The following is a 288358-nucleotide window of genomic DNA, read 5'->3' as shown; positions in this document are numbered from 1 at the left end:
AGAGAGCTCACCTTGGAGGGTGAGGGAATTGCTGCCATTTGCATTGTATTTACCGAGAGTTTAAATTAAAAAAAAATAATTATATTTCACACATCTTCAATTATTAACAGGCCAATGTCCCTGTTAATTTGCAGTGATCACCCTTTGTTCTCTGGGCACTTGTCAGGCTCTCCTGTTTGAGCCATGTACTTAGATTGCATGCAAATATGTACTGCTTTGTGATGTGAGCAAGAGGCAGCTGTGCATTCACATGAGTGTATTGAGTGTTACCAACAAATATTCAAAGCCTTTAGGAACTGATATTTTGAGACGTTGATTCCTGCCTCCTTCCCCATCCTCCATCTGCCCCCTTTTAAGACCGTCTCAGATCCCTTCCCCCAGTTGTCACCAGCCTGTGCTTCCAGATCTGGGATGTGCTTTCTCCTATCTTTATTTTGTCAAGTTTTAATTTCAATGTTTTCGCTCTTCTGCCATCTGTTTTTTCTCCCTTTCTTTTTCATTCCCATCTCTTCATTCCTCATTTTTCTATTTATCCCTAATAAGAACGATATACACGTTAAGTAATACACTTAGAAGCAAATACCCACACGCTAGAATTTCCCACTAGGAGAATCTGTTGTTGGAGAGGGATTATTGTAATGAAGAAAGAGATAGAGTGGGCTTTTATTTGTTTGTTTGGTTATTCTTCTTCACATCTTTATTGTTTTCCTTCTCTCCGGTGCTTTCTTGCTTCTTTTTCTTGTTTCGGATTTTATTGTTGTTCTTCCAGATTTTGCTCTATGTCTCTTATTACCACTTTCTCAAAACATTTGGGTGTTGCATTGGTTTGTCAGGAGTGCTGTAACAAACTACCATAAACTGACTGGATAAAACAACAGAAATTTATTGTTTCACAGCTCTGGAGGCGAGAAGTCCAAGATCGAAGGGTTGGCGGTGTTGGTTCCTTCATGGCACAGGGAGAAATCTGTTTCATGTCCCTCTCTTGTTTCTATCAGTTCTTCTGGCAGTCCTGGTATTCTTTGTCTTGTAGATCCACGGCCCCAATCTCTGCTGTCATCTTCACATGGTGATCTCCCTGTGCACATGCCTGTGTCTAAAGTTCCCGCTTATTTTTTAAATAAAGACATCAATTATATTGGATTAGGGCCCACCCTAATGATTGCACCTTAACTTGATCATATGCAAAGACCCGATGTCCAAATAAGGTCACATTCTCAGGTATTGTGGGTTAGGATAACTACATCTTTTGAGGGGGCACAATTCAACCCACAACAGACATCATGTGATTGGTCATATGACCGGTCTTCTATGGGGGCCCAAATACTGATGAATATTGTGATTTCTTCTTTCCATGTCAGCAATACATCAGGGATCTCTTCAGGACCATCAAACTCACAAATTCTGTTTGTTTTTGTCAGAGATGGAACTCAGATCAAGTCTTGAATTTGGTGAACACATCCACCAAATTAAAGTAGTGTTTAATTAAAGTAGTGTTTCTCAGGTGGTCACAGAGTTACAGTCTGGGGGTAAAACCTCCCTCATTGCTTCTTATTTTTAATCCACTTAGGTATAGTGAAAGCATTAATCATATGCTTATATCACGCAGAATAATTAAGCAGGAGAGTTGGGCCTTGAAGGCTACTCTCAATAATCAGCATTGTTTGTGAGTAGCCATGATGATGTAAAGAAGGAAGCATTGCCTTCGATGACTTCAGTTTCCTCCTGCCAAGTAGAGGTTGGCCCCATTTACAACTGGGACAGGGCACCTCATGTAGTACTGAGACATGGACCCCTAGGAGCCCATCTGGTCCGTAACCACTGCTCTGTGTAGGTGGCTGCTGAGACATCTTTGTTTCCATGACCCTACAGCTCCGGTAGCTCTTATGCTGCCTCAGGGCTACCCTGGACAACCACGAGTCTTTGTGAATCTGTCTGGCCCTGTTACCCTTAGACCCAGTACCATGTAGCCTTTTTCTCTCTTTCTGTCATCTGTGCACCTCTTTCCCCAGACCTTTTCTGGGGAAAGATGTGCACATTCTTCTCCCAAGAGCACACTGATTTCTTGGCTCTTATCATCTGTCTTTTTTCATCTCTTTCTTTCCCTCTCTCTCTTTCTCTCCACCAACCCCCCGCCCCGCCCCCGCCTTATCCCCTCCTTAGCTTTGGAGAAATCTTTTTCTTATCTGGAATGGGAGTGGACATTGAGGCCTCGTCTATAAGCAAGTCCAAATTCCTCAAGGACTTGGGGCTTGGGGAACACAGGACACAGCCTGTCAGGCCATTTGTGCTTTCTGCCTGTCACATGCTTCTCCATAGACAATGTAGAGAAAATGGATTGTTTGCCTGAAGAGAGGAGGTAGGAAAAGGGGAAATGCCATGATAAGAAATCACGTTTCCAAAGCAATTATATCAAAGAAATAAGAAGGGCTCTTCATTTTGCTGGGAAATTTGCTTTTTGAACATATTCCACTTGTAGTGATTTAAAAGTATTTTTTTTTTTTCAACGTTTATTTATTTTTGGGACAGAGAGAGACAGAGCATGAACGGGGGAGGGGCAGAGAGAGAGGGAGACACAGAATCGGAAACAGGCTCCAGGCTCCGAGCCATCAGCCCAGAGCCTGACGCGGGGCTCGAACTCACGGACCGCGAGATCGTGACCTGGCTGAAGTCGGACGCTTAACCGACTGCGCCACCCAGGCGCCCCTAAAAGTATTTTTTAAGGAAGGGTGTGCTAAACAGGGCCTTAACTTCTTTAATCTTTTTTAGTATTACTATATTTGTATGGTAAATGTATGCTAGATTTGGGATATATAATTGCTTGGCTGTATTCAATAGTAATGTTCAACATGGCACACAAAGCTGTTATTTTTAGCATCCTGAATAAAAATGTTTCTCTTCTTAGACTGTAGCCTTCCCTGTCACATCCATTCAAATGAACCCTGATACATTATTGATGTATCCTCAATACTCAGTTTCTATACACAATTTTAACCAGTAAACATTTTGAAGACCTAAGATGCTTAATTTTACAACTGTGGAACTTCGAGGTATTTAATATCGCCTGCTTTCCAACTCCCCGAGTCCTCCTTTTCTTTTTCTTTAAATGTTTTAAAAAGTTTATTTATTTATTTATTTATTTATTTATTTATTTATTTATTTTGAGAGGGAGAGAGAGCACAAACAGGGGAGGGGCAGAGAGAAGGAGAGAGAGAATCCCAAGCAGGCTCCGCATTATCAATCCAGAGCCCAGTGTGGGGCTCAAACTCATGAACTGTGAGATCATGACCTGAGCTGAGATCAAGAGTTGGACACTTAACCAACTGCACCAGTCAGGTGCCCCAATTCTCTTTTTCTAAAGCTATGGGCACAGGACCCCAAAACAGCCCTATGCTGGTCTCTAGGACTACTTCTGACCTCAAAATAGGGGGAACTTAAGATTCTTATGCCCACCCTGTTAGGTGAATTTCCAAGTGGCTCCTGGGTTGCCCGTGACCTTGTGCTCCAAGCTCACCAGCTAGGCTTTTGAGGTGCTTCTGAGACACAGATCGACTCTGCCCCAGTTCTGGTGCTGATCAAGCACCTCTCGACAACAGATCTAGAATTACTGTTCTCCCAAAACTGGGTCATAGGATGGCTGGCAGGGAGAATGGGACCTTCCAGCTTCAGACAGTCTTCTCCCAGGTTAATCATATGCCCACACATCTAGATACCTCTGACTCTTATCCTCGGATCTCCTAGGCTAGAGCTCTACTTACTGAACACTATGGTAGTCACACTTCTCTCACTCTTTCCTGCATGACACACACTAATTAAAGCAACGTTTTCTCTTAAGAACTCACCCCTATTTGGCTTATATATCAAATCCTTTGCCTTAGCAGGGCACCCTGTGTAACCAGTGCCCAGTACTAAATATTTCAGCTGTTTGAGATAGATGTCCTCCCCACATCTACTAGAAGGCAGCTTGGCCCTATGTCTCCATGCAATAGTCTAGCCCAGAGTCAGATGTTAAATGTGTGTGTGTGTGTGTGTGTATATATATATATATATACATATATACATATATTGCACACACCCACCTGGCTATTCAGGGCAACCTTGGAATTAGATGTGGAGTGTTTCCCCCTCTCAGCTATACTGAGACCTCTTGAGAGAATTTTGTTCCTTCTTGAGGACTCCATTCTTCCACTTGAAAAAAGGACAATTATAGCTGCCCTTTCATGAGTGTTACGGACAGAAATGATGGTTATAAAGAGATTTTCCTCAAACTGTTAACATGGTTGCTTCTGAAGAGTAGAATTGTGTGTATATGAGGGGAGACCACTTTCAATTTTATTATTCAATTTATTTAACTATACATAATGAGAAAATACTACTTCATCATTATCATCATCATCATCGACAACAACATCATTATAGTAAAAAATAGAGAAAAATGAGATTGAAGACTAATTCAGGCCAGAACCAGAGTCTCTTGCTTCCATGCTTGGACAATTTTAAGGGCTCTCTGATGCTTTACTGTAGAGGACTGATTTCTGATCTTTTCTGGTAACATTTCGACTTTCCAGTAGGTCCTCTGTAGAAATATCACTAGGGTGGAAAAGAGAGACAGCTTAACAGAAAGAGGGCATTCTGAGAACGGCTGTAGAATCTGAGGAGAACATGGGTCGGAATTGCTAGACTGAGGTCTGCCAGAAACGACAGCTTAGGCCTTTTGATCATGGGTTCCCCTGTGAGCTGTTCAGCTGTGCTTCTCTAGCTTCTCATGCTCCTGCTGCTCCAAATCCTGTTGCTCTTTGGTAGAAAATCTGTCCCATTCTAAGGGGGGACCACTACATGCTCTCAACATCCATTAAGTACCACCTGAGTGGTTACATCACCGCTCTCAAGATCAGCATGAGTCCTGTGGCTGAAGGAGGCTTTCTCACCATCTGTAAGAAAGCTAGCTGCCATCTTCCATCTGTCATTACAGACTTCAGGGTGCTTGGCAGAAGGCACAGAGCCATCAACGCTGGAATCATCAGACTTGCATTCAAATATTAGCTTGCAACTTAAAGGCTAAGTATTCATGGACAAGATATCAAACCAAACTATGCATCCTTTTTCTTTGTCTGTAAAAGGAATACAATCATAATCCCAACTCTGTAGGGTTGTTATGAGCATTGAATGAGATTATGCATGTAAAGGATTTAGCAGAGTGACTGGCACATTATAAATCCTCTTGAAAAGTGAGGATTATTGTGCTACTGTTGTCATGTTCGTAAGAGACAAATATTTAGTAACTGAACAAGAGGGTGGTATTATCCCTTATCTTCATTACTTCCTGGTTAGAGTACCTGTGTGGTGCCTTTTTTCTCATATTTGGTGGTTTCTCATTTAAGCAGATTCATTGTTATCCTTAAAGATACGATTATTTCAGAACAATGTCTCTTTGGTCTTCAAGATGCCCTGTTTTGGGGATTGAATCGTGCCACTGGAAATTTTCTCCACAGCCAGCTAAACATCACACCAGAGTTGGACTATGCCTTGCTGAACCATCACTCTTGACAAAGGTGTTCCAACGATGGTGTTTTTCCCAGGCACATAGGACATTCCAGGTGCCACCTTTTTAGCATATGCCTCCCGTTTTCAGAATGGCTCAGGTAGAAAGTTAAAGGAAACGATGAAGTCAGTTAGTCCAGAGAAGCAATTCATATGTCAAGGAGCTATTTAATATATTCAGCATTTATGAATTGAGAATTTAATATGTACCAGGCACCATAGTGGGGTTGGGCATAGGCAGGTGAATGAAGTAGGCATGATGCCTGCCCCTTGTGGAGCTCACTATTGGGTGGGTGTGGGAATCAGGTGTGTAAGCTAACAAGGAGGGAAACAAATGCATAAATAGGTAATTATAAAGTGAGCACATCTAACAAAAGGAAACAAACAGCTAGCTGTCATAAGGAATAATGGGGTAGGGATCAGAGAAAGCCTGTTTTAATCAGCAATATTTAACCAAAATTTTGAGGATAAGGAGATTTCATCAAAGAGCATCACAGAGAGAGAAAATAGCAAAAACAATGGCTCCAAGGCAGTGTAATTTCAGCTGGTCCAAGGAATTAAAAAGGAGGCAGTTTGGGTAGAGTGTAGTGAGGTGGGAAGAGTGAGTCAATAAGATGGACAATATAAACAGAGGGCAAGATCAAGCATGGTCTTGTGGACTGCAGTACCTAGTGTGAACATTTCCAAAAAGGAAATGGAGAATGGATTAAAGGAAAGTCAAAGAAAAAACTTCTCTCTCCCTCTCCCTTCCCTTCCTTTCCCTTCCCTTCTCTTCCCTTCCCTTCCCTTCCCTTCCCTTCCTTTTCTAAATATTTGACAATGTGTCAGTATTATTCTAGTTACTGGAGATACTGAGCTAAACAAAGAGATAGAAATTTAGCCTTGGTGTTTCAAACATTCTATTCAGGAGGCTGTAGTCCAGTGTAGAGGAGTGAGGACCAGTTGAAGGAGTGGCAGCGAAGACGGACAGAAGCAGAAGAGTTTTACATCCCTCCTTTCACCCCACACATCAGCTGGCAATGCCAATATTTCACCTAGCTCCCGACTCAGGTATCATGGAAAACCATTTCTTTAGCTCTCTTGCCTGACCTCTCCCCTACCCCACTGTCATCTGACTCCATGTCTCATTTCCAGAAAATGATGATGATGAGAAAAGCAAGAGAAACAGCTTGAAAGTACAAAATCAATATATGAATTAGAACATGAATCAAATGAACGGAAGGAAATGTTTGGGGAGAATGAATGATGGCAGAGTGCCAGCATCAATGTGCCCACTGTAAGAAGAATGGATCATGTCTTAGGGAAAGGATGGTTAACCTGGTTCACTTGAAGAGATTAGGTATAGGATTTTATAAACTCAAGTTCCTCATCAACTTCTTGGTCCTGACACTGAGGGAGGATTGAATCTTGGGGCCTCTACCTTAAATTTAAAGAAAATAGCATGCATTTTAAGAAGCCATTGTAACCTAGAATCTAGGTTCTGGAAAGACAAAAAAGGGGCATTTCCTCATAGATTTTCTCTGTTATAGCTGCTAGGGGCTCTTGAGCATTTAATACTATGTCTAGTCTGTATTGAAATGTACTGTAAGTATAAAATACTCACTGGATTTTGATGACTAAGTACAAAGATAAGAGTATAAAATCTCTTGTTCAATAATTTTTATATTGGTTATATGTTGAAATATTCTAGAAATTGGGATAAGGAAAATATATTATTAAAATTAACTTCACCTATCCCATTTACTGTTTTAAAATATGACTCCTAAAAACTTTATCTATGTAGCTCTCATATTTCCATTGGATAGCGCTGCTCTAGATAATAATAGTAACTAATACTGATTGGCACCAATGTGTTCCAGACACTGTTCTAAGCATGTCACATGTAATTTCTAACTTTTATCCTCACAGCAAAATTTAAAGGTACATACTAACATAGCTCCATTTCTACAAATAAAGAAAAGAAGGCATAGCTAGATTAAGTAAATTTTCTAAGCTCCTATGAGTAGATAGTGGCAGAGCTGGGACCCAACCCCAGCCAAGCTAGCTCCAGAGCTCACATTCATTCATCCTATTACCCTTCTTCTTGGTGCTGAGGTGAGAGTTGCTTCAGAAGCTTATATGGAGCGGGGCAGTTATAACAAGGTCAACAATGACTTGATGCTTTTTTTGTACTGATTAGCAATTCTAGACTATAAGAAACAAAGACACACTCATATTGCCTGAGTTGATGGGGACTTATTATAAGTATAGAGAAGTAAGCAAAGAGTTCTACCAATGACAACATCAGGTGTCATGGAGAACTGGAAAGTTATTCAGGATACCATAGTGATTCTGGTGTAAGAAACAATTCCTAGACAGCCATTCTTGGGTCGTGCCTTCTCTCTGCCTTTGTCTGAATCTCTTATTGACTTGCTGCCTCATGGCTTCTATTTACTTAAGACTACTAACTGCCTTTTCTCAACATACTTATCATTTTCTTCTATACCTCTTTGTTGTCTCTAAGATTTGAATTCTGAGTTCCAGTCAGAACTCAGACAACCAGACTGGCTGGATTGGACACTTCCTAATCCAGAATGGTTCTAGCAAGCATAATTTTCTGCCAGACTCCCTTAGGTTACTGGCCTTCATTATGTTTAGCTCTATTTGGGACTGCAGCCATCACTGATTGGCTATAGACAGCGTTACAAGACCCATGTAATGACGTGATAACAAGGTTTTTGGTTACGTTACCTCCATTCATTCATTTACCAAATATTCACTGAATGTCTCCTATGTGCAGGTACTGTTCTTGACTTTTGGAATTCATCAGTGGGGAAAAAAAGGCAAAGATCCCTGCTCTCATGGAGGTTACATTCTAGCTGAGAGAGGTAGACAATAACTAAGAAGCATAATAAGTACAACATTTGTTAGACTACGGTAAGGACTATGGAGAAGGAAATAGTGGAGGGTAAAGGGATTAAGAGTGTTGCTGAAGGGAAGCAGTTTGCATCATGTGATTAGGGTGGGCCTCAACGAAAAGGTGAGCTATGTACAAAGCCATGAAGGAAGAGAGGAAGTTAGCTAAGAAGGAACTGGGGGCAGAGCATTCGGGCAGATGGAGCAGTTAAAGCAAAGGCCTGAAGCCTGGCACGTTTGAAGAACAAGGAGGCTAGAATGGCTGGAGCAGAATGAGGAAGAGGAAGGAAGTAGGGGATGCAATCAGAGTGGTCAGATCAGGTTGCAGTTTGTATCCCTTTGCAAGGATTATGCCTTTTACTCCAAAGGAACAGGAGTCATCATCATGGGTTTTAACAGAACAGTGCCATGAACTGACTCACCTCTAAGCACACACTGGATGCTGGGTTACAAGCAGAGTGTCAGGAGGCAAGCATGAAAGCAGGGCTCTGGTTAGCAGACTATCGCAACGTTCCAGACAAGAAATGATGATTACTTGTGCCTGCGTGATAGGAATAGAGGTGGTGAAAAGTGGCTAATTCTGGGTATATGTTAAGCTAGAACCAAAGGATTTGCTCATAGCTTGGATGTGTGGCATGAAAGAAAGTGTAAAGGCAAAGATAACTCCAAGGTTTTGGACCCGAGCAATTGGTAGGATGGAGTTACCATGGACAAAGATGAGGAAGGTTGTAGGTACAACAGATATTGGGGTATCGGAAAGATCAAGTTCAGTTTGGCCACACTGAGTTTGATACGAACGCAGGCATTCAAGTGCACATGCTGAGTAAGCAGTTGGATATATGAGGCTGGTGTTTACAAGGGAGTTTTGAGTTTATAATATGCATTTGACAACTATCAGAATGTAGACCATATTTACAGCTGTGAGACTCGATGAGCTCATCCAATTAGTCAAGGTACATAGAACACAGAAAAGGGCCAAGGACTGAACCCTGGGGTATTCCAACATCAAGGGCTTGTTTAGGAGAACAAAGTCCAGCAAAGGACACAGAGAAGTCACTGGTGACCTAGAAGAAAAATGGAAAGTGTAGTATCCTGGCAGCCAAATGAAGAGAATGGTTTAAGAAGGAAACAGTGAGAAACCGCAATAGGTGAAGCAAGAAAAGCATAGAGAACGAACCACCGGATGAACACGCGGAGGTCACTGGTGCCTTTGGTAGGAGCAGTTTCTGTGGAGCAGGGTAGTGGTGGATGCTGGCTGGAGCGACTTGCAGAGATAATGAGGAGAGAGGAATGAGAGACGGAGAGCATAGATATCTTCTAAGGATATCTACTACAGAGGGGGAGCAAAGGAATCAGGTGTGAGTTGGTGGGGGAAGTGGAGTCAAGAGGTTTTACTTGGCCTTTCCTTTTTTAAAATGAGAGAGGGGCTTACATGTTAGCATGCTAATGGGAATGGTTTGGCAGAGAGTGAAAAATGGAGAATAGAGACTGGAAGGAATTCAGGAGTGAAGTCCTGGAACAGATGGCAAGGGTGGGATCTGGAACCCACGTGGAGGGGGTGATTTTGGATAGCAACATGAGAAGTTGATCCAATAACAGCTGGTGTGGTGGGAGATAAGCTGGGGGAGCCTGTGGAAGGTCACTTCTGAGTGGAGTGTAAGAAGTGGAAAGTAATGTCAAGAGTTGAGAGTAGGATGGTGGAGTTGTGGGTTTTGGTAGATAAGAAAAGGTTTGGAATAATCTAGGAAAATGGGAAAGTGAATGGATTCTAGATAGTGATGGGATTCCTTAGATAGCAAAGCCAGACCTCTAAGGACAATAAGTGACTGTTGTTTTTTTTGTGTGTTATTTATTTATTTATTGTAAATATTTTTTAGTGTTTATCTGTTGTTGAGAGAGAAAGAGAGAGAGGGAGACACAGAATCCGAAGCAGGCTCCAGGCTCCCAGCTGTCAGCACAGAACCTAATAAGGGGCTTGAACTCCTGAACCGTGAGATCAGGACCTGAGCCACAGTCAGATGCTTAATTGGCTGAGCTACCCAGGCACCTCTGTTTTTTTTGTTTTTTGTTTTTTGTTTTTTTCATGGAGTGAAATTTACCATCTACTTGTTTGAAATGAGTCAAATGCTGGCCAGGTGTGGCTGTTGGCAAAGGGGAAGAAAGGAGATAGTTTTTCAAAAGCTGAGCCAGAGCTGGGCATCAGTGATTAAAATGAGCAAGTAATTCATCTCCTTTATTATGTGTCTGGTAAATTATTTCTTAAATTTTTTTTTCAAAATTTATTTTTGAGAGACAGAGCGCAAGCAGGGGAGGGGCAGAGAGAGAGAGAGGGAGACACAGAATCTGAAGCAGGCTCCAGGCTCTGAGCTGACAGCACAGAGCCTGACGTGGGGCTCAAACCCATAAACTGCAAGATCATGACCTGAGCAGATCAGACGCTTAACTGACTGAGCCACCCAGGTGCCCTAAATGTCTGGTAAACTCTTAACTAGCTCTGAGAGAGAGAAAGAGAGAGAGAGAGAGAGAGAGAGAAGAGATGACATACAACCATGTCAGAATTTGGAGACCAGGAAAAATGTCATTCTTCAGGACCAAGCATCCTGGCTGTGACCGGTGGATTATTGAAATAGATGAACAGCTCCCTAACTTATCACAGTGTGAAATGAAAAAGCTCTCCAAATGTTCCGCCTGTAGGTCTGTCACATTAAACTTTATTTCCAAGTTTGGAATCTCCATAGCCTCTAAATAAGAGAAGAAAAAAATTAAGAAGAAAACAGAGCCAGGGTGAAAAGTGATGAGGACAGCATGATGAGGATGGGGAGTTGGCTGTCTACCCATCTTGGAGGGAAACCTGATAAACCAGAACCTCTCCACGATGTGTTCCAGAGGGCTTAACTATGAATATAAGACACACATTCATACACTATGAATATTAGTAATATCAGAGGACTGGATGTTATCAGAAAAACCCACTCTAATTCTCTCTAGAGAAAATAGATGTGATTATCAAGTTCCATTTACTTTTGGGACTTAGTAGAGTCATATTAGCGGGCTTCTGTGATGCAATGTCTTTAGCAAAATTCTGAGGCTGAATGTATCATTACATATCTCACACCTCAGTCTTTAGATTTTTTAAAACTCTTTTGTTAAAATGAATGAAAATGGATATTTTGGGGAGCAAATTCTTTAGTCTCTTTACTCCTGCTCCTATAATCTTGTGCTTAGACCAAGAACTGGGGAACCATGAACCCCTTCTGGGTTGTAAGACCCTTCACCTGGGTCTCAACAGTCTGGCTCACAAAGTGTGGAGCTGCTGGTTGTATTCTGCTCTGTACTGCTTAGAAAACCATCTGAATTTCCTTCTTCTAGAGCAAAGGTACAGGCCAACATATATAAAGTAGAATCTGCACCTTTGTTATTTATCTGTTCTAAATAAATCAAAAGCATGGAAACTGCCAGCTAATCAACAGAATAGAATATTTACCAGTCAAAAATGTGTTCATGACCTCAGATTTGACCTCCCCAGCATACTGTGCCTATCAAAGCCTCAGTGAAACAAAGGATAGACCAGAAGGACATTCTATTCCTTGAGCATGCATTATACTGCTAAGATTGATCAAGAACTCAAAATAGAGAGAAAGAGACATCAGGAAGGCAAGTTTCCTATCCCCCTCCCTCCAAAGAATCCATCTTTCAATTCAACTGGTATGTATTGAGCACCCATCAAGTATTGTTTCTTTAGTTTGATCTGGCTTTTAGACAATGGTTAGTGAGAGGACCATTAGTAGATTTAACATGGTTTAGAGGATTGCTTCCCAGGACTGGAAAAAGATGGACATTTATACATTGATTAGCATTATCTACCCATAAATTGAATAGGTGGTGACAGAAAAAGCCACAACTCTTCCATAATTACTTACCCAGGGTCTAAAATTTCCACTAGTAAGAAAAAAAAATCCACATACTCGAGCTAGTGTCCTGAACTACTCATGAATCCTTCTACAAGTGTAAATGTCTTTAGAAGAACAGATAACTCTATTTTCACCATTTAGACTTTGGTGATAGATGAGTTTCTCAGACAATTTCTTATTATTGTTCTGGAAAGTGAAGAGACAGATCATGAAGGAATAGAACACTACAACCTGACAATCTTTTTGCAGGATACCATGGGCTGATCAAGGGATAGCCTCATAGCAGAAGGGTTGGGGAAGCCACCTGGCTGCACTGAGGTTGTTTAGGTCAGAGAGAGACCACTGTGAAAGCAATGAGGAGTTGTGTGGACAGACTTTACATGCCCTAACAATCAACTTTTAATTACTCAACAATTTTCCCTAGGGATACTCCTTGCTTCGAATCAGTCTAGTTCTTCCTAACAGACTTTTGGGATTGTCAGAGCAACGTTCAACACTTAGTTTACTGTGGTGTAAAGAACAGTGACCTAGGACCTTAGAAATCAGTCAAGATTAAGCTTCGTCTTTACTACTTAATGCCCACCTTCAGGCAAATCATTAACCTCATGGATCCTCAGGTCTCACCTATATAAAGAAATAGTACACGAATAGACATTTTTTCCAAAGAAGACATACAGATGGCTAACAGACACATGAAAAGATACTCAACATCACTCATCATCAAGGAAATACAAATGAAAACCACAATGAGATACCACCTCACACCTGTCAGAATGGCTAAAATTAGTAAGACAGGAAACAACAGATGTTGGAGAGGATGGGGGGATTACACTGTTGTTGCTAATGCAAATTGATGCAGCCATTCTGAAAATAGTATGGAGGCTCCTCAAAAAGTTAACAATAGAACTAGCCTACGACCAAGCAATAGTATCACTAGGTATTTACCCAAAGGATGCAAAAATACTGATGTGAAGGGGCACTTGCACCCCGAGGTTTATAGCGGCATTACCAACAATAGCCAAATTATGGCTATTAACTGATGAATGGATAAAGAAAATGTGGCATATATATACATATGTATATGTGTGTGTGTGTGTGTGTGTGTGTGTGTGTGTGTGTGTATGATATCTTGCCCTTTGCAACTAGAGTGTATTATGCTAAGTGAAATAAGTCAGAGAAAGACAAATACCATATGATTTCACTCATGTGTGGAATTTAAGAAACAAAACAGATGAATATAGGGGAAGGAAGAATAAAAAAGAAAGGGAGGAAAACCATAAGAGTCTATTAACTATAGAGAACAAACTGAAAGTTGATGGAGGGAGGTAGATTTGGTATGGGCTAAATAGGTGATGAGTGTTAAAAGGGCACTTATGATGAACATTGGGTGTTATATGTAAGTGAGGAATCACTAAATTCTACTCCTGAAACCAGTATTACACTGTATGTTGACTAACTTGAATTTAAATAAAAACTTGAGAAAAAAAAAAAAAAAGAGTACAAGTCCTTGACATTGGAGCAGGATACCTCATGAGCCTTTTTAAATGATCTCATTTGGAAATATTTTTCTATCATATCTTTACCTCTTAAATTTTAATAAATTGGAACAGTAAAATGTTTGACAGACATATTTCTAATATTTAATTAACATACAATATAATTTGATAAGTTTTGATATATGTATATACCTGTGAAAACATTGCCAGCACTACAGCCAAGATATTAAACATATCTATTACCCCCAAAGTTTTCTTTTTTTTTAAATGTGTATTTATTTATTTTGAGAGAGAGGGAGAGCAAGAAGGGGAGGGAGAGAGAGAATCTCAAACAGGGATTCTCAAGCCCCTGAAGTGGGGCTCAGTTCCACGAACCATTAGATCATGACCTGAGCTGAAATCAAGAGTTGGATGCTTAACCGACTAAGCCACCCAGGTGCCCCCCACCACAAAGTTTTCTTAAACCTCTTCATAATCTCTTTCTCTCAATTTTGGCCCCCATCCTCCACTCCACCCACATATCATTAAATTTAAGTTACCTTTCAAATCAAAATAGCCCATTTTGGCATCAAGTAGACAAGTTGTATCAGGATGTGGATGTTGAGCAATTGGCCATATTTACTCGGGTTTTTTTTATAATGTTTATTTATTTTTGAGAGAATGCAAGCAGGGGAGGGGCAGAGGGAGGGGAAAGAGGATCCTGAAGTGGGGTCTGCGCTGACAGGCTGACAGCAGCTAGCCTGATGTGGGGCTTGAACTCATGAACCACGAGATCATGACCTGAGCTGAAGTTGGATGCTCAACCTACTAAGCCACCCAGCTGCCCCTAAATTCACTCAGTTTTTAAGAACTTCTTGGCCACATTAGATTGTCATAGCACAAACAGTTCAAATATATAACTGAAAATTCAAACTTAATCTATGTGATATATTTTCAATGCTGCTTGTGACTACCTAGTCACCACTGACTAAATCTAGACATGTTGATTGCCTATCTATTACTCACTTCCTGGGCTGTTTTCAGGACTGATGCAGTAATGTATGTGAAAGTTCCTCACAAACTATAATGTATTACACTTACAAAAGGTGTAATGTCTATTGTGAAGGTCACTGCTTTTCCCATGTGGCTCCAGAAGTGCCGTGCATATGAGTCTTTTGAAGCACATAGAGCTTCTCTCAGTCCAGTATTAATTATTGATTAGACATCCTTGTAAGGGCTCCACAATGTTTATTGATATGATGGAACCACTTTGTACTGACTTTGAGAAAACAAAACTAAAATGACCATGGATGAATCTTTTAAGGCTTTTGGGACATAGAGTGTAGTATGCATAATCCATAATTTAAACAATACCTGGAGTAATAAGACCAGACAAGAATATATGGTAAACAAAGTCACGCATGAACATTTCCCTAGTCTACTCTGTCTCTGTTAATCCTTAGGTAACACATTCAGACTTAAAAATCCCCCTTTCACTATGATACTTGTATGGAGAGATGGAGGGCTAAGGACAATACGACGAACTGAGTGCCATGAAGACATCATGAATGTTTATCAGCCTCAGTTAACTATAATCTAGGTAGCTGTCAGACTCTGCTTTCACAGGGTAAAGTATTTTCCATCTTGGAGGTAAGTAAGACAGAGCCCTTTAATCGCAAGACATCTTATATCTTGGAGGTAAGACAAAACCCTTGAAATACATTAATTGTATTTCAAGGGCTTCTCCCGGACCTAAGATAGTAATACATACATAGTACAGAAATCCTTCCTCGACCATTGGCGTTCAGATTCTGAAACCTCTTATAGTAGGATAATTCATGGTTGAGGAATCAAGGGGAAAAAGATTAGGGGACTGAAGATTTACCTGAGGGCAGAGAGGAGAATGTCAAAGACCTTAAAACAATAGGAAAATAGCTCTTAAAATAGTAATAACAAATACTGTACATTTCAGTGAAGCTTTCATGCAGAGATGACTTTCTGAGAGGATGCATGGGTGAGAGAAGGGAAGGGAGCTGGAGCATAATTGGAAAGAAGAATCATTGGCACCTTCCTCCTCCATCTCCTGAAGAGAGATGAGAGTCTCCTTGGAGACTCCAAGGTCTGTTCTGGAAGGTGAATCCTGTGCTTGTGGCTTTGGCAGGAGGCCTGTGGCTCTCCACCAGCAGGAAAGATGCCGTGTGAAGCGCTTCAGGCTCCTGAGTGAGCTTTCTCCTCCTTTGTGAAGAAAATGTATCAGGCAGGCTAAGTAGTCTATTTAGAAGAACTCTTTGCTTGTTATCAGTTAAGGTCAATTCCTCAAACTCATTCCTTTTGGCTTTTGCTTTTACACGTGTTCAAAGAGGAGTCTTTAAAGGCTAAGTTTTAATCAATTGATTTCTTTGAAAGGTGTCTTCTTTCTTCAGAAGGTTTTTCCAGTATTCTCTGAGAAATATGTGTCAGCTTGCTTTGCTAGTCACTGAGAAGGACTGGGTGATGGGTAGACATCTCTAAATGAGGGCCTCCTCCCGCACTGTCTCTGTATTGTTACTCAAAGTTAGCAGGTTGAGGTGACAAAGGAAGCAATTGAAAGTCCCTTGGTCAGAAAGAGTCACTTCCAGTACTTATAAAATAATAATAGAGCATGTTTTTCAGCACTTCCTATGTACCAAGCCCTCCGCTAAATGTTTTTGTGTATTATCTCTTTGAATACTTATATCTGCTGAAGGAGACAGTTATTGCGCTTTTCCCAAGAAGGGGAATGGCAGAGGAGAAACGTAACTTGTCCAGGATTATGTGCTACATGGCAGAGTAGAACTACGTAACCAGCATTGTGGTTCCAGACCCTTCATCCCTAATCCCTCTATCAGGCTGCCTCCTTAGGTATCATTATTCAACACCTCTCCCTGTGATCACAACACCACCTTGACCTTACTCCCCAACCGTGCCTGGTAGCAGCGTCTCACAAAACTACTACAGCTCCATGGAGTATTACACAGAGTTATCTGTATTCTTGAGAGGGCACAGAAATAATCTGTGGTCTAGGGACAGACACGTAGAAGAATAAGAGTAGAGGTAAGAGCCCCATAGACCTATCTGGTTTCATAATATTCTTTCCTAAAACAACTTTACGTTGACTTAGGGTGACTTTTGTGAGATAATCCATAATTCAAGTGGTTGTAGAAAAGTCATGCCGAAGTACGTCTGTAAAAAACTCTAAACTTCTTTAACAGAATAGCAGACTATTTTTTTTATCTGTTACTTTTAGGGCCTGCCCTGCTTAGTAACTGCTGATTATTTGAGGAGAAGGAGCACCAGTTAAATAATCTAATGTAGGATTTGCCACTTTTTACAGTTGACCTCGGTCCCACTTAGCCCTGTCCTAGGTCACAGAGTAATAAGAATAATAGCTTTACTCTTGGCTTCACATCACATCTGTCCTTGTTTTATGGCTTTTGCCTCACTTTTTTTCTTATTAACCTTGTCATACTTTACACTCCATATTAAGCCTCTGGAACCCATTCCTTCACAAGGTGAGTGAATAAATAAACTTTGTTTCATAGCTCTTTTGGAGAGTAAATGAGATAATAAGAAAATGGTTTTGAAACAGTAAAATGCTATATAAATGGCAGCTTACTGTCATTGCTTCCTGCCTGAGTATCTTTTCCTTCAACTGTGCCTAATATGTTTTCTTTCTTTTTCCCAAATATTCTATGAGACTTGTTCAGGTTCTGGGTACATGTTGTTTGTTCTATGATATAAACCAATTATTTGGTTTCATGTGTGTGTTGACGTGCGTGTTTCCTTGACCTCCCCCCCATTATTATAGTAATTTTTTCTGGGGGTTCTTCCTTCCTTAACCCCTCATCTGTCATAATCTACCTGATCCTTGGATCTTCTCATTTTGCTTTCATAAAAGGGGAAAGATCAGAGCTGTTTGATGATATTTTAACCATTTTATCTCCATTCATTCATAGAAAAGGAACCATTACTTATTTTCTATGATCAGAATATAATCAGATTTTCACCCTTTGGCAATTCAATATTGTTGGGAAATCATTCTGTTTATGGGTCCTTCACAGGAGAATGCATCTCTGCCAGTGCAATTTTTTGAGAAGAGAAACTCACAGGGCAATATAGGCTGAAAAAGTACACCCCTCGGCATTACTTTGCTCTTTATCATTAATGATTTTCCAGGGTGAAGTAACATATTATACCATTAAAGTCTCAAAGGAAATGAACAGAAGGGTCATTCCTCATACAGGGTAGGAAACTGAGCTTATTCTATTACATCCTTTGTGGTAAAATGCCTTCGAATGATAAAAATTGTTATAATTTTATTTTGTATTTTCTTAATAAACATGAGGACTCTTCTTAAATAGCATTCTAAGAACCTTGCGGGTAGATACTATTATTAACTAATAATAAAATGTAGTATGAATGAAATCAATATACCTGAATTTAGTAAGAAAACCAAACTGAGGAGTTTCTAAATGAAATTGTAAGATATCTATAAACGTATCCCCTTGCAATGATTCAAACATAAGAAGAAGATATGCAAGCAGGAAAGAACAATGCTGGGAAAATATTCAAAATTGTAACTGTGGATGCTCCCCTAAGGTATCTGAGCTGCCTTATTACTTGACAATTTCAAGATAGTGTCTGCGCCTTTCTGTCAAGGCCACAGTCAATATGTCGGCTTAAATCTCTTTTTAATGGAGTGATAGGAATCTGGTTCTCAAGGGTTTAAGAGGATTCACTTCTATCACGTGTTCATATTCACCTAGGTTAATTGATGTTTAGCCAAAGCTAATCTCATTAATAGAATTGTTCAACCCTGTGTAACAAGAGGACATTGAAGACGTGTAGAGAGCTGTGGAGCTTGAACAGCCGCTGGCCTCACCTGAATGCCTTGGTTTCAGAGGGTGTTCATTACAGAGAGGTATTCTGGCTCCACCTTACCCTCTGGCTTATGTTCTTCTCTCTCCCCTTAAGATGGTCCTGTGGAGGGGCGCCTGGGTGGCTCAGTTGGTTGAGTGTCAGACTTTGGCTCAGATCTCGTGGTTCATGAGCTCAAGCCCCGCATTGGGCTCACTGCTGTCAGCACAGAGTCTGCTTGGGATCCTCTGTCCCCCCCTCTCTCTGCCTTGTTCTCTCTCTCTCTCTCTCCCCCTCCCCTGGTCATTCTCTGTCTCTCTCTCAAAATAAATAAATGTAAAAACACCCCCAGAAAGATGGGCCTGTGAATGATGGTCTTGTGAATGGCAAGAGTCACAGGCAGGGAGTGAGAACATGTCCATCACCGGTGGATGACACACTAGAGGCACAATGGGCACCTGCCCATCTGCCCACCCTTTCAGGTTGTCAGGGACACAACACCCACAAAGGAAGCACGGACCTTGACTTTATTTCACGTTGCCCCAGTTTGGTGGGCCAGACTTGGTACAAAAAGAGGCATCCTTACTGAGGGCACAAGGTGAAACTGGAAGCCTTCCCTCCTACTAGCTCTGTGACCCTGTAGGAATTTGATCTTTAAACTTTCATTTCCTCCTCTGTACAATGCAGATGCAAATAGCATTAACTCCTAGGATTGCAGTAAGAAGTAAATGAAAGAATTAACTAAGACCCTTAGCAGAGTAGAGTGCCTGTTTTTCAGAAAAAATTCACAAATGGAAGTTGTTATTTATGATGATGAGATGATGATGATGATGATGACGATTACTATTACTATATAATTTGAACATTCTTTTTTGCCTCTTTTCGTGTGTGGTCCCACCCAGTGATGGGATATTGCCCTGAGGATCTGACCATGCCCAGTGGAGAGTGTGAATCTAAGGGGGAGAAGAGGCTGGCTGGAAAGTCAAAGGTTGGAAATCCATGAAGTTGGCAGGAAGAACACAGTGTCATAGGACGGGGAGCCTGAGAAGCTCCCTGCCTCCCAGGCCTGGGGGAATCAGTCACGCAAAGTGCTCTGTGCCTTTTCGGGAATATCTCACAGGGGGTGGGTCTCTTTCTGTTCACTGACGTGAACCTCTTGGGTGTTTCTCGGCAAGGACACAATCACGGCCCCCACCCCTCTTACCCAAAGCTCTTTGCTGAATTATATGCTATAACCATTATAATCATATTAAGTATTTTACTTGTGAGACTATGCTATTGTACATATAATAATAATAATAATAATAATGATAAAAAATATGGCTTAATGTTTATTATGCCCACAGGGTACCTAATGCCTTAGCAAACCTCTCCTCTTCCATTGTACTTTCTGCTTTGTCCTTCCTTAATTTTTTGAAGCAGGTAGTTGTATTAAGGACTCTGGAATTACTTAGAAATTTAATTTTTTTAAACACATTCAGAAGCTTATAGCTGATGACACTGAGTGAATAATTTTTTTCTGAAAATTCAGGGTCTGCCATGGAATTGAGTAATAGATAACGATGGAGATAAATGCATGTAGATAAATGCAGTAGAAACCTCTTGGAGGGAAGCAGGATCTATGTGAATTAATGATTGCTCCTTTTCTGCTCACTGCCTTCCCAAATGAAGAACTTAGTCTCCCCTTTTGTAAAACATGAACCTGACCCCTGAGTGACTGATAGGAACAGGAGTGGGCCCCTGGGGGACTCAAAAGATTTAGTCTCTCCAAGGCACTGACTCATGTGAGAGCAGAGGTGTGCTGCAAAAGCGAACAAACGAAGCTGGTGAGAGGAGACAGAATGACACAGACGTAAACATGAGAGCAGAGATGAGAGGGGGAATGTGTCAAGACATCTTCCTAGTTCCTGGTTCTCATTCCTTTCTCAGTCTGGCAGCATTCAAATCTGCTCAGAGATTTTGTGATACACCGCTGAGTTCAAATCATCAATTCCTTTTTTTTTTTTTTTTTTTTTTTGCTTAACCTAGCTTGAATTATTAATTCTATTTCTATTATTTGCTGCCAGAGCTGCCTTGATGAATTGAGCAAATATTCCAGGTAAACTTCCATGACCACTGGTGTTGGCTCTGGTGGGAGTGAGGGTGGGGTGGGTGGGGAATAGATCTCTCTCCTGCCCGTATTGGGCTGTCCCGCTTGCCTTACACCTTGTGCTTCAAAAATGTGTTTCCCTTAAAGAGGCTCTTGAGAAAAAAATACTTTGACCTTGAGTTCCCCTAAGGAATTAGCCCTGAGATATGTGATACCTAAGAAAAACAACAGCTTTCTTTTCAAAATGTCAACATTTCCTTGTGTTGTTAGAGCTGGAGCCTCGATTGTGCCTTTGGGGCTGACAGTTCTTTTGTTTTGGAAAAACATCCTACAGGTTTGCAAAGTTAAAGCCCAGATCCTGTGTTGGAAAGGAGACAATGAGAAGCTGAATTGCTGTGCTTAGTTCTGTCAAAGGTTGTCTTCCTCAAGGGTACAACAGCATCTCTGAGATTACGTGTGAGGAGAGGATGGTTTGCAAGACAGAGGAAGGGAAAACTTGCTTTACTTTTCGTAAAGTTCTTTTCCCACTGTGGGTGGTGGTGCGGGCCAGAGCCTCTGACGCCAGCCTGCCTGGGTTTGAATCTCAGCTCTGCCATTGTAGCAGTCAGAACCCAGTCAGGAGGCAGAACAACAGGTACTCGGAACAAGCGAATTTAATACAAAGAATTATTAATGAGGCAACAAGTTGTTAACTAGGTGACTAAAAAGCATCACAGAGGTAGCAGTGGAAGGAAGCAGCCATCACCTCAGACACTGGAATAGTTCAAATTCAAGTTATTGAGGAAGGAGCCCCGTGGAGATGAAATACAGACTCTGAGGAGGGGCTGCTGATGGGCTGGTGCTGGGGTCTTTGAGTTGGGAGGAGGGGCCTGTGGGACCCACAACTCCCAAGAGAAGGTGCTGGTTGCCTAGTGCTGGTATTTTGGGAGGTAGGGGCAAAAGAAAAAGATGTTTCAGCAAGGTGTGTGTGTGTGTACGTGTGTATGTGTGTGTGCACATGCATGCACACACGTGCATGCTGTAGCTCCCTTATGCCTTCTCCCAGCTTTCACTCAAAGCTTACTGGGTGGTGACAACTTTGGTCTCGGCTTTGTTTTGGGAGTTAATGGTTGAACCCATGTCCTGTGCTTGGGGCAACACTTGATGAACATCAAAAGTCACCTGAGCAGGCTGGTTGGGAGACGGCTAAAGGTAAACTGGAGGAGTGCAGCTGAGAACCAGGCCCACATACAGAAAAGGGACATATGGAATCCATTTGTGAAAATGAAAGCATGCCATAGGGAGTCCAAGAAAATATGTTGGGGAGAATTAGGTCAAATGGAATTGGGTGGGGAGTGTAGTGTCTCTCTTGATTGGATGGGGGCCCCAAATATGGGGTGACGATTGGGTGGAAGCCAGTGGTGCGGGCAGTAAAAGGATTCACCCAAGGCAGTGATGAGGGATCATGGGGCGTGGGGGTCTTGGGGCGGGCTGAGGACAAAGTACAAGCTAGCAACCCCCACCCACCCATATGTGTGTGATATTCCTCAGGCACTCTGGGCTGCCCAAGGACAAAGGAAAGGAAAGAAAACAAATGGCCAACTGATAGAGATCACAGTCATACAAGACAGGGGTCTCCATCAGTTTACAAATAGCTTAGTAAATTACAATGAAAAGGCAATCTTATCAATAGCCCAATCTCCAGAAACCTATAGACTCAGTTTCCTGGAGCCCCAACATCACCCCTCCATAGTGATATGGAGTACAAAGGCAAGAAGGAAATGGCAGGTAAAATTAAATTTCCTCATAGCTTGCAGCTCACTGACAAATACAGAGTATACCTTTCTCCAGGAACCCCCTCCTGTCCTAATGCCTTACTAGAGAGAAAACCACCTTAGCTTGACAATAGCAAGGCCTCAATTATCTTAGGAGTCCTCTTTAGCATATCAAAGTCCTCCTGGAGGCCTCCCTTGTGTCTTTACCTTCCCATCTCCATAGTATAAAACCAGCCATTCTTCACAACTCCAGCGCAGCTCTTTCTGCCCAGGGGTCTTGTCTCTGCAAAGATGTCTTCAAGAATTCTTTCTTGGTCATCGGATCTGGACCCCCCCACCATCACCCCAAAACCTCAGCAGAACAAAAGAGATAAAAGTTTGTCAAGTATATCCCAAGGGAACAGCTGGCAGAGGAAAGACTGTCCGCAATGAGGCAGTGGGTTGGGGCTGTTTTTTTTTTTTTTTTTTTTTCAACGTTTATTTATTTTTGGGACAGAGAGAGACGGAGCATGAACGGGGGAGGGGCAGAGAGAGAGGGAGACACAGAATCGGAAACAGGCTCCAGGCTCTGAGCCATCAGCCCAGAGCCCGACGCGGGGATCGAACTCACGGACCGCGAGATCGTGACCTGGCTGAAGTCGGACGCTTAACCGACTGCGCCACCCAGGCGCCCCGGTTGGGGCTGTTTTTAAAGGGAGATGGTGAGGCAGTATGGTGACAATATGGGATTTTCCCTTTTTTGGTAACTGTGCCTGGTTGTGAGTAACCCATTGGTCAGTTAGGGCTTATGGGTATTTTGAGGTGGGTTGCCTGATGGGCCTGTGTGTATTCAGCCAGCTGGGGTGCTTTTGCCTTGATCAAGTTTCCTTTGCTCAAGCCTGTTGCCTAAAAGCCTCTAAGGGGAGGACTTAAGCTTTTGTTACTATTAAGTAACTCATTAGTTAATGATGGAGTCAGTGAGCTATTATAACCACTTTGACAAACGTTTAGGAAACTTAGCTATTTATGCACAATTTAGTGAGAAAATATTAGAGTAAAATCGCAGCGTTAAATATAAATCTGTTCAATTTTCAATTAGCAAAAATCTTTGGGATTATCTCTTCCACCAGACAGAATTATTTGCATTTCTGACCAACAAAAATAAAAAATTAACAAGTAACTTTTCCAAGTTAATAAAAAATTAACAAAATTTTCCAAGTCTGGAAATTTTAACCTGTAGTGAAAAATGAGATGAGCTAAATATATTCTCCTAGGCAATCTGTAGGTGTCCTTTGTCCCATATGATATTGAAAGGATATGCCACATATGGTTTTGCCTTAATTTAAAGCTTTGGATAAATTTCCTGATATTATTAGGCATAAAATAATGGTTTGATCTTGAAAGCTTCTCTAGAGAACTCACATAATTCTGCATGGCAGCTGTATTAGAAGCCACCTAAGGCTTTGATCTGTCTTGGGTTCTAGGCCACCTTCTATTGGCTACCCTCTTAGTCTTGAGCATTTCCAGTTGCTAGGATTCCACCCACTATACCAGCAATTGGTTCCTGTTGTATGCCTAGATTATTTGCTCACCTTGACAAGAACTAGTTACCCTGGCTTTGAACTTAAATAAGCCCACAAGTAATGACTTAAAATCGTTGCCTTTGGGCACTATGCACTTCCCAAACCACTTCTCCATTTATTATCTATAAATATAATAAGTATGACATACACAGTAACGTATGTTGTATGTGAACAACTTGTAAATACACAACTTATAAGCTATATATATTATATGAAATACTTTTGTCTGTGTGTGTGTATGTGTATATTTGTGTGTCTAGATACAAAGTTCGTAAAAGCAAAATCATACATAAACCCATGTTTCTTGGGATATATAAACCCAAGTTTCTAGTCACTGAAATAAGATGTATAATGGTACAGAAAATGTCATTAGATAACCAACAGCCTTCGCAGTACCATTTCCCTTGCTGCCCCCAACTATTTGCATATTGTTGTGGTCTGCTTAGCTTCCACACCCATTTCTCTAACCCTTATAACAATTCTAAAAGCTCCTTTTAACAAATTCAATTAATTGGGGCATCTGGGTGGCTCAGTCAGTTGAGCATCCGACTCCGGCTCAGGTCATGATCTCGCAGTTCGTGAGTTCGGGCCCCGTGTCAGGCTCTGTGCTGATAGCTCAGAGCCTGGAGCCTGATTCAGGTTCTGTGTCTCCCTCTCTGTCTCTGCCCCTTCTCCGCTCATGCTCTGTCTCTCTCTGTCTCTCAAAAATGAATAAACATTAAAAAAAATTAAAAAAAAATTCAATTAGTAAGTACTCTTTAATAAATTTCTGCCAAATGAGCTAGAATGGATTTTGTTTTTTTTTTAATCAAGAATGCTGATTGCTCTAAAAGATAATGAACAACTATTCTTACTGATCTTTGAGAAATTAAAAAGCCGAAGATATGCTAGAAGAGTAAAGATAAACAAAAGGAAGAAAAAGAAAGATTTCAGAAGTCATGTACAGGGGAGAAAATATCTACAACAGCATACTGAATACATGGTTTATAACACTTGGAAAAGAAAGAAGTCCTCCTGAGGAGCCCCTATGGATTCATTAAAGAGTCAAGTCAAATGAATCTTCTTTTATTTATGTATTTCTAAGTCATTCCTAATAAAAAACTATGTATGAGGACTTAATCAAAGTAGTTAACAAGTTGATCACAACGGAAATAAAACACTTTTTATACCTTATCTCTGGAGTTTGTACACATGGTAGAAGATATTAGAATAAGATAATCATTGCAATTAGGATATTTCCGAGGCTGCTTTAATGAAATATTTAAAGTCACTTACCACAAAAGGTGGATTTTGGAGAAAGGGGAAAAGAGCATAATGCTCACCATGGAAGCTGTTATTATCGTTTTGAATACCTTTAATAACGGCAAATTTGAAGCAATTTTGCTAATGACATGGGAAAGTGCTAAAATAATGTTATTCCAAAAAAAGGTACACAAAATTGCACACAGCGTTTGATCTCACTTAGGTAAAAAGTTACCTAGAAGAAAATTTGAGTGGTATCTATTAAAATATTAAAATGATTAACTTTGGGCTACAGAATTTTGTGTGTGTGTGTGTGTGTGTGTGTGTGTATGTATATATAATAAACTTATATTATTTTTGTAATTAGAGTTAAAGTCAAAATAGAAAGAGAAGAGAGGTTTTGGGTATTCTGGTAGCAGGGAAAATATGAAATGTATTAACATATACCTGTTATGATAAGATTGAGAAAGAGGAGGTAGTTTTCCTGTAATTAAATTCTATGAGCATTTTTTCATATGGAATTTCATAAGAAGGAAATAAATATCATCTCTAGTACCTTCTCATGTATAAAATTTATACTTATATTGGAAGTAGAATAATTCATATTATTATAAGAATTAGAATAAGAATAATTTTTGTTATTGTTTCTTGAAATGGCCCTTCATAAAAACCAAGGGCATAATATTAAAAGCAAAGTCAGTGAAGGTTAACTTTGGAAGGAACCACACTGCAATAAATAGGTAGATTTTGAGTGGCTAACCTGGTCCAAGAATAGATCCTAGGGAATAATCGACTTAACCAAGGTCAAAGAATATGTTAATGGCAGAGCCAGAATTAGACCTTATGACTTGATTTTTCAGTCTAACAATGATATCCTCCCCTTGCCTGGCCCCAGAGAAGAAACGTGGAGACTATTTTGGTTCCTACGGTCACCATCTATCATCGACTTGGATCCCTTACCCCAAAGTGTATGCTTACCTTTTTCCCTCTTACATTAAACTACTTTTTAATTTCAAATCCTATCTTTGGATGAATGTGTTTGTGTGGATGTGTGTGGATGTGTGTGTATTTGCATGTTTGGAAATGTGAATGTCTTTGATTGACAAAGGCTTGAGGAGATTAAGATATATTCTACATCCAGATTTTAGCCACAACAGACCAAACACTTGCCCTTCAGTGATTAATGGAGAGAAATTAAGGTAAAACTGATGGAAATTTACAAGATGCTTTTAATATAATTAGAAATAATGTCTCTATTGGCTCTTAACTCTTCTCCAAGACTAGTATTGGCTTCTTTCCAGAACTAATACATTTTATCCAACAATTGGAGAACACATTTTAAGAAAAAGAAAAATATTTCCATCTTTGAATTCCTACTTGACTGACCAAAGTGTGCTTTGTGAAATGTAGTATTAGATTACTATATTATGAGAGAATTACTGGGTTGCTGCTGGTAATATTTTCATGAAATCATGGAAAGTTTTTTAAAGCAGGAAGAAACATACAGGCTCATCTAAACTTGTATCGTTTTACAGATGAGGAAACAATAGCTAACCACAAATCCTGTGATTTTCCTTTTTTTCTTCATTCTTTCAATTGAAAAATAATTTTTGAGCATCTTTTATGTGTCAGATCATGCAGTAGCTCTTAACGAATTAAAAATCAAAAGCCTTGATTCATAGCCTTACGAAAGAACAAACTAGGGGACATTCAGCATGCGTTAATAAACATTAATCTGTCAGAGCATATGTTACGTTGTACTATAGTTATGTTCCCAGAGTTACAAAAGATAAGGGAATAGTGAAATTTGCCTGGGTGGTCAGGAATAAAAATTTCATGTTTTTATCTGGGCCATGAAAAATGAGCAAAAATAGCACCAGCTTCAGAAACAAGGGAAAAGTATTCAAGGTAAAGGGAAATACTCTACTAGATAGAAGCATATAGGTTTGTGTTTACTTGGGGGACGGTAAGGACTGTTAGGGAGTGATTGAAGGTAGGAATGAATAGGTAAGCTCTAATATAGTTGGGGAAGGCTTTATAGAGACAGCTAAGTTGCATAAACTTTATAGATAATGGGAAGCTATTACGTAATGTTAAGCAGGGAAATGGCATTTTACACTTTCACATGGGTCTATATTTGAGAGAAATAACTGGTTGCACTGTGGAGCATAGGCTGCAAGGAAGCAAGTTCAGATGAAAATGGTGAAGTAATGGATTAGACCAATGAAGAGTGTGCCTTACAAAGAAGGAGGGGATATTTATGAGGTTAGAACTGGCAGGACCTTACGGTTGTGAGGGATAGGAGACAGGGAGCAGCCAAGGGGGAATATGAAGTTTCTGGTTTTGAAGATAAGTCATGGTGGTGCCATATAACTAGGCTATGAAATACATGAAAAGGGTGGTAGGAACAAAGCTTGCATGTAGTGTTAGACATATTCAGCTTACTCATGATGGCACATTTAAAGACAAGATATATAGGAAATAATTGAAAGTCCATGTCTTAAGCTCAGAAGAAAAGTCCGGGCTGGTGTTACTGATTATGGAGTTCTTAAAGTAGGTAAAAATTGAAGCAAGGAAGGGGAATAGAGAAAGTAGAGAGGTCTAAGAACAGAATGCTGGGACATACTATATTTAAGGGATGGTTGGGAGAGAGGAATTAGCATAAGACACGGTCAAAAAGAATTATTTGTATGGTAAGAAGGGTATGATGAGAACGGTGTTGTGGAAATCATGTTAGTTACAATGCCTTTAGCTGTAATTAACAGTCAAACTCAAAATGAGTATAGTGATAGAGGGACTTATCTGCTCATGTGACAACAATGACAACAACAAAAACCTCCAGGGGTAACTAGAGCAGACAGAGAATGGGTATTTTAATCACAAATCCATTTCTTTGTGATTCTCTCAGAAATGCCCTTCTCTGGGTGTTGCGTTCATCAGAGATGACTGCTGGGAAAATGGCTAAAGCAGTTCTGGACTCCCCATCCACATAAAACCAAGGTCTTTCTTCCAGTGGTTTTTCTCTCAAAAGTGAGGAAATGTCTTATCCCCAATTCCTACCAATCTTGCCCTTCCATTTTATTGGCTTGACGTACCTATTCTTGAACCAATCCCTCCGGCCAGGAGAATTCCGTATGCTGCTTGCATTAGGCTTGCGTTTCTGAACTGATCACTATCATAGAAAGTAGAGACTGGGGACTCATTGATCCTTCTTTTGTCTCACAGAGTGCAAGGCTGCTAACCAAAGAGGGTGAGGCAGAATGGATGTTAGGTAGGGAGGATGTCTGTTACGAAAGCCAAGAGAGGTTAAAGTTTCAGAATGAAGGGATAGTCATTCATATAAAAAATTGCAGGTCATGTAGGGTAGGTATTACAGGGTCATTAAATCTGTCAATTCGTGGTCATTGGTGACCTCTGAGTGAGACCTCTCCGAGAAGAACTGGAGCTGCTCTTACAGAATACTCTTTGAAGGAGTGTGGCAGCAAAGAGGAGAGAGATGGGGAAAGTTAATGTTAAATTAATTGCAATTCATTGAAGCATATACATTCTTTTGAAAATATTATTTTATTTCATTGATAAGTTTGCATCAACTCACTTCTTCCTAGGTTGAAAGGAAGAAATTAATCCTACAGTATGGAAAGAGTGCAGTAAGTCTGTGAATGACAGGAAGAAGATGTAAACAAAGAGAGAGTGATAAATGTATATGGCCTGATGAAAGGTGGCCACTAAAAAGGTGAGAGATGAGATTTCCATCAACAGTGCATTGGAATCAGAATCATGCTATGTTTTTGGTATGTTTTGTTCAGTTTAGTTTCTTTACTGCAAATGAAAAATTGATGTTTAATTTACAAGGTCAGGCTTAGCAATATTATATGCGCTTTTGTAATCGCACTGTAATTACATTAAAAGGCAGAGGCAATTCTCTTTGAGTGTGGCCAACCACTCAGAAGATTGGTATAGGAAAGCAATAGGGCACACTTAGTCAATGTCAAGCCATAGGGTTTCTAGATTTCCAATGCCCAAAGTGTAAAATAAGTTTTCAAACTCTAAGATCACCAAGAATTTAATATCATTAATTCTGTGATAGTGATAATAATATTGAAGTTACCCTCATGTGGCTGATAGATGTCTTATTTTTCAGGGAAAGTAATTCTAATAATAGTCCCCATTTCATTTCCATTTGGGTAGCAGTTTTCACAATTCATTCCATTTTCTCCCCAAGTCACAATAATCCTGTGAACTAAGAATAGATCATGATATCTTTATTTCCAAGTAAGAAAACAGAGTAGTCTTAGAAAAGTTGTTTAGTGATTAGCTGAACGTTACTAGTTATCCAGAATGGTGACTTAGTGTCTGGGTTGCAGCCATTCCACAGTGAATGGAGAAATATCCAGATACGCAGAATAGGACGCAAGGGAATACGTGAGGACCATGGTGTCTGGGAGAGGTGAATTCTTGGACAAACTTTCACTCAGATTGGAAGAAGTGGACTGGGGTGAGGATAAGGCTTCCAAAGCAAACAGCTAGGCTAATGCTTGACCCAGGCTCAGGCCAAGGATGAAAACGTACAGGAAATTCATATCGTGGAGAGTTACATTTGGAAATGACTTTAAAGAGCATTGTATTATACCCTTTTCTTTTACCACAAGGATGCCAAGTCCCAGAGAATTCTGAGCTGGGTAAGAGGCAAATTCTTCCCCACTAGACCTGTGACTTGTAGCCTACCACTCCCTCCACATCTCTATGTCACTACTTGGAGTCCTCAAGGAAGGAGCATAAACCTGATGGAGAAGCAAGTACAAAAAGACAGGTGGTGTGATTCGCAGACTCATCACACAGGAAAATTCTGAGAATACGGGAAGTGTCATTTCCCTAATGCTAAAGGAACAACTGGTCTAGTTAAGTTACTGTGTGATGGGCTCTAAGAGGGGGGTGGTGAAAGAGATTTAAAGCCAGAAGGAAGACTTCTCAGAGTGTTACTTGCTATGAATATATCCTGATGAATTCCGAAGCTGGCACTGGGACATATCCTACATTCTCTGCAGAGATACTGAAATATTTGGAAATTTTCTGTAGTGTTGATGTAATTTGTCCTGGTTTTGGGAGACACAGTTGCATTTTTGAAACTGTAGATACTTTCCAGTAACAGATAACTCTCTTTTGGGGGTTGAGGGTAGAGCAGGGAATGCAACTTCTGCCTGATTTATTTCCCTTAGAGCAAGAAACAAATAGCCTTGTTTATTATTAGTCATAGTTATTACACTATTCATAATCTGTTTTCCCTTAAGTATAGTACTGCAATGATGAATGACAACATATATACAGAACAAAATGAATTTATTGCAGGATGTATTTTCAGTGACATGAACAAGAAATTAGGTCTGCAATATGTTCAAGCTGTGCTGGGCAATTCTAATTCTGCCCAAGAATTCACCTTGGAGAAGGATGAGGAAGGAAGGATAAGATGAGCAGACACACTCCTAACTGATATTAGGTTGTAAGCTCCTGTCTCTGAGGACAGGGCCACGTCTTAGCCATTTTGTTTTATTACTTAGAGCCTCATTTACAGTATACAATGAAATGAATGTTGAATACATTGAAATGAAAGTGACTTTTTTTAAATTATGATTTTCCCTCCATCACAATGATTAACATATGTTGAATGCTTATTGTATGTTGGAAACTGTTCTAAGTGCTTTGCGTGTTTTAATTCACTCAATCCTCATAACAACCCTGGAAGGTAAATTCTGTTATCGCCCCCACTGTGTATAGAAGGAAAACTAGGACCAAAGAGATTGTGTAATTTGCAAGATTAAATAACACAGCTAAATAGATTAGATCTGGTGTTTAATCCAGGACATGCTGGCTATAGATGCTGCCGTCTTAATCACAACATTCTCCTGCTGTGTGTGTGTGTGTGTGTGTGTGTGTGTGTGTGTGTGTGTGTGTTATGAGTGAGAGTATGTTTTTCTCCAAATTGCTAATGATTTATACTACTATAATCTACTATAATCTATTATCTTCCCTTTCCTCATTGAATTATGTTGCAAATATTAAAGGCTTACTTTCATGTTTTTTTCAATTGATGCTTACCCATTCTTGTGTCAGTACCACACCATTATTCCATAACATCTTTTAATATGTTTGACCCATCCCTTCCCATTACTCTTATTTTTCAAAATTGTTGCTATTTCTCCACATTATTCTATCTTTCCTTTTTTGTTTTCAATGTGTTTTCCTGACTTTGGAAAAACCCTTCTTCCTCCAGAGTAAGGAGACCTGAGGCCAGGAGCATTCCTTTCAAGTGATGCAGGAAATACAGAGCTCAAAATGGATTCTGAAGCTGATAAACAAAAAAATAACCTTAGGATGGGGACAGAGGTAGGATGTTGAGTACATGTGATGAGCTGGGTCTTGTCACCCTAGCTTTGCCTTTTTCAGGTGTGTGTGTGTGTGTGTGTGTGTGTGTGTGTGTACACATGTACAAATATATATATTTTTCTGGGCTTCAGTTGACATCTTTTCTGGATCCAGGAATGGTAAAGGATTTGGGAAAGCAGTTATTTTAGTTCACAGAATAGTAACTCTGGGTAGAGGGGATCTGATTTTTCTCTAGGCCAATGTGTCCTTGAAAAGATGGTTGCTAATATGCAGAAGCCAATGGAATAGTAGAAAAATGATTCAGAGTGCTTCAATTATCTTTCTTATGGGATAAGGCTTGGTGATATTCAGCAAAGAGTCTTCTGCAGTTCAGGGACTTCTGCAATTTGGGGTGGAAAAGTTCAGTTCGGGGGAAGGGAGGTGGAAGTTTCCTCTGCTTTGATGGTAACAACTATAATTTATCGCATGCTTATTGTGTGCTACGTGATACTCTAAGAGCTGGACTTATTTTATCCCTTTGCATCTACCCAAGTCTATAACGTAAGTTTCACTGATGAAGAAGCAGAGGATCAGATCAGCTGGGTGGCATAACTCATCAGAGTAATACAGCTGATAATTCAGAACTGAGTTAAAATCTTTGACATGGTTCGCAAGGCCCCACACAATCTGGCCTCTGCCTGTCTATCAGCCTCATCTCACGCCATCCAAGTTCAGTCACGCAGGAGTCCTTTTATCCAGTTCCTCAAACATGTCTTGTTCGCTGTGGCAGAAGCACCACTCTGTATTCCCCAGCACATCTTCTTTCCGTCCCAAGCACACAGAAAACTTACGTTGTCAGCCTTCCCTGGATTTGGGTGGGGCTAAATGACTAATGGGCATGAAGAGTGATGGTACAATACCCCCAGACCTGGCAACTAAAGCATTTCACATCCTTGACTACATTTTCTGCCCCCCATCTGCACAGCTGGATGTATAGGACCCTTGGAGAGCAGAGGGCCGAACCTCAAGATAACATCCCTGCTTCACTAGTCAGACAACAGCTACCTAGGTCAGCTGCTCACAAAGCTGTGATATAAGAGAAAAACTTTTATCAAATGAGTATCTGAGACTTTGGAGTGGTTTGTTACAGCACCTAGTATTACTATGCATGACTAAATCGCTTACTCTAGACTAGATGTTGGCATTTTTTTTCAGACTATGTCATAAATATGTTACGTCTTATAAATATGCACAGAATTTTGCATCTTATAAATATGCACAGTGTCCTTTGTGCAACTATTCAACTCTCGTCCTGTAGTGTGAAAAGGCCTTAGGTCATACATTAGTGACTAAGCATGGCTGGGTTCCAATAAAACTTATAAAAACGGACACAGGATCGATTTGGCCTACAGACCAAAGTATGCCGACCCCTGTACTAGACTAAAGGACTACAAGGGCATGCTGTCTGGTCTCTCTCCATCTTTGGAGACTTTTCTGTCTTTGCTCCATCACTCCCAGACTCAACCCACCCTTTGCTTGGCTGAACTGGGACTGACTCTTCATACCTCAACTATAACTTCAGTTTCCATGAGAGGATGTTTCCTATTTTCCCCCTTTCTCTGCCTCTCCCTTCCAACTAGGTCAGGACATACATCAAATATTCCTGTAGCAGTTACCTATACTTCCTTTTTCGTAATTAGCTTCCAATTTACAATTTGTTCTATGTTTTTCTTCCTCGCTATGCTGAGCCCTTCATAAGAAAAAGAGGTTATGTCTATTTCATTCACTGTTTTATCTCTAGCACCTAACATAGGACCTGGAATAGAGTAGATGCTATAAATACATATGGAGTCAATGGGTAACTATAAGGCATATATTATTAACTACTGCCTTCAATATATAGAATCTGTGAAAACTCATCCTCCTTCCCCTTCCCTCCCCTCTTCCTCCCTGTCCTTCGGTCCTTGAGCTCAATATAACCAAAAAGGAAACCAACCCACAATTATGGTATTATTGTCACACTCTTGAATGGAGAAAATACCACAGAAATATATATCCTCAGGCATATTTCTTTGGTGTAAATACTGACCTTGTCTTCACCTCGGTCAATATTTTTTCTTCAAGACCATAAATCGTGGGATGTCTTCTCATAAAAGCCAATCTGTGTCACAGCTCTGAAAACTAATTCCATCTTGAGCCCCATAAATGGGAAGAGGCTATTTCTGAAATTCTGTCATCATATTGCTCTAACACCTATAAATCTGAAAAGCTTTCCAATTTTCCTCAATATTGTACATATTAGGTTAGTGGACTACACCAAATGGTCAAATATAGTTCCACCATATACAATCAGAGAAGATAGAGGAGAAAAATGCATTCTATTTTCAGGATAAAGAAAATACAAGAAATATAAGAAATAATGGCAGTTTAGAATAGCATAATAACAGAAAGCTACATCAAGATTATAAGAGAGCAGCCGACAGACAGTCCATGAAGATGAACTTGTAGTCCTGTTGAGTGTTGGGTTTGCTCTGATAAAAAGCAGGGGGTGGAGAGCTCAAATACTGTCATGGGCAAATTCTCAATGCAGCTAAGATTACTGGGACTACAAGCTGAGGGGGAGTGGTGCTTTCGAGCTCCTCATGTATTTCCCCATGGCATCTGAACCTAAGGCAGGAGACACAAGTTGCCCATCTGGGAAAAGTCCAAAGCCATTTACTCAAAGGCGGCAGCAATGGTCATGTGGTCACGTAGAGTCGGTGGGAATCTGTGCCGGTCAGTTAGAGAAGGGGCTGGGGTGTCAATTCCTAAGGACCTGCGGTGTCAGTCACGGAGTTTATAGCCATTTACAGCTTTCAGTCTAAGACACAGCCTAAGAAATATTTCAAACATAATACACTTCAGAGAATAAAAGTAGATTCCTACTATTTTTCATATAGGAAAACTTCACAGATCCTAAAATGGGAGTTCATGAAAGCATAGCTGTGGCCCCAGTTCATTTACAGAAATGGATCAACCTTCCAAATCTGTTTTCTTGTTTTTGAAATTTTTTCATGTTTATTTATTTTTGAGAGAGAGAGAGAGAGAGAGAGAGAGAACGAGCACATGAGTGGGGGAGGGGCAGAGAGAGAAAGAGACACAGAATCCAAAGCAAGTCTCCAGGCTCCGAGCTGTCAGCACAGAGTCTGACGCGGGGCTCAAACTCACGAACCATGAGATCATGACCTGAGCCGAAGTCGAACGCTCAACCGACTGAGCCACCCAGATGCCCCTCAAATCTGGTTTCTTTCTAGCCGCTGGAATCTTTACCTCTGACAAGGAAGAGAAAAGCCTTCTAACTGCACTGTCATTGTTCTGTCTCTAGAAACCAACTCATTGTACTGTGCCATAAATATCTGCAGAATTTATGAATAACTGATGTGATTGGATGGATGGATGGATGGATGAATGAATGGAAGAAAGACAGCAGCCAAGGAGAGTAGAGTTAACATGTGGCCCTAAGTCAATCTGTTTTCTCATTTTCTGATACTCTTTCTCACTTCTATAATGATCATTGGTCAAGGGGTTTTATAATAACAACACAACAGCTAATCCATATGCATCACTTTTACATACCATATTTTATGTAATATGAAGAGTTCAGCCTCGGTTTTCTGGGTGCCTTTCATTTGCTCATGTTCATCCAGATGTCAGTTGACAAGTAACCAGCACTTTCAGCTTCATGTGAGCTGGGCACCTGTATGGCCAGGGTTCTGTTCAGCACTCGACAGACAGAGGACTCGTTGTCATTCTGAATAACTGAATTAAGAGACCTCGGTCAGTTACATTTAAAACGCAAGGCTTCAGATTATGCCTTCTGAGGGGATTCAGTGTGATCATTAGGATAAGTAAACACATCAAGCACTCAATATATATGCTGAGCCAAATGTAATAAAGGAAGAAAGAAATGTTTTTTTTCTCCACTGTGTCATTTTGTTTTGCAACTCTAAGCGTTACTGCATGCTATAATTCTCCAGAATGACACTTAATTCTTCAGCTAAAATGCTGTATCAGACATATTTCAAGCTAATTATTTGGCATCATAAGATCGTATTCTGTTCTCTAATAGCTTTGCAACATACTTTTTCATGAGAGCATCAGTGATTTCCACAGATGAAAAAAAAATGATGAAAGACAAATAACGATGATCTGGGTTGATAATCGGGTTGCCTGGGCTCATTGCTGTGTGGGGCTGAACCTCTGCTTTGGCAAAGTCATTTTATGCCCTGCTGCCAGGGTGCTGGGCTCTCCTGATAATTAAACAGCCACATTAGTTTCTTTCTCTCTTGTTTTTTTTTTTTTTAAACAAAGTTTATTATTTTTCTATTATGGCAAATTTAGAGAACATAAAACATCAAATATAAGAACCAACAAGTCACTCTTCTCTTCTCCACCTTCCCGCCCCGCCTGGCCCCGCCCAAAGTTTATCCACCTGTAAATCTTTATTGAGCACTGATTAGGCGTCGGGCACCATTCTAGACACTGATATTGTCGACTTTCTGAATACCCATTGCCACTGAGATTAAGATCTGTGAGTAAAATGTCCTGTGATGAATGTGTAGCTAGTGAAGTTTGTCTTTGGTCCTCTGTCCCTTTATCTCTGCCTCAGTTCTTCCATAACTGCCTTCACGGATTTTCAGAAATTCCCTGCCCAGCACACTAGGACTCTGGGGTCCTTTGGTCTTCTTCATGCTGACGTAAAGCTTGCTTTCAAGAATGGTTCTGAAAGGAGCTCATGACAAGCTAAAAAGAATTCATGACTCCTGATACCTTATAGCACTCTAGGGTTTCTGGGCTTCCTGCGCTCAGCAAAGGCAGTTTCAAAATCAAAAGATGAAAGAATGTTTGCCTGTGATAATGCTACATGAGCTAAACAAAACAGAAGTCTTGCTTGGAATTTCTATTAGTCTTTGATGTACAAAAGGATGAAAAATTGTTACTCAAGTACAGCTTGGTAAACAAAACCTTGAAAACAATGTAGCCAAGTGGTAAAAATGAAAGCTCATCCTCTTTATTGGTGAAATTGCCAGCACAGAACTGAAGGTGGGTGTGGGGTAGGCTGGTTCCTACTGCTGTTTAGGGGTGGTGCTGGCCTTGCCTAAATATTTTTCATATTTTCCATGGTAGTTGAAAGAGGAGGGAGCCAGAGGCGTGTGGCAAGGGAAACTGCTAGTAACCTGCTTTCCTGGACGCTGTGCCCGGTCGTCTGACAACATGGAAACCGGCCCAACTTGCCTAACGGATGTCATCTCATCTTGCTGCAGCTGACCTGAAAGGGTGCTCCTTATATAGATAGATCAAGAGCCTTCTTTGGGTATTGGAGTCTTCGGCTGCTCAGAGATCAAAGAGAAGAACCCTTCCTCCAGATTTTGAATATCAAGATTTTTCTCTAAAGAGATTTTTCTTCTATGCTTCTCTGGGCTGCTGTTAATTTGCAAACCAACTGAGTGGGTTAAAAATGTCTTTTGATCACATACCAACATGTGGTCATCAGAACACTGGTGACATTCAACCACAAAGGAAAACCGGGGAGGGAGGGATCTCAAAGTGACCTTGGTGACAAAAGGGACTTCCGCAGTGAAACATGTACCCCAGGCAAGGGTGTCACACAATGAGCAGACTGTGACCAGCTGACATTTCATCAGTGAGTCGCTGCTCAAGTATTTGGAGGGGATGCATTGATCCCACTCTCCTGGAAACCCCCAAAAGCTCTCATAAAATGCCTGCTTTCATTTAGCTGTTGTTAAAACAACTAAAATTCCCTCTCATAATTGTTGGGACATCTCAACAATATAGTCCTTTCTTTCCCAGTTTGCAGCTCAAACAAATATTGTTTCATTTATTTCTTGCGGGTTCCTCAGCCTCATACCAATGTAAACAACTTTTCATGTCCAAAGGCATTTTCCAGGACTCCCTGAGGGTGGCAGTATTGTTCACACGTCGATGGCTAGTATCAGAAATTGGGCACCTGTTAGGGAAATGATTTAAGGAGGATGGATTTACACTACCAAAATGAGCAAAGTATATAATGAAGAATGAGGATTCCTTTGGGCCTACAGTATAACCAATGCCCCCAGAGCCATTCGTTCCAACGTGTACATGAAGTGCAAAAATAAAAGATGAAACTTAAAATGCTCATGTCAACAGAAATAGATGGATAAAAGTGGCAATGGAAATACTATTTCAAATAGGCTCAATTCCAGGTAATTACTTAATACAAACTTACTGCCCACAATGCCTCAGGGTCTATGAGTTATCCACAGACAGCTGGCTGGGCAGAGTTAGATGATGTCAATTCACCAGGAATTTTTCAGGAGGAGACAAGCTACTATTGCTCTCATCCAACTTAAGTCTCCAAGAATTTGCAAGTCTTATTAGTAAACACCCTATTGTCCTCTGAGTTAAGTCATTTGAAGGTCATGTAGCAAGACGGCTCTAACAAGATATTTCACACTTATGCTTACGTGAAAAAAGCTTCCCAGAATAATCCAAAGTGGAATTGAGCAACTAGAATTGAGTGAAACTCATTGGCAATTTTAAATGAGAAAAAAAAAAATCATTATCCATAGTATTGATTGGAAAGAGGACATCGATTTCTAGGCACAGTCAAAATCGATTACTTCCTGTAATCACTATGCCTGTGATGGTGTTTGGGCACACCTGGAGATGATGTCACAGTGTCACCTAGGAACTTGGTAAATAATTGATACTGGACCCTGAGTGGAAATTTTGAAGGGATACATTGAGTAGCTGAAAGGGCAAAGCTGCCATTTAGTTTCTATAAACGGGTCAGGGAGTATAAGGAAAGCCCCTGAATATGGAGAGCTGGGAATATTCAGGTCTTCCCAGAACACTTCAGATTGAGAGTTCCTAGATTTCTAGTTGAGTCACTTCTACCTTTTATTATATATGGTCATTGGGGTTTTCCAGTTTTTAGGATTCTCAGAGAGGAGGCACAGATACTTGTATTTGTATTTAAGTGATGAAAATGAGGCAGCATAACTTTTCCATTCTGCAGTGCTTGATAAAGCAGTGAGTTGCCTGATACTGAGTTACACATCAGTGTCAGCCGTTTACTGAGTCCCTTAAGAACTTCCCTTACTGGAGGCCACTGGTAATAATTATGGACAAGTCTCTGTAAAGAAGTATCATTTATAGAAAATTTTGAGTTAATAAATAAAATACTTACTGAATGGTTACTAAATTTCAGATACTGTTAGAAGTACTTTACATTTATTACCTTTATTTGTATAAATACATTGTATACATAACTTTACTATATTTATCTATTACATTTAGTCCTCACAACATCCTATGAGGAAGGTACTAACATTGCTTTTTACTTGTTAAGCAATGAGATTGAGGCTTAAAGAAGTTTAGCTTGCCCAAAGCCATTACTAGTAAGGGGTAGAGCCAGGATTCAAACTCTATGCTTCCTTCTTAGAGGAGAAAGCAGATAAATTTATGAAACCATTGAATGGGCTTGTGAATTTATTAAATGTTCTTTAATTTAAGATTTTAGTTTGGCAGAGGGTGCTTGGTTAGCTTGGCTATATGTTGATTGTTACCAGACCTCAGATAAAATCCCTTACTTGAAGCCCACCATTTTGAAAATGCATCCCATTGGCTGAAAGGAATCAGATAGCAGAGTGTGATGTGCTGGCATTAAACCAGATTTTGCAGGGATTAAGAATAGTGTCTTTTTTACTTTAAAGGACAATGTAGGAAGGCGTACATCTAGAGATAACCAGTTTATTTAATGGCGGTCACCCTAGGGGCTCAACTCTCCAACAGTGAACCCAAAGCTTTGCCTGCTCAGTGCCCAGCTGCTGCTTCTGCCATTATTGGGGCACCTATACTTCTCAACAGAGTTTTACCTACTAGATTTCTTCATTCTTCCCACAAATGAGACCTGGAAGATGTGCATGGGCCAACCATAGGTCACATAGTTGGATGGGTTATTCCTTGAAGGAGAGGAATAAGGAAATATGTATCAGCCACCTGACATGTAAGCAAGAAAAGACCCCTTTACTCTTAAAGAGATGCCTTCTGGCTCAGTTAAAGTTAGATTGCAGCACAGCTCAGTGGACTGAACTCCCTGAGCGCTGTCATCCCTGTGGTGTCCAGTGATTACTGGCCTGCCATCCACCCTTCAAGGGCCAATCCTGAAATCAATGTTGGTGCTATGCCAATGGAGATTCCAACTAGTTTCTATACTTAGATTTAGTTATTTTGCAGTAATGGTGGAATTGGAGGACCCTCACTCAAAATCATTGCTCAGTCTAGGCATGGATTATGCAATTTTAAGCAAGCAGGGGCAAGGAGCAGGGACGAAATCAGGTTTTAATGGGGCTTCAGAGAGTAGGGATAATCTGCAACAGGGTTCTGATACTACAACTATTTCTGGCATCACAAGTGTGCACATAATGTACCAGGAAATTAATATTATAAATATAATTAAAAAGTAAAGGACATAAATTGGCATTTCTTAGCATAGCCCTTGATAGGAAATATCTGGGAAATTTACTACAAATTCAAATCTGTGAGTGACACCTGTTGAATCAGAGCTCTAATCCCTTAGCGAAAAGGCAGAAATTAGGAGAGCTGATTGGTGATGTAAAGGGAGCAATGGTTCTCGAAATGTAGTTCTCAGACCAACAGCATGAGCACCACCAGGGAACTTAATGGATATACAAATTCTTGAGTCCTACCCTAGACCTACTGATCAGAAATGGATTGGGCCCAGCAAGCTGTGTTCAACAAGACTTCCTGGTGATTCTGCTATGTGTAAAGTTTGGGAACCACTGGAAAAGAGAGTTCTCTATGGGCCTATAATGACACAAAGTAGCTGTTGAGCCCGAAATATGTGGGAGTGGGGCTCTCAGGTCTGTATTTTTAGTGTGTTTCCCTGGTGATTCTGCTGTATACTTGCTTGAGAGCAATTGCTCTAGAAGAACAAAAGTTTTCTTTTCTTTTTGTCTTTTGCCAAGGTACTTTCTGTTATCTCCAAGGCTAAGAACCAGATTATTCTTCTAGTTACTAAAAGCCCACCTACTCGGGCAAAGGGCAGGGTAGAAACATCGTTCTGTATGTCCTTTAGAATCTTGGTGTAGATACATGTAAATGTGCATGCGTGTATGTACATATTTAAAGTAATGATCAACCTCTGCCCAAGAGACTATTACTGTACTATGTCTAAAAATTAACCAATTCCCCCTTCATTTTAATTCACTGCCTGAAATTTTACGAATTAGAGATGTATTTAGATTAATAAGCATTTTTTAAAAAAATTCAGAGATGAAAGTAAAAGATTTCACAAAAATAGAAAAACAAACCCTAAAATGTGTATAGAACCACAAAAGACTCTGAATAGACAAAGCATTCTTGAGAAAGAAGAACAAAGCTGGAGCCTTCATGTTCCTTGATTTCAAACTACATTACAAAGCTATAGTAACTAAAGCAGTAAGGTATTGGCTTAAAAAAATAGACACATCGATCAGTGGAACAGAATAGACAGCCCAGAAATAATTCCGCACATATATGGCCAATCAACTTACAACAAAGGAGTCAAGAATACACAATTGGGAAAGGATAGTCTCCTCAATAAATAGTGTTGGGAAAACTGGACAGTCACCTGCAAAGGAATGGAACTCGACCCCTATCTTCCACCATACACAAAATTTACCCTGAGTAGATTAAATACCTGACTGTAAGACCTGAAGCCATAAAACTCCTAGAAGAAAACAAAGGTACTAATTTCCTTGACACAGGTTTGAGCGATGATTTTTTGAATCTGACATCAAAAGCAAAAGCAACAAAAGCAAAAATAAACAAGTGGGACTACATCAAACTATAAAGCTTCTGCCCAGCAAAGGAAACCAACAAAATGAAAAGGTAACTTACTGAATGGGAGAAAATATTTGCAAATCATATTCCAGTGAGAGAGTAATATCCAAAATATATAAATAATTCATACAACTCAATAGCAAAATCCAAAACAATCCGATTAAAAGTTGGGCAGAATGAGGTGCCTAGGTGGCTCAGTGGGCTGAGTGTCCGATTCTTGATTTCAGCTCAGGTCATGATCCCGGGGGCATGGGATCAAGCCCCACCTTGAGTGTGCTGAGTGTGGAGCCTGCTTAAGTTTCCCTCTCTCTCTCCCTCTGTCCCTCTCCCCCACTCGTATGTGCTCTCTCTTTCTCTAAAAAAAAAAAAAAAAAATTGGGCAAAACATCTGAATGGACATTTTCCAAAGAAGTCATACATATGGCCAACAGGTACATCAAAAGGTACTCAGCATCACTAATCATCAGGGAAGTGCACATCAAAACCACAATGAGATATCATTTCACACCTGTCAGGATGGCTGGTATCAAAAAGATAAGAAATAAGAAATGTTGGCAAGGATGCGGAGAAAAGGAACACTTGAGCATTGTTGGTGGGAATGTAAATTGGTGCAACCGCTGTGGAAAACAGTATAGAAGTTCCTCAAAAAATTAAAAACAGAATTACCATATGATCCAGCAACTCTACTTCTGGATATTTATTCAAAGAAAATGAAAACACTAACTTGAAAAGATATGTGCATACTCATAGTCATCACAGCATTATTTACATTATTATCCATATTCTAAGATATGGAAACAACCTAAGTGTCCACTGATGGATGAATGAATCAAGAAATTGTGACATACAGACATCCACACACACATACACACATATACACCACATACATATATAGTAATAGTATTTGGCCATAAAAAGAATGAAGTTTTGCCATTTGTGACAACATGGATGAAACTTGAGAACATTACGCTAAGTGAAAGAGGTCGGACAGAGAAAAACAAATACCCTATGATCTCTCTTATAAGTGGAGCAAGCTCATGGGAACAGAGAACAGATTTGTGGTTGCCAGAGGCAGGGTAGGAGGGGTGGGAGAAATGGGTGAACTGTTTTTGTTTTTGTTTAAATAAATTACATCTTTTAAAAGGAAAGTATATGTATAAATTGGTGTTAATATTAGAAGAACTTTTAGAGATCACCAATCTTGTATATTTCTTGTTATGATGGTACCTGTTTCGTATTTTAGTACCTTTTCTCCAAATGACATTCATACATGCAAATAAATTTCTCCTGGATGCAAAGGTAGGCACTGCCCACTACCCCTTGCAATTCTATGCAGGAAGGTGTAGAAATTGTCTACCACGATGAGCTAATTCTGCCATATATCAGCTCCAACAGAGTATCGTTGGAAGCCAATAGGCCTTTGTTATAGCTCTTTGGCTTGAATAAATAGTCCTATTTCATGGAGCTAATTTCTTAAGAACCTCAGGGGACAGTATTACCATCTCTTTAAGTGAGGGTATAGCATGTCTCTCAGATATCATTTGGTGTATTTTGACCGAACAAGCCATTTTCCTCATAATCACCTGAGATACCAGGTATAATCATCATGGCTGGTCACCACCCAGACTGCCAGCAAGGTTAAACTCGCTTTCCAATGCACCCTGTTCATTGCCAAGAAGGGGAAGAGAGCATTCTGCCTCCCTATAGAAATGACACGGTATTCAGCTCAAGCATGAAAATTATGGAGCTTCTGGCAAGTTCTGAGGTTCAGATTTGGTCTGGTAGGCCCAGACATTTACATAAACCAAGGTCATGGCTGCTGCTAGAGCAGCCTGTGTTGGGTGAGGCACAGACCACTTCCGATGAATTGTGCTTGAAAAACATGATAGAGTCTACTGCTGTTTTTCACTCTCCATGTTTCCCCCACTCGTTGTTCTCTTCTGCCTCAAACTAGGTCCTCTTTCTTACCAAGATCCATGCTTCCCACCGAACCTCAGAACCCTACCACCAGCACTAGCTCTGTCCCTGTCAGCCTGCTTCAGGAGACCTGCCTCCTACCTTGCTCCATCACATCTGTCTCAGGCAATCCAGATTGGTCATCCAGGGGCAGATGTTTTCTTACCAGGATGCAGTGGAAGTACAGCCGTGTGAGTTTAGTAACTGACGCTTGGTTCCGTGAAAAGCATATATGCTCCCTTTTTGTGCTCTAAACAAAGCCCTATATAAATAAGTACACCTTAATCATTTTGGATTGCTACCTTCTCTTGCTGCTTCCCCATTTTCTAGTCTAGTGCCTCTTGATGAACAGCTTTTAAGGAAGTTGATGCTTTTAGATACCCACAGGCTTATAGAGAGCAATCAGAGTGTTGGGTAGAAAGCAACCTTCCGGAAGTAGAAACTCAGAAAGAGTAATGCCCTTCAGGTTGTGCTGTTCTCGTATACTTTCCTGCGATTATGAATCTGATCTGACGTGACCTCATGGGCAGAGAGATCCTTATCTGTTTGGATATTATGTTAAATCATTCCTTGAATAAACATTGAAGTTTACATAGCATTCTCTTTGGGAAAATCCCAAGGAATGTGAGTTTGGAAGCCCCAAAACATGACATTGAGTATAGGAAATGTAACTTCTTGAGATTAGATAAAACGTTAGTGATTTTGCCGTGAGACTCACTCTCCAGAATAATCAAAGACGGCTAGAAACTACTGGTGATTTATTCCCCACTGTTATGCTCTAAATAGGCTTGGTAACTAATTTCAAGAAAAACAGAAGAAACATATCTGTTTCTGAAGCTGAAGGTCTTGTTCACTTCTGACTTGACCTGCTTTACCCAGACCCAGACAACACCAACACCAACACCAGTTACACTGAAAGGGATCCTAGTCTCCTGGGCAGGGCTTATTGCAGTGGCCTTGGGATCTGAGCCTGCCATTCTTGGCTCCTTTCAATCAAATTAATTGTACTCTGCAGGAATGGGAGTTAACAGTCAACAAATTATTTTCTGAGAAGTTGTGGGGACATTACATTGAGATCTTGCATGCCTTGCAGAGGTGCTGAGACTATGACAGCTTAAAGCTGTTGGAATAGGATCATATCAGGCTATTCCAGATGGGCCTGGCCTTCTTTCTCATGTAATTGGACCTCATTAAACATGTCAAGCAGCTACAGTTGGAGGGCTGATGTTCTCTCCTGGAAATGGGTGGTTCTAAAGGTGACTCCCCTCAGGAAAATCTCTCCCCTGAGGATTTTGTCCCCTTTAAATGCACATGGCTTTTCCATCCAAATGACAGGGAAACCACATAAAAATCCATCCACCATGGGTATTGGTACAGTGATTCCTCATTCTTTCAAGCTTATCTCCCTTCACTCTACTGTTCACTGTCATCCTCTTGCCCATAGCTCTTCTGGATTCTCCTCTCATTTTGACTTTAAATCTTGGTTTCTACTTTTCATGTGGCTGCTTGACTTTGGTACCTCTCTTCTTGTTTCTGTTGTTGTTTTCCCCAAAATATTCTAAATTGGAAATTGATTCCCTCTTCGGTCAAGACTTCAAAACTTTTCTCATCTGTTCCATGTGCTGAAACTATGGATAAGAAGCTCCCTAATCTCTCCTCACTTGCCTGCAGGGAGGTTGGGTTGATTAGTGTTTTTATTTTTAGTCCCTTAGAATGCACAGGGCATATCCATGAGTATGGCCCCGGGGAACCATATGTCATCTGGTGGCTCTAAAATTCCTCTGACTTTATCACTCCCACTTTCTGACTGTTTTGCTACCCCTTGCTCATTGGCTTTCTGGTTCTCTCTGATTATTTTGGCTTTGTGTCTTGGCTCTACCATCTTCTTTCTTTAAAAAAACAAAACAAAAAAACCTGCAACCTAGGACTTTGCGCACTTAAAACAAATATACGTGCCAGCTCTGAGAGTGGTCATCTTTGAGATTATTCCACCTTGGCTGTGGGCCTCACTCAGCACTAGCTTTTCCTAGCCCCACTGGTTACATGCATGTTGGGCCATGTTGAGAGTACAGTAGTGTTGATCCCTTTTCTGTAAGTTCAGCTTTCAAGTAATTGAAGGCAATGATCTCCCTGCCCGCAGGCTAACCAATTGTAGTTCATGTGACCTAAGCATTTAGTCTCTTTACCAAAAGATTTATCAAAAGGTTGAGACCTCCTCTGCTGGATACACTCCAGTTCATTCATACCCTTCATGGCATGTGGTTCTCAGAACAAAACAAATCAGCATGATATTGAGGGTACCATCATACCCTTTGTTCCATGAACTAATGTATTCCTTTAACAGAGCCTAAGTTCATACTTGAAATTCTGGCGTCTCTCTCACAATGCTAATATTAATGTTTAATACTTGGTTAGTGAAAATCCAGATCCTGTCTATACTGTTCAGACATACCTTATCCTTCCTATAACTGGACACTTCTCATCCTTTGAAATTCTTCTAAAGTCTTCATTCTAAAATAAATAAGTAAGTAAGTAAGTAAGTAAATAAATAAGCAACCTACTACCAAGTACAATACAATGCTTTTCAGACTATGCTCCAGTTGAACCTGGAATTGTCCAGACTATGCTTCTAAAATTAATTCATGTGCTTGCTTATCAATTCACAGAAAAAACTGATAGACTTTTCTCAAGATGTAACATATTTTTTTAACACATTTGCATCTTATGCTACCTGTCTAATAGTGCTCCACAGTGCAAGTAAAATTGTTAAATTAGCTTTTTTTTAAAAAAAAATTTCTAGCTACTTTCCCCTTAAAACGATTTCAAGAGGCTGTCATTTTAATGTATTAGGCATCCCTCCCCTTTCCATGTAGTTCACACATCTGATCAAAATGGTACCATTTGTTATTAATTAAACTGTTGAAAAGACCTCCCCAATGCAAACAAAATGCATTAACTTGTACTCTTTTGGTAAGGTCATTCAGTGAGTGGGAGTTTGCCCTCAGACTCTCTCTAGACATTTCTATTTCTTCTACAAGGATATCATGAGACCTTGTGCAAGGCTTTCTTGCAATTCAGATTCATCTGAAGCATTTATTTCACCAACTAATCTAGTCTGTGTGTGTGTGTGTGTGTGTGTGTGAGAGAGAGAGAGAGAGAGAGAGAGAGAGAAATCAGTTGGGCATGATTTGTTCTTGATGGGTCCCGTGGGATCTTCTAGTATTCTCCACATCCCCTTGTATGTCCTCACAGCTCAACCTGTTAATATTCTACCCCAGAAATTTGCCTCGATTTCATGTCAAGCTCACTAGTCCATAAATGACAAGCTCCATCTGCATCTGTTTTTAGATAAGCAGGAACATATTTATCCAGTCTCCATAATTCCACAAAGTACTACGAATTCTTAAGGAACACACACCACAATATGTGTTTTTTACACTCAGGGAACCAGACCACTTCAAAGATGCCAGGTGCTGCTTTATTATACCTTACCCATCTATCAATATTTATCCTACCCTTTCCAGAATAAAAATCAAGCTTGCTGATGACGTAGTCTAATGTAAAATCCAAATTGAGCTCCTTTCTATCTTACCATCATCTGTTAATACTACATCAGTAGACCAGGCAGCTGATAAATAAATTTCTTGTTAATCTATTTACTTCTAATATAACAAAAAACGTTTGTTTGCTCTCTTAGCATACTCGACATTTTTCAGCTCTTTGAAAGTTTTCAGTATTTTAACATCATTTTTAGAGATTCAAACCAATTCCTGCTCTCTTTTTCCTCTGTATGATATCTCCCGCTGACCCTTCTCTTTTGCCCTTGCCTCCTGAAATGTGACTTTCTAGTGACTTCACTATTGAAGGACATTGGTCTCTTTAGCTCTGCCCTCTCTGTGTTTCTTATTGGGATCACTTGTAATTTTATTACCAGAATACAACTTAAAAAAAATCTGCCCTCTCTTATGAATCATCTTCATGCTTTCTATATCAGGTATGAATTATGGTGGAAGAAGTTGCTTAGAACTTTCTTCTTCATTCAGCTTGTTTTCCCACATGCATGGGAAGGAGGTTGGTTAGGAAGCACATATTCTTCCACACACAAAAATTTTATTTTATTATTTTTTTATTATTGATTTTTTTTAAATGTTTATTTATTTTTGAGAGAGAAACAGAGCATGAGCGGGGGAAGGGCAGAGAGTGAGGGAGACACAGAATCGGAAGCAGGCTCCAGGCTCTGAGCTGTCAGCACAGAGCCTGATGCGGAGCTCAGACTCACAAACTGCAAGCTCATGACCTGAGCTGAAGTTGGATGCTTAACCGACTGAGCCACCTAGGTGCACCCCACACAAAAGTTTTTAAAAAAATAGTAGACATGGGGTGGAAAAGGCCTCCCATAAATTGATTAATTGATTAAAAATAAGTTTTAAAGAAAGTCTTTTGAAAACATCAGATTTCAGTAGCCACCTGATCCCATGATGTTAGTCCCTGGCCTGTCCCAACCTGCTGCCATAGTAACAGCCTGCTCCCTCCTGACTACCTTGTCTCAAGAACATTGTGTTTCTTCTGATTCCCCCTCCAGTTCCTTATTAGGACTGCAGCCAATTCCTGAAGTACCTTTATGCAATTCTTGAAATTTCCTTTCTGAACTGGACCTACCTCTCAACACCTCACACACTGACCCCAAGGATTTGCTTTGTTTACGAGTCAGACATACATGTGACAGAACTGTTGGTGGCCCACAGTCCTGCTCCCTGCCCCATCACAGTCTTTATATATTGACATCAATCTAGATTTGTCTGTAGTTTACTATGATCAAAGATGGTGAATGTTCGTTCCTATATTAGCCTGCTTCAGGCTTTTTAATGAGTTCTCAGAATATGCATGCAGAAAGAGGGAACATTTTCTCTTCTCTGAAATCAATATAAAATCAATTTTGGAAAGAATTTTAAAAGAAATCCATGACTATATTCAGATTCTAAACATTAGACAGGATTTATAATTTCAAACTGAAAAACATTTTGAAATGTGAAGTGTATACTTGGCTACATGAAAAAGAATGTAGTAAAATAATACAAAATTCCTTGTTCAATTGATAAAAGATTAAATATAAAGTTTGGGTGAAATTCTGGTCTTCTTGCTGAAAATGTCTATCAGCAAGATGGAGTGCCAAGTCTCATTTAAATGTCCCAGAAATTATACTTATATTTAAAATTTTCAAAACAATCCATTATTTCCATTTTAGAGGGGAGGAAAGTGTAGTTGGGGGAAGTAATTGGAATGAAGTATTTCAGCTAGGAACTTCCAGAACTAGTAGGTGACCAGCTATCCCAGTCTGCTGAGATTGCCCTGGATTTAGCACCAAAATCCTGGATCCTGAGAAAGCCCTCACTCGGTTCCATGCAGACCAGGGCAGTTGGGTCACCCTACTAGTGAGGCCAAATTTGTAAACTTCTGAAGCCTGGGTTTTTTTCCTTTAATTGCCCAGATTTTATTGGCTCTTTTGAGTTCTGCAATATTCACTTCAGTTGAATTTTAAAATATTGATAATCATCTGCTGGAAACAGAAACAGAGGCTTCAAGGTCTACCAGTGAATGTTAAGACCTCTTACTTTTGACATACCAGGACTTTTTCATAGCTCATTACTTTCTTCTTTGTCCAGCCTCTATACTGACACAGCTTGCTTTCTTGGTAAGAGCTTGCTTGAATTTAACTCACAAATACAGCAAAAGCATTGCATCCTGAAAAGAGGCAAAATTCATAGTGTTAATTCTCATTTCTAAATTTCTAAGTATCTTAGCAGCATTTCTTTGGTGAAATCAGGGTTTGATTAGAGGAATTTTCTTTTTGCTATAAAAGAAATAAATCATGAGAATATAATGTACTGCACGATGACTATAGTCAATGATACCGTATTGTGTATTTGAAAATTCCTAAGAGGTAGATATTTAAAGTTCTCATCACAAGAAAAAAAAAACTTTGTAACTATGTATGGTGACAGAAGTTAACTGGAGGATTTAAAAAATTTCTCAGTGTGCGTTTTGACATTTCATTTCATTAACTCAACATGAAAGGCAGGAAGAAGCTTTTCCTAATTAGATTCGTAAATCGGAAACCAGAATTAGTATCACTACAAAATTTTAATGAATTCCGAAGAAAATGCTGCATTTCCAAGTACAAGATAAGAATTTTCCATTTCAATGAGGAAAAAAAAAAAGTTAAGTTAAGGGGGTGTGACGGTCACGTGCAGAAAGCAGCTTGGGGCTCCTGTTAAATCTTCCCAGCTCATTGTAGCCGGTAGTGAGCGCCTCCATCTTTGCTTGGCATGGGGACGTTCAGATTTAGTAACACCAGCTGTTATTTGATTCGGTGTCAGGCTCCGCATCACAAGCTGGAGCCTCCTAGCTGGGTTTATCCCTCCAAAATGCCACCATGTCCTGTGTTTGCTGCTCAAACCCCACAGCATGCCACCGAGAATCAGGACCATCGCAGAGGGTAATTAAAAAGATGATTTCTTGGGCGCCCGGGTGGCTCGATCGGTTTAGCGCCCCACTTTGGCTCAGGTCATGATCTCAGGGTTTGTGGGTTCCAGACCCGCGGTGGGCTCTGTGCCGACAGCTCGGAGCCTGGAGCCTGCTTCGGATTCTGTCTCTCTCTCTCTCAAAAATAAATCAACATAAAAAAAAAAAGATTATTTCTTGTGCAGAATAACTTCATAGCTCCGCCTCTCTCCCACCTGCGGTTGCTGGAGAGGGGAAACGCTTCCAGGAGGTTGCAGGAGTCGGGCATCTCTGGGAAGAACGTTTTAAAGATAACGTTTAAAGAACGTTTGAGGACGTTGAGCTCTCAGTAAGTCCTTACCGGATGCTTGTGTTTGCTGGGAACTGGACTAGAGCGGTGAACAAACGCAGCGATCCCCCCCCCCCCCCCCCCCCCCCCCCCCCCGCCTTTGTCCCCTTGTGGAGGGTTTTAGCTTGGTTTTGCTTTGCACGGTTTCAGTTCCCGGGATGGGCCAACCTCCCTCCAGAAGCAGATGCCCCTCCTTTTGACGCAGTAGCGTCATAACGTCAAGAGCCGCGGAAGGCTACGTCACAGTGGTTACGTCACAGTGCCTAGATCACAGTGCCTACCGCGTTCACGTCGCTTCCTCTCATTGTGGGGGCATTTTATCCTCTGACGACAAACACCACGGCAACAAGTAGGGTGAGTGCCGCATAGGACGATATTTTGAGAGAGACCACATTCATATAACTTTTATTCTAGAGCATTATTGTAATTGTTCTATTTTGTTATTAGTTACTGTCAATACCTGACTGTGCCTAACTTATAAATTAAGCTTCACTGGGCACCTGGGTTGAGCGTCCGACTTCAGCTCGGGTCATGATCTCGCGGTCTGTGGGTTCGAGCCCCGCGTCCGGCCCTGTGCTGACAGCTCAGAGCCTGGAGCCTGCTTCCGATTCTGTGTCTCCCTCTCTCTGCCCCTCCCCCACTCGTGCTCTCTCTCAAAAATAAATAAACATTTAAAAGAAAAAAAAAAAGAAGGCGGTAGTGCTTTGGGAAACTATAGGCAACACAAGACAAGATCAGAAAAGAGGGCTGGCAGTGATAAGAGATTGGAAAAGGGGTTAAGTGGTTTTCTGGTGCCCGGACCAGCTCTAGCCAGCCTTGAGCAGACGCTGGGTGTGAGATCACAGGGAAGACTGCTGTCCTGGGCAGTCCTCTCTTTGGTGGGCACTGCACACAGCATGTTCCGTACATCTGTCAGCTGCCCAGGATTTGTTCCTTCCCCCACTGAACTGAGAAATGAGTTTTAGGGTCAGATTCCCCAGGCAAAAATTCATTAATCTCGTCCAGTGGCTGATTACAGTTTTTTCAGTCTTCATCCCCCTGAGCAAGAATACCTACCGTTTGTTCAGCTGTCACTCTCTATTCTTCTGCCCTAACATGCTCCCAGCATGGGTTTCTCGATCCTTTGTCTTAGTGCCTTGTCTGAAGTTACATTAACTGCATGAGCATTCTGCAAAGCCTGGAGCCAGGAGTTCGTCTCCCAGGAAGGTTCCTCTCACAGACTTCACATTAGGGAAGCCAAGATAAGGGCTTGGTGCATGAATGACAATGATACATTGCCTTTTCCCCTTACCTGAGAGGACAGAGCCACTGGGATAGAGATGGGGAGGGTGGTGATAAACTATTAAGCTTTTTGAGATATTTTGAAGTAAGAAACATGTGCAATGTGCATTAATTTGCATCCTACTGGTACTGAATGCTTATTTATTTATTTATTTATTTAGAAAGAGAGAGGAAGGGAAGACAGAGGGAGGGAGAGAGAGAGAGAGAGAAAGAGAGAGAGAATCCCAAGCAGACTCCGAGCTGTCATTGTAGAGCCCCGCATAGGGCTCGATCTCACGAACTGTGAGCGGAGATCAAGAGTTGGATGCTTAACCAACTGAGCCACCCGGGCACCCCTGAATGCTTTTCACGTAGGCATTCTCTGTGTACATTTCAAGAAGGTGACAGAAACAGTTAAAAGTTGACCCCATTACCTTCTTGAACTATGACAGGAATGCAAATCCCACATTCACAAGTTTTGTCAACAGGGTTATGTTAATCCGTTCAGATGATCTAAGGACATCGATTTCCCATTACTCCTATAAAACAATGTCACATTAACTGGGCTCATCAGAAGGGAGGGAGTCTGACCGTATTTCTATTTGGGTGTCTGAGTTACCAAGGGAGACAACACCACCATCAGAATGCAAAATGCTTCCAATCTTAAAACATTTAAAAATAAAGCAAGGACATATGGAAGCAACCGCAGGACTTGTGCTCAGACTCCGAATCGGTGCAGAGCATGGGGTGTCCGGAGTTAGGCGCCTCCTGCGGCCTCTGCCCGGCTACCCTCTGTTCTCCACTGCAGTGATTCCCGCTGAAGGCAAGGAGAGGTGGGAGGACTCTCCTCTCCTCTCCTCCCCTCCCCTCCCCTCTCCTCTCCTCTCCTCTCCTCTCCTCTCCTCTCCTCTCTTCTCCTAGTAGGATGGCAAAGGCTGAACATCTTATCATTTAGACATAGAATAGCTGTAATTAAACAATAAAAAAAATTTGTTGAATCCCACTATTCTAACCCAACAATTGCTTTTCTTTCTTCAAGTTTAATCCATAGCTTTATTCATGAGAGACTCTTAAAAAATGAGAACAAACTGAGGGCTGTTGGGGAGTGGGAGGGAGGGGAGGATGGGTGATGGGTATTGAAGAGGGCATCTTTTGGGATGAGCACTGGGTGTTGTATGGAAACCAGTTTGACAATAAATTTCATATATTTAAAAAAAAATCCATAGCTTTATTCCCATATGGACAATTTTTTAATGTTGTTGCCATGTTGCATATGCAATTGCAGGGCCTGCTTTTAGGAGAGGAAAACTTCAGTGACATTTATTTCAGGGCCATTTTCCATGTTGTTCCAAAGGCTTTCTGTTTATCATGTTTAATGATTGAATAATACTCCATTGACTGGATGCCTCATAATTTATAGACCAATTCCCTTGTTGTTGGACATTTAGGAAGGCTATTGTTTTTGGCAGACTTGTGCTGCTGCAGAATTCCCAGCTGCGTGGGCTGAGATGGAAAAGGAAAGATCCTTCCAGGGCAAGCCAAGATTGGATGCTGGGGAGTGTGTGGACAAGATGCCAAAATTGAGTCCATGGAGCAGAAGTAGAGCTGGGAATGGATCAGGATTAGAGTCCAGGCTAATACGAAAGAGCTTATTCCCCCACTCCTTCTTGTTTTACTTGTTTGTTCCCTTTTATCTCCATTCCCCGATCCTATTTCTTCTATTCTTCTTTTTTTTTTTTTTTTCCAACGTTTATTTATTTTTGGGACAGAGAGAGACAGAACATGAACGGGGGAGGGGCAGAGAGAGAGGGAGACACAGAATCGGAAACAGGCTCCAGGCTCTGAGCCATCAGCCCAGAGCCCGACGCGGGGCTCGAACTCCCGGACCGCGAGATCGTGACCTGGCTGAAGTCGGACGCTCAACCGACTGCGCCACCCAGGCGCCCCATCTTCTATTCTTCTTTAAGTAACCATTCAAAAGTGTTTTCCAGAAGCAGCTATCCAGAGAGGAATTACTTGTAATTCCACTGAGGATCACTGGGGCAGGATTTCTGCTGGGCTCCTGCCAGCGTGTGGGGCAAGGGTTGGAAGATCATGGGGAAAACCCTGGTCAAAGGTTCAGGGTGGAAAAGATTGCTTGATGCTCGAATTTACTTGTGCGTGGATAAAAGACATAGTCTTTAAAGTCAGTTTCTCATTAGCTAAGGTAAGTTCAGCTACAGTAATAGAAGACATCAAACACTAAACCTTTGGTTTAGTGACCAAAGGACAAGTGGTTTATTTCTTTGTCTCCTAACAGCACATGGCTGGTATTCAGGTCGGTGGGATGGCACTTCTTCGTGCAGTCGTTCTGGTTCTGATCTCCTCAACATGTGCCTTCTAGAATCTCCCCGAGTATCTCCATACTTGCCCACAAGAAGGGCAAAGAGAATGAAGGAGCATGAATGGGAAGTCGTATGAGCCTGGGCTGCAATAGGGGGACATCACAGCCATTCACATTCCATTGTAGAGAACAGAGCCATGCGGGTAATGTGATCTAGCTGTAAGGGTGCCTGGGAAATGTGATCCCAAAGAAAAAGAGCAAATTTGGGGGCAATTAGTGATATCTGTACAACCAGTAAGTAGTACATGTAACATTTTGGCCTGCCATCTGCCATTCTCCTTTGTCTTACTTCTTAATTGGTTCAGAAGTTTTGCAAACAAGGGCACTATTTGAGAACCCCTGAAAGTCTCCCCTAACAAAATTATTTCGGCAGGTCGCTGGTTTTCCTGATACGAGTATACTCTCAGTGATATCTGTGGGAGTGGAGGAGGGGGGTGGGGAAAGTACAAGAGAGAGAGGTAGAAAATACTTCTGCGTGGTGGGGTATATATAAAAGTCCTAAGGTCACACCCGCTGTGGGGCCACTTTCACTCTTCTTAACGATACAACTTTATCATTATGGACACCTCGTAAGCAGACATTTCAAGTGCATGGGCCAGCATATATTCCTTAGCTGGTCATTTTAAACTTTCCTACAGCTTTATATGCCTCGCATTCATTTATTCAATCAACATTTAGTGGGTTCCTGAAACAGCTTCTATTCTAGTGCCGCTAGTATATAGAAAACATCAAAAGATACCAAAGTTTTAGAGTAAAATGAACTTGAAATTCTTAGAATTAAAGATAAACCATGAGTTATACCTTGCTTTTAGGATAGGAGAAGTGATTTAAAAAAATGATAAAATAAGATTTGATTAAAAAACCCCCCAAAGAGTTCTTGAGTTCTAAAAATAGGTTAGGCAATGGAATGGATAAAGAGTAAACACTTGCTTCTCAAAAACGATCTCACTAACGGTGAGCCAGAGAGATACAGTCAGGTGGGGCATGCTCCATGAGTTCAGGAAGGTGTTTGCCAGTAGCAGTCTTTACAAGGCCAGGAAGAGAAAAATCTGTTTCCTGTATTTCCCCGATCTGTGCCAACCTGCTTCCTTGCCATAGCCCTGTTCTGAATTCTAAGCCCCTCATGCCTATCATGTGGCAGTGAGTAGACCCCCCTGAGCTCAAAGTTGGCGGCTCCATTTGGACTGTGTCACCTCACATCCCACTAGCTTTTAGGAGTTCTGGGGTATGAACAGGAGTCCTCGCAAGGGCCACTTCTCATGGGGTACCTACTGTGTGCCAGCCACTGGGTGCCATATTATCTGTGCCATATTATATTCAGTAGTTCCCATAGCCTCCCTGAGAGGGAGGCGCTACTATTTTTTCCACATTGCCTGCTAGTAAAACTCAGGCTTCAGTTATTGAGCTTCCCTGAGGTCACAAGGTGAATCAGGAGCAGCAGCCAGGGCCATTAATACCTGAACTTGAGCATAAACCATTATACTATGCTGCCTTTCCTTTGAGCCACAAAGCATGCGTAAGCACCACATTCTCAAGTTATAACATGCACACTCTTAAGATTCTTTTTCTTTGAATAAAAATACTGTCTTCATTAAAAGAAAAAAATCCTCCTCTCCATGTCCCTAAAACTGAAAGAAAATCATTTACACAAGTATCTTCTGAGGTAACTTGTTGCCCCAAATGTTTAAGATAAAAAGGTGTGTGATTTGGGGTGCCTGGGTGGCTCAGTTGGTTTAGCGTCCAACTTCAGCTCAGGTCATGATCTTGTGGGCCCTGTGTTGGGCTGTGTGCTGACAGCTCAGAGCCTGGAGCCTGCTTGGGATTCTGTGTCTCCCTCTCTCTCTTCCCCTCCCCCACTCACTTTCTGTCTCGCTGTCTCTAAAATAAATAAACATTAAAAAAAAAAGGTGTGCGATTTAAGTAAGACAACTAAATTTTTAACACTAGAAAATGGGGCCACCTACCTCATAGAGGTCTTTTCCATTTTAAACAAGAGGATGTGTAAGGAAATTTCTGTAAACTAAACAATGAAACACAAATGATTATTGCAATTGTTATATCGACAAGTCTGGAAACATATGAATGTGTTAGGAAATATTTTATGATAAAAAACAAGTACTTTGATGAGGAAATGCTTCCAAAAAACCTTACAGGTCCTCCCCAGTTTTTTCCCAGCCACTCAATCTATGCATTTATGCATTGGTAACCTTTTTGAGAGAGTTCCTCATCCACCCTCTCTCAACTGAGCCTCTGGGATTATGTACAATCCAACAGGAGAGTGAATTTCAGTAGACAACCAGTGATAAGATTTTGTGGTTTTGGTTTGAAGACTCTTCTAGAGGTATGGAATATTAACTCTCTGCAAATGAAAAGCTGTTAATTGGTTGGCAGGGAATTAGACTGGTCTTATTTTTCATCAAGGCTTAACTCCTCTAACTGCCCGTATTGTACTCTTAGACTAAAATAGATCACTGTATTAAAATAAATAACCTCCTCTTATTATCTAAAGTGTTTTAGGTCAGTAATTTTAAATGAAATACCTGTCATTTTAAAAGTTCAAGAACTCTTTAGGTCTCGGGAAGGATTTGTGGATCATAGTCTGAAAAGGTGAAACGGAAGCCATTCGTTAAATGTCATCATTAACCAAACAATCTGGATGAGTATTTAGATCTACTGAGGGAAATGTATGCAGGTTTCCCTCAGAAATAAAATAACTGAACATTGTTAGAAATAACCGTGAGGTTGAGAAATCACAGTTCTATCTCCAAATCCTTCCAGGCTCCTGTACCTAAACACAAATAAGAAGTGACAGTTTCTTCTTAAAGAGAACAAACTGCATTCTTTAGTCTGGCCTTGAAGTTACAGTTAACGGCAAAAGGAAGAGCCGAATCTGTAACTAGTGATGCATTTCCAGGGCTCTTAGTTTCCTGTCTTCCTTTGCAAATCAGTTTCCAAAAGGAGGTGTCTGCCTTGCTTCCCACTTTCTTTTGCTGGGTATTCGCGTGTGAGATGTTGTTGTGGTATCAGTCATACCTCAGTCTCCAGCCAATTCAGCAGTGTTCCCATGGAGACTGTTGACTGAGCAGAGTGTGAACTGAATCAGCCACTCATGCCCAGAGCTCACTGTGCTCCTGTTGATGGTCTAATACCAAGCCCAGCAGCAACATGATTGGTGCCATCGTTAGTTTTCTAAGCCCCTTGGCCAGCAAGGCATTCTAGTCAACATTTTACTGACTGCCTGCAATACTGTAATGGCCCCTCACTGGGTTCCCTGATTCCATTCCTGCCCCCCTACAATCTATTTTCTACTCAGCGGCCAGAATGATCCTTCAAAACTCCAGCAAGGTAAAATGGTGTGCAGTTGCTGTGGAAATGGCATGGCGGCTTCTCAACAAAATTTAAAGATAGAATTGCCATATGAAAATAACATATGGTCGTATTATTCCTAGGAGGCTTTTCTGAGCCACTGTGTCTAAAACAGCACCCTCTGTTCTCGTACCCTAGGTTTGTTTTCCTTCACAGTACTTACTACTCCCTGGTAGTATTTTGTACGTGTGTGTTTGTCTATTTTTGTCTATCTCTCTAGCTAGAATGTTCGCTTAATGAGATCGAGGATGTTGTCTGTTCTATTTATCACCGTATCTATAGTGCCTGGTCCCTATATTATTGACAGAATGATGAATGAAAGAATAAATGAATGAGTGAACCAGTGCTACAGAGAGGGTACAGAAAAGGTATCGGAGGGTCCAAAGCAGAGGGCAGATGACTGTGTCCAGGCATCAGTAGGAGTGGCCAGGTGGGTATGGTCTCTTGTGCAATGAGGTCAGCACGCCCCCCCACCCCCCTGCGCTTGATGGAGCTTCAGGCCATGCTGCGTGCCTGGGGAGACTGAGGAGGAGGACTATTGTCACCTTCTCTAGTTGCCTGCATTGCCTGACATTCTTCGGTTACCACTTTCCCGTTTCCATTTCTCGTCTGAATCTCTGCCTCTCAACTTGGGTTTCAAAGAATTAACATCTGAGCCTGCCATCTACAAGTTTTTGACAAAGGCAGGCCCAGCGACTTAGAGGTGATGCAGGTATCATCACCTCCAGCAGACGTGCCGGCCACTTTAATGAATTTTGTTCAGAAAAAGTATTTCCATCTCTTCTTCCTGCTTTAGGCTCCAGTGTTTGATAAAATGTTTGCCTCTTCTCCTGCTTGAACTCTTGAGGGCCAAGCGTGTTCTTAATTTAAACCTTAACCTTAGCTTTGACTCTTCCCTTCACCCTCCCAGGCCTCAGTGACTCTTTATGTGCGGCTGGATTATTTTTTAATGCCTGTTTAATACTCCAGAGCTATTCGTATAGTAATAGTCGCTATCACCTAGAGTAATCTGCCCGAATCCACACCAGAACAGCTGTGATGACCTGTCAACTTTCCCGGGGGTCACTGTAACTTTGTTTTGGTTATGACATGGGATCGGAGCCTGGGAGTCCTCACCGGGATCCAGGCTGATATCCAGCCCAGATACATTTGCACTTGGAAAGCTGATCACACACATATGGCTGAGTGGTGGTTTTTTGTTTTTTTTTGTTTTTTTTCCCTCAGATGTTTTCGTTTCATCCGTTAAAGCTGAAATCAAGCCTGGGATGCATTTTTGAGGCTCTTACCAAGATGTCATAAGGTGAGTTATCAGACGTATCGATTAGAAATCCATAAAAGTCTGTTTCTAAACTTGAAGGTTGTCAGGGCCCGTTTTGGTTCGAACTGGTATGGCTTCCTGGAGGAAAAGAGGTTTCAGGCAAGAGCAGAGGAGAAGTAGGTCTCTTCTGAGCAGAGGGTGGGGGAGGAGGGAGGGCAGTGGAGTGAAGAGAAGACCGGGTGCACTTGGGAAGCTGCGGGCAGCTCAGCAGCCCTTCCCCTGGGTAGGTTTTGTGGGCAAGAGCTGAGAGGGGAGCACAGAGAGCAGGCCATGGCGGGCTTGGGGGCTCATGTGAAGGGTTCAGAATTGTTCTCTGAAGGAGGTGGGGAACGGCAGAAGTATTTAAAGCTAAAGAGAAGACAACTGTTTTTATCAAAAAGAATCTTTGTTGGGGCGCTTAGCTGGCTCAGTCTGAGGGGCCTGTGACTGACTCTTGATCTCGGGGTTGTGAGTTCGAGCCCCACGTTGGGTGCAGAGATTACTTCAAAATAAAATAAAAAAAAATCTTCCTTTTGCTGCTGAATGAACTTCCTTTTGCTGAATGAGATTTGAAGGCGGGCAGGAAACAAAAGATGAAAGTAGCTTGAATAAAAATACGGAAATTACGTTGAGGAAAGTGGAGATATGTTTTTAATAGACTTTATCTTATTTATTAATCATTATCTTTTAAATAGACTTTATTTTTGAAAACAGTTTTAGGTTTCCAAAAAGATGGTCCAGAGTTCCATACACCAGCTCTCCCTGCCCCCCACCCCCCCTTCATGTGTATACAGTTTCCCTTTTTATTAACATCTTACCCTTAGTGTGGTACATTTGTTGCAATGGATGAGCTTATTGATAAATGACTATTACCTAAATTCTGTTGTTTGCATTAGGGTTTTTTCTTTGTGTCGTACGGTTCTGTGGGTTTTGACAGATGCATAATATCATGCATTTACCACCGAAATATTATACAGAATAGTTTCACTGCCCTAAATATCCCCTGTGCTCCACCTACTCACCCCTCTTCCCCCTAAAACTGTGGAAGCCAATGATCTGTATATCGTCTCACAGTCTGCCGTTCCAGAATGTAATACAGTTGGACTCACACAGCACATACAACTTTTTCAGCTGGCTTCTTTCACATAGCAGCGTGCACTTAAGGTTCCCCCGTGTCTTTTTATAGCTTGATAGTGCCTTTTTTATTTTTTAAATCACTGAACATTGCATTGTATGGATGTACCACAGTTTATGTATTCACATACTGAAGGACATCTTGGTTACTTCTAATTTTTGCAATTATGAATAGAGTGGCTATAAATATACATGTGTGGGTATTTGTGTGACATAAGTTCTCAGTTCTTTTGAGTAAATACAAGTAGTGTGATTGCCGGATTGTATCGTATGTTTAATTTTGTGAGAGACTAGCAAACTGTCATCCAAAGTGGCTATACCATTTTGCATTTCCACCAGCAATGAATAAGAGTCCTTGTTCCTCCAAATCTTTGCCAGCATTTGGTGCTCTCAGTGTCTTGGAGTTTAGCCATTCTAATAGGTGCGTGGTAGTATTTCCTTGTGTCAGTTTGAAATTTCCTAATGATATATGATATCGAAAATCTTTTCATATGCTTATTTAACATCTGTGGCTCTTCTTTGGTGAGATATCTGTTCATATACTTTGCCCATGTTAAAATGAGGTTGTTTTTTTTTATTGTCGTTTTAAAAATTCTTTCTATTGTGGGTTCTAGTACTTCACTAGATGTGTGTTTTACAAAGGTTCTTTCCCAGACTGTAGATTGTATCTTCATTCTCCCGATAGTGTCTTTTGCAGAGCAGGTTTTTTTTTTTTTTATTTTAATGAAGTCCAGCTTGTCATTTTTTTCTTTAATGGGTTATGCTTTTGGTGCTGTGTGTAAGAGGTCATCATCAGACCCAAAGTCAACGAGATTTTCTCCTACATTCTAGGCATTTCACAGTTTTGTGTTTTACATTTAGGTCATGTACCCACTTCCAGTTAATTTTTTATGAAAGATATAAGGGCTTGTCTATATTAATTTTCTTGTGTATGGATGTCCAGTCGTTTCGGCACTAGTGGTTAAAAAGGCAGTTCTTTTTGTATTGAATCGCATTTGCTCCTTGTTGACTATATTGTGCAGGCGTATTTCTGGACTCTCTCTTCCGTTTCACTGATGCTTTTGTGTGTTCTTTCACCAACGTCATACTGTCTTGATTACTGTAGTTTTACGATACGTTGGGTAATGTCAGTCCTCTGACTTTGTTCTTTTCCTTCAATATGGTGTTGGCTAATCTGGGTCTTTTGACTTTCTATACAAACTTCAGTCAGTTTGTCAATATCCACAAAATAGCTTTCTGGGATTTTCACTGATATTGCATTGAATCTACAGACCAACTTGGGAAGAACTGGTATCTCAAGAATATTTAGTTTTCCTATCCACAAACATGAACTATCTCTTCATTTCTTTATTTTTTTTCCTTCCAAATTTTTATCTAAATTCAAATTAATTAACATACAGCGTAATATTGGTTTCAGGAGTAGAATTTAGTGATTCCTCACTTACATATAATACATCCTAACAAGTGCCCTCCTTAATGCCCATCACCCGCGTCACCTCCATCAACCGTCAATTTGTTCTCTGTCTTTAAGAGTCTCTTGTAATTTGGGGCACCTGGGTGGTTCAGTTGGTTAAATATCTGAGTCTTGATTTCATCTCGGGTCATAATCTTACAGTTCCTGGGTTTAAGCCCTACATCGAGCTCTGCACTGACAGTGTGGAGATGCTTTGGATTCTCTCTCTCTCTTCCTTTCTCTCTGCCCCTCCCCCACTCACATTCTTTCAAAGTAAAAAAATAAATAAACTTAAAAAAAGAGTCTTTTGTGGTTTGCCTCTCTCTCTGTTTTTATCTTATTTTATTTTCCCTCCCTTCTGCTGTGTTCTTCTGTTTTCTTTCTTTCTTTCCTTTTTTTTTTTTTTAAAGATATGCTATCTTTTTAAAAAGTGTTTATTTTTGAGAGAGAGAGCGAGCACAAGCATGAGAAGGGGTAGAGAGAGAGGGAGACAGAGGATCCAAAGCAGGCTCCAGGCTGACAGCACAGAGCCCAATGCAGAGGTCAAACTCACAAACCATGACATCATAACCTGAGCCAAAGTCAAATGCTTAACAGACTGAACCACCCATCTGTGTTTTTTTTCCTTAAATTCCACATATAAGTGAAATCATACGGTATTCGTCTTTCTCAACTGACTCATTTTGCTTAGCAGAATACATTCTACTTCCATCCACGTCACACATGGCAAGATTTCATTCTTTTTGATGACGGAATAATATTCCATTGTATTTATATATGACATCTTCTGTATCCATTCATCAGTGATGGACATTTGGGCTCTTTCCATACTTTGGCTATTGTTGATAGTGCTGCTATAAACATGGGGGTGCATGTGCCTCTTCGAATCAGTATTTTTGTATCCTTCGGGTAAATATCTAATAGTGCAATTGCTGCGTTGTAGGGTAGTTCTACTTTAAAAGTTTTGATGAACCTCCATACTGTTTTCCAGAGTGGCTGCACCAGCTTGCATTCCCACCAACAGCGTGAGAGGAGAAGTTCTCTTTTCTCCTTATCCTTGCCAACACTTGTTGTTCCCTGAATTGTTAATTTTTAGCCATTCTGACAGGTGTGAGTTGGTATCTCATTGTGGTTTTGGTTTGTATTTCCTTGATGAGTGATGTTGAGCATTTTTTCATGTGTCTGTTAGTCATTTGTGTGTCTTCTTTGGAGAAGTGTCTTTCGTGTCTTCTGCCCATTTCTTAACTGGATTATTAATTTTCTGGGTGTTGAGTTTGATAAGTTCTTTATCAAATTTGGATACTAGCCCTTTAATATGTCATTTGCAGGTATCTTCTCCAATTCCATCAGTTACCTTTTAGTTTTGTTGATGGTTTCCTTTGCTGTGCAGAGGCTTTTATCTTGATGAAGTCCCAATAGTTCATTTTTGCTTTTGTTTCTTTTGCCTCCGGAGACATGTCTAGTAAGCAGTTGCTACGGCTGAGGTCAAAGAGGTTGCTGCTTATTTTTCTCCTCTAGGATTTTGATAGTTTCCTGTTTCACATTTAGGTTTTTCATCCATTTTGAATTTATTTTTGTGTGTGGTGTAAGAAAGTAGTCTAGTTTCATTCTTCTACATGTCACTGTCCAGTTTTCCCAACACCATTTGTTAAAGTGACTGTCTTTTATCCATTGGATATTCTTTCCTGCTTTGTTGAAGATTAATTGACCATTTAGTTGGAGGTCTATTTCTGGGTTCTCTATTCTGTTCCATTGATCTGTGTGTCTGTTTTTGTGCCAGTTCCATACTGTCTTAGTGATTACAGCTTTGTAATACAGTTTGAAGTCTGGAACTGTGATTTCTTCAAATTTGGTTTTCTTTTTCAACATTACTTTGGCTATTTGGGGTCTTTCCTGGTTCTATATAAATTTTAGAATTGTTTGTTCTAGCTCTGTGAAGAACATGGGTGTTATTTTGATAGGGATTTGAATGTGTAGATTGCTTCTGGTAGTACAGACATTTTAACAGTGTTTGTTCTTCTAATCCACGAACGTGGAATATTTTTCTATTTCTTTGCGTCTTCTTCAATTTCTTAAGTGTTTCAGAGTACAGATCTTTTTTTTCTTTTTTTCTTTTTTTCTTTTTTTTGAGAGTGAGAGAGAGAAAGCATGAATGCACAGTACAGGGGAGGGGCAGAGGAAGAGGGAAAGAGAGTGTCTCAAGCAGGCTCTGTGCTCAACCTGATGCAGGACTCGATCCCATGACCCTGCGGTCATGACCTGAGTTGAAATCAAGAATCGGATACCTAACCACTGAGCCACCCAGGCACCCCCAGAGTACAGATCTTTCACCTCTTTGGTTAGGTTTATTCCTAGGTATCTTATGGGTTTTGATGCAATTGTAAATGGGATTGATTCCCTGATTTCTCTTTCTGTTGCTTCACTGTTAGTGTGTAGAAATGCAACAGATTTTTGTACATTGATTTTATATCCTGTGATGTTGCTGAATTAATGTATCAGTTCTAGCAATTTTTTGGTGGAGTCTTTTGGGTTTTCTACATAGAGTATCATGTCTTCTCAGAGTGAAATTTTGACTTCTTCCTTGCCTATTTGGAGGCCTTTTATTTAGTTTTGTTGTCAGATTGCTGAGGCAAAGACTTCCAGTACTATGCTAAATAGCAATGGTGAGAAGTAGAATCCTTATCTTGTTCCTGACTTTAGGGGAAAAGTTCTGTTTTTCCCCATTGAGGATAACATTAGCTGTGGGTCTTTCGTATATTGCCTTTATGATGTTGGGGTATGTTCAATCTATCCCTACCTTATTGAGGGTTTTTATCAAGAATGGATGCTGTGTTTTGTCAAATGCTTTTTTTGTGCATCTATTGACAGGATCATATGGTTCTTATCCTTTCTTTTATTAATGTGGTATATCATATTGATTGATTTAAAGGTATTGAACCACCCCTGCAGTCCAAGAATAAATCCCACTTGATCTTGGTGAATAATTCTTTGAATGTACTGTTGGATTTGATTGCTAGTATCTTGTTGAGAATTTCTGCATCCATATTCATCAGGGATATTGGTCTATAGTTCTCCTTTTTAGTGGGGTCTTTGTCTGGTTTCGGAATCAAGGTAATGCTGGCCTCATAGAATAAATTTGGAAGTTATCCTTCCATTTCTATTTTTTGGGACAGTTTCAGAAAAATAGGTATTAACTCTTCTTTAAATGTTTGGTAGAATTCTCCTGGGAAGCCGTCTGGCCCTAGACTCTTGTTTGTTTGGAGATTTTGATTACTGATTCAATTTCTTTGCTGGTTATGGGCCTGTTCAAATTTTCTATTTCTTCCCCTTTCAGTTTTGGTAGTTTGTATGTTTCTAGGAATTTATCCATTTCTTCCAGATTGCTCAATTTGTTGACATATAATTGCTTATAATATTCTCTTGTAATTGTTTGCATTTCTACAGTGTTGGTTTTGATCTCTCCTCTTTCATTTGTAATTTTGTTTATTTGGGTCCTTTCTCTTTTCTTTTTGATAAATCTGGCTAGGGGTTTATCAGTTTCATTAATTCTTTCAAAGAACCAGCTCCAAGTTTCATTGATCTGTTTACTGTTTTTGTTCCCCCCTATATTGCTTATTTCTGCTCTAATCTTTATTATTTCCCTTCTTATGCTAGCTTTAGGCTTTATTTGCTGACCTTTTTCCAGCTCCTTTAGGTATAAAGTTAAGTTGTGTATTTGAGACTTTTCTTGCTTTTTGATGAAGGCTTGTGTTGCCATATACATCCCTCTTATGATTGCTTTTGCTGCATCCCAAAGGTTTTGGACTGTCGTGTTTGCATTTTCATATCCTTCCATGTATTTTTTCTTTTTAATGTCTTCTTTAATTTCCTGGTTAACCCATTCATTCTTGAGTAGGGTGTTCTTTAACCTCCATGTATTTGTGGTCTTTTCAAATTTTTTCTTGTGGTTGACTTCAAGTTTCATAGTATTGTGGTCTGAAAATATACATGGTATGATCTCGGTCTTTTTATATTGGTTGAGGCCTGATTTGTGACCCAGTATGTGATCTATTCCAGAGAATGTTCCATGTGCGCTCAAAAAGAATGTGTTTTCTGCTGCTTTGGGAAAAAATGCACTGAATATATCTGTTAATTCCAGCTGGTACAGTGTGTCTTTCAAAGCCATTGTTTCCTTTTTGATCTCCTGCTTAGATGATCTGTCCATCGGTGTAAGTAGGGTGTTAAAGTCTTCTATTATCATTGTATTGTTGTCAATAAGTTATGTTTTTTTATTAATTGTTTTATATATTTGGGTGTCCTCATATTGGGGGCATAAATATTTATAATTGTTATATCTCGTTAGATAGTCCTCTTTATTAGGGTATAGTGCCCTTCTTCATCTCTTATTACAGTATTTGGTTTAAAATCTAGTTTCTCTGATATAAGTATGGCTGCTCCAGCTTTCTTTTGATGTCCATTTGCATGATAAGTGGTCCCCCACACCTTTACTCAGGGATGTGGGGCTCAAGGGTGCGGGGTTTGGCAAAAGCAGCTCCAGCCTCCGCTGGGGGTGCTGTGTTGTGCACTGAAGTCTGACCCTGCTGGTGGGTGGGGGAAGATGGCATCACCCCACTCTCTTGTCTCCAGAGAGGGGAGCTCGCATGTGCTGCTGTTCAGGAAGCCCTCACAGAAAAGCAAACAGTCTCCCTTCTTGTGTCCCAGGCTTCTGTCAGATCCTTGCTCTCCCCCTGTCTGTGCTCAGGCTATTGCCATGCCTGGTACCACAGTTCTCCTGTGTTTTATCTCTGGTGCTTGGCTGGGATTCAAAACTCTAAATCCTAAAGGACCCGGCATGGCTTGGACCCACTTCCCTCCTCCAGAGGAGAGCCTTGCCTCACTGTGTCTGGTGCTATTTTGTCCCAGAAAAGCAGTCGCATGGCTGTGCAGGTGCTTGGAGTTTATGGTGAAGCACAGGGAAAAGCAGTGAGCAGGTTATACGCCCTCTGTACGTGCTTCTGTCTTTTGCTGATGAATGGCTGCTCAGTGGCTCACACGGACTCTTTTGTTCTTGAAGAGGCAATAGACCCTCTTGCAAACGTGCTCCAGGAAGGGGAACATTCTTTCCTAGGGTGACCCAGGGGATCCCTTCACGATGCTGTGAAGGCTTCCAGGCCTCCACTCTTCTTCCTGGGATTGCCACTGTCAGCCCTGATTGACTCTGGCAAATGGCACGGACTTCTCAAACCTCAGAATTTGAGTTCCACTGTTTATAAAAACTTGTGATAGTCACTTCCTCTCGATTCCCCAGTCACTGGTTTCGGGGAAGAGTTTTTCTTGTGTGAACCCAGCACATGGCTCTGTCTCCCTGTCTCTTTTTCTCTCTCTCCTTTGTCCACAAAAAGGGCTCCCTCCTCTCCATGGCACTGCAGCTTTTCTTTCCCCTACTTCATGTCTTTGCACCCCATACTTGCCACGTTCTTTTCTTTTAATCGTGCAGATTTTTCTCTTAATCCTCAGCTCGATTTCCTAGGTGTTCAAATGATTTGATGTTAATGTAGTTGTGTTTAAGGGGCAAGGTAAGTCTAGGGTTCTCCTACTACTGCACCATCTTCTCTCTTCATTTCTTTAGATCTTTGTATCCTTCATCAGAGTTTTATAGTTTTTCTCATATAGATCTTATATATATTTTGTTAAATTTATGCCGAAGTATTTTATTTTTGGGAGTGCTAATGTAAATGGTGTTGTGTTTTTAATTTCAAATTCCAATTATTCATTACTGACATATAGGAAAGCAATTGACTTCTGTATATGAACCATCAAGTAGACGTTAGCTGTAGGGTTTTTGTCAAAAAAATTTTTTTTAAATTAAGTTGAGGAAATACTCTTTTCATAGTTTGCAGAAAGTTTTGTCATGAATGAGTATTGGGTTTTGCCAAATACTTTTTCAGTATCTATTGATACCATCATGTGATATGGTTTTTCTTTTTTAACCTGTTAATGGGATGATAGATCTCATTAATTGTTTTTCAAATGCTAAACCAGACTTGCATATCTAGGATAAATCCCACTTGGTCATGGTGTATACTCTTTTTATGCAATGTTGTTTTCGATTTGCTAATATTTTCTTGAGGAGTTTTGCATCTATGTTCATGAGAAATGTTGGTCTATAATTTTCCTTGTTTGTATTGTCTTTGTCTACTTTCGGTATTGGAGTAATTTTATTCCCTCTGCTTCTATTTTCTGGAACAGATTGAAGACAGCCTATTATTTTCTTTAAATTCTTCTTTGGTAGAATTCAGCAGCGAAACCATCTGGGCCTGGTGTTTTCTGTTTTGGGAGGTTATTAATTATTGATTCAGTTTCTCTAATGGAGGCCTATTGAGTTTATCTATTTCTCCTTGTGTGAGTTTTGGTAGACTGTACCTTTTAAAGACTTGGTGCGTTTCATCTAGGTTATCAAATTTATGGGAATACAGCTGTATATAATATTCTTTAAAATTTTTAAAAATTATTTTTAATTTTATTTATTTTTGAGAGACAGAGAGAGATAGAGCATGAATGGGGGAGAAGCAGAGAGAGAGGGAAACACAGAATCCGAAGTAGGCTCCAGGCTCTGAGCTGTCAGCACAGAGCCTGATGTGGGGCTCAAACCCATGAACTGTGAGATCATGACCTGAGCCAAAGTCAGATGCTTTAACTGACTGAGCCACCCAGGCACCCCCTTTATAATTGTTTTAGGTTTATTTATTTATTTTGAGAGAGAGAGAGCACAAGTGGATAGAGGCTGAGAGAGAGGGAGAGAGAGAATCTCAAGCAGACTGTGTGCTTTTAGTGCACAGCCTGTCTCAGGGCTCGATCACAACCTGAGAACCGTGAGATCACAACCTGAGCCAAAATCAAGAGACATCCACTTAATCGACTAAGCCACACACGTGACCCCCCCCCCTTTTTTTTATTTTAAAGTAAGCTCTATGCCCAACATGGGGCTCAAATTCATGATCCTGAAATCAAGAGTTGCATGCTCCATGGACTGAGCCAGTCAAGTACCTCTTTTATTAACCTTCTAATGCCCATGGGATCTGTAGTGATGGCCCCTTTTTCATTTTTAATAATAGTAACTTGTGTCTTCTATCTTTTATTCATTGTTAGTCTCATTAGAAATTTATCCATTTGGGGCGCCTGGGTGGCTCAGTCGGTTAAGCGGCCGACTTCAGCTCAGGTCACGATCTCGCGGTCCGTGAGTTCGAGCCCCGCGTCGGGCTCTGGGCTGATGGCTCAGAGCCTGGAGCCTGCTTCCGATTCTGTGTCTCCCTCTCTCTCTGCCCCTCCCCCATTCATGCTCTGTCTCTCTCTGTCTCAAAAATAAACAAAACGTTAAAAAAAAAAAAAATTAAAAAAAAAAAAAAAAGAAATTTATCCATTTTGTTGATCTTTTCAAAGACATAGCTTTTGATTTCATTGATTTTCTCTGTTAATTTTTTGCTTTCAGCCTCATTGGTGGTTGCTCTATTTTTATTATTTCTCTTATTCTATTTCATTTGGATTTAATATGCTTTTCTTGTTCTAGTTTCCCACACAGAAGCTTAGATTATTGAGTTTAGATTTGTCTTCTTTTCTACCATATGCATTAAATGCTATACACTGTCCTCTAAGCACTACTTTTGCTGCATTCCACAGATTCTGACATTTTACTTTCATTTTCAACTGGTTAAAAAAAATTTTAAGATTGTTCCTGAAGCTTTTTCTTTGACCTATGTGTTACTTAAAGCCATGTTGTTTAATTCCCAAATATTTTGGGTTTTCCAGTTGTCTTCCTGTCATTGATTTCTAGTTTAATTCCACTGTGGTCTGAGTGCACAATTTGTATGATATCTGTTCTTTTAGATTTGTTAAGGTGTATTTTTATAGCCCAGTATGTGTTCTACCTTGGCAAACGCTCCATGCAAACTTGAGAAGAATGTGTATCCTGATGTTGTTTGTGAAGTATTTAAAAAATGTCAGATGTAGTTGATCAGTGTTGCTATTCAGTTCAACTGTATCGTTATTGATTTTCTGTCTGTTAGATCTATTAATTACTAACATAAAAAGGATAGGTTTTTTGAAATGTATGATCCTCTAGATTTTAGACATTGTAGTAGGTGTGTAGCATCATCTCATTGTTGTTTTAATTTGCTTTATTTTTATCTAGAAGCAATCTTAAGCTTACAGAAAAGTTCCAAATATAGTACAAATGATTTTTTCTCTCCTTAACTATTTGAGAATAAGTTGCTTATTTAATGTTCCACCATCCTTGAACACTTTAGGGCATATTTACTACAAACAAGGACATTTTTCTACATGATCATGATATAACCATCTACATCATGCCCCAAGATCCTCGTAGTCAATAGTACTAAAGTTTAGACATAAACACATGCCTATATGTGTGTGTATTACATTCATATTTATTTCTTCATATATCTGTATATATTAAAAATCCTAAATCCAGGGGCGCCTGGGTGGCGCAGTCGGTTAAGCGTCCGACTTCAGCCAGGTCACGATCTCGCGGTCCGTGAGTTCGAGCCCCGCGTCGGGCTGTGGGCTGATGGCTCAGAGCCTGGAGCCTGTTTCCGATTCTGTGTCTCCCTCTCTCTCTGCCCCTCCCCTGTTCATGCTCTGTCTCTCTCTGTCCCAAAAATAAATAAACGTTGAAAAAAAAAATCCTAAATCCACACCTGTATACCTCCGGTTCCTAATCCAACATGTCAGGGGTTCAATCTAGTTTTCTCTCTTTCCATGCTGGAAGCTCCCTGTTGTTTTCATTTCACTCCTGCTCTGGCACCCTGGGCCACTGCAGCTTTCTTCCATGCCCGCCCGCCCACATGTTGATGTTGTTGCATACCTTCCTTGGCCCCACCTAATGGCTTTTGTACTGATTATTCAGGAAGGGAAGGGAAGAGAAGAGCAGGGTGAGATGTAGGGGAACAAATGACTAGATCTGAGAAAGATTAGGAGATAGAATAAATAGGACTTGGTGATTCATCAGATGTGGAGGTGATGGAGGAATAGGAGTCAAAAGTGATACTCAGGTGTGATTCAGGTAGAGAACAGAACAGGAATAGACTTGGTGAATGTGTGGGAGTGAAGTAGAAATGTAGAATTGCAGCTCAAGAGAGAAATATGACTTAGAATAAAGATTTTATATTCATCAGATTATATATGACATTTAGAGACAATAGAAATGGATGGAATTTCCCCAGAAATATGTGTGTGTGTGTGTATGTGTGTGTATGTGTGTGTGTGTGTGTGTGTGTGTGTATCATTCTAATTTAGGAGATGGGCAGAGAAGAATTGGCTATCATGTCAGGGAAGTCCAGGGAAGGCAGTCCTTTGAACCAAATGCTACCAACAGCTCAAGTAAGATAGGGAAAGAAACACACTTCCTGGATTCAGCAATATGGTGATTAGTGACTTTCAACATAGTTCAAGTAGATAGGAATGTTGGTTGGTAGTGGGGGCAGCTGATTGAAAAGAGAATGTTAGTTTAGAAAGTGTGGAAAGTAAGCAAATGTTTCAAGAAACATGTCTGTGAAACAGAAGAAAAATAAGAGTCCCAGTGCTTGGGGGAAGGCAGGCAGCCAAAATTTATGAGAGAACTATGCCAATTTCAGTACTGATGGGAGATACTGAAGACCTAGGGATGAGGGGAAATAAATATTGTAGGTCTCTGATGAGGCTAGAGGTCAGTCATTCTCCTATTTGAGAGAGACATCACCTAAAAATTTAAAAAATGCATAATTCTTTGATGCCATATCTAGAGATGCTGATTCCAAGGTCTAGATGGAGGCTCCTGTGTCTTGTCAAGCCCCCAAGATGATAATAATGCTGGTGTTTCACAGATAATACTTTGCAAAATAATGGAAGTAAAAGGCATATAGAACACAATGATGGATTCTCTGGGGACAGAAAAAGGGATATTTAATCCTTTTAAAACAGGACCAGGTGTAGGCATATGTGTTGTTTGGGAATAGAAAGTTTAGTGGTTCTTGTCTGGTGTGTTCTATTTTCTCTATGAAATAGGAGGTGAATAGTCACCCTGAGAGTGAGGGGTCAAGAAGTTTGAAGAGAGTGGCAAAGATGGGAAATAGCTACAGTGCACAATGGGAGAGAGTGTGCACTAAGAAAACAAAGAAGGCTTTTGGAGAAGTATGAGAACCCAGCTGACATTTATAAATCATGAACTTATTGTAGCCACTGTCGGCATTGTTTTTCAAATGTCTCTAACTGAGGCCAATATCCCAGTGTTAGCACTGACAAAATGCTCAGTTGGGTTGGTCGAGGGTCTGTGTTTTTGAAGTATGAAAGCTAGAGAGGTAATAGCTTTGGTGTCAAACAAAGATTTTGAAATGATGAAATCCAAAATGAAAAAGAAAAGAAGTGAAGGCAGGAGGAGTCTAATGAAGGCAGGAGGAGTCTAATGAGGCAAAGAAAAATAAGTCATGGAGCAGAGGTCCCAGCGAAGCCCAGAGTGGAAGGACAGAGCTTTGTGGTCACCGTGGGGATATGTAATTGGAAAGATTTCAGAGTTTCAGCATGCTTGGTGAAGCTAAACTGTGTAGGATGTGGTCATGGGAGTGGAATAATAAAGTGTAGTGGAGGTGAAGGTCACTAGTGATGAAACAGATCAAGAAACGTCGATGCCAAGCCCTTTGGAGGGCTGTGTTCAATAGCTTTACATCTGTCTCTAGCACACGAGAAATAGGAAGTGCCACGTATGCAGGTGTTGGTATTTTTACTCTGAATGTGAATTTAAATCAACACATTACTTTTGTAGAGAAAGAGGCTATTTCATATGACCTCTAATTACAGAATGACTGTGTCACCTCAAGGAACCCAGAAGCCCAGAAATCAGATCACTTAGGTTACCTTACTCTGCTTAGTAGCTTAGATAAAGGTACTCATACAATATCATTCTTTTCCTCATTGTGAGTAACTTGAAAATTGCTCTATAATAGTGTTTTTGTAAGTATGGTCCTCAGACCCCTTGCATAAAAATTACTTGGAGGTGATAGTTAAAAATGTATACTCCTGGTATCACCACTAGACCTTTTTTTTTTTTAATTTTTTTTTTTCAACGTTTATTTATTTTTGGGACAGAGAGAGACAGAGCATGAACGGGGGAGGGGCAGAGAGAGAGGGAGACACAGAATCGGAAACAGGCTCCAGGCTCTGAGCCATCAGCCCAGAGCCTGACGTGGGGCTCGAACTCACAGACCGCGAGATCGTGACCTGGCTGAAGTCGGACGCTTAACCGACTGCGCCACCCAGGCGCCCCAGTAGACCTTTTTTTAAAAAAATTCTTTTAATGTTTATTTATTTTTGAGATAGAGAGAGAGAGAGAGAGAGACAGAGCGTGAGTGGGGGAGGGGCAGAGAGAGAGGGAGACACAGAATCAGAAGCAGGCTCCAGGCTCCGAGCTGTCGGCGCAGAGCCCGACATGAGACTTGGACTCATGGGCTGTGAGATCATGACCTGAGCCGAAGTCAGACACTTAACCAACCCAGCCACCCAGGTGCCCCTTAGTAAAGTTGAACAGAGAGGGGGACTGAGATGGGTGCAGCTAGAATTTGTATTTTCACTAGATCTTCCAAACATGTTTATGCACACACTGCACACAGACATGCACACACCTGTGTATGCATGCTTTCCATGTGCGAGGGGCATGTAAGTCCATGTTGCTTATGCATGGGACCCATGCACAGACCTGCATTCTGTGAAATGTGCCCTCTCTGTGCTTCATGACACACATTCCCATACTAGCAACTCTAGCTCCCTTTCTCACATCAATGCTAATACAGCTAATACAGGGAGCAATAGAGTGACTTCCAGCATATGACTCTGAGGGATATGGAATATTCTCCAGGGGATTTTAAGCAAATATTTTTACAGATTTTACCTTTGGTTGAATTACAGAGCTGGATTCCATGATGCCTACCCCCAGAGAGGACATAATCTTTAAACTCTAAAAAATAAACATTACCTTAACTGATTTTGTTCTTTAAACAAAGGCGTATATTAGTCAAGGGTGAATGGTAGAGAAGAATTTCAGGTTTCCAAATGTCAAGAAAGAGACAGCACTGCAGCCTACTTTAAGAACAAACCACCTGTTCTAATTAACATTTTTATCTTTGACATTTCCTGACTGCTTTTATATGTCCCTGAGGCTATTACTGTAATTTAAATTTAAAAATAAAAATCCAATATTCTCTCTTACCCTCATTTTTATAGTTCAGTTAATCCCACCTAGTTCATCTGCTTTGTTGATTTACATCGCTAATGCCACTTATGGAAGGCAATCAGGGATGCTTAAAACATTTTGCCTGTTTAGTTTAATGTTATAATCATCTGAGATGAAAGTATCGGTTATTCTCTTCCAATAGCAAACTCAATAAATTCTCTTCCTTGGGCTTAATGTGGTGTTCTCTTATTTCAGCTTCTTTTCCTCTCTTTCTCTTTATTCCCAAAAAAGCATTGCATTTGTTCCCATCCTTCATTTCCTATTCAGCATCTGGATGTGGCCATTGACACCTATCCGGTTCTCAAGAACTTACTTGAAAGTTCTCTGGCTCCCCCAGCCCCTACTGTTTTTAAAAGGACTCATAGAAATACTTGAAGAGGCAAAGTTATAGCCAGTTTACATTTTGCAGCTGGTTTGAACTTCAAGGAGCAGGTAGTGGTGTGATATTAAAAGAAAAAAAGGTGGAATAAATAAAATGGTCATTTATTGAACAATGCTTTATGCTGAAATATATGTGAAATGTGCCATAGTTTATTGCATTTAATCTTCAAAATTTTTGCAGTTAGGATTATGCTTACTATTTTTTGCAGATCAAGAAATAGGTTAAGGTATCCTTTTTCATCAAATATCCCCCAAACCACCTATATTTTCAATATCTGTATCTTCCCAGCTTCCTTCTCTTATTGTATAAACATGTTAAAAATCTCAGAACCTAGGGGCACCTGTGTGGCTCTGTTGGTTAAGTGTCTGACTTTGGCTTAGGTCATGATCTCACGATTCGTGGGTTTGAGCCCCATGTCGGGCTCTGTACTGACAACCCAGAGCCTGGAGCCTGCTTCAGATTCTGTGTCTCCCTCTCTCTGTCCCTCCCCTGCTCATGCTCTGTCATTCTCTCTCTCTCTCTCTCTCTCTCTCTCTCTATCAAAAATAAACATTAAAATTTCTTTTTAAAAAGATCTCCGTGGGGCGCCTGGGTGGCGCAGTTGGTTGAGCGTCCGACTTCAGCCAGGTCACGATCTCGCGGTCCGTGAGTTCGAGCCCCGCGTCGGGCTCTGGGCTGACGGCTCGGAGCCTGGAGCCTGTTTCCGATTCTGTGTCTCCCTCTCTCTCTCTGCCCCTCCCCCGTTCATGCTCTGTCTCTCTCTGTCCCAAAGGTAAATAAACGTTAAAAAAAAAAAAAAAAAAAAAAAAAAAAAAAGATCTCCGTACCTTCAGAACCTAAAGAAACAAATCTTCTTTGATTGCAATTCTGTATCACTGGGTTTCTTCATAGCCAACATCTCTGAAGGAGCAGCCTTTGTCTGCTAGAAAGTCTTTGTTTTTGCTTCTTCACTACTCCTCGTTCATTCTTAATGGACAGCAATCTGGCTTCAATTGTACCCTTCCAATAGCTAAACACCTGCATTAGCACAAAACCGTAGGCCACTGTGGTCTTCATCTTGCTGCCCGTGCCTTCATTAAAGAACTTGACTCACTATCATGGTTGTCATCAAGATTAAAAGAGTTAATTCAAGAAGTTGAAGAGTGTTCATGGTATAGAAAATATGTATGTATTTTATTTCTGCATGGTATCCTGTTTTGACATCTTAATAATAACAGCTTCCTGGTTAGGGAGAGACTGCTTCTCCCTGGGCTAACCAATTCTTACAGGTCACCGAGGGCCCAGTAAAGAGCATGGCCTTGATATATAAACCAACCCAGAGCCACACCTCCTGCATCTGATCCCTGCACACAGGAGGCAATATTCCTCTCCCTTAATTATCCCAGAGCCAGGTACTAGATAAGTAGAGACCACCCCTGTTGCCCCAAGCCCATTACAATGATTTAAATTGGCCAGTCCTAAACTATTTACCATTCTTCACCTTTCCTGCAGAAACCCCAATGGAGGCCATGGCCTAAGTGCTCCCCACTTCTTGTCTGCTGCCTCCTGACTACTCTGGAGTTTCTCCATAATGGTGCTGGGTGGTGTGCTCTGTCTCCTGTCTCTAGGACCTGTGAGTATTACAAACTCTGTTTTCCTGAGCCTCTCCTCTGTCTCTTCTTGTGGCTCTGCTTGACTGACCATCTCAAAAACAAATACGAAACAGAAACCCTCATTCAATGTTAGATGTTATTGATATGTAATGGCGGTTGTTATTCCTAGGCTTTTATGAACACAGTGATCAGGGTCTCTAGTCACCTTACAAATTATACATTTTTAGCTTCTTTTACTAGTTTTTATTTTCACTGCTGCCCTTAGACTTGAGGCAATTGCCCTAGACTTGCCCTTAGACTATTTTCATTGCTTGCCCTTAGGCAAGAGGGATCTTTTCCCTGGGCTTCATCTGCATATTTTAAAATATCAGTTATATTAATATATAATATATGTACAATAACATTCATTAATGATCAGAGTACAATTTGATAAGGTTTGATAATATATATAGAGACGTGTGACCACCACCATGATCATGATATAGAACATTTCCATCATGCCCAAAATGTCCTTGTGCCTCTTTGGAATCAATCTTTTCCCCCTTCTCTTGGTCCTTGGCAACAATTAAACTTTCTGGCATAGTTTTATCTTTTTAAATTGTATATAAATGGAAACTATACAGTATTTAGGCAAAAGATTGAATCTGGCTTCTTTCACTTAGCATAGTGGTTTTGAGATTCATCTATATGTTTCCCATCAGTTGTTTGTTATATTCTATAGCTGAGTAGCATAAGGTTATTTTTATTCAAATGCCAGGCAGTGGACATTTATGTTGTTTCCAGTTTTGAGCTATTATGAACAAATGCTGTAAACACTTGTCCTTGTGTGGACATGTTTTTTATTCTTCTGGAGTAAACATCTGAAAGTAGGTAAGTAAATATCTTCAAAAAGATACTTGAATCATATGGTGAGTGGAAGTTTGTAAGAAAATGATACAGTTTCCCAAAGTGGTTGATAATCATCTTGCGTTTGTGAGCAATCTATGAGAGCTCCCATCTCCCCACATTTCTTGCCAGTACTCAGCCTTTTTGATCTAGTGAATGTGTTGTGGCAACTCTTTGTGGTTTTACTTAGCATTTCCCTGATGATTAATGAAGTTGAGCACCCTCTTATGTGCACGTGTCATTCTTCTTTGACAGTGTTTCTGTTCAAATCTTTTGCCCATTTAAAAAAGTGGTTGTTTTCTTTATTTTATTGATTTGTAAGAGTTTGTAAATATTCTAGATATAAGATTTTCTCTTACATTTTCTTCTAGAAGTTTTGTAGTCTTAGATCTAACATTTAGATGTATGGTTTATTTCAATGGGAGTTGAGGATCATGAGATATATAGATATAGATATAGGTATAGGTATAGATATAGATATAGATATAGATGTAGATATAGATATAGTTATAGGTAGATAGAAAGATATAGATAGACATAGATATAGATATAGATATAGATATAGATATAGATATAGAAATATATAGACATAGATACAGATATAGATATAGATATAGATATAGTTATAGGTAGATAGAAAGATATAGATAGACATAGATAGATATAGATATAGATATAGATATAGATATAGATATAGATAGATAGACATAGATAGATCTAGATCTAGATCTAGATCTAGATATAGATGCACATATATCCAATTGTTCTAGCTCCATCTGGTGAAAATTCTGTCCTTTCCAAATTGAACTACCTTGGCCCTTTGTCAAAAATCAATTGACCAAAAATTTGTGGGTTTATTTCTGGCATCTATTCTGTTTCACTGAACTGTCTTTTTCTAGTTTTTAAAAAATGGAATCTTAGATTGTTTGACACACATTCTTTTCTAATATAAACATTTAATGCTAAAATTCTTTCTAAATGCTGTTTTAGCTGTACCTCATACATTTTTGTATATTTGCATTTTTATTCAGTTTAAAATATTTTCTAATTTCTCTCATGATTTTTTTCTTGGCCCGTGTGTTGTTTAGAGATTATTTAATTTATGTTATTTGAGAATTTTTTCCAGATATCTTTTTGCTACTCATTTTTAGTTTAATTCTGTTATAATCAGAGAACATACTTTGTGTAATTTTAGTCCCTTTAAATTTTTCATCTACTTGTTTATCGGTATTGATAGAAGAGCATTGCGAACTGCTACTGTGATACTGATTTTGTTTATTTCCCTTTTCAGTTCTATTATTGTGAATTTGTTTGTTTTTCTTTTTCAGTCCTGCCAACTTTGTTTTATGTATTTTGAAGCTCTGTTAGTATGTGCATTAAGTTTAGGATTATTATGTCCTCTGGGTAAATTAGTGCCTTTAGTATTATGAAATATTTCTCTTTATTCCTGAAAATATTTTTTTGTTTTGAAATCTTTGTCTGATATTAAAATAACCACTCTAGCTTTTTGTAGATTAATGTTTTCATTGTATATCTTTAAATAGTCAATTCTATTTTAAGGAACTAAATATGAGGAAAATATATTTTATATTTTCCCACATATTTATTATTTCTGGTATTATTCATTTCTTTGTGTAGTTCTTTTTTTAATGTTTATTTTATTTATTTTGAGAGAGAGAGAGAGAGAGCGCACAGGCAAGGGAGGGACAGAGAGGGAGAGAGAGAGAATCCCAAGCAGGCTCTGCACCATCAGCATAGAGCCCGATGTGAGGCTTGAACTCACAAACCATCAGATCATGAGCTGAGCCAAAATCAAGAGTTGGATGCTTAACTGATTGAGCCACCCAGGTGCTACACTCCTTAGTGTAGTTCTAAGTTATCATCTGGTATCATTTTCCTATGCCTAAAGAACTTCTTTAACATTATTTGTAATTCAAGCCTCTGCCAGAAGCAGGAAAATAAATCAAATCCCTATTACTTTTTTGTGGTCAGAGGGAAAATCAGGGATTTCAGTCCTACTCTTCAGAGTCTTGCTCTGGCCCTTCTATGGTATACCCTTCGCCATAGTGTGAAGGTTCACTCAGGCCAAGGGGATGTGCTCACTCGGAATCTATGTTCCACGTCTACCACCTCTACCTAGTCTGGATGCTCAGGACCCAGGAGTTTTCTATTTAACTATCACAGGCTGACTTCCCATCCAGACTTCTATTCCTGGATCATCCTTTTGATGGACACAGGGGTGAGTATTTGCTACGGTGATATGGACAAAGCTCAAATGTGCATGCTAGGGGACCCAACTGTGTGCTCAAGCAGTTTCTTGTAGTATAGGATAGATCCAAGGGTGAGAAAAGAAAGAAGGTGGGGCACAGGCTCCAGCTCCTTTCCAAAGCACCATATTCTAGCATGGAATTCTGAGTCCAAAAATTCTAAATTCAATTTAGCATTCCAGAATGTTATGATAATATATTTTTCAAGGTAGAAGGATGAAGTGTGTTTCATTTACCATTGTGTTGGCTTAATTCATAACTTTTAAGTATTAGACGTGGAATGTGGGCCTTTGTTTGTATTCTTGTCCTAGGCCTGACGAATGTTAGGTGTGGGCTGGATTTTTTCTCCTTACTACCCTGTAAATGAACGTGCTGCTTGTATTTTCCCTTTATCCTCTTCCTTTTTCATTCTATAGACTTGATGATAACCTCTATTCCCAAAATTTCCACTAACACAGTTGTAGGACAGTACAGAAATGCATTAAGACTAGGTCCTACAGGCACCTGGGTGGCTCAGTTCGTTAAGCATCCAACTTCAGCTCAGGTCATGATCTCACAGTTCATGAGTTTGAGCCCCACATCAGGCTCTGAGCTGACAGCGCAGAGCCTGCTTCAGATTCTCTATCTCCCTCTCTCTCTGCACCTCTTCCACTCTCTCTCTTCCTCCCCGCCCCCTGCACTTTAAAAAATAAATAAATAGACCTTAAAAAAAAAAGACTAGGTCCTAGAGAATCAGTGCAAACAAATGGACAGACAAGGCTGAAAATGGCTCTCTAGGTCAGAGAGGAGAAGAGACAATATGCCATTAGTCAATAGTGTATTAAACTTACTAACTGAGAAGTTCATGAATAAATCAGAAAGGGCTGAATATTATAATGGATGATTCTGTGCTCTAGAACCAGGCTGCTTGAGTCAAATTCTGCTCCTGCCACTTATTAGCTGTGAGGCCTAATCCATTTGTGCCTCAGTTTCTTCATCTATGCAATGTGTATAATAATCCAACCATCTGACAGGATTATTTTAAGAACCAGTGGTTAAGTATAAAAGAATTGGAAGAATTCCTGGAAAATAGTACATTCTCAATGCATTTTCTTTTCTTTTTCTTTTCTTTTCTTCTCTTTTCTTTTCTTTCCTTTTATTTTCTTTTTCTTTTCTTTTCTTTTCTTTTCTTTTCTTTTCTTTTCTTTTCTTTTATCTTTCTCTCTTCCTTTCTTTCTTTCTTCCTTTCTTTTTTTTGGGAGAGAGAGAGCACATGTGAGCAAGTGGGGAAAGGGCAGAAGGAGAGAGAGAAACAGAATCTTAAGTAGGTTCTGTGCCACGCTCCATCTCACAACCGTAAGATCATGACCTGAGACGAAATCAAGAGTCAGATGCTTACCCTACTGAGCCACCCATGTGCCTCTATTCTCAATGCATTTAGCTAATATATTAATTAAATACATTTTCAGGGTTCGGGCTGAGTTTTCTGTATGTCTCTGCTGTGTATTTTAGAATTGGATAATCCTTGCTTGCCAATATTGGACTAATCTGTGGTTTTAGCTACATATGCTTCAAAGCTGGCTACATGCTCACCAATCCTGTTACCTCTTCCTGGGCACATGGTAAGATGTTATTTTCCAGAATTCTTGGATGCTGTGTTGGGGCTACGTGAGAGAGTTCTGGAAAAATAAATGTGTACAGAATTTATGTATATAATTTTTAGGCATGGTCATAAATCCTCTTTTTACATTACTCTTACCTCCCCAATCTACTGGCCAGATTATTCCAGGATTACCTTGAACTTGTAAAATGGCAAAGCCATGAGATAGAAGCACTTGATTACTAAATCAGTTTGCAGGATAACCACTCAAGAGAACCACCCAACCAAGAGTACTCACAGTGGACTTAAAAATATTTTTATTACATTAAGCCAGTAAGATTTTGGGGCATTTGCTATAGCAGTTAACCTATTCAAATACAAATGTTTATATGTTGAAGTGGTGTTCTTTCATAACAAAAATTTGAAATATATGTTATTGGCTTAACAATTGGCCATGGTCAGTAAGGAAACTGAAATTGGCAGCTGGAAAAATGGTAATCTTATTATGCAGTGGTAAGACAGTTTGTAAAACTTTTCCCTATGAATGCTTGGAAGGTAGAACATGTGCCTATTGGAATTGAACTCCAGGAGAAGGAATGAGAAACATAACTCTAGTGGTGTGGGGTTTTTATTGGCTGTGTTTGGCCAAGAAAAAGCTTGAAAAAGAAATGTCTAAGTTTGTAAGCATAAATGAAAGGGAATAGAGAGAGTCTGGAAATGCAGTTCTGCAAAGTTGAAAAGTCAGCTGTTTGTAGAATCTGAACTGTGGGAAATGGAATTTAAAAGAAAAAAACAAATTTTGAACACTTGCAGCTCAGTAAATATTTTCAGGTGAATCAAGTGATTCACAAAAAAGATCAGTTTAAGGATGGATATTCTCCATTCAAAAGTTACAGTCTCAAGATAGCCTATTATTAAATTGAGAGAGATCAGAATGGTGGCAAAAAGCAGCGAGATAAAACGTATTTGAGAATTATGTCTAGGGGAAATCTTTGAAGGTGGTTTCTGGCACATACAACTGCTGGGAATCAAATTGATCAGAAGACTATTAAGCTTTTGAGAAATTTATATTTCCAAGTAAACCACAAACTAAACAAACAAAAACATCAGTTTTGGCCATTTCAGACTTCAAACAACCATTGGAGCTCCACATTTCCATAAACTTTAGGCTGACTTCCAGTGCTCCCAAATGGCATGCCCCCTCTCTCCCCCTTCACATGTGGCCGAAGAGAATAATGGACAAGGTGAAGCTCACAAAGGATGGGGCCAGAGCCACAGAGGATGGACAGGGAAGGGACATTCCACTTAGAAAACATGAGAAAAACCTTACCAAACATCTTTTCCTACCACCATTTCAGGTCCTTCACATTTTCTACCCAAAGGACTTGACTTCTAGGCTTTTCCATTTGTTCCTTTTGTAAATGGGGGTGTTTATTACTGTTACAGTGCCTCAGTTCCAACATTGCATATTGGCTGTGTGTGTGTGTGTATGTGTGTGTGGTGGTGGTGGACAGAAAGTTTATCTTTTAATTCACAGGTTACCAGAGCATGGGGAGCCATAACTAGTCCTGCTGGAAGGACTGTGCATCGTCTGGAGATCCTGAACTCTAAACTAGACGTAATGATGGAGTGTGACTTTGGGTTGTTCCTATTAGCGAGGGGGTGAGTGTACTTTGCAGATAAAAGGAAGAGTATGATAAGAATTTAATGGCCAGAAGGAAGTCTATAGTAGAAACTGACTAAATGCTCAGCAATCATATTTCCTTTTCTTGAGTACACAAGAAAAAATGTGTTTCTCCATTTCCCTTGAACTTAGTTTAAAATCACGTGACCAGCATTTGGGCAATGGTATGTTGTGGAAGTGATGCATGTTATTTCCAGGACTGGCCACAAAACTCTATGTGCAAACCTTTCTCTTTTCCCTTTATCTGCTGACTAAAGATGTCGAGGGTACCTTAAAGCCACAAGATGGAAGCAGCCTGGGTTTCTGAGATGCTGCTTGGAGAAAAGCTGCCCAGGAGAACCACCTGAGCAGGAATGTCCACCTTGGAATTTATTTAAGCAAGAAAATACTTGATAACATTCAGTGACTTGGGGTATGTTTGTTCCAGTGGTTAGCATATCCTGAGCAATATACCACATCATATATTGTGGAGACAATTAATGGAAAGTATGATAGGGAGTAATCACATAAAATGGCATCTTTGTTGTTAGAGATGGAATGAAGGCAGTTTCTCATTCTGATCTCCAGAATAACCTTGAACCCTGAATGAGTTTAAAATATTGAGTCAGACGTTTAGAAGGAGGACAAATTTTCATGGTCTTCTAGGGGCTTATCTTAGTGGTGGATATTTGAAGGGTGAACGTGAAAAGAAATCAGTGAGTTTACCACTCCTCATTTTTGTTTATTTGAGAAAATAAATATTATCTAGAGGAAGAAGAGAAGAGTATGATGCATGTGTCAGAATTGTTAGGTTCAAGGACATTCCATCTTTTCCCCAAAGTTCAAAAGAGTTATTTGTGTGCGGGCAAGTCTAGAATTGAGAAAGCAGAGGCAACTGTTGAAGAGCCTCATGGGACAAGTATTTGTTGTAGTACATGTTCTAGAAGTAACTTTCTTTTCATTACTGTTCAGTATTGCCCAAGGGCCCAGATAATAGCTTGGGGAATTTGGAAACCATAGAAAATCTTTACATCATACATGTGATTGTTAACTATTTTAGGGCAAAACATGTCTTCGGCCACGAACAGGTATTGAAGATTACATTGAAGGAGGTATGCTTAAAGAATCAGTGCCTTGCGAATACATGAATCATGTAATCTGTTCTAAGAAATAAGATGAATTTTAGATGAGATTATTTTGGAAAGTCCAATAAAATAGAAAGCAAGAATTAATTTCCCGTTGTCACCATTTTCATCTTGATTTTATTGTAATTAGACTTTTACTCCCACCTTTCCAATGACTCCCATAATGTCAGCAATGACTTCATGTTGTTGATCCAAAGGTTACTTTTCAGTCATCTGATTTGGTTTTTCAGTAGTATTTGACGTACTATTTATTATCCTTTCCTTGGAATAGCTTCTCTATTTGGATTCCAGGACATCTCGCTCACCTGGGTTTTCTTTAATCTCTCTTGTTTTAAGTTCTTATTTTCCTTTGCTGGTTTCTTCTCATCTCCCTGACACCTACATAAATGTTAGTATTCCCCAGACTTACTCTTTAGATCTTTTTTCTTTTCTATCAACACTCATACATTTGGTGACCTCACCTACTTTCTTGGTTTTAAATGCCATCCATATGCTCATGATTTCCAAATCTTTATCTCCAGGCGGTACCTCTTCTCTGAACTCCAGACTCATTCTCCAAAATCCTTCTTGGATATCCACTCTTAATTTTTTTTAGCTACCATCTCAAAATTTACTCCTGATAGTCCCCTGCCAACCCTTCTTCTCATGTGCTCTTTGCAAACCCATAACCTGTAACACAGTCCTTCTTGTAGCTCAGGCCAAATCGTTAATTCAACTCTCATACCTCATTTCATGTGAAAGAGCAAGTCCTTTGTTTTCACGCTACTTTTCACTATCTTGGATTTCTGCTTATGATGAACTACCTGATAGCCAAACAACCTTCTTCAGAGAACAACTAGAAAACCTGGATAAGGGGCACCTAGGTGGCTCAGTTGGTTAAGTGTCAGACTCTTGATTTTAGCTCAGGTCACGATCTCACGATTTGTGAGTTCAAGCCCCACATTGGGCTCTGAGCTGACAGCACAGAGCCTGCATGGGATTCTCTCTCTCCCCCTCTTTCTTCCCCTCCCCTGCTTGTGTTCTCTCCCTCTCAAATTAAATAAATAAACATAAAAAAAAACCTGGATAAAGCAGAGCAGAAAATCAATTTGAAGGCACCGAAGAGCTATTAATAAATCAAGGACTTGAGTGGCTAATTTCTCAGAGAGAAGAGAATATACTGAGGCAAGTCCAAAGTTTCATGCCATTATTCCTCTTATTTGTTGATTCATAAACTGCATGGCAGAAAAAGCTATGAATCTCAGGAAGTTGTACCCAAAGGCAAGGAAGTTGATTAGAACTTTCCTCAGTTTCATAGGGCAGAGAGACATACATATATTGGAGTTTCAATATAAGGATTTGATGACTCAAGACCCCAGAGTGAAGAGAAACACAGAATAGTGAATCTGATATTCCATATTGCTTTTTCACACCGAAGTATTTGTCTTTTCATGAGAGGTCGAAGGCTGAGAGGCTATGAAGCCAAGCAGTTACTTTTTGCAGTCTCATAGTGCTAGGAAGACAATATATAGGGTTCCGAGCTCTTGTAAACATATTAAGCTTTTAGTCAAAGCTCCCAAATGGCTACATCTTAGGAGTAATAGAGAACCCAAATTAGGTAAGACTTTTCAACGTCTGAAATCCAGCTTTGAGTATGTTTAATTCCTGATCAGATCAAGATGGGCTGTTGCTACTCTAACTTTTTGCCCAAAGTGAACATAAATCCTCTTGGGAAGAAGATAACAGTTTTTTTAAGACATAATGCCATTCAATAAAATGTGACCAATAATGTGCATTCAATAAAAAATTACTTAGGAAACCAAGATATGACTAAAATCAAAGCATACAATATGAACACACTTATAATTATTAGAATTATCTGATATGGATGTTCATGAATATAGATGTCAAAGTGGAGAATTTCAGCAGATAACAGGAATTAATAAAAAATAAAATAACCTGATGTTACAAAATTGCAAAATACAATAATAGAAGCCAAGGACTTAATAGACGAGTTTAATACCAGATTAGAGAGGGCTGAAGAGTGAGTTAATTAACTGGAAGAAAGGTGAGAAGGAAAGTATCCAGACTAAAGCATAAAAACCACGAAAATTACAAAAAGTGCATAAGTAATATGTGGGACAGTAAAACAGTCTGACACAAGTATAACTGGAGTCACGTGCAGGAGGAGAAAAAGAAAGGGATAAAAAGAAGCAATACTTGAAAAGATAATGGCTGAGAATCTCCCAAAACTGATGCAAAAAGTCAAGCCATAGATTCAAGAAGTACTTTGAACCACCATATGATACATACCAAGAAAACCACACAGAGACGCATCACAATTAGGCTGCTGAAATAATCACAAAGAGAAAGCCTTAAAAGTAGCTACCAAAAGAAATGACGCTTTAAAAGAATCAATAGTTAGTCTGTCAGCTGATGTCTTAAGAGAAGTGATACACCTGAGATTTAAAAAAAAGGAATTCTATCTCTAAAATGCTGAAAGAAAATTACAGTATATCACACAACAAGCACCCAAGCAAAGATAATCTGTTCGCTGTGTCCTAAAGACAAGCAGTGTAGAGATACTGTGATATGAGATATTGGTAAACATCAGACATATTCTGCCTGCCTGCCAGATAACATCAGAGAGAATTGCAGCCTCTTTATAAAGCATGAACTAATTACAAGCAGAGCCAGTTATTGAACTTTTGTCTCATCTCAATCTACCCCCCTCCACCTTCAGGAAGTGATTACAAAGGCTTCTTTACCAAAGGGCTTGGTAGGAGGGAAATGAATGATGTGGAACTTTCTCAGCCAAATAGTGATGGGAAAGTGAGTGAGGCAGGTGAGGGGAACCTAGGAGTGGTAAGCCTAACCAGTAGCTAGCCGTTGGAATCCAACAATCCTGGAACTTGAGCCCTAAATCAGTGGATCTAGAATGGTCACTTAAGCTAATTCCTCTGATGAAGGTTGGAGGTGCCATAGAGTTAGGAGCCAGATCTGACTGAATTATGACACATCTGGACAATGAGTAATGATTTTACCCAGCTGTTTGGGAGTGCCAGCTGGCACTGAGCAGAGTGTGGCAACCTAGGAAGGGTTGTGAAGAACAGATGGGATGTTTGGGAAGAAATCACTTTACTTGAATGTACTGACCTTGACTTCTTATTGTATTCTGTTTATTGCTAGGATGGAATTTTTTTTTTTACTAGAGTAAGGACTCATTACGGTGCATTTCTGGGGGAGGGGGCAAAGGGGACTATGCAATTGTGTGCTGAAATCCATTTCTACTGACTGATGAGAACCAATTGTGCACATCCCTTCCCAATCTCATATTCAGTGATGTGTTTGCTAGCTTGAAAACTTCCATGGTGGGGGTATTCACAACATGAAAAATTGACAAATGCTACAAATTAGGGCTTCCCCACCCCCCACCCTTGAAAGCCAGTTGATACACTTGCCAGGACACCATTGGAGCCATGCCATATGGCAAGATTTCATAGAATGAATTATTGGGACACTCTGAACAGATGATGACATTACATCTTTTAAAAACTGATCTCTCCCATTGTATAACTTAAGCTCAGATTTTTCTCCTAAGATCCAGTTCCATTTATCTCATACCTTGTGGACCTTACCCCCAGTTTTACAACAAGCACTTCAAATTTAACTTGTCTAAAATTATTATCTTTTCTTCCAAACCAGTTTTTCTTCTGGCATTCTTTACTCTATTTCTTGACAACAACTTAATCCAGGGACCCAAATTGGAAACTTAGATGCCTCTCTCATTACTGTTCTCGAATGATCACTGGGTTTTGACAAGTCAACCTAATCAGCATATGATATATTTGTTTACTCATTTCCTCTATTAATCCTGTAGTCTTGGATCAGACCCTCATACTCTTTTGCCTTACTCAGTGTCCTCAAACACATAATCGTTAGAATCACATCAGTACTAACTACAATACAGATTTCCTGACCTCTTTTCTAGAGATTTAGGTTTGGTTATGAGAAGAGGACTGGAATCTGTATTTTTACCAGGTGATCCAGAATTCAGATGATTAATGCTTTTTTTTCTTTTAATTTACATCCAAGTTAGTTAGCATATAGTACAATAATTATTTCAGGAGTATATTCCAGTGATTCATCTCCTGTGTATAACACCCAGTGCTCATCCCAACAGATATCTTCCTTATTGCCCTTTACCCATTTAGCCCATCCCCCCCTCCCACAGCCCCTCCAGCAACCCTCAGTTTGGTCTCCATATTTAAGAGTCTCTCTTACGTTTTGTCCCCCTCCCTGTTTTTATATTATTTTTGCTTCCCTTCTCTTGTGTTCATCTGTTCTGTGTCTTAAAGTCCTCATATGAGTGAAGTCATATGATATTTGTCTTTCTCTGACTAATTTCGCTTAGCATAATACCCTCTAGTTCCATCCACGTAGCTGCAAATGGCAAGATTTCATTCTTTTTGATTCTCGAGTAATACTCCATTGCATATATATACCACATCTTCTTTATCCATTCATCCATCGATGGACATTTGGGCTCTTTCCATACTTTGCCTATTGTTGTTAGTGCTGCTATAAACATTGGGGTACATGTGCCCCTTTGAAACAGCATACCTGTATCCCTTGGATAAATACCAATAGTGCAGTTGCTGGGTCATAGGGTAATTCTATTTTTAATTTTTTGAGGAACCTCCATACTGTTTTCCAGAGTGGCTGCACCAGTTTGCATTCCCAACAGCAGTGCAAAAGAGATCCTCTTTCTCCGCATCCTTGCCAACATCTGTTGTTGCCTGAGTTGTTAATATCAACCATTCTGATAGGTGTAAGGTGGTATCTCATTGTGGTTTTAATTTGTATTTCTCTGATGATGAGTGATATTGAGCATTTTTTTTTTTCATGTGTCTGTTAGCCCAGATGACTCTAATTCTTAACCAAGTTTGGAAAATACTTGGGTATAGAATAAAAATTAACATTTCTCATCTTGGAATACAACCCCAACCATAATCTGCCTGGTGCCTGTTTCTCTACCTTTATCTCTCACCACTTTCCAACACATCTTTTACCATATATACGGTATATACATATACCATATATATATTATATTTAAAATTTATATATATAAATATATATTTAAAATTATATATATATGTTAAAAATTTTTTTAATTTAATGTTTATTTATTTTGAGAGAGAGACAGAGCATGAGCAGGAGAGGGGCAGAGAGAGAGAGGGAGACACAGAATCTGAAGCAGGCTCCAGGCTCAGAGCTGTCAGCACAGAGCTTGACACGGGGCTCAAACGCAGGAGCCATGAGATCACGATCTGAGCCAAAGTCAGATGCTCAACCGACTGAGCCACGCAGGTGCCCCACGGGGATTTATTTTTTCACTGAATATTTATTGTGCTGCAAGTATGTATCAGGCTCTGCCCTGGGTGCCAGGAATCACAGTGGTGAAAACAAACAAGTTGTTTGTTCTCACAGAGTTTTATATATAAATATGCCATAGTTCAGTGTTTTGGGTCACCAAGCATATCATTCCTAGGCATGCATTTATACTTTTGTTCCTTATGTTGCCTTGGTCTGGGTGTCTTTTCTTTCACCTGCCCTCTCTGATTATCTTTTTGTTCCTAGTTCCTTCCTCTATTATACAAGGTTGATTTCCTTGTCTATCCCTCCTGCTAAACTGCTGGCTCCTTACAGTCAGAGTTTGTCAAACTCTAGAGTCGAGACCAATAATTGGTATAAAATAGTTCCCAAACATTTACTGAATGAATATTACTCAACTAGTAAGTAGCACAGTGGAGATTTGAATTTAGTTATATCTGACGCCAAAGCCATGTCCTTTTAACTATATTATAGTCTGTCAATAAAGTGTGGTTCACCTCATCAGAGGAGCCATTCTTTAATCATGCAAGGAGAATCAAATGATGCTTGAAGATAAAACTACCACCTGTCCAAAGGGAGATGTGCCAAATAACCACTTTAGTTGATCAATATCCAGTTCAGATTGGAAAATTCACGCCAAAGAGTATTCTCTGAGATTTATTAAACTAACAAAAGAAGAAGACAAATATCTCCCCCTTGTCTTGGCTTAATACAGGTAAAACTTTACCATGCATATACATTGACCCTTGCTAGGGAAGGTGACAGGCTAAGACCAGGTGATGGTATTTCCTAATACCAATCTAACTAATTAGTCTTAAACACACTTTAAGTATAGGTCAAGCACAGTACTTGGCACACAAAATTCCTCAGAAACATTTTCAGAAATTTTGGATTATGAGAGGAGGCTGATATAATTTGGCAGAAAATGAACATAACTCTCAATCAATTTAAGCATCCACTTTATTGAGGAAATTAATGCAACTCATATGATTTTTATCCTTTAGCATAAAGAATTGGGGCAGCAAAAGATAATGGATAAAATTTAGAGTGTCTGTTCTGTCATCTGATTTGGGAAATGTGTGCTGACTCTGCTAGTTCTATTAAAGATGCTGTCCATAAAATACACTTGGACTGGTTTGGCACAAGTTATTTTAGAGCTGTGAGAAGGACCATTACTAATAAAACTTCTCTTCCCCTTATAATTAATTCATGGCGTTGCCACCAGAGTGTTCTTCCTATATCATAAATTTCATTGTGTCACCCCTGTGCTGAAAAGCTTTTGATGACTCCACATTTCCTGTAAAAAAATGTGAAAATTCCTTCACTTAACATGTAAGATTTCTACCACCTAATCACCACCTATCTTCCAATTCACAATTCATTTTACTCTTCTCTCAATTCCATAGTACCTTGAATCAAGCATTATGTTATATGAATCTATGAATAACTCCTTGGCCACCATTCATTTATTTGTTTTGCCAACAAATATTGTTGAGGGCTTATCCTGTGTTATGCTCTGTCATCGACAAAGGATACAGAAGAGCAAAGGAGACATTTTCTGTTTTCATGAGATTTATGTTGAGAGAGACAGACAAGAAACAAACAGCTAACAAAATAATTTCAAACAGTGGTAATTACTGTGGAGAAAAGAAAAGATTAACATGACAGAGAGTGAGTTGAGAGGTAGGAGTGAGCAACGTCAGACACCGGACAATTCTGTAACGTGGAGACTTCTTATAGAGTGACAAGAAAAAGACAAACAGTTCAATAGAAAAATGCAGAGAAGATTAGAATTAAAAAAAAAAATCACAAGAAAACAAAAGCCCAGTGGTCAACAAACATAATGAAAAGATGCTCGAATTCATGTTCAGTAAAAGAAATTCAAATGAAAATAAAGATGAAATATGACTTTATATCTATTGGATTGACAACATAAAACCCACTGCTGGTAGGGATGTGGGGAAAAGGGCTCTCATACACTGTGTGTGGGACTTTCGAGCTTCACTATCTTTCTTTTTTTTTTTAATTTTTTTTTTTTCAACGTTTATTTATTTTTGGGACAGAGAGAGACAGAGCATGAACGGGGGAGGGGCAGAGAGAGAGGGAGACACAGAATCGGAAACAGGCTCCAGGCTCTGAGCCATCAGCCCAGAGCCCGACGCGGGGCTCGAACTCACGGACCGCGAGATCGTGACCTGGCTGAAGTCGGACGCTTAACCGACTGCGCCACCCAGGCGCCCCTCACTATCTTTCTAAAAGGCAACAGAGCAACATCTATTAAAACCTAAAATGCACTTCCCCTTTAACTCAGAAATTCCACTCCTGAGAATCTACCTGAAAGAAAAAAAAATTGCCCATTTGTAAGGTCGTGTGCTGGGGGATGTTTATTGTACCATTGTTTGCACTTGCCAAGGGAACTTTGGTCAAATGGCCAAAGAGAAAGCTTACCAATATGGAAGTGGCTGATTAAAATGCAGTATATCCGTATCATGGAACATTATGCAACCAGTAAAAGGAGTGAGGTGCAACCTTCCCAGATGATTAGAAGGAATTTCCAAATTTTGACATCCTTCATGAAGGGTTTTATACTTTTATTAATTCATCAATTAAGAAAATATATGATGACTGGGGTGCCTTAGTGGCTCAGTTGGTTGAGTGTCCAACTTTGGCTTAAGTCATGATCTTGTGGTTCGTGAGTTTGAGCCCCACGTTGGGCTCTGTGCTGACAGATTGGGGCCTGGATCCTGCTTCAGATTCTGTGTCTCCCTCTCTGCTCCTCCCTCACTTGCATTCTGTCCCTCTCTCTCTCAAAAAAATAAATAAACATTAAAAAAAAGAGAGAAAAAAATATATGATGACCAAAGACATTTTGGATTCCATTGGGTTTTAAACAAATTCACATTTTGTCCATCTCAATGTTATCTATCTATATATATTTGAAATACGGTAGCACATATGTTTTTGAGACATACTATTTATTCACTCTACATTCGAGGCTTAGTGTAGACACAGATTTATGGAAAATTGACTTTTGTGGCCCCCAAAGAGTCAATGGTCCTCATGTTTGGAATGAATGAGCTTGGCCATAGAAAGAATACATCTCCTTATAGAGAGCTGAGTGGCAGTAAATGTCTTAACTCCCCACAAGTGTTTCATTTTAAGACATGACACTTACTCATCTGATTACATCTTTGGTGTTTTTTTTGGGCCTATCCAGTGCTATGGGTAGTGTAAGAGGAGAGAGAAAGAAGCTTCTCCATGGTATTGTCAATCACAATACATGTCAAAGTCTGTCCCTGGCTTCCAGAGTGCAAAATTATACCAACGCTATTTATTGGTTCTACTTCTCAAGCTACATGTAAAACCAAATTCAGGAATCCCTACATGTTGTTTTATAATAAAGTATTAAAACATAAAAGGAAAATGGAGAAAAAATGTAACAATACCAATACTAAAGTTTTATCCTATCAGACTTTTTTCTTCTTAGCTATTTTTTATTAGTGTATAAAAATAGATTCATCCTTTTAGATTAGTAGACAAAACACATATGGGCCACGTTTGAAAGGTAGCCTTATAGAAAGACATTCACTTGCAAACAAGCTTCAGATACCAGGTCTGTCATAATTTTTGTAAATTCCAGACCATTTGTTTCCGGACAATTTTAGTGGACATATAAAATTTTATAGATGTAAATACGTTAGCGATAGATGTTTTTAAAAACATATACTGACACGGGGAAGATTTATTGTGTCAAATATATTATAACTTCCTTTTTATTCCTACCTCGTTACAGTTTCCTCTTAGAAATGTCCCATTAGTGCCTAGGATAAAAACAGATGACTGGGTGATGGTTACACAACAATGTTAATGCATTTATTTTTTTTTTATTTATTTTTTTTCAACGTTTATTTATTTTTGGGACAGAGAGAGACAGAGCATGAACAGGGGAGGGGCAGAGAGAGAGGGAGACACAGAATCGGAAACAGGCTCCAGGCTCTGAGCCATCAGCCCAGAGCCCGACGCGGGGCTCAAACTCACGGAGTGCGAGATCGTGACCTGGCTGAAGTCGGACGCTTAACCGACTGCGCCACCCAGGCGCCCCTGTTAATGCATTTAATGCCACTAAATTGTATACTCAAAAATGGTTGAACTGGTAAATGATGTATATGTCACCACAATTTTTAAAAACTGGATTACTGTGTGTGAAAGTAGTAGATTCCCAAACATAAGAAGTAATAGATTGTATACCAACAATACACTATATACCAACCAAAAATTGCACAGAGTTTCAGAGGAACCCTCCTCTAAAATCTCAGTCTTCTACCTCAGCCAGAGGCATGCAGTAATTCTCGGACCCAGAGTAACTAAAAAAAAAAAAAAAAAAAAAAAGCCCAAATGCTTAATGTTGTGTGGTTGGACTTAGACAAGTGGTAGCTGCTAAGAGCTGGTTGGAGAGAAGGAGAAGGAAGGGAATGTTGATACCCTTCATTTCTTTCCCCTTCATGACCTACCAGGCTTTTTAAAAGACACAAAGTATTACAGAAACTGTGGAGGTTCCCTTCATATCCCTTCCTATTTCAATTGTTTAGACGGCATCCTAATAAATTCTAGGAATAGTTTATCTTCCCTTAGTGTGGAGGATCCCTCGCCCTTCCTCACAGGGATCAGAAGAGCAAGAGCAAAGCCATCATACTTCAAAGCAAGGGTGGATCCTTATGCTGCGTTTTTCTTTGTCCCTCTTAGAAGAAAGTAAGCTCCCTTGTTCAAATCAAAGGACAGTGGTATGCCTCTTCTCCACTCACTTTGTAGTGTAGCACAAAGCAAATACCTTCTGTGGCGTGTAGATCCTGCAAGGCTTCCCTTAGCATTACACCTGTGGGTCTTTCTGTTTTTATGCTCTTGGTAAATAAGGGAAAGAATAAATCAAATATCGTGTTCAACCCAGGTCTACATTACATCATCACAGACAGCTGAAATGCTGAATGTTTATTTAGTCCTCTGGTTAGTAAATTATTAGGCTGGCTTTCAAAAACATTTTAACGTGGAAAATTTCAAATGTCTAAAAATATGAGCAATAGTATAATAAACACTCTTGTATAAGCATCCGGCTTCCACAATGATCAGATCATGGCCATTTTTTCTCTAACCCTACCATTTCCACCCTATTGCTGTATAATTAGGAAGCAAATAGCAAACATTGTGTAATTATACCCATCAATATATCAGTAGAAATCTTTAAAGGATAAGGCTGCTTTTAAAAATATAATCACAAGAAAAATGATCACCCTTCAGATATTAATATTTTCTTAATGTTACCAAATATCAAGCAGTGTTCAAATTTTTCTAATTGTGTCACTTTTTTTTTTTTACAGTCTATTTGCTTGAATCAGGCTGTAAATAAAGTCTTGCAATCGTTTGACTTTATCTTGCAATCGTATCTTGCAGTCGTTTGACATACCTCTTCAAATCTCTTTCACTCTGTAGGTTCATCTCAATCTGTCCATTTTTATCCTTGCTTTTTGTTATCCTTGTTGAAAAAACCAGGTTTTTTGTCCTGTGAATCCCACACTGGTTTTGTTGATTGCATCTCAGTAAGTTCCTGTAACATGTCTTCAGTTCCCTGTACTTCTTATAATTTGGAAATTAGATGTAGAGGCTTGATTTGATTCAGGTTCAATTCATTGTTTTGTTTCTGGACCAGATTTGACTGATTTTAAAAGTGGAATTGATGAAATCAGTGCATGCATATGTGAGGAGTGTTGGGGAGAGAGGGAAAAGGGAATTTAATGAAAAAAGAACCATTGTCTTCAAAATTATAGTCTTGGAATTTGGTCCTATCTAGTGTCTTTTAAACTGATCAGATATTTTTATATTTAGGACATGAACAGTGAGACATAATCACGGACACAGTTACCTCTGTGATGGATGTGAGATGTGTGAGCTTCAGCCAATCACAGTTTCTTGTCTTTAAAATCAGGTTGACAATGACCATCGATAGCACTATTTGAGTGCTCATATGGAAAACAATCATGAATATGGAACAAGAATATAAATCTAAATGTCATAGTGCCATGATGGTATATCTAATGCAGAGATAAATCTTGGATGGTCCTTTTCATCTGAGATAGGATATTGGAATGAGACAGCAGTGACCTAAAATCAGATACAAAAAGGAATGGAAAACAAATACATACATGCTGTGTTTAACAGCGGAGATTTCAAGTCCCAGTTCTTCAACAGCTGAATCCCTTTGACTTAGTTTGGGACTACAAAATGATGAGGGAAGATTTTTTGGAGGAGAAGGTCTCTCTAAAGAAAATTAAGGCTATACAGCATGTCTCTCAACTGGTGAAGGAGACTTGCAGGCAGCCACCCATGGACCTTATGTGTGACACCCCACTTCACTCCCCAAATGGCTGAGAGGAAGAGTGGAGTAGGTCTGACCTCTAACTTGGGAAACACCGAGGCCAAGAGACAAGCGCAGACTTCCTTGGTGGTAGAACTGGGAGACAGTTGTTATGTTGGGAAGGAACTACCTGCTTCCCAGAACTTGTCCAGATACCTAGAGTGACAGAAAGTCCCTGCACCAGGAAGTTGGAAGTGAAGGTAGAATTCTCAGGTCCAGCAGAAAACATTTCAAGTCAAACTCTGGAATTAAAGATGGATTTACACGGGTCAAGAAAGGAACAGAGAGATTACCAGAAAAGCAGACTTTTGTGGAACTCAAGAAAGAGTTTACAAGAGAAGTAATTTGCTTTAGGCACTGCCATGCCCAGAGGGTACACCTGAAATCAGCTGAAGAGCAGTGTGACGGGGTTACTGTCTCTGAAGTTAAAAATATTAAATTAAAGGAACTATGTCTTTGATACTCTCTTCATAGCACCCCTGTTATCATCCTCTACACTTTTGATGCATTACAGCTTCTATGTATTCTCTCTCTCTTTTTCTCTCTCCCTCTCTCACATTCATTTCTTATAATTATCCTGGCCAACAGTCTGGGAAGGGTAGACATTGTTTTCTCCACTTTATAAAGGAGAAAAATGAGATTCAGTGGATTAATTGCTACCCAAGGTTTTATGTCTTCGATGTGATAAAGTTGGAAAAAGAATACATGTCTTTTCACTTCTAATCTGATATTCCTTCCATATTTCACGAGGCTTAATTATTTAATTACAAAATCTTCATTTAGTGTCCTGATCTCTTGAGCACTCTTTCACTTACACTGAAGAAATATTAGAACTTTCAAAATCTGATTCAGACTGTGGCTCAGGGATTGCTGCCAAATTTTTGCAAAGTACTTTTCAATAATTCATAATTCCTTAAACATGGAAACCCACTGCCTAAATATAGCATGAGAGAATGTGCTCCGGTGCTTAGTTAAGCCAAAAGTTGCATATTTAAATACAGTAAATTTCTCCTCCTTCTCATATAAACACATCCAGTGTCACCCATTTGTTTGTGCAGAATGCTTTAAAATAACCCTTATTGAAATATGCAGGTACTTGATATGCCATTTTGTGGGCTTGTCATATTTGTGCCGCTTTAGAGTTTTGCAATGTCAGCCTGCAGAGCTTTCTTTTTCTTTAGTCTGACAAGACTGTACTGAGTGCCCTATTGTCAGAACCTCTGCCCAAGATCCTAGAGGGAAAAGGAGAAAGTTAATGGTGGGCTCCAAGGAAAGACCAGTGGAAAAGGGACCATGCTACTGGAAGACCAGCTTTTCCCAGCCTGCAAAGGACTTGAATTCTCCAGGTGTGCTTCACGTCTGCAGAGGGGATGTAATGCTCCTGGCCAGAGCTCCTTGGGCTCTGAGAACCACTGGGTGGTTGTGGACAGGATTTCAGATAGAGAGCATCAAACTGTTAATAGAATTGGTCTCTTTAATGTCAAGGAAGACCTATCCTGGGAAGCTGTCTTTAGAGGAAGACCAGAGCCTTTTCATTATTTCAAGTTTCTGATCAAGCAAAAGCTCACAATCTGTAACCAGAATTGGCCTTCTGTCCTGGCTTAGAGTTGCGGTAGCTGGATTCCTGTCTGATAACCAAGCCCTAAACTTCTGATCTCTGTCCCTCTCTCTGTTCATGATAAATCTCAAGACTGCTTTCTCTGCCAGTGACTGGCCATATTTCTACCTGCCAGAAGTATTCATTCTCGCCATATCCAAATCTCTCCCTCAGGTTCTGTTTCATTCTCAGGACTCAGTTGAAGGGGTACTTCTGCAGGGCACATTTTCTTGACCACTCCCTCTAGGCTAGTTGCCCCTCTTATGATTTCACAGACACCTGTGTGGGTTTTTTTTTTTGGTTTTATCTCACTTATCACAGTTTGCATTTATTCATTTGGTTTTCTTTTTACTTTATTTCTGTCTCACTCCCCCCACCCTCACACCCCCACATTCAGATGTAAATGCCACTGAAGCAGGGATCAGGCCTATCCTATCCACAGATGTATCCTTATTAGTTAATACAATGCCTGGCCCATGGTAGGTTCTCAGTACATATTTGGTGAATGTATTGTTGAATGAATTAATTCTTGAATTGTGTCCCACCTAAGTTGAGTCTGTTTGTCAACCTTCCATTGAATCCCACTCAACAAAGCTTAAGACAAATGTAATAACTATTCGTCTGAATTTATGCATGCTGGATGTAAGGACATGGCTCATGGTGAATTCTCAACAGATGTTGAGGGAATTAATGAGTAGATTGAACTTAGCTGATTGAAATAGCAGAGTTTTAGTCTACACACACAAGCTCTTTTATTAATGCTGTTGAATTTAACAACAGTAACCAAGTAAGCAGGTCATTCTTTTTATGAACACACATTAGTTTTATTTGACAGAAAACCAATACAACTTGAAAATGGCTGAGGCAGCCTTGGGAAGCATTTGAACCTGGAATAATTTCCTGTTCACTCTCATTTATACCCATGTAGCCACCTTCTTTAAGCAGATAAATTTTTAGAAGCATTTCTAATAATGCCACTTTTCTCTACAAATTAATTATGAATTACAGATTGGAATTTAAATATCTTCCTGCCTTGTCTTTAACCTTTGGTTTTGCATAGCATCAAAGGATACTTAGTCTGAATATAATGTCTTGGTTTTCTGATACTGGAAAGATATTTACCTTGCTTGAGCTGAGCTACTTAAAAAGAAGGATTTTACTTGATTTTCTAGATTTTTCAATAAGAAATGCTGATGTCATTTCCACTGTGCATCATAGAAATCTAATCCTTCTAATTTGATGACTTAAAGTCATTTTTGTGAAGAACCTCCATTTGTCACCAAAACTCCATTGCTCACCTACTTCAAAACTACAAACTTTGCTTATTCCCACTTACTGCATGGACACCCCTGGGCAACTCCATACCTCCTTGGTCACAGCAGCAACAACTTTCTTCCAGCTATTTTCCCTGCTGGTATCTGTCATGCCACAAAAGTTAGCCAATGCTGATAAAAGAGTTGTGATCCAAGAATCTCTGGGAGAAACTCTAGAATTCCAAAGATTGCTATTGGATTGTGTTATCCTCATCTAGAACCTGGAAGAAGGATATAAAAAGGGCACATACCATTTAGTTCTCCTACTTAAGCACACTGTTCATTCTGAAAACTGGAAAACCATTTCTAGGGGTTCTTCAAGCTCTTACTTCATGGTACTTACCATTTGCTCACTTTGCTATTCCTCCTCTTGGGCTTACTAGTTTTCTATACCACCCACTTCAGCTCTGTTTCTTGGTTTCTCCTTTCTGCCTGCTCCTCTATAATGATCATCCCATTATCTACTTATTTCCGTTTTGACTCCAGAATTTACCTGTGGTGCGTGACCTCCTGTCCTCCCTTTCACTCATGGTGGCAATGGTAAGAGGAAATCTGTCTCTGGGTTCCTGGCCCTTGTGCAACCAACCAGCCAGCTCTGCCTCCTGTCAGACCCCATCTGACATGGTAGGGAAATTGGGGAATTGTGTAGGATCTTAGGAAGGGTTTGCTGGAGGAAATAATGCTGAGAAAGTGAAGGGGAGGAAAGGCATTCTAGAAAGAAAGAACATTAGGAACAAAGGCAAGAAAATGGGAAATAAGATACTTGTGAAATTCAAAGTGTTTATTTATTTTGGGCTCAATGTAGAGAGAATATGATAAAGTTCTAAGACATGAAGTCAGAAAGGTGGGCAGGACCAAAATACCTATAAATGAATAACTGCAATAGTAGACTTTAGATAATAACATGCCGTGTATGAGGTGGGAATGCTCAGTGCTCCATGAGTTTGTAGAGGTTGCTAATAACCAAGATGATTACGAAAAACACATAGAGCAGCTGATATTTGAAACTGAACTTTAAGGATACACAAGATTTTTATGTCAGGAATTAAAAGGATAGAAAGAGAAGGATTTGCATTCAAGGGTGAACAGGGACCAATATTTGGTATAGCTGGGCATTTTGAATGGGACATGCCTTTTAATATGTTAACGCATTTTTTGACCTGAAACCCAGATGGTCTAATTCGCATATTTTCTTTAACCTCGATAGTGCAGCATCTTTATCTTTTTGACAGACACTACCATTTTATTCTTTGCACTCCTTATTTATGCAAATACATTATTTCCTTTGGGCTTTAAATCTTTAAGGGCAAGGAATTTGTCTCACTCACCTTTGTATCCCCCAACGAAGGCAAGCATGGCCACAGCATGCACATAGTAAGGCCAGGAACTGGCTATTGAATGTATAAATAAAGACCCAGGGTCTTCTTTAATTATTGCTATTATTTAGGTAGCCCCCTTTCAACTCCATGCAAATACTGATTTTGGATTGGAGCGACAAGCGTTGGATTATGAGCCAGGATATCTAAGTGCCAGTCGTGGGCTGCACCAACCCAATGTGTAATATTGAGTCTCATCTGTAACATTAGGTCAGTGATCTAGATTGTTTTCCCCAACACGTTAGCCAGCAAGAACTCACTTTAAGTCATTTGTTTACCAACCTTTTTGTTTATAAAATCATAACTATTCATTTTTGCAATAACTAACTATGCCTGCCAAACAGAGGGGTTGATTGTCTTTGGTCAAAGTGGAGTAACTGATATGATATGGACAGAAAGGTTCTGCTAAGATCTTTGGGAGAAGTGTAATGGCATGTAAATATAAAATCTCCACTCTCCTTTTTGAAACATTTAAAATAGTTGATAGGATTCTAAGAATCTGAGGACCATAATTTGGAAACAGGGAGCTAGGTGGTTCCTCCCCATTCTATTATATAGACTTTATTTGGAGTGATTTCCCCCATCTCGTTTAAGGAGGAATATGTACCACAACGTGATTTCAGAATACTCTTATTTCCTCCAAAATTATTGTAAGGAATATATTTAAGTATTTTAAAGTGAGTGTGAAATAAACATAACCTGCGTTTAACCATTTGGAGGAACTATGCACCACTGTTTGAGACAATTGAGACTTCCCCAGATGGTAAGGAAGCCAAGGGTAAGAATGATTGTTAGCAGCTCTTGTCTAGACTGTGTAAAGCCTATAGAGGAAGACTGGATCCAAGAGCCTTTTTTAAGTTTCTTTGTTTGCTGTCTAAAATTATTAAACAGGAAAGCCAGGCTGGCAATTGTCCTAGCTCATTTAGGATTCCTTCCCAGTCGTTCTCTCAGCTCTAGGCACCTTCATGTCAGTCAGTGCTGCCCCCCCCCCCCCGCGCCCGCGCCGTTCAAATAACCCCTGAGAGGAAGCTGCTTGTGCTTCTCTTTGCAGCACAAATTTCCACTTCTGTAGAGAGACAAGTAGAGCAAATTGGGTTACTACAGAGAATGACATTAAGGTGTCAGTGGAATAAGTTCTTATTTAGTTTTATTAGCTTCCTTAGAAAGTGCAAACTTCAATAGCCATATACACTCTCCTGGGCAACACCAAGTCTCTCTTGTGTTTTATTTTTAGCCTTGACAAGAAAGCTGTCTTTGCCAATTTGTCTCAAAACAGACGATGGATGTAATATTTATCCTTAAGGAAAGTAGTAGCCAGAGTAACATAACCTATATTTATATAGTGCTTTTACATATTTTTATATCATTTGGTCTTTGTAGCAACTATACAAGACACATTGGCATTATTTCTCCTAAATGAGGAACTTGAAGTTCATAGGGGTTGATTGTCTTGTTTAAGGTCACTCAAATGAATCAGTAGAGAAGCCAGCATTTGAATTCAAATCTGTTTGTCACCGGTACCTATGATTTTCCTCTCCAAGGTGTTGCTTTAACATCCAGGGGCAGGAAGGATTCCTTTTCAATGGTACTTCCTGAAAAGTCTCATTAGTTTTAGGGGAGGCTGAACAAGGGACAAATAAAACTGTTAACTCAGTTTTCAAGAGGCAATGAATATTAGTGGTGGCAGAATTGAGGCAAAATCATTGAAAGGGTAGTGTTTATTTAGCAAATACTGATGACCCATATGAAAATTATTCAAGCTCCATAGCTTAGAAATGTCAATATAGAAAATTGAGAGGCAAATTCATCCCATCAAAATGGCAGAGATTCTTAAAAAGTGAAAAGATGCAGTTTTGTTAAGAATGAAGGGAAATGAACCTCTCATAATTGCTTGTGGTACACCTGTCACAAGGTCAGTTTGGCATATTTATTTAAAAAACCATAGAAGTATGCATTATCATATAATGTCTGGCTTCCTGTGCTAGGTGTTACGCTGGATAGAAAGACAATGACGGCAAGTAAGATACTGCCTCTGCCTGTTTGACAGAGAAGACAAACAACTAAGCAATTACAATAATGTGATCATTTCACAGAGTGTATAATAGAGACTCCTATTTTGAAATAATGGTATATGTGTATGTGTGCATGTAGAACATTAAACATACTAAAAAATAAACTTTAATGGTACTTGTCTCATCTTTGTATTGTAGAATTATGAGATATTTATTTTCTTTTTTCATATTTTAAAATATTTGTTAAATGCTCTTGTAATGTGAATGACTAGAATACTAGGTCACAAATGCCTGCCTTTTTTACTAGCCATGAAAATCAGTCAGTTCACGAATCAATAAGAACCAGGCCTGTTGGCATATTAATATCTAGAATTTTATGCCTGGCATATTTTGGATAAGCCTTATGTGTGCCCATCTGAGATCCAAATCATTTCTTACTCAGTTCTGCTTTCTTGCACTGCATTCATGTCTCTGGGCTGCTGATAGTCGGACGTAATTACCATTATTGGTTCCCAATACCAGTTTATCACTGGAACAGGGGTTTAACCTTGAACCTGAACTCTATTGGCTAATGTCCTAGTCCTTGCTGGGGAGCTTGGTCACCAGGACTCCAAACTGGTGGCTGAATATTTCTAGACATATCTCTAAGAATACCTGAGAAACTCTAGAGGTTTTTTAGAGCATTCCGTTGCCATGTCCTTTCACCTTCTGCATTAGACTCAAGTTAGTTCTTGCTTCTAGGCTTGGAAGTTTGGATTTTTAAAGACCTGCCTCCCTCCAGGGAAGGCAGCTCACTCACTGAATTAGTTCCTTAATCCCATCATCCAACACCGTGGACCATGGCTTTGCTTCCAGTGGTCAGTTGGGAGATCCCACAATGCCTTGCAGAGTGTGGTGGACCACAAAATTTAATTCCAACTGCTTTTGTGGGCTGGCCACCTGGCCTGTATTTAGCCATGAGCCTTCCCTCAGTAACACGTCAAGCTTCTTGTTAAAAATCTCCCGATTTTGTACTCAGGCTGCACAGAAACTTGATATTTATGACAATTGGCAAACATAATTTTTTCCAAAAGTTAAATTAAATAATCACAAGGTTATGTGACTCTATCTCTGTCTCTCTCGAAATGAATGAACTTAAAAAAAAAGAAATAAAAATTGAAAAAAATTTTAAAAATAGTAATCAAAGTATCTTGCATATCCTAAAATTTATGTGTTGCCTGATAGTTCTGTAATTTAAGTAATGATTTTTTTTCACTTTATGATCCACTAGCAATAACAGAACTTATTTTTTTTAAATCAAAGAAACAAATGCCTACGGCAAATATTCTCGAGAGATTTCAAAACAAAAGACAAAATATATGTAGATATCACTATTACATTAAATGAATTTGAAAGTTGATTTGTATATTATTTAATTATGTTCTCAGGATGGAAACATATTTTCTCTGAATGTCAAAAGTCCCCTCAGTTTCACAATGGAGTACTACCTTTGGTCTCAGAAAGAGGAGACAAGTTGTGGCACAATATGAATTCTTTGACAATGCATGCCAATGGTGGCTAATCATCATTTTGGTGAAGTTCACTTATTTGCATGAAATAATTAAGAACAGTGGCTCTTCAAGTTATTTATCCTAGAAAGATCAATGACAACGTAGTCATTGTTGAATACGCCAGTATTAGACGGTTTGCACTAAGTGAGGTCATACGTGTATTAGGGATCGATGGTGACTGAAAGTGTACATGATTCTCATGAAACTCAGTGGGACTTAGACTCCTGTTTTTTCATTTCTGTGTTATTAAGTCTGAATAGTTTTCATATGGGCCATTTGTATTTGTAAAACAGACCCTATCCCTTCAATGATTTTGCCTCCGTTCTACCATTATCAGTATTATTTCTTACCCCTTTACGTCTTAGCCTCTTAAACTTTTCTTTTTCCTTTTCTCCCTCACATCTTCATTTCTGGCCATCTCATTTCTTATCATTTCATGAGTATACTTGCTACCAATTATCCAAGCGGCAAAAGAAAAAAAAAATATCGAGGTAAGTCGGACTCTGCGCTAGAGATCTGAAAATTTTGTTTGTGTTACCTTGAGGGTGAGAAAATAAATTTCCTCTTCAGCCTGTCTGACACACGTTTATAAACCCAAAAAACACCCAAGTGTTAGCTCCCTTCCCCTTACGAATCAACAGTCTTCTCAAGTTGTTTTGGTAAAGAAAAGAGATTAGTCCCGCATTCAACCCTGAGTTATTCCTGTTGAGAGAGCCTTGCCTGCTGCTGTACCCTATGCTTCTGGCATCATTAGTTACCCTGAATTAACTTCTCAGTAGCGTTAAGACTATGGCTCACCTGGCCTTAGCAGGAGAACGATGTGGAAAAGTCGTGCTTCCATTTATTATTTGTAGTAGGTCTTTGTCATTCTTTTTGATGACCCAGTCTTGGACCCTCATTGCAATGTTGGAGAAATCACCCCACCTTTTGAGGCAGAGCTTGCTTTTTACTCTGAAAGTGTACCAGCCATTCTCGTGACCCTTTGCAGCTAGGGCTTTATCTCATGGCCTGGGCACCATCCATCGGATAGACAGACTGAGTCCGAAACTACTTCTGCGACGAAGTCAGCGCCCTTCAGAAGCTCTTCTGGGATCTGTGGAGGCAACTGCTGGAGACAACCATGCCACTGTGCTTGCAGCAAGAGTATGTGTCTGCTGTCTGTGGCTCCAGGGAGATGCAGTGCTGTGTTTGGTGACAGGAGCAGCGATGTCTTAGACCAGTTCTGTGGCGTTTATTTGGGCAGAAAGCCTGGCTGCGTGGCCCCAGCGCCTGGTCCTCTGGAGATTATATAAGCGACCCAACACCCTTTTTGTTAACTTGTAAATTTTCATATAACTTAAAACTGACAGAAAATTTGCAAGAAATTCCTATATACATATTTATATACTCTTGATTTAGGTTTTTTTTTTTTTTAAACCTTCCTAAGAAAAATTGTTTTGGAAGTAATTTCAGTCTCACGTAGAAGTCGCAAAAATAGAGTTCCCGTATATCTTTCACCCATCTTCTCTCAGTGACCATAACTTACAAAACCACAGCATAATTATCAAAACTAGAGCATTGGTATAAACTATTTGCAAAACTGCAAACCTTATTTGTATTTCACTAGTTCTTATATGCAGTTTTTTATATACGGTTCTACAAAATCTTGTGTGTATACACAATTGGGATACCAAACTTCCATCGCCCCAGAGAAACTCCCTTGTGCTCCCACTTTGCAGTCGCACTGTCCCCTGAACCTAATCCTTGGCAACCTTCAATCTACTCTCCGTCGCAATTTTGTTACTCCTGGAATGTTAGGTAAATGAAATCAATCATACACATCTCCTAAAGGCAAACAATAATTCTTGAAACAATTCAGCCTAACTCCACAATAATGAAGAGATGAAGAGACACATTTTCTAAACACAGCATACTCAGTATAGATTCCCCTACCCATTATCTCCACTTGGGAGACAGTGCGTCGTATTCTCACACAGAAGAATCTCAGTGCCCATCTTCTGTCTGCAGGTGGTGGCTAGACATGGGGCTAGAGCTCTGTTTCCTTGATCTTCTAGACAGAGAAATTTGGGAATTCCTATTGTCACCTTTAGCTACATAAATGTCTCAAGAGAAGCTTTGAAAAGGACTTTTGGTTTTTTTTTTTTTTTTTTTGTTTGTTTTAGCTTTGGCCCATATTCAATTCTTTGGCATGGTGTCCTCGTTAATTCCTGTTAATTAATATACGGGAAAAAAGGTGATATAAAGATTTACTACCACCTTGTCAGTAGTAAACTTCAAAGGACATGAATATGTCATGTGTGTTCCTTCAGTGACATGTATAAAACACAGTGAACACTGTTAATGATATTCATTCAGTTAACACTTTGTTAATGTTATTTATTTACAGTAGAGTATACCATCACTTTCTTCATATTGGTGCCAACACATGTCCTGTTTGATAAGGGAATGTTCTCATTACAGCTGGCTCGATGTAGCAAAAACAATTTCACATGATTCTCCTCGGGCTTACCGAGATATACTCATCTACCACTCGTGTGTCTTCTAGTCTTTGTGGTTTTTCTTTACCTCATTTGGCCCCTTGCCATCCATTGACTTACGTCTGGCATTCAGTGTAGTATAAAACTGCGGGTCGTTGCAAAATCATTGCAGGAAGGGATTCAGAAAGACCAGAGATATGTGAAAGACATCTTATTATTTATCCGTATGTGAGTATTGAAATGATTTTTACTTTAAAAGAAATTTACTTATTCTATGGTGATTTTGTTATACATGGAGCTATTAATGTATAAGACTAATTTCTTGTAAGCAAGTATAGGACTTTTATATGAATATGCTTACACAATATTGTAGGGAGAAACTGATAATCTAGGAATGGTGGGAAGGGTCAGAACGTGCCAGAGTTCTGTTACGAGAAACTTTGCAATAGTCATTCTTTTTTTTTTTAAGTTTATTTATTCATTTTGAGAGAGAGAGAGAGAGAGAGCATGAGCAAAGGAGGGGCAGGTGGGGGGAGAGAGAGAATCCCAAGCAGGCTCCGTGCTGTCAGTGCAGAGCTCAACATGGGTACAAACCGTGAGATCATGACCTCAGCTGCAACCAAGAGTCGGACGCTTAACCGAATGAGCCACCCAGGTGCCCCTGTAATAGTCATTCTTAATGAAGTTGGGTACTTCCCCTCCCAGACAAGCATATCAGAATTACTTGGGTGGATTTCTGAAAATATACAATAACTTTATTTATAAAGGTTTGGTGGTCCCATCCCCCTGGGTTGAGAGTCATCTTTCTGATGATTCTTTCTTACTAGAAGGGCGTGCTTTTCCTTGTTTGTGTTAAGGCTGAAATAAGATTAAGGATCACTAGGTTAGAGCTTTAATAACCTTAGTGGATAACATTCAAATAAAACTGAGGATGAGGTCACGCACTACAGGTAGATAAACTTAAAACTGACTTGTAAGGCTTTTTTTGTCAGTTGTCTGTGATATTTCAGGAAACATGCAGAGGCTGTAAGAAATTAACCTGTGGTTATGTAGGAGTAAGAAGAAAAGTTTTGCTATAAATTAGCTTTGAGGGGCCCAGGAAGATGGGACTCAATCTTCAGGGTAGGAATGGAAGTCAAGATCTGTGAAGTTGGTTTTGTTGTTGTTGTTGTTGTTGTTGTTGTTGTTTTTTACTTGGAATATCAGAAACCTCTACTCTGAATGTGACTATTTTCAGTCCTTTGTTACTGTCTAGAATAATTTTTCACTTTTCCTTTACTATTGAATGACGTTGTCTTGATATCATTTTCTTGTCTCTGCTAAGTAAAAGTATTTTTGTCCCTTCTAGACACTTGGTGAACTCATGGAAGTTGGTAATCCAATAAGAATTCTAGAGCAGTGCTGTCCAACAGAACTTTCCCTGAGAATGGAAACATGCCTTATCTGTTCTGTCTGATACGGTAGCAGCTAACCACTGGCTGTTAAGCTTTTGAAATGTGACTAGCTTGCCTGAGGAACTAAATTTTATATTTTATTTAACTTAAACAGCCACAGGTATCTAGTGACTACACTGTGAAACAGCACAGCTCAAAAGGGAAAATAAGCTGAGGTGAGAAACTCAGGGCTTATTTAAATTGTAATTCCTCTCACCTGAAGATCTTTTTTCTAGAGGATTTCACTTCTATAACCTTAGGCAGTTTATAATTTGTTTCATTGAAGGAGGCCATTCATTTGGAGGCTCTCCGAATTATTTTGCTCAAAGTTTTAGAATTTAAGTGTACAAGGTTCCTTTACAAAGCATTCATTCTTTCAGGCATGCCTGTGTGTTCCCTTCTTGACCTGACCGTATTGCATCCTTCCACATATTCATGAGACACACAGGGCAAGCACATACAAAATATATAAGGAAGGTTGTATATATAGATACAGAACATCTCAGCTTGGCTTCTGTTCATTTGTGAATTATGGTTTGGAAACTTAGGATAGGTTTTACCATCGACTCAGGGCACGGGAGTAACCTACTGAGCTCATTTAACCCAAAATGTAAGTGAAGTGATATTTGCTATATAAAATAATTGAAAACAATAAAGTTGTAATTCTAATACAAATAAAAAACTAAAGCTAAAATAAATGTGACGGTTTTCTTTTTTTAAAGTTTACTTATTTATTTTGAGAGGGAGAGAGAGTGAGCACAGTGGGGGAGGGGGAGAGAGAGAGGGAGAGAGAGAATCCCAAGCAGGCTCTGTGCTGTTCGTGCAGAGCCCAACGTGGGGCTTGAATCTATGAACCATGAGATTATGACCTGAGCCAAAATCAAGAGTCAGATGCTTAACCAACTGAGCCACCCAGGTGACCCAAATATGACAGTTTTCTATTTAGGGTAAGAGATACAGTGACACAAAGATGTGAAGTTTCCTTAAGAGTAGGGCAAAAAGGATGTGGATAAGGAAGGCATTAGATGAGATAGCTCAGCAAACCGCCTTTGAAGAAGTACCCTCACCACTGGTCACCACGAATAAGTACAGGGGATGGGCAGCTGTCCAGTAATAGGTACTGAACATTTCCAAGTTGACTGGTTGAAACTGGTTGGGGCTGGCAGTTGCAGGGTAATACTTAGACTTTCAGTAGCCTTTTATTCTTTCAAGCAAGACTCAAAAAAAAAAAAATTACCTGAATTTCATAGGAGTTAATTTCTTCTCAATAAGCTCTAGGAATTAGTTTTATCAGGCAGGCTTGGCAGGCTCATTCTCCCCATGGGGTTGAGGAGAAACAAAAAATATGTGAGGAATGTCTCGGTTGTGATTGTATCTCCAGCATGTAGCACAGGGTCTGATGGCGACTGGGAGCACGGGATCATAGTGAAGGCTATGGCTCCTGTGCAGAACAGTTTGTCCCCTGGGAAGAAATGAAACGATGGCTCTGTGACCTGTGGACACTTCTTTTTACCCTCTAGCAGGTTGAAGATTACTAGTATTTTGCCTCTAGAAACTAAATGTCAGTAGAATTTCTGTAGGCTCTTCTGTCGAGGTAGACTTTGTCTAGATTTGTGTCTCTGAGGTCAATGACAGTTAAAGTTTACAGAAGCTTTTACTTGTATGGAATTCTGTCACTTCAGTGAATTTCTTCGGGTTATTAGTACCCTCTCCTTTCTCCTTTCTGTCCTGTGGTCTAATCTACATGTTTGGTAAAAAAAGATTCGAAGAGGCTTGCCATTAAACTGACACCTACGGTCCATCTTTCTTGGGCCCTGTCTGAGAAGGACCTGGAAAAATGAAGCATTCAGTTGACCATGGAGGTGGGCTGCTATTTTTCATGGTGTGACTGAAGTTCCAGTTAGCCCTTTACCACTTCTTGGGATGCTACCATCATTTTCAGATAGAAAAATAATAGCTTAAATGAAACAGATTGTTTTGCCTTGAACCAATTTGTCTAAGACAAATTTATCTAAAATTTAACCTCCTTTGAGAATTTCAACATCCACTCAGGCCTCCTTTCCCCACCCCCTCCCCCATACTTTTGGGATTTTATATTTTTCAAAACATATTGATCAAATATACAGGGCTGAGCTCTGCTTTTAGACAGCATGGAGTAACAAGGACCACATCTATCTTCTTGACGATCCTTTAAAAAAGAAAGACAAAATATGTGAAACAATGGTATTCAGACATTGGACATCAGGCCGCAGGAAGCAGTGGTCCCTAAGAGAAGGCAAACAAGTGATCTGAGCCCTGTGATTGCCCCAGCTTACGTCTTAGAGTTTTAGGCCACTGTGCAGGAAGACAGAACCCATGTGAACTGATTAATGTCAATTCCTAGACTTTGTAGTTACATTTGTAAATTTTCCAGTGGGACTTTTGTACTAGAGATATTTTCATGAAGATTTGTATGCTGCCCATGCCAACATCCTTTTGCTGGGGCAAATAGCACTCTCCCCTTCTTTCTGCCTAAAATTGCCATTGTACAGTGTGTATGATGATTAATCAGTGAAGCTATGTCATTCTCTGGTTTTGACGGACTGGGCCAAGGATGAGTTTTCATGCTTAGGTAGAAAATAAAGGTGTTGCTTGTCAAGAACTTTGACCCCAGGTTGTGCTTCATACTGGATACTAACTAATTCAGATCTTTCCTCTTGGAAAGCATAGATGCTCACAAAACAGGAGGACTCCTGGAACTCAGGTTGTGTCTTAAAAGACCGAACTATTGGGGCACCTGGGTGGCTCAGTTTGTTAAGCGTCAGATTCTTGGTTTCTGCTCAGGTCGTAATCTCACGGTTCGTGGGTTTGAGCCCTGCGTTGGGCTCTGCACTGAAAGCCTCTCTGCACTATCAGTGCAGAGCCTGCTTGGGTTTCTCTGTCTCCCTCTCTCCCTGCCTCTCTCTCTCTCAAAAATAATTAAATGAGGGGCACCTGGATGGCTCAGTCGGTTGGGCGTCCGACTTCGGCTCAGGTCATGATCTCACAGTTTGTAGGTTCGAGCCCTGTGTCAGGCTCTGTGCTGACAGCTCAGAGCCTCGGCCTGCTTCAGATTCTGTGTCTCCCTCTCTCTCTGCTCCTCCCCTGCTTGCACTCTGTCTCTCTCTCCCTCAAAATAGATAAACATTAAAAAATTAAAAAAAAATAATTAAATGAACATTAAGAAAATTTAAAAAAAAGACTGAGCTATAATTTTAGCTTTGCATGAGGCCTGATACACATCCCAATCTTAAATATAGCAGAGTCCAGAGTGACTACATAGGTTGCTGAGATGATTTCTACTTTCTCTCACAATAAGTTCCTATCACCAAAGAGAATACCTTTGTATTTTTTCTTACAAACTAAGCAGCTGCTTTATTCTTTTTACCAATAATAGCTGTGGTTAAAAAGGTACTGTGAATTAAGCTCACATATAATAGCATTAACCTGATAGTCTTGTAGGATATTACTACTACTACTAGTTTTATAGGTTCTAGCCCAAGGTCAAGTGGTTACTATGTATCAGAGGTGGGATTTAAACCCAAGTTCAAGTTCATATGACCATTAGTTTATGCTCCTTTTCCTCTTCCGCTTATGTGCCATTGATCAATATTTCTTTCACTTAATTAGGACACCTAAAAAAAGATGAAACTGTGGGCATATATGAGACTCAAAACCTGTTTTTAATGTTTCTTCTTCTTGGATAATTATTACTGAAATTGGATCTGTTTTCCTTCGGTGAGTTGTCAGTTAACTGCTGTTAAAATTCTCATCAGAAAGTATGTGAATAACCATTTTTGCAAGTAATTAAATAAGAGATTATCTTCTTTTTGAGAAAATGTTACCTGCCAGCAAACATGTTTTTAGCTAATAGGTTTTAAATTAAACTTATTGTAAGTGGTATTTTACCACTATGTACAAGAACTGAATTCTTATCAGAAAGATTAATAATCAAAGAAACACACACACAAATTCTTACCTTCAGTTAAAAGCATTTTTAAAATTTATTTCTTTATTTTAATATAATTTATTGTCAAGTTGGCTAACATACGTTGTATATGGTGTGCTCTTGGTTTTGGGGTAGATTCCCATGATTCATCGCTTACATATAACACCCAGTGTTCATCCTAACAAGTGCCCTCCTCAAACCCCCCCCCCCCTCAGTTTGTTCTCTGTATTTAAGAGTCTCTTATGGTTTGCCTCCCTCCCTCTCTGTTTGTAACTATTTTTCCTCCTTCCTTTCCCCCATGGTCTTCTGTTAAGTTTCTCAAGATCCACATATGAGTGAAAACTCTGACTGACTTATTTCACTTAGCATAATATACTCAGTTCCATCCACGTTGCCGCAAATGGCAGGATTTCATTTTTTCTCATTGCCAAATAGTGTTTCGTTGTATATATAAACCACATCTTCTTCATTCATCAGTTGATGGACATTTAGGCTCTTTCCATAATTTGGCTATTGTTGAAAGTACTGCTATAAACATTGGGGTACATGTGCCCCTATGAATCAGCCCTCCTGTATCCTTTGGATAAATTCCTAGAAGTGCTATTGCTGGGTTGTAGGGTAGTTAAGTAGAAGCATTTTATTTATTTATTTATTTATTTATTTAACAGACAAATTAGATTTTATTTATTTATTTTTTCAATATATGAAATTTATTGTCAAATTGGTTTCCATACAACACCCAGTGCTCATCCCAAAAGGTGCCCTCCTCAATACCCATCACCCAACTTCCCCTCCCTCCCACCCCCCATCAACCCTCAGTTTGTAGTAGAAGCATTTTAGATAGAACTGTATGTTAGGGAAAGAGAATTGGTTGCAATCTGTCAATAAAGTGTGGTTTGAAAAGGTGACTTTTGGGGCGCCTGGGTGGCGCAGTCGGTTAAGCGTCCGACTTCAGCCAGGTCACGATCTCGCAGTCCGTGAGTTCGAGCCCCGCGTCGGGCATTGGGCTGATGGCTCAGAGCCTGGAGCCTGTTTCCGATTCTGTGTCTCCCTCTCTCTCTGCCCCTCCCCCGTTCATGCTCTGTCTCTCTCTGTCCCAAAAATAAAAATAAACGTTGAAAAAAAAAATTAAAAAAAAAGAAAAGGTGACTTTTAGGAAGTTCAATCAGAAAATTTCAATGCAGAAAATATCATTTGTTTTAGGAATTACCATGTATATCAGCACAACTTAATCTAACAAACTTGTGTCTTTTGGGCCTATTAATTAAATAAAGATTTGGCATGATTTAGAATAGAAGGAAAGCCGGAAGATGAACCATTGGACTGCTCAATACAAGTGGCTGGAATTCATTGCTAGTTTTGGCAAAGGACTAATAATTGCTGTCAGTTTCCCAAAGAATTACAGAAGGAGACCAGGCAATGAAATATTGTAAAAATTCTTAAACCCTGTTATATTATAGCATTCATAAAATCTCTCACACTACCCCAAATTATACTTTCTCTAAGATGAAAAGAAAAACAATGTATGTTAAGACCAGCACTTTAGGGCTAGTCAGCAGAGAATAAATCTTACAGTACAACATTGCTTCAAAAAGAGTGTGATCAACAATCCAAATTGCTCCTGAAAGAAGAGGGTAAAGAAATAGCTGCTGTATTTAACAATTAGGAAGCCATTGGTATCCATTGAGAAGCTACATATTGGCTTTGGAGTCCGCTTTATCTGGGTTTGAATTCCACCACCATCTATTATGAAGTTCTGTGAGTTGCAGTATTCCACTGAGTCTAATGATAAATTCTTCACCATGGGATTATTATGTGGGTTACATGAAATAAAATGTGTAAAGCATGTAGTAAGGTTTCTCAGATAGCAAGCTGTAAAGAAAAGAGGACGGTACGCTGGTAGATTAAAAGAATATTAATTGAGGGTTTTTTATTAAACCATAAGAGAGTTAAATTTGTGGGCAGGGAAAGGGGAAAAGTCTAGTAAATAAATAGATTCTGATGATATTTAAAATAGGGCTGATCAAATAAGAGTAATCAAAGCAGAGTGGATAGCTTCAAAAGCAGATGGTGTGACAGAACAGAAAATAGGACGGGAAGAGGAAACACTTGGGCCAAATGGGAAAACACAGTATTTTGGTGAATATATTCAGCATAGTGTCAAATAGCCTTACGCCTGTCCTCATCCCATAAACATGCATTTGAATTTTATTATATCATGATATTTTGTTTCAAAAACAGCAAACATGTCTTTAGTCATGTAGGAATTGTGTGATAAATTTTATAGTGTACTAAAAACGACTAAACTGAAAAGCAAATGTTAGTGTATATGGTTAGGATTATACTATACTGGGATATTCAATAAATCAGAATTGCTTATTGCCTGGTGATAGTATGTAAAGAAACCTTATTATAGCTTAGTGGTATATTTATTTGGATTCTTGAGTCCCCTCCAAAGAATAACTGGGAGTGAATGGATGACAAACTTGGAAAGATTATGAACATAAAAAGAACAGGAGGTAAAACAAAAGAAATAAATCCCTAATCCTTTGTTCAGGAATTTTTTAGTCTAATGGTGTTCAATAAATCAGGGAAGCACAATCAAAATATCAAGATTCAATAAAAGCACCATTCTCTCTGTAACTTACTCATATTGCTTTCCCCATTTGCTTTTTTTAACAACAGCTGTTTTTCTAACTTTTTAAATATAATTTATTGTCAAGTTAGCTAATGGACAGTTTATACTGTCCATTATAGTGTGCTGTTGGCTTCGAGAGTAGATTGCCGTGATTCACTGCTTACATACAACATCCAGTGATCATCCCAACATGTGCCCTCCTCAATGCCACCCATTTTCCAGACCAAGTCTTTTTTGCAACTCCAGGCATTTGAAGTCACGTTTACATGAAGGGATGACGGTAGGTTAAAAGAGAAGAGAAAGAATAAAGGTAGGAAGTAAGACAGTAGGATAAGAAACAAGGAAGGAAGGACAGAAAAAAGAAGAGACACAACGAAGGAAAAGCCAGTTGAAAACTATGGCTGCAGCACAGTGAATGGATACTATCAGTTCCTAAAGTTTTATAAGCCCTTTAAAAACATTTTTTTGGGTGGCAGGGGGAGGTGCCTGGGTGGCTCAGTTGGTTAAGCGTCTGACTTCAGCTTAGGTCGTGATCTCACGGTTGTGAGTTCGAGCCCCACGTCAGGCTCTGTGCTGACAGCTCAGAGCCTGGAGCCTGCTTCACATTCTATGTCTCCCTGTCTCTCTGCCCACCCTCTCTCATGCTCTGTCTCTCTCTCTCTCCCTCAAAAATAAATAAACACTAAAAAAAAATTAAAAACATTTTTTATATGCGTAATAAGAATACATGTTGCTCTGTTGTAGATTTACAACGCACATTAGCATATTCAGGACTCTGAGAAGGAATCGGTTTAATTTTAACTTGACATTTCCCAAATGTATGTGCTTGTGATTCTTTGTGTAACAACTATAAATGACTATAGTAATTTGATTCTCACAGCACATGTTTTGGGAAAAACTGGAGGTCCCAATTTTATTTGCACATGTTGTTGACTTTTTTTTTCTTCCTCTTAAGGACAACTTTTGTCTTTTTTTGCAGCTTTTTTTGAAGGAATGAGCTGACATATACATTGTGTAAGTTGACCTTGCACAACTGGTTGATTTAATATACTTACATATTGTGAAATGACTACCACCATAGCATCAGCTAACACCTCCACTGTGTCACATAATTACTATTTATTTTTTTGTGGTGAGAACATGTAATAGCTACTCTCTTAGTACCTTCCCAGTATATAATGTAGTAGTATTAACTATAATCCTCATGTTATACATTATCCTCAGAACCTATTTGTCTTATAATTGGAAGTTTGTATTCTTGGCTGTTGGTCTATATTGACATGTGATGCATGTCATTATGTAATACTCAATATCCACTCTTCCAGGAAATACTGTCCATTAGGTATGTATATCACATGCTCTCTAAGCCATAGTTCTACAGTCTCTTGAGATATGATTTGAGTGACAAACCTAATCCACAGTCCTCTATTTTAAAAAGGTAGATAAGGTAGACAGATTCGTGACCTCCAAAGGCATTCATGCTGTAATTCTTGGAATTTGTGAGTGTTGCTTTATATGGCAAAGGGATTTTGCCGATGTGATTAAGTGAAGGATCTTGAGATGGGGAAATTATTTTGGATTATTCACGTAGCTCCAACCTAATCACTTGAGTGCTGAAAAGTAGAGAACATTTCTTTGGGTCAGACGACCAGAGAGAAGGTGGTATGAAAAGGACTCAGCCTACTGTTATTAACATAGAAGATGGGGGAAGAAGACCATGAGTGAAGGGAGGTGGGCAGCCTCTAAAAGCTGGAAAAGGCCTCCAGAAAGGAACAAAGCCCTGCATTACCTCGGTTTTATCCCAGCAAGAACTGTGTCAGACTTTGACCTACAGAACTGTAAGATAATGTATTTGTAATGTGTAAGTCACCAGTTTTTGGGAATTCGTAATATAGCAATAAAAAACTAATACTATAAGTATACAGGAAGGTAGGATAGGAAATATTTGTGTTGAGCAATTTCCTCTAGGAAAATATTATTTGAAAATATGCATTCGGCTACTGTGGTGGGCAGAATTCTAAGATAGCCTCCAAGATTCCTGGTGTATACACACTTTCCCAGTTATTCAAACGTTACTCTGGGTACCGCTGCAAAAGGATTTTGTGGATGTAATTAAGGTCCCATACCTATTGACTGTAAAATAGGAGATGATCCTCTATGGGTCTGTTGTAATCAGGTGAGCTCTTAAAAGGGATGAGGAGAAGAAATTCAAAGAATGAGAGAAATGTAACACTGGGGAGAGGATCCATTACTGGCTTTGAAGAGGGGGTCCATTGCTTGTTGTAAGATGGGGGGCAGTCTCCAAGGGCTGAGACTGATCCCAGCTAATAGCCAATGAGGAAATAGAGACTTTAGTCTTACAACCACAGGAAATGTACTCTGCCAACAACATGAATAAGCTTGAAGAGGGGCGCCTGGGTGGCTCAGTCAGTTAAGTGTCTGACTTCAGCTCAGGTCATGAGGTTTGAGCCCCACATCAGGCTCTGTGTTGACAGCTCAGAGCCTGGAGCCTGCTTCAGATTCTGTGTCTCCCTCTCTCTCTGCCCCTCCCCCACTCACACTCTGTCTGTCTCTCTCTCTCTCAAAAATAAAAATTTACAAATTAAAAAAAAAAAAAAAACCTTGAAGAGAACCCATAGTTCCAGATGAAAACATAGGCAGCCAACATCTTGATTATGCCTCGTAAAATCCTGAGCAGAAAGCCTAGTCATGCTGTATAGATTTTGACCTTCAGAACTGTGACATAATAAATCGGTCTTGTTTTAAGCCACTAAATGTACAATAAGCTGTTACACAGTAGTAAAAACAAGTGCAGGCATATTGTAACATAATTTTAAAAGTTCTATAAAAATCCATTTCGCTCAATGGTGCCATCTCCATAGGGCCCAAGGGAAGCACTTTCCATAAGATCATATACCTTTGGCTGTAATTATTTATCCATGTATGTGTCACAGAGCATATCCTCATGTATTGCAGACTTGAATGAGTTAGTTCTGATACGAATTATCCTATTTCTTTTGGGGACCATTTTAAGGGATGCTCAACTGTAAGCACCTCCACTCTTATAATGTTCATTTTCCATTTCCATTTGATAAAGCAAGGCTAGTCTAGTTGGTAAAAGATGGAATATGTTCCCATCAAAAGACTAGTGCTGATCATGTCCCTCAGGTTTGAGAATTGACTTCAGGGTACTAGGTTGGGAAGAACTACCTGGAAGATATGGATCTGTCTCCAGTGCTCAGTTAGTGGAAATGTTCCAGTGGACTTGCTGATGTTACTAATAAAAACGAGTGGGATTTGGTGAGGAAATCTCAGAAAGCATTGTACCTGAGCTGGGTATATACAGGTCCTAAAGGCACAAATACCTACCAATTTCTGTGCCTTGATTGGTTCTCTTGGCCTATATGCTGGAAGTTGAACCATACTGAGAAAAGGGACTCAGAGGAAGAGGGAGTAGGCAGAGAATTGTCAGGAATAAAAGGACAATGGTAATGCCATAGTCAGGATCCATGTCTAAGAGTAGAAGACCACGCCATAGTTGCAAGAACATGGTCCTCAGCTTGGTCATTTGTGAATTCAGAGTTGACAAGAGATCCCAGTGAGATTCTGTTTAACACAGACCAACCAAGTTTCTCTTGGGTGGTCCTCAACCTGAATTCTAGGTTGCAGATAAATGGGGAGCTGCAAAGGAGTACTTACCATGGAAACAATACTCTTTCACAACTTTCTCTATCTTAATCAGAAGTAGAGTACATGTGGAATAATAGATGTTGTATGAACATTGAATTTAACCTGTGGTATTAACATAGAAAATATTTGAAAGGATAATAAGACTTAGAATAGAGTTTTCTTTTTATCATACATTCATTTAAAACAATTTGTATCTAGCAAAATGAAGAACTCTTACAAATTAGAAGAGTTCTGCAGGAAAGAGATCCTGTGATCATGTAAATGTATATCCACTGTGGCCACAAAATTTTAAATCTGTGAAGAACTGACATTAAGTGGCAGACTGTCTCGATCAGCTCTGCAAATGGAAGACATTATTTGATTCAGATATAAGATTGTTTTAATCACTTAATCATGTAATTCAGTAAGATGTCTTTATTCTAACCTGAACTTCTTTTTAGAAAACTTGAATCACAAATGGGGACGTTGGCAAGAGATGATTTGTTAAATTTACAAAAAAAATTGTTTTAGAGATGAACGTTGTGCATATATCATGTATTGTTTGGAGATCTGATTATGTGGCCAGTTTTTTTTTTTTTTTGAGTTTAAAAAGATGAGGGAGGGTCTTTTTTGTATGCTTTCTTATAGCACATACTGTCTTTTTTTTTCTTTTAGGGGTGCTATTTAAAATAAGCATTGCCTTGATCAAAAAGTAAAAGTTACTTGTTATCCAGAATTTGTTCAGTGTAAAGTTTGGGCCTGTTGTAATCTGAGTCAAAAATGAATGCTCCTTTTTACCTTGATGGGGAAAAAACATTTCCCAGTTTGGGGCACTTGTTACGAAAATGATTCTTAGGGAGTAAAATGAAATTATTTTTTTATATAGATGCACAGTAACTTATTTAGGAAACATAAAAACACTAAATAATATATGCCTCACATTTAACCTTAGGAATCCAATGAACTCTAAAATACATATCGACTCTGTGTGTATGGGGCGGGGTGTGATGCAGAGAGATGTCCAATGTCGGGACAGGTCTCATTGCCAATGTCCTTACTGGAGTTGTGACTTTAGCAGACAGAATATGTATGGCAGTAATAATAAGGTATGGTTAGAATAATTTCAGATTCCCCAATTGGACTAGTTTTTGAGTAAACAAGTGAGACCTGGGTGTTATTAGTTATGCCACTAATTACATATTTGGTATGCCTCAGTTTTCTCTGATCTTATTAATTGGGTTTCATTGCTGTTACTTTATGCCTGTGGGTAGTGTGATGTTTCAGCAACATTAGGTACTAGGGGCTGTGCAATAACCAGACAGCCGTACCAGAAGCACTAGGTTGTGTCTCTGGTCTTTCCCTTAACTTAGCTATAATCTTTATGGGCTTGTCCCTGCCAGAGGCTCAAATCTCTAATAATCTGGCATGGGGAATGATGCATGAGTTATTAAAACATACAAGAGCTTAGACAGAGGAAGAAAAGAGCTCCACCCCCAGCTGCTGAATTTGTAATAAAACAAATAACTTCCTAAGAATTTACTGAATACAAGTTCTTTGGGCCTCACATTTGGCTATAATGAGGTGGAAAATATGAAATAGCATTTTACAGTGTTGCGACACGGAACCAGATCTGGAAGAGTTTATTTTGGAGGAGACTATTTTCTCATCTCAGGTTTCTGTTTAGACTTATGACCACTAGCTGCCACGTGAATACCATTTAAACTGGACATTATTTTTACAATTTTTGTCTTGGAGTTTTTTCAATTTATTGTCAATGGTTTTAGAATGTAAATCAAAAGGCTGACCAGTAGCTGTATATGATTTCAGTTCCATGGTTAATTAAGGCTTCACAGAAATATCAATAAAAATTGAGTCCAAATCAAAGGAGACTGTGTGAGACCCGCTATTCTTGATAGTTCCAGGTATTCAAATTTCATCTAATTTGGAATTCACAGGAATATATTTCCACAGTGGACATATCGATGAGCAAACATTTTGGAAAGGGATAAGCAGGACCCTCTGAGATACTTGCCTGTGGTTCAGAAAACTTTAATTGGCAGGATTGGCAGAAGTCTCCTTTAAGGACTGCTGGCACTGCTAATTTGACCAGATTATGTTTTGACCAGTCATTGACTGGGCCTCATACAGACCCTGTTTTCATAGTTAACTGTCAGCATTGGGCTCTTCCCAATTAAAATGAGACTAATTTCACTTCCAGCAGCTCAGCAACCTGCCCCTTGAGTCTACCGTCTGTCACTTTCACTGCTTTAATAGATACATCTCAAAATTTTAGGCTTAATCCAATAAGAAGTATATTTCTTGCCCATGTCGCTCTGAACAGTGCTGTGACAGGTAGTATCTCATAGGCGTTGTTGCTAGGACTCAGGCTTCCTGGATCTGCAACATGTGGTTTCCAAGTTGGCTGTCCTCACTGGGAGGGATATGAGAATAAAGGATTCGTGAATATGTTTTTATGGGTCAAGCCTGGAAGTGCAGCACCTCCCCTCCATTCACAGGCTATTGGCCTCAACTCAGTCACACAGCGTATCTAACTGCAGGAAGGTGGGAGATACAGTCTGTCTTTGAGTGCAAGAAGAGGAGAAATTGGACTTGGTGACCAGCTAGGTAGTCTCTCCACACATACAACGGTCCAACTATTTTATTTTATTTTAATTTTAAATTTTTATTTATTTTTTAATATTTGAGAGAGAAAGAGAGGGAGTGTGAGTGGGAGAGAAGGGCAGAGAGAGAGAGAGAGAGAGAGAGAGAGAGAATCTTAAGCAGGCTCCGTCTTTAGCATGGAGCCTGACGCAGGGCTCAATTCCATGACCCTGATATCATAACCTGAGTTGAAATCAAGAGTCAGATGCTCAACTGACTGAGCCACCCAAGGGCCGCTATCCAACTCTTTTAATAGTATTTAAATTTTTTTTTTATTACTTTTGCCTTTATTGCATTACTTGTGATTTCTCACATGTGAATTTCTTAAATTATTCCAATTTATATCTAAAATATCTTTCTTAAATTTGTTTGTGTATTACACACACACACACACACACACACACACACACAAATAAAACGTGTGTATATATATGTGTGTGTAATTCAAGGTCACATAGAAGCATATCCAGAACTTGAAACCAGGATTTATAACTTCGAGTCCACTAAATGATTTCATTTTATTATACAGGCAGTCCTCGACTTAATGATGGTTTCTCAACTTACAACATTTTAGCTTTATAACGGTGCAAAAGCAATATGCATTCAGCAGAAACTGTGCTTAGAATTTTGAGTTTGGATCTTTTCTTGGGATAGTGATATGCACGATGACTCTGGTGATGCTGGATAGCAGCTGCCTCCAGTCCCAGTCAGCGATGTGATCATGTGGGCAAACAGCCAATAGTTCTACAACAACTGTGCACTCACAATTCTGTTTCTCACTTTCAGTACAGTAGTCATACGTTACATGAGATATTTAACACTTTATTATAAATATGCTTTGTGGCAGATGGTTTCACCCCTCTGTAGGCTAATGTAAGTGTTCTGGGCACATTTAAGATAGGCTAGACTAAATTATGGTCTCTGGTGGATTAGGTATATTAAATACATTTTTGGCTTATGATATCTTTACCTTATGATGGGTGTATTAAGATGTAAACCCACTGAAGTCGAGGAAGATCTGTAGTTCAACCTCCAATTTACAGAGAAGACAAAAGGTCCATGAGTCAACACATTGATCATTATCATCTCTACTTTAAAATTTTTTTTAAGTTTATTTTTGAGAGGGACAGAGACAGCATGAGTGGGGGAGGGGCAGAGAGAGAGGGAGAGAGAGAAAATCCCAAGCAGACGCCACGCCATCTGCACAGAGCCCGATGTGGGGCTTGAACTCACAAAACCATGAGATCATGATCTGAGCGGAAACCAAGAGTCAAACGCTTAACTGACTGAGCCACCCAGAAGCCCCTATTATCATCTCTACTTTAAATTCCAATAGTGGGGGGGCGCCTGGGTGGCTTGGTCGGTTAAGCGTCCGACTTTGGCTCAGGTCATGATCTCATGGTCCGTGAGTTCGAGCCCCCCGTCAAGCTCTGTGCTGACAGCTCAGAGCCTAGAGCCTGTTTCAGATTCTGTGTCTCCCTCTCTCTCTGCCCCTCCCCTGTTCATGCTCTCTCTCTGTCTCAAAAATAAATAAACGTTAAAAAAAATAAAAAAAAAAATAAATTCCCATAGTGGGTAGTGTATATCTCAAAAAAAAAATCTTAAGTTAGAGCCATAAAGACATCAGATATTCAGATCTCTTTATAATCAGATCTCTTTATAATCACCTCTGCCACTTCTTCCAAATTTTTCTTCTAGCATTATTTATTTATCAGATTGGCTCAGAGATTTATTATAATCATTCTGGAACTTGAGGAATTGGAAAGAGGCATAGCTGTATCCATAGATCAGTTGGTCAATAGATATGATGGAAGGTGAAGTTTCTAGAAATTCTAAAACTATGGAGACCAGGCCCACATCATTTACCTCTTTTCCTCTATATCTTATAAAGGATATACAATGGGAGAACAGCAGGAAAAAAAAACAAAACAAAGATACCTGTCAGTACAAAAATTGGACTTTGAATCAGAAATCCAACTGCAAAACAACATAAGGAGAGGGTTGATCTGGGTGGGTATGACAAGCTTTGAACCATGATGATGACACCAGTATCTTCATGCCAATTCCCAGGGTGGACAGCTGTTTCTCATTATTGCTGCCAACTAGGAGTCCAGGAGAGAGTAGAAAATCCAAATGTGGTGTTCATAAAGAAACAAACCAAAGTTCAAATAGACTGAGAAAGGAATTAGCTCTTCGGTGAAAAACGCTAAAAAGGCAGAACCACCTGGTGTAGGAAAAACTACCCTACAAGGGACTGTCAACATTACAAATAGCAAGAAGAACAGATAGTCTTCCCAGGGTAGAATGAGGAAAGATGTTTTACTGTGGCCTGATAAGGTGAGTAATATGGAAGGATTGCTTCCAGGCAGCTGCTGCCCATTAGGGAAGGTGGTGAGAGACTCCACGGAGAGCCCTTCAGACGAAGTTATGTGAAAGTATGCACACACCAGAAACTCTATTGAAGATATTAGATTGATCATGCTCCAAGTTTTATTGTGGCTAGAATGTTTTCTGGGCAAAGGGAAAACGTCCAGGCTTGGATTGTCCATATGTCTTAAACACTTAATGAAAAATTACATTATATTAATTCCTTATATCCTCTGTTACTTGTCCAAGAGACTAAATATGATTCAGATTGTCTTTACAGGCCTCTACTGATTGAAATAGACATTTCTTGGCTTTACTTTTCCCTTTTAATTCCCTAATTTTATTTTTTGAATTTCAGTGTTAAACTTACTGAACGTAGAACCAACACTTAATGATTGTTTACTATGTGCCAGACTTTATCTAAATATTTTGTCTCTTGCAATCCTCATTACAACCCTGTAAAGGAAATAATTATAAAACTCACATTCCACAAATGAGGAAGCTGCTTTGCTTAAGTATACGCAGCTAGTAAATGGCAGAACCAGAAAATTTATTATATTTCTCAGGTCAAAATTCATGCTGTTTTCCTTAGAAGACATGTTAAGGATCCCTGACATTGGGTTTGAGCTTGGCTGATTTCCTGCTCTTCCTCTTACAGTGAACATAGCAGCTTCTTCAGCTTTCCTCCACTTTATATTCTTGGAGGCAACATTGGAGCCTGTGTTCCTTATAATCTTGGGTACATTAATTTATCTTAGCTTCTCCGGTGGTAAAATGATAGGATCAAACCAAACAAATTCACAGATCTCTTGTAGCTGCGACAAATCTCCAGCCCAAGGACCAGGACCAGATGGGCCATCCTCTCAGCCACACTCCTCACTGGGGTAGCTAGGAAGACAGTATTTTCCTTTGCTAGGTAACAGCCCCCTTCTCTTCTTCTGTCACGGTAGGCAACTCTTTTTTTTTTTTTTTGAAGGTAAAAGTGGGGAAACTTCCCTGTTTGGCATATGTGCACAGAAAGCCAGGTGTGATGGTAAATATCAGCTTCCCATTCGTCAAGTTGAATTCAAGCCTCATCATCAGTAAATTCACCCCCTGCAATCATCAGGAAGGTTCCTAAGTCATTGTAGGAAGATTCATCCATTTTTCCAGAAAAACAGAGTTTGCCTCTTTTTTGTACTGGCCGTTCGTGCCTCCCCAGAAGACCATGGCTGAAAAGAATGGTATCTAACCATTCCTGGAAGCATGGTTGCAAATGTAAACTTATGCCTCTACCAGTCCCTACTGACACAGTAGGTGTTTTTGTGACACTTGTCTCCTCACAGGAGCAAGTGATAGGCAAGCATGGTGACTTCATTTCCCCACTTCATGGAAGCAGTTCCCTTTTCTCAGACCCTTTTCTCAGTTGTGTCTGTGAACACTTGGCTGATGAGGCACAACTTTCCTTCAGTATAAAATCCCTCTAAACCTCATGTGAGGTGACCTATTTGCTCTGTCATTATTCAGTATAGTTAAGTATCTATTAAAGCATTCAAGGGCAAGTTACTTCTCTGATGATAATTTCCTTACCCCAAATAATATGACCTTATAGCGTCATGACATGAAGTAATTAAGAAAATGTATGAAAACACCTCCCTTCTCTGTGTAAGGCACTCGTCAGAAATTGTGCATCATAAAAAAAAAAAAAAAAAGATGACTTTATAAGGAAGTGGATCAGGTCCACAAGAAGTTTGCAGTCAGGTAAGAGATATAAGGTACTTTCATAAAATCGCCCAAAGTTAAAGAAGAAAGAGGCATGCATGTAGGAAACACAGATAAAACGCCATGGGAGTTTGGAGGACAGAGAATACTTTTAGGATTACAGGACACATTATTTTTCATGAGGCATTTGAACTCACATTTTAAGAATGAATAAGATTTAGACATATAAAAATGGGGGAAAGACAACATCATTACTTTCTAAAGGTGTAGCAAGAGACTAGAACTAAGAAATAGATGTGAAAGGAGAAAAATAAATGGTTTGGTTTGACTGGAGTGCATGGTATATAAAGGGCAGAATGGGAAATGAGGTTGCAAATGCAGGTGTGACCAGATTGGAGATGGGTTTGAATACCAGTCTAAGGAGCACTTTTATTCTCTGGAGATCGGGAGTTTAGGGTGATATTAATAAGAATAGAGAGGCTAAGAGGTAGAACAGATATATAATGGAAGAGAACAGAAAGTTTGATGAGGGACTTAGTGGATTTGAAGTGAATCAGGGGCCTTCACACTGGATTGCTAGAGAGGACTCGGAATTGGTGATATTGGAGGTGAGATAACCTGACAGGTGTAGTTCCCTCGGCTGTACCTGACATCAAGCAACGGCCCACTTCAGCCGAGGAAGACTTTTGTAAACACACAACCTTAGCAATTCTATTGCTTATCTCAATCCTTAGCCATCTAAGGGAATACAGGTGACATAGGAAGTGAGAGTAGATGGAAAATTTAAGATCAAACTTAAATTTATTGAAGCTATTAATAAAAAGGAACAAGCATTGTCCTACTGCATACATTTTGGATTCAATTTATATTGTGTTCTTGATAGTATGGCGGGAAGAAAAACGTAATGAGCCTTCAAACAGGTGAAATAAGTTATTGATAAGAACAAATAATAGAACAAAGAATACACCTTAACTACATAAGTACAAAGAGTAATTGCAAGATAAAAATTACTGATATGTGAAAGGCAGTAAAATCCAAAGGAAGAATTAGGTGCTAATAAGCTGCTACTGTTTATATTTTAATGTCATAAGTTGCCATTCACATCAAAGGATTTTCTGACTTAAGGATCAAAAGGAAATTTCTGGCAGCAAGAATTATTGAAAAAGAAAATTCAAGGGAAACAGTGAAAACCCCATTATCACATCAGTGAGCTTTATCTGTAGTTTATTTTCTGCAGCTTGATTTCATTGATGGAGACTGGTTACAAAGATTAGGAGCCATAAAGATAAGAGAAGTGATAGAAAGAGGAGCCTGAAAACAGTATATGATACAGCCAACATGGCAGAATAATATCATAACACCCTGTGACACTGAAAATATCCAATAAAAGACTCCCTGCTATAAAGCCTTAGGAAAATAACTCTGTGCAGTAATGGAGAATATTATTGCAAGTATCAAATTTCTTCATAGGCTTTGGGCACATTTACTAATATAATACAAGGCAGAAGTCTCTGCCATTATTTCTTATAATTTCGTATCTAACAATAGAAGAACTTCCTTGTAAAATATTAAGGCTACAGTGAGCTCTCCAGAAGGCCAGAAAATGAAGTCAACCTAATTCTTTTCTCCCTTGCTTGGAGTCTGAAGTCAGGAGACTGGCTGACACTGCCCTTTGTGTCCATCTTGTGAGTAAATGATGGGAACCAAAGCTAGAAAGGTCTTTGGAGGCCTTGAAATACAGGTTTTAAACTTTTGACTCTATACTTCTGAAATCAATGGGCAGTTATGTGAGGTTTCGTGGGGGGGGGGGGGGGGGGGAGGGGTGACTAGCAGTAGTAGGACCAGATCTGTATTTTATGAAGAATTATCTGGTAGGTATAAAATAAGCTAGACTACGGAGGGACTTGAGCCAGGGAGAAAAGTTAAGAGTTCTTATAAAGTCTGAATAAATAGGGTCAGAGAGGATTGCTTGAGAGGTTATTTTTGAAGTGGAATAATAGGGTCAGGGGAAAAAAGAAGGAAGACTCTGGAATGTATGATGTCATTGAGAGAAATAAAACGGGATAGAAGAAGCATGTTTGCAATGAAATAAATGCTTAAAAACATTTTTCTTTTTTTAAAAAATGTTGATTTATTTAAAAATTTTTAAATGTTTTTTATTTATTTTTGAGAGAGAGAGAGAGTGTGAGTGGGCGAGGGGCAGAAAGAGAGGGAGACACAGAATGTGAAGCAGGCTCCAGGCTCTGAGCTGTCAGCACAGAGCCTGATGCAGGGCATGAATTCATGAACCGTGAGATCATGACCTGAGCTGAAGTCAGACATTCAACCAACTGAGCCACCCAGGTGCCCCGACAGTGTTTATTTACTTTTGAGAGACAGAGAGAGAGCAGGAGAGGGGCAGAGAGCAAGGGAGACAGAGGATCCAAAGTGAGCTCTGCACTGTCAGCACCGAGCCTGATGCGGGCTCAGACTCACGGACTGTGAGATCATGACCTGGGCTGAAGTCAGACGCTTAACCGACTGGGCCACCCAGGAGCCCCTAAAAATATTTTTTCAATGGAAATTCTTTTATAGAGAGTTTCTAACTGAAATTAAGGTAGAAGCTAAGGGAAAGTTAACTTACGGGACCATCTGAAGAAACTTTGGGTTGATTAACTTTGGGTCCATGTTGGCTCAAAAGGTCCTGGGACTGGAAAGGATATTTGAACTAGAAGTCAGAGGGCAGGCCCAGTAGTGTGGTGGGCTGAGAAGTTAAGACAGAGGATTTAAGGATATGGACAAAAGTGGAAATTCCAGAAGAATGTACATAGTACCATGCTTGACTCCCTGACACAAGATCCTGCAACCTTTGCAGTTGAGATATCTTAACTCCCACGTGTAGCTTTATCCGTGCCCAATCTCTGAGACCAGTGCATATTTTAAGTAAGGAAGAATTTTAAAAATGATTTAGGCAGCCCCAAGTCAGCCTCCCTGCTTCTCCTACTCTGAGCAAGTAATTGGTTCCATTTCTCATCTTCTTTCCTCAAGGTTCTGAGTTAGTTACTTGACTTGTGTTTAACATTATTTCAGATGCGAGTCCTTTTTATCCCTTAAGACCAGACAGGGCTTTGCATCTTGCTCCTGGGCCCCAGGGGCCACAGGGGGACCTTGCTAGGTATACTAGACATCTCTGTTACCATCTGCTTGACCATTTGCATACACACCCTATTGCCTGCAGGGATCTGTGCCTGTTCCATTTATATTAATTAATTATGTTAATTAACTAACACCTTCTGGGTATTGCTCTTTTTTTTTTTTAATGTTTATTTTTGACAGAGAGAGACAGAGCATGAGTGGGAGAGGGCCAGAGAGAGAGAGAGAGAGAGAATGAGAATCTGAAGCAGGCTCCAGGCTCTGAGCTGTCAGCACATAGCCTGATGCTGGGCTCAAACCCATGGACTGCGAGATCATGACCCGAGCCGAAGTCGGATGCTCAACCTACTGAGCCACCCAGGTGCCCCAATTGCTCTTGACTGTAGAGTTGAAGGAACATCACTGTCATATTGACATTCCAGCCCGCGTCAAGGAGAAACGGCAGAAGTGGGGGCAAACAATTGCCTTTGAAGCAAGTGATACAGAATTTGCACATATAATGTTCATTCACATTCCACTGGAAAGAAATGGAATTAGTCATATTACCACAACTAGTCACAAGGGAGGCTATGAAAAGTATAGTTGAGCTGGGCCATGCTGTGCTAAATTTCTACTATGGAAGGAGAAACAGGCTTTGAAGGATGATCAGCAGTCAGCCACACCAGCCCTGACATTGTTGGTTTGGGCTTAAAAAGCTCATTTTTTAATTAATCAGTCATCAATTAAGAACAACAATATTCATTAAAAAAATCATTACAGGAATGTCACCTTATAAATACTACCTATTAAAATGAGCAAACTTTCTCCTCATTTTTATTGGTATATATTTATTTGGAGCTACTATAGTCATAGTTTCAGATGTGAAGTTTCCAGCGTAGTGAGATTCTTCAGCAATTATTGCTAAAATTGAACCCTACGCATGGGAATGGTAACTTCATGACATACAAGCCACGATTCCTCTTTCTCTGCTCATGGCAGACATTGCTTATGAATACTCACACTGTTTTCCATGGAACATGCGTGAAACTCCATAGTTATTTTTAGCACAGCACTCCAGGGAGTCACTGCTAACTAATACGGGCTGGCATGGGAGATTCAAACAATTTGCCATCTCCAAGTCCTTGGAGACCACCTAGGTTTTAGAGACCATTACTGATTTGTTGTTGCTTACTTAAAGCCCACCATACATAGAGATGCCTTTTTGTTTTTCTTCTTTTGAATTTTAGACATTCCTTTGCAAACAGTGGGGGGAAATCTATTTCTTTAACTAAGAGATACTCCAAATTTTCCAGAACCAACTTGGCCAACTCAGTTTCTAGATATGACTAACTAGGGAAGATTAGGACACTATTGGCAGACAAAACTCTCAGTAGGCTTATTTTCCAGAGTTTTATCAGTAAGAATCAGCAATGTTAAGAACCTTTTATTCAGAAAGCCCGACGGACACATATAGCCAACAGAAATGGTTGAGTTTGTGTGAAAAAGAAGGAATCTCACAGATATTTGAGTTCGCAGGGCCTCTGGGTTCCCACAAAAATTGTCCCTCAAATTAACTGGAAGTCCTCAGCTAAGGTAAGCAATGTGTATCCCATAGTAAATTGGCCCTTTGGGGTTCTGTACAGGTGGGAAAAGAAGGGGAAAAGCCCTCAGAAAACGAAATGACAAAACAACACCCTGAGATACTCAGCGCACTAGTTTGCTGTGGCTACATTGCCAGACATGTGTCTCCAGCTTCTGAGATTTTTTGGAAAAAGGAATGAGCTCCATTTCTGAAACCAAGACCCTTTCCCTTTTATAGTGGAAGATAACATGGTTTTCCAACTCTTATACGAAAAAAATTAACATTCGCCCACTCCCTGCAGTTTTTCAACTCTTCTTTAGAAAATTTAGCCTCTGAATATTGCCAATCACTAGAGATTTTTCTGTTAGGTTAACAACTGTGTCAAAAAAAGATGATTTGTTGATTTAAAAATGACCGTATAAAATGGATAAGTTATGATTATCTATTATTATAACATCACCTAGGGACTACCCTGATAGTTATTTTTTAACCTCTGGAGTAGTTTACTTGAACATAAGGAGCTGTACATGGGAGACCAGTTAGTTGGGAGGTGAGCAGAAGTCGAAGTAACTTTCAAGGTCATTTAGGTTAGGTACTTTCCAATTTTTTTAGTCTCTCCTATATGTAGGACTCGTTGAAAGAAAAATTGAGTGTAAAATATCACCTCCTATCCATGCTCAGGTCATGTATGCTTGGGAAAAACAAAGTGTAGAAAAGGACATATAGTGTGCTCTGACCATCTGCAGAAAATCTCTTTCTAAATATACATATGCACTCATCATAAATCTGTCCTTGGAAAACAAGAAGCTGGAAACACTGGTGTCTTGGGAAGGAACCAAATGAACAGGGGTGACAAGAAGACTACTTGTGGTAAACCCTGTATACACTGGGAATTTGTTATCATATGAATGTGGTATCTACTGAAAAAGCCAAAATGTCAGTATATAGTTTTTCTGGTTTGGTTTTTTTTTTTTTTTTTGCATGAGATTTTGCTCTGTATATTAAAGAACATTGAGACTGAATATAAAATTTTAGATTGGCAGTTATTCTCATGCAGCAGTTGGGTGATTCCACTCTGTTGTTTTCTGGCCTTTGTTGTTGATGAGATGTTTGCTATCATTGTAGCCATGCTTTTCTTTGCTGTTTTATATATATATAAGTATATATATATAAACATATATATAATATAAATATATATATATTATATAAAATATATATTTTATTGTTTACTTTGAGAGAGAGAGAGAATCCCAAGCAGGCTCCAAGCTGTCAGCACAGAGCCTGACCTGGGGCTTGAACCCATGAACCATGATATCAACCTGAGCCGAACCTGAGCCTAAATCAAGAGTCAAATGCTTAACCGACTGAGCCACCCCAGTGCCCCTGGTTTTTATGCTTTCTCTTTATTCTTGATGTTATGCATTTTCACTATGTGATCAGGTGTGAATCTATTTTTTATTATATTTTAATTTATTTTTATTTCCGGCTTGATTCTTTTAATCAATATTCTGGAATGTTTTTTGCCAATTAATTCTTCAAATGTAGCCTACTACCATTCCTTTCATTCTCTCCTTCTGCAGTTTCTATTAAGCATTAGATATTGGGCGTTCAGTCTTTCCTTTGTGTCTTGTCTCAGTATTTTTTTCTCTTTACTTTCTATACTGCATTCTGGATTGGCATCTCAGAGGTATTTTCCAAATTCACCAATGATCTCCTTTATGGAATCCAACCTAGCATTTATCCCATCTTTTGCAATTTTAAATTTTCTTTTTAAAAAAAAATTTTTTTTTTTTTTACATTTTATTTATTTTTGAGAAACAGAGTGAGACAAAGTGTGAGCAGGGGAGGGGCAGAGAGAGAAGGAGACAGAATCTGAAGCAGTCTCCAGGCTCTGAGCAAGCAGTCAGCACAAACCTGATGCGGGGCTTGAACCCACAAACTGTGAGATCATGACCTGAGCCAAAGTTGGACGCTCAACCGACTGAGCCACCCAGGCGCCCCTGCAATTTTAAATTTTCAATGATTACTATAAGTTTGATGTTTAAATTATTTAACTTACTGTTGAAATCAATTGATTCACATGATTTTGTTTCATTTCTGCCTCTGTTTCAAAATGTTATGTTCTTTTCAAGATGGCAATTATGGTGGTGCCTGAGTGGCTCAGTCAGTTAAGCGTCCAACTTCGGCTCAGGTCATGATCTCATAGCTCATGGGTTCAAGCCCTTCATCAGGCTCTGTGCTGACAGCTCAGAGCCTGGAGTCTGCTTTGGATTCTGTGTCTCCCTCTCTCTGCCTCTCCCCTGCTCACTCTCTGTCTCTATCTCTCTGAAAATAAATAAACATTAAAAAAAAATTTTTTTAAGATGGCAGTTATGCTTTTGTTTATTTCCTTAAACTACTCAATGTACATATTTTAAACTTTTTTTGGCTCTTTTTTTCATATTTTAAACTTTTTACTAAGCTCTTCAATAAAATCAATCTCATATGTGTAAATACCTGTTTTGATTATTGATTACAATGCCTTTTTTTAGCTGGAATTCTTCTAATGTTTTATAATATTTTTTAATGTTTATTTATTTACTTTGAGAGAGAGAGAGAGAGGTAGGTGCAGAGAGAGAGAGAGAGATAGAATCCTAACCAGGCTCTGTACTGTCAGTGCAGAGCCTGATGTGGGGCTCAATCTCATGAACCATGAGATTATGACCTGAGCTGAAACCAGAAGTTGGACGCTTAACCGACAGAGCCACTCAGGTGCCCCGAAATGTTTTATAATATTAAGTTGCAGGCTGCATTCACACAGACACACAAACTCTTCAAAGTCTGGTCTCTAAAATGAAGAAAAGAAAAAAGATGCAGGAGAGTTACCAACTCAAGTTTCTTTTGCAAGGACTGACAGCTCGGTAGCAACCGTAAAAGTTACTACTGATAATTTTGAGAAGTTTATGAAACTAATGTGTTAAACTCAGCATCTTGTATAGCATTTGTCATGTGGCATGAATTAAATAAATATTTGTTGAACTAATTCTTAATAACCATGCTAAAGAAAATTGTAAAACCACCCCAAACCATACCTACAAAAGGAAACTAAAGCCCTATACAACAACTTAGAGACTTGCAGAAGCATTGGAAGATTATACCATTTCTAGAAGGAAAAAAAAAAAAAAATGAAAGAAGTTTCCTGAAACTATTAACCCAGGTCTGAAACTGACATATACCATCTTAATAAAGTAATGGAATACAGCAAATATGGCCAGGATGTGCTAATTATCATAAAATCTGGGAATGTCTGCCTCCTCAGAGAAAAGGTTGACAGCAAGAGTAGAAATGAGCATTAAGGAAGAATTAAGAAGGGGATTCTAAAGGATTTAACATGAAAAAAGGTTTACAAAAGACAAGCTATGTTAATTGGAGATACAGAAGCTCTAGTTAAATATGAGACGACTGAATATCCCTACAGAATATCTATATGAGACATTAACCAAAGGTCTGGAAAGATTTAGGAAAAAAGGAAACATGATAGGAAGAATTATAATCTATTATATTTGTACGGCAAATTACCTTTTAGGAAACACTTCTACAGACTTTATCAAATTTGAGCTTTACACCGATCCTGTGAAGTAAAATTGTTATTTAGATTCAGGGAGAGTAACATCTATAAAGCAATTTCTCTATGCTAAGAACTTTTACCTGTTTATACAATTTAATTGGAGCCAGAGTGCCTGGTTCAGATCTCGGCCCTGCTGCTTATAAGCTAGGAGGCCTTGGGCAAGTTTCCTCACATATACAGTGGATCTATTAATAGTTCTTGTTGAAAGGGTTGCTGTGAGGCCTAAATGAATTAGGACATTTTAAGTACTTAAAACAGAGCCTGGCACATAGCAAGGGCCTTTTAATGTTATCTGTAATAATAATGATGATGATAGTCATTGTTTCCTTTTCTGGTGAAGACACTGAGGTTTTGAGAAGTTATGTGCTTGATCAAGGTCATGTAATTACTCATGTTGAAAACTCAAAGCTGGATTCTTACTCCAGTCCCCACGCTTTTTGAGAACACATTGCATATTGCTTTGTTTAAATTTGTTTTTGGAGATAGTGAGATGTTAGAATCGTAAATGTAAAGAATGGAAGTAAATGTAAAGAATGTGAAAACAAGCTTGAGACATCCACGGGGAGGAGAGTCCTCAGGTAAGGTAAATTTGTTAATGGGTGTAGCTAAAGAGGCTAGAAGGGCTGTTTTAGCTTTGTTCCTCAGAGCTTGGTACTGTGCTCAACACCTCCTAGCCTAAATGGAATTATTCCTTTTTGGCCATTTACTATTCATTCCCCATTTAAAAGGAGGGCTCCAAACGGTCTTTGGGAAACCACCCCTAACCCCCTCTCAGCCATATTATTTGGGTGAGAAGGAGTCCCAACCACCCTTTTGCTCCAGGGGTAGATGCTCATGATTTATCTTTTCAGTATCCTATTTCCCTTGTCAGGGCAAGTGGCCATGAATGGGCATGTAAGTCAATCCAAGCTAAAGAAAACCAGGGAGAAATTTGCTAGGATTTGGCAGGCGGAAATTTTATTTCCTCTTGGAACTACCAGGAGATGCACTACACTTGTCTTGCATGGGGCCCTGTGAGGATGTGAAGGCTGGAACTGCTGCAGCCACTTTGCTATTATTAGGAGAGCATGAAGGGAGAGAGGGGAACTAGTCTTTGTGACATCAACTCGTTTTTGTGTGAGCCCATGGCCTGAGTCCTGTCTTTCTTGTTTGTTTATTTTTGTTTTTATTTATTTAAATTCAAGTTAGTTAACATACAGTGTAGCGTTGGTTTCAGGAGTAGAACCCAGTGATGCATCTCTTACATGTAACACCCAGTGCTCACCCAGCAAGTGCCCTCTTTAATGCCCATCTCCCAATTTTCCCATCCCCCACCCACTTCCCCTCCAGCAACCCTCAAGAAGGTAAGGACAGTAGGGACGTACCTCAACATCATAAAGGCCATATATGAAAGACCCACAGCCTGAGTCTTATCTGAAGTCAGTTCTACTTCTGGACTTTTCAGTTATATATTTCCTACCTTTTTAAGAATCAGTACATGTTACTTTTTTGTTGCTGTTGTAACTTGTCACACAAAAAGACCTGATGCAGTAAATGTTCAATAAATACTTGTTATGAAGAAGAATTTTGTAGCTTATTTTACATAAAATAGTTTAATAACCCCAATATATAAAGCACTATTGAAAACAGTTTAGAAAAGCCAACCTGACAGAAAAACAAGCAGAGCATAGATAGTTCACTAAAAAATAAATGCAAATGGCTCTTAGCCAAAATTTTAAAAATGCTTAAACTTGCTCAGATTAAAGGATACACAAGTTAAATCTATGTTGAGATACAATATCTCAACCATTAGATTGACTAAAATCTACATATTCAACAATGCATTTGATGAAATTCTGGGTTAACAAGTACTTTAATACATTTCTGTAGAGATTACAAATTGTTACACCACTCATGGAGAGTAGTTGGTGATGTCTAGCAAATTTACATATGAATTTTCCTTTGCACACTCTAGCCCAAAGCTATACTGGCAAAAAGTACAAAAAAAGATTATACAGACAAGGCTATAGATTGGCCTTGTTGAATATAAACCATAATACATATACTCAATAGAGTATTACACAGCTAGAAAAGGGAGTGGGGAATATCTCTATATCTTAATATATCCAACATAATAAGTGAAAAGGCAAAGTAGAGAAAATGTATATAAGAGGCAAGCAATTGACTAAGAAGGAGGTTATATGAATATTTGTTTATATTTTTTTAAATGCATAACCTATGCTTTTTAAATTTTTTTAATGTTTATTTATTTTTGAGAGAGAGAGAGAGAGAGAGAGAGAGAGACAGAACACGAATGGGAGAGGGGCAGAGAGAGAGAGGGAGACACAGAATCTGAAGCAGGCTCCAGGCTTTGAGCTGTCAGCACAGAGCCCAACATGGGGCTCAAACTCACCAGCCATGAGATCATGACCTAAGCTGAAGTTGGACACCCAACTGACTGAGCCACCCAGGTGCCCCTATAACCTGTGCTTTTTAAAAAAATTGTTACCTATAAAGGAAGAAGTATGGAAGGGGTAGATATTGAAGTTAGATTTCTATGAATATACCTTTGATTGACAATCCATTAAATATTTTACATAATTAAAAGTCAAAATTAAATAAAAAACCAAGTCCTAAAAAATCAAAAGTGAAATAAAAGAGCTAAGTTTAAACGTACAGCCTATTGGTGGCATAACTACATAGAATAACTCACGAAGCTTTAAAACAAGTCATTTGTACATCCCTAGAGGGAAAACAATATGTAGCTTGGTACAAAAATAAAACACAAAAACCTGCCCCTCCAACTCTCCCTCCCAAAATCTTACACTGTTTTAGGTAAACATATTGTTAGTGGTAGTGGTCGTATTTTCTAACATTTCTGTGAATGTGATGCGGGATACACTGAATAAACGTTTAAGTTAGTGAACCAAGATTTTCAGTATGGGAGAAAAATACAGATGCAATCTTGAATTTGACTGAAAGTGTGAAATCATGATGTACTTTTAAGAAAAATAACATATTTTCTATCTGGTATCTTGAAAAGGCCTGGAAATCATGACAAACTACTAGCAGTGAACTCCTTGTGCCTAAGTAGTAGTTTCTAAATATCATTTTCTGCTAAAAAAAATATCCAAACTCTGTGGGAAAATTCAGATTTCAGGTCTGAGGCTGGAAATGCACAATATGAACCTAGAATATCTTGCCATAAGAGAAAGCAAAAAAATTATCAATGACTACATGTATCATGTCAAAGTGACATAGAAGCCAACTTGGATAGGTTCCCACCACCCAAAGATGGGACAGTTTAGTTACCATAAAGATAACAATCACGATGAATTAAAACACATTACGTTAAATGAGTTCATGTGATATCAATCAATCAATCAATCAATCAATCAATAAAACCCATTGGCCCCATTGACCACCTTTGCTAAATGATATCCAAATGATAACTCTGAAACTAGTAATAAATAGATAGAGCCAAGCATTTTTGCTGCCTTACCTGTTCAGAACGAATGTCAGATAGTAAATCAGTTTATAGCTTTATCAGCTTATAAAAACATTGTACTTGAATCTGGTCAAATCTCTAGATCTATCAATTTACATAAGACACAGAAAGAAGATTGTTTTAAAGGATCCTATGGATGTATAGTATGGATGCAACCAGCAGATTGTGTTTTGTTTTTTCAACAAAACATTACAAGGAAGGGGAGAAAGATGGAGGGGCAATCAATAAACTAAAATAGATACTTCGATTACTTGAAACATATGGATCTTACTTAAATCCTGAGTCAAATACTTAAAAAGAATGTTTAAGACAATTATATAAATGTAAATATTACCAGGATTTTAAGGAATATAAAGGAAAGTTTATATCATTAACCTGTAATGATGGTATTATGTTTATGATTTTTACACAAAAAGAGTTCTTATCTTTTAGGATAGATTAAGAATTCTTACAGAGGGATTAGTAGGAGGTCTGGCATTATGTTGTATTACAACACAATTCCCCAAATATCTAAGTTTCAAATAAAAAAGCTCATCTTACCAAAAAAAAAAAAAAAAAAACCCATGGAAATCTCAACTTGAATAAGTAAAGACAATTAATGGATGCTAACACCAAGATGACACAGACACTATAATTATCTGACAAGGATTCTAAAGTGTCCATGATAAAAATGCTTTAATGAGCATTTATGAGTGCAATTGGAAAAAAATATAATCTCGGCAAAGAAGTTGAATATATAATAAATACGAAATGGAAATGCTACAACTTAAAAACTCAATTGATGAGCTCCAAAGCAAAATGAAAAGGACAAAGGAATGTTTCAGCAAATTTGAATACAGAAAAATAGAAATTACCCAGTCTGAATGACAGAGAGAAAATAGAGCGGAAGGAAAAAAAAAAAAAAAAAAAGACACAGCTTGAGAAACGTAGGGGAATCTAACAAAATATCTCATGTTCATTTGCCAGAAAGAGGATGAAGAGTGCAGGCTTGAAAAAATAAAGAATGGCTGAAAAATTTCCAAATTTGGTGAAAGATATAAACCTACAGATTCAAGAAGCTAGGAAAAACCCATACAGGATGAACCCAAAGAAATTCATGCCAAGACACAGCATACTCAAACTTCTGAAAGCTAAAGACAAAGAAAATTCTTGAAAACAAGCAGAGAAAAATAATACCTTAGGTATAGGAGTAAAACAATTCAAATGACACAAGATTTATCAGAAACATGGAGGCCAGAAGAAAGTGGCACAATGTTTTTCAAAGGCTGAAGGAGAAGAACTGTTAGCCCAGAGCTCTGCAGCCAGTGGAAATAACCTTGGGGAATAAAGGGGAAATCAAGACATTCTCAGAAGGAAAACTAAAAGAATTTGTTGCCAGCAGATCTACCCTGAAATAATGGCTTCAGGAAGTTCTGGAAACAGAAAGGAAATGAAAAAGAAGAAAAGTTGGAAGGAAGAAAGCACAATAGAAAGAGTAAAACTGAGGGTAAATATAGTAGGCTTTTCTGCTCTTTAGTTTTCTAGATTGTATTTCATGGCTAAAACAAAATTTATAACACTATATGATGTAGTTCTCAATGTATGTAGAGGAAATGTTTTAGACAGTTATATTATGAATGGGAGAGGGTAAGCAATGTAAAGAGGGGTAAGATTTCTATACATCATTTGATGGCAAAATGTTGACAGTGGTAGATTGTGATTAATGTAAATATAATATAGTACCTAAAGCAATTACAAAAAACCATACAAAGGTATATACCTAAAAACACTCTAGGTAAACCAAAATGGAACTCAAAAAATGTACAAGTAACCTTTATGAATTCAGGAAAAAAATAAATGAAAACTGAAACAAACAAGCAAAACCACAGATAAACAGGAAATTAAAAAGCAAAATGGCAGACACAATCCCTGGTATACCAATGATATTTCAAAACCATTATGCTGAGTGGAAAAAAAGCTTATCTTGAAAGGTCACATACTGTATAATTCCATTTATATAACATTTTCAAAATGAAAATTTATAGTGATGAACAGGAAATTAGTGGTTGCCATGGCTTCAGGATGGTGGGGGTGGTGGGTGGGTGTGACTATACAAATGGGTAGCATGAAGGAAGTCATTGTGGTGCTAGAATTGATAGGTAGTTTGACTAGGTGATGGTTTCATGAGTCTACAGATGTGATAAAATAGCATAGACCTTGTATCAATGTCAATTTCCTTTGTTGATATTATACCATAATTATATAAGATGTAACCATTGGGAGAAACTGGACGAAGGTTACAAGGAGCTCCTCCGCACTACCTTTGAAAGTTCCTATGAATGTATAATTAATTTTATTTTATTTTATTTTTTTTCAACGTTTTTTATTTATTTTTGGGACAGAGAGAGACAGAGCATGAACGGGGGAGGGGCAGAGAAAGAGGGAGACACAGAATCGGAAACAGGCTCCAGGCTCCGAGCCATCAGCCCAGAGCCCGACGCGGGGCTCGAACTCACGGACCGCGAGATCGTGACCTGGCTGAAGTCGGACGCTTAACTGACTGCGCCACCCAGGTAGGGGAAGAGTTAAGAAGGCAGAGGAATAGGGGCACCCTGGGCTTTCCATGTCCCTCAAACACAGCTGTATTAAGGTCAGATTACTTGGAACACTCAGGGAATCGCATTGCAGAGCAGCAGAAGGATCTCCAGAATTGGAGGGAGACATCTTGGTAGGTGCAAGGTATGTGGATGTGAATTGGGGGAGAGAAAAATGGTGGCACCGTGGAGGGGAGGGAACCCCTTCTGTGGAGAGACAAAAGGGAAAGAGAGAGGTGTTGAGATAATGCAGCATCAGCATTGAGTTAGCACAAGAGGAAAACCTCTCTGGACCATGGATTGGGAAGTAAGAAGTATTGAGTGTCCCAGTTCTTTTTTGCAAACAGCGTGTGGAGCTCAAACTCTGAGGTTTTGGAAATGCACGACTTTGTCCAGAGTGGAGCTGTGGCCCACGCTCCTGGGGAGGAAGAAGCTGGCCCCAGAGTGCATAGCATTGTGTAGAGATCTCTGGGGCACGCTGCAAAAGAACATTCTCCTTCCTGGAGTACTTTTGTAAAGGGGTTTATTGCCTCTCCAAGGACAAAAGACCCTGCAGGTGGCAGCCAAAGACCTTTCATAAGCGGGGTGAAGAGGCTCTACTCTGGAGGAGGGGAAAGGATCCATACTGTGCTGAGTCCTTAAGACTTCAGGTTTGAAATTCCAGCCATGCACCAAAGAAAAAACACAGGAGAGTTGTGGTGCAGGGTTAACTGATGGCCCTCGCTATTTTGTGAGGGCTACATGAACAGCAGTGGTTGAGATCCCCAGTCTGGGAATGAGAGTGAGGTGGCACCATTCTCCCCCCAACACCAACATGGTGGGACTTCAGAGAGCATACAATGGCCCCCAGTGGAGACAGGACAAGCTTACACCCAACCCCGCCCCTCATGCCTGGCAACTGCTTATTCACTGCGAAAGACTGACTCTGAGACAATGTAGCCAACCTCTCCTCCAGTCCAGCACAGCCAGCACTCCCAGACACCAAAAGACAACTCATTTTTTCTTTTTTAACTCCTCCTTCTTTTATTCTTTTGGAATCGGTCTCACAGTTTCTCTTTTTCTTTCTTTCTTTCTTTCTTTCTTTCTTTCTTTCTTTCTTTCTTGTAATTTCCTTTTCTCTCTCTCTCTTTTTGATAAGGCATTTTTTTATTATTTAAAAAAAATTTTTTTTATGTTTATTCATTTTTGAAAGACAGAGACAGAGCACAAGCAGGGGTGGGGTGGAGAGAGAGGGGGACACAGAATCGGAAACAGGCTCCAGGCTCTGAGCCATCAGCCCAGAGCCTGACGCGGGGCTCGAACTCACGGACCGCGAGATCGTGACCTGGCTGAAGTCGGATGCTTAACCGACTGCGCCACCCAGGCGCCCCTTGATTCTCTCTTTTTTTGTTCTCTTTCCTTTTCTTTTTTTTTTTTATGGGATCAGGCTCCCCTCCCCTTTTTATCCAGGGTTACTTCAACAAACAAATCAAAGCACAACCAGTTAAAAGTCCAAACGCTCCCCACTGCAAGCAAGGAAGAGCTCTGCAAAGGACTGACCAGTGGGATAGAGCAGCCAAAACACAACAGCAGAGGGCACACAGCACACACCAGAAACACTTCTTGGAATGCCAGGCCCTGGACCGTGGTGCTGTCAGGTGCAGGAAACAACAAGCTTTTAAAACATGCAAAAGACAGAAACTTAGCCAAAATGACAAGATAGAGGAATTCTTCCCAAAAGAAAGGTCAAAAAGGAATCACAGCCAGAGAATTGCTCAAAACACATAAAAACCATATATCTGAACAAGAATTTAGAATAACAGTCATAAGACTACTAGCTGGGCTTGAAAAAAAGCATAGGAGACACCAGAGAAAGCCTTGCTGCAGAGATCAAAGACCTAAGAAATAGTCCCAAAGAATTTAAAAAATGCTGTAACTGAGATGCAAAATAAACTGGCTACAGTTACAGTAAGGATTGAAGAAGCAGAGGAGAGAATAGGTGAAATAGAAGATAAAACTATGGAAAATAATGAAGCTGAAAAAAAGAGGGAAAAAATTACTAGATCATGAGGGGAAAATTAGAGAATTAAGTGGTTCTATGAAGTGAAACAGTATCTGTATCATAGGAGTCCTGGAAGAAGAAGAACAAGAAAGGGGCAGGTTTATTTGAGCAAATTATAGCTAAGAACTTCCCTAATCTGGGAATGAGAGCCTTGCTGGATAAATGATTCTTGGCTGCATATTCTTCCTACTCAGCACATTGAATATTTCCTACCACTTGCTTCTGGCCTGCCAAGTTTCAGTGGACAGGTCTGCTACTAACCTTATGTGTCTACCCTTGTAGGTTAAGGACCTTTTGTCCCTAGCTGCTTTCAGAATTCTCTCTTTATCTTTATATTTTGCCAGTTTCATTATGATATGCCATGGTATTGACCTGTTTTTATTGATTTTGAAGGGAGTTCTCTGTGCCTCTTGGAATTGGATGCCTGTTTCCTTACCTTATTTGTCTGTACTGACAGCTCAGAGCCTGGAGCCTGCCTTGGATTCTGTGTCTCCCTCTCTCTCTCTGCCCCTCCCCTGCTCACACTCTTTCTCTCTCTCAAAAATAAGTAAACGTTAAAAAAAATTTTTTTAGGGGTACCTGGGTGGCTCAGTTGGTTGAGTGTCTGACTTCGGCTCAGGTCATGATCTCACAGCTTGTAAGTTTGAGCCCTGTGCCGGGCTCTGTGCTGACAGCTTGGAGCCTGGAGCCTGCTTCAGATTCTGTGTCTCCCTCTGTCTCTCTCTGCCCTCTCCTACTCGCTCAGTCTCTCTCTCTCTCTCTCTCAAATAAATAAAAACATTAAAAAAATTTGTTTACAAAAAATTTTAAAAAATGTAAAATTTGTATGGAACCACAAAAGACCCTTCCCCACCCCCCACTCCCCCCACCTCCCACCCCCCCAAGGCCAAAGTAACGTTGAAAAAGAAAACCAAAGCTGAAGGCATCACAATTCTGGACCGTAAGCTGTATTACAAAGCTGTAATCATCAAGACAATATGGTACTGGCACAAAAATAGACACATAGGTCAGCGGAACAGAAAGAGAACCCAGAAATGGACCCACAAATGTATGGCCAACTAATCTTCGACAAAGTGGAAAGAATATCAAATGGAAAAAAGACAGTCTCTTCAGCAAATGGCACTGAGAAAGCTGGACAGCAATAAGCAGAAAAATGAAATTGGACTACTTTCTTACACCATACACAGAAATAAATTCAAAATGGATGAAAGACCTAAAAGTAAGATAGGAAACCATCAAAATCGTACAGGAGAGAACAGCCACAGCAACTTCTTACTTGACATGTTTCTGGAAGCAAGGAAAATAAAAGCAAAAGTGTTTCTGGAAGCAAGGAAAATAAAAGCAAAAATGAACTTTTGGGACCTCATCTAGATAAAAAGTTTCTGCACAGCGAAGGAAACAATCAACGAAAGTAAAAGGCAACTGATGGAATGGGAGAAGATATTTGCAAATGACATATCAGATAAAGAGTTAGTATCCAAAGTCTATAAAGAACTAATTAAACTCAACACCCAAAAAACAAATAATCCAGTGAAGAAATGGGCAGAAGACACGAATAGAAATTTCTTCAAAGAAGGCATCCAGATGGCTAACAAACATGAAAAGAGGCTCAACATCACTCATCATCAGGGAAATACAAATCAAAACCACAATGAGATACCACCTCACACCAGTCAGAATGGCATAAATTAACAATTCAGGAAACAACAGATGTTGGTGAGGATGCAGAGAAAGGGAAACCCTTCTGCACTTTTGGTGGGAATGCAAACTGACAGAGTCACTCTGGCAAACAGCGTGGAGGTTCCTCAAAAAATGAAAAATAGAGCTACCCTATGACCCAGCAAATGCACTACTAGGTATTTATCCAAAGGATACAAAAATGGTGATTTGAAGAGGCACATGCACTGCAATGTTTATAGCAGCATTATCAACAACAGACACATTATGGAAAAGGCCCAAATGTCCATCCACTGATGAATGGGTAAAGAAAATGTGGTTTATATGCACACACACACACACACACACACACACACACAATGGAATACTACCCGGCAATCAAAAAAAAAAAAAATGAAATCTTACCATTTGCAACTTGGAACTAGAGTGTGTTCTGCTAAGTAAAATTAAGTCAGAGGAAGACAAATATCATATGATTTCACTCGTATGTGGAATTTAAGAAACAGAACAGGTGAACATGGGGGAAGGGAAGGATAAATAAGATAAAAACAGAGAGGGAGGCAAACCATAAGAGACTCCTAAATACAGAGAACAGACTGCGGGTTGCTGGAGGGGAGGTGCATGGTGGGGACGGGCATTAAGGAGGGCATCTGTTGGGATGAGCACCGGGTGTTATATGTAAGTGATGAAGCACTGGGTTCTCCTCCCGAAACCAGTAGCTGTATGTTAACTAACTTGAATTCAAATAAATAAATTTTTAAAAGACTATACATAATTGTTTATGAGGTACAATGTTCTCTCTCTATAAAATAAAGCTTATTGGTTTTGTTAAAAAAATGAAAAGGTCAGAAAAAGAAGTTATTGAAAACAACGTTTTAAACGTTATCAAGTAAATTTGCACAGTGTTATGGTGAGGAAGAGACATAAGGGCCTAATTCAACATAAATAAATCAGGACAACTTGACAGAGGAGGTAACGTTGCCAGTGAAATTTGAAGGACAAGTGTTTGTCAGGCAAAGCTCAAAGCTGACCAGGACATACCAGGATTATGGAATTGTATGCGTCCTAAAGAGGAAAACAGGAGAGAAGAACCCATCTGGGCAATGGCATGTGGTTCATTGTGAACAGGATATGTGGATACCGTTGGGGAGCAGCAGGTGTAATGAACGCACATGGCCGCCTCTACAGATATTTAAGGGAAACAGGTTTATTTGCCTATGTATACAAGACTTATTCCTTTCCTCCCAAATATAATTTGTATCATTATGATTTAATGATAAAATATTGAGAAGCAGGAAACATTTTTTTATATTTCTTATGCCTCATGCCACAGACCTTCAACTATGCTTTTTATCATGTATGCTCAAAATTAATATAGAAGAAAAAGGACAGAAGAGACCAGGTAGATACTAAGAGGGGGATATAGATTTTAACCACTTACTAACTAATGGGTAAAGTCACCATTAAAAAAAAAAATCCAACTAGCAAAAAGCATTGAATCTGTGGGATGGATGTGGATGTGGAAAATACAGAATCATGGGCTTTGTTAGAGGCTTCATTCAGGAAGCCACTATGTTGTGGGAATTCCCCAGATAAAGAGTATGCTACCATCAGAAAAATCAATACTAATGCCAAATTTTTCTTCTAGCTCCAGGTTATATTCAAATGATTGGGAGGAATGACTTCCATCTGCAGGAAAAAGAATGAGGCTATTGCTTATCAGTATTAGTCAAATATTTCATTAATTCACCCTTTTATTTATCAAATATTTGTTGAGCATTCATTGTACGTCAGGCATTCTTCCAAACGCAGAGCTTACACTAGAATTGAAATGTCTTTTTTCAGTATGAGTTAAGAGTCTAAAAATGTTTAATAACTTTGTTCTAGAAATGGTATCTTAAGGATTTGTGATGAGGAAATAATAAAAAGGCAGACAAGAAGTTATATATGTGAATGTTAATATAGATATTAAATTTTTTTAAATGTTTATTATTTGAGAAAGAGACAGAGAGCAAGCAGGGGAGGGGCAGAGAGAGAGAGGGAGACACAGAATCGGAAGCAGGCTCCAGGCTCTGAGCTGCCAGCACAGAGCCCGATGTGGGGCTTGAACCCACAGACTGTGAGATCATGGCCTGAGCTGAAGTCGGCCGCCCAACCAACTGAGCCACCTAGGCACCCCCATTTAGATATTAGAATAAAAGAATTTAAAACAACTTGAATTCCAATGAGGCAGTGATAAAATGAATAACAGTACATTCACTTTGGACTATTACATAGACAGTGAAAATAGTATTTTGAAGACTAACATGATAAAATGCTTGATCTAGAAATAGGACATTAAAAAGTCAGAGTACATATGTGTCTGGATCTTTCATGAAATGCTATTATGTGTATTCTCTTTTTTATAATTTTCTGTGTTTTCTAAATTTTCTACAATAAATATATTTTACTTTTATAATTGGTAAAGCAGTTATGATTATTTATTTATTTAGAGCATATACACACAAGTAGGAGAGATGGAAAGAGAGAATCCTAAGCAGGCTCCATGCTGTCAGCACAAAGCCTGGTGCCAGGCTTAAATTCATGCACGGCGAGATCGTGACTTGAGCGGAAATCAAGAGTCAGACATTTAACAGACTGAGCCATCCAGGCGCCCCTGAACTAGTTATAATTTTAATAGAATTACATAGCAGTTCATTCAGGAATTTTGTATCAGAATTAATTTTTCTAACACTACGTTTCAGTAACTGAACATAATGTGTTTCTTCATAGAAAAACACTGATTAGTAATTATTGTGTATTTATCTCTTATCTATCTCCCCTAGTAGAATGTTAGCTTCTACTTCTATTTCTGTAGTGACATTCTATGTAAAGAATGTTCTGCCCTGAAGGAAGTTTTTTGTATTTGTACTGTCCAATATTGTAGCCACTAGCCACAGGTAGTGATTGAGTACTTAAAATGTGGCCAGTGCAACTGAAGAACTGAATTTTAAAATTTATTTTGTTACGGAACCAGGCAGAAAAGCCAAGCGGCACTCGGAGATCTTGGTGGATCCGAGATTTATTTAACACTGGCGGGCTCAGAGGAGACCGTTTCTCCAAAGATCTGAGCCCCGAATGAAGGGGGGAAGGATAATTTATAGTTGTCAGCTTCCATATCTGTGGCAGGTTTTCACGCGCGTGGCAAACAGGGCAAGAAGAACCCAGAAGAGGGGTCACCAAGTTAGAGACCAGAGCTTGTTTACTCCCGTGGGCCATCTTATGGTGTAAAACTTTATCATTTTCCCAACAATTTACTTTTAATTAATTTAAAATGTAAATTGATATAGTCACACACTGTATTAGAAAGTGTAATACTAGAGTCCAGAATAGTGTCAGGCAAATAGTAGGTGCTAAATAAACAGTTGGGGGTACCTGGGTGGCTCAGTTGGTTGAGCATACAGCTCTTGGTTTCAGCGTAGGTCAGGATCTCATCATTTGTGGGTTTGAGTCACATGTCAGGCTCTGTGCTGACAGTGTGGAGCCTGCTTGGGATTCTCTTTCTCTCCCTCTCTCTCTGCCCCTCCTCCTCTATGCTGTCTCTGTCTCTCTTGAAAATAAATAAAATTAAAAAAAATTTGTATGATGTATGGATACATAGACAAAATTATTTTCTGATTTGGCATCATTTGATGACAATGGGGAAAGAACAGAGATAAAATTTGGTATTATCTTACATATAATATTAATATTAAAAATGGACCAGTTTGAAAGTTGTTGGCCCTAATGCCAAAATGAAATGAGAAATGGTGACTCTAGTGATATTAATAAATACGTATTAGTATGCTTAATTGCTCTATAAATATGAGATCATTTAATCCTCCTCATCCCAAGAAGTAATATCATTTCTTCTCATTTTATACCTAAGGAAACTCAGGCACAGAGAGGCAAGGTAAGTTGTTCAGGGACACTTAGCTAGTGGAGCCAGGGTTCAAATCCAGGTAGCCTGGGTTCATCTGCAGTCTTAGCTTCCGTGATTTGTCTAGATGAAAGGATGCCCTTTCTAAGGACTTGGGGTGGTATCTGATGTTAATGCAGCAGGTCCACCTTTACAGTGGATTCCTGTACGAGAGTACAATGAAGAACATCACGTATAGTGTCTTTGTTCTATTTTCAGTGCCTACACATGAACTCTTGAAATTCGTTCCGCAAACATGTATTGCATGAAACTAAGTGCCAGATATTGTAAGGTTCTGGAGCTACGAGTTATAAAGAGGCTATGTTACCTTCCCTCCAGGAGCTAAGATACCAGAAAAGTACCATCAGAAGAGATTACAAAGTGTGTTAAGTACAAAACTGAAAATACAAAAATAGCATTCTGGGAGCAAGGTGAGGGGAGACTGGGAGAAGGAGTGGGGGAGGGGGAAGGCAGAGAAGGAGGGAGGGAGAAAGAGAGAGAACATTTGGAAAGAGTTGATACTGAGGGGTAGGGGTCCCTCTTTCTACTCCACTTTCTGCTTGACAACTCACCTGGCTTTCATTCAGGCTGTAAGATATTCAGGGATCATGGTCAGAGCTTGATTTGGGTTTAATCCACATCTATTATTTATTAGCTGGTGATTTGGGGGCAAGTTGTTTCTAGGTTTACATAATGGTTCAAACATCCCTACCCTGTAGATCTCATATTGTTTTTTTGTTTGTTTGTTTGTTTGTTTGTTTGTTTTCATGAAAATCAAAATGAGATCCTGCCTGTTTGTTCATCTGTGCCACCTAAAGGGGATGGAAAAGCAAGCTTTTATCTTCAGAAGCTTGGGTGACTAACTGGCAGACCCATGCATAAATAATGAAAGTGCAGGCTCCCTGGAATGTGTCTAGACTTCAGGGCGATATCTGATTTAGCATCCCAAAGGATCTCATGTGCAAAACGCCCTGTCGGTGACTGCATTGGCACAAGTGGTGTTGTGTTTCAGAAGTCCGCTCGGAAGATGCGAGATAAAGGACGGCAGGAGTGGGGTCTGGAGGGGCACCACAGGTGCTAGCTAGCCTAAGGTCCACATTTGATATTAGTGGATCACAGGAAGGGGAAAAGCAGAAAGTCCAGGAATATTTGAAAAATAGAAATCTGTGAGCTATGACTCGAAGCTCATCAATTGGGCATTAAAAAAAAAATCACATTTATGAAACACCTTGGAGCTTTAAAATGTGACTTCAAAAAGATTTTCCCTTTCTCATTAAAATCAATCCATCAATCAATGAATCAATCATCAGTCCCTGATAGTTAGTTATTATCACCCTCATGACAAAAAACAAAAGACCTACAGAAATTAAATTATTTGCTCAGGTCCTCTCAATGAAACCAATAAATAAGACAGGATATATGATCCAAAGTCCAGTTATCTCCACCATACGATAGAAAATAGGAAGGGTCAAAGGAAATGAAGTTGGCCAAGGTGGTTACTGACTGATTTCACGGAAGAATGTGAAATTGCTTCTTAACAGGAGAACACCCAAGCCTGGGCATGCTGTGTTGCACAACAGGATCTAGATCTACCTTAGATCCATTCATGACTCTTAATTGGGATTAATACTCAGAATCTACCCAAGATTTTCAATGAATTAAACAGGAAAATAAACACAGAATAGAGTTTTACCTCGTCAACCTTCAACCAGTCAAGGATTTTCAGTAAGGAGTTAGTGCTTGGCCTTTCTGCAGGCAAACTCTCTTTCCTGCAGCTGCTATCTGCAATGGCCGGAGGCCGTCTTCTTTGTCAGCTTACTCAAGAATTTGCCTTAAAACAGAAGCTCCTTGGGCAGCCCTAGGGAACCTGGCATCTCTTGAAATCCTCTAATCAAAGATAGCTTTTGCCTAAAGCTCTCTCTTATAAAGGCAAGGAAGATAGTGGCAATTATCCAAGTGATTCAAGCAAGAGAAATGAATTTGATCTTCATTACCTAACTTTTCAGGCAAAAATTTCTTACAGCAGTGCTTCTCAATTTTTATCATGCAGAGAATTGCCCGGGGGTCCTGTTAAAATGCAGATTCTAATTTAGTAGGTTTTGGGTGGGGACGGAAGATTCTGCATTTCTAAGGAGCTCCCAGGTGACGCTGACCACAGATTCAGAAGTGAGGCTTTACCCACAAAGCTTGGCCCACTTCTGCACTTGCTATCTTTGGAGCAGAGGGTCTCAAAGTTTGGGCCGCATTAGAATCACCAAGGAACGTGGAAAAAATGCAAAGTTTGATTTGGTAGACCTGATATTTGCTCTTCTAATAAGTACCTCAGCTGTTCCCAGAGGCCATTCTCTAAGAAATGACTTAGGGGAAGCACGGTGGTGACCCAAAGTAGCCAGGTATGCTCAGCCGGGCCAGGACGCAGCCTTTGGAACCAATAAAGTCTTAGTTAGTGAGAGGTTTCTTTAAGTGGAGAAGAATATAAAAGTCAGTGAAAGTCCAGCCTCTAAATTCAGCAAAATAAGATAAAGCTAATGGTGGCACTCACATGGGGCTTCTGCATTGCTGGGCGGGAAAAGGAGTCTCAAATCTCTTCTGATCACACCCCTTGTAATTTCCTTGTGAAGGACCTGGGATGTGGTAGAAGGAGGATCAAGCTGAGGATGATGATAACTGGCACCTGAGACCCCAGGAAAAGGGCATTTACAGTAGTGCCTGGAGGGCCCGGCAGCCCTGTGAGAAGTATGAGGATACATGCAGTCTGACAGCCATACTTTAAGTCATATTTTTCATTTTCAGAAATGGTTTCTATGGAAACTCACCAGCCAGGTTTCTCAGTCTACAGGCAGAGATCATTTTGCGAGACGCGTGTTTTTCGGTGAAGCATCGGCTATAAAAGTGGCAATATGAAAGTGAATAAAATTGACCCATGGTACAAAAATGATCTCCTGCTCACCTTGCTTAGATGACGTCTTGCAGGAGAAAGGGAAGACATGGTTTGAGTTTCCTGTCCTGAACTACAAGAGGACAGAAGGTGATGGAGAACAAGGTGAAGGAGCACTGAGTGGGTAAAGTCACTGGGCCTTCGTGTCCTTTGTCACATACAAGAATGGCGTTAAACTAGATTAAACATAAAGCCCCACCTAGTGCAGGAATTCTGTGTTTCCATGCCTGCAGTGATTGTGTTCTGCTCACTGGTGCCACAATGACTGAGTAGAACAGGGGAGACCCTTAGAAACCGTTAGTTCGCTAAAGTGTTTGTATGTGACTGTGCGTGTGTAGACTTAGTTACCTGTTGTCTAATTTCATTAGGGTGAAGCTCTACATTATAAAATGCCTTCACCTTGAGAACTCTGACTTTTGTTTTCTACTCTTTCTGCTCCAGTCATTGCCACAGACCACATCTCTGTTCTTCTAGACCACTGAAGTCTCAGATCAAAAATAAAGTGATGAAATTTGGCTCCTTTTTACAGTGACCTTTTAATTAATTTGGCATAGACTTTTTTGGTTTGTTTGTTTGGAATGTTCAGATCATTTTGGTGGGTTTTTAAAAAAAATTTTTTAATGTTTATTTATTTTTGAGAAAGAGAGAGACAGAACGTGAGTAGGGGAAGGGCAGAGAGAGAGGGAAACACAGAATCCGAAGCAGGCTCCAGGCTCTGAGCTGTCAGCACAGAGCCCAACTCAGGGCTTGACGTTCAACCAGCTGAGCCACCCAGGCACCCTTTTTTTTTTCCCTACAAACTTTTTTTTTTTTTTTTTTTTTTTAATCTTTCAATTCTGGAGCTCGGGAGTAAGTTAGACGATAGAAAAGATTTGGATCCTTTGGATACATATGTCCGAAGTTTAAACCTCACCTCCTTTGTGAAGAACGCTTTGATTCTCTTAAATCGCAACTATTTCTTCTTTTTTTGATCCTAAAAAATCATTGCTCTTTTCTCCATCATCCTTTAGCATATTTCTAGGTGTAAATGAGCAATCTTAGATAATATGTCATCTAAATTTATACCACTGAAATTATTGGGTAGATTAAAATATATACTAAAAGCACACAGAGAGGTGCTCGGGTGGCTCAGTCAGTTAGGCGTCCGACTTCGGCTAAGGTCATTATCTCACAGTTCCTGGGTTCGAGCCCCACGTTGGGCTTTGTGCTGTCGGTGTGGAGCCTGCTTGGAGTCCTCTGTCTCCCTCTTTCTCTGCCCCTCCCCCACGTGTGTGTGTGTGTGTGTGTGTGTGTGTGTGCGTGCGCGCGAGCGTGCATGCTCTGTCTCTCTCAAAAATAAATAAACATTTAAAAAATTATCAAAAAATAAAAGCACATAGAGGACTTGGTAGGGATCTCGCTGTTGGATGAAGCAAGTTTCATAGGAAAATGACTGTCTTGCTCTGAGAAGTCTGGGATCCCTGGAGAAGGAGATGGACAGATGGAAAGCAGGAATTTCCCATACTGCAGCCCTGTATATCCTGAATGGATGGAGAAGTCCACTTCCGGCTCTGACACTGACAACTCTATGAGCTGAAGGGACCTTATTAACCGTTTTGAGAACTCTGTCAACATATGCTAACAACAGTGAAAATGATGTGGGAGGGGAGCACTCTCTGGGGAGGCAGCTGATCTACTGAAATTTGGGACAAACCATGGAAATAAATTCTAGGGCCGTATTCAGGCGAGAACGGAGCCTAGGTTGGGAATAAAGGGTCATGAGGCATTTTCTGAACTTAACTATTTTTAAATACTTTCAATCCACCACTCCTTTGGTGCTTCATTTGTCCGAAAGCCATAGGTTTAAGAGCTACTGCCTGATTGTTATGCTTTACAACACACTCAACAGAAGAGATGAAACTCAATAAAAGAGAATAAAGTAATTTGTAGTATTTCTTTCTCCAAGGTATAAAGTATTTATTTAGAGCCACATAATTATTAAAATTGTAATTGGCTATTGGCAGGTCGAAAATTGGAAGCAAAGAAATGCATTATAAAAGAATGAAAACTCTGTGGATAATTTTTATTCTTCTGAGTAGTTTGTGCTACTTAGTTGCTTTCAGAGAAACAAATCAATAACTATTATTTAGAGTTTCCCTCTAGCTTCCACTGCTTTAGGAGCCGTTTCTCTATCAGTGATCCCGTAATTTCATCAATATGGTATCATTAGCACTCCGCAGTTAGCAATTAACCTTTATCCAACATGCTCAGTTATAGCTTTAGGAAAAAACTGTCAGTCACATGGAGTATGCTCAGATTTCAGTGGTATAGCTAGCTCTATTTAAGATAGATGAAACAGCTGTTAAAGTTATAGTTAGAGCTAGAGTAAGTATTGATTTGCAAGAACCAATTTCCTGTTTTTAAGGCAATCCGAGGAACCAAGGGGATATCCGTATCAGTCATTTTTAATCTTGGTAAGAAGTAAAGTAAGTGCTCCCTAATAGGGGCACCACGACATTCTGGTTTCTTGCAGAGCTCATTAGCAGCAGCTTTGTTTTAGATACCAGAACATATATTAGTATTCTGCTAGTTACCCTGCAGTCACTATATTTGTAGAGTGCTTTCGCACAATTACATCGACCCTTGAACAACACAGAATTGATCTGCGCAGGTGCACTTACACGCAGATTTTTTTTTTTCATATATAAATACGGCTCAGTGTTGTAAATGTATTTTCTCTTATGATTTTCTTAATAACATTTTCTTTTGGGTAGCTTACTTTAAATTGTAAGAATGCAGTATATAATACATGTAACATAGAAATAGGTGTTAATTGTTTATGTTAATGATGAGGCTTCCAGTCGACAGTAGGCTATTAGTACTTAAATTTGGGGGAGAGTTCAAAAGTTGTATGTGGATATTCTTTTTTTTTTAAGTTTATTTATATATTTTTGAGAGAGAGTGAGAGACAGAAGGGTTGGGACAGAGAGAGAGGGAAAGAGAGAGAATCTCAAGCAGGCTCTGCCGTCATTATGGAGTCCAGTGTGAGGCTTGAACTCACAACCTGTGAGATCATGACCTGAGCCAAAACCAAGAGTCAGAAGCTTAACCGACTAAGGCACCCAAGTGCCCCTACATGCGGATTTTCAACTGCACAGGGGTCAATGCCCCAAACCCTCATGCTGTTCAAGGGTCAACTTAACTTCCAATGATCCTCACAACAATGCTGGGAAGTAATGTAATTATGTCCTTTCTTCCGATTGAATACTTTTAAGCAAAAACATATCCCTGGATCATCGCCCCAGATCTACCAGTAAATTTCTGTATGACCTCCAAAGTTGCCTGTGCGGGCTTCAGCGTCCTCAACTATAAAATTAGTTGTAATAACAAGCCGTTGTTTCAGTGGCTAGAAGCTCATTTCTAGATATGAGATCTGTGATTCCCGGCTTCTCCAAATTAACTTTGTATCTCGGCAAGAGTACTGTAGTATTAATTATTGATGAAATCACACCATAATGTCCTAGCCATTGTCCTATGGTATATTTTGTACGAGTGATGATGTTTTTAGTAATATGAGCACACTGTGCAGTACTTGTCTTTTGAATCTTTGCAAATAGTGTTTTGATGACCTCTTTTCTTGAAACTAATGGAGAAAATTTGCAGATCATACTTGCAATAATATTAACCATTAATTTTTTCCCCAGACCTAAAAAATTTCTTTTGACACGTATCGTACATAACAGGAATAATTTAAATAGGAAAAACACAATAATTAAGAGATGGATGGAGTAGAGATTCATCCCTGTTGTTTACAGTAATGTGAATTGTCTGGCATATAAAATGTCATTAGTGAAGGGGAAGAAGATTCCAGACACAGATCTACAAATGATCTACGTAGTAGATGAAAAATTCCAAGTAGAGAAAGAAACATTCACTTTAATTTGTCATAAACTAACTTAAGTGCAGAAAGCAATATAAGCTTTTGTTAAGATTTACCTTTTTTTTTTTTTTTTTTTTTTGGTATATGGGGACAGTTGGTCTCAAGGATTAAAACTGAATACAGGGGCGCCTGGGTGGCGCAGTCGGTTAAGCGTCCGACTTCAGCCAGGTCACGATCTCGCGGTCTGTGAGTTCGAGCCCCGCGTCAGGCTCTGGGCTGATGGCTCAGAGCCTGGAGCCTGTTTCCGATTCTGTGTCTCCCTCTCTCTCTGCCCCTCCCCCGTTCATGCTCTGTCTCTCTCTGTCCCAAAAATAAATAAACGTTGAAAAAAAAAAAATTTAAAACTGAATACAATCCAGTAGAGAAACAAGTGACTGTTTTTTTTGTTTGTTTTTTTTTAATCCAGAAAAACATTTGCAAAGAGAAAGAAAAGAAAACAATCTATGTAATAAATTTTTTTAAAATGTTCCTTGTGTTGCCTAGCTCTTGGAGAAGCTTTTGAGGAGCTCTATAGACCTTGCTCCTTCTCACTAAGAGCTGAACTCTAACGTGGACTAGATTCTCTTCAGTTGCATGAAGTACTTCCAGCCACGAGGTCTGAAAAGGGCTTAAAAGGAATGGAGGAGTCTAGAACTCACTGATTGCCGTGATTGGGACACTTTGACTTAAATGAAGGGAAAAATTCTGGTGAGGACTTTCCTTGGGCCATTTATTAAAAATTCCGTATCACTGCTTTTTCAGGTTTTAGTGATGATGCACACATATAGATTAATAATGACATTTTTCCGATATAACTGACATGCCAGCATTTTGTTGTCTTTCACATCTAGTATTGAATTATACTACCATGGTCATCAAAGTAACTATTATTGGGGGGATTTAAAGTCCTCCTAAAAGCAAATGCAAGCAAGTTTCATAATTTTATTGATAAATGTATCAAATTTAAGAAATGTAATGGTACAGTACAGTATATATGTGTGTGATGGGGGTATAGCTCAGGGGGTAGAGCATTTGACTGCATGTGTGTGTGTGTGTGTGTGTGTGTGTGTGTGTGTATTTATATATGTACGTATATGTATATATATATATATATATGATATATATATGTGCATGCACACAGGTATACACATACATATACACATACATATGTATGCATGTATATATATGCAATTATTCTTTTCATATTTTCATGACCTCAATGCACATCACAGTTAAAAGTAATACAGACATTTTCCCAACTGTGGTTGAATTGGGAGTAAAGAGCCTAGAACCCCTTCTTCCCTTGTCTCTGAGGTCACTGAAATACCACTGCAGGTTGAAAAGCAATGTGTAGTCCACATCCTTCCCATTTTACACATGAGGAGACAGAGGCCCAAACATGTTAAAATACACGGTCTCATCATAGTCACTCATTTCCCCACCTGAGACCGGGACTCCACCCCAAGTTCAGTGATAAGATGACGGCAAACTCTTTCTCTGGATATCCAGGGTCTTGCTCTCTTGTCACACTGAGCTACTGATTTGGGTCTGTAACCTTGAACACATCAGTTGACCTCTTTGAATTGATGCTTTCTTGTCCTAAAACAGGAAAGATGCTAGGAGATATTAAAACAGGCAAAAGAAGAACAAATCTTCTACAGGACACTTTTATTTCTACAAAATGACTCCAGGGGAAATCCCCCAGAAATCACCAAAGGATTCAGCTACAGAAAATCAAACAGAACAAAGGGACTAAGAGAAACTTCAAAGAAAGCAAACACTAAGAGAGACCCACCGTCCCTCTGGGCATCTGCAGTGGAGTAGTCCTTAAAAGCAGAACGGAGCAGTTGCAGGAGGGCAATGTTTTACCACAGCAGTGCTTTTAAAAATTTTCCATGGAAGTACCTCTAACAGGAGACAAATGGGAATATATTAGCCCTCGTCCCTTAACCACCAACCTAGTGTATAATTTGATGTGGCTAGTGGCAAACACAAAAATTAATTGCAGTCTCATATTTTACATAAAATGGGATAATCTCTAGCATTTCACTTTTTATTTTGCCTTTCCTCTTGTATTTAAAATTATAAATTAATTTTAATATAAAATAATGTTTATCCACTTAGCTATACCTGCTGAGTTGTTGTGTGTTTTTTTTTAAATACCTGCTGAGTTTTACAGCAGCACTGTGAGGAGGAGAAGAAGGAGAAATAAAGGCACAGATCATTCTCAAGTATCTATTAATTATATACATGGAGACCAGAGGACAGTAGAAACATTTTCTCAGTGCCTTACCTTTCTGTTTATGCTAATTTCACCTAAAATGAATGTAGATGAATTCCTCCTCTTGTTCTCCTTTGAGCCAATGGATTAGTATATGCTGATGGGTATTGATAAATATTTTCTAAGGAATGTATCCTTTTATACCCAAATATCCCGTCAAAACCTTTTATCACTTCCTATCTAACATGCCCATACCTGTCTAAATAAACATTGAGAGAAACATAGGTTAGATGCACACTAATATATAAGTTTGGCTTTGCAAAACATCATGTGTTCTTTAAAAGGTTTTGTCCATTGTTTTCAATAAACAGAAAGATAAACGCGTGTATAAATACACATAAAGGCGTAAGTAATAACTTAATATTAAGAGCAAAACATTTGCACAAAGAAATACATTTCTAACTGGCTGAATCAGAGAGTAAAAGGAAAAACAAAAGAGGGTAGTGGGATTGAAGTGTACTGAGCGGATTCCTTGAGAACAAGTCGTGGACAAACCTTCACAGATCTTCCCAACTCCTGTTCAGTGACAACATGTTAGTAGTTTGAGTCAACCTAGGTGGGACTATTTATGCAATAGGAATTAGCAAACACCCTCAGGAATTGTTTCCCCAAGCTTGAGAGCTGATCATTAAATATGAATCAGAACACCATGGGCTAAGATCCTGAAGAACCCAAGGAGGACTTTTTCAAGCCTTGGTCAGTTGTCAAGACTCCTTAATTTATATTATGGACAGATAGACTCCCTTTAGTACTTTTCTTATTATTTTTTTTAATGTTTATTTATTCTTGAGCGAGGAGAGAGAAAGAGAGAGACAGAGTGCGAGCGCACACAAGTAGGGGAAGGGTGGAGAGAGAGGGAGACACAGAATCTGAAGCGGACTCCAGGCTCTGAGCTGTCAGCACAGAGCCCGACGCAGGGCTCTAACTCATGAACTGCGAGATCATGACCTGAGGGGAAGTGGGATGCTTAACTGACTGATCCACCCAGGCGCCCCTCCTTTAGGACTTTTCTTGACTTCCAGTTCTTTTAAGTGTATACATTTAGGTGCATTTGCAGCAAATTTAATGGCTAAAGTGCTGCCTAAAAAAAATCCTATTGTGCTATATTAAATATCAGAACACTCCAAGGAAACTATAGTCATATTACAATAGGGTTAAGAGAAAATAAATGATAAATATTTGAATAAAGATGAGAACTGGCTTGAAGTAACCTCAACAAGATGGCTAAGTAGGCAGCCCCAGACCCTCCCACAAACGCAATTCAGCAATAGCTCAAGGACAGTTCCCTTAGTGAGAATCAGAAAATATAAATTATGACAATGATAACGAAGTGTGTGTGTGTGGGGGGGGGGAGTGTTAAAATGTATAGTATTTGTGATTGAATTTAAGCGATAATTAGCTTAAAATAAACCCCAGGGTAACCATATACACCCCCCCCCCCACACACACACATACACACCCTCTATAGAAGCTACATAAAAGAAAAAAAGAGAAGAGAATCAAAGCAAATCAATACAAAAATTTAACAAAACACAGAAGATACTAGGAGAAGGAATAGCAGAAAAAAAAAGAACAGGACTAAGAGAAAACAAAATGGCAATTGTATATCCTTCCCTATCAGTAATTACTCTAAATGTAAATAGATTAAATGCCCACCAAAAGACAAAGAATGACTGAATGGATTAAACAGCAGCAGCAACAACAACAACAAAAACACGACAAGACCCAGTAGATTGAAAAAAAGTAGAAGTTTGTTTCGCTCTCCAATAAAAGTCAGAATGCAGTCAGTCCAGGCCTTTCATGGCTGCTCCAGTATCATCAAGGGCCAAATTATTTTTTATTTTTTGCTTTACAGCATTTTTATGTGCCTTAGGGTCTCACATGGTGCTTGAGCCTCAGTCATTATTTTAGTATTCCAGCAAGCAGGAAAAAAAAAAATATTGAAGCAGGGAAGAGAGAAGAATGTACCCCTCCCTTTAAAGATACTTAAGAAACTTCTTTAGAAGTCCCACATGATAATTCTGCTTATGTTTCTTGGCTAGAACTTAGTCACATTGTCACACTGGACACAAGGAAGACTGGGGAATATACTTTTTATTCTGGATAGCCATATAACCCGCTAAAAAGCAGGAGTCTATTACTAAGAAAATAATTAGCAATAGACATTAAAGTAGGAGCGTAGTAATCTTTTCCACAGCTATGCATGCAAGTCAAATCTATAGCTTTTAAAACTACTGATAACCGGTGTTTCAATTACCTATTACCATGTAACAACCATCCCAAGACTTAATGATTTGAAATAACAATATTTTCTCATTTCCCACAATTCCATGCTTGGTTATACTCAGTTAGATTGTTTTTCTGATCTATATGGTGTCTGCTGGGATCACCCATGAGGCTGATTTCAGATGAGAGCTTAGTTGGCACTGGAATATCCAAGAAATCTTTGCACACACATCTTGGTAGGGAACACTGAGATGTCTAGAAGGCTGCAATCTCCCCTTTCTCCTTCAGGTTAGCCAAGTCTCTCTGAATGGTGACTCCCAGTTCCAAGAGGGCGGGTACGAACTGCCAGGCCTCTAAAGCTGAGACTTAGAACTCACAGTGCTACTTCTACCACATTCTACTGGTCAAAGCAAGTCACAAAGTTACCCCAGACACAAGAGCAGGGGAAGTAGATTCTACCTTTGTATGGTAGGTGTGGCACATGCGCAGAATGAGGGGAGGAATTGCTGGCGGCCATCTTTGGAAGCCATCTTCCGCCACGGCTCAAAACTTCAGTTAGGGATCCTAAGTAGCCTGGGAGTTTGTTGAAGTTGTCTGTATTTAGGATGGAAGGAAGAAGAGAGGAAATTCATAGGTGGTTGCGTTTCATATACAAGAGTAAAAATCACTGGCTTATTCCAGAGTCCCAGTTGACTAGACATTGTGAAGGCAGCGTGTAGAAATATCCATAAATTCTGCATAGAGCAGCCCCGACATCAACAAAATGACTCTCACATAGTGTTGTTGGCACTGCTAACTGGTATAACCTTTCTAGGTATAAGCTATAAAATATGTATGTCATGGATTCAGTAATTCTGATTTTGAAGTATCTACCTCAGGCATATATTTTAACAAGTGTGAACACCTTCACACAAAAAAATGTTCAATGTATATTTTTCATACAAATGAAAAATTAGGAATAATTGTGTATTTGCCAGAAAGATTTATTTAGAGGGATAATAAATTATACTGCAGTTATTATTTATTTTTTTTAAGTTTTTTTTCTAATGTTTATTTTATTTTTTAGAGAGAGACAGAGACAGAGACAGGGTGCAAACAGGGGAGGGGGGCCAGAGAGAGAGGGAGACACAGAATCCAAAGCAGGTTCCAGGCTCTGAGCTGTCAGCACAGAGCCCGTCGCGGGGCTTGAACTCATGAACCGTGAGATCATGACCTGAGCCGAAGTTGGATGCTCAACCAACTGAGCCACCCAGGTGCCCATACACTACAACTTCAGAGAATAATAATATTTGAAAGGTCTTCACCTATTTGAAGTGGCAAAAGTAGTGTAAAGAGGAGAATATAAATAGTATATGTATAAGTTATGTATACTTTTCTTTTTGCAAAATTATGCATAAAAATTCTGAAAGGATATATAACAATATGTTAATAATGGTTGTATTATGGTTACTAATATTATGGTTTCTTTTTCTTGGTTGTCTTTTCAAAACTTTTTAATAAACAAGCATTATTAATGTACTAAAATCATATTAAATAGGGGCGCCTGGGTGGCTCAGTCGGTTAAGCGTCTGGCTTCAGCTCAGTTCATGGTCTCACGGGCTCATGAGTTTGAGTCCCGCCTGTCGGGCTCTGTGCTGACAGCTCAGAGCCTGAAACCTGCTTCAGATTCTGTGTCTCCCTCTCTCTGCCCCTCCCCTGTGCTCTGTCTCTCTGTCTCTCTCAAGAATAAATAAGACACTAAAAAAATTTTTTTAAATCATATTAAATACAATATTAAATACTAAAGCAATTGCATAGTATCCACTTGGCTTGGTTTATGTTTTCCAAAAATAACCATGCAAAGTGAGTTTATATGAGTCCTCACTGTTCTTCCCAAGGAACAGACAATTATACTCAAATATTCCCTTTCTGAATACAATTTCAATTTGTGAGCCCAGCCATCTGTGAGATTTGTTGCATCCCTTCTTCCTATAGGTTATTGTTCAGCTTTTCAGTTATATACTTTCAGTTATACTTTTCAGTTATACTTCAGTAAATACAGAAGAACTAACAGTGAGGTTATCACCTCTGATAGCAAATGAAAACAAGGTCCTGGGAACCTGGATAAAATCAAAAGGCATGAGACCCAGGGTAAAAGATCTACTAAGGTAAAATTACATTTCAAACCCCCACATTATTTCACTGGGTTTTAAGTCAGTAAGGCCTTCAGAGTTATTGTGTGTCCAGTTTGGGCAGGACGTTAAGTGAAATGGTGACCTGTCAACAGTAGACACAGTCCCTGTCTTGAGGGAGAGAGAGAACACAGACAAAGACGGAAGCCATCAGGAGCCCTTACAAGAAGAGCCCACCCACAAACAGACATTGGCACAGAGATCCTGGGCATGGAGAGTCCATAGAGATTTAATTTTTTTGTTGTTTTTTTCTGAAGAAAATGGACTTCTGTCTTTGTTTTTATTCTTATGTTAATAGAAAACCATGTGATTCATCTTCAAACTTGATAAAGTTCCTTCTAGACCCATGTCTGCTCACTTCTGAGCCATTGCTGCTTCACTGCTGATCATTCTTTTAAAAAAAATTTTTTTTTAGTGTTTATTTATTCTTGAGAGAGAGAGAGAGACAGAGTGTAAGTGGGGGAGGGGCAGAGAGAGAGGGAGACACAGAATCTGAAGCAGGTTCCAGGCTCTGAGCTGTCAGCACAGAACCCAGCGTGGGGCTTGAACTCATGAACTGCAAGATCATGACCTGAGCTAAAGTCAGATGCTTAAGTGACTGAGCCACCCAGGTGCCCCAACTGCTGATTATTCTTGGTAAACCCTGCTCAAAGACCATCAGCGGCTCACGCATCACCTCCAGAATATCTGTGTATCTATGTATCTATGTATGTATGTATGTATGTATGTATGTATCTATCATCTATCTAATCTTCTGGATATATACTTTCAGTGAGTGATCTAGCAGAATCTACTCTTCCAACAGTAAACTCAAGCTAGTATCTAAAAACATTCACTACAAAAAATTGACATCCATCTCCCAAACACAACTTTGACATTTGGACCTCTTTCTTCACCAGCCACATTCTTTTAACAATAAAACATGTTTCACCCGAATCCAAATCCTACCTAATCTTCAAGACTCAATCCAAATTCTATATCCTTCTGAAATTCTCTCTAATCACAGCAAATCTAAGTATCCTCATTGACACATTCTTGTCCTCTTAACGTAAGGGCCAGCTATATATTTGATACCATTTGTGTATTACTTTGCATTGGTATCTTCAATATTCTACTTTGGGTTGTTAATTTTCTTTTTGGTTTTATTATAAGATCATTTAAAAATTGATATAAGTAACATACAAATACATTTTCATCAAAATGCAAAATAATAAAAACATTGTTGAGTACTTGTTATATGTTAAGTATTTAAAAAAGAGCTTTACATGTATTTAATACTTATAATAATTCCATGAGATAGATAATATTATTATTTGCATTTTGCTTAGGAAACCAGGGTACAAAGAAGTTAAGGAACTTGCCCAAACTGTCCCCAGAGCTGGAACTCTTAACATCTATATTATACTATTTCTCATTAATATAGAATAATACAGAATTAAAATATCTATGTGAATGGTACAATTATATGAGACATCCCTGCCTCTGTTAACCTTTGTTCATTTATCTGTCCAGAACTTTATCCGATCATTTGCATGTTCATTCACATGCATAAGTAGCAGGTGTGAGTCTTACTCCATGAAGTGTCCATTTTTTTTTTAATTTTTTTGATGTTTATTCATTTTTGAAAGAGAGAGACAGAGCACAAGCAGGGGCGGGGCAGAGAAAGAGGGGGACATAGAATCTGAAATGGGCTCCAGGCTCTGAGCTGTCAGCACAGAGCCCGTTGTGGGGCTCGAACTCAAGAACTGTGAGATCATGATCTGAGCCGAAGTTGGATGCTCAACCGACTGAGCCACCCAAGTGCCCCATACATTTTTTTTCTATAACTGAACTTAATGGGTCGTGGTTTTTAGGATGGCAGAAACATTCATTTTTTAATTCCACATTTTCTTGACACCTTTTCTTGAGTTGTATGTAGGTAGGTTCCACAGAGGATCCCAGGTACTACATTATGGGGGCCTATAAGGACCTCCATCCAAAGATATCTATGCTCCATCTAATCCTTAGTTATAAGGATTACTGTTACTGACAGCTAGGCCTCTCCAGATCTGGGTCTGTCTTAGGTACTCCTGCATTCCTCAAAAGCAGATTTAAAATCATTCCACAATTCCTGAGCATCCTTTGGGATGCAGCAGGAACTCAGGTGGAGTTCCTTAAGGCCCTTTACCACCCAAGCATTTCCAGCACCCTGTTGAATCAGGGGGAGCTCAGTGGACTGGCCTTAAGAACTACTTGGGAAGGTCTGTAGAAAGTAGGCCAGGATTACTCTGCTCTTGAATTCCTCAGTTATTGCTAGAGTGTCTATCATTTCTGTTCTCCTCTCTCCTTCAGCTCTGATGTGGCGAAAGGTTCTTGTCTCAACGAATATGTAACCTGGTTACCTCGTTTCTCTGATACTTCTATTTTCCCACTTCAGGAGGAATATTTCTCTAACTAATCATGTTCCACCAAATCTTCTGAACTCAAAAGCCAAGAAGATTTCACTCTTTTAGCCTGTGCTCTGTCACATCATTCCTCCCTTGTGGCAGTGAAGATGAGATGCCCTAGCAGCCTAGGCAGGGAGAAGGTCAGTGGGGTACAGAAACAAGGGGGGGAAATAGCTTAATATCTCAAAATAGCATCCCACTATTCACATGTAGGTACATATTCAAATGTACTTTTTATAGCAGCCATGTATTATTGGTAGGGTTGACTCTACTTCTAACCCTTTGGGTCAGTTTTAATTTGGCTTAGCCTATCAGGATCCTCCTTTTCTTATGCTAAGTGATTGCTACTGAGACACCTATGTAGCCTAAAATGGTCCAAGTGGAGTAGGGTCAAGAATTTTATTCCTTTTTGGGGCACCTGAATGGGTCAGTCAGTTAAGCATCTGACTCTTGGTTTCGGCTCAGATCATGATCTCATAGTTTCATGAGTTCGAACCCTGCATCAGGCTCCATGCTGGCATCGTTGAGCCTTCTTGGGATTCTCTATCTCCCCTTCTGACCCTCCCCCATTTGTCTCTCTCAAAATAAACTTAAAAAAAATTTTTTTTTGTAACTTTTTGAATGGAGAAACACTTTCTCTCCCCTGGATGTAAATGAAGAAGCTGGTAATCCTGGTTTCTGCTTGTAGCCATTTTTTGAAGATTAGGAACACCAGAACAAATAGAAAGCTGGTACTTGGAAAGAAACAATTTTAGAGTCTTGATTGTACCCTGCCTGAAGCCTGAACTATCTGTGGACTTGTCCTTGATTGTGCCAATAAGTTATTCTTATTATCTAATTCAATTTAAGATTTTCTAATCTTAATTTGTAGATTATCTAATGTAGATTTTCTGATGTAGATTTTCTAATAATTGAATTTGATATCCAGAAATGGAATTGCTGGATGTGGGGTATATTATTTAAATTGGGGTCAATAGTGTAAAACTGCCCTCAGAAACACTTTGCAATGTACATTACTTCCAACTGAGTATTTTAGATTACCTGTTTCTTTGCATTTTAACCAACAACAAATAATAACAATCTTTTTCATCTTTGCCAATCTGCTGGGTGAAATATAATATAATAATGTAACTTCTCCTTATACTCCTTTATTTTCTATAACATATTTTATGTTCCTTATGAGAAACCTAACTCAAATTTGCAAATTAATGTATTTTCTGGTTGAAGACATTCTAATTTTAGGTAACAGTTATCTGGGAAATTAAAATGTTAAGTCTCTAGCAGGGCTATTTTTCCTCTTTCCCCTTCTCTGACAAAAGATAGTTTTCCGTAAATAAAAGCTACAGAGATAGGCTTACCCAACCTCACAGTAGTGGAGAGAAAGGTCTTTGGACCCTTGCATTATCTTCTAAATTCTCATTGATCTCTGCTTAGGACTGACTACTCTGACTCATGGACTGAGGATGAATTTGGCAACTCATGAATGCATGTAGTCTGTTTTCTCGATTTTGTCATGGTCTGTACTTCTTCACAGATAATTCAGCCCCACCACAGCTCTGCCTGGAACTTAATCAATATTCCCGAGGTTTTCTGAGATCCCCCAAGAGATCCCTGCCCTGGGTTGTTGCCTTGCAACCCAGAACTCCCTTCTGGCCACAACAACTCCAACCCATACCATCAAGATCTCCAACATGCCTTATCAACAACCTTTTACAACTATGTCAGCACATCTGTAAGATTTCCTAGTCTCATGGGATCAGAGGGCAATTCAGTGTTGTAACTCTGGTGCTCTGTTTCTCTGTCTCTGTCTCTGTCTCTATCTCTGTAACTATTTGAACTCTGATATGATCAAGCAATATTGCCTTGTGAGAAAATATTCCTCATTACACTTGACCTGCCCTTATTACCACCATATATAGATTTCCAAGTTGTGTATGGGACACAAAAGCTCTTCTGCTTTAGTTCTACTTTTCAGCTAAACTAGCATTATGAATTCTGGGATTTCAGTAGGATTTCAGTATAACATACTTTTCTGGGGCTTGCTTCCTCCTGTCCAGTCTACTCCTGCCTTACCACATGGGAATGGCAAAAATGGGCATTCCATTCCATCTCTCTTCTTATCTGACTGTTTTCTTTACATGGTAATTCACTTCCTTTCTACAACATTGTCATTTGCCTGACCACTCCCTTTTCTGGGATCATGAGATGCCAGGAAAGAAATGAAGAGATCTAAAAATGTTATTTCTCTTATATTGAGACAAAAATTTTTCATGGGTTTATTGGTTGATATCCTTCTTCTAGGAATTACATGTTCATAGTCTTTTCATATGCTTGTGGAGTTCTTTATTTTTTCTTCTTAATTGTAATTGTTCTACATAGATTTATTTTCATTTATTCACTTAACGAACACTTACTGAGCCCGTTATTTCTAAAATATGTGCTTGGTGAGAAAAACAGGATTCATGTTTTCATGGAACTCATATTTTCCTAAAGGAGGAGAGATTGACTGAAAAATTAACAGAATAATCACAGTAGTTAATGTATTATTCCAAAGTAAGATTCTGAATAATGAGAATAATAATTAATAGGGAATAATGAAGAAATATCATGAAAATGGGGATATAAAAGGTGGCTTCTTTGAGGAAATTATATTTGAACTAAATAGTTGCAAATACTTTTCTCAGTCTCTTTCTTGTAAAATTTATATGGTATTCCATTTCAAAATTGTATATAGTCATAAAACTTCCCTACTTTTGCATAAGCAAATCCAAAATTAAAAAATATATATATAATCATATCAATAGATGCTAAAAAAGCGTTCAATAAAATCAACTCCTATTTATATAAGCCTTGCACATTTCTCATTTGGTTTACTCTTAAGTATTTTCAGTTTGTTCACTTTGTTTTATTTGCTTTCTGTGTGTTTTTATTTTCCTGTTATGCATGTCATTGTTTTTTTTTTCCTATTACATTTTCTAATTGTATAGGAAGGTTATTCCTTTATGTTTATCTTGCATTTGGCATTGTTTCATAACTATTTTCTAAATTCTGATTTTTTAAAATTCTTTTGGGTTTTCATGGCAAACAACCAATATATTATATCTTTATCTTGTCTTATGGCATAGCTTCAGGCTTCAAGTACATTGATGAATTAAAGCAATAATAGCAGAAACACTAGCCTTATTACTGAATGTAATTGGAAAGAATTATGATGTTTCACCATTAAATATGATGATAATGGTAGGATTCTTATATGTAATCTTTTTTTTTTTTTTCAACGTTTATTTATTTTTGGGACAGAGAGAGACAGAGCATGAACGGGGGAGGGGCAGAGAGAGAGGGAGACACAGAATCGGAAACAGGCTCCAGGCTCTGAGCCACCAGCCCAGAGCCCGACGCGGGGCTCGAACTCACGGACCGCGAGATCGTGACCTGGCTGAAGTCGGACACTCAACCGACTGCGCCACCCAGGCGCCCCTCTTATATGTAATCTTTATCAAGCTATGGAAGCATTCTCTTCCTACCTTTTAAGACTTCTGTTATCATTGCGAATGTGAGTTGGATTTGATCAAATGCTTTTTAAGCATCTGTTGAGATAACCACATATTTTTCCTTTTGTATCTGCTAAAGTTGTGAATCAATCACGTTAATAGATAAGCATGTATGTAACCTTCATTTCTGAGAAAAGGTCTCCTTTGTCATAAAAAGCCACTCTTCTAATATACTGCTGGCTTATTGAAAGAGTCATTGAGATTTTGAAAATCTGTGATTGAATTTGAGCTTTCTGTAGGTATTTGACTCTGGTCAAGTCACTTACTTTTCATTAACTTTATTTACAACTTTTTTTAATGTTTATTTATCTATTTTTAGAGAGAGAGAGAGAGAGATCATGAGCAGGGGAGGGGCAGAGAGAGAGGGAGAGAGAGAAAGAGTCCCAAGCAGGCTCTGCACTGCCAGCACAGAGCCTGATGGCGGGGCTTGAAACCACAAACCATGAGATCATGACCTGAGCCAAATCAAGAATCAGAACCTTAACTGACTGAGTCACCCAAGCACCCCACTTTTCAATAACTTTAATTCCTTCAAGTGTAATATGAGTACATTCCCCCATATTCACAAAGTAGCTGTTAAGATTAGATGAAATTGTAAAATTTTTATATAAAAAAGTTATATATATAATTTATATTCAAGCCAACAGAGATTATGCTTTTATCTTCCAGATGGGAAGCAGGAGCTACCTAAGATACTGTTACTGAGGATGAACTCAGTACATTGAATTACTACTGGGGTAACTCTCCTTTTCCCCAGTGGCATTGGCTCCATCCATTGAACAGATAAGGAGCGGAGGCACACAAGATGGTAAGTTAATTTTCCCTAAGACTTCACCAGTGTTGGAAATGCTATCATGGCTCTGTCTGAGGGTTCAGCGATACTAACCAATAATTCTTAGCTAGTAGTTTGGATTACTTCTTCAAGAATAATGGTCACATTTTGAAGGATAGAAAGAAAATGGCCCATGGGACGATATTTTGAAGATTGTCCACTAGATGGCATTATGAGCCTATTGTAATTGTTTTAACTAGGTATTTATTCACCAGTTAAATACTAATTAGTTAAGGAAAGATATTAGTAAATGGAAGTTAGTGATAATAGCACTATCTTTAGGAAAGTTATTTGTTCCTTTTGTTTGAATATAAACTAAATGTAGCAGCAACATAAAGCTATCTAGAGACAATGTTTAGCTCTCATTTGAAAGTAATCATCCCTGTAAGGAAAATAATTCAGCTATGGCAAATGGACAGTATACATACGCTCTGAGAACAACAAAATATCAGTGAGAAATTTTTATCAAAAAAGCTAAACATATTTGTGTTCTCAATTGAATTACCTGAACTCTTTGTGAGATAAGTGGATTCCAAAAGAGCTTAGATAAGTATATCAATGACAGGATTAAACATGGATTTTTTTTTTCTTTTACTTTTTTTTTTTTTTTTTTTGGATTAAACATGGATTTGAAAGGAAGCTGAGTAGTTTGACAATGCCAAAATAATTTTAGGTTTAACTCAGAGAAGGATACTTATTCTGTCATCAATTTGGGCTTGCTTTTGACAATAGAACACTTAGATCGATGGAATTTAGATAGTAATTATAACAAATATTATGATGATTATTAATTCTTATGTTCATTCTTATTAATTCTTGTGACAGAAAGTAACTGAATGTGCAGCTAGGACTTTTACCTCGGGCCTCTGAGAGTAGCATTTACGCATTCTAAACAAACACTGGCTTTTCTGTTTTATTCTACTGTTTTCTCTATACTTTGATTTATCCTCTCCACACATCCCCACCTCCTCCAGTATACCTTTATTCACTCCTATAGTGTATTAAAGAACAAAACACTTTTATTTTTCTACTCTCTTGAGAAAGAAAGAATTCCTCCAAGCTGGCAGCTCATACTGTTCAGAGTAAAAGAGAGTGGTATATGGGTGCCATTTGGAATCATGGATGGAAATACTATCTCCATTAGACACACTTATACCATTCGCTGTAAGCACAGCTCATGTCTTGTCCTCAGTCATACTTTATTGTTATTATCACATGCTTGAGAAGATTGCCTAATAGGTATGAAAGGGATGGCTTTACAACTATGAAACAATAGACCTTTCATCAGCAATTATTTTATGATTTTGATATAGGGACATGTCTGATAAGGAAGGAACCAATTTCCAATGGCAAGGAGTCTTGGGGAAGAAGAAATTCCTCAAAGACATAATGTACAGTAATCGCATTTATCTACAGCCAAGATCTAATAGAAAAGTTTATAGATGGCAGGGATCTTACGAGAGTATGTTTCCTTATTCAGTTTTTCTGTGTTAAGATTTTAGCTTCAGACTAGCTACAGTTTGGGGGAATTCTGTCTTCTCAGTTAATCAGTAAATGGTCAACATTTTAAGACATGCCACCCTTCTGAAATCAATCAAAGTTCAAGTAGAACATTTTCAGTCAGTTGCCTAGTTTTCAAGTGTTGAATCGTGATTAGTGCTGACTAAGGGGCAGTGGGGCAGGAGGTAGGAGAGAAGGATTCATGCCCTCACACAGGTCATGTGGCTAACAATAGCTCCATTTTAGGACTGCCGAGCTTTCTAAGTCCCTGTGTCAGAATTCCTAACCAATGGGAGAGAGAGAAGCTTGAACTGCCCCTTTTAATTTAGTGGGAGAAGAATGTTTGGAATGTCATTTGCGTAAGTGTGACCTCAGCTCAGTACAACATGTCCAGACAGGTGAGACAGGATCCACCATCCTGCAGGTAGAAGTCTCGAGGGTGTAATTTTAACATTTCAATTACAGAAATTCTTATGGAATAATATTCTCACAGGTGAGACTAAAAGGTAATGTGATTCATAGAAAAATCGACAAGCATAACAGAATGTATGCAATAAAATAAATGTTGACTCTTCTCAGAGGTGACAAGTTTTATCTTTGGAGAATAGGTTTGAATTTTAGAAAGAGACCAAAATGTAGGTAGCTTGGAAGTGGAGCAGAGAAGAATCACTTAAAATGCTGAATAAATAATTGGAAAGGTTGAAGCCGATGTGCTCAATCTTTTAAAAAAAATTATTTATTTATTTCCAATAGGAGCTTCTTTTGGTTTTCATGACTCCCTGGCTGTGGTAGAGTCACTTGAAATAGAAAGTTGTTATTTGTCATATGGTACTCTGTGCTTCTCTCCTATCTGGACGTTCCATGAAAACAGATGGAACCACTTGGATGGTTAACTTGATAGACCTCAAAGTCTCAGTGCATCGTAATTGGATGTAGTGGTTGAGGATGCTTTGACCTAAAGAACTGAGATTTGGGGTCACATTCCCTTATAAGGAATTCCAAAAATCATCTGAACCTATCCTATTCTGAAATTTCATGTATTTTTTTTTAAATAAAGTCTGATACTGTAAGAATGTGTTTGGGATGATTTTTTAATAAAGTGAAATTTGCCTTATTATTTGCATTTGGGATAATCGGATTTGACTTCCAAGAAACACGAGAAAGGCAGATTGATAAGCAATGTATGTTAGATTAAGATCTTCTACAGAGAATTGACTTAATTTGGCCTCTGTCTTCTCTAGTGACAGAATCGCATCATTTGGACTAACTGCAAAATGAAAGAATTGGATTAGCTAAAAAGGAAAAGTTTCTAGACAAAACTTTGAGCCTTCTGTTCTGAAGATCTAGGAATTGGAAATGTGATACACAGCAGTTTATCCAAAGAGCTTTAAATTCTGTGTTGCCCGTTGGAAAAAAAAAAATAATGGCTTTTCCGTGGGCAAGTCACCATGATAATCTTTAAATAAATTCCAAGTAAAGCTCATTGTTTACAGAAGCTAGGGACTTAGCAGTTTTGATCAAAATATTAGCAAGGATACCTGTGAAGAAGCAGAGGGAAGATTTCTGCAGTGATAGCTGCAAAATACAGCAAGCCATGGTGTAACTTTGAATTACATATCACCTATATGAGCTCCATGTAATAAGCTGTATATATATCTGACATATAAATGTATGCATGACATGTATATATACATATGAGATATATCTATATATATGCAAACATGTATATCACCTATATGAAAGAATATTTGGCAAATTTTCTTTTTAAGAAAGTATTTCTATGGATTTGAACAGGATTTTCTTTCTCCACAATTCTTTGTTTTCTTATCCAAAATGCTCTTCTGTGTAAGAAAGTGACTAAGATGCATTCCTCTTCCTCATCAAAGGAAATTAAACCTTTTATATGATAAGCTTCCTTCCCTCTACTGAGTCAAACAGCGTTAGTTTGTTAGTTCCCCAGTTCATTTTAAAACCAAGAGACTTTAGGAGCAGGAGTGAAAAGGCAACTGAAAAAAAAGGGGTACTAGCAAAAATCCTGAAATGTGGGTCCCATTTCCACCTTTGCCTGTGCGCAGCTTTGTGCCTTTGGGGAAATCCCAGGATCTCTTCAGGCTTCAGATTCTTGGTGTGTAGAATGTGGAGTTGAAAGAGAGAGTTTCTAAGGCAGTGGACTTCTACCCAGATCACACATGAGAATCAGCTAAAGGCTCTGAAGGAGATGCGTTCTTTGAATTATGGAGAGCCTGCCATAGGGCATGGCACATGTTGCCAGATTTACAAATACAAACACAGGGCATTTGATTAAATTTGAATTTCAGATAAATGATGAATACGTTTTATTATTTATATTTATCGGACAAGTGCTACGCATAAAAGGAAGTCAAAATTTGTGTAATGAATGTATATCATCAAGTCTTTATTAGTGGGAATTTTGGATGAAGAATGTAAAATGGGAGGGGTATCTGTTTCAGTAGATTTTTAGTTATATCACACAGAGAGTCTTTTATTCTTTTTTAAAGCTTTATCAGCCTTGATTGGAATACTTTTTCATCCTCTGGCAAGAACTATTATATCAATTGTGCTTTAGGCCACAAGTAAAGCATACCTCAATTAAATAGTACAGGTGATAAAGATATTTATGGATTTACTTAACAAGAGGTCCAGAACGAAAATGAGGTGATCAAGGACCCAGTGTTCCCGTCATTCTTCTGCTGGGATGTCATCCTGGGTGTGTTGGCCTTCCCTTTCAGGTTTGTTTCTCTGATTATAAAGTGGCTGGTGCATCTCCATTTGTAATTATGTCTTCACATTACATTACATATTTCCATTATGTCTTCACATAATTACCTTCAGAGTCAAAAAGAAAGAGCAGTTTTGTGTTGTACATATCTTTTTAACCAGAGGAAAAATCTTTCCTGGTGATTTCTACCCCCAGAGTACTTCTTCAAAATCACTGGCCAGAATTGGGTCACAGGCCCATGCGCTTGCCCAAAGGGGGGCTGGGATGCAAATTTCAGGCCTTTTTACTCTTCTTGGTGGGAGGCAGGAAGTAAGTAATGAAGGAAGTGGTTAGAAATAAAATATGGAGGCTACCGAGTGTCATCCCCAACCATCACATCTAGGATATTCCTTTCCTTTCAATGTCATCAACACATGGATGGATTCTTGGCTTGTGGACCGGTTTGAAGGACTGGGGAATACTTCACAATATTAGGAAGCAGTTCTTTTAAATGCTCTTGTACATAAGTCTTGACCAAAACCAGAGACATCCACATTGGTCCCAACATAGCCCTTTAAAAATGTTATCATTTAACCAGTGTGATTAGAACTTTGAAAGTACACAATTGCATCCCTTTCTTCCCAGGGGAAAAAAAAAAGTCTGAAGAATCCTTTTTCTTTTTTCCATTATACACTTCAGTTTTTCGTGCCAAGTATATGGCACAAAGTTCCATTTAGTATACACACAAAATTCCTAGAAGAGTTTACAGAATCCTCATTTCACAGGTTTTTTTTCCCCCTTGTTGGAATCCATCCAGATGTACTTTCATTCTAAGTGCACTATTTGAAGGAAGGTAATACAGACAATAATTTCTTTTGGTGCCCATGACTTCTCAAGATTCTTAAAGTGCTCTACATACTTGTTGTAACCTCTGATCGCTGATCACATGAAACAGAGCAATGTGTTTCAGTGCAGAGAATACTTAACTAGCCTCAAGACCTACAAAAGAACATTGGCCCTGGTTTTTACACAACGTGATACGCTTTTGTTAACCATGTAAATGGGGTTTATAACTGGGGTAAATTCTTTCACAGTGCTCCCTCCTAAAGCGTCCATATTAAAGTCTATTTCCCAAAGCTTATATAGAATTCCAAGTGGTGTACAAAATATGTTTAAAATGCTACATATGGAGAAGAGAGAAAAGAAAGAAAACCATCAATTAAGGAACAGCTTTGCTATTCCAGACACAATGCTAAATGTCTGACATCTTTGAATTTATTTAATCTTGAAAACAGCTTTTTGAGTTATTTTACAGTCTATTGATTCATCCAAGTTCATATAATCTAATGAACATCAGAGAGAGAATGAGAATTATTGCCAAAGACTACTCCTGCAGAGGCAGATATGTTGTTTTTATGAATACACACTTGATAAGGTAGTATTTTCTTAGTCTGTATCTTTGCCTATTAAAATAGAGTTGCTACTTTGGGTTGAATTTCAGAGCAGGATTTAAACCTATGACGGTACTCACGATCATTTAGCAAAATATCCAATCAGAGCTATTTTCTTGAGAAAGATCTGTGCATTTTCTCTTGCCCACCACCAAGGATAGGCACATTCTCTGGAATTCACTCCATTACACATTCCAAGCATAGCAAATCAATCATTAATTATTCACAGGAAGAGCATTCAAAGTTCTCTTCCTTCTTTGGGTGATATGATAGAACAGTGAAAAAAAAAATCCTGGGTACTTAGTAATTAAGCACTACCTGATCCGATATCCCATTTGTCATGGGTTCTCTAATTTCACACTGCTTTATCACTTCCCGAGAGTAAAGATGGGGGTGGGGGGAGTCTATGGAGTTTTTGTTTTTGTTTTATTTTTACTGAGAGAACAAGTAGCTATTTAACTTTCTCGACCTAACTAAATAAATTTGAGTTGTAACTAAGTAAAATTGAATAGCAACTAAGTAAAACGGAGTAAGTAAAACTGAACAGTCTTCAAATCTTGAGCTGTGCACAAGTTCCTTAAAAAGGTTCTGAGGTATGCATAAGAGTTTGTAGTGACTATTTGAGAAAAGGCTTGGACTTTGGAAGAAACCTGCCTGAGAACACTCTAAAGAAAAGTCAACAATGAAGTCCAGGTATTTCTGGAAAAAAGAAAGCATTTAAACGTGAAAAATTAGTCCAATGAAAAAAACACTGCCCAAAGGTTCTCCTACCAGGTGTGAGGGTTTTCATCTTTCTATTTCACAGTAACTTGGACATACAAAGTATTTAATTTGTGGGAATGCAAGCTGGTGCAGTCACTCTGGAAAACAGCATGGAGGTTCCTCAAAAACTAAACATAGAACTACCCTACGACCCAGCAATTGCACTACTAGGCATTTATCCAAGGGATACAGGTGTGCTGTTTCAAAGGGATACATGCACCCCAATGTTTATAGCAGCACTATCAACAATAGCCAAAGTATGGAAAGAGCCCAAATGTCCACTGATGGATGAATGGATAAAGAAGATGTGGTGTGTATATGTGTATACACACACACACACACACACACACACACACACACACACAATGGAGTATTACTTGGCAATCAAAAAGAATGAAATCTTGCCATTTGCAACTATGTGGATGGAACTAGAGGGTATTATGCTAAGTGAAATTAGTCAGAGAAAGACAAATATCATATGAGGACTTTAAGAGACAAAACAGATGAACATAAGGGAAGGGAAACAAAAATAATATAAAAACGGGGGGGGGGACAAAACAGAAGAGACTCTTAAACATGGAGAACAAACAGAAGGTTACTGGAGGGGTTGTGGGAGGGGGGTGGGCCAAATGGGTAAGGAGCATTAAGGAATCTGCTCCTGAAATTGTTGTTGCACTATATGCTAACTAATTTGGATGTAAATTACAAAAATAAAATAAAATAAAATAAAATAAAATAAAATAAAATAAAATAAAATAAATTTAAAAAGAAAGTATTTAATTTGTTGTTTTAGGGTTGGAAACTCATTTATTCAATAATCATTTGTTCAATAATAATTTATTCAACCATCCTTTACTGAGTACCATTTATGTGTCAGATACTGACATAGGAGCAGAAATAGAACTGTAACTTGAGACACAAGATTGGAAGTGTCACTGCAAAAAAGAGCCAGATACCAAAATTCAAGAAAAAAAGGTGGGAACAAACTCTAAGGCATTCATTCTTTAAAGCGACCTATGAATGCTATGTCATTCTTCTACTGCTCCACACCCACTTATTATATAACCTGAAGTGAGACCCAAGACCCTTGAAAAATGTGCTCACTTAAGAAAATCACATTGGGGAGCCTGAGTAACTTAGTCAGTTTAGCATTGGACTCTTGATTTTGGCTCAGGTCATGATCCCAGGGTAGTGGGATTGAGTTCTGTGTCAGACTCTGCGTTGAGTCTGGAGCCTGCTTACAATTCTCTCTCTCCACTCCCCCCTTCTCCCTCTGCTCCTCTCCTCCACTCATGTGCACATTCTCTCTCTAAAATAAAAAAGTAATAATAAAATGCAACTTTGAAAAAAGAAAAACGTGTCTATATTTTTTGAATATTTAACAATGTGCAAAGAACCTGTAGGAAATGTGATTTTGAGTGGAACTAATGATAACAGGGAGTATTAAAAAGTGTGATGTTGGTCCTTTAAAATGGTTTAAGTCAAAGATCTTGGGCTAGGGTATGGATTTCAACTCTGTTACCCTAGAGAGACAGCTTCAGGTTACAGTGTTTAAAAGTTTTAGTTCACTCTCAGAACTCTAGTTTAATATTAACTTTCACTTAGAGAAATGTCTTTTGGAATCAAACCTGAACCAAAGGAGAACTTGCACTGACAATTCCTTAGCTAAGGGAACCATTCTTTGCCACTCTCAGTAGTCCCATCTTGACCCCTCTCATGTCTCTTACTGATTTGTTTCTGAACTCAGAGAAGGTCAGAGCATGATCAATGAGTACTCTAAAACCCCAGCGTTGCCTGGGATGCCAAGGGAAGGCCTTTCCATATCTGCTATCAGTGTCAGGCTAACTCAGAACAAGAGCAATCCTTCTCTGACCCTAGGACAGAGATCATTGGAAGTGTGTAAAAACTAGGCTTGTGCAAACCCTGGTTCATTAGAGGGTCACCTTGGCTTATGCAACTAAAAGGAGAGGTTCCCTAACGGGTCGTAAACCCAGGAAGAAAGCTGAGCCTAAAAAATCCTAACCATGTGCATTCAGACCGAACACTACTTTGCCCCAATATTCAGAAAACTAGTGGGAAGATCTTCAGTTTTGATCTGTGTTGGAGAGACTGAAGACAAACAGAGTCTAAAATTGTACAGGACTCATCTCTGAATTTTTTTAAATGAAGTTTTGGCCAAACAGCCAGTAGACAGGTTTCCTTGACATCCTTTACAGAATACCTTAAATCTGTTCAAGAAAACATATGAAGCAACCCTTTGTGAAGGGACATTAAAGATCATCGACCCCAATGCATCTCAATTGTTGTTGTCACACTCCATGAATGTATTCAAATATTTCACTGTCTTTTCAAAGATTCTCTTTGATCCTTCATTTCTCCTCTGGTCTAACCTCTTATCACTAATTTCTTTAACGCGTATAAGGATCATTCTCCCTGCTCCTACTCTAATATGAAATTCTATAAAACTCATAAAATGAAAATGATAATGCTGGACTTCCTATTTTAATAAAGGCTATTGACTATCGTAAAAAGGCTAATTTTATCTGTTTCTAATTTAAAAGAAGATATCTAATACGTCCTAGGGATTCTGGAAAAGAGCTCTCGCCATTGTTACTCATTCTCCCTGAATAGTCCTCTTTGAGTTTTATGTCTTGAATTTGTTGTTTTTTGTTTTGTTTTATCCAAAGTATATCCTACTAAGTCTGGGAACTAACTATCCTAGGTTAAGATTTTGATTTGTGTTTCTCTCTTTTCCTTTTTAATGTATTTCTCTAATTGTCCCTTAGTCATTTCCCATAGCATCTAATACCCGTGTAATGCAAAGAGCTCACCATGTTCCCTAAGGGATTCATATGTGTGCATATGGTACATATCTTGAAACAGTTTTTAGTTTCATATAGCTGTGCAGTCAGCTGTTGGTTTCTACTGCTTCTGGAAACCTTGCCAGACCATCTGCAGACCCTTTAATTATGTTTTCTGACCAGAGGGCAACTGGTAGGAATTAAATATGTTATGATCATATTCAACAAAATTTCAGGATTCCAATGCCCTAGCTGAGAAGCAATACCAGCTGGGCTTCAGTGGGAGACAGGGGTTAACAAGGCCCCCACTTCAACTGCAGGGATGCTTCTCTGAGTCAGCAAAAACTGTTGACACTTAAAAGTAGCATAGCTCAGACCCTACATAAATACCAATCATCAGCTGTTCAGAGTAATAGGACTGGGTATGTGAACAATACCAGAAAGCTTTTCTAGATGCTAGACATACCTTCTTGGGATCAGGAGGAATTACTGTGACTAGCTTTGGGATCATAGCAAATTAATGGATCAGGCTAAATAATTGCAGCTTTGAGGATACCCCACCAGAAGAAAATACTCACTAGACTGAAGGAAACAAACATTTAGCTGGACTTCCATGTAGCAGATGATCTAGATGTGAGGGTGTGAGGGATGCCTGTGAAGCCACATAACTGAGCGTTGATTCAGCTGATTGAAAATGGTTATCTTCCTCCTCAATAGTTCACCCCGAAGTGGCCTGATTTATGTATGACCACAGATTAATGATTACATTCCTACCATTCTTTATTCCTGCCTTTCCAACCATTAGTTATCACCTGTAACTACATCACTTGCCTCCCTATGTAGCTCCCCATATAAATGGATATTTGGGGAAAAGGATACCACATGCACATGTTGTTTGTGTTGGTTTTGTTCTTGCAGGAGAGCCTGAAGATATTGCATTTGTTGAAAGGGACCTTCATGCTTTTATTTTATGAATAGAATGGCATATGGAGTGGAGTGTGGGCTTATGAGAGGAAGGGAAGGGAAACTGACATGGAACAGGTCCCTCGTTATATGAGGCTGGTGAGGGAAATGATGTTATTTTGAAAATTCGAGTTTTCAGTAGTTACGTGAGGAGATGTATTTATATGAAGGGATACAGTATTGGGCTAGCCTTCCTTTGTTTTAAAATCAACTTTACTGGGGCGCCTGGGTGGCTCAGTCAGTTAAGCATCTGACTTTGGCTCAGGTCACGATCTCACAGTTTGTGAGTTCGAGGCCGCGTCGGGCTCTGTACTGACAGCTCAGAGCCTGGAGCCTGCTTCGGATTCTGTGTTTCCCTCTCTCTCTGCCCCACCCCTGCTTGCACTCTGTCGCTCAAAAAGGAATAAACATTAAGGAAATTAAAAATAATAATAATAAAAAAATAAAATCAACTTTACTGAAATATCATTTATGTACAATACTGCATTCATTAAAGCACACAACCCAGTGCATATACCTGTGAAGCCACTGCCTGGTCAAGGTAGAGAATATTTCTATCACCCTCCAAAATTTCTTCTTGTTCCTTTTCTGTCCATCCTTCCCCTTCCACCTTTGGACCCATTCAACACTGAGCTATTTTTTTTTTGTCACAGCTTTTTTTTTTTTTTTTTTTTAGGCTTTTATATAAATAGAATCATACTCTTAGGTCTGGTGTCATACACTCAACATAATGGTTTTGACATTCATTCATTTTGTTGTGTATATTAGTAGTTTGTTTCTTTTTATTGTTGACTAATATCCCATTGTGTAAATGCATCTCTTTTTGTTTATCCATCACCTGTGTGACATCTGGATTGTTTCAATTTTTGGTTATTGTGCATAAAACTGCTATAAATATTTGCATACAAGTCTTTGTGTGGACATATGTTTTCACTTCTTTTGTATAAATACTTGGGAGTGGAATGTCTGGGTCATATGTTTAACTTTTTAAGAAATTACCAAACTTTTTTCAAAGTTATTGAACCATATTCCATTCCCACCAGGGATGTATAAGAGTTCTAGTTGCTCAACATCCTCACTAGCATTTGGTATTGTCAATCTTTTTAATTAGTCACTCTGATGGACGTCTGATGGTACCTCACTGGAGTTTTAATTTCCATTTCCCTGATGACCAACGTGTTTTACATCTTTTTGGGCTATTTGTACACTGTCATTAGTGAAGTGTCTATTCAAATCTTTTACCCATTTTTCATCGGGTTGCTTTTCTTCTAATTATTGAGTTGTAAGAGTTATTTACATAGTCTGAATATAGGTTCCTTGGGAACATTTTCCCCATTCTTTTGATTGTCTTTTCATTTTCCCAGCTATGTCTTTCAGAGAGCAAAATTTTTATCTCGATAAAGTCTAATTTATTGATGTTTTCTTTTATATAGCTCATGGTTTTTGTGGACTCTATTCTACTTCATTGTTCCTTATGTTTATCCTTATCTCAATATTATACCATCTTGATTTTTGTAGATGGTATAAGTTCTACTTACACTATCGAGTTCCATCTTCTTCAAAATTGTTTTGTCTGTTCTAGAGCCATCAAATTTCCAAATAAAATTTAGAACCAGCTTGTCATTTTCAGTGAAAATGCCTGATGGAATTTTGATGGGGATTGCTTTGAATCTATAAATCGATTTGGGTAGAACTGATATTTTAATAATGGAATCTTTCAATGAACTTATGAATTCCAACAAACCATGAATTGGAATCTTCCAATAAATTTACAAACATGGTTTATTTCTCCACTTTTGTGATCCTTCCTTAATTTCTTTCAGCAATATTTTGTAGTTTTCAATGAGGAGTTCTCATGTCTTTTGTTAAATATATTCTTAAGTATTTTTTTGTTATTGTTTTTAGGTACTCTTACAAGTAGAATTTTTTAAATTTAACTTGCCAATTATTTACTTCTAGCATATAGAAGACAATTAAGTTTTGGGTATTAATTTTGTATACTTCGAGTTTGTATACTTGCTAAATTTACATATTAATTCTACTAGTTGTTATATAGTTTCTTTGGGATTTTCATGTCATCTACAGATACAGTCCAACATTCTTCCTTTCTGTCTTCATTTACTTTTGCTGTAATTTTGGTTTCATCTGTTTTTTTCGCCCCATTGTCATTTTATTATTTTGTAGCCAACTTTTGCTAGTGTCACTCATAGGATACAATCCAACACTACGTTAAAACCCTGTCCCGGTGCAATTTAGCCCAGATCTCAAATTGCCGATCATTGAGTGGCAGAAAACTAGCTGATGGATGAAAAAAAGAAAAAAAAAAAAAAGATACTGTGAAGGTAGATAGTTGTCTGGAGGCAAGGCTGCAACTTCAGCCCTTGTTCTGCTGTTGCTGTGACTGATGGAGAGAGTCACACCGATGTCCTTTTGAACTGGGTGGAAGGAGAAAACGTGTTGGAGCTGTGAATGGAACAGTATTGGCTGGAAAACATTGTAGACTTTTGAGCTACAAGTGGTTTTCAAGTGGGTAGGCCAATGTCATGCTGGTCAAACCCCAGTTCTCCTTCCTCTGCATGTCCATTGCAAAGCTGGAGAAACAGTCTCAGTATCCTTGTCTCAATTTCTGGACCCTTCTCTCTTCTCCAACAGTGTTACCCCCTATCTCAGAGACCTTTTCCTTCTTTCCTAACAAAAGTCCTCAGGAAAAATCTGAACCCCTTTCAGGGATTAAATTCTGCCTAAATCCCCACACCTTGCTCATTATTATATTTTAATAAGATATATCCAAAGATGCCTTAAGTTTCAAATACATGAAAGCACAAATACAATAGTAATACATAGAATGGGCAGGGAGTAACATTCATTGAACATCTACTGTATGATGCCCAGAAGTTGTTATTTAAACATTTTTAAAAATTTTTAAATATTTTTTATTTTAGAGACAGAGAGGGCAAGTGGGGGAGAGGGGCAGAGGGAGGGAGGGAGGGAGAGAGAGAGAGAGAGAGAGAGAGAATGAATGAGAGAATCCCAAGCAAGCTCCATGCTCAGCATAGAGCCTGACACAGGGCTCGATCCAGCCACCTTGGGGTCATGACCTGAGCCAAAATCAAGAGTCCCACACTCAACTGACTGAGCCATCCAGGTGCCCCAGGAGTTGCTATTTAATCGCAATAAGATCTAAAATAGGATTTATAGCCTCATTATAGATAAAGGACTGGGGCTTAACAGGCTAGCATTTTGTTCAAGGCCATATGAAAATTGGAGAACAAATTTGAACCTCAGCCTGAGTTTAAAGTATGGGCTTTTTCCAATTCAGTGTTTGATTTCAGTATTAGTAAACACTCATTGTGCAATGTATTTTCTAACTTATCACTGACTCTAAAATAGTAGATTGTGCATTTCTTGTTTAGAGAAGTGTATTCTCCATTGTATTTTCAACCTCCAGCACAGCACATGGCAAATAGTAGGTACTTCATGCCACTTTGTTGAATTGATTTAAATACCAACAGAACCACATTTCTTTTGCTTTATTTATTCATTCATTAAACAAATGTTTTCTTGTAGGTAGGCACATAGATCTAGAATGGGAGTCAGATAAGTAAATAAGGAATGAACTCTACACAGTGATACAAGCTGTTACAGAGGGATGAATAAAATATTGAGGAAACAAAAAAGAGTTACCTAGATCGGCCTTATGAAGTCAGCAAAGGCTACCTGAAGCAGGGATATTTTGACATGTAATGTCAAGAATGATGCAATGTGAAAGAAGCAAGATATTTTAAACAGAGGGGGCCATCATGTGCAAGGTTGGAAGTGAGAGAGAGCATGGGACATTCAAGAAATGTAAGTAACTCAATATGGTTGGGACATAGAATGTGAGACACGAGATGATGAGAGATGAGGGCAAGGAATGAAATAGGTGCCAGCTGTAAGATTATTGTTTTTTGAAGGCTCTCTCCCAAGGGAACCACCAGAGGTGTGTCATCAGCAGGTGGCAGGATCAGATTTTTTATTTAGAAAGAACATTCTGGCTTCTTTGTGGAAAGTGACTGGAGGGACAGGATGCGGTTTGGGAAATAATTGCCGAAATCTAGGTGAAAAATGATTGTGGTCTAAACTGAGGTAAAGAGTATGGGATTGGAGAAAGTAGGCAGATTTGAGAGATAATAAAAGTAAAATTAATAGAATTTGAAGACTGATTTGGGGAATAATGGAAAAAGAATTGATGAAGATGATTCTTGGGTTTTAGATTTGGGAAAATGGTGGACAATAGTGACATTTCATGAGCTCTTGAGCCTATGTGAAGTGTTTTCTGCAGAAGAATATCTCCAATGAATATCATCCCAAACAATTTACTAAAATCTTAAGTTCATTATAGTTATTTCATTGAATTATTAGCCTTGTGCCCCACTCCTAGCTAATTTGCCATATCTCTTTATAACACCATCATTTTCTGAGTCACTAAGGCTGCAGACCTCATGTTCATCATTGGTTCCTCCTCTCCTCAGCTCCCCCCCCTACTTTCAGTTAGTCACCAAGGCCTGTTAATCATCCCTGACTAATGCCTCTTGAGTCTGCCCTGTCCTGCCATTCCCACTGTCATAACTGTAGCCTGAGCCCCTATCACTTCATGCCTGAACTATTTCCTAACTAGAATAGTTTTCCTAACTTGTCTCCATACCTCCAGTTGCTCCCCAGTGCAATCCATCTGGCACCCTACGGCCAGAATGATTTTCTTTAAATACTGCTTTCATCACCTCTTCCAGCTCAAGCGTGCTCAGCGCACTCTTCTCCAGACAGATGAGTTACTCACCATCTTTCCAGCATGTCTTATGCATTCCCACCGAGGGAACCTTTGCTTGGAATGTGACTTTCTCCTAACATTTTCCTCTGCCTCCCTGAAGAGCCTTCATCCTGTTGGGCTCAGCTCCAGTCCCAATCTCCATGAGTCTTCCGTGACCATCCACAACACTCTCCCACCTCCAAATCCTCTGGCACCCAATACACATTTTGTTGACTTTCTTGTGTTCTTCTCTGTGTAAATCTTGTAGGCTTTTTAGAGCTGAGACAATGGGCCTCTTCTCCAGCTTTGGGTGCACATGTAGTGGAGGGAGAACCAGATTCTGGTCAGCTCACAATGGCTGTTATTTCTTGATTCCACTTGTGCTTGTAGCTGGAGACAGGTTATGCCAGATTGATGAGTGTTTGTCCATTGTCGCTGGGATACCCTTGCTAGTCTAGGTCCCAGCAGGGACTTGCATTAGGTGCCAAGGGCAAGACTCTTTCTGATTCACATTCCCACACCCAGCCATTGTTCATCAAGCATATTGCTGACTCTAATCAGCTAGATCTGGAAAGTCTTCTATATCAGCTACTCATGGTACAGAAATCAGCTCTTGTAGAGAAACCTCCAGGAAGTACTGTTTTCAGCCTTTGTCACCAGCCCAGTTACCTCCTGTCCTCTTGGTTAGCTCCCCTTTGGGAGGCATCTAGTCCTTTTGTCCAAGTCCTCTCTGGAAACCAACATTCTCCTACCAAGGTTTACTTGGTGTCCAAGATATTTTTGGCAACAGTAAGTTTCCATATCATTCTCCCCTCTTCCTAGCAAAAAAAAAATCCTATTTGCCCTACATTTACAAAGATAATAGAGTAGCATATGTGATGGGGGAGGGGTGGTGAAGGGAGGGAATCACATAAGGGACCCTATACAGAACAAAAGTGATTCACCCCTCGATAAGCTTTGGTTACAACCTTATACAAAGGAGAGGCTTATTTCATTTTTAGGTGCCCGTGCCAAAAATTACTTTTTGTTTGCCTCCTCCTCATGCCCAGATCCAAACCTACTCTTCTCTGTTCTGCTCTCTGCCTAAGGAGCGTGCCTGCTACAGATGGCATCTCTAGGGCACCCTGGCCCAGGGCTTCCCTGAGTTTGGGCTAACAAATGGCACCTGCAGAAGACTTCTCCCAATCTACAGCAGTCTGGCAGTGCCTTCACTGTCTGTGGGAAAAAGACTTGTGCCCATTCCATTGCTCCATTGCTTTAACTCTCTAGGCTCCAGCAATGCCGCTCTTTCCCTGTGTCTTTTCAGGCTCAAGTGGTGACAGGTTTATGCTGGCACTTTCCCCTAGCATTTCAACATCCCCTGATGGCTCCCTTAGCCTTCTTTCTTCATTAAACTCTTCGGTCAAACTCTTTTTAATGCATCATCTGTCTGCCTCATGGACCTTAATTGACACATGCCCTTTTGCAGAACACCCAGATTAATCTTTGCCTTTATTAAGGTGGATCTGGATATTTTTTCTCTTTCATGGCACCAAGCATGGTGACTGACCACTACAAAATCATTTGTTACCCTAATTAAGAAAGATATCAATGAGTCAGGCTCATTCTTCTGTGTGAATCCAAGGTTCCTGCTGATAAACCATGCTGCCAGACGTGACTCCTATAAGCACCAGTATTCTGAATATTGCAACGTAACCTTGACCCTTCACCCTGCCTGGTTCCCAACTCATGGTGAAAGATTGAGTCTACATCATCTTATTCACTGACAAGGCTGGCACATGGAATAGAGGCAATAGCTTGTCTACGTCCTGGCAAAATATCTCTACCATCTTCCTATTCTCAGTTCTAGGACATCGTGAGTGATGCTCTTCTTTATGAATCTAGCTAGTTTGCCACTGTCCTAGAGGATGGCCTGACAGGAGTTATTTCAAGAGGGCTGAGACTTCAACACTACTACCTTCAGGGTGATTGAGATGATTTGTTTGCCATCCCTGTTGTGCTTAACGAGGGCAGTGCTCCTTCTCAGAAGTGGAAGAGTCACTAGTCATCTACCATCATCAAAGAGAGACTCTAACCAGACGCCTTAGCAGAGCTTGCTGCTTTGCTGCTTACTGGAGGCCTCAGGGACTCTTGTTTTAATTATCGTTCCTATATACATCATGTTCCCAAAAGAAATTCCAACATATTTCCAAGTTATTTTAGCTGGGTATTTTCCCTGCCAATCTTAAAATCAATGTTTCTACTCCTTGCTTCTTAACGATTCGTCCCACTGAAAAAAGCAGAAAGATCTCAGGATATTTTCCCTCAGGATGCAGTGTAAATGTCTCCAGGGGAAGGATTTCTTCATGCACATGTAAAGCTGCAAGGTCCAGAAAGGCCGCCACATGCAAATTTGAAACAAACGTTTCCAAAGCAGAAGTCCAGCACCAGCCCTGTCACACATGCGTAAAACAAATTATCCAATGGGAGCAGTACATAAATCACTCAAGAGAGAGTGCCAAAAAATTCCACTGCATTCCTTCCAGAATCTAAAACCCAAACACGTTAGAGCTCCAAGCTTTTACCAAAAAATTCTGAAGGGAAAATGAACTGTGAATAACTATGGAGAAAGTGTAAGCAATTCATCTACCTGATGGGACCACCTGCTAATCAACGTTCACACAGTATTTTGTATCCAGCTATGAATCAAAATTCTTGAGCTAAGTTTATGGCTTGAAAAGCCAAAGAGTCCTGTCATCATCAGCACTGCTGTTTACCAGTGACTGAGACAGAACCTGCATGAGTTGCCATGGTTTGTACAGGATGTTGATCTACGTGGGTTGTGTCTGATTTGGAGGAGGAGCATTTGGGCTGGTTTCAGACACTAAGATTAATGGGGAGTGCAGTAAATCACAGTCATAGAAAAGAAGAGCCTTGGGGGAAGGGCAAATGTTTTGGTCTCTCAACCCACTGCACGCCCATGGAAGAGAGAACTCTGTGTGTGTTAGAAATGTCTAAGGTACTTGCCCTCATCTTTTTAGTAAATGTACTTTTGCAAAAGACACAGTGTTTGTGCAAAAGTTTTCTAAAAAACATTTGTTGAGGAAGACAGGAGATAAATGATTCTTACAGCAAAATGTCTGCCCTCCCACGTGTAATAAATGGGGCCAAACCTGAGGAGCTCTACACAACTGGAAAAAGAGAAATGGGTTCAGCTATAAAATCAGTGCCCTGAAATTTATTAGAGGTGCTCAGTCTTTCGCTGAACTACAAAACTTGATTCAATATATCTATGTATTAGTTTGCTGGGGCTGCTGTAACAAAATACCACAAACCAGATGGCTGAAAACAATGGATATGTGTTCTCTTATAGCCTTGGAAGCCAGAAGTGTAAAATCAAGATTTCAGTAGAGCCACGCCGGCTCTGAAACCTGTAGGGGAGTCCTTCCTTGGCTCTCTCTAGCTTCTGGTGTTTGCCAACAATCTTTGGCATTGGTTGGATTGTAGCTGCACCGCCCAGGCTCTCCCTCTGTCATCACACAACACTCATCTTGTCTGTCTCTCCTCTTCTTATAAGGATGCTGGCCATATTGGATTAGGGGCCCACCCAACTCCAATATGACCTCATCTTCACTAATTACGTCCACAACCACTCTGTTTTGAAATAAGGTGACATTCCCAGACACTGGTAATTAGGACTTCAACATACCTTTTTTTGAGGAAGGTACAATTTGACACATAACAATTTACATATTGAAATATGGCAGGGATAAGGCTTAGAAATTAGGAAATTTCTTCTGTTTCTTTTCTCCTTCCACACCTCCCTCCTTCTCTCCCTTTTCTTCTTTTCTTTTCTCTTCTTGTTTCACCATGGAATATTGGTGAGCCACGAAGAACATAGCTAGAGGAAACTAAGTTAATGTATATAAGAAAAGGCATGACAATATACAGAGAAATAAAATGCAAAATGAGAAAGGCAGCCTGTCCGTGTGATGAGGAGACCTTTAAGATGGAAACCACATACATACAGTAGAATTTTAAAGAAGGAGAATGATTTTGAAGTGTACCATTGGTGAGAGAGCTAAAGATGATTTTCAGACATTTGCCGTGTTGCCAAGAGTAGCCACCCTTTACCACCATTCGAGAGCACCTTGAGGTCGTATCTGTATTACACTCCATGGCTTTGGAGCCATGTCTGGGTTTCATTCAGATGTGTCACTGTGTGGAGTTGGGCTCACTGAGGGAGAAAATACAGCCCATTTTGTTCATGCTACATAAAAGATTGGTCTGATGGGGATGCTTCAACAATGGAGGCACAATAACAAAAGACAGAAAGAGGCAAATATGGGCAGTGTCCATTCAAACATAGCCCAAAGGACAAACTTGTCCAGTGGTTTTTATTATTATGGTTCCCTTGGCCAGATGCTCCCTGTAGTAGGTAACTGTGCCTTATTCTTTCTTAGCTGACAATTTACTCCTTAATATCACGCAAGGAAGCCCACTTATTCTGTGCTTGTGCTCACTAAGCCAACTTCTCACTGTGGTTTAGTTTAGTTCTTTAAGGAGAGAATATATTAGTTGTATTGACAAAAATATTCGCATCCAGGGTTTGGTAAACTTTTTCTCTAAGTGGCAAGATTGCAGATACTTGAGGCTTTGCAGGCTATAGTGTCTCTGTTGCAACTACACAGTTCTGCTGCTGTGGTGCAAAAGCAACCACAGACGATGTGAAAACCAATGGCCGTGGCTGTACTCCAATACAGCCTTTACTTACAAAAACAGGTATCAGAGCTGGCCCACAAGTCATTGCTTATTGACCTTGCTCTAGACCATAGGACCAGAAAAAGAAATGCTTTGTTTTGTTTGTTTATTTAGTAAAAATTTGAATTTCTCGCTTACATATAAATTTTGGCTACTTGGGTTAATGTGTACTCAATCCCTTTGAGAAGCAATTTCACTTGCCATCGTGCTGACAAATTCAAGACATTGAGTGTGTAAGAGTGAGGGTCAGATCTTTGAGCATGGCTTATTCACAAGCATATCATTACCTCATAAAAGCATCATGGCCACAGCATGTTGGTTTCTCCCCCAGATAAGGATAGGATCTCATGACAGTCTCACGTTGGGATTTTTTTTTTTTTTTTTTAGTTTTGTTTTTCCTACACTGAGTGGGGCCTCAAAGTTCATCAAGACTAAATATTTGTGCAAAGGAGAACATGAGTCTCAGAAATATGAACTGACTTGTTAAAACTGGAAGCTAGAATGAACATCCAGGTTTCTCAGCCCCAGTCCCCTGGCTGTTTTATTGCTTCACAGTCAATGCTCAACATCTGTGGTCTGCTGATTTGGCCCTTGCTGCTAAAAATTATCATAAAAGCTTGAGGCCTGGGACTTAAGTCATAAGGCAGTAGTTAACCCGGTATTGATGATAATGATTAGTAAATACATGGCTTGGCACAAAGGAGCCAAGAGCACCCACAGGCTCTTAGGATTCCTTAGCACAAGGTCTTTGGAAAATGTTGAATGCCATTAAGCATTTACTGCCTAGGTATTTATCTAAACCTGTCTTGAACCTGTCTGTGTTTTGGCTTTACAACTAGTTCAGATAACAAATTCCATGTGTTTACTTCTCTTCTAGACATGAAGACCTTCCTGTTACTTTAGAGCCTAGTTTTATTAAAACTGATGGTGATGTAACTGAGAGATGCCCCAGGTTGTTCACCCCAGAAAGCTCTCAGGGGAGAGCATGAGAAGGTATCATTCACAAAAGGGTCTTTGGGTGCCTTACATAGCACATTACTTCAAAGTAACACCACTGCACAGAGATTTGCCAACATTTTTGGCCACCAAAACTTGCTAAAAAAACTTGCAGTGGGTCTTAGATAATCTTAGTAACAGATGCACTGGCCTACTAGTAGACCATTTTACTTTTCCCCACACAATTTAACATCAAATCATACACTACCTTTTTATTTCTTCTTCTTTCTTTATTATTATTGTTATTTTTATTTGGCTCAACCCACACTAGAACACAAGCCTGTGAAGGCAAAGACTTGGTCTGTTTATCCCCTGACACTAAAATAGTTCCCAGGGTGCCTGGCTGGATCAGCTGGTTAAGCCTTTGACTCTTGATTTTGGCTCAGGTCATGATCTCACAGTCGTGAGAGAGCCCTGCACTGGGCTCTGTGCTGGGCATGGAGCCTGCTTGAGACTCTCTCTTTCTCTCTCTCTGCTTCTGCCCCTCCCCTGCTCACATGCACGCTCTCTTACTGTCTCTAAAAAAAAAAAAAAAAAGAAAGAAAAGTTTAAAATAGTCCTCAATGCACTGCAAGCATCCCATAAGTACTTTGAATAAATTAAGCAATGTGTGAGGCACTGAAGCCAAGCCCAAGCCCCAGGCTTCCATCCAGTACCATACCTAGAATCTTTTGTGGAGCCCCTTCTAGTCTGTGGAGCAGATTTTGAGTGGCATAGAACTTTGTTCTAGAGCTCATAACATTTTATTTTATGAGGGCCTCTCAACCACCCTGTGAGGTCAGTAGGGTGCCTACTATTATTCCCCATTTGAAGAGGAGAAAAAAGACTTGGAGAAGATAATGGATTGGTTCATAGTCACCTTGGTGGAGGACAGTAATGTTGTAGAGCTAAGACAGCTCCAAAGGTGCCACACCAGCCTTTCAAACTATTTTGACTACAACTTATAGGAAGGGGTGAATTTAATTTTTTTTAATGTTTATATTTGAGGGAGAGAGAGAGAGACAGATAGAGACAGAGACAGAGTGTGAGTGGGGGAGGGGCAGACAGAGGGAGACACAGAATCTGAAGCAGGCTCCAGGCTCCGAGCTGTCAGCACAGAGGCTGACATGGGGCTCGAACTCATGAACCATGAGATCATGACGTGAGCCGAAGTCGGACGCTTAACTGACTGAGCCACCCAGGCACCCACAGGAAGGAGTGAATTTTGAATTCCGACCCAGAACACATACACACACACACACACACACACACACCCCTAAAGCAAATGTTTTTACCAAAGAATGCCTTAATGTAATTTACTCTGATATTTTTATTCTAATTAATTTAAAACAATTCTAAAAAAAATTCTAATTGCAACCACAGATTGAAAAACAGTCTTCTCTACCATCCATGTTTTCTTGCATAATTTCCCGTCTCATGTCATCTTTTCTCTCCATTTTGAAAATGCAATATGGATTGCCTTCTCCTCCTGCGGGGCTTCCCAGTCTGTACTTGAAGTCAGCCAGTCTGGGGAGCAGGACAGTCCCTCCGTGCTGGAGTCAGAGAACACGAAGCAGTCAGGACACTGGCTGAGAGGAAATTGAAAGCTTTTATGGGGACAAGGGGGGAGAGAAAATCAAATCTGAACGCCTGGACATTTTGGGCAGGAAACGGTTAAGAGACCACTGGATGCATTGAGCTGCCAAGACCACCGCAATGTTCCTACAAAGATTAGACAGAGAACAGATGTGAAGTAACTAGAGTCCTTCAGAGTAAGATAGCGACGACATAAATTAACCTTGTCTAGGGCCTGACAAAGGGACCACGCGCTTTTTGAAGTCTTAAGAGTGAAGCCATTTTTTATGGACTCTCCAAGGTTATATACCTTCATCCAAGAGAACGAGTTTAATTAGAGCCAGTTGTTTACAGGGAAGGGAAGGGAGCCCAGTGGGGGCTATCAGGGTGACTGCATAGCAAATAAACGAGTGAGTCTGCGAAACAGCTGAGGTTTCCTTGAGTTCTCTCCAGCCGATAAGATTCCCTTCCCCCCTCGAGATTACTTTTGTCTCTTTTCCTGAAACTAGAGAAACAAAGAGGTGAAAACATTCCAGACTCCCGATCCCTCCAGTTTGGCAGGCTTTTTGGTCACAGCTGCCTCTTGTGGTGGTGAAGCTGGGGGTTATTCCACACCCAGCTGCTGGAGCCCGACCCCAGCGATGCCTCACCCAGGCAGCAGGAGCCACGGAACAGCCACCGAGGATCCAGGCCAGCCTCATCAGTGGATGTTGAACCCCCGGCTCCGAGGAAAACCTGGCAATGCAGTTTCCAAAAGAAAAATTCTCTGCTCAGGGGAGGCCCAGCTGGGGTGGATTTGAGCCAGAGATGGCTTTGTTAGGGCTGCATCCCAGAAGAGACAGGATTCCGTGCAGCACCGACAGGGGCCTGAGGATCCAAGGCGTGCCAAGAAGTCCTGATCAAATGTCTACAAGAATCACAGAGACCGGGGTGCCTGGGTGGCTCGGTCGGTTAGGCGTCAGACTCTTGATTTCAGCTCAGGTGGTGATCTCACGGTTTGTGGGTTCGAGTCCCGCTTCGGGCTGTGCTCACAACACACAGCCTGCTTCGGATCCTCAGTCTCCCTCTCTCCCTGCCCCTCCTCTGCTTGTGCTCTCTCTCTCTCTTAAAAATAAATAAACATTAAAAAAAAAAAAAAAAAAGAAAAAGAATCACAAGAGGGCAGGAGCTGTGCCCGGTGGGCAGCAGAGGGGATGCTAGAGTTTGGATCAGGTTCCCCTGAACATGTGGAACACATGGTCACCTGGGGAAGGAACTAGGTGATTAAGTGAGGATTAGGAGCGGGGAATGGAGGGGGGCGGTTACGAAGCCCCTTATGGAAGGCGCTGGGCTTATGTGAGTGCCTGGCTGAATGTCTGGGCTGCAGGGGCCGAGAACTGGTCGGGGCAGACCCGGGTCCCAGAGCCGTGTTTCCCTTGCTGCCGGCCGCTCTCTCCCATCTTGCACAGGCTCTCGGCCTTCACGGAGAGACACAGCTTAGCCCAGGGCAGCCCCGGGCTCCTCATAATCTGGCGGAATAGATCCGGGACAGAGAATAGAGAGGGTGACTCCTCGCTCAGGTGGGAGAGCTGTTTCCTCTTTTTCTTTCTTTCCCCCGGGGCCAAGTTTACACTTGGAGCTTCGAGTGGGCGGTGTGGGCTCCAAGGACCATGGAAACAAGTCCCTCCCTAGAACACCCCTTCCACACTGCCTGAAACACCATGTATAATTTGAGTTAAACAGTGCTATTTAAACAGGAAAAGACGGGTCCCCAGAGAGATTTGAGAGGATCTTAATCATTCAAATCCTACTATTCACTTTGCTCATTTTCCTTTTAGCATGAGATTGAGGTCCCTGGAGTTGAAGGGACGGCACACTTTGGAGAGAAGGCACTGAGTTCTGGAGTAAGGGTCATTTCTGGGAAAGGCAATCTAGGACTAAAGTTGTCCACGAGGTCTTTGGTGACTGTGTGTGTTTGTGGGGTCGGGGAGGGTGGTCAAGAAGCAGATTTGAGGAAAGAAGGGATCTAGGAGGATCCAAAGAAATGGACAAAGAAAGGGCCACCAGAGCTAGACTTTGCTGCAATTTTTCCTAAGGCTTATCTTGCCTTTACTTGTTCCTTCTGCTCCTAAATCCCCACCCTGAGGAGCTTTAATTTCCCTGAGTGTGAGATACTCTTGTCCAGAGCTTGAGAAGAGCCCTTTCTGCCTCCTGACCCCCAGCCTGAGTCCAGGAGAGACCCTCACCGGCTGTCCCGAGCAGACATTGCAAGGACCACTTTCAATTTCTATTGATATCTGCCGTTCACACCTAGCTTATGAATACAGAAGATACATAATGTTTGCTCAAAGACTGTTTCCCCCAGTGAGTTGCGTGTGCATGCTCCACACTGCAGGTGGTCTGAGACTTGGTACATTCTGTTCCTTCTTCCTGCAGTGCTCTCCCTTTCCACACTATCAGCGGGTGCCCAGCCCCACCGCCCCCTCCATCGTCCCTCAATTCATAATGCCATGTCCTTTTCTTAGCCTTTTCTGTCTTCATGTGATTTCTCTGTGTAAACACCTAGGAATACATGTATCAGTGTATTTTCATTGGTGATTCCTTTCTTAACCGTATCCACTTGACTTTGACCTTCTTGGCATCGTTTATATCTTATTTCCAGCACATAGCATAGTTCGTGGCACGTAGCAGGTCCTTAGGACCCTTCTGGTGAGTCGATTGGACCTTATATAAAATTACTTCCCAGGGACCTCATCAACATTCCCAGTAGTTTTCCAGCCTATGTATGGCCAGAGAAGTGCTTAGTGGCAGAGAGAAAAACAACACGTGGGGCGGAATATGAGTAGGTCGGTCTACTAATTTCCATTTGTCATGAAGAGCTAACTCCCCTACTCATTAAGTCAAGCTCCCTTAATTTTCCTTCTAAATACTTTCTGAACTTGGCACCCGAAGAGGCAGGTTGTTCATTTGGCATATGAAGAGCTGACATGCACTTCTGGACCTGCTGAGCAGTGAAGAATTTTCAAAATATAAAAGCGTCTATACAATGATTGCAAATAGAACCCATAAAATAAGCCCCCATCTACTTGTCTGTGATGAAGCTGTGTAGGTGGGAGGCGGACGTGCTGGGTTTTTCTTTCTAGTGGCGCAGGGAAGATCGACGGAGGACCGAAGCCTGGGGCGTTCTGACTTCACAGCTGAATGTCTACCTTTGGATAGATCCAGACCCTCATTGCCAAACCTGTCTGAAAGGGCTCCTTGGTTCCCAAGAGCTGAGGTCATTGGTGGGACAATTTCTGCAGAAGAGAGAGACGTGGGTGAAAGGTAGGGTCAGAAGGCGAGTCTTGGCTTACTCAGGCATATAAATGCAGAGTGTGAAGCATGAAGTCCTCTGCCATGGTCATTCTTTACCTTTGGTTTAGGGGGAAACTAGCAGGGTTTCTCTTCCATGGGACTTGGGGCCCTTCTTCCTTCCTGCCCTTCCTCCTCCTTCCTTCCCTCCTTCTGTCACCTTTTCCACCTCCTTCTCTCTCCTTCATTTTTCATTACGAACGTTTTCAAATCTACATAAGTTAGTGAGAATGCCGTCGTAAAACCTCCACCTCTCAGTCACCCAGATTCAATAATTTATCAACATTTTGTTCAGCTCCTTGTGTGACCTTCTGATTGCAGTCTTGATTTCTTAAATCCTTTCCAGTTCTAATAAGAGAGGAGCGTGTCTTCATCTCGTTGGCTTCTGCACTAATTGTCTCTCCATTCTGAAAAGTATGTAAGGGGTACACGTGTACTGACACGGCAGTGGCAGGGGTGAAAGGTGAGGTGCCTGTGTGCAAGAGACACTTTCATCCCTCTGATTTTTATCAATGTCCCAAGGCCACCCAAAGAATGATACAATCTAAGGTAAAAGTATCGTGCTTGCTGTGCAGATGGGGCTGCAAGACAAGCTCCAGGCTGCTGCTTCCAGCAGGACAATAGCTACTAACCCGCTTATAGAAACTCTGGTATTGCCACCGACAGTGGTGATATTAATGTCCAGCTTCTGGAAGCCAGATATCACGGTCACCTCAGCTTCAAGAGCCGATGTCTTTATTTTGCATTCTCTTAAGATGTCTCTTTAATTGCTTGGGTGCACAAAAAAGGCTAGCTAATCTTTGTGGTTTTTGGTTTTTGGTTTTTTTACTTTTTTCTTCTGTTTCACCTTCTATCCCTTCCTCTCCCCTCCTTTCCTTTTCTCCTGGGCAAAGAAACTACTGTTAAACACTGACAGCCTTTAAAAAGTAGGCTAAGCAATTAAAGTTCTTTAATGTGTGGATAGCACTTAAAAATTGACTTTATATTTAGCCTTTGATCTCTCCAGCCATCTCCCTAGTTAAAATACCTCCGCGTAAAGCAACTTGGCATTTTTTATATCGTCTTGATAGCTCATAGTTTTGGTACGTAATGTCAGTGTTCCTTAGAGAGCTGGGCTACAAGAAACATGGGTGGAAGTTATTTAAGCCATTGGAATAGTTTACCGTTTGTAACTTTTGCCAGTCCCTGGAAAAGCTTTGCATTAAAATATCACTGCGTGTGATCTTATGTCTGTTAAATGTTTTACAGTCATCATCAACTCTTTCTCAGACTGAAAACTAAGTCATAGGAGAAAAAAACAGCTTAGCTAACATTGTAATTTAGTGACTATTAAATTTAAAATCAAGTTCACAGAAAAAGGCAGGCGACGATATATATGCGATATATACACATATATATGTGTGTGTATACATATATATATGTATGTATATATATATAAACCAAACTCTCGGCCACAAAAGGAGCTGATACATGAGGTGGAGAAAGCCCCTCCATTAATTGAATTGAATGTTCCTAATTTCAAAATTACTGGCTTGAATTTAGAGCTTCACTTTTAATATGTTAAGGGGTAAGTTAAAGTGTGTTTACATTTCTATAACATGTGTTCTACTTTGTCTCAGCTGTGGACTTAACAGAACTTCGGAGAAGTGATGTAAGCTCTCTGGAACCTTATTCTCGTATGTTTAAAGAAAACAGACTGAAATATTTGTATCGTTCTTTTTGCTTGACATGCTGTACTTTAAAACCAGGACATTAGGCTGAGTCCGTTTTGTCAGGTGCTGATAACTCCTAACAGGGACGTGTGCATTAAAATCAAATAATTAAGTTGCCTGGAAGCTAAAAGTGTAAACATAGCTGTAAATAAGAAACATGCTTGTTTATCTCTTCTGCTGTGGCTGTTAGCTTAACCTTGAGGTATTAGTATGGATGCACCACACACAAGGATTTTGGATGGCACACGTAGTGGGAATCTGGCCTGCTGGGCCTCACAAAGCAAAAGTACCCGGTGTTCAGCTCTAAAAAAAATCTTGGGAGATTTTTTTCCTTCCTTTCAAATTAATGTTACTTAGGGGAGGTATATGATGTGCCAATTAATATGGGCGTTTTTTTCAACAGTTCTGCCTTTGTTTCCTCTTAGAGCTTTGAGGCAAAATGTCAAGTCCTCTGCAGCCAGTCACTTTTCATAACTTCCCTGTTTCTTCCAATGAGTGATATAAACTCTGTTCTCGAGGCAGGTGCATACCAGTCTACCATGTGGCAGCCTCCTGTATCAGCCCTATCACCAGGCCCTCCAGGAAATGAGGCACTGTGTTTTTCTCAGGAAAAAAAACCCCACATCAGACAGAAACCCTTGCTCATTACCAAGCTGCTGATTGCCAACCATCAAGGAATTTCACCAAAGAATTAGTAGTGGGGACAGTTGGGGAATATTATCGAGCCTCATGTTAGGAACAGTCCATCACTCATTAATGTATTTTATGAATATTAACTGAGCCCTTACTTTGTGCCAAGAACTGTCCGAGGTGAAGGCCACATACAAATGAAAGAAGACAAAAATTACAAAAAATAAAACAAGCAGGAAAAGAATCAAGATGCTTTTGGTGGAGCTACACAAACAGCAGGAATTTGGTGACATGGTGAGAGGCTGGCTGGCCATTTTAGAACGCTGACTGTGAGGGGCGCCTGGGTGGCTCAGTCAGTCAAGTGTCCGACTCTTGATTTCGGTGCAGGTTGAAAACACAGTTCTTGGGTTTCAGCTCTGTGTCAAGGCTCTGCACTGACAGTGGGGAGCCTGCTTGGGATCCTCTCTGTCTCCCTCTCTCTCTGCCCCTCCACCCCCAATGTAAGTAAATACACATTTAAAAAAAAAAAAAGAAAGAAAAAGAAAGTTGGCTGGGAATGACCGAGCTGAGGAGGTTGTATTAAAATTGAGGACTGAATGTCAAGAAGGAACCAGACATGCAATGATCAGGAAGCAGAGAATTCAAGCACAGGTCGTAGCAAGTGTGAAAGTCTGAAGGGAGGAAGGTGTCTGATGTGTCTGAGGAACAGAAGGGAGGTGGTGCATTTGGAAGGAGGGAGTGTATGGCTTCATAAAGATTATGGATTATGGAGGGCTTCCTAAAGCAGGGTGAGAGGTTTGTATTTTGTTCTCACGATGGTCAAAAATAATCGCAAGGTATCATTTGAATCATTGTTTATGCTTAGGGTTAGTTATGTAGGAAATGGACCGTTGAGAGGAAGAGAGGAAGCAGGCCAAGTGAGAGAAAATGTTACATCTGGAAGTAAGTTCAAAGAGGAGTTGCTACTGAGTTAATGTGGGAGTTTAGGAGAAAGAGAGGATGAAGGATAACTTCCAGATCTGGGGTTTGGGTAGTTGATGAAACAAACAGTAATTTGTTGTGAGGTGGGAATTGTTGCGGGGTGTGTTGCTTCTTAGACAACCAACTAGAGATACGAAGGATGTATCTAGAATCCAGAGGAGGGTCCAAAGACGTCGGTCTGGGATCGTTGCCATGGAGGTTTATTTCAAGATGGCTGCATAGAATAAGAAGGTCCAAGATGAAACCCAAGGCGTTCCAAAATGTGGAGATCTACCAGTGGAGGAGGAGGGACTGAGGTAGGGGGAAAGTAAGGGGTCTGTGATCTCACCAAAGACAAGAGAAGAAACAGGATCTTTTCAAGAAAGAGGCCATTGGAAACTCAGGACATCCTGATGCCACCAGAGTTCTTACTGCTATTTCCCCATTAGCTAAATCTTAGGCTTATATCTCAGATAGAAGGCAGGTTTCTATTCCTGTTTTGCTTGTGGACCAAGCCCTCCTTGACCAGTCTTCATTTTTCCATGCTAGAAGTGACAATTCATTTTCTCCAGGCTTAGGCAAGACTACTCTTGCCTTGTTTCTGGCCCTCAACCCAACCATCCCACAGGTAAAGCACCCAGCAAGTCTTTCTTTCATGGGGAGGACTTGACAGTTGAGAGGGAGAGCTCAAAGGAGGTCCCAAGTGGGGAGGAGAATGAAGACAGACAAGGGAAGAAGAGTGGGCATGTTCAGGGATCACATTCTGCTTTGGGGTAACACCTTTTCACAGATATCTATCTGAAGGCTGGAACCCACAAATACAATGCTCTTTCTGCTATGTCTCAAAGATAGGCACTGAAATAACTCTAAGAAGAATAAAGGAAAACTCACCATTTCTTTGGGAAAAATGAAAGTGTTCAAAGCAAACTGATTCTGCAATCCATAAGCAAGCATGAAAGGAATCAAAATAATGTCTGACAGCCAAAGAACTCGTATGCCTCGCAAAAGCTAAAGGACCACGTTTTATAATCAATCTACCTTCATTAGTTATTGTTTGCCACATAACATATTAGCCAAAAACTTCATGGCTTAATACAAGAGTATATTATCTCACAGTTTCTGTATGTAAGAAATTCAGGAGGAGCTTAGCTGGGGAACTTTGGATCTTGGTCTATCAGGAGGGGGAAGACACAGAATCAGTCAGGACTGAGGTCATCTGAAGGCTTGATTGGGGCTGAAGAAGCCACTTCCAAGATGGTTGCCTCAATGGCTGTTGGCAGGAGGTCTACATTCCTAGCTGTGTGGCAAGGGGTCTCTACATAGGGTTACTTCAGAATACTCACAACATGGCACTGATTTTCCCCAAAGTAGAAAGTAGTCTAAGAGAGAGAACAAAAAGATGTCGCAATGCCTTTTGTGACTTAATCTTGGAAGTCTAACACCATCATTTCACCACATTCTGTTAATTGGAAATCACTAAAATCAGCCCATATTCAAGGTGAGGGGAATTAGGTTCTACTTCTTAAAGGAAAATTTTGGGAATATCTTTTTAAACTACCACACTGGCTGTCTTTAGAAATTGAAGAAGGGTGAGTTGTGATATCAGATTAAAAAGAATTGGTGAGAAAGGATGGTTGGTCCACATTAGTCTTGCGTGAAATGATTAACTACATTTTGTTACTAATTTCATATTCCAGGAATTGGCCATCTCCATAATCAGTCAGTACTGGTTCTAAATGAAAACACTGAAATCTCTATGCATGCCTGATATAAAATAGTATTACACAAAGAAATAAGGTTCCTCTGTAGAATACCTATATTCAGTCACTTGGTCATATCACATGTGATGGTTGCCTTATTCAGCATTCTCTCTCAATAGCGTTCAAAACATTACTTATTATTTTGGACTTCAGGTGCAGGGAGTTGACTTAATCATACCTCTCAGCTCATTGCCTTTGGTCATTTCCAACCTACATAAAGAAATTCACATTTTCCCCCTTTCTATCTCCACTCACCTATCTTTCTCCTCTGCTCTGTCAGAAGCACTCACTAACTTGCTTCATATATGTTCTTTAATATTACCAAATGATATGTGATGCTATTTTCTGTGTGTATGTATTTAACACACATAAATAAAACTGTGGTACTAAAACGAAAATAAAAGGAATTGAAATAGCCTAGGTATTTAGAATGACGTATCAGGATTCGAAACTCTAAGTCTATGTATTTTTAAGGGAATATTGAGAACAAGTGTCCATAAGAATTTCTGGAGAGAAATGGGACCAAAATGGCTAATTTTGCAGCACAGAAGGCCAATCTCCCTCCTCTACTCTGGCAGCAAAAGGAGAAGCAAACAGGCCAAGGGCCATTACTGAGATGAGAAAGAATATTTTGCTTTCTGCCAGACACTGGCCTATAAGGAACTTGCAATGTCCAGCAATATGGAGAATTAGTGGCCTGACAAGCCTAAAATATGGTCAATAGTAATAAAAGTTAGCTAGAAGAAGCCCAGAATTTGAACTCTGTAGCAAATACGCAGTTCTAATCCTTCCCTTCCCCCTCTCTTTACGATTTAAGACTTGGCAAGAGAAAGGTCACTTGACAATATTTATTAGCTCATTAACTATAAGTGTCTTTGCTGCCATGGGAGATATTTTTTATAACAATTCTATTCTGTTCTACAAACTATGCTGCAGGTGTCTCTCCATTGTGTAAATGAAATGGTGAGTGCTAGCTCTCTTTTGGCATCCAAGATCCATAACTGAGTATTATTTTTTTTTCCAGCTAGTGAAAGGGAACATGGTCAGACTGAGTCAAGCCTGGCTGACTTACATGAGGCCAAGTAGGCAAATATCAGTGTTGCCGGAACATGGACAGTTATGACTATCTTATTTCCCCTGTTCAGAACCCCCATTCCTGAGAAAAGGGGAAGGGAACAGAATTAACATGCACCAAGTGCCAGATACTGTATCAGGACTTTTACGTACAGTGTTTAATTCTCCCAACAGCTGTATTAAATAGGGAAGAAATTAAATAAGGAAGAAATCTTTGCCACTAATAAAGCAGATGAGGAAACTGAGTATCAGAAAAGTTAATTTGCTCAGTCACACAGCTGTTATGTGGGGAAGCTGGGATTCCAAACTAAGTCCATGCTTTTCAAACGCGTAAACTTCTATGTCTAAAAATATAATACAGTATCCTCAAACATTGCACAATTTCTTGTTTGCTTTCCAGAAGACTGAGCTTAAAGATTCAGTTGCAGCAATAGAATAAAATGTCATTGAACTTTTGATAGAACAAGATTTGTTTTCTTAGAATGAGGAACATTGATTCTTTAAGTAAACCAAAATGTATTTATCTTTCTTTCTTTTTTATTTTAGAGAGAGAGAACATGAGCAAGGGAGAGGGGCAGGGAGATGGAGAGGGGATCTTAAGCAGACTCCATGCTCAGTGCAGAGCCCCGTGTGGGACTGGATCTCATGACACTGGGATCATGACCTGAGCTGAAATCGAGAGCTGGATGCTCATCCAACTGAGCCACCCATGTGACCCCCAAATGTATTTTTCCAATTGATTGTTTTCAAACGTTAAGTCTTACCATAGCTTAGCTCTTATGTTTTTTGGGGGAAAGAGGGTTCTAGCCTACCAGCCTTAATTGGTAGGGATGTGATAACTCATTGACCAAGATGGACCAAAAATTCATTCATCCATTTTTTTTTCCTGCATTCACACAGATTTTCCATTTTCCCCCTACTCTTGGTTTGAGTGACTCCTAATTATTCTCTAAAATGTATCTCATGGGGCGCCTGGGTGGCGCAGTCGGTTAAGCGTCCGACTTCAGCCAGGTCACGATCTCGCTGTCTGTGAGTTCGAGCCCCGCATCGGGCTCTGGGCTGATGGCTCAGAGCCTGGAGCCTGTTTCCGATTCTGTGTCTCCCTCTCTCTCTGCCCCTCCCCCGTTCATGCTCTGTCTCTCTCTGTCCCAAAAATAAATAAACGTTGAAAAAAAAAATTTTTTTTTAAATAAAATGTATCTCACATGCCAACTTTTCTGAGAATATTACCTTTCTTCTCTTAGTACCATATACAATTTTCGTTGTCTTGTACAGCTCACTCTGCACTTTTTAATTTATTTTTATGTGTTTATTTATGTATTTATTTATTTAATATAATTTATTGTTAAGTTGCCTAACATACAGTGTATACAGTGTGCTCTTGGTTTTGGGGGTAGATTCCCATGGTTCATCGCTTACGTACAACACCGAGTGCTCATCACAGCAAGTGCCCTCCTCAATGCCCCTCACCTGTTTTCCCCTGTCCTTCTCCCCTCCCCCATCAACCCTCAGTTTGTTCTCTGTATTTAAGAGTCTCTTATGGTTTGTCTCCCTCCCTCTCTGTTTGTAACTATTTTGTCTCCCTTCCCTTCCCCCATGGTCTTCTGTTACGTTTCTCAAGTTCCACATATGTCACTCCGCATTTTTTAATTGGTTGATTTGTCCAGCAGCTGGAGTATTAATTCTTCGAATGCAGGGATTCTGCCTCACTTATCTCTGCATTCTCAATACCTAATGGCTGCCATTTAGTGGGTTTTCAAGTTAGTTATTGAATGAATTAACGAGTGAGTGAATGAACGAATAGTTAATATTAGATAATTTTTCATTAGGTACCTATGCTCTCTAATAATATTTCATATGAAGTCTAATGTTGGGTGCCACTTCTTTGGTGATATTTTTATCCAAAACCCATGGAACAATGACAACAGAACACTGGGGGATGAACATATCAAAGACCAAATCAATTTCTCTCTCTTCTCTCTCTCCTCTCTCTGTCTCTGTCTCTGTCTCTCTCTCTCTCTCTCTCACACACACACACACACACACACATACATACATATACCTTTTCTTAAACCAAGGGATCAGTAGAGCATCCCATTGCTTTGCTATGGGATGAAGGACTTTTGAAGTTCATTTATGTGGGTCTCATCTGGAGAGGACCTTGACCCTACATGACATTTATCCATCAATTAGGGTCCTGGCAAACTTTTTTTTAAAAAAGGCTGTTTATTGGAAGAGAGATTTGCCAGCATCTGAGCATTGTCCCCTAGTACCTGGAACTGAGAGTTTATATTCTTGTGAGTTGAACAGAAAGTGTTTGGTAGGAGGGCATGATTAACCATGACAGGCCAGTTGGTTAAACATTTCATCATTTTTGGCTTCAAAGTTAATGTCTACTTAAAATTAATTCAGTCATTTCAGAAGGTGAGAATACGATATATTTAAATAAAATCATCACAGAATGTTAAAACAGAAAGTCTTTCCAGGGTTTTGAAATAACTTAATTTTACATGATAATTAATTGAATTCTCCCCTTACCCTATTCCATTTGATTAGAATTAGAATCACTTTCTTTTTTTGTAATGAAAGCATTAAGGATCATTTATCTAACTTTTCTCTACTAATAGGGCCTCAGAAAATGATGTTTCTGCTTTCCTTTGCCCTGTCTTGATGATCAAAGAGGGTGTTAGGAGCCCAGCTGAACCGAAAGTAAAATGGCCTGTGACTCAGAACCAGTCCTGAGGTTGGTGGGGATGGTAGCCAAGGGGAGAGGAAATGGGGTGCTAATAACATTAGGGAGAGTGGCTCTCCAGGGGAGAGCATTGATTTTACAGGTTTCGAGAGAATTTATGAGATAATTAATATCGGCAGTTGTGCACATTTTGTACAGGGAGTACTTCAGACAGCAACTAGATAGATGCCAACAGATGTGAAAGTAATAGTCCTTTGGATTTCAAATGCTGTCTACGTCTACATGAGGGGGAATCAAAAGAGTTCTCCTTGTTCAGGGGATGTTCGGTATGAACAACCGCAGTTTTATAAATTACCAGCCATTATTTTTTCCTTCAGAGCGCTCCATAGATTGCCTTTTCGAATTTTTCTTCCTTTCTGAAGCAACGTGCCTTGTAGCCAGAACGACCATATGTCCTACAATTTTGAGAGCGGTTCTGATTTAAAATAATCTATCCTGTCGTATGCCCCCCACACGTTAGATCGTGTGACCAATTTGGGGTTCAGAAAGCATGGTCACCATAGATTCAGCCATTCCAGATGAACAACTGCATTCCAGCAATCTCAGACGATTTGATCATCTAGTGCTTGCTGTAGCACCCCCTCCGGCTTGGACCCCATGCGCTATTGTTCCTGAGCAGAAGAAATGAGGAGAAAGAGAAGGGCATTACTCTCTCACAACATTATAGGAATACTATTCTGCGCAATTTTTAAAGTGCAGACAAAAGTAGTTTGTTGTTGTGGTGGTGGTTGTTATTGTTGTTGTTGTTAACTTACACGACGCATATTGTGGAAAAGTTAAAAGCAAGAACGTAGCTGAGCAAAGAAAGGCATCCAGTCCTGTCAATTATCCTAACCACAATTACTTTTTAGTATTTTGATATGCATATATAAAAACATGTTTTTTATATTTGGTTTTTCTTAACCAAAAATGTGGTCCCAATATCATGTACAGTTTTCTCACCATAATTCTCAATTAGCAATGTGTCACATCTTTCTGTATCATTAAACACATATTTACATCATCCTTTTAATCACTGCCTAGTACTCTGTACACATATGCAATAAATTAATTAAAAGTCCTTTGAATGTTATTTTGATGTTTTACTCTAATATACGATACTGAGAAAGGCACGCTTTTCTTCACATAAAATATTTGGGTGGTGATAGGGGACTTTGTCCTCTAGAAGTCTGCAGATCTTCCTGAAAGCTGCCAGGAACGATAGCTTGTTGTAATGCAATGCAAGTCTGGTCCTTATATGCCCAAACACATCAGTGACACGCTAATGAATCCTACTTTAATCTTTGCTATCATTTTCCATTGGCTTCTCTTGTGTTTCTCAAGGACTCTCTGGTGTCCAGACCAACTTTCTTGATCATCTCGTTGCCATTATTTTTTTGGCTGGATGTGGCAAGCATTGTTCTGAGGTCAGTCTATGGTTGAGTCTGTCTGGATCACATTTTCGGGTGGTGCATCACACATCATGTCTGCTCCCTGGCTCCGACCAACAAGACTTTAAAGAGATTTTTTAAAAGGCTCAGAAAGTTTCTTGGATATCAAACAGCTTTTATAAAAATAACATTTTTATGACTTAAAATGTAAATGAATCAGAAACATATGGATTAAATTTCCTTTGAAATACCCATGGGCTTAAAAACTGGAGGGAAGAGTGCTTGCAAAATGAGTTAAATTGAGTTTTGCCAAAAATAAAATGCTTGAAAAATTGGTGGGGATGTTTTGCTGATCCCTAGGTGTTCATGGGTTCTCCATTCTCTATCTGAAAAGTACTTAGATTTCAAAATTTGGGTCACTCAATAAAAGGCACTTAGGACTCATCCAATGGGCATTTGGATCTCCAGTCAAAGAAGTGATATCAGAAAGTCAATTTTTGATCAGATGTACTTGTAAGATGCCTTACTTCTTCAGTATCTCACAGTTTCCTGCACTGGCTGTGAGCATGTGTGAAAGGTGCATCCAAGAGAACTAAGACTATGTTGGTAAGGATTGATAGTATTTATCAAACAAATCCAAATTAACACCCTTCTCTTAAGTTCCCTTTTTCTGTCCGTTCCTCCAGTTCTTCCGTACTCTTCTATCTTGGGGTCAGTATCCATAGAAGCAGAGCTTAAGACAGGGATTCTGGAGTAAGTGACTTCTTGAGGAAGTGCTCTCAGGAGAAACGTGTAAGGAAGTGAGGGAAGCAGATGAGGCAAGGACAGAAGCTAAGCAAAGATGTGGTTTCAGCTGAAAACCAGCCTCAGCCTGATCTTAGAGGGAATGGCTTAAGGGGAATGAATAGCTTCTTAAGTTGTCTCCCCTTGCGGGCATATCCCACATCAGTCCTTGGAGAGGGGGGACATATCCCCCCTGGCAGCTGGGGGAAGGGCAGCTCCAGTCGGCTGAGGACAATTCTTGAGGGCACATGTCCAGGCAAGAGCGTAACTGTGAGTCCTAATCCACAATATCTACAGCAGTTGGGGGATAGATGCAGTGGGTCCATGAAGGGGATCTGGGCAGGGTATCAACAGTGCTACGTACATACAGTGCACACATCCCTCTTTCTCAGAACCTTGAAGACATCTTTAATTCTTCCCTTTCCTGCTTTCCCCCTGTTCAATCAAATTCTTTCCATTTTATTTTCTTGTGGTTTTTCTTGTATTTATCTTCTTTGCCTATTTCTCACTGGAGTCAATTTAGTACAGGCTTTGTTGCCTAATATCTGGATTACCTATCCATTTGCCAGCTAAATTCCCACTTTAGAATATCCCCTAACCTAGATGATCCCACACGTTGCTGGATTACTATTCTCCAAACACCATTTTCAAATGCTTAAGAATCAGTTGTATTTCTTAAATATCTATGAGAACATTTCTCAAAAATTTCAGAAGGAAAATACATGAAAATTGTGGTGTTCTCTTTGGAGCTCCATTAAATGCTAACATAGTAACCTTAAAATAATGACTTTTTTTTCTTGCTGTATCTGATATTATACTGAAGTAGATTATAATATGGAAAAATAAAGCTTGAGAAAAATAATTTGAAAAATATTGAGAGAATCTATCAATCAATCAAGCTGAAATTTTACTTAAATAAAATGATACATAAAGCACTTGGACCAGTGCCTGATAAGAGTAAGTGCACAATAGATACAGGCTAATATCTATTAGTCTCATTACTGGTCTCTCTGGTCACACTTTTGTCATCCTCCAATAGATACTTTAAACAGGAGCAACAGTGGTTATGTTTAAGCTTCCTTGCTTATATCTCTTCCCCATGTGTTTACAGTGAAACCCAATGTTTACCTTGGCCTGTAAACTCAGTTCCAGCCACTTCCTAGCACATGCTTCCAGCACATGGGCCTTCCTTCTGTTCCTTAAATGTTAACCTCTTTCCTGTCTCAGGGTCTTTGCAGCTGCTGTTTCCTCTACCTGGAAAGGTCTCCTCCCACTTCACCTAGCCCTTGCATGATTGGATCCATTGTTAGGTCTCAGTTTATATATTTGCTTTTTGGAAAGTCTCTTCCTGACTAGCTCATTCATTCATTCATTCGTTCATTTACTCATCCATTCCATAAGTATTTACTGAGCACCTACTCTGTATCAGGCACTATTCTAGTCCTAGAAGAGAAAGAAAAACAACGATCACAGTAAAAAGGTTAACAGTTCCTGTCCTCACAGAACTTACATATGAGAAGAGAGAGAGAAAAACAAAATAAGTAAGCAAATGTATGTGTGAGTGTGTGTGTATGAGAAAACAAAGGGGAGAAGATGAATAGAATGATTGCTACTTTTGGTAGAGTGGTCAGAAAAGGCTTCCTTAAAAATTTTAGGGATCTTTATTTAAACAAAGACCTGAAATAGTTCCCCCCATGCCACTGTATATTCTGCATTTCAGTCTCTTGTGTTTTATCCACATAAAAGCTACTTATTAAAATTTGATAATTATTTTTTCCTTCTTTTTGTCTGTTTTCCCCACTAGATTATAAATTTAGTGAGGACACAAACATTCACTATTATATTTCCAACATGTTACATAGTACCTGATGCATAAAAAGCATTTAGCATATATTTATCCAATGAATATGTGAAGTTGTTTATTATTACTGAACCAAAAGTTAGGAATCAAGAGTTATTCTCAAATGCAATGTATTATATTGGAATGAAATAAAATGCCATATGTGAAAGCACATTGTATGATGACAAAAGCTTACAATTCGCAGTGAATTATAATGAATAATAATTCTGTCTCATACTTTTAGGATAGAGATGGGGCATAAATAAAAGAGGAATACCTTGGTTACCATCTTAGCAGTGATATGTGTTTGCATTCCATCATATTGCAACAGAGAACATAAGCAGAGACATATTCCACCTCTGAACCTCTGATCTGTGTACCTTCCCCACCCCCACCCCATGCCAGTATAAAAGAAAGAAAAAGAACACTCACCAAATCTTCCAGGTCTATCTCACTTTTCCCAATAATGCCTAAGTTGTGAGAAGATAAAGATGAAGTATGGACAATGACTCATTAAGATCATTTTGGGTGAGTGGCTGGGAATGAAACCAATCAAATTGCTTGTTCATTTTTGAATAATTAGTCAACAGACTGAATTATAAAATTTTCCACTTGTGTGGAAAATTACTGCTAGATCTGGCAAGAAGCATCCTTTCCCTGGGTTCTGGGCTTCTGAAAACTCCCTTGTGCTCTCTAGCTGAGCTCCTCCTGATGGGGCATTCTTGGGGCCAAAAAAAGACTTGTTCATGTAGAGACCATACCTTTCCCTTCTAGATTACGCTTTGGTTACTGGAACCTCAGAATTCTTTGTCCAGACACTTTCTGGACCTGTGTAGGCTCTTTACCATGTCCTACTTCCAAACAGCAGTTTGCAAAGCTTATGTGCCTACCTCTAAACCCAAAGAACCGTAACTGAAGACTGGCCACTGGTGGGGAAATCAGTCACGCCTTGTGGGCCAGGATTGCTTGGCTTGAATTTGAATGCCTCGAAGCTCACAGTATTTAAGTGTCTCCATCTATTCTCTTGCCCTGTAAGTGTTAGGGTCAGGCTGTTTACTTCCCAACCTCAGACCAAAAGTCTAATTCCTTCTCTTTTTTCAAGTCTTTCATAGACTAAGAGGAGAAACTTTGTGCAATCTGGTCATAACTTGATCTAAAAGTGCTACGTACAGTATCTTTGTGTCCCCCTCAAATTCACATGTTGAATTACTATTTCCCAATGTGATGGAATAAGGGACTTTTGGGAAGTAATTAGATCACAAGGGTGGAGCTCACATGAACAAATTACTGCCTTTATAAGAAGAGACGAGAGATGATTTCTCTCTCCTCTATGTAAGGATATAGCACGAAGGTGGTCATCTGTAGATCAGGAAGAAGGCTCTCACCAGACACCAAAATGGCTAGCACCTTGATCTTACACTTCCCAGCCTCCAGAACTGTGAGAAATAAATGTTTGTTCTTTAAAGCCATCTAGCCTATGGTGTTCTGTTACAGCAGCATAAACTGACTAAGACAAATGGAGAGATGTATCTTAGGAGAAAAACAAAACCATAAAGTACATTCAAAATTTGGAAACCTAAAACGTATGTATCATTGTGCATACTGGCCTGTGGCTGAGCGTACCGACCGTAACAAGGCTTCTGAGGGTGTCACACCCAGTTCTGGGAGAGGTGTGTGGGATGTGCCTAATGGAGGTATCATTTCTTATAAACACCTGCACCTCTGAGATCTGGATTATGGGCCCTTTTCCTAGACTCCATCGTTCTCCCTCTGGGGGAGAGACTTGGGAATTAAAAAATATCCAGCTAACATCCTAATGTTATTCTAAGGAAGGCCAAGAAGACAAATTAGGATATTCTAGGCCAAGAAGTCAAGGGAAGTACAGTATCTTGTAAATTATTCTAATGGATGTATTGAGAGAGAATTGTTATGAATTCATTTAGATTACTGAGGAAAAATGATCTAGCAAATTGAATTCCAGGTGGGGTAGGAAGGTTCACAGTTTGGTCAGTGCTCTGCTAGACGCTTGAGGCATGTGTAATATTGTTTTATTTCATGTTTCTTTGATAACTAAGGATGGTAAACATTGTATAATATTATTTACTGATCATGCATATTTCCCCTTTTGTAAACTGTCCATTTTTTTTGGTGCCTCTCTCTATTGCTAGTTTAGAGTATTTATTTATTTGAATAAGGCTTTTGTAATTTAAAAAAAACTTTCTTTATTTTTGAGAGAGAGAGTGTAAGCAAGGGAGGGGCAGAGAGAGGGGGACAGAGGATCCGAAGCAGGCTCCGCAGTGACAGCAGCAAGCCTGATGCGAGGCTCAAACCCATGAACAGTGAGATCGTGACCTGAGGTGAAGTTGGATGCTTAACTGACTAAGCCACCCAGGTGCCCCTATAATTTTTATTTATTTATTTATTTATTTATTTACTTACTTATTTATTTAAGTAAGCTCTATACACAACCACGGGTCTTGAGCTCATGACAGATCAAAAGTCACATGTGAGCTAGACGGGCACCCCTATTTATCTTTTAATTTTCTATTTTTTTAATGTAAGAGATTTTATATTTTATAAATTTATAATTTAAATTTTAGCTGATTGTGATTTATCTTGTACAAAGTCTGCTCATTAACTAGGACAAAAATAATCCTTAGCAAAATTTGGTCTTCTAGCCAGTAGTGTGCTGTGTAACTACATTTTTATCTTTTAAAAAAAAATAAACTTTTTAACCTTGCAGTAATTATAGATACACATTCAGTTGTAAGAAATAATGTAGAGAAATACTATGCACCATCTACCCAGTTTTTACCAATGGTAACATCTTGCAAAACAATACGACAAACAGGATGTTGACATTGACACAGTCAAAATGCAGAACATTTTCATCACCAGAGACCTCCCTCAGGTTGCCCTTTCACATCCGTAGCTCCTCTGTCCCACTCATACCCTTCCCACCCCTGACAATCACCAATCTGTTGTTCGTTTCTACAATTTCATCATTTTAAGAATGTTTTATTAGGGGTACCTGTTGAACCTCCGACTCTTGATTTTGGTCCTGACCTCACAGTCATGAGATCAAGCCCTGCAGGGGACTCCTCCCTGGGTTGGGTGTGTAGCCTGCTTGAGATTCTCTCTCTCCTCCTCTCTCCCTTTGCTCCTTCTCTGCTCGCTTACGCGTGTGTGTGTGTGATCTCTCTCTCTCTCAAAAAAAGAATGTTTTATTAATGGAATTATTTGGTAGGTAACCTTTGGGGATGAGCTTTTTTCATGCAGCATACATGCTGAAGATTTATTCAAGGTCTGTGTATTAATAGCTTGTTCTTTAAAAAAACACTTTCTAGGGGCGCCTGGGTGGCTCAGTGGGTTAAGCGTCCGACTTCGGCTCAGGTCATGATCTCGCAGTTCATGAGTTTGAGCCCCTCATTGGGCTCTGTGCTGGCAGCTCAGAGCCTGGAGCCAGCTTTGGATTCTGTGTCTCCTTCTCTTTCTGCCCCTCCCCTGCTCATGCTCTGTCTCTGTCTTTCAATAATAAATAAAGGTTTAAAAAAAAATTTCTAGGTATACAATCATGCAGTTTATTTCTCTGCCTGTATGTCTTTTATTTCCTTTTCTTGCCTTGTTGCCCTGGGTACAATTTCCAGCACTGTATTGAATCAGAATGGGGAGTGCTGTCATCTGCCTTTTCTCAAGCTCAAAAGGAAACCATTCAGTCCTTCTACCAGTAAGGATAATTTTAGCTGAAGTTTTTTGTAGGTGCTCTTTATCAAGTTGAGGAAGTTTGCCTTTATTCCTATTTTTATGAGAATTTTCATCAGGAATGAGTATTGAATCATGTCAAATGCCTTTTCTTCATTAAGGTGATCATGTGATATTTCTTCTTTAGCTATTAATATTACAGATTACCTGGATTCATTTTTTTTATATTGAATCAGTCTTACATCCCTGGAATAAATCTCACTTGGATGTGGTATATAATTCTTATTTGTTGCTGAATTGTAGATGCTAGTATTTTATTAAAGATTTTTGTGTGTCTATATTCATAAGTGATATTGGGCCGTAGCTTTGTTTCTCTATACACTGTTTTTTGCCCCAAATATTTTTGTATTTTTATTTACATTTTGTAAATTTTTTTAATGTTGTTTTTAATTTTATTTTTGAGAGAGAGAGTGCAAGTGGGGGAGGGGCAGAGAGTGAGGGAGACACAGAATGTGAAGCAGGATCCAGGCTCTGAGCTGTCAGCACGAACCGTGAGATCATGACCTGAGCCGAAGTCAGAGATCATGACCTGAGCCGAAGACAGATGCTTAACTGACTGAGCCACCCAGATGCCCCTGTAATTTTTATTTATCTTTTAACTTGATTTTCTTTCTTTTTTTTTTTTTAATTTTTTTTCAACGTTTTTATTTATTTTTGGGACAGAGAGAGACAGAGCATGAACGGGGGAGGGGCAGAGAGAGAGGGAGACACAGAATCGGAAGCAGGCTCCAGGCTCTGAGCCATCAGCCCAGAGCCTGACGCGGGGCTCGAACTCACGGACCGCGAGATCGTGACCTGGCTGAAGTCGGACGCTTAACCGACTGCGCCACCCAGGCGCCCCTTGATTTTCTAATATATAGAGATTTATATTTTATCAATTTATAAATTTTGGCATCATGTTAATACCAGTTTCACAAAATGAATTGGAAGTGTTCTTTTCTATTTTTTCAGAGTTTGTATAGAATTGCTTGTTAAATCTTTATATGTTTTGTAGAATTCTCGAAGAAACCATTTGAGCTTGGAGATTTCCTTTTTAGGAATTTTTAAACAGTGAATTCAGTTTTTAAAATACATACTTATAAGGCTGTTCAAGTGATATATTTTGGATCAGGAGAGTTGTAGTAATTTTTGTTTTGTTTGTTTTTTTGTCCAAGTTGTCAAATTCCCTTATTATCCTCTTGATGTCTGCAGTATTAATAGTGGCAACCCTTATTTCAATTTTGGTGTTGGTAAGTCTTTGTTTTTTCTTTGACAGACTTTTTCAAGGTTTGTCAATTTATTGATCTTTTCAAAGAACCAGATCTTTGTTTCATTCAGTGTTTTATTTCTGGTTTCAATTTCACTGAGATCTGCTCTTACCATCTTTCTTTGGTTTTAATTTCCCTTCTTTTTGGTTCTTGAAGTGGGAGTTTAGATTATTGATATGAGACATCTCCTCTTTTCTAATGTATGCATTTGGGCTATAAATTTCCCTGTTGGTTCTGATTTAGATGTGTCTTACAAATTTTGATGTGTTTTCATTTTCATTCAGTTCCATGTACTCTTTATATTTATTTTGAGACTTCCTCTTTGGCCCATGGATTGCATAAACATCTGCTGTTCACTTTTCAAGCATTTGGAGATGTTCCCATTATTTTGTTACTGATTTCTAGTCTGGTTCTTTGGTAGTTGGAGAATACGTTTGTAGTATTGCAATTCTCCTAAGTGTGTTGAGGTTTGTTTTTTATGGTCCAAGACCTATTTTGCTATATGTTCTATGAGTACTTGAAAAGGATGTATATTCTTTTTTTTTTTTTTTTCAACGTTTATTTATTTTTGGGACAGAGAGAGACAGAGCATGAACGGGGGAGGGGCAGAGAGAGAGGGAGACACAGAATCGGAAACAGGCTCCAGGCTCTGAGCCATCAGCCCAGAGCCTGACGCGGGGCTCGAACTCACGGACCGCAAGATCGTGACCTGGCTGAAGTCGGACGCTTAACCAACTGCGCCACCCAGGCGCCCCTGAAAAGGATGTATATTCTGCTGTTGTTGGGTACAATGTTCAATAAATATTAATTAGATCCTGTTGTCTCATGTTATTGTTGAGTTCCTCCATATTTTTACTGGTTTTTCTGGCCTCTATCAATTGTTGAGTGATGATAATGAATTCTCCAACTATAATGAGTGGATTTGTCTATTTCTCTTTTCAGGTCTATCAGTTTTGCGTCACGTATTTTCCACCTCTGTTGTTGTCTGCATACTCACTTATGATTGCTACATCTTCTGGGTGAATCGACAATATTCTCATCATATAATGTTTATCCCTGATCTCTGTCTCTGGTAATTGTCTTTGTTCTGAGGTTTACTTTAATATTAGCATAGCCTTTCTTGCTTTTTTAAAATTGTTTTCATCATTTATTTTTTCCTTCTTTTTACTTTGAACCTGACTATATCATTGTTTTTGAAATGAATTCTTTGTAAACAGCATATAGTGTGTCATGTTTTTAATTCACTCTGCCTGTTTTGTCTTTCACCGCTTGCTTTAATTATCACGTTATATGTATATAATTAATCATAGTCTACTGGTGTGTCATTTTACCTACTGTCTCATTTTCCTTTACCCTCTCTCATTTTTAATATACTTGTCTTCAATCTTCCCTCTAGATACACTTAGAATCACAACAGTGTTATCATTTTTGCTTTAAACATCAGTTATAATTCAGAAAACTCAAGAGAAATTAAACTTATTGTATTTACTCAGAGTTTTCTAACCATGTTCTTTCTTCTTTACTGAAATTCCAAGATCCTTCCTATTGTCATTTCCTTTGTGTTCAGAGAACTTCATTTAACCCTTCTTTCAGGGTAGGTACACTGGTGGCAAATTCTTAATTTTATTTCACCTTTGAATGTCCTTTATTCCTGAAGGATATTTTCCCTGGGTGTAGGATTCTGTATTGACCGTTGATTTCCTTCAGCACTTAAAACATATCATGCTGCTTCCTTGTGATCCCAATGGTTTCTGATAGTAGTAGAAATCTGCTACCATTCAAGTTGTTTTTCCACTGTGGATAGTGTACATTTTTCTTTAGTGTTCAGGAGTTTAATTATGCGGCATCTATATGAGAATTTCTTTGGTTTATCCTATTTTGGATTCATCAAGTTTCTTGCATGTGTGGTTTTAGGTCTCTTGCAAAATGTGAGGAGTTTCAGTCATTATTTCTTTGAATACCTTTTCAACTCCCCCCATGCACACCCTTTCTCTTTGCTTTCCAGCAATCCAGTGCCACAAATTAGATCTTTTATCATAATTCCACAAATATGAGGTTCTTTTCAGTTTGTCCAGTCTATTTTCACTCTGTTGTTCAGGTTGGATAATTTCTATTGCTCTATCTTCCTATCCATTAGTTCTTTCCTCTGTGGCTTCTGTTCTGCTGGTGAGCCCCTCTACTGAAATCTGCGTTTCAGTTATAGCTTTCAGTTCTAAATTTTCTATTTGGTTCTTCTTTGTATCTCTTGTTTCTTTTCCAAGACTTTGTATTTTTTCATTTGTTTCAGGCATCATCATAATTGCCATTATGGCATTTTTACTCATGGCTTCTTTCAAATCTTTGTCAGATCCTAACATGTTTGCCATCTTAGTGTTGGTGTCTAATGATTGCCTTTTTTCATTTGTTTTGAGCTCTTTCTCATTCATCGTATGATTAGTAATTTTTTATTTAACCCTGGACCTTTTGGATCATGAGGCTGGTTTTATGTAAGCCTCTATTTTAGCTGGCTTTGTGTAATATCTCTTTGAAAGTGGAAAGTGAGGCACCAACTTATTACTCTGAGGTGGAAATAGAAGTCCAGGCTCCCTACTCAGCCTTGTTTGCATGTAAGGTAGGGGGATCCTTGTTATTGCTGGGCAGGCTTCAAGTACAGCTCTTCCCATTGTCCCACTGGCAGCATGGTGGCAGTGGCCTCGTAACTAAGGGGAGATGGTGAATGTCTTGACTCTTCACTAAGCTTCTTCTAACACCACTCACTAAGGAAGGGAAGGAATGCCTCATTAATGCTGGGTAGGTGTTGAAGTCCAGACTTCCCAGGTGATCTCCCCTAACACGGGAAGTAAGGCTTCTTTACTTCTCTATGGGAATGAAAGCAACAAAAGTCATACTTTCTTCTGTGACACTACTGTAAAGGTGTTGGGACACCTTGTTGAAACCTCTTGGAGAGGAAGTCTTGACTTTCTACTTACTCTTTTTTTTTTTTTTTTTTTTCAACGTTTTATTTATTTTTGGGACAGAGAGAGACAGAGCATGAACGGGGGAGGGGCAGAGAGAGAGGGAGACACAGAATCAGAAACAGGCTCCAGGCTCTGAGCCATCAGCCCAGAGCCTGACGCGGGGCTCGAACTCACGGACCGTGAGATCGTGACCTGGCTGAAGTCGGACGCTTAACCGACTGCGCCACCCAGGCGCCCCGTTGACTTTCTACTTACTCTTTACTGACATGGATGGGGGCCACTTTTTTTTATTGTTTTTGTGTTTGGATGGAATAGATTATCTAAAAAGTTTCTCTTTCTAGGCTGCCCCTATCCTGTTCCTTTGGCTGCAGATAGCAGACTTTTTGCAGATGGATTTTTTTGTCTGTACAGTTTGCATTCCCACGTTGCCAGCTTCCTTAGCACCAAAAGTGGGATATAAGAGATAACAAATAAATAAAAACCAACAACAACAAAAAAACCTCCCACTAATGTAACTCATCTCATTTCTCAGGCCCTGATATTCCCGAGCCTATCTGCCTTATTTCTATCTTTCAGAGTCTTCCTATGCTTGTTTTGTATATAGTGCCCAGGAATTTTAGTTGTAATTAGAAGGAAGAACAGGGAAAAGTACATCTACCTCATATTCCTTGAAGTGGAAGTCTTTAAATCTTTTATTTCTTTTAGCCGTAGGTATTTTATTTTCATTTTATAGGTACTGCATGGTTCTTGTTATGTTCATTCTTAAGTTTATAAATAGTTATGTATGTAGTTACTATTTCTAAGTTGAGTCTCTGTAGGATCTAGAACATTTGAATCTTCCAACAGTTCTCAATTTCTCTGAAACTTCAGGGAGAGTCCCAAGAAGCACACATATGTATGAAAAACATTCCAGATAGAGTCACATTTTATTATTAACTGGGGCATGGTTCCACAGAGCTATACAACTTGGTGTTCTGGCGAACTGGGCTTGAATGTATGTGAATCTTTAAAGTAGTGGTTGCCTAATTATAGCTTCATTAAGCGTGAGGTAGGAGCACAGACCTTGGAATCAAACAACCTGGCTTCTTCACAAAGTTACTGAATGTTTAAGTACCTCAGTTTATTCACCTATGAAATGGAGGTATATGAGTACTATCTGAAGTGAAATCTGCTGCCGTTCAAGTTATTTTTCCCAAGAAGTAAGATGTCAGTTTTCTTTGGTTGCTTTTCAGATTATTTTCTCTGCTTTTAGTTTTCAGAAGTTTAATTATCATGTGTCCTGGTATGGATTTCATTGGCTTATCCTGTTTGGAGTTCTTCCAGCTTCTTGACCTTATGGATTTAAGTCTATACTAGGATAAGGTGCATTAATATGCATGTCGCATTTGTAGCAGTGTCTGCTCATAAAAGCCATGTAAATGTTAGTCATTTACATTATTACTGTCTCCTTTCCTTAAGGAAAGAACTAAGAAAATGTAATTATGGACTTTAGTTAATAATAATAATGTATCAGTATGAGTTCATTACCTGTAACTAATATAACATACTGAAGTAAAATGTCAATAATAAACTGGCTGTGTCATATATGGAAACTCTCTGTATTACCTTTGCATTTTTTCTGTAACCTAAAATTGTTCCAAAACAATAAGTTTACTTTAGAAAATGCCTGTGGGAAATGAGTGACTGGAAGGAATGACACAGAATAGGAAACAAGGAGAGATTTAAAAAAAAAATTGTTTAACAAAAGGAACTTTGTGGAAAAGAATATATTTAGTTAGTCTGAAAATATAAACTATAATAATATATTCTTTTCTTTTGAAAAAATAGATGCAAAAAGAAAGCAAAAAATTTAGACACTCTGTAACTTAGCTAGCATGTGGCCAATAGCATTGATTTCAGTTAATAGCTTATAATCACAATAATTAGTCCAGGACCAGTGAGCCAAGTTATTGGAACTATTTTTCTAATAGAAATTGTCTTAATTCAGACCAGGGAAGTATTTGTAGGGGAGGTGTGTGGTTAGCATAGTAAATAGGTGCACTGAAATTATTAATTGGTTTATACAGTTATGGCCAAAAACAGCACATAAATAACTGGCTCATATGAGAGAAACAAGCAAAGAGAATATGAGCAATTTTTTGCAGTTGTATTCATTTGATTACTGGAAGGTGTATTTCAAATTCATTTTGCTATAGAATCAGCATAAAGCAACCCATTTGTTATTGAATTGTTAATTGCTTTTCATAATGCAGTTACGTGATAATCAACTTTTTACATTTGCAAATATTTCCCAGTAATCTGATCTGTTACCAAAATTACAAAACATAAAGAAAAAGAAAAAAGCTACCCATAATCTTATTATGTTAACTTTTTAAATGTATTTCCTGTTAATCTTACTTACTTCAAATTTTTTTTAAAATTATTTATTTTGAGAGACAGAAAGCGAGAGAGAGAGCGAGAGAGAGAACACATGCAGGCATGCAAGGTGGGGAAGGGCAGAGAGAGAGGGAGAGGGAGAGAATCCCAAGGAACTGTCAATGCAGAGTTCCATGATGCAGGGCTTGAACTCAGGAACCATGAGACCATGACCTAAGCCAAAATCAACTTAACCTGAGCTTAACCGACAGAACCACCCAGGCACTCCTGTTTTTTATTTTTGAACTATAATTGTGACTATATGTATATTTAACTTGGGTTCTACTTGACCGTTTACTGTAAGCCCTTTCTTATGCTATTTAAAATTTTAATCACTATTTTAAGTAATGTGAATTATTAAATAAGTTCTTATATTACGATTTACTAATTTATTAACCTATTGGATATTTAGGGTTTCTCCAGTGATATTTTATTCTCCCAGATTAAAATTGCCAATTCTGGAAGAAGAGTCCTAACTCACTGATACTTTGTGTCTCTTTATGTGATATGACTGTAGCATTCTTATATTTGAAACCCAGGAAAGAAAAAGTTCAAACAGTCAAATATGCAGGTCTAAGACATAAAGGTACCTTAAAATTTTTTTGTATTTGAGTATAGTTGACCCACAATGTTACATTAGTTTCAGGTGTACAACATAGTGATTCAACTTCTCTACACATCATGCTGTGCTCCCCATTAGCTACCATCTGTCACCATACCACACTTCATGATACCATTGGCTATATTCTCTATACTGTGCCTTTTATTCCTGTGATTTATTCATTCCATGAGTGGAAGCCTGTATCTACCTCTCCCCTTCACCCATTTTGCTCATCTTCCCATTCCCTCCCCGCCAGAACCACCAGGTTGCTCTCTATATTTATAGGTCTTGATTCTGTAAAGGTACTTTTTCAACTGCCACACTCATTCTGAATCTCGGCCATCTCTTTTAAGATGGAGCACATGTCTGGTTCATCGTATAACAAAGTAGCAGACACACTGCATCCTGGTATCGAAGACCATTGCCTACAATTAATTAAGGAAAAATCTATTATCTTCCAATGAGACAAGAATCTTTAGTGATATGAGATTTCTGCCAGAAGTTACGACGACTTTGGAAAGACCGTCCGTTGGTTTACTGGGAAACCAGCTGGCTCTCTTGACTTGGGATTTGTTGCCATGCCTGCTCTTGCCCTACCAGACATCGTCGTGGACTCAGTTTCAGAAGTTCAATATGAGCATGGCCTGGAGGTTTTTCAGACAACTGCCCTCCAGTGAGAATGATAACCTGTGAGAGAATGATACCGAAGTATAGAAGTCTAGTTTTATAAGCAATGGTCTTAGATACCAGGATGCATTGTGTTTGCTACTTTATAATTATAATGCCTTTTGACTTAACAATTCTGAACTTTGTTTTTAAATTTTTTTAAATGCTTATTTATTTTTGAGAAAGACAGAGACAGAATGCGAGTAGGTTAGGGGCAGAGAGAGAGGGAGACACAGAATCCAAAACAGGCTCCAGGCTCTGAGCTGTCAGCACAGAGCCCGACGCGGGGCTCGAACTCATGAGCTGTGAGGTCATGACCTGAGCCGAAGTCAGACACTCAACCGACTGAGCCACCCAGGCACCCCTGAACTTTGTTTTTAACTAAAAACAATTCTGCGGTTCATAAATGGTTACCTAAGGATTATATTTATTCATTCACAGGGTATTTATTGAGAACATACTAAGTGCCAGGTGCTATTCTAAGTGCTATAAGCAAGGCAGAGAAAAATCACTTCAGTCATGAAGGGTCCCTTTTTCAAAGCCCAGAATTGATGAACTACTACCTTCTGAGATAAAGTTGGTAATGTTAGGAAGAAAACTATCAGAGAAGTAACTTGACACTGGAAACTCCTTACATTTTCCCTCTGGGTTCATCTCTACTTACCTACAGTGAGCAGACACTGAGATACCACAGGGTGGTATCAATATCTTCTAAAATGAGAGAGGGAACATATGGGACAGAGTCCACTGAGGCAGGGACCAGTGAGAAAGTTCCAACTTTTGTTTATGTTGGGAGCTGGGGAGGTTATGGGCCACAGAGAGAAAGGAAATTATTATTATTTTTTAAACAAAAGAGTTAAGACTGAGTTAGTTACACTACTAGAGTTTTATTTTAGAACAAGAGCCAAGTAATGCCAGAATAAAAGCAGAAATCAAGACCCTGGGGTTTATGGCTGGTTGAAAACTGTAAGGTTGTTCAGGCTTCTTGAATTTTGTTTTTATTTTTATTTCTCTTGGGCAGGGGGGGGGCTCTAGTAACCAACATTTCAGAAACTACAAAAAGAGCCACTGGGATTGAGGAAGGTTTATGGAAAGCTAAGGATCCAACACTGTCCAATTAGATCTCTTAATCCAATGAGAGCAGTTGTTTACTTAGAGGGTCAGTCCTATGCTTCCTATTGTGCTTCAAGGATTAGAAAAAGACTAGAGCCACAGCTTTGGAAATATTCTGTATCTTGTCTGGAAGGGAATAGGAAAGTCATAGGGAGCTGGCCAAATACCGTATAGGAGTTCAGTAAAGACCTCAAAGAAAAGAAAATAGGTTGATTTTGTCCAAGGAAGACAGACAAATAAGAGAAGGGAAAAAAAGAAAAAGAACTAGAGCATAGGACAGAGATAGAACATATTAATTTTCACTCTTTGAAAATGAATCTCTCATCACATCCTTGATGATAGTCCTTGGACAATTTACCACCGTTGTATTGAAAGAAGACAAGGAAAATGACAGGTTGCAAAAAGAGATTTGGGAAGAGTTGAGAAAACATGGAGCTTCATATACACTCATGTCATTAACTACTAGAGTTTGGTTGGAATAAAGAAAAATCAATTGTAAGTCTGATTAAATGAAAGGAAATGAAGTAAAGAATGGCTCGCTGTTTGTTTGCAAGGTCACCTGTAGACAACCTCCATACATGCAGTACCAAAAAGATGCCCTTCTACTGGAATACTCAAAGCATCTATGTAGAATTGTTCTCCTCACATGGTTTGGCTTTCTCCCTCTATTCTTTCTATTTTAACACCTCAAGAGCTGTTTTTGTTTGTTTGTTTTTTTTTAATATGCTAAAGGTTTTTTGCCTTTTTAGATGAAGGCAATGCCAATCAATTTCCCTTAAAATTTAAAGTGAAAAACTGTAAGTTATGAATAAATAATTTCTCTGAGTTATATCAATTGTCAGTTGTGATGATCTAAATATTCATCCTTCATCGTGTGAAGGAGTATTTTGGAAAAGTCTACGGCTGTAAAACGTTGAGCTGAAGAAAAACCTCTCTGATTTCCTTCGTAAAGAGACAGCTTTTCTTTTGATTTTTTTAAAGTTTATTTATTTTGAGAGAGAGCAAGCATGAGTAGGTGAGGGGCAGAGAGAGAATCCCTAGCAGGCTCCGCACTATCATCATGGAGCCTGATGTGGAGCTTGAACTCATGAACTGTGAGATCATAACCTGAGCTGAAGTCAGACACTTGACTGAGCCACCCAGGCACCTCAGGAGGCAGTTTTTCAATGGTGATCTCAAACTGAGAAATCTAGGAATGGTTGCCGGTCTCATCAGCATCACATAGCTACAAATATTAGCTGGGCATGAAGAGTGACGTAGTCACTAGATATAATCTGAAACAAGTTTTATACTGGATTCTTAAGGCCTCACTGTGACCTAAATTACACACACATGTACACACACACATACAATTTCCAATGACATCAGTCAAAATTTCCTGTGAGCAACTGGGAAAGAGACTTGGTCTAGAATTCCAAGAAACCAAACCTGAAGTTTTAAACCATACTCATTCCCAGTGCTTTGCAATTGATTCAGTTTCCAACAAAATTATCACTGTCCCTGGTTCCAATAGCAAACAGAAGGGAGAATTGAATTAGGAAGGAGAAACATTTTGTTGAAAACAAATGACATGACTCTGTGAGAACATTTCAGAAGGGCCCCCAGAAGGTGGATCCAAAGGTGCTATTCCCAAGATCTGTCGGGTAACCTGGACACAGATGTTCCAAGTAGCTAAGGCAGTGAGTGTGAAAGTGAGCAGGGGTGGGGGATGGGAATGAAGAAACACTAATGCCTCCTATTTGCTTCAGTCTCATTTTCTTCCCTGAAACCAAAGCTTGATTTGCTATTTGGCTCAAGGAGCAGGAGAGGACAGCAGAGGAAGTCACAGTGCATTTCCATTTCTTGTCCAGTTTCCAGTCCCATGTCAGTAGAGTTGAACCTTGGATGGCCTAGCAACATCCCCATGGAGGTCTGCTTGGCAGAGGGAAGACGCTTGTGTTGGAGGATAGCCTTTTGTAGTTTTCAGCCCACAAACTGTCCATCCCCTCTGACCCCTGTCAGTACTACAATGGGAAGAACAAGATAAAGAAAACTCCCCTTCTCATCAAAAAGACAAGAATTTTATATACAGCAGCCACCAGACGGTGCCTCCTTGGCCAACGTCCAGGCTGGCTACAGAAATTTGTTTGCAACCAAACAAATACAAGCAGCCTTGTGACTCAGACAGTGGGTGGTCTAAGTCCACATACACAGCAGCTTTTCCATGACTGACAAATGTCACAATTAGTGGATGACTGGGGCAATTATTTGAAAGTATCCTTTAAAGAAACCATAAGAGACTCTTAAAAACTGAGAATAAACTGAGGGTTGATGGAGGGGTGGGAGGGAGGGGAAAGTGGTGATGGGCATTGAGGAGGGCACCTGTTGGGATGAGCACTGGGTGTTTTATGGAAACCAATTTGACAATAAATTTCATATTAAAAACAAACAAAAAACAAAACAAACGAACAAAAAAGAGAACATAGGTTAGAGTCACCATTACTGACACATCAGAATGCATATCTCTACTAGATTTTGGATTACATTATAATGTAAAATCATTTAATTGCCAAAATTTATCTACTTTTTCAAAATAGGGTTCTGATTCAAGGGTCCTGATGAGAATTGCCTGTGATACAGTGAGTTATTTTTAAGAGTAGCCAAGAAAGGATTCAGTTCTTCCGCTGGTTATTCCAGGCTTAATGATTCACCTTTGGTAGATACCATGCTTGAGCTGGATTACACACAAGTTGGCATGTAGTCCAGAAAGTTTTGAACGGATTGTCCCCAGGCCATGTATACTCTCAAGAAAGAATCAACTGGATATCTTTTGCTAAAAAGTAAGAGATGAATAGGAGAGGAATTAAGTTGCTCGAGATTCTGGAGAAATCTATGGATATACCCAGGCTTTCCACCACATTCCAAATAGCCTTATCTGAGGCCTCTGTTTCTTACTGATTAGCCTGGAAGTCTTATCTGGAACAATACCTAAGAAAATCCAACATTCTGGAGAACTCTGGGACTTGCAAAGAATATCCACAGGGGTGTAGAAACTCTGCTTTCCAACTGAAACTCTTGGAGTTCTGAGACTTATTTTCAAGTAGAGCCAGGCAAAGAGAAAAGTGTAGATGCAAAGATACAATCACATATATATATATATATATATATATATATATATATGTATATGTATATATATATATATGTATATACATGTGTATATGTATATGGCTAAGCAACATAAAAATAAAGTGAAGGAGGAGAAGCCACAATAAATTTTGAAAGTGAAACACTTAAATCTCAACACAATGGAAGTATTTAGAATAAAGACACATACAATGCAGTTCAAATGGGTCCTGGAGTAGGGAATACGTACGTACATACATACATACATACATACATACAAATGAGACAGCACCACTTAGTGGTTACAACTTCAGATTCTGAAGTCAGACAGATCTGACTCTGAATCCCAGTTCCGTCATTCATCAGATGTGTAGCCTTTGGAACATAAAATTCCTTCAAGTTTTTTTTTTTTATTTATTAAAGAGACTAAGAAACCAATCACACAGATGTTCATAAAGCTTTTTAATGAACTAATGTATGTACATAACTAGGTATGAAGCCTGGCACCGATTAAGTGCTCTATAAATATTGGTGAAAGTTATCTGGAAATAAAGTAGTCAGGATCTGAAGGAAAGTGAAAAGAAGGGGCAATTTATTTGGTGGATAGTAGCAGGAAGCAATTTAGATATAAGAAATAGTATGGGTTCGGGGTGCCTGGGTGGCGCAGTCGGTTAAGCGTCCGACTTCAGCCAGGTCACGATCTCGCGGTCCGTGAGTTCGAGCCCCGCGTCGGGCTCTGGGCTGATGGCTCAGAGCCTGGAGCCTGTTTCCGATTCTGTGTCTCTCTCTTTCTCTGCCCCTCCCCCGTTCATGCTCTGTCTCTCTCTGTCCCAAAAATAAATAAAAACGTTGAAAAAAAAAATTAAAAAAAAAAAAAAAGAAATAGTATGGGAAAATGCTGAAAGGTATGATGGCCACATTGCCTGAAAAAAAAAAAAAAAAACAAATTAGTACACATGACTTGAGAATAGGACAGATTATCGCTATTGGGGTCATCATAGGAAATTCAGGAAAGATCAGCACTGTGTGAAAGTACAAATTATATTTACAAAGGAGAAAGTTCTTTCGCTGAAATCTAGGAGAAATTAACATCTGTTCTCAGATTCTACTTTTGGGTTACTATCAATTCTAAGTTACTTAAAGCTTCATAAATTTATTTGGCTCTTTTCCTTCTCTTTGCATTTCTTGATGCACAGGTTTTGATCATTTGAGTAACTGTTAACATTCCATCAAAAGTAATTAAATGAAAAAGAGATTAAAAACCAACAAATCTTGACTTGATAAGCGAGCATACTGGTAACCAGGGGAGAGAATAAAGAATCACAGCAACTTCTCCATCCGAAAATATACTCTGACAGCAGAAAAGTTTGATTTTAGATTCTATTGATGTCTTTAGACACTATGCCTGCAAGTTGGTTCTGCCCCAATGCATACACCTGATTTCATGAAATGAAGACTTTCAGGGATTATAAAGTATAAGCATTGTGCTAAGTAGGGTTAGGGGTGCAAAGGGAAGTGAATAGTGGTGGGGAAGGAACAAACAAATATGGTGCTAGGGAGACAATAAGCAAAATAAAGTTTAAAAAAAATCTTAGATGTAAAATAAACATAAACAGAGCTGTGTAGACTGAGTATGGAAAAAAGTCATCCCTGAGGAGTGACATATAACTGATATCTGAATGACAGGAAGAAGCTAGACACTCTAAAATTGGAAGGAATGATGTTCACGGCAGAGAGTTCTAAGGCCTTGGGCAGCAACCAGCTTTGTGTGTTGGAAAGACAAAGAAGTATGTCCAAGGTGTACAGAAATAAATTAAAGAAAAAATTATTTATTAGTTAAGACTGTGTATTAGTTAATATCAATTAAGCAGATGGGATTGTGTATTAATTAATTGGAGTCTGCCATAAATTGATGTTGTATAAATTGATCTTATATCAGCTCATTATGGGGCAGGGAATTTATAATAGTATTCTTCCTATTCTATCCCTCCAAACCTTTGTACTATTGTTATCATATACTTTCCTACTGCATATTGATACACACCATAATAATATTTTTTCTTTAAAAATCAATTGTGCTTCCAATAATTCAGAAAGAGTAAAAAAGAAAATGTCTTATATGATTATCTAAATTTTTACTGAATTCCTGAATCTTTTCTTTTTATGGGTCCAAATGTTTAACTCATATGATTTTTCATAAGCCTGAAGAACTTCACTTATCTATTGTCGTGTAGCATGCTGATAAAAATTCTCAGCCAGCTAGGAATAGAACATCCTCAAGCAGATAAACACATATAAAAAATGCTACAGGTAACATCATATGTGATGATGAAAAGCCAAATGCTTTATCTGGAGGGTAGGGTACAAGGCATGGATGTTCATTCTTACTCTTTGCTCAACCACTATATTGCAAGTCTTAACCAGTGCAATTAGGCAAGAAAAAAAAAAAAAAAAAGAGACATCCTGATTGGAAAAGATAAAGTAAAACTGTCTTGAATCACAGACAGTATGATCTTCTATGTGGAAAAACCAAGGAATCCACATAAAAGATGTGAAAAGTAATAAACGAGTTTAGTAATTTAAAAGATACAATGAACACATACAAAATCAAAAATTGAAATTTGAGTAACATTAAAACAAGGACTACTTAGGTATAAGTCTAACAAAATCTTGCAAGCTTTGTTTGCTGAAAAGTATAAACCATGATGAGAAAAATTAATGCCTTAAATATATGGAGAGCTATAGTGATGATCATGAATCATTAAAGGCTTGTGCAATTTACAACCTATATATAAGTTTACCTTGATAAAAATTTTTTTAAAGAAAGATGAAATAAAAATGTCTTTAGTCAAACAAAAATGAAATAATTCGTTACTAGATGAACTAATGGAAGTACCCAAGGCCATTTTTCAGGCAGAATTAACAGGTGTTGATGAGGATGTAAGCTCATAAGTGCAGCTGCAATGTACATTCATATAATTTTTCAAAACTGTTAGGTCTTATCTATAAAACCAATGACCCAGCAATTCCATATCTCTCTTTACCTAGGACCATACATTTGTAACGGATTTTGCAACAGAGGATATTTCATTGGCATTTGCAGTTCCCAGAGAATATGGAGATTTAATACCAAGGTCAGAATATAAGAAGAAGTAAAATCTCTATTTAGATGGTGACACTGATAGACGCTGCCCTGTGATGGAACCCGGGCCCCTGGGCCCAGCTGAGAATCAGTGGGGGTTGGTGAAGAGAGGGTGGTGTAAAGGGAGAACTTCAGGCCCCACTAGCACTCTGTGACCTTGCATGCTTGCGCTAGATACCGCTGTGGCTCCATTAGCATCCATATAGTCACTGCATCAGACTTGTCTGGTAACTTATTAACACCAGCCAATCCAAGGCTATGGAAATGCCTCTTGGCTGGCTCACTATTTCATTTTAATAAATCTAAGTTTGTTCACCGATAAACCAAAAACCCACCACACTGATTACCGATGGCATCCTTCTACATGCAATGTTTTTACCCAAATTGTTGTCTTTTATTTCTAGCATTTAATCAACATCTACTATGTCCCTAACACTTACCTGGCACAACAGCTGAACACAAAGTTAAGATGGCAACAGAGGCAAAGACACTGAGATGGGTGAGAAAACAATGTATTCTCTGGGGGAATTAAATACAAACCAGTCTCACTGGACGTTAGGCAGTAAAGGAGCTGGGTGAGGATGAAACTAGAAAGGTAGGCCAACCCCAGATTGTGAGGAATTTTGCACATATGCTTGGATTTTCAATTTTTACTAAAGAAGTTGCCATGGGTTTTTACCACTTCATGTGTACTTGTAAAGATTGGAGACTCCAATCACTTTTTTTAAAGCTAAGATGTTTTGAAAGGCAAATACTTGCCAGAAGTTCAGGATTGTCTCTCCATAAATATATTCACACGAGGAATATAAAACTATATTTTGGAAAACAATTGTGGGATTTCTTCTGCTTAATCTGTGCTTGACACAGAGTCATAAGAAAGGATCCAGTTTCCTCTCATTGGTCCTCGTTCTCATACCATAAGAACTGATCCAATTACTACCAAGACCATTCTCTACAGACTTCATTATCTACTTCCTTTGCAGGTTTGTGTTGGAAAGTTTTAAAAACTCTATCCAGGGATGCTTTAATGAAAGGAGGAATTAAATCTTTCTAAAAAGTGAAAGGAAAGCGTTTCATTTAATTCCCCTTCTGACTGTGTCATTCACTCCTTTCCTGATTCTTCGCCTTCAAGATCTCTATTACATGGACCATTCTCTGTTCTTGCAATCTGTGTATGACCTTTTGTTTCCATTTCTTTTGCAATCTAGATAAGACCTATGGATTATCACTTCAAACTCTTCTGTGTATCCTTTAGTTTTTTGCCCCTTTTGTGTTTCTGCCCAGTAAAACCCAAATGAGCATCTTCAGATCCAGGAGGAGAGAGAAAGGAATATGGAAAAACAATTAGGGACCAGACTAGAAGTTGGAAGTCTACCATGATGATCTACTTGTAATCTAGGCAAGAAATGAGAAGAGTCTGAACCATGGCAGTGGAACATTAAGCACCAGGATCACATTCTAGGGACATTAACAAGGTGCAATTAGAAGACTCTTTTTCTTACTTTTTCAGCTGCATAGTGGCCAGCTGTGTTCACTAAGAATAGTAATAGAGAAAGAGTAGGCTTTGGTAAAGAGGATAGACTGCACTGTAGCTAAGAATTTGAAATCCTTGTGAGGCCTCCAAATAGCGCTTTTGAGGAGTTCAGGAGAGATGCTTTGGGATGCATAGGTGACCTATGGGAGTCATCAGCATGTAAGCAGCAATTGGAGCCATGGGGTTTAATTAACCTATAAAAGGAAAATGTGTTGAGAACGAAAAGGAGGTACCCAAGGATCAGAACAGAAGAGTCCGTTAAGGAAATGTGTCAAGAAGCTAAGGGGAAAGAGGGAATCGCAAAACTGAGTAATGAGAAGAAACAAATGCTACGGAGAGCTCAAGAAAGATAAGAATAGAAAAAGTCTTCTGGATTTAACAAAGAAGAGTTCATTATTGACTCAGCCAAAATATGTAATCATATTTGAGGGTGGAAACCATGCTTGGAATGGTTTGAGAAGTACATATGATGTGATTAAATAGAGAACTCTTAGATTGCTATTCAGTAACTCTGGCTATAAATGGAAAGACAAGAGGACAATGCATGGATGAAGCAGTATTCTAAAGGTGGCAACAATCTGAGCATGCTTGGATGTTGATGGGAAAGAACCGGAAGATAAGGAGAGATGGAATATTTAGGAGAAGTTGGGGAAACAGATGGAGTGAGAACTGTGAGCGGTGAGTGGGGAATGGGAGCCAGAGTATGGGCAGGAAGGTTAATTTAAGACTGAACAAGATTTCACTGTTGTTTTAATTTAAAAGGTCAAAATTAAGGGTGAAAACAGGGTCTGGATTGGGAGCAGGAAGTAGTTGGAATTTCTTTCCAGGGGCACTTATTTCTGATATCAATTTTTTTAAGGAAGTAAAGGGAGAAAGTCTATGTCAAGAGCCAAAAAGAGACTAGGGCAGAGGAGAAGGAAAATGAAGATGAGGACCCAACTAAGATTGGTGGCTGTAGATGTGTTATTTCAGATCGTCAATCTTGCCTTCATAATAGAATCACCTGGAGAACTTTTAAAAATGCTTATTCCCAGTGTTTGACCCAAGAGATACTGATTGTTCTGGGCAGAAGCATTTTTGAAAGCTCCCTAGGTGCTTCGAATGTAGAGCCACAGTTGAGAGAGTATTGCTCTGATCCCTTTGGTTTTGTGAGCTTGCCGTAGCAGGGATCAACAGTCTGGGTATAAGGCAGAGAAGGCAGGTGGCCAAACTGTTCAGAGTTGCAGATCTGCTGGGCAGGTTCAGAGGAAGGACAAAGGAAAGGCACTGGAGAGGTGGTCTGTAGAATCTAGGCTGAGACAAGAAAATGGAGACATGAGGTAATACAAAGACTACAAGAAAATAGAGTAGCCAAGAAATGGTGAACATGTGGAAAAAGTAAGACGGGGATTGATCTGGACTCAATGAAGAAAGGAGCATCCCCTTTCAACTTTCTGATGATCTGAAGCCACTCCTTGGGTAACATGCCCTTAAAAGTACTTTTTAAGGGGCACCTGAGTAGTTCAGTCAGTTAACCATCTGACTTCAGCTCAGGTCATGATCTCGCAGTTTGTGAGTTCGAGCCCCGCGTCGGGCTCTGTGCTGACAGCTCAGAGCCTGGAGCCCGCTTCTGATTCTGTGTCTCCCTCTCTCTGCACCTCCCTGGCTTGCGTTCTCTCCCTTTCTCAAACACAAACATTAAAAAAAAAAAAGAAAGTACTTTTTACTACATTTCAGTGCAAGACTACAACAAACAGAAAATAGAGTTTATTGAGAAGTAGAAATGAGGTCAATGCTTATAGTATGGAGAAGCAGGAAGCATAGATAGTGGAGAAGAATTCTCCATTAAAATATATCTCTATATATTTATATATAGTTTCTTATTCCTCATGTATCAATCTAAGTTTATTAGTAACTAAGAATATTTAGCAACTAAGGAAGTGATTAGAATCTTCAATTTAGTGGGTATTAGGGAGTAGTATGATTTTGAGATAATCCCTCCTCTGGAAGTAGAGACATGAATAATGCTTTTCTCTAAACAAAGGATGTGATTAGTATAATTTAGTGACCCTGCTGTATTATTATTAAGTTATTAGAATGATCTTAAGTCATCTGCATATAGTGTAAGGTTTTAAACAATAGAGGCCCCAGAATGGGATGAATGATAAACATGGCATAAACAGACCTCGAAGCAAATATCCATTTACTGTATATTTCTGTGAGAATCTTGGACAAAAATGTAAACTATTCTCTCTTTTTAAAATTTATTTATTTATTTTGAGAGAGAGTGAATGGGGAAGGGATGGGGGTAGGGGGGAGGAGAGAGAATTCCAAGCAGACTCCAGCTCTGTCAGTACAGAGCCCAACATGAGACTCAAACTCATGAAATGTGAGATCAAGACCTGAGCCAAGATCAAGAGTCAGAGGCCTAACCAACTGAGCCACCCAGGTACCCCCAAAATATGAATTATTCTTAACCGATGAAGTGACAGTAAGATGGGGAAAGGGACCAGAGGCCTTTAGATCCTGCAGCAATACAAATGAGGCTTGATGATGGCTGAGAGAAGAGAAAGAAAAACGAGTTCTAAGGATGCTCCTGTTAATTCACAAGGAGTCCTAGAGAAAAGACTGAACGTTATTCATTGGAATTTTTCCCCATTGTTCTCTCTCATTAAAACTGGATCTGTTTTGTCTCCCCGTGAGACTGTTTGAAATGTAGATTCTGATGTCCTTTGAACTTTGTTCTTTGATAAAAGTTGGGCAAAAAACACAGGCCACACACAACTGTGGACCTGAGATGTGAGACTCGTGACAGTTCTGGAGACGGCTTCCTGCCCTATGCCGAAAAAGGAAGACAAATGTTCAAACTGACTAGGAGGGAAAATATTTCCATGATTAGTCATTAATATTTACTAAGAGGCATCAATGAACTGCAAGCTTCCTAGATTCAAGGGATATTTAGAAAGCTCCCTTTTCCCATCTCCATTAGGCTGGCAGGGCAGAAGGACACAGCCACCGGGGCTTGGTCTCCATCAGGACATTTCACCTATATGGTTTCTGGAAAAAAAGCAGTTTTTCTGCAGGTTTGTCCTCAAACAATAGGGCTTTGGGGTAGGCTAAAAGTGAACATATGCCAAATTAGGGAGAAGATGATGGGGTTTTGTTTTCTTCACTCTAGATTTCCCTCTATGACTTTTTTCTTCCTTCTTGCAAATTATGGACTATAAATCTAGGCCTTTATGATTCAGAGTTCTCTTTGATTTGAACACTTTTATAAAGGGGATAGTTTCAAATGGTTGAGGTCTGTGTTCCTTTTTTCTTCCCAATTTACTCTCCGAGTCTGAGTAAATTTATGGCGCCTCTCTATTGCAACTAGCTGGCTTGTGTGGCATTCATGTTACCCAGATCACTCTTCTTTCATAACCGAAATACATAAAAACTAAAATAGGGCTCAAGGGGTTTCAGTTGAACCCCCTATATTTGAAGGGAATTATTAAGCACAGAATGTAAAGCCTATCCTGTTCTCAGGGGTCTGATGTGACAGCAAAACAGATTCAAGAAGAATAATGCTCTTCACCTCTAATCTGAAACAATGCAGGGAGCTGATCCATTGAGCTCCATTTGGGAGGAAGACAGAGGTTGGGATCCGGACTAAGGCACCTCAAGCACCTCTGACCCAGGAAGTGAAGTAATGATGAGGTGATACGTAATAATAGGAGGGCAGGGAGTATAAGCTGCATGACTAGGTCCCCAGGGAGAAGTGGACAGACCTCTCCCTTCTTTTGCCAAACATACCAAGAAAAGGTACATTGGATTATTTGAATGTTAATGTACCCAAGAAGCAAACACAGAAGTAAGGGTGTAGTATGTTTAATTTCTAGGTAGCTGCCAGAAACATTGTTCAGTATAATCACTCTCTGACTCGACACAATTAATCTAGTAATTGGGAAATTTTCTTACTTTGCCAGAGAAAAATGATTTTAATAAGGAACCCAACCAGCCCAGTCAAAATTTGCTGTATTTTGAGCGTTCATATCATCCTTGGACTTTTATCTTCATAGGTTTTAGCGAAGTTGTTGAATCACATGGAAATAAGGACATAAACCACAAAACCGTGTGATTATTCATAGAGTTAACCATGTTTTTCTCTTGGTGCAGCTGTTTTAACGGCAAGAACCAAATGATACTTCATGTCATTGAAAAGTAGGGACGACTATACCCCTGTTGGAGTAGCTAAAATGGAAAATAGTGACAATACCCAATGCTGGCAAGGGTGCAGAGAAAGTGGGTCTCTCGTACATTCCTGGTGGGAATGTGAAATTGTACAGCCACTCTGGAAAGTAGTTTGAGTTTCTCGAAAATGAAACAGACATGAACAATCACACTCCTGGGTATTTGTCTCAGAGAAATGAAAACGATATCCACACAACGGCTTATTCATGAATGTTCATAGCAGCTTTATAGGTAACAGTGAAAAACTGCAAACAACCCAGATGTCCCTCCATGTAACAACAGTTAAACAAACTGTGGCATATTCATAGCATGGAATACTACTCAGCAATAAAAGGGAATGAACTGTTAACACACACTACAGCATGTATAGATCTCAAGGGAATTGTGCTGAGGGAAAAAAAGCCAATCTCAAAAGGTCACTTACTGTGTGAGTCCATTTATATAATATTCTCAAAATGATAAAATTACAGAGATCGAGAATAGATCAGTGATTGCCAGGCATTAGACAGGAGCGGAGTGGGGGAGGGTGGATATGATTATAAAAGAGAAATGCAAGGGAGATCTTTTTTTTTTTTTTTTTAATTTTTTTTTTCAACGTTTATTTATTTTTGGGACAGAGAGAGACAGAGCATGAACGGGGGAGGGGCAGAGAGAGAGGGAGACACAGAATCGGAAACAGGCTCCAGGCTCTGAGCCATCAGCCCAGAGCCTGACGCGGGGCTCGAACTCACAGACCGCGAGATCGTGACCTGGCTGAAGTCGGACGCTTAACCGACTGCGCCACCCAGGCGCCCCATGGGAGATCTTTTTTAGTGACGGAACAGTTCTCTATCATGATTGTGGTGGTGGCTACATGAATGTACACATGTGATTGAAATGCATAGAACTACACACACACACACACACACACACACACACACGTACAGGTAAAACTGGTGAGATCTGAATAAGGTATGTGAATTACAACAATGCTATTTTCCTAGCTTTGATATTGTACTATAGTTAATGTAAGACATCACCATTGGGAGAAATTGGATGAAAAGTACATGGTGCCTCTGATATTTTGGCAACTTTCTGTGAATCTATAGTCCATTTACAATAAAAACTTAAAAAAAAATGGAGAATAACGTCAAAATGAGGCTACCATTTGAAAAATTATATGAAAAATTTGAGACCGTATTTTTGGAGATAACAAAGCCAAAGTGACGACTTGTAGATATGTTGTGGTTACAAAACTGGAAATTATTCCCAAACGGATTTCTCTGTATGAACACTCTATTTGTGTGTTCTGGAAACTGACTCAATGTGTTTATTGACACTTTTTCTATCTGTGAAATGTCTGTTTTTCCTAATGAAAAGTGTTCCAGAAAACCAAGCAATGACATATATGGCTGTACAACTTCAAGATGCGATTCTATTGTTTGCTTTGTACCCTTGCCACATCCACTTTCTGAAGACATGCATCAGTTGATAATAGCCACTGGGGGTCAGACTTCCACATGGCCCTTACCAAACATATGATTTCATACCCAGTGCAACTGCAGGAGCCCAGACCCACAGATTAACAGAACTCAAACCTTCCTTCCTACTTGTAAGCTCACCAAAACAGACAGAGATATAGATGTTCCTAGTAATTACCCAATTCAGAATGCAAACATATCCAGTGATTGTGGAAGAGATACCAGAATAGTTTTATATAAATCTTGGTTAAATACATCACAGTTAATGAGGAATTCAGCAGCAGGCTAGTGTTTTCTCTAAGCTGTGGATGAGATACAACCTTCCTTTCTACGATCTGGACAAGAAGCTCCTGCCCTGGGCCCCTCACCTTAGAAGCCCCACATGGCCCTGGCCATGCCCCTCACCATAGGACAAGAATCCCAGTTCTTTTCCAAATGGCTGCAGAAATCCTAAATTTCTTCCCAATAGCTAGTTATCACAGAGTGTAATTTTGGGCAACAATGAGCAGAAGATAGTTTGGAAAGAGGCCTTAACAAAGAGGGGAGATTTGCTTCCTAGAGTTATGGACAACGGAGCAAAGTTTAAAAGGGGGACTACTATGAATCACAAAAGATAAAAGAAGAGAAATAAACCAAGATTGGAATTGTCTGATTCTAGAACTGGGTTTGAATTCTTTGAGTTCGAACAACGCGTCACTGAATCTAATTGCCAAGACATGACACAAAAATGACAATAGCTGAGCTTCTGCCTTGCAATGTGATGATGACAGGGGCGGGATCCAAACCTACACCATGCACACTGATCCAGAAAAGGTGCTGGTAATCACTTGCATTGCTAGCACTGCCTCCAGTTGGCTTTTCTCCAGAAGATAGAGGTATATGAGGTCACAAGGGGACCTCCTCTGTTATTGCCTTTACAAAACCAATTACTCAAACCCCCACACAGAGAGAGAAGTGATTATATCTTCCTAGGGACTAGGTAAGGAATTCCCAAGTGGGTCGATGTCACAAATCAGGCATCATTTGGTCTCGGGGCTTCAATGACTATATCCTTTTTTCCTCTTACTATATATGTGTGTGTGTGTGTGTGTGTGTGTGTGTGTGTGTGTATTAAGTTTATTTATGTATTCTGAGAGAGAGAGAGAGAGAGAGAAAGAGAGAGAGAGAGAGAGAGACAGGGAGTGAGTGGGGGAGGGGCAGAGAGAGAAGGGGAGAGAGAGAAACTTAAGCAGTCTTTGTGCTGTCAGCTCAGAGCCCGATGCAGGGCTTGAATGCACGAACTGTGATATCATGGCCTGAGCCCAAATGAAGAGTCGGTCACTTAACTGGCTGAGCCACCCAGGTGTGCCTCTCTTATAAATATTTTGAAATGATATCTAGACTCTGGGACATACGTGTAACTGAAATAGTTCCAGAGACTGATGCCACCTGTTCTCACACTTTAGAGTCCAGTTTAGTTTGTTCCATGGGATTTCTAAGATTCCTTAGTGTCTCCTTTGCAAACTTTGATATTCTTGCTTTCCAAGGTGAGCTGTGATGTCATCCCTTAGGACTGAAGATCACTAAGCCAACAATCTAGCCCAGATTAAAAGAATTTTCCTGAGTGGCAAGATGCACATCTTGCATCAAATGGCAATAAATATGGTCGTGCACTTAGTGAAGCAATAACAATTAAACCTGTCAACTTTAACTGAGGTTGAGAAAACAAAAGACGTTCCAGTTTACAGTGGCCTCATGCCAGGAGACTGCTGAGACCGGAGAAGAATCAGACTGCAGACTGAAGAATGCTATCTTCTAAGAAGAATGTGCTAATGAAAAATTTTCAGGAACAGCAGCCTTCTCAAGTTTTCTTCCAGAATGTTAATCAGCCAGGACCTCAAAGTATTCCTGGTCAGTGAGTATTCTCTGGCAGGTGCAGGGGACAGGAACACACAAAATCTCCCCTGAGCCAATTTAGAGGGAATAAAATCTGATGTGATATGCTGGCTGTTAACTTTTTTCAATAACTATAAATTAGCTGGTTATCGATGAAAGATTGAAATATCACCTAGACCTTTGAGGATATAAGTATAGCTTATGAAGGAGGCAGGGGCAAAAAGGAAGAATAATGCTGCCCTGAGAATGAACTTGAAGTTTTCTGGCCTACTGCAAGATTAAATAAATGTTCTTTGCTGTTGGCAAAAAAGTTAATTTTAAGTCTCCACTTCTATGAGTTGGTATCAGTCTCGTCTTAAGTCATTTCTTTTGATCAAAATCCTAGCTCTAAATATTCTTTTGAGGAGTCAGGTAAAAGATTATGATTCTCAATAACCTATTTATACAGCAATGTCTCCAAAAGTTCTGACAGCGTAAGCAAGGATGATGGAGTCAAGCTCACATACAGCAGCAAGAGGAAAAAGCCACTTTATCCAAACCTACTGTATCTGAAGCCAAACACTGAGTTATAAGGCTCAATATCTCATGTGTATAGTCCCCTGGATTCAGACAGGTAAACACCTCAGTTTCTGACATAAAGTCTCCTATCCTATGTGAACAGTTGTTCAATATCTTTGAGGGCACCAGAGAGTTGCTGGGTTGTGGCAAAGCCATGCAGTAGTGGATCCAAACAGGGACTTTGCTTCCAGAAGGATCTGAGTGCTGTTCACTTAACATCATGCATAGGCTACTCAGATTTCTGATGCTCGGTTCCAAATCTGGAAATGGAAAGACTCACATGTCTTCAGTAGAGTTGTTATGAAAATTGAGGAAAACGTAAGAGCTGCTACATAGTAGGGGTTCCATGGATGGTAGCTATTATCCCCTGAGCATGTTGAATGAATGCCCTTGAAGAGGGATCAGGCTTGAGCATGAATTCTGGGAAATTATTGTGGGGAAGCCTCACGTCATGAACTCAACTTGCTGGCTTCACCGTGAGAAGCATTTCCAAAATCTCAGAAGTCCCTGCAATCTTGATAGTGTTTTCACTGGACTGTCTAAGCCAGGAGTATGAGTTCCCTTTCAAGAAGTGCTGTTTTCTCTTCATGAGATGGTTGGTTGGGAAGCATCAGGAAGCTGGCAACAAGTGGAAGTTGAAACTGAAGTCACTGGAGGTTTCTTTGATGCTAAGGGCTTGCAGTACACTCTTGTCTCCGCTGTGGTTGGTTTTCCTGCTACGTGCCTCTTCCCAGCGTGACTCTTGTCTTCTGTCCCTCTTACCTTCATGGAAACTAATGTGACCTTGAAATGTTTATGTGCCATTTCTCTTCTGGTTCGATGTTATGCAGTGTCTGTGGAGAATTAGAGGTAACACTAATTCATCTTTCATTCCTCACTTTTTGTCCTGCAAACTTGATAACTGTTTCCTTCCTAGGAAAGATAAAATTCCAGAGCCTCTCCTCCTGTTGAACTCCATTCTCCTTTCACTTCTGAACAGTGAACCGCCTCGTAATTATTATTCTTCACATGAAACTCTCCTGTTAGACTTCCTGTTCTTTTATTTGTTCTTGTGGATAAGAGGATGAAATGTGAGCTGGAAGATAATATTATAAAGTCCATTTTCATCTGAATGAACAAGGCACCAAAAGAGTTCTAATTAAGGCTTTGGGGTCAGGCTGGGGATCAGGGGAGGAGGATGTGTGTATGTATGTATGTGTGTGTGTGTGTGTGTGTGTGTGTGTGTGTGTATACATACACAGAGATAGAGGGAGAGGGAGAGAGAGAGAGAGAGAGAGATCTTTAGTAGGAGGCTACAGGACTCTGGCCTTAATTTTGTCTTGTATAGAGTATTTGAGGGAACAGAGAAGATATCAAGTTTTGTGATGAACCAAAATGTGGAGAGATAATTAAGGTAAAAATTGAAAGAAGAAAAAGGAAAATTATTTCAGCATATTAGAGTTGTGGACAAATGCCAAGGGAACAGAAGTTAATGGGAATGAAAATGAATGCAAAACCGTGCGTTTGATATTAAAAAGCAGTTGGTTATAGTATGAGAAAATTAAACAATGTTTTTTAAAAAACCTGCAATGATGGGGATATGTCAAAGGGACACTGGAGCTAACAGAGAAAGCTCACAATGGCAAAGCTGGACCGATGTGAGCAACATGATAAATAAATAGTATTGGATTATAACCCAAATATAAAATAGTACTATATAAACTCAAATATAAAATAGTACAAATATAAAATATTTATAAAATAAATATACACAAGTCCACATTTATGTAAATAAATGATTGAATAAATCACTCTGAGGGAAGAGAAATCTCCTGTATAGAAGAATTCCAAATATTTAGATACTCTACCCTCAGGGTAAAGTATAACTCTTTACTCCTTAAGTATAGGCTGTGCACAGTGCTTCATTCAAGAGTAGAGTATGAAAAGGAAGAAATAAACGGTAACTGTGTAGGAGAAATCTGATCAGCCAGGTAACCAAGTGATAAGTCAATAGTGATATGTCATGTTGATAGTATGTATTCTTATTTGTTTGCTTATTTAGTCATTCATTCCTTTATTTATTTTGAGAGAGAGAGAGAGAGAGAGAGAGAGAACGGGAGGGACCGAGGGAGAGAGAGAGAATCCCAAGCAGACTCTACGCTCACCACGGAGTCCGATGTGGGGCTCTATCTCGCCACCACGAGATCATGACCTGAGCCAATATCAAGAAGAGCCTTACCCACTGAGCCACCCAGGCGCCCCAGTACGTATGTATTCTTGATACGTGTGATGTGGATGGCAGTTTACCTCGATGGTCTTTGTCCACAGAACACATAACCCCAGGCTAATCACAAGACCATCTGACAAATCCTTATGGAGGGGCATTCTACAAAACACCTAATCAGAACTCTTCAACACTTTTTAGAGCATCAAAAACAAGGAAGATCTGAGAAACTGTCAGAGCCAGGAGGAGTCTAAAGAGAGACGATAATTAAATGTGATGTAGTATCTTGGATGGGATCCTGCAACAGAAAAAGGACCTTTGGGAAAAATGAAGGAAATTTGAATAAAGCACAAACTTTAGTTAATAAGTGCTTAGTTAATAACAGTGTGCCAATATTAATTCATTAGTTGTGACAAGTGTACTGTACTAATATGAGAACTCTTAGTACTGTCATTGCAATTTTTCTGTAAGTCTATACTATTCTAAAATAAAAGGTTTATTTCATAAAAAGTAATGGAAAAGGTGAAGGATCAATTAGATTTTAATTTGTGGCAGAATATGTGAGAAATATTTGGGAATGTTGACCAAGGTAAACTTATTTAATGGATGACAAAGTAGCAGAATTTTGTCCAAACTACCAGAAACAATAGTCCCATCCTTTTGTGTGTTCTTGGTGAGATGAAAGTCTGGAGTATTATATTTGATTTTGAGAGTTACAGAACTCTACTGTTAAAATATGGTATGCCTAGACAAAGTCAGTAGGAAAGATAAAGTTTTAAACATTATTTCAAAAAAGAAATGTCGGGGCATCTGGGTGGCTCAGTCGGTTGAGCTTCCGACTTCAGCTCAGGTCATGATCTCGCGGTTTGTGAGTTCGAACCCCACGTCAGGCTCTGTGCTGACAGCTCAGAGCCTGGAGCCTGCTTTGGATTCTGTGTCTCCTTCTCTCTCTGACCCTCTCCCGTTCATGCTCTGTCTCTCTCTGTCTCAAAAATAAATAAACATTAAAAAAAAAAAAGAAATGTTGTCTTAGTGTGGGATCCCCATGAAAACAGAGCAGAGCCTCAAACCAGGACTTATGAGCAGGTAGGTTTTTGTTTTTGTTTTTGTTTTTGTTTTGAGAAGTGATTCCATGAAACAGAAACAAGAGATTTAGGAGAATAAGGGAAAGAAAGAAAGTTATGAGATGCTTTCTTGCTGTGGGCAACCGGAGCTGACTTCCACTGGACCCTTATGGAGAGCCATGTGGAATGTGCCCATAATTTTCCCTTGAGGGACAAAAGTAAGCATTTGTAATGTGCTGGCATCCCCTGTTGGCTAAATGCTGCCCCAGGCACGCTTCCTCCCAGATTGTGCCTGTGGGCTCATGGCTGGTGTCATGGAAGTGCCAGGGTGGGGAACGAGAGCCATGCAGTGCAGACGAGGTAAGGTGCTATCACATTGCCCCTGTACGCAGCTGGCTACAGCAGCAAGAGATGGAGTAAATGGTGGACCAGCGGGATGTGAGGAGGGCCCTATGCAAAGGAGAATTTCTTTAAATGTTTTTTTTTATTTTTTATTTTTGAGAGAGCACAAGCAGGGAAGGGGCAGAGAGAGAGGGAGACAGAGGAGCTGACTGAAGCAGGCTCTGCGCCGACAGCAGTGAGCCAAATGTGGGACTTGAACTCACGAACCGTGAGATCATGACTTGAGCTAAAGTAGGTCGCTCAACTGACTGAGCCACCCAGATGTCCCATAAGGAGAATTGCCAATGGATGTCTCCGGTACAAGAGGGAGAAGACATTTCACTTTGCACTCTAGGGGCATGGGCTAGGACCTTTGATTAAAGTGACAGACACAGATTTTACCTCGATCAACTAGCCCTATCCAGATTGGCAATGGGAGATAGAAAAAGAGGGGGTTAATATACAGAAAAATCAGAGTAAATAGAATACACTGGGTATGATGTTAAAAAAAATCCAAATGCCACAGTTACTGAAATAAATGTGAACATCTAAATTTATCAGTTAAAAGACAGATTAGCATAATGGATTTTTTTAAAATCCAGCTATGTGCTATTTATAAAAGTCATACTTACACATTAAGAATTTAAAAATGGAGGGGTGCCTGGATGGCTCAGTCGGTTGAGCGTCCAACTTCAGCTCAGGTCATGATCTTGTGGTTCACGAGTTTGAGCCCTGCGTCGAGTTCTTTGCTGATAGCTCAGATCCTGGAGCCTGCTTTGGATTCTGTGTCTCCCTCTCTCTGCCCCTCCCCCGCTAACACACACACACACACACACACACACACACACACTCTCTTCTCTCTCTCTCTCTGTCTCTCCCCCCCCCTCTCTTTCTCTCTCTCTCTCTCTCTCTCAAAACTAAACATTAAAAAAAATTTTTTAAAGAATTTAAAAATGGAACAAGTTATATCAGAAAAATAGTAAAAACTGCAAGGCAATATCAAAAGTTAGAATATCTATTTTTTAATGCTTGTTTATTTATTTCTTTTGAGAGAAAGCATGAGCTGGGGAGGGGCAGAGAGAGAGGGAGAGAGTGAATCCCAAGCAGTCTCTGTGCTGTCATTACAGAGCCCAGTGCAGGGCTCAGTCCCACGAACCATGAGATCATGACCTGAGCCAAAATCAGGAGTCAGACCCTTCGACTGAGTCAGCCACGTGCACCAGAATATCTATTAATATGAGCCAAAACACACTCTTAAACAAAAAATACTATTAATTCAGTAAGTATTTAGTTTGACTGTTTAGAACTGAAAAGTCTTAAATAACAGTAGCTTAAAATTGATAAAAGTGGATAACTTTAATGCTCATAAAATGAAAAAAAGTGTCAGAAAATAGGCAGTCCTGGGCTGGGATAACAGATTTCAAATTTTACCAACACAAATCAGGTTGAGAGTTGGAATCTCCCCAGAAAGACATACACCCTATGGTCACTTCAGATGTGGGTGTAGAGGACAAGGAAGAACTTTCCAGAGAGGGAAGGCAGACACCAAAGAGAAAATGCCTGGCAAGAAGTAGAATCGGGATCTAATCAAGGAATTTTGTGTACCACAGAGAGTAGGATGCTTTCCCCAGCCCTGTCCAGCAACACTTGTCCAGCCATTGAGCAGTGATGGCTGTGCCTCTTCTATTCTTCCATTTTTAGAATGGGAGTTTTTCTGGAGTTTTTCTGGGAGTTTTTCTGAATATATATTCAGAAATATATATTGTATATATATATACAATATATATAGTAAAATACATATATATCCAACCAAAATAAATATTGTGTTTCCCAGCATCCCTTGTAGCTAAAGACATTTGGTTAGGTTCTTACCAGTTGGATACAAACAGAAGCTTGTGCCATTTCCAAGAAGTGCCCTCTTTCTTGATCGCCAGAATGTGGGTATAATTGTTAAAGTTCCAGCAGGCATCTGGGACCTTGAGGAGATCTTGGGGATGGGAGCTCAGTATGGTAGAGATACAAGATAAAAAGAGGCAGAGTTCTTGTCACTAAGGAATAAGCATATCAGCCCTGGATAACTGCCTATAATTTTTCCCCCAAGGGATAACATATTATTTATTTTTGTGTAACTTAATTTATATCTAGCATCAACATTCTTCTCAGCAGTGGAAAATTTAATTAATTCAATGAAAACTCAGTCAGAATAACACACATATTAGGCTGCTAGAAATTGTAACACAGCTCATTGAAGCTCTGTTTATTTTTTTCAGTCTTTTTTTTCTATCATCTCAATAGTTTTTATTACCATGTCTTCTTACCCATTAATCTTTTCTTCTGCAGTGAAGTGTCTGCTATGAATTCTATTAACAGAACCTATTTTATCCTAGATATTGTATTTTTCCTTTATAGAAGTTTTATTTAGGTCTTTTAAACATTTTTCCAGGTCTCTACTTAATCTATTCCAGGATTCCACTACTTTCTTGAAGATATAGAACTGTTTTAATGTTCTCAACTAATTCTATCATTTATGTAATAGAATCTGTTTCTATTGATATTCTTCCTCATTATGGGTCATTTTGTTCTGCTTTTTGTATGCCTCTAATTTTTGATTGGATGCCAGACATTGTGAATTTTACACTGTGCTGGATTATGTTTCTATAAATATTTTTTGAGCTTTATTTGAATGTCGTTATTTGAAAGTAGTTGATTCTTTGAGGCTTGCTTTTAATGTTTGGAAGGTGGAACCAGAGAAGCCTATAGTCTAGGGCTAACTCTGCTCCACCATTGAGATATTACCCTTCTGAGTGTTTTACTTAATGCTTCATGCATTCACCGCTATTCCTTTTTTTTTTTTTTTTTCTAGTGAGAACACAAACTATTCCTGGTCCTGAATAAGTTCCAGAGATTTTTCCCTCTTCTCCTTTCAGGTGTTTCTTTCTTCCCCTTTGGTAGTTTCCTTACACACATGCACTGGGCGATGTTCAGCAGAAGATCTGAGGGAGATCATCTGCACATCTCCAGAACTTGGCTTCTGTGCACCTCTCTGTGATACTTGGTTCTGTGACTACTCACTGGTTTAGCCTCTCTGGATCCCTGTCTTAACCCCACCAGACTGGCTCCACCTGGGTTCTCCTCCTGCACCACAGCCTGGAAACTCTATCCAGGCAGTAAACTGAGGTATCTTCTTCATTTCCCTTCTTTCATGGATTATGGTCCTGTGTTGCCTGATGCCAATGTCTGAAAACTATTGTTTCAAATATGTGTCCAAATTTTTAGTTGTTTCAGATAGGACGATAAACCTAGTTCCTTTCACTTCAGTTAGCCAGAAGCAGAAGATTTTATGTTCTTTCTAAATAGAGCACAATAGGCGTAATTCTAATAATATAGTTAACCAGTGTAATCCTAACTAAATATGCCCACTAGATTTTAATTATATGTTTATGATTCTAAATAACCATCCAGGAATCAATGCATTCGATGCATTGTAGTTTTCCCGGGTAGAAGAAAATAGCCCATCGTACATTTTTTGTGATGCTATAAGGTTATGTTATATTCAGCCACTGAGGAAACAGATTTTATTTGAGGACTCGTTAACAAAGGATCAGCTTCTCTCCCAGAGCTGTAACTGGGCTCATCAGTAGTTAATAGGTTTAATTAGTGAGCTGGTTCTTAGATGTTGACATTAACTCTCAAAGTCTAGCTATACACTCATACACACACACACACACACACACACACACACACACAGGTAAAAACAGAATTATTTCTCCAACTGGATGGAGAACTTTCTGAGCATATAAATAGGGAAAGCATACATATCATCCAGACTTTTGGTCCTACCCTTTGGTTCTAAGTTCCATCTTGATTCTCCCGCAGATCCTACTCAGGATGCTGCTTTTTATGTCTTTTTTTTACATGTCCTATTTTCACATTATTTTTACTCAGTATAGTTCAGACTTCAAAGATGATATAATAAAAGGAGCACTGAAATCAGATCTAAAAAAGTTTGTTTTGTATTTTACTGACAGTGTGGTCACTACACATTACCTTATCATCTAGTTTTGTTCATTATTCATCACGTAGTCTTTGTTTATTTCATCTATAAAATGGAATATTTCTTACATCACAGAGTTGTTGAAAGAACTAAACAAGATAATTTAATGCATGTAAAAGCATGCACTGAAGTGTTTTACAGAATACGTGTGTTAAATAAATGTTGATGAACTTCCATCTTTTCTACTGAATATTCTTTTTACTATTTCACCTTCTGTGTTTTTAAAGAGAACCGTCCAAAGAAAATAGCCAAAATAAGGATACAAATAAGAATCATCTTAGTATTTGAAGGGACTACAAAGTAAGCACTATAAATAACATCCGTATGTTATTTATAAGGATGCTCTAAATGCATTTTAAACACTATCCACCTTTGATGGTGCAATATCACTCAAATGCAAATATAAGATAAAATAATCCATAGAAAATGCCAACTCAGGAAGTAGGAACTGCAGCTTCTGAAATAAGCATGCCAATGTCCAAGAAGTCACTTCAGAAATACTTTTGGCTTTATGAAATTTCTATCCAGGCTTGCATCTAATGCAGGAGGTAATGAAAGGTCATTTGAGTTGTCTGTCAAAGCAGCCAAGAACTTTTATTGCTCTTCTCAGAGTAGAGCCAAGGACTTAATCCTCATCCATAAAATGAACACATTTGATTATATAACTTCCAGCTGTAAAAATTGCACGATTAACTAATTATTCATTATAGAGGTCTAGCCCTTTAAATTGATCTCAGATGAATCCATTTATGTCAATTCAAGCCTGGTGAAACCAAGCCATAGAGAAAAAAGTTTGTCTTGCATTTTATCTTAGCTTTATAAATAGTGCACTACAAAAGTATTAATAATAATAATAACAATAATAATGGATGAGGTTATTTTATCCTAAAGGTAATTTTGAGGTTTATGGAGTATTCAATAGTTTCCCCTATATAAACTGTGTTTATGAGATGCAGATAGCAGGAAGAAGTGAAAAAAAAAAAAAAAGAAGAGAGACGGCTCAGAATCTTCTTCCACCATTACTGAGCACCATCTTCTTTCTGCTGGCAATGACAAATATAATACTTTTGTTCCCCCCTCTCATGATAGTCCTTTTTCGTCAAATAAGAACAAATCCCTTATCTTTGGGCTGAATTTTTCCAGCACTGAGCATTTCCATCCAGTATGTTCCACTAAGAGAAGGAGGAAGGAAGAACAGATAGAGAATCTCTCTTCCAACATCCTAACACCACTTTTGGCATTTCCTCAGTGGCATATGTGATGTGGCTTTGTCCAGAATGCCTCCAATAAAAAACTACTCTCAACCTTGTATGTCTGAAAGAAGTAGGAGGAAAACATTAGAGAAAGTGTTTCTCCAGCAGCCATTACTTTTCTTTTTTCTTTGTTCTCTTTTCTTTTCTGTTTTCCTTTCCTTTCCTTTCCTTCCCCTTCCACTTCCCTTCCCTTCTCTCTTCTCCTCTTCTCTTCTCTTTTCTCCTTTTCCCCATTACCTTTCTAGAACAAATTAGCAGTGTTGCATTTCTTCTGATTCACTGGTGTTATTTTTTTTATAGCACTCGAGGCAAGTTTTAGCACCTGCTATCACTGAAGCCATGCTATACTGAATAGCCACCAGCATAATTATGAATTCTTAGAAGGCAAATGGACACATGAGCCTGACTGAAAATCTGTACTATCCTTTTCTACGGGTAAAGGCTCTCATAGTTTTATCTAAATGTACGAAGACCACCCCATGACAATCAATCTAATTATGGGCACAGAAGGCGATGCAAATTGTATCTATATCACCATGACTGTTTCCTTGTTAACCAACACACTTTTCAATGACACCGAAAGGATCCTGTTGAAAGAAAATTGGATAAGAGAAGTCCGAATGTTTCTCAGATATTTTAAGTGTGTAATTGAATGTAACCACATTAACATTAGAGTCAATCTTTGTATTTAAAACTACTACTTTGTGGAAAATTTTATGACAACAAATTTGCTTGTTGTGATTCACAGTCAGTCAGTCAATCAATAGCTTTCATTTTATCTTGAAACAAAGGATGATTGCACAGAACTGGGCAATACTCTAGGGAAGGCCTTTCAGTTCAAACATGTTTCTGCTAGGGACTAAAATGTATGATCACATGAAAGAATGTTAAATGTTCATTTAACAAATATTTATCAAGTAACTGCTATGTGTCCAAACTGTTATTGATTACACTCCAGTGGGGGAAAAAACAGACAAAATCTCTGCCCTTATAATGCTCCCTTGTAGGGTCTAGTGGGAGAGACAGATATTAGATATTTACAAACCCAAATAAAAATACAATTATTAAAAAACAGGCTGCTGTGAAAAAGAACAAGGTTAGTTCTCTATTTGGAGTTGCTCTGGGGAGAGAAGTCATACAAATTCTTCCTGAGAAAGAAACATTTAAATCAAAACTTCAAGGAGGAATAGGAATTAACCAAGAGGAATGTTCAAGGGAAGACATCCAGGCAGAAGAAACGTCAACACCACCAGTAGTGCTCAGAGATTCAAGTTTCACCAACAGAATCAACAACCATCAGGTGTGATAATTGTTGTCTTGTGTTTCTAAAAATTGGAAATTTCCCAGATGACATCAGGGAATTGGATCATCCTTGTGTATGGAATCCACAATGAAACACTCCAGTGATTCTCTTGACTGGATAAATTTTGACATTTATAATAGCTGAAAATAAACTCTAGCAAGACTTGTCCATCTAATTTCACAGAAATTAAAGCAGCAGCTTGTATTTAAGATTATATTGTCAGACATAGAAGTCTTGCCAATAGAATTAGAAAACCTAAGGAAATACCCAATTAATATCTATAGATATTTCAGATGTATAAAAGGGCATGCAGACTGATATGTTCTTTAAAAGAGGACTACATTGCCATTCAAAATCAACTTTAAAAATCCTCAAGAAGTCTTATAAAGAATGCAGTTACAGTCCAAATTCTGTGGAGTTACATCTCAAATTTCTGCAAAAGACACAGAGATGTCTAAGCTGTATTATATATAACAATAGAACTATCTATCCCTCAATTAAGTTGAAGAATTTGTAGACTTATCTTTATTAACTTCATTACATTATTTTCTTTTATTATTAAAAACCATTTTTTAAGTTTATATTTGAGAGAGAGAGAGAGAGTGTGTGTGTGAGTGGGAGAGGGGCAAAGAGAGACAGAGACAGAATCCGAAGCAGGCTCCAGACTCCGAGCTGTCAGTATGGAGCCCGATGGGGGACTCAAACACATGAGCTGTGAGATCATGACCTGAGCTGAAGTCAGACACTTAACTGACTGAGCCACCCAGGCGCCCCACTTCATTACATTTTTTTTTTTAAAAAACATTTACCTTTTTAAAAATTTTTAAAAAATATTTATTAGTTTTTGCAAGAGAGAGATGGAGAGCAAGTGTGTGGGGTGCAGAGAGAGAGAGGGAGACAGAGAATCCCAAGCTGTCAGCCAGATGTGGGCCTCAAACTCACGAAATGTGAGATCATGACCTAAGCTGAAATCAAGAGTCAGACGCTTAACTGACTGAGCCACCCAGGTGCTCCTAGAAAAACATTTTCCAAAGGATGTTCCATAGAACACTAGATTCAAAGTATATTAATAGATGTTACTTTAAAATGCGTAAAATACTAAGTTCAAGTAAAAAGCGTTACTGCAAACACTTTCAGATCTCCTAATATACTAATGTTCACTGAAAATATAAAAAAGGGGATTCAGTATGTAGTATTTCTCAGACACATTTATCTAAGGAATGCTTTCCTATGAATTATCAATGGAAATAGGCATCCTGTGGTACGGTCTTTGGAAATGCCATACTAATGGAAAAGTACAAGTTGAATTAGTGGAACAAACATAGGGATTATTTTACATGGAGTTTTACAAAATATTAGTAAACAAAAACTTTCAAGTTTCATTATTCAAATGTAATATTTAAGGGAAAAAAGAATTGATACCATTAAAAACTAATAATGATTATTAATAATATCCTTGCCCCAGCCAAGTTCATGCAGACTTAAATGAGGGCATATGAGGCCATTACAACATGTCATGATGATCTGTGCTGCACCTACCTTTGATTTATAACAAAATTCACCCTTTGTTAGAAGCTATTACACTAGGCCAATTTATTTTCGGCCATTGTAGTTACATGTCACAAGGTGTAAAAGGGCACATTGGCAGAGATAGTACAACCATATTTATCAGTCTCGAGTGTGTTTTTTCCAATGTTAGTAGACAAAAACATGTCATGTCTGAAGTTTAATATCTACTATCCGCCATTTGTGAACTATGCCTTCTGAAATCTCCCGAAATTAAGGAAGAAAGTAGTTCCATTTCTAGTTAGAATGTAAAGTTTCTGATGGACCGTTTCTCCCATGAAAACAACTAGACAAAACTGGATAATTTGGAGGGCTTCACATGCAAACTAGGCAAAAATACTAAATCCAGAGAGGAAAAAGCTCTTTCTGGGTGAGCAGAAATTGGTAGCTATTCACCAGTGTTCTCTTTCCCACAGGGACAAATTGAAGCAACGATATCTGGGTATGAACAGAAAATTTCGCTTGCCAAAGTAGATAGATTGTTGGAGACAGAAGAGAAACCAGCACAGCTTTTAACAGCTGTGCAAAACGGAAATGACAGATTGAAATCTAGAGAAGTCTCAAACACACAGCCAGTTTTTACCACATGCCTGTTTTCCCCTAGAGGATTTTTGTTGAGTATTGGGAATCAGAGAATGTGGGGGCCGAGCTAGAAAGACAGAGCAAAATCCTGTGCTCTCACAGTGTTTAGAAGTCAAAGTGTTGCTTGAGGGAAGGGTATGGAATAATTTCAAGATAGGTGCCATTCTCTTAAACCAAAAGTAAACCAAAATTAATGAAAACTTGCAGTCTGATTCTGATTCAGCTAAAATTCTGATTGGCATAAGTGATCAACTTCTGAAAAGAAAGAAAATGTATTTTTTTGAGGGAAAAGAACATCATCTTTAGGACTTAGAATTTTATTATATACATATTTTTTGGCATACAGTAACAACAATAAGAAAATGTGAAGCATGAAAATATGACACGTGCTCAAAAGAATAATTAGCAAGTAGAAGCAGACCCACAAATGACCAAGATTTTAGAATTGGTAGACAAAATCTTAAAAATACTATTACAAATATGTTAAGACATTTAAGATCTCCAAAAAAGAACTAAATATACACTGTAGAACTGAGAACATAATATCCAAAATTAAGAACACACTGGATGGGTATAATAATGGACTAGACTTAGCAGAAGCAAGGATCAGTAAACTGGAAGATAGGATAATAGAAAAATGTAAATTGAAGTACACAATGAAAAAAGACTTTACAACAAGAGAACAAAGCATAAGAGACATATAGGATGCTATCAGAGAGCTTGTGTAGGAGGAATTCTATGTGTAGATATATGTGTATTAGGAATTCTAACAGAAAAGAGGGAAAGTTGTGCAGAAATAAAATTTGAAGAAATAAGTCACGGCTTTTCCAACACTGATTAAAAAATCAAATCACAGATTTATGAAGCTCACTGAATATCAAGTTAATACAGATAAAACCACACAGTATAGTCAAACAGCTGAGAAACAAAGACTAAAAGGAAAATATAAAAGCAGCCAGAAAATAAAGATACATTATCAGGGAAGCAGCAGTAAGATTTTAGTTGACTTCTTAACAGAAACGGAGAAGCCAGAAGACAATGGGACAACAAAGGAGTGGAATAATTCTACATGGCAAAAATATTTTTCCCAAATGAAGGGAAAATACAAGTATTGTCACAACAATTAAGAATAATTAGTAGTCACTTAGTATTTGCTGGTAAATGAGGGAATTAAATGAATTTTTATGGTTTCTTCGTGAAGACAAATTATGTATTTGGGATGGACTTCATGATTGGTAATTAGGACTATTACATTGCAAAAAATACATTTTTAAAGTTTGGAGATACTTTTACAATATAAATTTGATCACAGTCAAACCTTTCAAAAAAGGACAAGAATTGGAAAAGACATAAAAGAAAAATAGCCAACATTTGCAAAGTTATGTAGAATTGACGTCATGTCAATGTAAGAGGAGGTATAAATTGGTACTTTTTTGAAAGGTAATTAACTTGAATTTTGATATGCTTCAAGAAATATTTCCCCCTCATGGATATATCTTAAGAAAATAATTAAGAACGTTCACAAATGCTCACGTACAAACTGGCTTGGCACAGTGTTGTTTGGAAAAGAACACTGGGGGAAAAGCAAACATGTCTGTTTGTCTCCTTTTAAAAATTTTTGCCCAGTGACCTATTAAGAAACATGCACTTACCCTCTTATAGGAAAGAACAAAATCACTACAAGATTGGGAAAGGTTTCTTTCTTTTTTTTTTTTTTTTCTTTTACACTGGATATAGTGCCATTATGAAAAATTAGGTTTCCATTAAAAGGAAGAGGAGTAAAATGCTGTTGGGTAGCTGCATGCCGGTTTCTGTCCCATCGGTCAGAGGAAGTCGTTTTTGTGAGGATTTGAGTTGTGCTATGAAAATAGCACTTGGAGATCTTGAGTACCAAGATAAGGTTCTTGGATTTTATTCTCAAGGTCTAACTGAACCAGTGAAGGGTTTTATGCAAGGGGCTAATATGATGCATCTGTTACTTGGTGGAGATTAATTTGGTAGTGAGAGGAATAATTTGGAAGAGGAAGAGGGTGGAGATGGGAAAAGCAGCCCAGAATGTGGACATATAACCTGTCTTGGCATCAGGATATACTTCCTGAGTTCAAAGTGTGGCAGGAGAACATGGGAAAAGTGGACGGGGATGAGGAGGACTGATCAATTGGCCACAAAATACATATTTCATGGTAAGCTACTAGAATTCATTCTTTTTCATTGCATAGTTTCAGTTTCCAGATGTATTCCTGTACAATTTAAACGCTTCTATAATCTCAAAAACACAACTGTCATGTTCAGCAACAGTCAACACAATCGTGTGTCTACAGAATGACTAGATGTTCAGACCTTTAAAAAATATAGAAAATCAAAACCTGTAGAAATGCGCAAAAATAAAAAATGCCTTGATGCCTCTAATGTCCCAACTTCTATACTTGGCATTCTAATTTTATTTTAGATTCTACTGCACACAAAAAAAGTTAATAAACCACATATTTGTAACTTTGAGACCAAGTTTAATGTGATGCTTGGAGAAGTTACTAGATTGCTAGATAGTACAAGTTTCACTGTGACTTTATTCAGTTGAGACTATCTGACACTGATTTGATTTGATTTCTTAAAAGAGCATGTTGAAATCCATGACAGTCATGTTATTTAGGGAGAATTTAATACCACAAAGAACTAAGAAAATCTGGGTCTGTGGAAATTCTTCACTTGACCTCTACTAACCTACCACCCACCCCAAAGTAATACTCCACTAATTTTTTTTCTCTTAAATTGTGACAGCGGATACCAGGATAATGTAGTCTATGGTTCAAACACAGCTATAGAACACAAAAATCAGTCAGGCACTAAGATTATTGCAGTTTTTAGCCTATTTGCTAACATTTTCCTTCTGTTGCCTGTTGGTTTTTTCTTCTTTCACTGGCCCTCACTTGATTTTGAGAGAGCCTGCATTTTACCCTTTTCTTTCAAGCTTACGAGCAGGGGAGGATCCGTTTTGAAGTTCCAGAGAAGAGTACCCTACCCAATGGACGTGACAATGTATTTGCTGAAAATATAAGGCATGCTTAAAAATGATTAAACCTGTTTTTATCAGGCTTCCTGAACTCCTAACTTCACACCTTTAATACCAACTAGTGAGCCAGTAAAAGTGATGTGAAAGGATGAGAAAATAGATAATTTCCTTAGAGAGAATAATCCTTTTGCTAATAATTGAATTCTCTCTACCATACATGTCTTTCTTAGCATGTCCAGAATTAATGTCGCTTCGTGACATTTTAACTACGTGATAATCTCCACGTCATGAGAATCTCCTTAGACTTTAAATCAACCCTTAACAATTAACAAGGCTTTACTGAGTACTTACCATGTGCCTCCCACTGTGCCGATCACTGTTAGGACACAACGATGTATAAGACATTTCCCTTCAATTAGAGGAGAGTATGGCCTACTTAGGGAGACTGATAAGATGACTGTTGAAAAATAATTAGAGGACATTTTCAGATGATCTATGTGTGTTAAAGAAGAATAATGGCAATCACTACCACTCACTGGGTGCTTGCTGTATGCCAGGCTCCCACTTAGTCTCTTTAACATATTTTCTGGGCCTCTAGTTTCAAGGGCTGTAGGAGCTCAGGGAGGGAGAGGGGAGTATCGACAAGAATGGTCTGAAAAGAAGGTGAGGGAGGCTGAGCTGACTTAAGAGAAAGGCTTAGGGGGTGCCTGGGTGGCTCAGTTGGTTGAGCGTCCGACTTCAGCTCAGGTCATGATCTCGCAGTTCGTGAGTTCGAGGGCTGCATTAGACTCTGTGCTGACAGCTCAGAGCCTGGAGCCTGCTTCAGATTCTGTGTCTCCCTCTCCCTCCCCCTTCCCTGCTCATGCTCTGTCTCGCAAAAAATTAAGAGAAAGGCTTGGATCTAGAAAGGCACAGAAGATGCAGAAGGCAGTCTTGACAGGGAGGGCATCACCGTCACAGTATGGTTCCTGGGATTGTGCAGGGAGTTTCTTGCAGAGCCTGGGGCTTCAGAGTGGTAAGCAGTAGGGATTGCAGACTACCCCCAAATGTTCAGTCCTCTCTATCCATGCCCTTTGCCATGTGATTTGTAGTTTATCTCATCAAGAGACAGACTCTACTTACTATTCCTTGAATAGAGGTTTACCTTGTGACTTGCTCTGTGACTTGCTCGCTCTCTCTGGGATCCCTGCCTGTTGCTATGGGAACGAGTCTGTGCTAGCCCTATGGATCATGAGAGACTGTGTGGAGCAGAGCTGAATCAGCCAAGCCTCAGTCATCCTGCACCAGCCAGCCCCACGCTGGCTGCAGGTTCAGGAGCGAGCGCAACCATAATGGCAATGATAGCTATCAGTTATGAATAAAAAGCAATCGAACAGTGAGTAAGACCTGTTTACCAAGGGGTTAGTTACCAAGGAAAAAAAATCCCCTTTGACGTATGTTTTCTACTGGCCTGCAGAGCACCAAACTCCCATTTATTTTTTCTTGGGTCACTGCTTTGTTCTTTCCTTCTCAGTTTCCCTTGCTGGTTCTTCCTCCTGATGATGGAGTGGCCAGAGTTAGTCCTCAGGCCTTCCCTCCAGTAGCTTATTAATTTCCCCAAGCCACTTGGGTTTCAGTTCCAGGTATGCGCTGCGAACTCCAAATGCTATGTCTTTAGCCGAGTCCCAAAGACTCTCCCAAAGTCCTATCCACTGCCTACTCATCACTTCCACTCAGAAGTCTAGGGAGCATCCTGGACTCAGGATATCCAAAGCTGAGTTCCTGACCTCCCCTCCCATCCCTAGTCCGCCACAACCCTTTCCCATATCAGTTTGTCAAGAACCTGCTTCTTCTACCCTTGTCCCTCTACAGTCTGTTCTCAATTCAGCAGACTGACTGTTTTTCTTTATTTTTTAAAATTATTTTTAAATTTATTTATTAATTTGGGGGGGGGCAGAGAGAGGGGGAGAGAGAGAGAATCCCAAGCAGGCTCCCCACTGTCAGCATAGATCCCAACGTAGGGCTTGAACCCACAAACTGTGAGATCATGACCTGAGCCAAGATCAAGAGTCAGATGCTTAACCAACTGAGCCACCCAGCTGCCCTCAGACCGGTTGTTTTAGGAAATGATCATGTCATTTTTTTTTTGTTCAAAACCCTGCAATGGCTTCCCGTTTTACTCAGAGTGAAACTGACATGCTTGCTCAGATGATCTGGCCTCTGTGACCACCCTGCCCTGTTTCTCCACTCCAGCTGTCTGTCCTCCTTTTCTTTTTTTCTTTAATGTTTATTTTTTATTTTTTAGAGAGACAGAGTGCAAATGGGGGGGGGGGGGCAGAGAGAGAGGGAGACACAGAATCCGAAGCAGGCTCTAGGCTCTGAGCTGTCAGCTCAGAGCCCGCTGCAGAACTCGAACTCACAAACCGAGAGATCATGACCTGAGTGGAAGTGGGATGCTTAACTGACTGAGCCACCCAGGCACCCCTGTCCTCCTTTTCACTCATACTTGCTAAAGCTGTCCCTTCCACTCAGAATTTTCTTCCTGAAGCACAGGCTTCTACTCTAGGACTGTAAGAACTGTCTCTTCACTTGACGACACTTTCCATATATTTCTATGTGATTAACATCCTCCCCGCCCCCCCCCCCCAGTCCCCTGCATTCCAGTCTTTACTCAGATGAGGCACAGTAAGATGTAGCTAGAATGACAACTCCGTAAGTACAGGGACAGTTTTGGTCACTGAGGTTTTCCCAGTTCCAGTGCTTGTCCAACTGGCCTTCAACAAATATCAGTTAAATAGATGAATGCATGAAGATGTGATAAATATCCATGTTTGGGAAAAAAGGGGGAAAATCCAATCACCACAGATATATTAGGGCTCAAATCCTGTCTCTTCCACTTGGTTGCATGATATTTTGGATAAGTTGTTTCCCGCCTCCGTGGTTCATTTTTTCCTCTATAAAATGGGGATATATGACTACCTACATCACAGGGCTGTTATGAGGGATCAAAGAGTGAATTTATATAAAATAATTAGAGTAATGCCCAGCACATTATAAATATTAAGCAAGCAGTGCATTTTATTATTATCAGTACTGATCTCCTGGATTTGGTGTAAGGATTGGATGAAATACTCTGTGTAAAGTTCTTTTTTTTTAAATTTTTTTAATATTTATTTATTTTTGAGAGACAGAGTGAGACAAAGTGAGACTGGGAGAGGGGCAGAGAGAGAGGGAGACACAGGATTGGAAACAGGCTCCAGGCTCTGAGCTGTCAGCACAGAGCCCGACGCGGGGCTCGAACCCACAGACTGTGAGATCATGACTTGAGCCAAAGTCGGACGCTCAACCGACTGAGCCACCCAGGCACCCCACTACTCTGTGTAAAGTTCTTAACACAGTAATGCTCAATTGCTATTAATTCAATTGATGATATAATTTCTGTGTTTTCAGGACAATTGTTTCTCCTCCCCAGAAAGTTGTTGAAAATAGCATTCCACTTTTAGGATACAGTGGGTTTTTAAAATAGCCTTTCCTTTGCGGAAATCCTCAATATTCCCCACCTCCATACTATTTATTGATGTAGATAAGGTCTCCTTCCCAGGAACTTTCCTGGTTAATGGGTGTTGGCCACTTTTCTTCTTGTACCATCCCATGAATATCAGATTTCTAACTAGCCACCATTTATTTCTCTCCTGATGGGGTTGTGAGTGTTTAATTGTAGAAGTTAACACCGACCAGTAAAGATCTCATGCTTAATAAGTCTTTTAAAAAGAGATTGGTAGAGGGGTGCCTGGGTGGCTCAGTTGATTAAGCACCCATCTTCTGCTCAGGTCATGATCTTGTGGTCTGTGATTTTGAGCCTCACGTGGTGCTCTGTGCTGATAGCTCAGAGCCTGGAGCCTGCTTTGGTTTCTTTGTGTGTGTCTCTCTCTGCCCCTCCTCTGCTCATGCTCTGTCTCTCTCTCTCAAAAATAAAACATTGTAAAAAAATTTTATAAAAAGAGATTGGTAGTATTTTTTCATTATGGACTACTAGTCTTTTGAACCCTGGAAATTAGCTTAAAGTGATAAAGGCATAATAATTGGCATTTTCTTAATGACTTTTACTTATACTGTTTAGTAAGCACAGTGGTTTACAACATATATTTGCTATCAGATTTTTTCCTGAGAGAGAAGGAAGGACCTTATTATGCTGCTAACATTCATTATTTCAGACATTATGCTGAGAGAGAGCAGAGGAGGCATTTGGGGAGAATTGCTTTTCTATAGGTCATTGGATCATCTAATTATTGTTCTTTGTTTCATTGATCACTATGGACTCTATCTTTGCAGATATGAATAATTACTAAATTCAGTGAAAATAAGATTAAAAGCCTCACCAAGAACTAGAAGGATGGTAATAGAAGATCTCATTTGGCTGGTCCTGGGAAGTTTCCCACTAACTGACTTGTCGGCTCTTTCACCCACGCCCCTCCCCAAATCTCCTGTATATTCTTTCTTCCCAGAAGAGCTGAGTCTATGATATTTCAATTCCAGAAAATGATTTGTTATGCTAGCCTGATATTTACTACCAATGCTTGATATTTAAGACACTCATTTCCCCAGTCCCCTCATCAGAGTGGACAGTGCTGATAACCCTTCTAGAGGGTCCATGTCACCATGCACTGAACTGAATTCACCAAAAGGATCCCGATTTTTAAGTCAAAGTGAATGCTAGAAATCCATTATGTGGATACAAGTACTTGTTTGTTGAGAGTGTCATTATGTGAACACACTAGAATTCACAGAATTTTGCTGCTGAAGGGACTTTGAGCATTCCCCTTTCTGTTATCTCTCACACCTTTGCTAATGTCTATATTGAAATTACCACTTCAACCAGATAGGAATGTGTGTTTTGGGGGTGGGGTGGGGTGTGGAATATCCCAAGAAAAAAAAAAGGCTAACCTCTTCACATATATGACAATGGATTTGGAGATTCTTGAATCTTCCAAAGGTTAGTATATAAATGTAGACTTTAACCTTCTTCTTTTTCCAGGAGTAAAAATCCAATTTTGTTAAAAACAGGTACATAATCCACTGTGTGGTGAAAAGAGCCCTGAGCTAATCAGAAGACACAGGTTAATGGTTCTGGGTTTTTTTTTTTGTTTTTTGTTTTTTGTTTTTTTTTTTTTCATTTAACGAGGTATGTAACCCAAGGCAAGTCACTATATGTCCCCAGGATTCAGGGTAGGATAACATCAATTAGGATCGTTGAGACTCCTCAATTTAAAACTTTTAACACTATAATTTTTCTATAGTACTTGGACTTTTTGGTTCATGAACTTCTTCCAATGGCCACTGTAGGCAACCTACTTACCTCTGCAAGAAAAGATTTTGGGAAAATTCTTGCTAGACAGGTAATCAATACTGAAATAGAAGTTTAATATGTGGATATCAGGCTGTTGAACTTAAGTTTAGATTAGCCAGCATTATACTCATCCAAATGAAATACTCAGATTTTTTTATGCATTCAGCTTTTAGTAGAAAGATGAAATATGCCAAGACAATTCAGATCAATGCACCTTTCCTGAAATAACCATGGTTTGGAGTCTGTGCACATCACGCTGGAGATAGTCTGCCTTCTACTGCCTCTTTCTCTCATCCTTTCTGTACAATGATCATAAATGTCCAGACTCATGACCTCACATTACTGCAAGAGGCTCATACACCAAAAAAGTAAATTAAATAAAGTATGCAGAAAATACTCCGTTTATTAAGAAAGGAAAGTCATTCGATATCTTAACAAACACATTCAAAGGAAAGTTTTTAAGGGGAAAAAGGGTTATTTGGCAAAGCAATAAACCCATAAATATTTACTGCACATGAATTTTTTTCTAGGTATGTCAAGGCATTTAGAAGTTGGAAATATGGCCTTATTCTCAAAATACTTTTTAGAATTTTTTTCATGTTTATTTATTTTTTAGAAAGAGACAGAGAGACAGAATGCAAGAGGGGTAGTAGCAAAGGGAGAGGGAGACACAGAAACTGAAGCAGGTTCCAGGCTCCAAGCTAGTAGCACAGAGCCTGATGCGGGGCTCAAACCCATGAACCGTGGGATCATGGCCTGAGCTAAAGTCAGACGCTTAACCGACTGAGCTACCCAGGCGCCACCCCCCCCCCCAAATGTTTTTTTAAAACAGTGTGAGAGTAGGAAACAAAACTAATTAATAGTAATTAGTAATTAGTAAAAATTGTAATGTTTATGGTTGCTGTGTTGAATTGATGACCATCATCTGTCCTAAATTACTTCTAGGTTGCTTTTCTGTGCCACAGAGTGTACAAGGTTAGAAACTACATTTTTAAGACCCTTTTCAAACCAGAGTGCTGGATGCACATTAGATTCCCTCGATGAGAGAAATTACATGAGATTTGGAAGGCAGAAGTTCGATAGCAGTCTTCAGATTGCTGCCACATTTCTTTTGGTTAGAAGCCAGTTGGTAGAGATGGGTTTTTCTGTAGCCACCTTGCAGTGTCCAGTCACTAATTTTGTGGGCATGGAAAGACAGCTAAGGAGGTGATAGCAATGTCTGCCAAAGATCTGAATTCCAGCTCTGCAGATAGGTATTGTGCCTCGTAACTCCCCTGGGGGGCCTGTGTTGTGAATGTGTTAGCGATTTTTCCTCTGATGAGCCAGTGAGGAGTTGTCATTAGAGGTGCTGCTAGATGCTTAGCCTAAAGCCCATGCTGCTCATCCTTGGAACAATTCTGTGAGCACCAAATCTCTGCTTCTAAACCCTTTTCTATTTAAAAGAGCTAGAGTGGCAAGATTAAACGTAGGGTTTGATGGATGAGGCTGAACCCTGAAGGGTAGGTTGGTGAACATCAGATAATTCTCTGAAAAGTTTGGGTAAGATTTAAGTGTAGATTCACACTTGCACATTAAATATGCAATAATGATTTGAATTTTGCATCAGCCTGAAGATTATAAGACCGTGGAAGATCCTGAGAGCCACTGCTTTTAGACTCTTTGTTTTACTAACTTTAATTTAAACAGATTCTTAATTTTCCAGGCTCCAATGCATGAAATGGTCCCCAAAAGAGCAGTTTCTGTTGGTTTAGCCCCAGACCTTTACAATAAATTAAGAGTGATCAAAAATGTTTTCCAGATAGTTTATGGATAATGCTAAGCCAGCAAAATCCAGCAAATTAGCCTTAAGGATAAAAATTCTCCTGACCTCTTGCACCAAAGTATTATAAGGACTGTAGTTTGGTGTTGTGGCTTTAAGGCTGCAAATCACAAAAGGTCAAATTCGGAAGCTGTGCTGGGGGGATTCTAGGAATGCCGTTTACATTGACAGAAACCTCAGTCATGTTGGGAAACTCCAGTGTGATACTTTCATCTTCTTCTCCTGGACTGCTGGAAAATTTCCTTGTTCCATGAGATTAACCACTCCAAAACAACCTGGTATTTTACTGGCCTAGTTTCTTAGTGATGGAAAGCCTGTGTCCTTGGCCCCTTTTCCATGAGGGATCAAGTGACAAGCATTCCTTCTTTCTATTCTTCCCAGTGGCCAACCTCCCCTGGCCTGATCTCTCTGGCATGGTTTCCCACTTGATATGAAGCCACAAAGGACAGTATCTTCGTTATCTGCTTCTGAGAGCAGGGTTTATGGGGTAGCTCTGCCTCTAAACCTCAGGCCATTTACACAGCAGTGACCACAGAGCACATCAGATTAACTAAGATCAGGACAGGCCTAAAATGTCTCTCCATTTACTTGGGCCTTGACAGTGGGTTGAGGTACAGGAAGTAGTTTCCTCCAGGAATTGCCAAAGAATCAACAGATCTTCCCTGTTCAGTCTTTTTAGAAAACCCAACAAGTGTCCATCCTTTGCCATTTACAATAGAATCATTAAGTCTCAATTAATGGAACCATTAGGAGATGGAATGTTAAGGCAAAGGAGACAGAATGTAGTAGTGGCTAACCCTGTGAAATTGTTAATATGAGTCCTCACATTCCAGGCTGGTCACTCCAGGGGCTTCCAACCCTAAGTGGAAACGGAGTGTGATAAGTAGATGATGGAGAGTCCGTTCTCTTTTTTCCTAAACTAACTTTAGGGTACCTTTTTACAAACCATGAAAGAATCACATTACTAGCATCAGAAGACACTCCAGAGTATGGTAGTTTGCAACCTAAACTAGATGTTTTTACTCTACTGATTGGAAGGGTTGTTGAATCCTACTGTGCCAAGGGGACTTCTTCCTGCCCTTCCAAATATTCTACTTTTTTCAACTTCTCACTCCTTCCTACCTGGTAGAATCAATGCATGACTGTGAGTAAATGGTCAGACCTTGAACCTTCTCTGAATGTTTACCACGTCTTTGTGGTAGAAAAAAGTGGTTGGTCTCGTGCATAGGTGGCTTTTAAGATTGGCAGAGAAAGGAACGAGAAGGCTCAATGCTTTGACATATGACCCTACCCATGGGTGTATTAGATCTTCTTAGAAAAAGTCATTCCTTTAACATATATCTTGTCTCCACATTAAATACAAGTTGACTCCCAGATAGTGAATGGTTTGTGTTGTTATCATTTCAACCCTGGCATGAATCCAAAATACAATTTTAGGTTTTTGTTCAGGCTTACAAGAGAGCATAAGGCACTAGATGCTTACAGATTGAGAGATTGAAGGACGGTAGGTATGCATATGCATGTTGGAGAGGCTGGGCTCTTTAAAACACAAAGAAACAAGAAACTTTCTAAGTTTGTGGGACTTAGATTGGGTCACTTAGCAATATTGTTAGTGTTTATTTGCTTTGTCTTGTTTTCTGATGACCTATAAAAGGAATCTCCAATTATTGAAGAATAACCCATTCTCTAATCTCTCCAGAAATTTGAGGAACATTCTTTTTGTTCCTCGTTGCTGGAGGAGAATGGAGGAGAACATTCTTTTTGTTCCTCCTTGCTGGAGATCAACCTTCAGTGAATGAAATTTCTCCTATTTCCTAATGATGAGGAGAGTGAAAGTCTCAGTAGGAAGGGAAAAATGCAAGTTTAAAAAATGGAAGAGAGGAAAAAGAACGAAGAGCATCTTAAAGATGAATGCATACAGTGAGGCCACATCGCTAAATAAAGAAAAAGAAAAGGATTTTGAGCTATATAGTCTTTCCTAAACTAAAAAATGTATGGCAACAAACTTGTTTTTTAAGAGTTAAATTATTTTAAAGATTTTTCCTACAATATTTGCTCTAGTAAACTTATTATAAATGACAAACAGTATGTGTTTGTTGCTTAGTCATTTACAAGTTTTTCCCTATTACTTCAAAGATTTTTATGTGAGAAGAAATTTAGATTTCTAAAGCTAATTGGATTTGGCAGAGAGAAGGTTATCATATTGGAAATATTAAAGGTAATGCTAATTTTCATGTGGAGTATGGGGATTTACCGAGGTGAAATGTAAACACCAGGAAATCCCAGAGATCACAGCTTGCAGGGCAGAAACATTTCATGTTTGTTAAATTAAGAAATGGCATTTGACATTGAGTTTTTCCTCCTTAGCTCACAAGCTGCTGACTTAAATCTGTACTAATTGAGGGTTTTGTTTGGCTCAAAATTATAGACTCTTAAACAAAAGGCACAAATGTCCATATATTACACGCCATTCCTAATTATAAAATACAAATGACAGTACCAAATTGGCTCAATTTTCCAGTCCAGATACCACATGTGGTACTAAGTTCAATAAAGACAAAATGTATCGAATGTACTAGAAATATAAAACTGTCATTCATCCAATATGCTTCATACATTTCATCTTTGAATTTCTTATCATACGTTTACATGATATGAAATGAAGCCAATTTCATATTTATTCCATTTGACTAGAATGTGACCCTTTCTGAACCTCGAAGACCTCTGGGATTCTGTGACATTGAAAATTGTAGCATTGGCAGAAACATTTTATTTTTTTACTACAGCTCCTTCCTGGAGAGGTTATTAAACTCAGTGAGCATGCCTCTGTTAGATCTATGGACTAGGAGATCAGACGCAGTCCTCTGCTCTTTGGAGTAAAGCATGAAAGGTGACTTTTAGCTCCCTTCTGAATGAGGGTTCAGTCACCTACACACAACACCAGACCTCCTAACGCCTCCTTAACTGGTATCAGCAATTCTCTGCTCTTGTGTTGTTATAATGGACTATGAAGACATAAGGAGAGACTATCAGAATCAATCGGAGGACGACTTATTTTCAGAATGCCACGTCCCGATCTGTTCTGTGTTATATGGGCTAAAATAAAAATGGGAGAAGATTTCACTGACGGTTATTCATGTATGGATCTATACCTTATCCTTCTCTAGAAAAATATTAAGTTTCTGTCAAGAATACAGTGGAAGAGGGGCACCTGAGTGGCTCATACCATTAAGCTTCTGACTTCAGCTCAGGTCACGATCTCACAGTCTGTGAGTTCGAGCCCCGCGTTGGGCTCTGTGCTGACAGCTCAGAGCCTGGAGCCTGCTTCGGATTCTGTGTCTCCCTCTCTGTCTGCCCCTCCCCCGTTCATGCGCTGTCTCGCTCTGTCTCTCAAAAATAAGTAAACGTTAAAAAAACTTAAAGAATACAACAGAAGAGAAAATACATGAAGACAGAACTAACTGGCATTTAAGGGTTTCTTTTTTTGTTTGAAAAGGCGTACATCAAGAAGTCAAAGTTCTGGAGTGGTCATCAAGTTTCTGTTTTTAGAGGAGAAATTCATCACTTTATCATTTCCTTCCACCTGATACCTTCTCTAGTTGAGGCCTGTCTTCAGAAATCAGTAATGCTGAATTTCTCTTCCTGACATGGCTCTGTAGCTCTCTCCTCTCAGTCCTGTCAAGGATGTAAGTCCTAGTTCTGAGAGTAAGGACAGGTATTTGAAAACCTCTAGTCCAGTTTCCTCGTTGTACCCACACGAGGAAACCTAGGCTTAAGAATGTTCAAGGGCATCTGGGTGGTTCAGTTGGTTAAGCATGTGACCCTTGATTTGGGCTCAGTCATGATCTCACGGTTTGTGAGATTGAGCCCCAGGTCGGGCTTCACGGTGAGCATGGAGACTGCTTTGGATTCTCTTTTGCGCTCTCTGCCCTCCTCACCACTCGTTCTCTCTCTCTCTCAAAATAAGTAAGTAAACATTAAGAAAAAAGAATGTTCAAATGACTAGTCCAAGTTTACTCAGCCACCTAGTAACAAAGACAAAACCAGATATCACAGAACCTCTGTCCAATGTTCCCTGCATTTCTACCTACCCTATGTTATTTCTTTTGGTTCTCTAAATTTTCTACATATTCAGTTTATTCCTTTTAGAGATCTGTAAGCATGAAGGGATACTTTCATAAGTCATGAATCCCAGTAGATTCAACTCAAGCTTTATGTTTAACATGATCTCAGTGTTCTCAAGGACCTCATTCAGTTCAGTAGTTTGTTTGTTTTGTTTGCTTATATCATCTTTGATTATTAGACATCTGTCCTCTGCTTGCATTATTACAATGTCAGAGAATGCTTGAATTTCTGAGATAGGCCGCCTGATTACCAAGCGGTACTACTTCTGTAAATAACTCTGTATTATTTTGAGCAAATATGCCAACCTATAATTTCCATCAACTGGCCAAGGTTTTTTTCCCAATAAAAAGAAAATGGCGCACTTCCCTACCATTACAATAGAAGAGCAGATCTTTTCCCCTGAGTCTTGAATCTTTGAAATTTAATAAGGCACTTCCATCCCAGAGAGCATTCCAAAAGAAATCCCAAACCTAAGACATCTCTTCTGTTCCTATGAGATTGACAGTTGCCATGGGAATGGGGAGGGGGGGGTGCTGTCCTCAAGCACTCCATGATTTCATCCCAGTACAGCTCCTGCTGGGACACAAGTGCCTGCTAAGATTTTTATAGAGGTCGATCAGCTGGGCCTAGCAGAGGAAGTGCTAGGTCCCTTCGCACCAGAGCAAGGGAACATGATTTATTTAGTGCTTATTGAGTGGCTCTAACATCCCTGCCTTGCCTCCCTCCCAGAAAAACGCAGAAATTCTGATTTTATTATAACTCCAGTCACCGGATTTCAGTCAGAACTCTTGGGTGGATTTCAATAGTTTATAATTAAAAGAAGAGAGCAGTCCAATAAACCCTCGGCTGGTCAAGTACCCATCGGTCCAAGTGGATGCATCTAAAGTGCAGGTCATACTCCAAATGTTACGCTTTTGATTTTTCTGTGCTGTAAACATGAGAAAGCTGCTCAAACTGGCTTCAACAGGATCTTCAGAGTGACTCATCCAGTGTTGGGAATTTCAGCTGAGAATACAGTTAGTGCAGTAAGCTATTTTGCAAACTAATGAGAAACCTGACTCTGTCTTTAGAGGGAGACACCACCCAGAAGACAACTCAGCCATATTGTATACAAAGGGGAGACTGACAGCCTGAAACAGGCAGCCAGGAGCCACCTAATGCGAAATCCAAGGCTGGATTTTGTATTGACCTTGGAGTGGGGCAGGGAAGAACATTCCTTATAGTGAAAGCTCCATCTCCAGAGACTCTGGGCCACTCTAGGGAAGACTCAGACCCATCCATCATCGTTATTTTGTCAGGAAATCGGAAAATTGAACCTATGTTAAGTCCTTAAATAGGCTTAGCAATACCTTTGCCAGTTTATAGGCAGAACATTAGCTTGCATCATCAAAGTCAATATTTTGCCTAGGTATGTTTGATTATATGGATGTGGTCAAGCAGTAGACCATTTCAGGGATTCTTGGGTGGCTCAGTCGGTTAAGTGTCCAACTTCAGCTCAGGTCATGATCTCACAGTTCACGGGTTCAAGCCCTATGCTGGACTCTGTGCTGACAGCTCAGAGCCTGGAGCCTGCTTTGGATTCTGTGTCTCCTTCTCTCTCTGGCCGTCCTGTTCATGCTCTGTCTTTCTCTGTCAAAAATAAATAAATGTTAGAAAAAAGAAAGAAAGAAATAGACCATTTCTAAGACACTTCTCAAATACATTCTTACATAAGAAAGCATCATCTTCCAGAGGGACAGTGCTTGGTAGCTCTAGTTAATTCCCTGGAAATTTCAGAGTGCCCAGTCAATAGTCATTATTCTTAAGTAATAGGGAAATTTGTCATTGTAGAAATTTGTCATTGTCAGAAATTTCCTGAAAACCAGTATATTACCAGCCAGTCCCTTACCATTAGGCTGCTGCAGGATGTCTGTGATGTGCATATCATATTATGAGTAAGGCTTTTTAAAGTTTATTAGGAATCATTTAAGATATAAAGAAAGATATATAATACAATGAACAAAAATACACTGAATTCTTAGTCTGTTATCCAATATAAGAAATAAAAAATAATGCATAAAATTAAAGTCTGTCTGTATTACCCCCAATCTTATCTCCCCAGGCCTCTGAAAGTATCTCTGTCCTAAATTACATGCTTTTTATCCTCAAGCATTTCTTTGAGTAAAATTAGCATATACTATTAACTTGAATGTTTATAAACTTCATATAAATGATTTTTTGCTCATATTTTTCTGTAATTTGCTTTCTCCACTCAACATCATATATAAAGATTCCTGCACATTGATAGATACAGTTTCAGTCCATTAGTTTTCATTTGTGATTAGTATTTCATTTATTCTTCCATTCTTTTATCAACAGATATGTTGGTGGATTTCATCTTTGTTAAAGAATGTATACTTTCAACTTTATAAGACACTGTCAAATTGTTCATGATGGTGTTTATACTAATATATTCTCATATATACTCATACTCATATATTATACTCATACAATACATACTAATATATACTCATATACTCATACATGCATTCCAGTTTCCATCATTTCATATCTTTACTAACATCTGCTATTTGTCAACCTATTAAAGATATTGCCAGTTATTTCATTATGGTTTTAATACCCTCTTCTCTGATTTCAGGTGAGGGAGGTTAAGCATGTTTTTGTTAAGGTTTACATCTTCTGTACCAAATTTGCTTTCCTTATGTCATTCTCCATTTCTTCAATTAAATACTGCTCTCTCTTTTACACACACACACACACACACACACACACACATACACACTCACACACCACTACTTTCTACTGGTATGTATGTTCTACAAGGCAGAAACATAGGTGTATCCTCAATTCTTAACTTAAGGTCCAGCCCAAATAAGGTGCTTAATAAATATTTTCTGAATGAATGAATTTGTGTTTTTCAATTTTAAATTCAATGCAGGCCCTGATGACAGAAATTAACAACTACCTAGTCTATCTGACTATAGAGACTTTCTGCTGCTTATCCATTCTACACTCCAGGATGTTTCTGAAATACAACATTCATTTTGTCACTTCCATGTTTAAAAGTCTTCCATGGCTCCCTGTTGCTAAGCAGAACAGGGTCAAACTCTCATGCTGATAGTTAAGGCCTTTCCTCAAATGGAGCCCTTTGTCAGTTCTAATTTATTTCTCATTATGGCTCCAATCTGAGCCCTCTGTTCTAAGAAAGTTGGTCCCCTTGCTTCTTCTCATGAGACAACTTAGTGTTTATAAGGATATCCTTTATACAAATAACTTTATAAAGGTTACCTTTAGAACCTCCAGAATTTTGTGCATGTAGAAAATGCTGTACGTTTTTACTAGCCTGTAGGAACTTTGAAGGGCCTAGTCTTTATCTTCCATACCTGGGACACAGTAGGAATAGCTGTTGGTTTTTAGGTGAATGGATTTTTTTTTCTTGGTCTCCTGAGGTAAATAGAACACACAACATAAACCAAGAACTCAACTCTAGCACAAAACTGACTAGATGAATGTCAAAACCTATCTAGGGGTTAACATCACAATTTTCATGGTGGAAACACACAGTAGGTAGGTAGGTGCCAGGCACTGTGCTGGTTAGTATTTCCTTGTACTCGAAGATAAATTTTGTCAGTTCTCTGTCCTGAAGGGACTTAGAATATAAAAGGGAAAACAAATATTAAATATTGTAATATCTACCTCTACCACTGCCTCCACTAGCAAAGTTTTTTGTGGGAAAACTTACCCTTCCTAGGCTAGAAAAGAAAACGTGATCTTCAAGATGGTACCTGGAAGTCATTCTCTCACCTTATAAGGGTCATCTATTTTATTTCAGATAATGATAAGTTCCCTGTGAAATAAGACTCAGAAAGGACTAACTACTAATAGCTGAGAACATACCTTCCCTTCCTTCTTTTATTGACTGACTGAACCCTCAGAACACTTGTAAGGCAGGAAAGGCCACGGATATCAGAAGATTCATAAAGGTCTGAAGCCAGTGTAGGATCTAGAGTCCAATCTGTTTCTTCCTTTTCCTTTATTTTCTATTGGCATGTGCCCAACATAGCCTTCTTGCGCTTAAAAGCAGATAGTCTAAGATAAGGGAAAAAATAAAGTAGTCAGCAGAAAACTGAGGTTCTCATTTTGTTCTACTCACTAACACAAAGGAGAAATGAGGAAATTGCACTGCACACTCTCACAAGTATATCTAGCTTTAACCGCCTGTGTCTTGATTCTAAAGTCAGAAGTGTCTTTGGTGTGCGTTGTATTTATTGACAGATCCTATGTCTTTAAGAGTTTCTACATGTTTATTTCAAGTTTTGAAGGTACAAGTTATTCTCAGAATTTAGATAGTAGCTGAAAGCACTGAAAACATAACTTTTAATAACCACCCTGAATACTTGGTAGAATTTCAAAGTTTCTAATAATTTCAAAGTAAGACACTTGGGTTTTCCTCTAGCCTGTATTTTAAAACCAAGAACTTTCACCAAATGGCTGTTTGTGAGGTAAAATCCAAGGGGAGAATAAACATCCCCTTACTATAAAAATATCTTTCTATTTAGCCTACATTCTGTTCAAAATTCTGAACTATAAATCAAAATCTTAAATGTGGTTAAAATTGAAAAGACAAGAAATAACAGGAGTGTTGGCAAGGATGTGGAGAAAAAGGAACTTTCATCCACTGTTGGTGGGAATGAAAACTGGTATAATCATTGTAGAAAATAGTATGGAGTTTCCTCAAAAGACTAAAAATAGAAATACCATATGATTCAATAATTCTACTACTGGTATTTACTCAAAGGCAACAAAAACACTAATTCAAAAAGATAGATGGACCCCTATGTTTATTGCAGCATTATTTACAATAACCAAGATAATGGAAGCAACCTAAATGTTCATCAGTAGATGAAAGGATAAGGAAGACACACACACACACACACACACACACACACACACACACACAGAGGAATATTATGCAGCCATAAAAAAAAGATTGCTCTTGCCATATGTGACAACATGGATGGACATAGAGGGTATTATGTTAAGTGAAATAAGTCAGACTGAGAAAGACAAATACCATGATTTCACTCATATGTGGAATAAAAAAAAAAACCACAACAAATGAATAAATAAATAAAAAGCAGAGACCTATAAATATAGACAACAAACTGATTTTTGCCAGAGAGAGGGCAGGTGGGAGATAAGCAAAATGGGTGAAGGGGAATGAGATATACAGTTATGGAATATATTCCGTATATTCCAATATGAATATATTCCATATATTCCAATATGAATATATTCCAGTTATGGAATGAATAAGTCACAGGAATAAAAGGCATAGCATAGAAAATACAGTCAGTGGTATCATAATAGCGTTGTATGGTGACAGATGGTAGCTACATTCATGGTGAGCATAACATAATATATACAGAAGTTGAATCATTATGTTGTATACCTGAAACTAGTGTAACATTGTGAGTCAACTATACTCAAGAAAATTTTTTTTTGTAATTCAAATGATTCCTCTGAACAATTCCATTTATGAAATTTCTTTTCTATTTTTAAATTCCCTTTTGCTTATTTGGAGGGAAGTTGCATTCTTGCTAATTACATATTTCAATTAATGTTGTGACTATATAAGACATGCCCATATTTACTGAATAAGAACATAATAAATACAAAATAAAAAGAAAGGTGCTGAATGTCCTTGATAAATGTTATCTGGAAGAAGAAATCTTAATTGTCCGTCATTATTGAAAATATTATTAAGTAATCTTAAAAGGCCCCAGACTCTGAGAGAATGAAACAGAGAAGTAATTACTTTTTATTCATAATGGGTATAAGAAGAAAGACCAGTTGTTTTCTGGAAAGCACCAGCATAGATAAGGTGTTAAGTATGTGTGAAGGTCACTAAGTGGTTTAAACACACAAAGATTTAACTCTTCTAAATAAAAGAGGGTGGGTATGGAGGCCTCCAGAAATCATCTGAAACCAAGGTACCTCTTGTGTCTGCTCTGCCACTGTAGGCTTCAGCTGTCAAGTTTACACCCCAGACTCTCAAGAGAAGAAAGAAGGAAGGGAAAAAAAGGCCCACGTCTACACTGGGCTGACTCCCTTTAAAGAGACTTCTCAGCTGTCCCACACCATAATTCTGCTTTCATCTCACTAGTCCGAACTCAGTGTCAAAGTCACCTCTAACTGCAAAGAGGCTTGGAAATGCAGTGCTTCAGCTGGGTATGTTATGTTCTGCAATAAAACCGGGGTTCTGTTATTAAGGAGAGGGGGGATACTTGATCCTGGGTAGGTGACTAGCAGTCTCTGCTTTAGTAACCTACTGGGGATGTAAGCAAATGGAACATTAGGAAGGAGGAGGCAGTACATGAAATTGGACTATAGCTTTTCATACATCACAGGTTTATGTGGTCTAAATACTATTGCTGGTGGGTCATTGAGACTTCTAGAGTTATCTATAGTACTATGATGAGTAACCACATGATAAGAAAAAGTCATCATTCCCTCTCTTGGTCTCAATTTATTTACCTAAAAAAAAAAGAATTTATTATATCAGTAGATTTCAAACTTTGTCTCAGCAGCAGAATTCTTTTTTTCTCACATTAGTTTATGCAGATTCCCAGGTAAGACTGATGAACAGGAAAACCTAGGCATCTGAAATGGGAGTCATGAGCTGGTCGCTCCATACCATGGTCTTTCCTTTGTTCTCCACCATGGCCTCTGAGATACCCGAGAGCTGAAGTATGACAGTGTGAAATCCACTGGTCTTGCTTTTTGACTTGAACATTTCAGGGTTTGATGACTCAGACCAAAAAAGGGGTTTTGTCCATAAACCTTCCTCTTTCCCTTCTGCTTCCTACTAACAAATAATCTGGGGAGAAAATTTCTGTTTTTATTTCTCATTTGGGAAGAAAGTAAGATTCTTATTTTTTATTTCTATTTGAAGAAAAAATAAAACAAATAAAATTCTTATTTTTTAATTTCTATTTTGGGGAGAAAACTCGGGAAGCCTTCTAGTATCTGATGACTTTTTGCACAAAACTTAAAATGTGGCCCTGTTCACAGGGCTTTTTTGGAATTCTTTACAAGTACAGATGTACATGTCATATGGCTCTCATACACTGATATTTATTAGACTAGATAAGTAGCTAAATTTGATGTGCATGTTGTTAGGGTTTTTTTTTTTTTTTTTTTTTCCCTAATAATGTCTCCCTCCATGAAGTGTTAACTTCTAAAGACCACAAAAGCATGTTCCAGATAATCTATGTCCAATCACCCCTGATTTTCTATACATTTCTTAGTTAATGCTTGGATTCCCTCCAAAAGTGAATATTGAAAGGAAAAATTTGACTATATTCCATGTAGTCAATTTCATAAAGTCATGGAGAGGGAGAAGATGTTTTCCTACAGGAATTTTAGCGAAAGTGTTGGAGTTTAAATTTCATGTGTGGCTTTTCCTTTATGAGGATTAGCTGCTGTGCAAGTCTGAAAAAAATGCTAGGGAGAAGTAAAATTATAGATAGAGATAGTGTAAAACCAAGGGTGGCTTTGAATCACACTTAATAGGAATATAGAACTCTTTACACTTTCCAAGTTTTCCCCATTCCATTGAGACTCTTAAACTGAAATAATAATCTCTTTTCCCCTTTAAATAATTCTTGTCCTACTTTTAAGACTACTAGGGGAATAAAATAAAACACATGCAAAACTTAACATCAGCATTACTAAAACATATGTAACAGCATGTAGAAACTCCACAGACCTTGTAAAAACCCATTTAAGACCACAGAGAAAATCACCTAAAATACAGACCAAAATGTATTTGAATGGAGAGCATGGTTTGGAGGGCAGGAAACTTAGAATTTACTTTTAGCTTTTTCATTGCCCAAATCTCTGCCTACTGTGTAATCATTCTTATCTACCTAAACTGTCGTCTCACCCTTCATATAATTGAGTGACAGTTTTCTCTTGTCTTCCAGAGATATTGGGAATGTTATGGTCATTTTCCTAATAGTCTTATGTCAAATGAGGGAAGGTGGCTAAACAGCCCAACCCATTACTGCTGTTGCAAAATCTAATAAAATACAAGACAGTATGGCTCTCATAGACTCATGGACCTGGCATTAGACCTAAAGTCATTTACAAAACACACAAGTTTATAATTATCTGCTATTCTCCTTGCGTTCATAGTTCTATGGCCAGATTCCCTTTGGTCGATCTAGATCATTTAATCTTCCCTTTACCCTTGACTACCAAGCATTATCTCCTTCATATTTAACCAGAAGTTTAAAATCAAGAACTTATACATGTGATGGATTTCCTTCTATTCTAAAATCTAATGGATTCCCCTTGTGAGAGCTCAATGTGGTAGGAAATGAGGTGCTACAAATCAGTGGGCTTTAAGATTTCTCTTTTCAATGTTTAGGTCACTGGGGCCCTTTCTTTCTCTATTCTAATAGTTCCAAGCAGCCAAAGAGTCCCTAGTCCTTGACCTTAAACTTTGGGCTTGGATCCACAATCTTCGGAACTGGGAGTCAGCCCAAGTATAGCTCTTATCTGGCTGCAGCCCAAAAGTTTGGTAAAACTCCTAGATACAAAATATCCATAAACAAACAAAATTAACTAATAAATTATTTTCGTGCCATTTGAATTTAAATCAGAGCAATTATTTTTAAAAAGGCACAAAAAAGTATTAAAGAATTTTCTAATTTGCAAAAAGATATTCTTTAGTAACGTGATGCTTCTTAGGGAAACTGGGTTAGGTCTTAGGGAAAATTTTGTATGACCTCCCATTAAATGAGGTTCTGCAATCACCCTTGACAACTCCACTATGTCAGGTTGTGGCCAGGGACAACCTCATGGTCATGCAACCTCTGCAGTCTCCCAGAACCCCATGTTTAGAAGGGCTCCATGCTTGGTTGAATGCCCTGGCATAGTCAGTCTTCTTGAAATTCTTTGAATTTGGGTTTTGTAAGTAAAGTTTGATGGACAATGAAGAGAGAAGAGACGTACACCCCCCATTGTTTTTCTCACTGATTGTATATAGTGTTTGCCATGAGCACACAATTTCGGGCGACTCCCAATGCATGGGAATTCACTAATACTCAAAGTGGGTTCAAGGCAAGCTTGTAATGTCTATGAATGAGTAAACAAGCATGCTGACAGCCCTAAGAAGCAACACTTTCTATTAGAATAAAAACTTGCTTTGAATTCAGGAGGATAAAAGGGCAGAAATTAGTGTCACCCTCAAAGACTTAAGGAATGCAGAGGCAGTAGTCCTCATCACGTCCTCATTGAATTGACCAGTTTGGTCCTTGTGAAAATAGGACAGAACATGGAAGATTATGATGGACTACATAAACTTTACCAATTGGTAGCCTCAATCACAGCCAATGTGTCAGGAGTAGGATTTTTACTAGAATCGACCTTTGAAGTTTGGCATACAGTTACTGATATAGCATATGCACTCTTTCATTGCCCATAAAAAAAAAAAAAAGGTCTTTTCATTCACCTAGAATAAACTGCAAAACAAATACATAGTCTTGTTTTAGGATTTTGGGAACTTTCCTCGCTCTGTCTTATTAAAATCATAAGGAACCTTGATAATCTTGACATTCTGCAGAGTATCATGCTGATCTCTTATGGTGATGACATCATGAAAATTAAATCTGGTGAATAGGAAGTGAAAAGAATTCTGGATAAGATCCGGTGGGATACAAGAGTGATAAAGAATGGGAAATACTCTGTACATATTTAGGGAGCTTCAAAATTTTTGGTAAACAATAGTCTAGGGCATTCTGGGATACACTCTCCAAGGTAAAAAAAAAAAAAAAAAAAAAAAAAGGAAAACAAGTTATTTCGCTTTATACTTCTTACTACTAAGAAATAAGCACAATACTTGATAAAACTCTTCATATATCAGAGAGAACATAGTGGGGAATATTGCTCAACACATTTGTAGACTGACTTGAAAATCTGCCAACTTGGGGTGGTGGCCAGAACAAGGGAGGCCTCTGCATCATGTTCTGGTTCTGACACACGGGTCCTACTACTTGGATCATATGACCTGGCCTATCCAAAGTTGCTATAAGTCTCCATAGCAGACCAGGATGAATTGTAGATTACATCCCAAGCATTAAAACTTGGGTTGCAATGCAGACCTTAGGTTCCAGAGTGAGGTCATGCCATTTGAGGAAGAGAAATATTCACTGTTTAAAAAACAGCTCTTCAGAGAATTGAATAAGCGAGATGGTGGAATAGGAAGCTCCAAACTTTGTTCTACCACAGAGATACTGACTTAGTAAAATACAGTACAGCAAGCCTTTATAAAACAGAGAAACCAATTAAAAAGTAATAGTTACCAAAATAACCACGAAACCAAGAATAGTTGTACTGAAACAAATGAGAAAAGCCATTGCATTTTATCCACAATAGCTCCAATCCCAGTCAGTGCAGCATTGTGCAATGAGGAGAAAATGCTCAACCTGTAGCTTTTCCCATGGGAGGTGAGACAAGTGTGGACTGTATGTCTGAAGTTCTGGCTTTCCATGGGGCTGCCTGAGGGACTGGTTTCTGTCTCATCTGACTCAGAGCACCAATGGAGAACTGGCCTCGTTTGGAAGCCTGGGGGTCACTGACAACTAAGGAGAGCTCAGCAGATTCCTGCAACACCAGGAGACCTGTAGTGCCACAGACAATTTTAAGATAGGTCATTTGAAATTATGGAGTCAGAGGAACAAAAAGAAAACAAGAATGCAAAGTAAAGAAAACCTAAGGGACTTTCAAATGAACCAATATAAGTATTATAGAAGTCTGTATAAAGAGGAGGAAGAAAAAAGGGTAATTTCTTATTTGAAGAAATAATGGCAACAGACTTCCCAATCTGAGGAAGGAAATAGACATCCAAATTCAAGAGACTTCAACAAACTTGAACTAGGATAAATCTCAAGAGACACACACCAAGACATATTATGGTCAAATTGTTAAAAGTCAAAGACAAAGAGAGAATCTAGAGAGCAGCAAGAGAAAAGCAACTCATCACATACAAGCTCCCACAAGATTATCAATGGATTTCTTAGCAGAAACATTATAGGCAAGAAGGGAAATGGATGACACATTTAAAGTGTTGAAAAAAAAAACTACCAGCCAAGAATACAATATACAGCAAACTGTCTTTCAAAAATGAAAAAATAAAGGCCTTCTGGATAAAAGCTGAGGGAGTTCATATCACTGACCTGCCTTGCAAGTTGCTAAAGACAGTCCTTTGGGTTGAAATGAAAGGATGCTAAACAAGAACACAAAGGCATGAAAAAACAGAAAGCTGTTTGGTAAGAATAAATGCATAGATAAATAGAAAATTGTGAAATACTATAATGGTGGGGCATAAGTCACTTTTAATTCTGGTAGTAAACTTTAAAAGATAAAAGCCTACGGGTGACTATAACTATAAAACTAAGTGAGTACAAAATATAAAAAAATATAATTTATGACATCAATAACTTAAAGCAGGGGAGATTAAAGGAGTAAAATTTTGCACACAATTGCAATTAAGGCATTTTCAATTTAAAATGGATTATTATTACTATAAGATGTTTTGTATAATCCTCACAGTAACCACATAGGAAGTACACATAGAAGGTACACAAAAGAAAATGAGAAAGGAACCAAAGCATATAACCTAAAAAAAAATCAACAAAATATGAAAGCAGCAGGAAAGGAAAAGAGGGATAAAATAACTAAAAGACGTACAGAAAGCAATGAACAAAATTGTAATAGTATGTCCTTCCCTATCATTAATTCCTTTAAATGTAAATAGGTTAAATGTAAATGTAAATAGATTAAACTCCCCAACTGAAAGATAGAAAGTGACTGAATACATTTTAAAAGGACAAGACCCAACTAAATACTATGTGCAAGAGACTCATTTTAGACCTAAGGACACATATAGGCTGAAAGCAAAAGGATAAGAAATACATCTATGTGAATGTATATGTATATGTATGTGAGAAAACATAGACTTTATTTATTTATTTTTTTTAACGTTTATTTTTGAGACAGAGAGAGACAGAGCATGAACGGGGGAGGGTCACAGAGAGAGGGAGACACAGAATCTGAAACAGGCTCCAGGCTCTGAGCTGTCGGCACAGAGCCCGACGCGGGGCTCGAACCCACCGACCGCGAGATCGTGACCTGAGCCAAAGTCGGACGCTTAACCGACCAAGCCACCCAGGCACCCCGAAAACATAGACTTTAAGTCAAAATCTTCATAAAAGCCACAGAAGGATAAAAACACAAAAAGGTCAATTCACTAGGAATATCTAACAATTATAAACATATGTGCATCTGACAGCCGAACATCCAAACATCTGAAGCAAACATCGCCAGAGTTGAAGGAAGAAATAGTAACAATAATGGTGGAGGTTTCAATACCCCATATTCTATTACGGACAGAATAACCAGATAGATCAATAAGGAAAGAGAGGATTAAAATAACACTATAGGCCAATGGGATATAACAGATATAAATAGAACGGTTCACTCAATATCAACAGAATACGTACTCTTCTCAAGTGTACATGGAACATTCTCTAGGGTAGGTCACATGTTAGGCTACAAAACATATCATAACAAATTTAGTAAAAGTGAAATCATACAAAGGTCCTTTTCTGATCACAGTGAAATGTAACTAGAAATCAATAGCAAATGGAAAACTGGAAAACTCAAGTACATGTGGAAACTAAACAGCATACTCTTAAGGAAAAAAGACTGGCTCATGAAGAAATAAAAGATATGAACAGGACCACAACTAGTGAGAAGATTGAATCAGTATTCAAAAACTTCCCGATGAAGAAGAGATGAGGACCAGATGCCTTCAGTGGAGAATTCTACCAAAATTTAAGAACATAACACCAATCCTTCTCAAACTCTTATAAAAAATTAAAGAGGAGAAAACACTTCCAAATTCATTTTATGAGGCCAAAATTACTCTAATACAAAAATTAAAACACTACAATAAAAAGGCTACAAACCAATATCCCTGATGAATATTGATACAAAAATCCACAACAAAATACTGGCAAACTGAATTCAACATCACATTAAAAGGATTGGGGCACCTGGATGGCTCAGTCAGTTAAGCGTCCAACTTCGGCTCAGTCATGATCTCACACTTTGTGAGCCCGAGCCTCACGTCGGGCTCTGTACTGACAGCTCAGAGCCTGGAGCCTGCTTCGATTCTATGTCTCCCTTGCTTGTGGTCCATCTCTCTCTCTCTCTCAAAAATAAATAAACATAAAAAAAATTTTTTTAAAGGATTATGTACCATGACCAAATGGGATTTATTCCTGAAATGCAAGGATGGTTCAATATGTGAAAATCAATAAATGTAACACATCACATTAACAGAATGTAGGAGGGGAAATCAGATGATCATTTCAATTGCTGCATTAAAAGTATTTGACAAAATTAAACACTCTATCAACAAACTAGGAAGAAAGAAATTACCTCAACAAAATGAAAGCCACATGTGTAAAACCCATGTACAAATAGCCATTATATGGTCTATGTAGATAGAATCCATGGGATCAAGAACAAAAGAATTGGGGTAGGAGTAACTATTCTTACAATCACTTTCAGAGACCCCATTGGGAAATTTATGCTTTCTGTCTCTACACCAGGCTCTGTTGGATTATATGTTCTATTCCTGGAATGGAAGGCTGATATCAGGGGACAGAGTGTAGGGTACACTAACCCCAAGGCTACTGCTACTACTTAGTCATTTGGGGCTACTCATGCCGGTAGATACCTTAACTGGAGTATTTGACTACTATGAGGACATACTGTTGCTGCTGTACAATGACATCAAGGAAAAGAATGTCTGGCACTCAGGAGATTCACTGCGGGTGCCTGTTAGTACTCGACGCCCAGTCATAACCATGAATGGGTAGTTGTAGCAACTGAGCCTGGCAAAAATCTTAAAAATGGGGGGATCAGAAATCTCAGAAATGAGTTACCTTGCCGGCAACCGAAAGCAGCTGAAAGGACCTGGAAAACATGATAGGGGAAAAGGATGAATATTACTAATGAAATAGGGACTCGTTAAAGCCATAGGGACTGCAGGTGGCTCCACTTACCATCTTGCTATGTCTTTTTTTTCCTTAATCAACTTTGTGTGGCCACAACAATGATGCATTCCTAACACGAGTGAACTTAACAAAGGACATGAGTAGATCCGAGAAGCACCAAGAATGATTGTAGCCGATGCCTTTGCTTCCCATCAACTATCCTCTCAGGTCTCATTGTCCCCAGACACACCTGCAGGTTTGTACTTCAAACATAGCTTCTTTTTTTGCAAATCACTCTGACTGAGAGATATTTATGGCCGTCAGAACACGTTAAGCCCACTTTAGGACAGGCTGGGAGGACCTGGGGGTAAAAGTTATTTCTGCAGCTTCAACAAATGACAGACAGGAATTAGTAGACACATACCGAGGCTTTCTTGCTTTTGGGTAGGGCAGCTTTGAGTTATGATTGTCCTCCAGCAGTCATCAGTGGGCCTGAGGACTAATTGCTCACAGTAGCTGATTGGTTATTAACATGTTCTATTGCCTTAATTGCTTTCCTTCTGGAATGGCCTCCCAAATATGTGGACATCAAATCCAACTCATGATCTGGTTCTGAAGGAATCCAATTCATGGCAAGAGATTTTTAACCTAGGTTCACCTGAAGCCCCCATGAACTCTTAAACCCTATGCTATCCTGCAACGTCCCTTAAAATGTGGCCTATGGAATAATTGCCTTAGAATTACCTGGTGACAACGGTTTAAAATGAAGATTCCCATATAGTCAGTGATATTGTAATAGCATTGTACTGTGACAGATGGTAGTTACACTTGTGAGCATAACATAATATAGAGAGAACATGAGTCCCTATGTTGTCTACCTAAAACAAATGTAACACTGTGTGTTAACTACATTCAGATAAAAAAAATTAAAAAGAAATAAAGATGTAGTAGAAGGAAAAGAAAGAAACAAAGAAAGGTAGAAAGACTAAAATAAAATAAAATAAAACAAAAACAATATTCCCAGGCAGATGGGTGTTAAACACCCTGGAGCTTGAAAATGATTTCAGTATTTTGAAGCCCAGTTAAAATTTCCAAGGCTAAGGAGAATTCTCTTTCTACATATAATAATTATGTATCATTTCAAGTCACTTAGACTGTCCCTAAATGATTTTCGGCATTCTTCTTTTGTGTATGTATGTACGTTGCCTATGCTATATGCATATGCGTATGATTACACTTTAGTATCTTGTAGCATATCAAGAGTATTCTAAGAGCTAAAATAAGAAAATTTTCTAATCATAGAAAAACAAAATCCAAGGAGCAGAAGAAATGTCTTGAGGCAATGGATTTTTGATCCTTCATTCTCTATCTACCAACAATTTCCCATGAGGTCCTGGAAAGGCCAGTTAACCTCTTAGTGCCTATGCTTCCTTATGTGTTAAATGGGACTCATAACCTTTATGATGTAAAGGCACTAAACAGATGAATTATTTAATATTAGATGATCTATAATCTGCCACACAATATTATTTTGAAGATGCCCATGCATTATTGATTGCTGAATGCACTTACATTATTAGAGTATACAGTCTTACAAATTTCAGATATTATACACACTTTTTACTAGGTGGCTATAAGCTCCATGCTGCGAGATATTTTTAGCTAAAGTGAGTTAATCCTAGCTGACCCACACTGAAATGTTTTAGGGCTCTGTGAAAATGATAAACCTAATCTTCATAGTGGATGATAAATATTACTGTATTTATCTGTAGGTCAATAAAACTTTGGCATTCAGGGATTTAATATCATGGTTTGTATTCTTTATTAACAACCTCAGAGGTTCATGTCACAGAGTAATCTGCAGTTCTATGGTGGCATAAATTTGAATTGTATACACAAAGAGCCTGATATGTGGAAGCCAGTCTCAATAGTGCCGAGGGGAGCTAGCTAGCTTCTCTTCACTTGTGCTCACCTTAGCCCTGTTCTCTTCTCTCAGATGCAGTAGCTGTTCTTAAGTGATAAAACCTTAGTATATTTGTGAAAAATGGCTCTTCTGGGAGAAATAAACCATTCCTAGTGCTGGTGATGAAACTGAAGAAGTCTAAGAAGTGCTTCTTCTTAGCCCGAGAAGAGAGATTTTTAATAACGTAAGGAATGGAATGTTGCACTTGGCAGATTTAAGTCCATGATATGATGGAGTCCACCAAATGGGTATATGGAAACCAGAAAAATCACTTCATGAAATTATTTTAGCGAGCGTCCTCACCAAATCAAAATTTCACTCATTTGTGCATTTTTATTCTTTTTTGAAAATGGCTAATCTGAGCGTCAGAAAAGAAGTTTTCAATTTTACTTTGTAGCATTTTATAGAAGTTATATGTTATGTTAGTGTCCTTTCTCATTTCTTTTATCAATTTTAATAGTGTTTTAGTTAATTCTTCTGCATTTTGTAGGAGGAAATCACACAATTTCCGCATTAAGGGGTTACCGCCTACTTTTCGACATTTGAACCATTAAACTTCTTATTTTGTTGTGCTGTATGAGCACTTCAGAAATAATGTTAAAAAATAGATACACTTGACATGTTCTATTGTTCTCAACTTGAATTGAAATATGTATGGAGTTTCCCAAAATGTATTTTATAGAACAATTGCCCTCCTTGAAGAAAGAAGTCTATGATAAATCAAACTTTAGAAACATGCCATACTCTGTCCCCATGTTAGAGAGTCAAAGAGTATATTCACCTATTTATTAAATGTGCTCAGAAGCTCTATAGTTTAATCTTCTATGGTTTAATTTTATTTAATCCTGGGATAAACAATCCTCCAGAAATTTAAAAGAAAAAACAGGGAAATTTTTTAATGTCTTATCAAGCCAATAACTTTGATAAAACATTAAAGGAAAAAAAAGTATTTAAAGCAGTATCAGTTTTTAATTTCATTCTTAAGCAAGTTGGCTGATATGTCACCAATCAGTGTGAGAGCAGCAGTGTTAAGGAAAACCCCTGCTACAATGTCTCTAGTGGTCACTATAGAATGGACACTAAGCCCTCCAACCATTGAAATGAAGTCATGAGTGAAAGGTTTCCAGAGTGAACAATTTCCATGGGATGCCTAGCTGGCTCAGTTGGTAGAGCATGTGACTCTTAATCTCCGGGTAGTGAGTTCAAGCCCCACATTGGGTGTGGAGCCTACTTAAAAAAATGTTTCTTGCTAAAGTGGACAATTCCCATAAAAATAATATGAACAATTATTGCACTAGAGACTCTTGACCACTAAATTTTGTTGACTACTGAGACAAAATATACCTCTATTTCATTTTGCAAACTTACTGATTAGTCTAGCCGAAGAACCCTAAGCCAAAATGTATAAAATTTTTATCCATTTGCAAGTAGTTTTCCCGTTTGAACCATGATGTTTTCAATTCTTTGCTGGGTGATTGCATTATGCAACCCATGACCCTCCATTTCAGATTGTCTTGTTCATCAAAGCCACCTTGTCCATAAAGAATTGACTACATAATAAACTTTATACAGACAAACGTATGAAATACATTTATATAAATAAAAATCCCTTTCCTCTTTCATAACTTGCGTGTCCATATAAAAGTTAGTTTTATAAATGTTTAAAAATTCGCTGGTGCTGGTTGCTTCTATTTAGTTACATCTCTGTTCTTCGGTGAGATTTGCTTAAAGTATTCTTTTGCTTGTTTCTTGGTCAAATTTTGAGATCATACATTTTTTTTTACTATATTTTGAGACAGTCGATATATTTTGTTAATTATCCTTCAAAGATTTAAACACTTCACCATGTTAAGTCTACGCTGCAGTAATTTTGGATGACCTTAAATTTTTTCCTATTTCAGTCATATTTATTCATATATTTCGGTTTTCTATATTCTCTGTAATCAATATTGGTAGTGTTAATTTTCCTTAAAAGTATCATTATTTCCAGATTTGGAAAGTCCAAGAAATATCTTTTACTCATGGCTATAATGAATACAAACAGAAAGTACGTTGTACTACCTTCCCGCTCACATTTTCCTCACATTGGGAAGGGAAAAAAAACAGAAGAGAAGGATAGTGACACTAGTAGGATCAAAGGTGCACTGAAAGAGATCTGCTGTGGGAGAGTGGAATAGAAAAAGCTGCTTTATTTTTCCTTTCCACAGACCTCATATTAAAAGACGAGTTATTATATAAGAAAAGTGAAGGCAACTATTACAAGGCAAAGGATGTGCTGTCCCAGGTTTAGGCAGGCCACTGTCAAACAAGTTTCTTCAAGTATAAAAAAAGTATTTATGTTAACTATATTCAACTTTTTATAAGAGAATTTGGTCAAATTAGGTCTACATTTCTCTGAAATACAACCCGATATAAATATAAACTAGTAGTATTATTTTATAAATTTTATATGTTCCAATCCTGACTCATTCTCCTCTAGCAAATATCCGATTTGAAATTATAAAAGATCATTTTGTTCCCTGGGACAGATGACCCAGAATGGTACAAGTTGATGACGGGTTCTGGCTGACCATAGGACTATCCAAAGAAAAAAGTGCTTACGTGATCAGTTAATATATTCATTATTACTGAAAATGAGTTGTGATCACCAATATTGGTCTTCTGGAACAATTTTTAAATAAAATTCAGCAAATAATTGTAACTTCAGAACTACTACTGCCCTCCCTGAGTCAGTATTACGTATAAAAAAAAAAAAAAGGAATATATATTTAAAAGATGTGATACCTTGACAAGAAATGTGTTCAAAAGAGAGAAAGATATTGGCCCGCAGCCCAACTACCTGTCTTCTGTTCATTAACATCGCTTTCTATGTACCCTTCTATCTAACCTGCCCAACTCCTGCCTCCATGACCTAGGCAATTTTTGGTTGGTTCTCTAGTCATGGCCGCTGGGGAAGTTATTTGATTTCTTTCCTATTTTTAACATCATTTCCCTCTTGTTTTACATTTTGCCTACTGTTTTGTTAACAGTGGCAACATCTCCCCAATAAAGAGGATTTATACTCCCTGAAAGCCGTCATTTAGACATTCCACAAATGTCTCTTTCTCTTGCCTCTACTCCTGTGGGTGGCAAATAGTATTTTGGTCATTAAAAGCAAGAATTGAGAACCAAGGGAAAAAAAGTGTACTTAATTGAAGCCCAAGGTGTTAAGACCATGGAAATATCATTCCACAGCTCATTAAAACATCCATAGACGTGAATTTCTCTAGAGGAAATTAACCAAATGAAATGTCCATGCTCCATGCTATCTGTAGGCATCAATTTGCATAGCTGCAGAGAGTGAGGAGGGGGAAGTGCCAGTGGTCCTGCAGACCTGTGGGTTAATCTGCATATCAGATGCCCCAAACTGGGGACATTACATTAAAAATGAACTCCATGAATTTCATGAGCTTATTTGGGAGTGTGTGTATGACAAGGAGGACCCGCTCATGAATGTAAAGATTTAGATAAGCAGAGGCAACAGATGCACAATAATGGCTGTGCTGTAGAGGTGCAAATCTAATTTTCTCATATCTTCCTCCCTCCCCACTGGGTAACCCGATTTCTTAAGATAAAATGACTGAGATGTTTCAGCAAAGACCAAGAAAATCGGGTGAACAACTGTAAATAATTGACCTATGCTGTGAGGCACACAGAGTTACATGACACTTGGAAAACTAATAATATTTATGTACAAATTACCTTGAACACTGGATCCTTACATTCTTCCTATGCTAGGGGTATTGTTTTGATTACTTTTCCACTTTTCAGATGGAATAAACAACCCAGGCTCGGAGATAGATATTCAATGACTGGTCCTTTGCTTTATAGCTACTAAGCAAAGAACTGGGACCCAAACCCTGGTGGACGAGCTCCAAACACCACGCTTTCCCTGCCTTTGGCAGTTACCAACCTTGTGGGAAGGTACGACGCACCCACGTGAAATAACAGGGAATTAAGCAGAACACATAAGGGGGACACTGGGTGAGTGTCCTCCCTTTGCTGACAAACTACAGCTGGTGGATCCAGATGGCATATTTGACTATTAGCAGCCGACTCTGAAGCAATCCTGAGACTAGCTTGAAAGGTTCTTCTTAACCTCATTTAGTGGGACACCCATATGAAAAATATTGTTACATATGTCTGTAAAACATGTATTGGCTCAGTCTGCAAGCAATGCTTGGATTTGCCTTCCACTTGTGGCTAACATATGAACCCAGTGTGGCTAAAGACTCTTCAGGCCCCTTTGGTCCTGGCTGTTCTCTACCTCGAAAGGTAAACAAAATCTCCAAACTTCCCCTTTCTCACACATCACCTCATGTATTTTGAAAATTGTTATTGAAATGCTTGAAAGTGGGGCACCTGGGTGGCTCAGTCCGTTAAGCCTCCAGCTCTTGATTTTGGTTCAGGTCATGATCTCTTGGTTAATGGGATCGAGACTCATGTTTGGCTCTGCACTGACAGTGTGGAGCCTGCTTGAGATTCTCCTCTCTGCCCGTTTCTCAATCTCTCTCTCTCTCTCTCTCTTTCTCCTCTTTCTCTTTCTCAAAATAAATAAATAAACATTAAAAAAAATACTCGAAAGTTAGAGCATTCAAAGGAATCCCCCACCCCCATGTTTGAGTGCTCTCTGAACTTGGGATTTAGACTGACCATTTCTTATAACCATCATTGTTCCTTACTGAATTTTCCCAAAAGGTATAGATGGGAGTTAGTTCTAAAATGTTCAGATCATCAGAAAGGATAAACCAATTTTCTGGGTGACTCCTTCAGCCTGTTACAAATTACTTTTTAGGAGAGGACATAAGGTTCTTCTCTCCCTTATAATAAATGCCAGCTATTGGATCATTGTTTCTAAACCATGATTAGCGCTGTCCTGAGAGCCTCATGCCAGGTTCCCTTGGCCTTCTACATTAGCATATAGTTGCATGGTTTCTTCGTTCCAGGAAAAAGCCCTGAGACAACTCGGCTGTCAAAAATATGTTTTTCCCTAAGTGGGAGGTCAATAGCATCTTCATATCCTCGGCCGAGAAGAAGAAATGAGATGCCAAGTGTGACACCCACTAATCATCTACCTTTCAGGGATTGATTAGGTAATTTTCTTCTAGAATGAAGAAGCTGACAGAAATGCTTTCAAGATGGAAAGAGGGCTTGTAAACCTGCCTGACTTATTATTTTCTGCCTGAAAGCAATAAACATCTGTTTTCTTGATAAAGTAACCAGGTTCATATTTGAGGAGAACAAGGTTATAGTTGGCCTCCCAATTATTGATTCTTCTTGAGAACATTGCCCCGGGGGCTCTTTGCAGTGAAACACTGAACTTTACCCCAAGTCCTCCAGATTCCCTTACACAGTCTGTCAATAGCCCAAATTCCATGCCGTGAGACATTTTTTTTTTCATACTATAAAATGTTGGCACATCTGTTGAGCACGGAAAGTAGATACTAGCTGTTCACTGTGATTGAGATATTGGAGCAGGCCAAAGCTTAGGGAAGAGACTCTCACATATAAATAAGTTTTACTCCTGAATATCCAGAAGTCATTTCCTTGGACTTAGATAAGTAGAAAGGTCTAGAAAGAGATGGGATTGTCGTGTGTGTGTGTGCATGTGTATGTGTGTGTATTATGTCTGAGTCTTACTATCACTTTTAGAATACGCAGACTTGATTCTTGACTAACAAAAGTTTATTCTATTATTTACCATGTTATATGTGTAACAAAACAAACTATTCTTTTATTCCTTCCTTTATTCAACAAAGCTTTTTGAGTATCTCTATGTGGCAGACATTCTTTCAGGTACTTAAGAAAAGGTTAAGAAACAAAAGACAACAACCCCTCTCCTCCTGGAAACTTAGATTCTAGTCAATAAATAACAGCACAGTAAATAAGGAGACTGCACATTGGCGGGGGTGGGGGGCAGGATGAACAGAATAATGGAAATCAGAAAAGCCAGACAGAGGTAGTAAGTAGAAGATAGTTGGGATTTTTAAAAGAATGATCAGAATTGCAACGTACTGAGAAGGTGACATTTGAGCAAAGGCTTGATGGGTGTGTGAGGGCTATCCATACGGGTCTTCAAGGAAGAACATTCTAGGGAGAAGAAAAAGCCAGTGCAGGGCTAGAAGGGCAAGAAGGCAAGAGCATGTGTGGGAAGTTCAAGCAGCATCAAGGAACTCAATATATCTGGAGAGAAGTGATCAAGCAAGGAAGTAGCAGGATTTAATGTCAGAGAAGTAAGACTGAGAGGCAGAAAGGAGCAGACTTTTTTGACTGTAGTAAGAACTTTGGCTTATACTCTGAATGAAATGAAGTCTTTTACAGGATATTAAGCAATGGAGCCATATGAACTGACTTGCATTTTAGAAGAATCACTCTAGGGGAACCTGGGTGGCTCAGTCAATTGAGCATCTGACTTCAGCTCAGGTCACGATCTCACGGTTTGTGGGTTCAAGCCCCGTGTCAGGCTCTGTGCTGACAGCTCAGATCCTGGAGTCTACTTCAGATTCTGTGTCTCCCTCTCTCTCTGCCTCTCCCACTCATGCTCGCTCTTTCTCTCTCTCTCTCTCTCTCAACAATATATAACATTAAAATTTTTTTAAAGAATCGCTCCATTTGCTTTGCTAAAAGAGACTGTGGATGTCGGGAAGCAAGTATGGAATCAAGGAGGTGTTTCAGGAGATTATTGCAACAGTCCAAGCAAGAGGCTCAGGAAAGTGTGATAGTGGTAGTGAGACGTGTAGAGCTCTGAATACATTTTGAAGAATCAATAGGATTTCATGGTATGTTGGATGTGAGATGTGAAAGAAAGAGTCAAGGATGACATCAAGATTTTTGGCTTGAGCAACTGGAAGGATGGCGATGTATCAACTGAGATGGGGGAAATTGTGGATGAAATAAACTTGGGGGGAAATACCATAATTTCAGTCTTGACATGTTATGTTTGAAATGCCTATTAGATATTCTAATGGAGATGGTACACAGCAGCTATATTTGTACATGTGGATTTCAGGTGGAAGATCAAGTGGAGGCATAATTTTGGTATAATTGTTTTTATTGTTTTAGTTTTTTTTTTAATTTTTTTAACGTTTATTTATTTTTGAGACACAGAGAGACAGAGCATGAACGGGGGAGGGGCAGAGAGAGAGGGAGACACAGAATCGGAAACAGGCTCCAGGCTCTGAGCAGTCAGGACAGAGCCCGATGCGGGGCTCGAACCCACGGACCGTGAGATCATGACCTGAGCCGAAGTCGGACGCTTAACCAACCGAGCCACTCAGGCACCCCAGTATAATTGTTTTTAATGTTTATTTTAGAGACAGACAGTGCATGTGAGCAAGCCGGAGAGGGGCAGAGAGGATCCCAAACAGACTCTGTGATGCCCACAGAGAGCCCTATGCAGGGCTTGAATTCACAAACAGAGAGATCATGACCTGAGCCAAAGTCCAACGCTTAATCTACTGAGCCACCCAGGCCCCCCGATTTGGTATAATTTTTAGGTATCTATGGTAATTAAAATCATACTGCTGGAGGACATCACCAAAAGAATAAATGTAGACGGAGAACAAAAGACTGAGCCCTGGAGCATGCGAAAGAGGTCAGAGATAAGAAGAGGAACCAGTAAAGAAGAAAAAACAAGACAGCATGGTGTTCTAACCTGTAGCAAGAAGGCGAGAGTTACTAAATGTACAGGAATGTGTAATTAGTAAGGTAGAGACTGAAATAGACCACTGGATTTAGCAATGCAAGTCTCATTGGTGACCTTGAATAGGCTGTGTAAGAATGAGAATATGGCTGGTGACCACAGATGTGGAGAGCCTGTGTAATTTCTTTGCAAATAAGTACAAAAATTGGGGGGAATGGAATCAAAATAAGTTTTTTGTTTCCTAAGAGAAATAATGATGTTTACATGCCATGCTGATGGAAAAATCCAGGACGGGGCGGGGGGGGGGGGAATGATGCAATGAAGAAGAGAGGATTCCTAAAGGAGTCCCTGGGGTAAATGACAGTCGTTGAGATGTGGTGCACAGGATGGATGGATGGATTAGTTTGGATGGGAGCGTAGGTCTTCCATCTGTGGTTATAGGTAGACAGAGTCGGTGGGGGCAGATGTGGATTAGTGGGTAGATGTGGTCATGTGAGTCTTTTGAATGCCTCTGTTTTCTGAGTGAAGTAAGAAGCAAGGTTATCAGGTCAACATTATAAGGATAGGGGAGACGTTTTTGAAGGTTTGAAGAAAGGCGAAGGTGACATATAGTTGTTTATACCTTTGATGCTTAAAGTGAAGTCCTCGGGCCAATAGTCTTGGCATCTTAACAGGATCCCAAAGCGTTTCACATGCACATTAAAATTTGAGAAACTCTGGTCTTGACAGTCATAGTGGAAGAAGCATGAGCTTTTGGTCCAAATAAACTGAATTCTAACTCTGCCATTTAGAAATCAGGTGATTTTCAGAATGTTACTTAACCTCCGTGTATAGGTTTCCTCGTCTGTAAATTGGGGAGAACTATTAATATTAGTCTAGTAGAAATAAAGGGGGTTGTGTTAGTAGTTGTAATAACAATCAGTAACATTCACTGAGTGCTTTATCTGTTGAAGTCTTGGCAGGAAACAGAATTCACTCACATGGTTTCAATAAGCGGTTCTCAACTCTGGCTTCATTACCTGCAGAGGTCTTAAACAACACGAGCGCCCAGGCCCCAACCCAGGCCTGTTACATCAATCTCTGGGGATAGGGGCCCAGGCATTTGTAGTTTTCAAAAGCTCCCTTGGTGATGATAATGTGCAGTAAGAGCCGAGAACCACTGCTTTAAGTGAGTAGATTTTAATGAAGGGACTACTTACAGAGATTTGGGCAGAGTTAAGGAAACAAAAATGGGATGTTCACGCACTCAGGGAGCAGAAACAGAGGGAAGACATTAACCTTTCTGGGCTGCAGAGACAAGGGGAGCAAACGGGGTCACTGCAGCAGCAAAGGAAGGGCCGCCAGGTGGAGTTTCATAATGGAGGGACTGGGTTACTGCCAGAGAAGTGAGCAGAGGAGGGCAGGAAGGAAATTCTCCATTCTCTCTCTCTCTTCCTACCTTCTGCTTTCTGGACACTTCCTCCCATTGGCTGGCCCCAAACTGAAGCTGGCAGGCAAGGGAACCTGCGTGATGTCGTCCTTTCTTTCCTGGAAAGGGACCAGGAGGAAGAAGGTGGGAGAATGAGTAGTGGGAGGCAGGGGGTTGCCGGGGGTCAAATGGAGAATAATCACCCCAAGCACTTACTATGGACCAGCTCTCCTCCAAGTGCTTCACATATATTAACATTTTAGTAAGTGGCTTCATTCTTTTTTCATTAGAATTCAGTACTTTTTTATTGAACAAGGGATATGTTCCAGGTCAATTAATTATGGGAGACAGTTAAATATTTCAAAGTTTTCATGCACACTATCACCAGAAGAGTGCTTTGAATTATTCTTCAGTAGTAAGGCTGAAGCCCAGAGCTCAGCAGGCACATTTTCTAGGCCCCTAGTAGATTCTTGGTAATCACTTGGTTATAGAAATAAAATCTGGATAATGAAACAACTTGCTTTTGTCCTAATGACCCAGCTTTCTAATTTGTCTTAGGAAAACATGATAGAGAAAGACACAGAGGGCCCCCAAGCTGCAGATCCTGCCAGAATTCTAAGGCATTTTACGTGAACTACATGAAGAAGTCGACAAGACCAACAATATTTATAAGTGTTCTCTGTTGTAAGATATATTTTGATATAATTAACAACAGTTCTGAGAAAACAGGCAGGACGTTTGAGGAAACAGGCAGGAGAGGACAACTGGCTGGAAAGAGGCAGATGAAGAGTTCCATCTGGCAAAGATAGAGCACAAAAGATAATCTGGGTCACATTTTGGAGATATTGATTAAAAGTTAACCAACAAATATTAACAGATTTCCCACTCAGAAGAGGGAGATTTACTTATTTTGGCCCAGAGGCTAAAGTCAAGGCTATAGGTGGCTCTCCGTTGACTCCTCTGGAACATTGTGGATGGGAAAATAAGCAGTACTCGTGGAGGTAATGTGTCAGGCAAGGCTCATCTCGGGCAACAACCACTTTCCTCTGCAGTGACCCCATTTCGCTTGTGGATCAAAAAGACGTAGCCAGGAAAAGTGAGGACTGGGACTGGGCACCCGGCGTGGGGCCGAGCTGAGCCATTGATCAGAAGGAACTCAAGTACAATCCACACAGGGCAGTTCTGCAGCATTTGCTCTCCAGCCTTTTGCTTCCTCTGACTGCATTCATCATTGCCTTACCAGGGGTTAGATCAATCTATTGCCTTTAAAACTTGCAGTAAAGCATCTCTTTTGAAGAATGTGCTCTGAGGGAGAGATCATACTTCTTTAAAACAACCTTCTGTCGGTCTGTTTGTCCAATGCAGGTTTCCCAGATGCCTCATTAGAATTTCATTCCAAGAGCTGGCTTTCAGACCACATTGAGCAAATCCTCTTAAAGGTGTTAGTTGGCATATCATCTTGTTAGAGGTTTCTAGAGAAGAGAAAAGTCTACTAAATTCAGAGACATTCTTTCCTAATATTGGAATTCAAGCACCGTGACAAGTCTATGAGAGAGAGAAATTGTTCTCGAAGCCTGCCATACCCAAAACGGTTTAGACTGCTTTCACATTCCGATACTCGACTAAAGAGTTAATGAAGACTGTGTCTTAGCACCGGTGGTATTTATTTAACGTGCACTATAATCCCAGCTGACACTTCCTAATGAGTTTATTGCTGCTGTGGAGTTAAAGCTCCCCCACTCAATAAGCATAAACTTGAGTGTCAGAAATGAAACATAGTCAGCCCTGGTGCTTAAATGGCCTGTATCGATCCTCCGGCAGTCTAACTGCTGTAGTCTGGTGCCAGTTCTCTAATTTGTGCCCTGAAGTGTGCAGCCACACTTGATTTAGATGTCAGAATGAGGCAGCACTCAGTTTGAGAAATCAGCTGAAACATTCTTAAAAAAATTGGTCTGGATAGCTTCACCTTGCATTGTAAAGATCATTGCTCTCGTGTAAACAAGGGGCTAAATAATATTATTCCCATAGACTTTTTTGAGGGTGTTTTATCAAAGGAAATGTCCTCAGAGTCAAAGCTTGCTGTGTTTTGTGCTTTATCTGTACAGAAAATTCCATTTAGAGAAATTTAATGCCAAAGCTGTAAGATCTGCATTCCTAGAGAATGACTATTTAGGGCATTGTCTTTGAATATGAAGTAAACACACACTGAGAATGTTTGTATGAGGTTCTTTCAATGGCCAAGATATGCTCACTAGTCCTAGGAGTCAAAAGGACTCAGACAACTTAAAGATGTGTGGCATCTGCAAAACACCACTATGTTCATAGCTATATTCCTGTCTCAGAGAAATCATCTGCCATTTCCAATGACATCAAAGACGGTGGTTGAAGAGCTAACAGCAGGAAGGTCAGCCAAATTTCTATTTAACACTGGCAAAACACGAGAGAAGCTCATGATCTCCTTCGAAGTTCAAATGAAAAATCCAAACGCTTAGAATTATAATCTCGACTTTAGAAGAGACTTATAGATCAACTACTTGTTATGACAAAAGAAATACGTGCCCCGCAAAAAAACTGAAGTTAACTTGTCCAAGGTAAAGAGCTTGCCAAGAGGTAAGGAAAGGACTCGAATTCAAGTCCTCGTCCCCAAACTTTGTCTAGTAGGTCGACTTTTTACTAGAATGGTGTGCATTTTACTTTAATCACATAACTTCCAGGGAAAGGGTCTTCACTTTCTTTTTGTTGAAGTTTGATATTGTTACAGAGATAACCTCGATGTTCTGAAAAAGTCATTAGCAAAGTGTTCTTCAGATTTCCTGTTCTTAGAAAGCATGCTTTCCTAAGTTTTTCAGTCTACAGGTTTCCTTCAGTTTTCTTGACACATGAGATATTTTGATAACTGTTCTTTACCCTTAAATATTTGATCATATACAGTGTCATATAAATGCACAGTGTCAGTTTTAATCCACCCTCTCGGCAGTCAGCAAACTTGTAACCATAAAACCAGAAGCTACAACCGCTCTGGTGATCAATAGTACAGGTTTTTTGAAATAGAACAACTGAGTATTAGAAATGGATTTCTTTGGTTAAAATAATGACTAATCACCTAGCATAATAGGTGCCAGAAATAAGTTCTCCATGACGAAATGAATGGTTTTCAAGCTTCATGGTTAGGCTAAAATAGTTTAGGGACACTCCACATTTGCATAAAAAGGGTACAGGAATATTGCAGATTCTTTAAATTTACCCTTGAAAAGGGCACCTGAGCCTGTATTCTCAAGTTGTCCTGCATCCAGACGAGTCAGTTATAAGCTTGATGAATCTCGCTTCAGAATTCTTTCATCAGCCACAAGTAAATCGGTCATTCAGGGTGTGGTCAGGGCATCTAAAAGGAGAGAGGATATCTAGGAGGACCGAAGGTCCTGGTTTGCTTGGGACTGAGGAGTTTCCTGGACTGAAGAGTTCCATGCTTCCTGGACCGAGGACAATCCT

General features: G+C 39.3%; 3 long non-coding RNA genes across 3 annotated transcripts; 2 read left to right on the top strand and 1 right to left on the bottom strand.

Moving 5' to 3' along the window:
- The first annotated feature begins 50698 nt into the window (after window positions 1–50698).
- On the top strand, window positions 50699–287085 carry LOC123586883. The gene is made up of 6 exons (XR_006707004.1): window positions 50699–50746; window positions 58626–58701; window positions 75415–75535; window positions 165770–165908; window positions 265769–265976; window positions 285428–287085. It is a non-coding gene; the product is annotated as an uncharacterized LOC123586883 (long non-coding RNA).
- On the bottom strand, window positions 153638–172118 carry LOC123586886. Its single transcript, XR_006707006.1, has 4 exons — window positions 171683–172118; window positions 170081–170279; window positions 157412–157546; window positions 153638–154044 (listed from the first exon to the last, which is right to left on the bottom strand). It is a non-coding gene; the product is annotated as an uncharacterized LOC123586886 (long non-coding RNA).
- On the top strand, window positions 200261–232816 carry LOC123586889. The gene is made up of 2 exons (XR_006707008.1): window positions 200261–200413; window positions 232153–232816. It is a non-coding gene; the product is annotated as an uncharacterized LOC123586889 (long non-coding RNA).
- Window positions 287086–288358: the final 1273 nt, after the last annotated feature.

The sequence above is a fragment of the Leopardus geoffroyi genome, chromosome B1, assembly GCF_018350155.1.
Source record: "Leopardus geoffroyi isolate Oge1 chromosome B1, O.geoffroyi_Oge1_pat1.0, whole genome shotgun sequence".
Taxonomy (NCBI): Eukaryota; Metazoa; Chordata; class Mammalia; order Carnivora; family Felidae; genus Leopardus; species Leopardus geoffroyi.
The sequence above is the reverse complement of the archived record's forward strand: the minus strand, read 5'-3'. Positions and strand labels throughout refer to the sequence as shown.